This window comes from Tyto alba, unplaced genomic scaffold (assembly GCF_018691265.1).
Source record: "Tyto alba isolate M040663 unplaced genomic scaffold, T.alba_DEE_v4.0 Super-Scaffold_6, whole genome shotgun sequence".
In the NCBI taxonomy this organism is placed as follows: domain Eukaryota; kingdom Metazoa; phylum Chordata; class Aves; order Strigiformes; family Tytonidae; genus Tyto; species Tyto alba.
Window position 1 is genome coordinate 19834121 of NW_024881327.1, and position 243917 is coordinate 20078037.

The following is a 243917-nucleotide window of genomic DNA, read 5'->3' on the forward strand; positions in this document are numbered from 1 at the left end:
CCTGGCTAGGAGGTTGCAGAGAGGTCAGCCAAATGTTATCTTTTAATTAAGTCTCTCTCTCAGGGTCACTGCTCCTCGACTGAAGACTTTTATGTAGGTAACATATCAGTTGCCTGCATTAATTTATGACCTTGAAGATACCCATCACTTGGAGTGGACTTGGACTTGAGAAGTTTTTAGTTCAAATGCACTTATAGCCCAGGAATGAAGGGGATGCTGATAAGAATGATTAATGAATTCAGTGAAGGAGTTTTTAGGTAGCAAGAGAGGAATCCTCTTATCCCCCTCAGCCAGGTACTGCTGAGTACATGGGGTAATTTTAGCAGAAATATTTTGCTATTTCCTAGGTTAGTTACATGTCCCTAAGAGGCTGTGATCTTTGCATGAGTGACCTGATGCTGCCTCACTGACCAGAAAGAAGCTGTGCCCATCCACACCAGGGGGAATCTGCCACGATGCTCTTTGTGCCAGGGTTACCCCGTGGGATGAAACCTGCACTGCCAAGCAGAACATGTGGAATTTACCTGGGATTTCATTGCTAGGGGAAAAATGGCATTTCTTACAAGCACTCTCAGTTAGCAGCTACCCATGATGAGCAGAGGGCATAACATTTTCTATAGGGAAATAGAGATGTGTACAGGTATGATTAAGCTTCGTGCTTGTTACTATAATGCAAATCATTGTGGTAAACTTTGACTTGTGATTGGTGTCCTATTTCTAGGTAAATTAATTTGATGTTTTATTAATTTATCCGTATGAGGAGATCAACAAACGCTGGCTGTTTGAACTCTGCTGTACGGCTTTACTGCAAGTAACCTGCCTTCTTAAGTAGTAAAACCATTGGCCATCTCCTGCAAAGCAGGATCTGGATCTCCTGGAGTTTCCCTTGCTCCATGGCCACAGATTGGAAGGAGGACTGTGCTCCTGCCTGCTCAGGAGTGAGCTGCTGGGTGTTCCTCACTCATTCCCAGGGCAGCTACCGCCCATGCTGCAGTTTCTTAAATATGGTGGTTCTTTCATGGTAAAAAAACAAAAATAAAAACAAACAAAAAACCCCAAACAAACAAACAAAAACCAAACCAACAAACAAACAAAAAAACCCCAAACACCCCCCCCCCAAAAAAAAAAAAAAACAAACAAAAAAACAACAAAGTGAACCAACAAAAACAAAATAAGGGATGGGCTTTTCCTCTTGGATTCAACTAAGACTCAGAGAAACAACTTTCCAGGAAGCTCTCAGTTCTCTTTGGGTTAATAACACTTGGTAAATACTTGATTAAAACTTCCTTTTCTTGCTTGTAGACTTTCTCCCAATAGCATTGGTACACTTGGTTTGCGCTTTGGGTTTGTGTTTGAAGTCAGGCCAATCTGCAGCCTGCAGAGCTAAGGCATGCTCCAGGCTCCCTCCCCACCCTCTGCTGTTGCTCAGATGTTGTACTGACCCCACCTGTTCTGCTGATAACTTGCAAAATAACGAAATTACATTTTAGTGACCACATAGTATATCTGAATCAGCTGGGTATCTTCCTTGCCCTTGCCTTGGGAAGCCAGCTAGCACCAGCAGCAGGAACCGGTCGTGTGGTGAACAGGCAGGTCCTGCACAGTGAGCTGTGCTCTGTTTGTGGTGTCCTGGAGCCACAATTTGCATCGCTGTTGGAAGGAGAGGGTGTGCTGCAGGGATGCCTCTCTTATGAAGTCTCCTGAGGGTATGTGCACACCAGTGATTGGTTTTGTATAGCTATCTCAAAACTTACATAAATATTGAACTGGGATTTTCCTGCTTCTCTATCATTGTTACTTTCCAGAGTGCTCTGAGGTGTTTACATTGCACGAGGGAGGTGTTAGGGGCTCCCATGGGCAACATGTACCAGCGGCCGCAGCCAGGCCACCCTGAACCCTTGTACAGCCTCACGTCCCCTGGGGCTTTCCCAGACCCCTGCCAGGGATGAACCCCGCTCCTCCTCAAGCTAAGCCACGATGGGGTGCAAACATGAGTGCTACAGCCTGGAGTGCTGTTGATGGGCTAATCGGCAAAGGGGTGAACCAGGTGCTGCCAGGGACTTACCTATGTGATCTCGTGGTCAAGCGGTTGCTGTTCAGAGTGTGCTTGTGAGCAAGATGCTCTGCCCCGCCAGCCCTCAGCAAGGCTTCATGCACATTGAGAATATACCCGTACTGCCAAGGCACCCAGCCATGGCCACAGCCCAGGCCAGGGCTGGACACAAGGTCAAAAATACCCATGACAAAAAATACTGTTGCTCCGCCTGGTAGGCATGCCACCATGGAATCTGGAGGGGGGATATGTTGTGCTCCGAGGCAGAAACAGACATCTCTCTCCCAGGTTTGCACAGGGACCAAGTGAAAATAATCACACCTCAGATCAGCCAGGGCAAAGAAGGACATTATTGTAAAATAAAAACAGTAAAATATTAATGAATCATCTTAAATGCTGGATAAAGGACCAGATCTGTTGGAAGATTAATGCAGTGCTGTGGGAAAATCTGAATGCTGGGGCCTGCAATGGTTAAACAGTGTGAAAAAAAAAAACCTGATAGGCCGTGGATGGGGCAAGGAACCCTGAGGCACTGCATACTGGGAGGAGTGAGGGCCCTGGCTGTGAAGTACTGCTGCTCACTTTGGGGCCTGAAGAAGTCTTGATCAGGGCTTTGACCCACAGGAAGAAGGATGGCCCAGCCATCCTCTCTCTACCCTGACCTGAGTGCCACCTCCATCTTCCCCTTCTTCTCCTCTGGCTCGAGAGAAAGGGAAGATGTTGGAATGGAGGCCAAGCTCCAAGGGCCACCTAAACCAGCATGGGTGGAGCAGTGGGTGTCCCAGGTCCTTCATTACCCCAACATTGTCAAATGAACATCTTCCACCCTTGGTTTTCAGTGAGTGCCAGGTGCACCCGTTCATGCTCTGCTGTCAGCTGTACTCCTTGGTGCTTTCAGGTTTCTCCCAAGGGTGCCCATGGCTAAGAGTGTGGGGCAAGACACAGGACTCACTGCCAGAGCCCCGTGGGTGCCCATGGACTCCATGCACATTGCTCTGTATGTCAAAAAGTCCACAAGTTTGAAAACAGAAGCCATGGAGGCTCAGATTAACAGCAGTCAACCCAACTGCTCCTGCTCCCTTCCATACAGCACCGTCGGGTGGCACCTGCTGAGGCGGGATTGACCATCTCAAGTGCTTCATACAACAAAGCAGCACGAGCTGAAAAGTAAGTAAAGAAACCCTGAAGTTTCCTCCCTCCTCCCCTCTTCTAATAAATTCATGCCTTCTCCATGCCTGTGTCAGTATGAACCACGCAAAACCATCCACCCTTTGAAAACGACAGTAGATTGGCCTCACAAAGGACCACAAGGTCAAGTATGGGCTGACCACGGTCGACAGCTGCAGCGTCTCTGAATGTGCTCTTTCAGCATGGGGAAGCAGGAGTACAAAAGCTGGCTGTTAGGTTCTCTAACTTGCAGCATTTCCGACAGCAAAGAGAAGGAAAAGCCTAAGTGTTTTTTTTCTAAATCTACCACATATCCTGGCAAAGCTCCTCCCACAAAACCCATGGTGAAAATTACTCATTCCCATCTCTTCCTTGCAAATAAATTATCTGATTATTGGCTGTTATCATGCAACTCTCTTCTGCACAAAGTAGCAATATGTCCATTTTTTATAAACAAATAGGCAACCTAATTTCAGTAAAACTCAAGACAAAATTCATTTGTAAGAGTCATCTTAACTACCTTAGCAAGAAATTATGTTTTCTCCTTGCCAGTGAAGTGGGCTCAGATTTAGCTGCCAAAATTTGCACCAGCCCAAGAAATAACCCAGGAGAGCTCAGACTATTCCCTAGTACATCTGACAACCCTGCTACTGAGCTCTTGAGCTCTCTGTAAACCTTCCATCTGAGCCCACCCTCTGCATCCTGGTGGGGCTGGGATTTCCCCCAGGAGCCACGGTGGGGGCACAGCAGCACCTCTGCTGTGACTGAGGCTGGCTCTTGCTCTCTTCTTCCACAGCTGAGCTCTGCTGTGCGCTGGGGATGGCGGGGAAGCACGGGGTGGCATTGCATGGACATCCCTAGGGAAAGCATGAAAATGAACGAGGCAGAGGAGAGGGCAGGATGGGTAGTGCTGGGTGGGGGGAAAACAGGAGCATAGTGGAGAGATAGACACTGCTCACCATACCTGAGATGTTTAAAACAATAAGCCGATAATTGCTAATAAAAGAACAAAAGCTAAACTTTCTGGTTTAGCCTGGTGTTGGGTCCATGGATAATCTTCAAAGAGGAGATACAAAATTTAAAAGGAATTAAGGTCTGGGAAACATTAAATCTGCACACCTGGTTTACAAAGGGGTTTGTTGTTTTTCTTTTTTTTTTTTTTTTTTTTTTTTTTTCTCGATGCTGTGTTTTAATTTTTCTGTCGGAGTGCCAAAGGCGATTCTTTCTGTCAAATGTAGACTCTTGACCTTCTAGTTGGGATGACAAAAGAGTTATCCCAGGGTGTGTCCACACCTGTCAGGCAATATTAGGCACAAAATAGAGCTGTCTGTCTTCTTTAGCTAAAATGGTTTCACAAATACTTCATAAATGCCTGTCTTCACAGAGCAGAGAATTACCTGTATTATCTCAGTGAATTCAATATTGAGATTGATGACAACTGGGGTCATTGGTTAAATTGTCTAATCCTGACAAGCTGAGGCAAGGGGAAGAGGCAGGAGAGCAGCAGGATGGCTGCTGAAAATACCTGCGAGAGAAATCAGTCCCGAGAGCGGGCAGGGCTGGCGAGGAAAGCGGCAGCTCTTCGCCGTGACTCACCCATCACATCCCGCCGTTCGGAGACGCTGCCTCGCAGACTTGGCTGTGCTTGAGGATCGCCAGTTGTGACATCTGGCAGGTTTACCTCGGCTCCCATAAAATAAAAGCCAAGCTCGCATCTATAATTACGGCTATTATAAAAAGTCTAATGCAAGGGAGCAGTGTTCAGGAGATGGGCGCTAAATTGCCATTTAGGCAAAAGGCTCAGCTGTAATGAAGGGCTATTAAACCAGGAATAAATTCTCTTACACCCACCCCACCACTCCTTTCACCAACTCCATGTTGCCAAAGGGGACCTGAAAGTGAGAATCTAACCCATCAACCTTCATATTTCTCTCTTTGCTCTGAGTGAAAGGAAAATGATGGAGGAGAGGAGAAGCTAGCCGATGGCTGGCAGACACCATCATCTTCATGTGTGCCAGTTCTTGGCACTTGCCCAACAGCTACAAAAACGGTGCTGGAAGAGCTACAGCTGGTCCTGCTGGAGAAGGTGGCTGTTACCTCCCTCCCCATGCACATGAGCATTCACTGAGCTATTCTGCCGCCCCTCACCAGGTAAAAGAGCAGAAGGGGATGATTAGCACCCAACAGAACAGGTATTGGGCTATTTTTAAAAGTAATAATTGTTTATTGTACTCAGCTGTAAGGTGCCTGCCACTTTCATATTTGTAAACCGAGCATGGTTTTGACTGAACTAGCTCATTGGGGACAAGAAACTTAAGGCCTGAAGTGAAGTGAAAAGAGAGAATAATATTGAACAGAGCAAAGTGGAAAAGAAATTTCTGTAAAAAAGAAAGAGAGAAAAAAAATATGATGGGAATTTATTTTGCATAGCTATGTTGTTCTTTTCCAGAGGCATCTGTACCAAGCAAAGAAATGTCAGAAATTGGTATCCTGATCAAGAAAAAGTGCAGATGTATTAAATACATGTGGGTAGGATGTTTGCAGTTGGAGAAACAGCAAGTGAGAGTAATGAATTAAAACCCAAGGCAGGCATGTCACCCATTGTCCTTTGCTACACCCAGCCTTCCCCTAAATGCAAAGACAGTGGTAGTGGCTAGTCCCCCTTCCCACAGGCATTTTTTCTTGCCTGAGTGCAAAAATCCTGTTCCTGAAAAGCTCTGGGGGTTGGAAAGAGACAATCGTGATTTCGGGGAGCCCAGAGGAAGGCTGTAAGCCCAGTTTGCATTTTCTGAACTGAGTCGTGGTCAGTGGATCGATGCACAGACAGTGGGAAGATGTCCCTGGCTGATTATAGAGAGTGAGCCCACCAGCCAAGCCAGCTTGTGCTTTCTGGCAAGAAAAGCAGGAGTGTCTTGGCACAGAAGGAGCCTCCCTGTGTCTTGATTTACTTTACCAGCATGGGTGCTTGCCTGCCTGAAAGGCAAGGCAAATTCTCAAAGAGCTTTTACCCCAAACCAGCAACACCAGTCACCTTCCCTTTCCCCAGTCAGAAAGGAGGTGTTGTCATACAAAAAACAGCATGCCAAATGACCATGGAGCTTCTCTGTTCTGTGATCTGGGAAAGCTTCTGCAGATCTGTGCCACCAAGAAGCCAACATGCATCAACTATTGCTCCAGTGCGCCGTGCCAGGTCCCCCCGTGCCTGGGGGCACCAGTGAAGGTCCCTCACCCCTACCTGCAGGGATGACCCATACAGGTCCCACCAACACAGTATTTTATATCTCCAGTTTTGGTTAGAGGGATGGTATTCCTACCCTTTTCAAGCCCATATCAGAGCTGTTCAGCTGAGACTGACACCCACTCGTCACCCATAGCCCCGCTGCCAAGGCAGAGCCAAGGCTGATCACAAAGTCCGTGCCCAGCTCTGGTTCCTGCACCCTGTGTGCTAATCACCCTACCTGCAGACTGGCTTGTTTCACAGAATTATTTTTATAAGAAATTACTATTTTTAAAAATTCTTCCTCCCTCCCCACCCCCCGATGGGTATTGCAATAGCAGCCCCTGCTTAAATTCTTCTAGAAAGTGGGAGAATTCATTTAATTGTTCATTTAGATGTCGTCAGCTCTGCCTACCTCACCTTCTTGCTTATGCTTAGAATATACTTGCAGAATGAAAGTTCAGGGTCACCACACTCTCCTTTTGGTCCCCGGTCTCATGGAGTCCCTATAAGAAAATCGAGCCAGTACAAGTTGGAGCTCTTGGCTATGCATGTCACATGGACAAGGATTTCCCTTTACCTTGCTTTGCCTATGTATGCCGTTTATATTTACATATTCTTAGGGGTATATGTGTTTCACTGTAATTTCATTCTCCTGAGTGCACCTTTGCACTGCCCACAGCTCTTGTTCACAGGACTTGCCTTGTACTACATGAAAAGGGGCAGTAGGAGGAAAACACATTTATTCAAAGCAGAGAAATTTCAGATTAAAATGCCAAGGCTGGTGGAGACCTTCTAATCTCCTTGGGCTGACCTTGGGGTCATTAACTTGGCAATGTGAGAACCACCCGGGATCAGCGGCACACCTTTGCTTGGTTTCAACAGGAGTCAGCAGACCTCCCATGCTTCAGGCCACGGGCTGTGAGAGGAAATATGGGAAAGGGCAGGGAAATAGATTTTATTGCTCTTTCTTCAAGAGCACTTATGAAAATTAATTGCCATTTCATTCACAATTTCTTTCCATTACTGGTAGGGGAATCATAAAAAAAAAAAAACAGTTCTTTTGGAATATCAGTGCCTGAGCTGCCTGAATGTGTTTTCTATGATTGTTGCAGGGCAAACTGGTGTGCCATTTCTGTAATTAAAATTGCATTTTACCTGCAAGTATTGAGTCCTCTATGGCTCCAGAAGAGCAGAACTGTAGAGTGAAGTAAAATCCTGTCTCTGTCAAATACATCATCTAATCTCCCACCTTAGAGTCTGGCTGTTATCTCGCCAAAAGCAACCATCAATGTCATAGCAGATAAGAGACAATTACAAGTTGGAAGGCACATAAAATTTTCTCTACTCTAGAGAAATATATTTAGAGAGTTAAGATATAAACATAACCTTCTCTTTCCTCCTTATCAATTTCCAGCCAAGAATTTCCCATGCAGGGAATCTATTCTGTCCCCACTTACCTGCACCACTATGATGAGCTCTTTACCAGACTTTTGGCTTCATAACATCTGTAAGTCTTATTTCCCTCTTCACAACTTCATAAATAAATAAAATTAAAAGTCTTTGCAATCTGAGGATTTTAGTGCAGTGTTATTTATCTGTCTAAACGTTGCCACCTGAGTTTGAATGTGAGAAACATGTACCCTGTATTATACTTGTCCTGTGAGTAAAGTGGGAACTTGTTTTCCATGTCTGCTAGGAGGTGATTTTTCTCCCGGTCAGCGTAACTTCCCCAGTATGTGTAGACACATATTGTTAAGCAGACAATAGATAATTGTCTACCTACCAGCTCACCTATCCAAATGGTAGTCACCTCATTGCAAAGATTTACTACTGTTGCCAAAGATTTTCCTGAAGAGGGAGATGGGCACGCCTGCCATAACCAGGGATCTCCTCCCCTCCCTTGGGTCGCATCCTGCCCCTGCGATCCTTCTTGATGCCAGTAAGTCTGAATCAGGTGAAAGCACAGATCTTAAAAACGATGCAGTCAGCTGTTTGCTATGCTGCTTATTAGTTGGGTGTTTAGTTTGGACCTAGCTCATCACTCCTCACGTGGGAAACTCCCATTGACTTCACTGGGAAGTCTGCCTGAGCAAGGACTTCTGAGGGGAGCTTCTTGATGGAGAATGGCAGGACAGGACTGAGCACAGAACTACTTGGCTCTCACCAGAGCAGAGACTGTCAAACAGCCATTCCTAGGATGATTTTTGATAACAGGTCTCAAGGGACTTGACAAATGTGAGTAGTATTATCACTGTATTACCAAAACTGGTTACCAAAACAAAAGAGTAAATCTAAATTAAGTGCTGTTTTAAGAATTCTTAATGGCAAATCAGTGACTACATTTGAGCTATATTTTATCTACAAAAGCTGCGACACTTCAGGGAAGAGTTTTAAGGAACAATTACTAACACCTGCCTTCCACAATCTTGTTTTTCTTAGATGCAAGTTGCCATCACTGTTCATGATCTCCGTTGTTTTAGAGCATTCACTCTTCTGAGATTGCTCCAGGTTTTTCCTCAGGTTATGAGAAGAAGAGCATCTGGCCCGTGTGTTATGGACATATCTGCTCCTGACCCCTTCCTGGCCTGCACATCCACAGCAGCAAAGCCACAAGCCAGAGTCAGTTTATATCACCTCTGTGTCCGAGCAAGTCTGGCTGGGCTCATGTAGCTCTTATCGGGGGTAGGAGGAGGAGGGCAACTCTTCTCAAAATTTATTACTGAGGTCTGTAAGCTCTGGTCTTGTCAGGGCTGCAGTAAATGTCTTCTTTGGTGGTGGCAGTTGCTCCAAGCTCCGTGTCAGTGGGCAGCTGGTGTGAATCTCCAGCTTCAGTCAGCCTTCCACATGATGCATCTATGTTCAAAAAAAGCCCACGCATCCCCGCAGCTGTTAGTGCTGCAAAGGTTTGGCAGTTTCTTGCCAAACACACGTCAGCCACCTGAAAGCCCATGTAATGGTAAGGGTAGCTTCCTCCTGGGAATGAGGCGACTTGGCTGGGAAGCATGCAGAACTCTCTCACCAGGTGACAACACTGGACAGGCATTGAAGAGGGAAGGTACTGTTTCTTCTTGTATAAAACTGGTAGAGATTTAGAAAATGTCGTGGTTTGAGCCTGGTCAGCAGCCAACCACCGCAGCCGTTCACCCACCCTTCCCCGCCCTCCACGTGGGAATGGGGGAGAGAATTGGAGGAGTAAAGGGAGACTCGCAGGCTGAGATAGGAACAGTTTAATAATGGTAATAAAACAAGAAAAATTACAGTAATAGAAAAAATATAAACGAGCAATGCACAATGTAATTGCTCATCACCCGCTGACCAATACCCAGCCTGTTCCCAGCCAGCGATCCTGAAATACCAAGATCCCACAATCACAATCCTGGAAGCCAGAGAGAGCTCCTTCCCAACCACCCCTCCTCTATATAGTGAGCATGACGTTCCATGATATGGAATATTTCATTGGCCAATTTGGGTCTGGAGCTCTGGCCGTGCTCCCTCCCTGCTCCCTGTGCCCTTGCGCACGGGCAGGACATGGGGAGTCAGAGAGTCCTTGAGGTCTCAGTAGCAGCTGAAAACACCAGTGTGCTATCAGCATTCTTCTCATACCAAACCCAAAGCTAAATCCAAAACACAGCACTCTTCTAGTTCCCGAAAAGGAATATTAACTCTATTTCAGCCCAAACCAGGACAAAAAATAGTTTTCCAATAGGAAATACTCTTTCAAAACCTCTCACAGAAGAAATCCTGAGTAAGGCATTTGCTGACTTACTGCCTAAGTACTACATCTGAAGCAGATCACTTGCTGACATACTATGCAGGCTGCGAAATTGTGCAACTTGCCTAACTATGTACAAATCAATGATGCACAACCACCATTAAATATATATATATTTCATCTCGGCCTTTCTTTTCCTCTCTGTGGCCTCCTCTCTGTGCTCCTTCTGCAGAGAGTTTTTAACAAGGCAATACTGGCAGCAGTCAGAGGTACCACACCTGAGCTCCAGATCAGTACAGGCAGCAGGAGAACACAGCTCCCTCAGGTTTGTTTGGCTTTCTGCTCCTACCTAGAATAAACGGCACCATTTTCTGCAGACTTCCAGCCACTGTTGATGCATTTCAAAGAGAAGTGTCTAAATCTTCAGGGGTTTTGCCCTGATAGCAAGGTAAACTTCTGCCTTTCCAAACACTTCAGAGGCGCTTAGGAATTCCACTTCACCCACTTTCATTACTTGCTGGTAAGAAGATTGTAGGCTGTCTTCTCCCTTGTATTTCTACTGGGAAATACCAGATCGGCTTTAGTCTGGATGTAGATCTTGATTACTTGGAAGCAGTCCCTTGAAGTGAGAGTGAATGGAAAGGAAAGAGATCCCGTTCAACACCAAACTGGCAATCAAGGAAACGTAAATAAACCAAAATAAAGCAAAACCCCCAAAATTCTGAGGCAAAAGAAATAATTTGAATCAGTAATGAGATGGGAAAAAAGGGGAAATAATGGATGACAAACAGTTTACTCAGTACTTACTTGCTGCCCACAGCCTTTTGTCAGGCCCCTGAAACAAGGGGAATCTCTTGACCGGGGTCTCAAGGTCCCGTTCAGGCAATCCTGGCACTGGCTTTTGTAGGGACAGCACCTAACCCCTATCGCACGGTGTGTTTTCATCTGCGCCACAATCACTGTGCTGCGTCCAACAGGTTTTGAACAAATTGTGGCGTACTCTCTTTCATTACCTTGTCACTACTTGTGTGTGACATTACGTGTGTGTGAGCTGCGGAGAGGGGTGGCGTGCCAAGGGAGGGAGGGAAGGAGGGAACGAAGGAGAGAGGGAGGGAGGGAGGGAAGGAGAAAAGGGGGGAAGGAGAAAAGGAGGAAAGGAGAAAAAGAGGGAAGGAGGAAAGGAGGAAGGAGGGCCAGCCTGTGAGTGCATGGGGAGAGGCGTGAAGCGGTGTGAGGGAAGAGGTGTTGAAAGCAGGGTGGGAGAGGATTAGCAGGCTGAGGATTAGCCTTTATAGGCAAACAAGCCAGGGATAGGGAAGATGCTGACAGCCCACAAGTGTTACTGCAAATCCCTTGCAAGAGGAGGAAAACGACTGTGTGCATGTTTCACCACACAGATTGCTTCAGAAATTAGTATTGAAAGGAAAAGGAGCTCAGCTAATGGAGAGAGCACTGCGGATGCCGTGGCTGAAGGCTGCCAGGCGTGCTGCACCGAACACACGCTTTTTCCAGAGGCAGCAGAAGGATCACAGATTTGTCTAGCACTTGGGATTTGGGGGCTGTAGGCAAAATGTGGGGCCCTGCCTCTAAGTGCTCAGTACATATCTGGTGCAGAAACCTAAAAGCAGTCAAAAGGCTTAACTTGGCTCCTTTGTTCTTGCAGGAAGGAATGAAAACTGAAAACCTATCCAAGCCCTTAAATTACCTGGTGACTCTGATCAGTGGTTGAGAAGTTAGTGTGACGTGCTCCACACAAAGGCAACACAAAGGTGAGCCCTGCCCAGGAGAACTGAAATGCAAGTATGATGGGCAAGATAAAAGACTGATATAACGCAGAGAGGAGGAAGGTGCAAGGTAAGAATAACACAAGTATGACAAGGTCATGACAGTAGTTTCAACACACTAAGACTAGCTCTTTTAACAGGCAATCAGTGGCTCAGGTGAACTTTGGGAAGCAGTTTGGAAGACAATGCGGTTGCCGGGGGGGGGGGGTGTCCTCTTCTGAGGCTTAGGGCTAAATGACAGTGTGAAAGTGCTCCTTTGAAATATTGACAGCAACACCATCAAGACTATTGCTGGCTGAGGCGAAGGGCATCTTGAGATCTTGCTGTGCTGGATATTTGGGAAGGGGTTAGAGGCTTGCAAGCCAGCATTAACAGGCTCTGCTCCTGGCTCAAAATGACACTGTGATTCTGGACAACTTATTTTCCCCTTTGGTAGAGTTGGTTTTGTACAGCTTGCCTCCTCGTAAATCTCTTTGGGATGCTGGTAAATTTGACCTTCCTCGGTACAGTGCCTAGACATCACTGGGTGAAACCCCAAAAGTAGGATGTGGGAATGTCAGTAGAGCCTGACTGATACACAGTGCCCCGGAGAAGGAAATAGGTGAAACTAGATGGAGAGTGCCACAGGATTTGAATGAAGTTAGAACCGAACGGGCGATAGTTTAAGTGGGCCAAAAGTGCCAAGGATGCTGCTGGGAGTGGATTCAGGAGCGACAGTAAAACAGCGCAGCTTGTGCACAGCGCAGAGTGTGCTGGCTCGGTTACAGCTCTTCAACCACTGCCCGGCAGCGTGGCCACTGCCTCTTCTCTCACTCCCCTCTCTTCTGCCTCTCTGCTCTCGCCCCTCTCCTCTCTCAGTTTTTTTCTCTGTGTCCTTTGCCTCACTCCCTGCTGCCAGTTTCCCCAGCGCCGCAGTGGCCCACTCCCAGGGGCGAGGCGAGGGTGCTCCTGGAGCCGCCCGCACAGCGCCCAGCCGACCGGCGGCCACAGCCGCTTCAGGAACTCGAGCCCCATTTTCGGCAACGAGAGACTTGGTTTTGCTGTGGGTTTGAGGTTTTTTTCGGAAGATGTTGGCGAGGTCCCTAAATCTGCCTTCTGACAAGGGTGACCGGCACCTTGCTGCCACCACCTACAGCTCAGCAACCATCCACCGCCTCGACACGTGCCCCAGGCCAGGCTCCGCCGGGAAGGACCAGGGTCCCTCCATTCCTGCTCACGCCTTTTCGCTGAGCTCCCCCTCGAGCCTCACGGGCAGCCGGTGACCTGGAGCACGGAGGCGGCAAAATGTTAAACTGCTGGAAAAAAAAGCCACCGAAGTTAGGAGTGAACTTCGCGCTGGCCCCACCGTGACCAGATTTCAGTCCCCCTAAGACAAAGCGATGCGGAATTTCTAGGCGTGAAGGAGGTGGTTGTGAACGTTTGGGCACAGCCGGGATCGGGGCTATTCGCTCGGCGTTTTCCCTACAGCTGTGTAACCGCTGGAAGGAGCCCAAATATAACGAGCGTGAGACTTGCTGGGACGATCTGGAAGGGGCTGGGGGGGGGGCTGCCCCTAAGGAAGGGAAGGGTGAATGAAGTCTCCCGAGACTGGAGGGTGCGGGGAAAGGCGAGGCGGCCAGCCGGGACGCTCAGCGGCCTCGTCCCGTTCCCGGGGACGGTGCTCCCGTTCCCGGGGACGGTGCTCCCGTTCCCGTGCCTCGGGCAGGGCGGTGGGGAGCGGGTTTCCCCGGCCGGGAGGCGGCGGGCGCTGCCCGCTGCGGGGCCCCGGCACCCCCGGGGTCACGTTCCCCGCACGGCGGCGGGGGTGTGCCGGGGGCGGGGCGTGGCGGGGCGTGGCGGGGCGTGGCGGGGCGTGGCGGGGGCGGAGCGCGGGCAGCCGGGCGCGGGAGGCAGCGCGGCCGCGGGAAGGCATGCCCGGCTCCGCGCCCGTGCCCGGCGGCGGGAGGTGAGCGGCGATGCCGCGCAGGGCGGAGCGGTGCCTGCAGATCGCCCCGCACTCCCTGGCCATCGTCCTGGGCGCCGCGGGCGGGGGGCGGCCGGGGGGCGGTGGGGGTGCGGGGCCGGCGGCGGAGCTGGGCCGACACCGCATCGGCTACGAGATCTTCGCCGACTTCAAGCGGGAGAACATGCAGCACTTTTGGGACCGGCGGGCCACGGCGGCGGTGGCCGAGACCTTCTTCCTGGGCTGGATCGACGAGCAGGTGCTGCTGGTGCAGGGCAAGGAGGAGCACCTGGAGGTGCTGCGGCAGGGCTGGGCGCGCCGCTCCCTCAAACCCCCCAGCGGCTTCCACATCAAATGCCTGGGTAGGTGGGCCCGGGGGTGAGGGCCGGTGCCCCCGGGCGCGGCGGCGGCCCCGCGGAGCTGCCCCCGGAGCGCCCGCTGCCGGGCGAGTGGGGGGAGCCGGTGGCGGAGTGGAGTGGGAGTGGGAGTGGGAGTGGGAACGACGCGGCCCCGCCGCGGAATTTGCGCCCCCAAAAGCGGGTGGGCGCGGAAGGGGGTGAGCTGGGAGGGGGCCGGCGGCGTTACGGGGATGCGCTGCAAGTCCTCGGGGTTCGCCAAGGAGAGCTCCGGGCGGCAGCTGGGGGGTCGGGCTGGAGCGGTGCCTTCCCCCGTTTCCTTCAGCGGGCGAGGTTAAAACCGTAAATTGTAAATTTGGGGAATAGCCCCCTTGCAGGGGGAAACGCCCGCTGTCCCTCGGGCGCGCTTGTCTCGGGCGTTTCGCTGCCCCAAGGAGGGATCCCGCACCCTCCTGAGCTACGAGACCTTTACACAATTCGGGAATAACTGCTAACACTTACAAAGAGTGCAGGCTTTTAATTAGAGTTATTATCAGCTCATTAAAGATAATAATTTCTAACATTAGAAATTTTAAAAGTTCATTTTAGCATTGCTAGGCTTGCCCAACCAATTTTTCACTTTATATTTGGATCTACTTGGTAGCTCGAACTTGTGTCACAGTATTGTGAAGGTGTCTTCCATGGCAAGAAGTAGTAGCAGGAGCTGAGGAATGTTTTTGTTTGTTTTTTGTTTTGTTTTGTTTTGTTTTGTGTTTTTTGTTTGTTTGGGGTTTTTTTTGTGTTTTTTTTTCTTTTTGTGGTTTTTTTTTTTTTTTTTTTTGCGGTGCGAGGCAGGTAGCTTTTGGAGCAATAAATGGCAAGTCTGTCATGCCACGGTGGGCTGAAGATTCAAGTTACGGTGTGATCCCCCAGGGGAGTCCTGCCTGTGTGCTGTGTGGCCTAGGAAGGAGCACATCTCTTCCTGAATTTTCTTCAGGAAGAAGAAATATCTTAGCATGGATAACAAAAATTTTTGCAGCACTTATTTTGACATGGAAAAAAAAAAAAAACAAAACCAAAACCCCAAGAAATAAAGCTGTGGCTATTTGCTGTCTATAGTGGGGAGTAGCGAAGAGCAACAGACCTGAAGTTTTCCTTGGGATTTAAGGTAACTTGTAGCCTTCACAGCTTGAAACCCTTACCTTCTTTTATGGAGATAAGACGAATTATGAGGATTTGTTTTACTGCTGTTGAGGTTTCATTGCTTCCCACGGCCGCTGCAGTGATGACGGTGAGGCAAACTGTCTTTTCCTTATGGACAACTTCTATTGTCCGTGTCTTAGGCAGCGGGTACCTGGAACAGGTCACAGAGCTCGAGATGTTCTTTCTGCTCTGGGGGTTTCAGATCCTTAAAACAGGATACCCCTGTGCATTTCTTTTAAAAAATTATCTGAATAAAGTTCCTACAGATAATGGAGCTTGAATATTCAGTTTGTCTCAGTTTCCTTTTTTAGTTTTGGTTTTGAATGTTCCTAGCTGTCACTGTCCTTCTGGAATAGGCAATAAAGGGTCTGATCACTTCTGTTCACCTGCGGTGTCGCCTCTTGCAGTTTTCAGGCACTTCACTGTCACTCACTATTTCCCCATCAGACTTACTAGAATATTACTATTTCTTTGTGCTGAGGGGGAGTCTCAGGACAAGTTGTCCATTTGAAAATGAGTCGATGAACTTTTTTTTTTCCCTATCATAGTGAAATTCCCTCTGAACCTCTGACAACAGATGAGTGTTGAAAACAGGTAGTAAATCCTATTCTGGTGATGGAGAAGTTTTCCACCAATATTTAGAGGAGGGTAAAAAGTTGATAGACAGGTAGTGGGCTTGGGCTGTGGCTGAGGTTTGCATGGAACTGCTGTTCATGGCCAGAGACAAGAGGAGAAAGCCTGCATGTGCTTTCCACCCAAGGCTGTTAAATGCTGATGCCTTCGCTTTTGGAGCAAAGTGTGGTGGTAAGCGTAGAGATGCGGGCAGCCGTGAGTGCCAGCTGCTCAGCGTAGCTCGTAGGGCCTTTTTGGCTCCAGCTGGACCGAGGAGGAAGAGCTCCCGAATGAGTGCTGTCGCTTGAAGGAGTGTAAGGGTCAGTGTTTGATTTCTGGGGTGTCCCTGGACCTTATCCATTGGGCAAAATTCCTCAGCCTGCCGCACAGGAGGGCTGTTGAAGGGTGCGCTCTGACCTTGACGTTACTAAAGCCAGACATGGAATGTAAACAAGTCTTTGTGGCCCGTTTTAAAATATGGAAACACAACTTTTACTAGAAGTTCACGTTAATAAGTAAGCTCACTGGTGTGTAAATAGTATGCATTCCTTGGGGGGTTATCTTTGCTGTGCATTTGCAAAAGACTGGAGTAAGAAGTTTTAATTTGACTTTAAAAATAAAAAAATGCCTTTCAGTATTTGATTAAAGGGTATGAAAGAAGAGCAGGGACCTGTTGGAGCCTTACCTGTTGTGCAGTGTTCTTAGCAGTGGTAAATGAGATGGGAACATTGCTTATTTTCTTTCAAATTTTTTTTTTTTTTTTTTTTTCCACACCCAGACTGATAATTCAGGTCTAAGTAGATTGAACTTGCACTTACTGTAAAGTTAGGTAGTTAAAGAAGAATCAAAGTAACGGGCCTGGCCTGTGGGCATGAGCATCTGCTGAAAAGTGTGTAATTGTATTTTCAACATAATTAGGTGCCTAATGTGTAAATGGCAGTGACTGATTTAGGAGCTCTCTCACACTTTATTCTCCACTTTGCAGCACTAAGGCAGTAAACAGTACACTTGCAAACAAAAAGGAAAAGGCTCAATATGTTTCAGCTTTTAAAAGAAAGTGGTGGGTATTTTGGGCTGAGAGGGAAACCTGCCTGGTTGAGAGATGAGGAACAGTAATATTTTACTACTGTTAATAAATAACTGATGGGGTCAAGGGGAAAAAGTGGCATGGTATTTTTGATGAAGAGGAAGCTGTTGTTTCCTGCTGCTCGGGCCCAGGCCCTAGCCCCCCGCGCTGGGGTGGGAATAGGGGGTTGCCGTGGCTGAGTGTAGCAGTGAGGGGCTGCATGGCGCTGGCCCGGGGGGGTCTATCTCTGCACCCCAGGGCCTTTGGGGTACCCAGGCAATGCTGTGGCAGGTCGTGGGGTTGATTCTTGCCTTTTCTCATGTCTGTCTGGCTGGCTGCTTGCAGAAAGGCGGGGGTGGCTTTCAGTCCCACCTGCGCCTGGACCCTGGCTGGATATTGGGGTAGCTGGAAGATGAGAGCATCCCCACCTCCCACTGCTGCCTGGAAAGGAGCAAGGGACAGAAATGCCTCCTCTTCTCAGCTGCCACGACCTCTGTGCACAGGTATTAGGGAGCCTTGGACAACGCTTCCCTTCACCTGCATCGTTAAGTGCTAACGTGACCCAGAAATTACGACTGCAGCCTGACTTTCAAACCTCTGCTGGTGTTGCTGACATTTCTTGTTTTGCTGTGGTCCAGAGCCTTGTCTGGTCTCATGAGTAATGGGTTGTGATGGCCGTGGAGATAATAACTGGAGGAAAAAGTAGATAGTAAAATGTAAACCAGGAGGAGACTCATTGCTGAATAGTCTTCCCACTTTTAAGTCACCCTGGCTTGATAATGAAAAGTTCATGGAAGTGTAATCTCTAGTTAACAGGGACTGGACAGTCCTAGTATGCTTGGTGCAGGTATATCTGGGCCAGAAAGTATATGGATTAAAATCCATGTGAGATTCCAGTGTCTGGAGGTTCGACTCTAGAATTGATTAGACCCTATGATGAAATTGGGCAGGAATATGAAGCACATCAGGAAGTTGCTTTAGCACCAACAGCTTAGGCCTTGAGGATACAGGGGATGAAGTGTTTTACATGTGATTTAAAAACTTCTCTGGTAGTTTTCTTAAACTAAATGATTATGCCATGAAAGCTTGCTCAGTGTCCATTTTTTCAGTGATCAGAGTTATTAGGAAATTAGTGGGTGTATCTAGGTTTTTCAGTTGGCTGAAGGGGAAGCCTTGGGAAACATAAACAGTCTTTGAATAAACAAAACCCCCAAACCAGCTGATTTAGAGGGTCAAGGAAACCTTATGCAAACCTATAGGTTCCATGATGAAATTCATTGTCTTTGGTAACAGTGGTTGGAATCTTTCTTGTAATTTTGCAAGGCTTTTGCAACTTAAGTCTTTAATGAGCGTTCTTATTTTAATAAGATTTCTGTCTTTGACACACCTTCCATTTGCACCCACTAATATTTGTCATCCTGGAAGCTGAATCTTTTTTTCTCTTCCCCTTTCAGCTCTTCTATGCGAGGCACTGCTGGTGTAGCAGGATGCTCCACCTCATTTTCGTGTCCTCATTGCCTTTTGTGTTCCCAGCTGAAGCTTCCTTCTCTATCTCTTGCACTTGATTTCTGTGTCTTGGACAATGGGCATCTTTGAGAGGTTTTCATACGCTTCGTGGAAGGGCCGTGCCCTTTTCTAATGATTGCTTGAAAGGAAGTGACCAAACTTTATAGTAACCATTTGGTCATGTCCAGAGCAATTTCTCCAATTAGAAGCTGATGTTTCAAATGGAGTTTTCAAGAAATGTATGTGCAATAATTAAACTAACTAGCAGGAGTTATAATTCAGCAAAGTCGTCAGGGCCAGGCTGTTGTGCATTGTTCCTGCTCAGCCAGGCATAGGGGGGAAATGTTTTTTGCTGTGCTGGGAGCTGGAGCTAAGTGTTCCCTTTTTTTTTTCCTCTCCCTGCCATGTTCTCTCTTGCCACCAAAAATTAAATTAACACCCCACCAGTTTAGGTTCAGTAATTTTCACAGTGAGTTTTCCAGTCATTAGTGGATGATTATAGTGCAGCGTAAACTGTTGGACATTAAGTGTTATTCATCTATAGTCAGCCATAAAACATGAATTGTCTTTTTTCCTCCCAATTATCTCCTTTATATAATGAAAATTTCTTTTCAGTGAGGGAGCATTAGGTTTCATACTAATAAAACCTCAGAGGAGGAGTTTACTGCACATTCATCTACACCTTTTGTATGCCTTGTGGTATTACCATGGGAACTTCAGGGGATGTAAACCACAAATTTTTTTCTCCTCCTCTCCCACCCCAACTTAGAGCCAGCTAGAAATCCACTAAACACTTTTTATATCTGTGAGGTGGTTATTGCAGCCTAAAAAAACCCAGCAGAAGGTAAACTTAAGCTGATGGCCTGGCTAAGGTGCTTATGAATTTACTCCTAACTTTGCTTAAAGAACTAAACTGCTCAGAAGTGTTGGGTTGGGCCTTTAATGTACTTTGTAAAAGCAGCTTTTAGAGACTGGGGAGAGAGAAGCAAGAGCTAAATGTGTATGGACTGCATATAAAGTGCCTGATTTCTCAGTATGTGGTTTGCGCTTGTGTTTTGCGAGTGAAATCTTGGAGCCAGAAATGCTATTTGCTCTTTAAAGAAAGCTGTGGATGGTCTGCAAAAGTAATGCAGGTTGTCTAAAATGTATTGTGAAAATAAAAAGACAGAGGAAGGAAAGACATGACCTATTAAATTTAATTTATTTTTCTTTTTTTTTTTCTTTCACTCAAAGCAGCTTCTCTTAAAGAACCAAAATAAAATACACTGACGCATGCCATTCATTGTGCAACTCAAGTGAAGGATTTATAATGTAATAAAACGACAGAGGAAGGAAAGATATGACCTATTAAATTTAATTTATTTTTCCTTTTTTTTTTTTCTTTCACTCAAAGCAGCTTCTCTTAAACAAGCAAAATAAAATACATTGACGCATGCCATTCATTGTGCAACTCAAGTGAAGGATTGATAAGGTTAATGGCCAGCTAGTACTGTCTCCCCATCTCCTGCCCTGCCACAAAGAGCGCCATTGTATAGTAGAGAGTCCTTCCCAGTGGCAAATAAGTCATCCAGCCTTGCAAGTTAAGCGTACACTCCGTGTAAAGAAGTCATGTTGTATGGGAACCGTGGTGGCTGCGAGCAGCCCGTGGCCATGGGGCTCTGCCAAAGTCCAAGTGGCACCGGGACCCTCACACTCCTCATCTCTCTGTTTGCACGTGAGGGTCCCTCTTTAATTAAACACTCTTTGTCTTTGCTGGGGAACGGCGCAGCGGGTGTGCACAGAGTGAAGCCGTGTCAGGTGTTATTCCCAGCGCTTAAACAGGCTCCTGGGCTGCCAGCATCACCTGCCACCGGGCCGCTCGCTAAATCACCTTTCCATCTGTCCCGCTCTCCTTTTGGACATAGCTATTTTTGCTTTTAAAAAGGCTAAGGTGGATGGGGTGTCTGGGCGCCATGCAAGGGGTGGCCGTGGGGCCACCAGCCACAGGCACCCCCATCCCTCCTGTTCCTCTTCGCGATTTTGCAGCAAAGAAACTCAGCAATGTGTTCCCAACTTTGTCTTTGTAATTTGCTAGCTAGAGGCATGTTGCTTAATATTTTGTTTATCAAATTTTAATGATTTTAGTGGGCTAAGTTCAGACCTTCTACACATATTCCCACGGTTTAAAATTTAGCTTGAAATGGCTTTGTTTTGATTCCTGGAGAAATGTGCATTTAGTGCAGAGATGCCATAGGAAGGATCAGCCAGCGTACAAAAACACTGCTATCGCTGGGCTCGAGTGGCAGGTTTTTGATTCAACTCCTTTGTAAAGGGAGTGGTAACAAAGTTGGCGCGCTCTCCCAGCTCTGCTGGTGCTGTTACCTGGGGCCATTCATCCCGATGGTGAACCTGTCCTTTCTGCTGGCCAGCAGAATTACAGCTTGTCCCCCCGGGTAGGGCATGCCAAAGCTTCACCACATCTGCATTCAAGACATCCATTTAGAGGGAGTAGCAGAAAAGATGCAACCCAGACAGATCAGGTGTCCTCCAAGACTCTTGGCATCTAAAGCTACCTTCTGAGGAACATCACACCTTCCTTTGGCTTTGGCAAACACATGTTGGCAAGGCTCCTCTTTTCTTGGTAGTCAAGGAAAGGCTGAAGTATTTGAAGAAAATAAAATCTGCAACTAGATGGTGGTTTCCCCTGCAGAAGCTGTGGCTGTGTAAACGTGATGATGGGAGAAACTTCTTATTAAGCATTTTCTGCAGTAGCAGAAATTTAATGGGGTTCTAAAAATTCAAGCTCTCTCCAAACCTTGTTTCTTTTTTTTTTAAATACAAAAGGATAAATGTTTTGATTATTTTCTAATGGTGTTGACAGCTGGAAATGTTATTGCAGTCTCCAGTTTCCAGTATCAAAACTGCTCCCTGGGTGGGCCAGATCTGGAAAGGTTTTTAAGGCTATTATGTTCTTGGAATAAAATCCCTTCACCTAATACGTAAACATGCTTTCTTCTGTCCGGTGTACTTGATCCCTCAGCTTATGACCTGGGATTTCACCTCAGACCTGTGAGGAGAAATATCTGAATGTTAAGAATGTACAAACATGTATATTTTGATGAAACAAAGTGCTTTCCTGTTGACATTTGAGCAGGTCTTCACGGCTCCTTTTTTAATCGGGCTCCTGTTCTGAGCCACAATAGCAATAGAGGATGCATTCAAAGGTTGATAACTACCCAGGGAATCTGAATAGTGATTCTTCCAACTGCTTTTTTTCTGTATCAGAAAAGCCACGGTGTAATATTGCCATTGGCACATATTAAGCCTATTTTTGGCTTTCTTATGAAAGAAAGCCACTATACTGTGCACTTAAATATGCACAGTATAATGACTTCTGTAGTGCGTCTTCTGGAGCTGGGTATATTTCTAACCCATGAAATATGAGACTTCGTTATTGTTGTTCTGTGGGGGGGATGGGATGGGACAGCAAAACAGCAGAAGTCCTGAGTAAAATACAGTGGCCTTTTAGCTTAACCCTGAATTCTACTATCAGATGATTAACAATGGGATCTACAGGTGTATCAAATATTGCTCTTTTAGAAAGGCAAACCAGTTCACTTAAAATCTAGGAAACGGCTCCAAACTTGGTTCTTTACAAAATCTGTACACTGTGACAATGAGAACTATTTCTGTCTGAAGAGTGTGGTTTGGGTACCCTCATGAAGTTTTAGTTTTAAAGCAGTTTTTGCTAGCTGTTAGTGCTTCGGAAGGTACATATGCTTTCAGAGGAGAGCGAGGATGCCAGAGAGCCCATTGCTGGCCCCAGTACGGGGAATCCCAATGAAAGCGTGAAGAGGGGCTCTTGGAAAATGACAAGTCCCAGTGGCTTTCCCAATAACATGCCCTAAACTGCAGTGGCCAGCGGGACTAGGCTGGCCGCAGGGAAGGCTGATTCCTCCTTTTTGTGCTAGCAGAAGGGGAAGAAATATGTGTTTTGGGAGGGGAAGACCTGGGGCTGGACTGTGGCTGAGCAGAGGCTGGGTCGCCGCATTGGTAGCGGGATGGTGCATCGCTGTGTCCATCCTCGCCAGTAACTCCTGCTTATCTGCTGCCTTGAAGTTGCAAGTGCAGGAATGCAACGCCTCTTTCTGGGTGTTCACAGGCTGTCAAGGAGGAGCGGGGCTGCAAGAACCATGTTTAACACTGGAGCTGTAGAACTTGCAATATGTTTTTAACATTAGAAGAAGGTGGGTGCTGCCAGTGTGTTTGAGCTTTGGCAGCAGAGTCTTCGGTGTTGTTGTGGGGCTATAAAATGAGTATTTCTTCTTTAAAAATGGGAAATTTTTTTGTCCTTTAAAAAAAGCCTATACCAAGTCTAGTGAAACTTTTAGCTTAAGAAGAAAGATAAATGAATCATTGCTCTTTCAGACCGTAGTTGTATTTTCCACTTTAGTCATAATACCCATTAGTATCTTTCTATGTACAAAGAATATAGAAGAAATAGATAGGTTTCTGGATACATCAGCCTTTATCTAGGTCATTGTGAGGAAGACCTAATAGTCTGATGAATATGTTGCGTTTACTTACCTTGTCTTACTGGTATCCTTGGGTCCATGAGCTTATAGAACCCTGCAGCTGTGCCAATAGCAATGCATACAGTTCATTACTGATATGCCTTCCCAAAGAGATCAATCCAACATAAATGGGATTTATCACTGCCTGTTAACTTATTCTGTTCAAATGCTAGAGAGGTAACCAAAGTCCTGTAAACTCCATGGGATACTGCAGCGAACTTCTATATGTTTGGGGTGGGGTTTTTTTGTTCGTTTATTTGTTTTTTTGTTTTTGTTTGTTTGTTCTGGGGATGGGATTTGAACTTTTGGGGGGGGGTTTGTTGTTGTTTTTTTCCCCTTTTCTTTTAAGGGGGGTGTTTTAGTCAAAGGATTCTCAGTGTGTTATTTGACTGTCAATTGTGCTCAGCCTGCCCTTGAGCCTTCCAGCAGTTCCTCAGCCCATGTGGGAGTGGACTTTGCCCTTGCCTCCCACTCCGACAGACCGACATTAAATGTTTGCTCTCCTGCTTGTGCGTATTGCAGGGTTAGTGCCCAGACAAGTTCCCTTTTCATTGACGGATGAAATAACAATAGCTGGCACTAAGAGCAAGACAAGTGTTTTCTTTGGGTTTCCCTGAAGGGCCTCTTTTGTCTCCACTGTCTCCGCTCAGGGAAACCTGTACACCTTTCTTAATCCAAGGGTGCTGTTGAGATGCTCGAGCTTTTGAAGCCAGAAGTAGGTCAGCACCCGTGCAAAGATTTCCATCCACTCGGCTTGCCTGCTAGCGGGAGCCTCCTGGTGAGGCTTTGCGAATGGCCCCTGTCCAACGGGGTGGTCCAGGCTGCTGTGGGCAATCCTGAGAGCCCAAAGAAGAGGGTGAAACATCCATACCGCCGCAAAGGAGAGTAGAAGAAGGAGGACCTGGTGGACCGTCCCATACTTGGTGTTTATATGGCCGTTTAAGTCAAAGGAGGAGCAGATTGTGGACAGTCGGATGAGCCTGAATGGAGGTTTCCAGGTGCCTGGTGTTGCATGGTGTGTGGCCCTGGTCCGGCTGTGAGGAGTCAGCAACTCGTCTGGGCTGTTGGGATGTCCTATGTAGCTGCATGTTCGCAAGGCAGTTTAACCAGTTGAAAAACAGGATTTTAAGGTCTATTTTAAAGCAAAGACAGTATCTAACACAGTAGACATTATTAGTGGGAGGGGTTATTAAAAAAATAAATAAAAGGCTGGGAATTTTCTCCTTGGTTTGATTTGAGAAAACGGAATTTAAAGGGGCACATTCACCCACTGTTGCTGAAATGGGGCTGAAAAAAGCTTTAATGACACTGGGCTTTCCTGCTGTCATTGTTAATATGTCACAACTATCCTTTTGGTTAAAAAGAAATACCTTCTTGGTGCTACTGATTGAGAATTCCTATGCAGTTGAAGAGGAAAACATTAGTTTTGTGAGAAGCTGTGGAGAGGAACAGTCATGAAGGGGAAAATAATAACCTCCAACCTCTGCAATCTTAGATGCTCGAGAAACAAGTACGTTTTTCAAACTGGCATCTTCATACCAGACATCAGCCTTGTATAAAAGTCTCCTTTTTGAATATGAACATCTGGAAGGAGTGGGAGACCAAAAGAGAAGGGAGGTCGGCCAGGTTTTTAGTGATATGAACAGATAATCTTGGATGTAGTACTTCACGTGGTAGGGAAGAAAGTCTGATAGATGTCAGATCTGCTCTGTTTTTATTGAAACTTTAATAGTACTTAATGCATTTTCTTATGAGGTCTAGCTAGATGGCATCATCTCCATCTTTCATCAGATTGAGAGATGCCTGCAAGGTGGGGATGGAATAACATAGGACTCATAGGGCTGTGAAGCTCTGCAGTGTTTCTCAAAACTTAGGGCGATTTTCAGCTGTAATTCCTTCATATAGGGGTGTGTGTGAGGTCTACATAATGTTTTAAGTGCTGTATGAACAGAGGTTTCCCATAACTTAGAGTGGTCTTGATTCAACAAGATGCAGATGCCCACATGTTTACATAGCAAATTAAGTCCGACTTTGGTGGGTGGACTCACATTTTTAAATATAGGCGTGTTGTATGTTCTTGTATTTGCCTGACTGTTAAGAGATATGCTAGGAGCCCTTTCAGAATTAAGACTGCAAAATCAGGACTTGTATTCTTTGCATTTTTATTTTTAATGTGTACAATCCTTTGAAAAATAAACAGCAGAAGAGTTCATCCAGGGTCTGTAGGTGCCTTCAGGATAAGAACAAAGGGGAAGTCTTAATTAATACTTCTTCAATAAAAATATGAAGAGGAAGTCTTAATTAATACTTTGTCAGTAAAGATGAAGTCACAAAAAGTAGGCAACTTGACCTACAATCATTCTGGTTTCTTTCCTTGGGCAGGAATTAGTGGCTGTCATCTTGTAATTTTTTTATTTATGGCAGTAGCTTGTAGCATTTAGTTTAGAGATTTCTTATTAATTCAAGTTCTTTGGTTTTGTTTCTAAGCTATTTTCTGATTGTTAGTCTGTCTTTATTAGAAGTGTACAGCTAGAGCTCCTTGGTGAAGCTGATGCTGAATAGCTATTGCAAGGTCTGCAGGGACTTGCTTCTTGGCTACCTTTCAAGTGCAGTATGGCTGTAAAATGTTTTAGTGTCAGAATCACTACATCTATCACTGTTCTGCTTTTTTCTGTCAATAACTAGTCTCATTCAGTGACATATTTGATCTTAAAGAGGAAAAGCAGATTTATCTGTGTGCCAGCACATGAGTATTTTTCATTTTTCTGCTCGGATAATTGTTGGGCTTCAGATTTCAGTGGTTACTTAAATTAATCTCAGTGCTGTCTTTCCAATCTCTTCAATGTTTGTGTTGAGAGAGAGGCCAAAACATATCCTGTCTGTTGGAAGCTACTAGACACCAGTCATCTTACAAGATGGAAGAAATGTGAGCTACAGACTTGAGTTGATTTTTGTGATGAGTGATGGGGGTAAAAAGGAAATAATTTTGACAGAACTTTTTTCCCACTAGCTAGGAAATTGTTGAAAAACTGGTGCATGTTATTTCAATTTTTTGTTGGTTTTATGCTGGTGAACACTTTTACTCAGTGGCTTGTGCACCAGTTTCCAATTCCTGAGGATTTTCCATTGCTTTGAATCATTTAGATTGCCTCCTGTCCCAGTGAGTAATCACCTGTTAGTGTAGTGGTCCTCAGCTTTCTTTACTTTGCAGATTGCTGACTTTCTAGCAGAAATACAGCAAGTATAAATGGTGCTTTTTACTTTTACCTTTCTGTAGACCTTTTGGAAAGGTGTTCACAGATCACTTGAGGTTCTGCAGACCCTGAGTTGAAAACCACTGACCTCACCAAGCCCACCATTTAACATCTGAGCGTGCAGGAACCTGTGCAGCTGAAGCTTGTGCTCCTCTACCAGTGTGCTAAAGACTTCATCAAACCTTCTCTTCTCATAGTTCAAAATTTGTCATCTGTGGCAGCTACCCTGAACCTCAGTGCTTGCTCTGCACCTTTTCCACTTTTCCTCTTTGCTCCGAGGACACCTGTGGTGGTAACTCTTGGAGCAGCCTGCCAAACTATGTGCAGGGATGGCTGGCACTTTGTGGGTTGACTGTTAGAAAGCTTGGTCCAAACGTTGCTCCTTGTCTTGTGTTGGACAGCACAAGTGATCTGGGGTGGAGAACTTGGTGGCTCTGTCAGATCAATGTTGTGCTGGGCACTGAAGTGCTGACATCTCAGTACAAACACCTAGATAATTATACTCGTGTACGAGGTTCCTTGTGAATGAGAGGTAATCTGTAAATAGGCAACTGAGCAAAGAATTCTTGCTCAAAACCTGCCTGGATTTGCTTTACCTGTTTTCTCACCGCTTGGGCTGTAGTAATTACTTGCTGTGGCACCCCTCAGCCTGCTTCATGAATGAGTTGCATGCATAAGTCTTTTGAAAGCTTTAGTAGAGCTATGGTGAGTTTGCAATCACAGATACTTAGATACGTGTTTGGCTTGAATCTAGAGCCACAAACACATAATACTTCATAAATGGCTATCCTTACTTTATTTGCTCTGGTTGCACATTAAGAAAATGAATGCAGGGCCTATCGGGTCAGTAGACATAAGAGTAGTCATGTCATACTGTCCCAGTCTGTGGTCTTGCACTTTTGGTATATGAAAACACCAGTAGTGATTGCATAGTGTTGCAGAAGGGAACTGGAGCCCCTGATGGGTTATATGGTGTTTCTTTCACTTAACTGAAAATAACGATTCTTGTGTTATATTTCTTATAGGTTTTAATACTGTATATGACTTCTCACAGGCTTGTTCTTCCCTAATTATGGTAAGAAAAGATGAGATTTGCACCTGAAAGCAACCCTGCATTTTCTACTGAAGCATGTTTGTCAGTACTGTCTGTTTCTTTTCTCTCTGTGGCAATGCCCAGAAGTACATCTGGGGAACTGACCTACTCTCATCCTGGAAAAGCAAGGGTGGAAAGGGAGGTAGTATCTTGTGGGATTTTATTTTTCCTTCTTGAACTCATGGATCTCAGCTCCTTTGCAAGATGACCAAGCTCTGTTTCATCGTTAGTCTCCTTGATTTTTCCTACATGTGTTGCAGCTTAAGATATACGTATCTGAGCTAGTTTTGAGCTAGCCAGCTCAGGTATGGTTTGAATTCTTCAACTCCAGCAATAATTATGGTTTTCAGCAGTAGCTAACTCCCCTTGCTGCTTAGGCAGCCTATGATGAGCTGCTGCTGTAGTGACTTACATCCCTAGATTAAAGCTAGCTCAGGCTTATCTAGACTACATTGCATCGTTGGGATAATGTAACCCTCCTTTACAAACCGAGCTGTTGCAGTGAATCCCTCAGGGCTTTTTGCTTCCTGCCTTTTGAATTTCTTTTTCTGTGAACTTAGCAAGTGTGGCTTTTACCTTTATCTATGACTGACCTTTTCTCAACGCTATCTCTCTGCTTAAAAGTTTGTACCAGCATGCAAGCCCTTGTCTTCCTCTCTGCTGGTGGATTTTTGCCAGGATCACACCAGCCTGATGAAGTGTCCATAACAGCCTGTCCCTTCCCAGCCTACCTGTCACCCTGCTGCTTGCGTCATTGTTATTCTTCTTTTGGCTCTGCTCTAGCTGCTTCTACAGTTTCCACTTTCCTTGGAGACATCTTGTCTCTCCTGATGGCTCCAGAAATGTCATTGGCTGCATTTGGCACTAGCTGTGGCTGAGCCATCAGAAGTTGGCTCTTGGAGTGGATATGGTGCTATTTTGCTTTGAAGTCAGACCATGCATTTTGTAAATGGCATTTTTTTTCACCCTTAAAACTATGAGATTGTTAAGGCAAGGTATGGTGCCGAACAGCGTGGGAACAATGGGGTTGAGAAACCATCTGCTGGGACCTAACAGGGTAGATATGGAAAGTGCCTGAGTCAATTTTTACCGTGTTGTCCCTAATTTGCCTTTTTTTATCTCTGCTTCCACTTCATTAAGGAGGGTGCAGGTCCATTTTCAGATGTTTGACTACAGAAGTACAGCCCCTCCTCACCATTTTTAGCAGGAACTGAACTTCCCTTTGTATCTGCACTGCCACAGTGGTTTGAGCTGGTGTGGGTCAACACCAGGAAGGTCTCCCAGCCTTTATTCTCAATTTTGCTCTGACACAGGAGGCCACAGTGAGCCAGCTCAAGGACAAAACCCTAACCTGGGAGAGAGGGAAGGATAAATTGCTGTGTGCCTGCAGCCTTATCGTCTCTTCATTATAGTCTGCAAACAGGTATTTGTGGGATTGTAAGGTAATTTGGGTAGGAAGGGACGTCTAGAAGTTTCTGGTCCAACCTCGTGCTCACAGCCATGACATTGAGCCAGGCTGCTCCCATCATCTAACCTGTAACCCTCTGTTGAAGACAGCAGCAGCTAACAGCAGCCCTGGTGGATCTCATGGATGATTTCCACATTTCCTGCATGTTTTGCTGTGGACAGGTCCTTTTGTAATTCTGGGTCCTGCATAACAGGTTCCCCTGGTCCTCCTGCCTCTAATTGCTCTGTGTAATGGGAGACTTGAGGGCACCCAGCACCATCTGGCTGGCTCTTCCACCCACACTGTTTGGACACCAGCTTTTTTTGAGGCAAATGGGATACCTTCTTGAATGCACAGCTATGAATAAGATTAGGCAGCTGGTGACTTTGGTTGCAGTGTGCTGCTTTTTTAAAAACCAACCAACCAAAGTACAAAAGCCTGCTCAAAATATTGTCCTGCCTCATCCCTATTTGTCTGTTTTGACAGATTTTTAAGGTGATTGGCAGACCCATAGTTGCCAGCAGCTTTTTATAGGAGGATGTCTTCTTACTGTGCCGCTTGTTCTTGGGAAAGACTTTTTTTTTTTTTTTTGCCAGCCGCTTAATCTATGGTTTAATTTTTTTTTTTACCAGAAACCCAAGAATAGCTGCTTTATGTAATTGTGATAGACCTTTTGAAATGGCCAGTATGCCTGCCCTTTCTTTAATTTTAAATGCTGAGAAATTAGGTTGTAATGACTTGGTGAATGAAAGTTGTGGAAAACAAATTAACCAAGTGCTCTTTCTTTCTTTCATAACCTCATTTTCCCACTTTTGTGACTGCAGTTGACCTGATCCTTGTGCAACCACAGTCTTTTTACACAGCTCATTAAATCATGCTTTCAGTCTGTCTTTAGACTCACAAACTGCTCTTGTTAGTGAGCATTTCCTTCTTATCTCCCTCCTTTCATGCTTATCTCAGCCTTTTGGCAGAAAGCACTTAATGGAGGCTGTGGGCCTTGAAGTTGGCCTCTGTGAATAGAGGGGAGGAGGGGACATTGACCATTCACACTTTAATTTCAGTGTTACTACAGCCTGATGGGTACCCTCTGGGCTATGAAAATACATGCTTCATTGATTTGCAGAGAATTAATCTTCTGCATAAATTATTTTAAAACCCCCAAACCCTAATTATGCAGTTTTGCATAAACTGTGATGTCACTAAAACACAGAAAACATACAAAGTTTGTAAGCTTTTTGGCCCATCTACTACAATTCCTAATACAACAGATCTGTTAATCTCTCCTGATGCAGGGTAAGGCTGTGTTCCCTGTGGCTGATCAGCAGATTTGGGTGTCTACACCACAGTGGATCTGGAAGGGACTAGTTAAAGGAAGAAGCCAAGTAATTGGATGACCCTTGTGCTTTAGGAGCAGTTACCTAAACCCTGATGGGTTGCTGGAGAAGGCAAGCTTGATAACTATAGAGCTTCCCATCCCATCTTACATAAACGACCCAACTTTAATTTCAATTGGGCGAATTTTCCAGTGATGGTAGGAGTTAGGTTGTGTTTCTAGTGAAACGAGAAATAAAGATGCCTGAAGCTAAGGGGAACACAGGAGAGAAAGAATATATGAAAACACAGACTTTGTGATTTGTCTTACTCTTTCTTCTAATATCTATTTCCTCTCTTCTTGCCCAAGAAAATATGTTTTTCTGTTGAATTATTAACAGATCAGCTTCCGAGGGTCTAGCCAGGAAATACTTTCTCAGTCTCCAGAAATGAGAGTGCTCTCTCAGAAACAATTTACAGCTTTCATCATGGTTGTGAAGATAACATGAATAATGGCAGCTGGGTAAAACTGTTCTGTAAGTGCTAGAGCCAAACTCACCCTGCACTCAGTAAAGAGGGGAGGTCACACTTTTTGCAGTTATTTCAGGCTCTGAAGGCTGCTGGTAAAGTTGAATATTAATATTATTTAGTTGCTAGCAAGAGTGAATACATTTTTCTATTATCTTCTAGACAAAATGTATCTTTCTTTGTCGCGCCAAAAGTGGCTGGCTTCAGGTGAATCATAGAAAATATGGTGGGCTAAAATGAAGCAATTCTCTGTTCGTGTGTTTCAGTTATTCTGCTTTACATTTAAACAGTTCAGAAGTATGTGTGTCTAAGCAAGGTTTACTGCCAGTTGAGTGAGATTATATACCTTCCCTGATGGCACAACTCGTACAAAATATGCTGCCCAAAGCATTGTTAGAAATACAATATAGTGGCATTTGCAAGCCCAGGCAATTATATACAAGATTTTCTAAATGTAGAATCTAGAGATGTCTAAGACATTGGTAAGGGCATGCCTGACTTTATTAGATAGGAGTCTGTTCTTTGGCTTTATTAGATAGGAGTCTGTTCTTTGGCTTTATTAGATAGGAGTCTGTTCTTTGGCTTTATTAGATAGCTTTAGTGACTTGATCAAAGAATAGACTCTTTTTTTTTTTTTTTTTTCCCTTTCTGACTAGCTAGCAGTGTCTGGGCAAGCTATCTCATGCTGCTAGATCCTGATTCCTTGAAAGTAAAAGCATCGTCTTGTTTCTTTGGAAGTTTCTGAAATTTATGACTGTACATTGTAAATGGGGAGGGGAAAAATGTCGATGTTGTGTTAAAAGGATTATTCTTGATGCAGTTTGTATTTCCTTCTTACAGCCCACTTGCCACTCATTTAAATGAAATCTCTCTTCCTTCCCCATTCCATGTTTGTGCTGTGTGTCAGCATGTGTATTCTTGTTTTTGGTGGTGGTTCTGGGCATCCCACACTCCCGGCACTCCTGACCAGGAGTTCATGTTGATGACTGGACAATGCTGAGAATGCAGATGCACAACAAACAAAATTAAAATGTCTTTGTTCTGTTTAAGAACATGTTTGTTAGGTAGGTTTAAATGCAAGGGTGTGAATTATCTTCCTAAATACAGTTGAGTGGGTTTGTTTTTTTTGAAGGTCACACCTTTTCCATTGGAGGAGTTCTTGTGTATTTATTCTGGCTGAGAAGACAACTGGACCAAAGGTTTTTGCTCAGCCTTTTTTAGGCAGCAGCCAAAGTACTCAAGGCATTTTCTGTCTAACAGATAGGAAAACATTTGAGAAACATACTCAAGTTGATAACAGAAAGGTAAATAGAAAATTGCAGAAACAAAGGCAGGAACTTAGGCTTACTCTCTGATTTTTTGAAATTTATATTGTTTTGCTAGTTTCTTTCAAACTTAATGTATGATTTTTTTTTTATTATTTTTTTTTTTTTGTTCTGTAAACTTGTGGTTTAAGAAATAGAAAATAAACATGAAGATGATAGGATACCAATGTATAACCACCGTGGGGCATAGGTATGTTGAATACTGTGTGAAGTTTGTTTTCCCAAGTTGGAAAAACCCACCAAAAAAAAAAAAAAAAGGTGTGTGAAAAAAGCCAGGGAACTAGAGAAGGTGCAAGAAAAGGTAACAAGAGTGCTCCAAAGCACGGAGCAGCTATGTCAAGGAAAGTGGTTGAATTATGAGTACCATGGAAGAAATGAGTAGAGCAATGATGTTTTTCTATCTTTTTGGATATAAGGATTTGGGAGTATGAAATTAAATTATTAGAAGGTAAGCTTGAAACAAACAAAAGAGCTACTTTTTCAAAAAACATAATAAAATAATGAGAAAGTAATGTTTTGAACTTTTAGCATCCTTGTATCTTATATGAAAGATTTATCTTAAAAAAACAAAAAAACAAACCAAACCAAAAAGAACCCTAACAAAACAACCTTTCCCCCACCAACCTGGAAGTGTTTCTGTCCAAAAGTAAATAGATACATTAACAGAAGAAAACTCTGGCATACAGAAGAACTTCTTTGTGTGCTGCCAGACCTTGCCTGGCTCCGCCTGAGACTAACGTGGAGCCGGTTTCTGTAGCCACAGATGGCTCCCAGAAGAGTTCACAGGAGGAGTCGCGCGTGGAGATGCTCCCTTTTCTGCTTCGTACAGCGCCGGTCCCAAGGGCCAGGGGGAAGTTCCTTGACTGTGGTCTCCAGGCAATGAGCGTTTGCCATCCACGGTTTGCCTTGGCTGAGGAGGTGGGCAGTGGGCACTGGAGACAGGGAGCCCCTCTTGCCGAAAGCCCAAGCCTGGGGTGCATTGAGCAGAAGATCCCAGCCTGGAAATGCTGCGCTTGAATTCCCCATGGTGGGTTGAAGGGGGTCAGCGCACTGGTATGCCGCCTATTATACAATCTTCCTTCTACTTTTACAGACACCTCATTTTCTTCATTTGGTAATTTGCTTCAAGGACCAGAAAAGTGAGTCCGTGGAATTTGCCCCTGTTCCTGAAAGAAAAACCTGGGGACCTCCCAAGAACTTATTATAGGGTTGTAAGGACCTACATGAAGCCTTGGTGTTTATGTAGGAGATATTTACTACAGTATTCATTTGAAAATGGACTGTTTTACTTAAAAATGCCAAGCTTGGAACAGAGTGAAGCACATTAGTGGTTTTTTGGTCCTGATCTCTGAATATGCCCAAAGAGGAGATTAGATGTTTCTTCATAGGTGTAGATATAATAACATTGGTGTGATTACTCATGTGAATATTTTCCATAGTGTGATTGTAAAGTACAAATCAAATATTTATTAAATATCCCAAATGGATAACACGTGATGCAGGAAGGATTGGAAGAATTCTTTTGTCACCTCTTTTGAATAGCATGAGCAGAACAAAGATAACATAATTCATTAATACTTCCAATAAAAGAAAGGAAAAAAAAGTTAAACTATTTGACAAGTAAAAATATACATGTTGAACTCTTGTGGAACATAGGGTCTCACATTGGGTCTCATTAAGGATTTTTGCTCATTTCTGGTTGTTGCTTAGGGGTTTTTTTGGTATATTTTTTTTTTTTTTTAATGTTCCTGGTGGAATAATTCAGTGTGGCAAATAACATAGCATGAAACAGTCATAGTGGTCTTTCTTTCTGTTGGTATCATTTCTTAGGGATCGGTCCACCAATGAGAATGATTTCCCAGTTTTGGCTTATTGTATAAGGCTTTACATAGGGTAGTAGGAAGGACAAGAGTAGCTGGGCCAGCTCTAAATAATGTAGGGAACACCAAGTAGCAAGATGGTTACTTGAGAGAGGCCTTTCTTACACCATCTTATGCAGTAGTTTGAGAAGTAGTTACTGGGAAGTCTTTCTCTGCACAAAGGGTGGTTTCACATGATGCAACAACCTGAATGAAGAGCTCATCGGTGTGCTCCTGTGACTTACCTCGTGTTGACATGAACTCTAATGGGGTGTCCTCAAGAATTGCTTTGATTTGCCAGCTCTGAAGAACACAAATAGCTGAGCCGTGCACACCCTTAATATGGCAAAAATGTCAGGAGTGGTGGGGATGGAGGAAAGGCTCGCTCCTGCAGATTGGGGCGTAAGGTCCAGCCCACATAGGGTGTTGGCAGTTCGTCGGGGTAGTGAGAGGGGAAGCTGAGTATGTTAGGGACTGTGCCCTTAGCTGCTGTGCTTGTGTGCAAGACAGACAGATGACCATGTTAGGAACAAGGCTTGCTGATGCTGGTGTGGCAGAGTAAGGAGAAAGAAAAAATTTTCAATAATTAGTCCTTTGCAATCTCTTTTCCTTGCTGTGGTGGCTTCAGCACAATTGAATATTATTCTCAGAATCACACCCTTGTTTCTTTTCTTGCATCTGATAATGTGATTCAACATCCTAGAGCGGCAGCACACCTTGTGAAATGCCACATCCCATGAGAAGGCTTTAAATCCCAGGGGGTGCTTTGGGATAACCACTCTCTCATGCTTCAATCTGCTGGGCAGTGCAGAAAACCAGATTTTTGACAGAGCATTTATTGTACTGATACCTGCAAAATCGAAGTAGGTTTGCATATTAAGGAGCATTTATGCTATAAATGCATGCAAGGGAATCAGGCCTTCAAGCTCAAGAAAACTAAAACTTTTGGCAGCAAATCCTAACGTTAGAGCTTAGTCTTTTGTATGACCCAGCTGGCCCAGCCAGCCAGATTGTTGTCAGAGAGACAGCATCTCTGTATGGGATGTGTCCACTGTCAAATCAGTGTTATGGAGAACAGAGGGAAGAGAGAATGGAAATAAAAGAATTGGACAGAAATAGTAAAACTGAAAAGAACAGTTGGGTTATATTAATTTGGAGAGGAAAGCCAATGTATGTCATTCTCTGGGTCTTGTACATGTATGTTTGTATACTGTGCTGTGGTGGTGGCCATATGCCCTGATGTGGCTGGGGTTTCATGGTTTTGGCCTTCATGTAAGCAGAATGTTGAAAAGACTCTGTCTTGAAGATTTAGAAATAATTTGTAAGTTTAATGTAATACTGTATATAGAGTGTTTAATGATCAAAACTTGAACAGAATAGACAAGGAGTGGCTTCTTGAAGAGCTGGGTTTTGTTACTGCATTTTGGGTTCCCAGTCTCCTTTTCCTCAAAACTTTTCTTCCTCATTAAAATACTCAGATGAGACGAGACATGTTAGCGTGGAATCCCGTGACTTTCCTTGCCATTGCATAGGGTTGCTCTGCTGAGTATTTTGGAGGATTTATCACTGTGTGGTCCTGTTTTCATTATGGGTACTTACCTTCTGCTTCTAAAATAGTGAAAAAGCTTTATAAATTAGGGCCTTTAATCTTTGCTTTGGGTAAGCTTTTTTATTACAGGGCAGCAGTCTAGCAAAGTGCATCTTCACTTGCATCGATCTATATAAGCATACTGGTTTTGCCCTCTCTCTTGCTTCTGTCTTTGTCCAGCTTACTAGTTGCCTTGTGGAAGCGAAGATATGTGGGTCTTGCTGGCTGACTGGCAAAGCCTAACTCATTTTGCTCTAGGCCATTTCTTGAGTTTACGTTACAAAAGGTAAAACCCTTTGACGCAGTGCAGAACAGAGGTTCAGCTATTATGGTTGTAATTATCTCAGTGAAGAATGCAGGATTGTTAAGTGCTGCTGTCAAGCTAGGGTGAATTTTAGACCTTTCTGACAGGTAAAGAAGGCTAAGAAATAGCCATATTTTTCTCCCATGGCCTCATTTAAAGGTGATGAAGGACCTTCCTTCTCCTGCCTTTTCTCTTCTGCAAAATACATAACTTTTGGTTAAGAACTGAGTTTGCTGCCATCTTCCCCGTGCAGTCGTGTGAGCAGTTTCAGCTCAACGAGGAATGCTTGATGTAATCTTGTGAAATTAGGCACATAGGTGTGTTGTCATTATTAGCCTGCTAGTGGCTGTTTGGTTATTTTATCGCAGTTATAATTAAAAGAGTGTTACCTGGAAGGGAGTGAGAGGAGGTTGGTCAGGAAGCTGGAGCTGGAGCCAGATCCAAGGTGAGATGTGTTTGGGCCTGTGGATGGGAAGTGTCTAGCAAAAATGGTTCCTGTAAGTGTCTTCTAGCTATCAGACTACCCTTATACTGAAAAAGGAGATTTCTGGTCCCAGAACATCCGATCTACACTGTTATTTGAAGAGATTTTTTTGTCACTTGGTGCAAACTTCTGCATAGGTCTCCTCAAATCACCCCCATCAATGTATGAGTGTTTCTGTCTAACTGAGACAAAGCATTTTCCTCCTATAAAACTATTTATTTTCACCTACAGAGAGGTGAGAAGGTGCGTGGAGTTTAAATGTGACCTGCAAAGTACGTCTGCATGGTTTGAAGTATTTTGTTTTAGGATCTCACACAATCCACAACTTTCTTTGTGGGCTGTGACCAATCTTTCAGTCCTCAGGGAAACGAACTGTGTCTTTTGTTTCAACCTCCTTCATCTATAAAATGAAAACAAATTTGAAATCTTTGTTGTGTGCCCTTCAATTGTTATGGCTTTCCCTTAGAGTGAATTTTACAGAGACATCAATAGAGAGCTCTTGAAAATGGCTGGTGCTCCCTGTTTATACAACCCTGGAAGATCTATGGATAGAGGATGCTAAGTGAGTGAAAAATTGCATTAAGAGGTTGGGAAGTCACTTCTGTCTAAATTAGTGCATTTGAAATTATGGAAATTTATTAGTAGGGGTAAAATGACCATCCTTTAAAAAGTAACTGGCAGTGTCATCAAGGGAGTAGTAAATGTTGTAGCATTCTGAAGTGACGAGGAAGCTAAACCAAAGCCTTCTCTGCCAAAGGCATACAGTAGAACAGTGCCCTTTGCTTTGCAGAAAAACACCCAACCTCGGGATTACTTGTGATGGGCAAGATGTGGCTTTCTGCCTGAAATTGGTAACGATTTGGAGAAGAACCAAAGTTTGCCTCTGAATGGGGCAATAATGGTGTAAATGAGATTTTGGAAATATTTTTATAAAATATTTTAACAAGTACCAAGTGAATTCTTTTCTTCAAATGAGACAGTGGACTGACTTGTTTCTGGTAGAAAATGAAACCCTGTTTCTTTTGTGAGGGGGAGTGGGGCAGGGACAATAGCGACAAACCCAGAAGGATGCTGAACATCTGCAGGTCTCCGAGGAAGGAAACTGGCTGTAGCTGTTGTTGAGGAAGGGGTGCTGCCTCTCATAACTCAGAGGAAAGGGTGTGAATTGTGGTAATAATTGTAGGAAACAATTGTCATTGTTGTTCTGGCTGGACTGCGCCCTATGCGGCGCATGGAAATAAACACAGATCTCTCTGAATCTCATCGCTGTGCTGGTTTAGCCTCATGGTGCAATGAGAAAGGAAATAATGAAGTAAAAGGGATCTTGTCAGGCATTGGTTTTCCTCTGCAGAGAGCTGGGAAGGCAAATAGAGTTTAAATGCAAAATGCGTATGTTTGGTTGGAAGTATTTCAGGGTCAGGCAGATGACAAAACACCTATATAAACTCCTGACTCCTGTGCCTGTGGGCTACCTCTGTTTGGGGTTCTGTTATTAACCCTATGTAACAGTTTGGGTTTTTTTTTCCTGTCTTCCCTATATTCTTTCTCCCGGGCACCAGAAAACTTTTCTCCTTGAACTCTGATTTACTTTCACATCTCTGTCTCAAGACCCTTTCTTGGACAGGTCAGTAGTTTTCACCACCCATGTTTGGCTGCTTTGCTTTTGACTCTCTTCTTATCTCCATATCCTCTTTGACCTCTCTGGCTGTCCTGCCGGCACCTCCTTGGTTTGGTTCTCGCTGCCCCTTTTCTGGCCTGTCCTGCATGTTCCTGTTGGCTCTCTGATGAGTCAGGCCCCTTGCCTTCTGTACGCCAGCCTGATCCAGGGTCTCAGCTACCATTTCCATATTGCTTGCCTGCTCTCCCTTGTTCATCTCTTTCCACTCAGCCATTTGTTGCCTTTCTTGTGATGTTCCTATCTCTGTAGCTTGCTGGTGGTATGAGCCATCTCCTTACCCTCCCTCCCAAACACCCTTTCTTAATCTCTCCATGATTTTTGCCTGTCCCATCCCACTTGGACACGTAGTGAGTAATTCTTCAGTCTCTGCCTCTTGCTCATCCCATGTGTCCAGACTACGTGCACAATCTTTGTCTACAAACTTTCGAGGAAATCTAATTCAGTCTTTACGAGCTCAGACCTTTACAGGCTGTAATTACCTCTCGTCGTCATCGCTGAGACCTCCCTCCTGCTGGCTTACCTGACGCAGGCACGCACACACACAGGCGTACATATAGGGCATCCCTATTTCCCCCAGGTCTGTAGCCTGTGCAACCGTCGGATCACCCACACTGGATCTTTGCTGTTGCCGCCTCTTGGCATGCCTCCTTCAGCTGCTTCGGGCTCCTCCTAATTTTCCTCCCACTTGCTGAGCCAGGTATTGTCCCCTACATTACCCTTCCCCATCAGGCTGGCGAGGAAGGACTTGCTCATGTGTGTCTGCAGGGTCTTTCTGGGTTGGATGGGCCTTACCTTTGCCATATCGAAATACCCTTGGTGGCTGCCTCCTTTGAATACCTTTATAACCTTCTCATGGAGATGCTTTTTCTTCAGCATCTCCCACCTCCTGTCAATGCCCAGCCTCACAATAATGGCTCTGGTTTTGTTGTTCCCTTAGTTCTCCTGTGGTCTAAGGCAGGCAGACACCCTGCTAGATAATGTTGCTTCCACATTTCAGTTGGTCCTGGGAAGTGCACAGCATTCTGTTTGGTGCTGAAATATTTATTAACAACTCTGGTGAACTCATCCCTAGTGTGACATTGCCTGTCAGTGAGGTTAAATTCTTGCACTGACCTTTGTAAGTTAAAAAAAAAAAAAAAAGCACTTTGGAAATGAATTGCAGGGGTGTCTGTGAATTTATGAAGGACATAAAAAGAAAGTAGGCTTTCTTGGAGAAACAGCCTTTGGTCAATGTACCTGCTTTCCCCCCCCTTACATGCACAGTGAACGTTGTGACCGCTGTTTCTTGGGTTAAATGCCTGAACTGTTGAAATATAGATGAGGAAAAGCCCCTGGATGTGAGGCATGAAGTCGCGTTGCTGTGTTCACTCTGGCTTGGGCATGATTTTTGGATTTCAGAGTCATTGGAGCAATTGTGGTATCACCCTTTGTTTTCTCCCTGCTTCTGCTTGGAGGCCTTCTGGCAGGTCTCGGAGGGCAGAGGGTAGAGTTTGTGATCCAGGATGGCTTGATCCTAGATTTGAGAGCAGAAACCCAAGGGAGTGTCATTTTAAACACAGACAAAATCTCTGTATATCCAGCCTGTCAGCACAGAGCACCCAGGTGAAGGCTCCTCTCTTCTGTCCTTTGTCCCCTGGTTCATTTTCCCCATTTCTTGGTGTACACGAGGTCATACACTTCAAGCAGTGTGGCAGCAGAACAAAGCAGTTTTCAAAGGAAATAAAGACAGCTTATATTTGGTTTTCATTTCATTTTTCTTCTATTTGGTAAACTGTACAATATTTAATAATAAAAGACTTGCTAGTTCTTGTATTGCAGATACTGAAATATTAAATCTCAGAATCTCTGATTTTGCTAGAGAATAATTAGTTTATGCAGTATCTTCCTGACACGTGCTAGAGATATAATCAGGAACAAAGGTGCTCTTAGTAAGAGCTTTGTTAAAACACACTTTAAAATACCATCTTAACAAGGAATGGAAAGAGCCTGTAGTCATATAAAAAAAAAAACAAAACAACAAAAAAAAAAAAAAACCAAACCCAACTCCTCTCAGAAACTGAGAGGTTTGGAAGATGGGATCAGGTATATGTAATGTTAGAGACTGTGCTCATCTGCTGAGTTTATCCTTCGTTAAATTTTCAACATATGTCCTCATAACATAGTGTCAGCAGAAATGCAAGCAAAACTTAAAAGATTACTCTGACTAATACAAGGATGCGAGTTTTGGGTTTTGTTTGTTGCATTAGAGCTGAAGGAGTCGTTGGGTGCTTAGCTTGGACTTGTGCCCATGTCTAACCATATGGTACAGCAGTTGATGGAATGCAGATAACAACTTCATTTTCTTTGCTATTTAGGTTCAAACTTGTGCTAACAGGTCCCCTCCCAAGCTTTGTTTCAACCCACTATGTGAACCTAGCAGGGAAATTCATCTCTTCATGCCTCAGTTTCCCCATAGTGCAAATGGAAATAATAATATACTTCTCTTTTAATGTGTTTGGAGCATAGGGATGAAAAGCACCAAATATGAGCTTGCTGTTTAATTATTCAGCCTATTGCTTGTGCTCAGTTTGTCTGACCATGCAAAGGGAACACCTGTGACTGGGAAATCTGGGCAGTACCTGGGCAGTGGTGTTAGCCTGTCCACTTGGGCCATGACCTGAAACGCTGGCAAATATAGCTGGCATTAGCCAGCTGGCCACCTCAAAGGGCGAGGGTGAGAAGGGAGTGAAAACTTGCAGGGGAGGAAGCATACTTTGAACCTGAATGAAGCAAAATTTTCCTCTTCTGCGCCTGACTACACACAGACAGTGCTGCTTCCTAGAGACTTTGAAGCTGTATTAATATTTCAAAAGAGACGTGAATCAAACCAGCTAATCCCTGTAAACTGTTGTCATAGGTACGTGGTGAAATCCATGTCTGTCAGCCCTGAGAAGTTGTTGTGTGGGGCTGGGTCAAGGTATACTGGAGCCCCCATTTCCCTGAGCAGTGTGGGAGCAGGGTCACAGGGAATGGGAATACTAATTTCTCTTTCTGTAATGAATCACTGATGAATGACCTTTCAGATTTGGTGTCCCAAGACATGCTCTGTGAACGAAGATAGCATGTTTTTACTACTTTTTACAGGATTAAACTTAGCACAGGAGGGATCTGCTTTGGAAGGGACTTAGAAATTTTGGAGGCAGGCTAAACCAGTCCCTGGAGGGCTGAGAGTAATGAGCATGTTATCCAGACGTGTTGTGATCTTCTGAGGATAAGTATAGAAATTGTATGTATATTCGATATTATATGTAAATTTTAAGTCTTCCAATTTAAAAGTACATGTTTAAACCCTGCAAATGAACCAGTAGCTTAGAAAAAAGTGTAATATGAGGAATTTTTACAAATAATTGTTTTGTGCTATAGCGTTACACCGACTGTACCAAGCCTATAGGCAAAGGCTTATGCCTTGGATTTAAGGAGTATATGCTGTGTCCTGGTCTTACTGTAGAAACCGCGTGTAGGAGGAGACAGTTTCAAGACACAAGACCTGTTGTTATTAGTGATTCCTCAGTCTCCTGACTTGAAGGCTGTTTGGCCTGAAAGCAGCAGGCAGTCAATGAGGTAATTTTAAGGGGTTTGTACCTGATCTTCAAAGTCACGTAATTTTTATGTCTTCAAGGAGAAATCTGATTCCAGAGTCACACGTTACTCCCTGAAAAGTTTGGGGAGCTACTAGTGGTCCAGAAGGTTTGCATAGATATAAATATGAGAGCGCAGTTAGGTAAAATGAATATTAAGTATAGAGAATTCAGCGTGCCCCTAACTTTTAAAAGCCCTAAGGTGCTTTGTTATCCAGCAGCTGATGAAATCTTCACTCTCATGTTTTTGCCATTGTGCTTATCCAGTTTATGCCAACAGTGGTATCTTCCAGTAACAAAGTTTTGTTCTTCAGATTAAATGGAGAGCCCTGATTTCTCTTTTAATTACTGAAATATAGATTTATTGATGTGGTCTGAAAAAAGTCTCAGTATTAGAGTATTCCTGACATTTGTGAGATGATTTCAGTCTAGCCATTTTCCTGCATAATGTGGCCAACATATTATTTGCTCTCTCCCCCTGGCTTTTCTCCTTTTCTAGTTTTATTGCTGTTTTGCTTTCCTGTTGTGTGGAAATGATGCTGATGGTATTTTCTTTTCTGCATGTGTTAAGCCGCCTTCCTCCCTCCTCCCACTCTGTATCACTGCTATTGTCTCTTCCTGCTGACTGACCTCCACCACTTCTATGGGAAATGGAAGTTATTAAATGTAAATAGTATCTCAATAGCACTTAAAAAATTTAAGTACGTATAATGAAATTGTTTTAGCTGTAAAAGAACAAGGGGAAAGTGACCCTGCACTTGATTTTGACAGCATAAAAAATTGCTTGTTTATCTCAATGGCCCAAATAACTTTGATCTAGATTCTGCTAATATGTGTGGTCTGCAGATACCTAGGTTTGGGGAATTATTTGTGCCCCAAGTAATTAATCATGATCACCAAATTTTTGCAGGAATGGTGTTAGAATATCTTACAATAACTTTTTCAAGTTTTTTTTCAAGATTTTTTTTTTTTTCAGTTATGCTTAAAACCCAAACCCAGAACTTGTTTTGAAATATTAGTTAAATATTTTCTTGGTGTGCAAGCTGTTTTACTAGTTCAGACTGAAGTCACTGTTGCATTAAATCACAGTGCAGAAAGCCAGAAATATGCAAGATCCAAGCCATTGTTTGTACACGGTGATGCCCTGCAGCATCCCACACTTAAAAACTCCCATTCAGCAAGCTCTCAATTTAATACCCGATGTCCTCATTTGTGTGTTGTGGGGCACAGTTTATAGGTCAAGAAGTGGAGAAACTTGCTTCTGTCTATTATTTTGACATTGAAAAGAAAACATCACATCTGGTTCCTCTGCATACATTTCTCCCAATGAAGCGAGGTGTCGTAGTCTGGTGGAGTGAGTGAGAAATGGAACTGGGAGCATTGGTCACTGCACTCCCCAACTGGTAGGCAGCTCCATGCCTTGCTGTGGTCTAGACCAGATTTTTCTTGGCAGATGCTTCCCACTGGTGTTAGCAGCAATGACAGCAAATGTCTAAGCAAGGCTTAGTGATTTCTGGTCTCATTAGTCATGTCACTTAGGTCATTACCGCTGGCCTTGGGAACCCTCCTTTCTTGACACTGCCAGCCACCTCCACCTCATGGGAGAGGTATGTTGGGAAGTGCTCAGCTGTAAAATGGTAGGGTTGAGGCAGTCTAGGCATGTACTGTTTTTAAAATTCCTTCTTCCCCCCCCCCCCCTTAATACCTTTTCCAGTATTTTCTGAAGGTCAGGAGCTGCAGAGTGCTTACTGTCAAGCTTGCACTTGCTCTGCTGCTTTTGAAATCAGAGCTAATTTCTTCTTCCTCCAAACTTCCTGAAAGACTGCAGGTCTTAGAGGTTTGGTGCTTCAGATCACTGAAAAACCTACTGCTACTTGTGATGTGTTATCCCGACTTTTGGTCATGATTCTGCAAGCTCATTTCAATGTCTGCTCTGTTTCTGAGGGATGTTCTTTTAGGAGACAGCTTGGTCATCCTCTGGTAGGAAACGTCTCATGTAACTGTTGGCGATGCTGTCAGGGTCTCCACAGGCTGGCTGGGAGAGAGCAAGGAGGTGAGAATTTGCCTTTTAGCATCTCTAATGGTTTGGAGCTGTTCGAACACATCCCAGTCTCGCTGCCTTTTCAGGCCCTGAGATCCTGGGAATGCTGTCGTGGTTGCGCACTGGGAGTCCTACGGCATTGTGGCAAACACCACAGTCTTTGTGAAATGCATGCAATGATGTTTGCAGCTCCTGCATGGCTGGATGGACACAATGTCTTTACAACTCTGGCCAAGCCCTGGGATAGCTACTGGCTGATAGAAGGTCTCCTAACTTCTGGAAAGAAAATCAAATGCCACTGTGAAATGTTCTTGCAAACCTTCCTGGGTCTCCTTAGCTTGTTTATGCCTGGCCTTCTCTGAAAGTCCAGCCCAGAAAAACCACTGGGCTGTTGAGGATGTCAGAAAGAGGGGTTTATGTCAATCCAGGAGCTTCCCTGTTCAGGGCTGCCTGGGGCAGCCTCTCAGGGAAACCATCACACGGACTAGCCACTTCTGCACAGGCTCAGCAAGTTGGTGTTGCCACAACACCATTTTGCTGATTTTCGTGAGAGCCCTCCTTGACGACAGCCGCAGGAAGGCTGTCCCTTGCAGACTGCTTGTGCCGAGGATGGGTTTTGTTGGTGTACAGAAAACCAAACCCGGAGTGTGATGGGGTAGAAGCATCCCATATGGGAACGGATCTGGAGTACAAATTTTTGTGCTGATTCGTATGGGTGGTGCTATCACCATGACCCTTAAACACTGCTGCTTCCCTGCTGTTGCTGGATGTCATTACCTACCAAGAAACAGGTGGGAAAAGTGCCAAGCTAAAATGGACCAGGTTTTTGCAATAGGCAGTTTGGGTTTTGTCAGCTGGGCTGAGCAGGCATGTTTCCATTCAGCAGCTGTTTCTCCATGCAAAATGGCAGGAAATCTGGTCTTTTAATCCCTTTGGCACTTGTCTGCGCTTTAACTCAAATGCCCCAAATATTTCACAGCCAAGATAATATCAATAACAAAATAATGTTTAATTTCTGTGTTGCAAAAATCTGAAGCAACATTTTTTGAATATTGCTCCCATCCAAAGCGGCCATTGCCAGACCAGTACTACGTGTAACCCTGCATCACGTGAAGTGGTAGGTAGAGAAAGCGTTAACCCCTCTCGTCTACCCATTTGTCTTTGCCTTCTGCTCCCTTGTTTGGGTTCGGACACCCCTCATGTTTCCCCATAACAAATCTTTCTGGTTCCCTTAGTCACAGGAATGATGCAAGGGAGCTGAAGGGTAGTTAGCAGCAATCCTGTCCCACTCCCTCACCCCAAGATTTGTGCCTGCTTAAGAGTGCTTTGCGTAACTGGCAGATGGGTAAATCCACGTGTTCCTGTGGAGTCAGGAATAAGAGGAACATTGGGAAACTCTTGTGTTATGGAGACTAGTGGAACTTCTCAGGCTCTGCTCTCTACTTCTAGATCAGGATGATTGGAGCACTAACATTTTTCTTAAGGCTCCTTGATCAAGATGAAGTCTGTGCAGCTATGAGTCCCGTGTCATTTTAGGTATGAAAGAATGAAGCAGGCCCCTGGAGGGCAGGAAGCAGAAGGCTGGTCACAGGCTGCCTTGCTTCCATCACTAGAAATACCTTATTGTGTATTTTTGTTTCTATCACCCTGGGAGGGTCCCTAGCCAGAAGCCTGTGGATGTGTGAGCTGAGCAGAGTGATGGGTGTCACACCACCTAGCTCTGTCCCATCACAAAAGCAGCACCAGCTTCCCTCTAACTTCATGACCTCCTGCATGGAAGTCCTGGGCCCAGCTAATCCCTCTGCAACCCAATCCGTTCAGTTTTCCTTTGCAAATCACTATGAAATCCTGCTGCAATAAAGTACAAATGGCCATGCAGCTTTTTCTTCCTCAGGACTGACCTGGACAGAATTTTGCTTCTTAACTGCTGAAAGCCTGTAAATGTAACTCTTCTTCTTCTTAAAAAACAAAACATTTCTAACTATGTAAAGTTTATGAAACATTCAAGTTTTCAAAGTGCACTGTGTATAGCACAGGTGTACTTCCAATTTCAAACCCTTTTTTCACAGCAAGGTCAGAGCTTTCAGGGCTGTACATTTCAATTGCTTTGAAAGTGAGAAAATGTTCTCTCTCTATAGTGCCTTAAATGTTACACTAAAGCAGTTTGCATACGTTCAACTGCTATTGTGAACTGAAAAGATTCCCCTCCCTCCCCCCCTTTTTTTTTTAACCTGCTTGAGCTGCCCTGGAGCAGAGATGAAAACCACTAAAATGACAACATGACAGAAATACTCCACAAGTGAACAATCTAGGATTTTTTTTTTTTTTTTTTTTTTCTCCTTGGCTGACTAATCTGTAAAAACAGCTGGAATGAAAACAGCATCCAGCTTCATACTTCTGGAGAGAAGTCGTCTTTGGGTATTTCGCTGAGTAATTGCAGCAGCTGAGAATTGGAGCTGGCTGTCAGGCCGTTTGCTGTCCCTGTGTACCTACTAGTCAGTCTGGATTGACCTCAGTGTTTATGGTGTGGGCTGAAAGAAGAGTCTGATGGCATAGCCCTTATGCAGAGGCTGCAGGTGCTTGCTTAGCCTTCCTCCTCCTCCTCCTCCTCCTCCATTGCTGGGTGCTGCGGCTGAGCCCAGCCACCGAGGCACCCAGTGGTGTGGTGATCTGCACAGCTCAAAAACGAGCAGCCACTCCTCTCCAAAGAATGTGCTCAGGAACATTGACCCTACTAATTTATTTTATTTGGCATTATTAGAAAAAAAAAAAACCAACACCAAACCCTCAATTGTCAGGATTTTCTTTAAATAGCCGGTTCTGGAAACAGGAAATTCTTTTACCTCCGGAAACAGGAAACAGACCTGACTATTACATATTTGTTTTAAATCTTTCAATTATCCATTGCTGCCCCTCACCTCTGACTTTCTTTGTGCTGCTCAGTGAAATTCTCTATTTACTTTTGATGAGCCAGTATCTGCAGGTATTGTGCAAGACTCAAGGGTATGCTTCTATGGAGTAATTTGATGTATTATGTTATCAAGCTGGCAGGGCTGATGTTTTCTGTATCCACCATGTTCGTTATTTGTATGAGCACAAGAAATTATGTTCACTAAGGTTTGATACAGAGGTATGATCTGATGACTCAATAAAATAATAAAAAAATAAGGGAGGAACTGAGAATTGGCATCACAGAACTAAATGAAGGACAAGATTTTAATTTTTTTTTTTTTTTTTTTTTTTTTTAAGGCTAATAATCAGAGCCTACTGACAAGAAAGGGCATACCAGTGGAACGGGAGTACTTCTAGAAATTCAAGGCCAGAAGGGACTTCAAGATATCTTGTAACCCATCTACTTGCCCCTAAGAAGGGTAGATGTTTATCTTCAAAACCTCTGATGAGGGTGATTTTGCAACCCGTCAACAAATCCTGTGCCAGGCCTTTACTCTCCATGTAGTCAGAAAGATTTTTCATAATACCCCCAAAACTTATTAGGTGTAGAGTAGGATTTGGTTTTACTTTGTGCAATAGAACAATTGATGACTGTCCTTTTTGTACAATTATCTGGTCTCACAACTGAGTATTCTCAGGATGTATTCGCCACCTCTGTAACCTTCTCTTAATCGTCTGAGCTTTTACCTATAGATCATGTCTCCAAATTTCTTTTGGCTCTTGTTGCTTGCTTCTTGGACTCTATCCCAAATGTGCCTGCACTTTTCTGAAAGGATTAATTCCCAGGCTGGACAAAGTCTCCATCTGAAGCCTCACAGCTGCTGGGCAGAGAGAAATCGCTGCCTCTCAGGCTGTGCCGGTGATAGCCCCAAGTCTGTGCTTTGGTGGTCTTTGCAAAAGCTGTGTGTCATCGACCCCTGACCCTTTTGCAGGCTTCTGTAACTGTAACTTTGGTGTTTTGGTGGTACTGCTACCTCATCATTTATTCCACATTTCCTTCTGTGGAGTCCTCCTTTCTAAGAGGAGCACAGTGCTATTAACTGTCCTGGGAATGTGTTGGCTCTTAAATAATTACAAGAGGGGCCGCTGTGCCAAGTTTTGGTTTGGAGTACCTGTTTTTTCTGCTTCCAGACCTTGATGTAGCTCCAGAAAAATAAAGGTGTTTACGGATGCACTATGAATTAGCACCCTGGTTGCCAGCCCTTTGTAGCTGGGTCCTGGCTCCGGCAGGGTGCTGTGATGCTTCTCGTGCTGTGAACATGCTCAAGCTGGTGGGATTCTTTCCGTCGGTCCGTGGCGTTTGTGTCCAGACCCTCTCCCTGCCGTGGTGCAGTGGGTTGCTCTCAAAGCTTTTTGGTTGCTTCTTGCGCAGAGGATGGGATTCATCTTTGCTCACCCCAGCCCTGCTGCTGCTCTTGACACTGAATTTGTTACCTCTTGCTTGTTCCCTCCAAGGCTGGCAGGGCATCGGTGCCTCACTCCCCCCTTCCCAAAGCACCCCAAGATGTGCAGAGCGGCAGGGGTGGCAGAGGTTCAGCAAGGTGTATGTGCCATCCAACCTGTGTGACGCTGCGCTGCAGGGACCCCCTGAGCCAGGGCTGGTGGGAGCAGGGCTCCCTGCTGCTCCCCAGCGCTGCAGCTCACCCTCACAGTCCCCGTTTGTAACCTTGCTTTATGCTTAGCTGACTTCCCTCATAAAGGTCTCAGGAACAGAGGTAGATAGGTAGTGGTTAACACCAGTTTATTTTTGATACACACCCCACTGGATAGCCAAGCAGAAAGTAGCTAACAAAGCAGCCTTTAAAACCTGGGGGAGCCTATTTTGTTCAGTAAGAAACCCCACAAATGTATTAACAGTTTTAATTCACTTCTGGTTAGTACAGAATCTACAGTATCTTGTCCATGCTTTTAAACAGCATGTCAGTGCCAAGACACAGTGTGCTGCCCTGCTCAGCCCTGCAGCTTCCACCTGACCCCTGGCATCGGTCTGGTCCAGGACACAACTGCTTTTGATGTTAACTTTATTAGCTCTCAGCAGAGGGTAGCTGCTTTCGGCAAAGGATCCTAAAACAGTTGCCACATTAACAAGGAAATAAAACAAACAAGAAATAACTCTTTGTTATAATTCCAGCGTAACATGTTGGAGCAGTTCAAGTATGCTTTGGCATGCTGAATGGTAATGGAGACTTTTTCTGCACTGGTTAGTTTGAAAAACAGTGATTGATTGTAGATGAAATAAAAAAGATGTGTGTCTTCCAGATCAATAGCTTTGTAGCTCATGGATGGCCTCCGTAGCCCACTGACCCTTCTGATACCTCCTTGTTCTGAACTAGTGTGATGCTTTTCCCTTTGAAATGTAACCAATGGGAAAAAATATCAGTGATTAGCTGCTAGTTGAAGATAAGCTTCCAGATGATGTCTCCAGAAAAGTGAAGAACAACAACAAGAAATAACTATTTTTTTTTTTTTTTTGCATCCAAAATAGAGGCGGTATTAATATTTGTCTTTGTCAAGTTTCTTTGGAGCCTGTTGTGGTGTGCGGGTGAGGTTATCTGAGGTCGATGGGAGCCTTGCCGGTGATTTCATCATGTCTCGGTGCAGCTCTGAAATGGTGACACGTCATCTTTCCAGCTTGCTTGGGGAGCAAGTTGGAAATCCTGATTCCGATGCGGAGGAGCCGAGTAGCCAGCTAACCCGTCTGGCTGGGTGGTTTTGGTGTTGTCTTCCTGGATTGCAGAAAGGCAGCTGGTCTGTGAGTTTTATTCAGCGTCCCTGAGCCAGGGTGCTGTGCTTGTCCCTATTTTTGGGCGGCAGCTCTTGACAGCGTCAACAAACTGAGGTGCTGAACTCATTTTGGACAGAGGCTGAATTTCCTGCATATACAGCAATGACTTTCCAGGGCACCTGAATGTGTCCAGGAGCTGGGCTGGGGTGCAGTACCCACTCAGACTGGCACTTCTTAGCAGCTCTGCCCAAGGATGTGGCTTGTGGCCACAGCAGAGGAGGAGGGCTGCTGCCAGAGCGAGCTCTCAGGCTGGCCACATATGTTTCTTGTGCTCCCTTCACCTGGGAGTTTTATTCAGGCCTCATAATACTTAATTATGGCCATTCCCATCAATGTATACAAAGGTGCTAATCATTCTAGTTTTCCCCAAGTGCTGGTCACTGAACACAGTCTCTTGGGCCACAGCATGTATTTTTCTAATATGACATCTGTCTTGCTACAAATAATTTACCTGCATCAAATAGGTATTGTGCTTCTGTTTGGCATGTGAATCAGAGGACTCTCTTGGTATAAAGCACACTAGCATTTTGGAGCATGACTCACTGAAGCATTAAGTTTTCAAGGAGTTAAGTATATTCATGTGTATTTCACAGTGAGGCATGTGAAAAATGGTAAGTAGGTTCCCTCTGCTGCCTTGAAGGAGACTTGCCCCTTTTTTAAACTATAGATGATCTCTACTGTCTGCCTTTCAACAAATGCATACTTGGTGAGTTTGTTGCTCTTTTGTTAGAGAACTATCCAAACTTTGACCTGCTTCATGTATGTTCTAGCATTTGCATTAGTTTCTATAAAGCATGAGTAGCACATCATGTAAAGCAATCAAATTACTAGGTTGTCTGATGGTCAGGAGCCTGGAGCATGTGCTGTGGAAGAGGCTGAGGGGCAGGGGCTTGTTCAGCATGGAGAGGAGATGGCTTTTGGGGGGTACTCCTGCCTGCCCCTACCTATAGGGAGGTTAATGAAAAGCTGGTGCCAGGCTTCAAGGGACAGTGGTTGCAAACTGAAATGGGATTTTCTGACAAAAATATTAAAATAATCAAATCTCCATGAGGATAACTAAGCATTGACGAATTACCTAGAGAGGCTCTAGGAGCTACATATTTGGAGGTTTTCAGGGCCCAAATTGACCAAGCCCTCTACATCCTCATGTGAAGTCAGGGTTGGCCCTGCTTCGAGCAGGAGGGTGGAGACTTCCCAAGGTCTCTTCCCATCTGAACAACCTTATTTAGTGACATTACCCATAAATATAGGCTTCAGAGGTAAGCGAAATGTGGCATGGCCTGAGCTTGCACTCCCTTTGGTATTCTACTAAATGGGACTAAAAATGGGACTCCATCATGATTGTGCTAAACTTGGTGTTAGTGGGAAATTCTGTCACAGCAAACGTTTCCATAAGCAACTGACTGCTGCTTGCCTAATTGCATCCCCATGGGGGAGCACTGGGAGGACGAGTGGGGTGGTTATCTGTGATGCAGCAAATACAGCCCTGAAGTCATCTTAGTGTTCAGCCTCGCTGTTATCCCTCTTCCCCAAATTGATGGGCAAACATTGACAGACTGTATGACTTGACCGAGACCCTGTTGCAAATCTAGATTTCGTTGCAGGAAACTGGAATAAAAATAAAAGACCTTTTTTTTTATTTTATCTTGTGCTGGCTGGAGCCTGCTCACCCCAAGCGTGATGGCCCTTCAGCTGCTGGGGTGCCTCTTCCAAGGGTCAGGGGTTGGGCCATTTGTGCGGGGGGGGGGGGGGGGGGGGGGGGGGATGGCAAGCCCTAGGCAGGCAAGCTGTGGAAAAAATCTCCGGTGTCCAGTGGTCCCAGGGCTGGTGTCAGCAGCTTGGGTGGCAGCTGTGGGTTAATCTGCATCCTCACCAGCGCCAGCTGGTTTTGCAGTTGTGTTTTCACCAGCTCCGGGGGCCAGTTCTGGAAAGCGAAGTCTGTGGAGTGCGTGGGGACCTTGCGAATGCGTTCCCCGCACGGGTGACTGTGGATGACGTGCGCCGTTCACAAAGCCAGCAGTAACAGCTCCCGCGTCCTCGGCGTTCGGTTAAAAACAGCAGGGCCGCTGACACGGGGAAGGAGACCGTTGGGAGCAATAACTGCTTAAAAAGCAGAAATCAGGTGGAGCGGCTGCTGTTGGGGTGGGTGGGGAGAGGCAGGGTGCTGGCAGGGAGCCCCTTGCCGGGGTGGAGGGGCCGGGGGCTGGGGGGTTCTGTGGCGGTGGGTGCCGCTAGAGGCCCCTCCAGGCGCAGGGATGGTGCAGGGCGGCGCGGCCGTGACCCCCGGCATCAGCTCACTGGGTGGGTGGAGGAGAAAGATCTGTATTTTTTTTTTTTTTTTTTAAGGTTAAAATTGGCTCAGCAGAAGGGAAGAGGGAGGTGATGCATCGTGGTGCTCTGGTTTTGTGGGGTCTTTGGTGTCGGCCCCCACGGCGGCTCCCCGGACAAGCCCCACGCGCGTCGAGCTGGGCTCAAAACAGTAGTGGTGGGCGTGTGTCCAGCCCCAGTGGGGGACCAAGGCAGATCCCTTTCCAAATCTGATCGGCTGTTTGGCCTCAATAGATCCCAGTTTTGCATCATTTTCTGTGAGCACCAGTCTTTCTGCTGACACACAGCACAAGTTCGCAGACATGCTAAGTTGAAAGTATTACCTCTGCCTTCCTAGCTCTAGATTATTTTATTCTGCCACCACTTATGACATTCTCTGGGAAATCTGTACCACTTCAGATCACCGGTACTTATATTATTCCCTATTTTCTTCTTTTTTGCCCTGTCTCTCTTATCTTTCTTCTTAGTTGTGAGGATTTTAAGGCAGAAATTACTGGTGGTCTGAAAACTTCAGCTGCATAAATTTATCATGCGGATTGTGTTTGGCCATTGCAAAGTGTATTTGACAGCACTGAGCTAAGTGGCTAAATGCTATGGTGATTTATAGTCCACTTAAGGCACAAACATAGTTATTCATTTACCTCATCAAAACAAAAAAGTTCACTGTTAATGAGGATAGTTCATCACAGCTCGTCTGTCCTGACGTGGTTTGAGATGCCGGGATGGCAGGTGAGCTCTGGGGAGGGCACAGAGAGCGGAGCCTGGGTACCTGGCGTGTTTGGGGAAGGTGTTGCTGGGTGCTTGCCCTTTCCTTGCAGCCTGTCCCATTGGAGCTTGCAGTAATTTCAAGTGAAAGGGAAATACTTTTTTTTTTTCTAATGGGAATATTCTTGGATATATTTTTACAGTTGCTGGGCGCTATCCTGTTAAGTATACTGCTTATATAATAGCAAGTAATATGCATTTAAAAACTGTCCAAAGCTGATTTTGAAATGTAGGGTAACCCAACAGTATTGAGGTACTCCTTCACATTCAGAAGCTTTATTGAATTTTGGGCAAACACTTTTGTGAAGATGATAGATATGTAATCACTTAAAACCAAACATACGAGATCAACTGATGAAAAGCATGTTTTATACTCTTCTTCCTTTTTTCACCTCTCCAAAATAGCTTTTATTGTATTGTATTGTATTTTTAGTTTAGAGGCACACCAAATCGGATTTTTCAATATAGATGCAATATTTTTATAATCTTAAGTACAACAGCAGTAGGAATGTAGTTTTAAGCTGAAACCTGAGCTCCCAACTTTCTGCCTCACAGTGAGACTTTGTATTTGCATTTTTAAGCTTGTAAAAACTAGGGAGTTAGAAGTTCTGGCAAACCGTGCTTCAGCATGTTGCAATAACACTCGGGCTGCAATGCCTGTCTGCACAGCTCACCACCATCTGCCTGTCTCTTCCCCTCTGCTTTTTTTCCTCTTTATATTGTTTAGGTTTGAATGACTGTGTCTAAACAACAGGCTGCCTTCCTATACACTGTATCTTCTGCTATTTTAAAGTAAAAGTTTACAGAGTGGAAAGACAGCAGGAAAATGTTTCAGAGATGAGAAGAATGGTGAAAGGGAGGCAAAGCTTTCCTGATCCATGACTTTTAAGGGATAAAAGGAAGATAACTTCTACTAGCTCTGGTTCCTAAGGGTTTTGACACACCTTTTTCCATCTTCTCCTTATGATGGGTGATCTAGGAGAGAAATTGAATTCTCATCCATCAGCAGTAGCCTGGTTGTTTCTTCCATCGTAACTGCTTGGTTTTCAGCAGCTGGGTTGCTCTTCCACAGCCTTTTTTGTTCTTCCTTTTTCAGGGGCCAACTCCTGTTTATACCATATCTCTTCCTTCAAAGCTGCTCCTCCGGCTTTTCACAGAGCTGTCTGTCCTCCTTCTCCACCTCATCCTGCTCTCCAGCTCTCTCGGACATGCAGTGCCCCGTGGCTGGTTCCTACTTGTGTCCCACGCTTGTGCGCCTCATTCCTGGGAGGGGGAACGGTCCCCGGGATCCAGCGAGCAACCTGAAGGAGTCAAACCAGCACACAACCTTTTACCAACCGGCAGGTGAGCACAGTGTCCAGCCAAGACAGCAGGAATGAAGAGCAGGAGGTGTGATGGAGCACGGCCCGGTCGGGGATAAGGACTGACGTTGGCCGGGTCCCTGCAGCGACGCTGCCTCCTTGCCCTCTCCTGGGGTCCCACCCCAGGCGGTGGCATCGATGCCTGTCTGACCCTCTGGAGGCTTGTGTTATCCTCAGCACAGACGGCTGAGACATAAATGTCCCTGTCCCACAAAGGGGAAGAAAAAAAAGACATTTTGAAAAGTTTCTCACGGATTATCTGGCAGCGAGTCAGAGCAGACTTGGGCTGGGGCTCAGCTCTGATCTCTGGGTGATGTTTACTTTCTAAAGCAGTAGGATAACAAACACAGCAAAACGTGCGAGAGAGAACAAGACAAAGAAAATCTCCCCGCCCTTTCTATCCCTGTGTCTAGCTGTGCTTTCCTTTGGTCCTGGGAATGTTCCTCTTTGACTGGAGAGGGTATAAATGATGAGATTCACTTCTGAGCAGCCCATGGAATAGCCCAGGGCAAGTAATTCCTAGAAGATGCTTTCCCCTTCTTAAATGGGTCATTAATGTTTGGAGCTAAATACCTCAGCAGGGAGATGAGAGAAACAAATGGGGAAATAGTTTCCTGAAAGGAGGAAGAAAGAGCTGTTATTCACTCATCTGTTCAGGATATTCTTAGATCTGCGTGGGAACAGCCTAACAAAAGGAGGAAGCTTGAGAGAGGCAAGCCAGGTGACAGTGATGTGCATGGGGACAGTCCTGAGGGAGTTGGAGCCATGTCATCCTTAGGCAGGGACACAGTAATTGTTCCCCAAAGAGGTTTCTTCCCCATTTTCCATCTCTGTCTCCCTGCTCCCAGTACAGGACACTGGAGGGAGGGAAGGTCTTTAAAAAGAAACCCAGCAGCTTTGCTGCTGTGCAAGTGTCAGTCATGATGTTGCTGTTACTCTGGTGCAAGGAGCTTAGGGGAGGCACCGTGACGCAGAGCTGAGCTCAGGTTGTTCTCCAGGAGATCCTGAAGTGTTCATCTGCTCTGATGTGCTCCTCCAGGATGGCAAGATCGAGCCAGTAGATCAGGGGCAGCTCTTCTTGAAGTGATGGGGGAAAATGTGGCTTGTAGAGAGCTGGACAGATGCTCTGAGCAAGGAGGCTGTGTTGCCTGCAGGGAAGATAATGAGCTCCTGAGGGGTCTGGTTTTGAGGCTTGAGTCAGGTTTGGAGAATAGCAAAGGATTAGAGCTTTCCACCTCTCTCTGTTCCCTACTGGCAGATCACTTTTGGCCCCAGTCAGATTCAATTATTTCAGATAGGTAATTGACAGACACTCTTGTTCAGTAATTAGGAGTGTGTGTGTGATTATATTCCCAAGGAGGGGAGAAGTTGTGGCTGAAAAGTCCAGCTGGCAGTGCTGCTTTCATCTGTGTGCAGCGTCCAGCAGTACAAGGTCCTAATACCCCTGGAGGTTTTCACTCCCTGTGGCAGCAGCCGTGGGAGGCATTGCTATAGACCACTTGGATGTGGGGCTGGTTTTTGTTTGGTTGGTTTTGGTTTTGTTTTTTCTTTTTCCTGGTCACCTGAAATGAAAGAATGATAAAATAGATCTTAAAGGATGATACGCAAGAAAGGCGGTTTCTTTGTGGAAATGATGGCACTGCTGTGCCAGGCTAGGGGAGGTGGGAAGGGTTGTGCTGAACTTCTGTGGCAAGAGAACACGGGCAGTTTGATGGTCATCTCTCCAAGCTTTCAGAAAATACTAGATCTTGGATTATAGCGGCTGCATCAGGATTTAAATGCTATGTCTATTATGCTGTGGCTAAAAAGAGACAAAACATATTAATGGGTAGCAATGTTTTGTACCCGCTTAATCAAATTATCCTTCCTTGCCATATTTCACTCCTGTAGCTGCTTGTAATAAGTGCTGATGGATATCCCGTGCCAGAAGAAAATAACATTTGCGCTGCCTGTTACATTAATTTCTCTGATAAAATGAGGCTACCGGGATGACCCATCTGACTCCCGTGATATTTTTATAAAGAACAAAATTGAGTACTGTTGTTATGATTAGCGTATTAAAAGTATTAGGTTTGTTGTCTTAGCTGTGCTGTGTTTTCTCATGCTCTCTCTCATGCTGATTGCTAATGACAGGCTTTGGCAGGAGCTCGCCTAGGCAGTCTTTCCTGTGATGGGAACCAGATGGATGGTTTTGGTCTGGCTGCCTCTTCCACTGAACTCCAGGAATGGGAGGAGGGGGAGCCCTTCTTGGGGGTGTATTGGTAGAAAAGTAAATGAATGGTGGAGGACCAGTTGTCCTCTATCCCTCGCTTCTCTTCCCTTGAGGCTCCCTGTTTTGCAACCTTCAGTCTCACCCTTGGCTTCGACTTCTTGGCTTTCAAGGGATTGTACTGTATGCTACATTTTCATTACTGGTACAATTGATGGAAAATCACATTTTATTATGTGAAAAATGCAGTGTTCTTGACTGTCAAAGATCCATTCAGCTGGAAAAAATCTATGTGAGGCACTCTTTTATATTTCATGTATTTTGTGCATTGGTTGGAATGAAAAAATAATGAAAGGCTGCATTTTGTCAACTTCTGCATCTGCCTGACTGGCAGTGCTGACTGATTTGTTTTTTAAATGTATTTATTTTTTGCACTAAGCACTATTATTCTCCACCCTTTCACGATAAATGCAAATAATATGTGGAATGTTGGGAAAAGATAGATGCAAATTATTCGGTCCCTCCAGGTAGGTCTCTGAAGGAACTGGAAATGTGACTTCAGTGTGGAAAAGTACTGTCTGTAAATGAGGTGCAGCAATGATAACAGGGCTACTGTCACGTGTTTCAGGTTTCTGTGGACAGATCTTTTTTTTTTTTTTTTTTTTCTTTTCCTTTTTGTCTCCTGCTGTGAAACTTTACATGAGATCTGTGGACTTTGAACATCTGAGGTACATCATTCTGTCCATAAATCCCTCTGCCCCTCATGGGTAGCTCAGGTGCGATGTGCCCAAACTGCCAAGGCTATTGGGCTGGGCGTTGGGAGGGAGCTAAACATCCTTGGTGTCAGCGAGAATGGGCAGATACCTCTCCTGAGATCCAGACCGGTATACCTTTTAGCATGAATCAAGCTTTCCCTTAGGGGAGGAACGTGGCTTCCCTCCCTGCGCCGCCCTGCGCCAGCTGCGCTGGTACGTGGGCATGAGTCAGAGGGAAGGAAGCCAGACTGACTTGGCGCTGTGAGATGCTGCAACTCTTAGGATGTCTTTGCAGCAAGACTAGCTTTTGTTCCCACCTCGCCATCGCCCCTAAATGTGCTCCAGCCCAGAAGAAGGTACCACACTGCTCTGCGCTGCTGAGCCACCAGTGGGATGTGGCCCCGGGCGTCTCAGCCCTGCTCTCAAGTACCACATGAGCTGGTAGCCTGGAAGGAGTGTGCAGTGCAGCTGACACCCCCATCCTTCCAGCTGCTGGGGGTTACTCCATGGTTCAGGCATACCCATGACTCAGGATCTCCCCACAAACTGAAAACAGCATTTTCTTTTATTACAACCTTTTTTTTTTTTTTTTCATGTCAGAATTGTCTTCATACCTAGATCATTATAATTGCAATTTCAAGTGAAGAGCCTGTGAAAAGAGGTGTCAGGGTGCTCCTTCTCAGCATTGTTTCATTATTGCCACTTGTAAAATTCACTCCCAATTACAGTTAAGATTTTAATGTGACACAAATTTTCTAAATACTGAAAAAGTAATGTCTTTATTGCTAGATCCATACAGATTTTCTTTCAATGCAAAAGAAGTAAACTGAGGAGTAGAAGCTTACAGAGAAAGTAGTAAAAGTAAAAGCTTACAGAGAAATCTAGAAAATCCTTCTTTCTATCTGAGACATTGTTTATCTCTGCCCTTCTTGACTCCCAACCGTGAAGGCATTAGGAGCTCTTCAGTGGGGGCCATTAGGAGAATCTTGGTCTGAAGACCTTCCTGGCTGGAGGAGGTTACCTCACTGTACCTTTGTAGTGAATTGGCCCCGAAATCCTGAAGAGGGTGTTGGGCTTGTGAGGTCTTGCTGGACTGGATAGTGAATGGTCGGCAGCATGTTGGTTTGAGTGAGAAGGCCAAGCAGAAGAGGATCCCAGGAGAAATCAGGTAGGAAGGGACCTCAGGAGGTGTCTGGTGCAACCTCACGCTCAGGGCAGAACCAGATGTGAGATCAGAGCAGGTTGCTCGGGACTTGATCCAGTCAGGTCTTTGAACGCCCCCGGGGAGGTGGATAGCACAGCCCTGCTGGGAAACCTGTTCCAGGACACTCTTGGTAATTTGCTGTTCGTTACCATGTGGCACTCAGAGCACTCCACAGTGGTTGGAGGTAAATATGTGCCATCATTCTCTTGTTCTGTAAAAGATGTTCCTGAGACCCTCTTTGTTTAGGAGGCAGTGTAAGCAATGACCACACAAGCCTGGGACACTTCTGCATGGCGCTCCCTGCCATGAAGAGGTGGGTGTGAGGGATGAGGAGATGCTTTGTCCTCTTTTGGGGCTAGGTGTGGGACAAGCAAAGCCATCATGCTGATCAGGGTGGGGAAGAACCAGTCCAACCCTTTCCATCATGGTTTTCCCTGACCTTTTTTCCATAGTCACATCTAAGTGATGGAGTAGGGACTGTGGTGTGCTCTTAGGCTGTCCTCCTTTCTCCCCAGTAAGATATACATCTGTTCTGGCTGAAATAGTGTCACCTGGATTGGTGACATCAACGTGGTTAATAGCAGGGCTGAGCCTTGATGTCTGTTTGCCTTCGGACACAGAGTTGGGGCATGGGGACGCTGTAGCTCCTCATGTGCCCAGCATGCCCATCGTAGGCCTTCAGAGAGGTGGGCACCTCCCAGAGACTCAGCTGAGGGTGGAAAGCCAAGCCTTGCCGGGCAGGATGCGGGCCAGGAGGTGCCTATTGGACTCCCTGTGCATTTGCATTTTCTAATCTGCTGCCTAAAGCATTATCTTGCTTGCTCAGACAAGTCATTCACCACATCAGGAGCGTGTGGGAAAATAACCCAGTCAGTATAACCAGAGGAAAATAAATGATTTTGTGGTTGGCCATTTGGAGCTGAACTAGCTTGGGATTTTTTTTTTTCTCTTTTAGCAGCACCCTGAAAAAAATGCAGTGTGAATGGGTGTGAAATATGAAGAGAGTTTGCTTCCTTCTTTCATAGGCATACATCCAAAAAAAAAGCAAAAGTAAATATACAGACAGCCACTCCTAAATGCTTTGGTAGGGCTTTAGAGGATCCAAAGGCTCAGTGTGTTTGACTGGTAGGACATCGGATCTTCTCCTTCAAAATAGCTTTGAACACAAGGGAAGTCTCTGACACAGAAGAAAGGAGAAGCCATGGTGATCACCTGGGGTGCCTCAGTGTGCTGCTCATTTACCCAGAATCTACTTCTCCTCTTGATTCTTCATTTGTATTTGAAGAGAGGAACACAGATATAATGTAAGTACAGAGGGGCAAATCATGTCCTGTGTTAGGGGCAACGATATGAGGCTGCAGTGGGTCAGATCCAAAAAGGGGCTGATTTTTATTACCAGGACAGGGAAAAATGAGAAAATGTGTCCCAGCTAAGGCAATTCTGAATTCCTGACTGTTAAAAATGCCGAGTTCTTTGCTCCTGCAAGATGTAAACTGGATTTCACAGCTACTGTTTGCTGTTGCTATTTAAGAGATGGCAGCAAAACAGAACAGGATAATGTCTTCTGCTGAAATAGAAATGCTGGTGTAAATAATTTATTTGCTAATTGGTAGACATTGCTCTAATGACAGAGATCTCTAAGAAGGTATTTGTATCATATTAAACCCTGTATTCTAGAGGTGGCTTTTTCCTCTATTGGGTGTTAATGCAGTTGTGTGGATTAATCACACTATAATGCAGCCGAACAGCTCTTGTCCCTGCTTGACTCAGGGAGCAGGGTTTTTTGGCTTCATACATGCATGAGAAAAATCACATCCAAGTTTTACAAAGTATATTTTGGAAATAAAGTCTGAAGTTTAATTGAAAAAAACAAACAAAACACTTTCTTTTCCCCCAGTAAATGAGGTCATGGAGCCTGATTGCTTGGCCCATCTGTTGCCGTTCATAAGTATGTTATTTTTTTAAAGGGCAATACTAAATGATATTATGTAGTTATCTACTTTTGTATGCCTCTTGGCTTGTCAAGCACTGTCATTATATTGACCGCTGTTCTTAAAACAGGATTTTGGTTAAAGTAGTATATACCTGCCATCTGGTTGAAAAATGTAAGCTTCCTACACAACTAAGTGGAGTTGTACTGTGGTATTAGGAATAGCTCATGTTCTCTTGAAAATAGCAGCTGATGGCAGATTGCAGAAATCAGCCAGTTATCAGTTGTCATTAAGCTATTTGATATTTGACACACGTGGAAAACATGCTATTTATAAGTATGCAATTATGTTATAGAACTATTCCTCTTTTTTTTTTCCTTCCTTTTTCTTCCCCCTACTATGCAGACAATAGATGGGCTGCAGACTGAAGGTGTGCCAGACTGTGTATAACATTTCTGCCATCAAAAAATGGTCTGAGAGGGGTGTAGAAATAAATTTGGTGTTCCCATGCTATAGAACTATAAGTATCTAAAGAGAAACGTCAGCTACAAAGAGCCCAGGAAACAGAAATATATGCAACCAACTGGTAGAAGACTTCACAACTAGAAATTGTAATGGAAAAGATGCATTTTACTTCAATATGTATTTGCGTTTCTGCTAGGAGAAAAGAACTTGAGTCTTAGGATCAACTAAAGCAGAGACACTAAAGGCGTAATTACTTTCTAAACCTGAGCAAGACAGCAGACTCTCAGAGCTATAGGCTAGTCACTAGCATGAAAGCTTAATGGTAACCACTAAGCAAGGATTCATGTACAATGCAGGGCAGAGGACTCTGCTGGAGAAGGCCGTGAGGCACCGTGGTGCTATGACCTGTTCCCTTGTAGTCCATTTTGGGGTAAATGATAACAAAAAACAAGGAAGAAACAGTCTGCTGGAAAAGAGGTTTAAGTATTACTTCTGTGAGTGGAAATGTGAATAAAAAGAGCAGTCAAAATAGGATGGGGTGCTGTAAGGCTATTAATTTTACTCAGAAATGGTATGAGGAGGTATTATTTTCATGTGGGCTGAGGGCTAGACCATGGTTAATCTGCTCCGGTGACATTAAAATCTTGCGAGCACATCCTGCAAGGTTTTGTTAAAAAATGCTATAAATAACAGCTGATAATTCTCACAAGATTTCAATTATATAAAACCAGAAATGTTTCGAGAATTATGAGGAGTTTGTTATCCCCGCTGGCAATTCCTGTGATCTCTTCTCCTATATGAGTGTTGAATGGAAAATTAAGGTCTCTGCTGTTTCGTCTCCAGCACAATCTTGATTAGGTTTGAATCTTCTGGGTTTGAATTTGAATCCTCTTGGCTTTTCAAATGACATCTGAGATTCTGGTTGTGAAAGGTCTCTAGTCATTTTGCTTTTAAAAGTTACTTCACCCACAACCATCCACCCACGTTGAAAATGCATTCAGCTTCATAATTATAAGTTTTAGGGTGTTACAGTCATCGGAGTTATGTTCTAACAGAAAATTGGGTAGCAAAGGTGTAGGTCAGAGGTTGTGGTTTGTTTTTTGTTCATTGACTTTTCCTCACCAGAGGAGTATTTGAAAATTTTATTATGGAGACTAATCACATCTCCCTCGCTTTTGAAGACCTTCTCAGGCCATCAAAGCAGGTTCAGCAATCTCAGCATTTTGGCAACATTGCTACTGCCTTGACCATAAAAAGACTTGAAGCTGGTGCAGACAGCACGCCCCGCAGAGGAAGGCTTGCAGGAGTGAGCGGTGCCCAGGAGCGACCGCGGCTCTCAAGCATTCCTTCCCAGGTGTGTGCACACACGCCAGCTCCCTGCGCTTCCCTGCAAACTGAGCTGGCGTTCCCAGGGAAAAGCCACGGTTTCCAGGGGCTCTGGAGAAGCCTTCTGCTGGCACACAGGGATGGCTGGTGAGGGAGCCGGGGCAGAGACCCTTGCAGAATGAAAAATGCAGGCGTTTGGCAGAAAATAACTCTTCCTCTCCACTTCCCAGGCGGTGTAGTTATTTGCAATTCCTAGTTGCTTATTCTCTAATTTAGTAGCTAACCACTCAGCTGCCCTGGTACGCTCCTCCTCCCCTCCCCACCGCCAGCTCTCCCTGCTTGCTCTCTTGCTCACCAGCCGACGGGAGCAAATTTGCTGCCTGGTTTGGTCTCCTCTTACTCGACCTTCACAGGCCATTTCAGCTTCTCCACCCTGGCAAAAGGTTAGTGAAAGCCCCTTTATATGCCTCTCTTTCTTCAGTTTGTAACTTTTTTATGTGTTTATCTGCACTATTACAGGTCTAGCAGACGGCTAATTAAGAAAAAAAAAATGAAAATCAAGTAATCTGTCTTGTGTGGGGGGGTTTGCAGAGAAAATTGGGAGGGAGAACAAGCACTCATAGGTCAAAAGTAGCTGTGTAATCAATTTTATTGAAGGACAGAACACAGTATGGTGGTTTACTTCTCACATTTAAGAAAAAGAAGTGTTAAAAAATGGTTATAGTTGAAGAAAGGATCTTTAAGTGTATCAAAAACCTGTAAAGATGATCAGGAGTGGTGTGTGGTATTTAAGTATCAGAGTGAGAAGCAGGCAGCATCCTGGAAGGCAGAGATCTTTCTCAAAGGAGCTCACTGGTTTTGCAAACATGTAACGAAGTTTTCCTTTCTCTATTCTGGAGGCAGATGCCAATAATACTGGATATGGCAGAGTGTTATTCCTAGCATCTGTATAAGCAGTTTAGGAAATGATGGAAGAACACGGTACCAAAGAAGCAGTTGTTTTTTCAGATGGGTTCTGAGAGTATTGGGTGTCCAAATGAATTCATTGTGGCAGCTGTAAATGTGAGAACTTACTCTCAGCAGTCCTGAACTGCTAAACTTTTCCCGGTAGAAACTTGTCTTGGAAATGAGCTTTCTGGGACATGGTCCTGGTGCCATTCTCAGGTTAATTGTTCCAGGTCGATTTTCCTTATGGAAGCTTAAGTAATTTTCTCACCTTCTCAAGTTATGACCTCTTTGTGTCAGTGGGGAATTCTGGTAACACGCCTATTTAGGCCACCAAATGCACTGCGTTATGAACGATTTTTTTTTTTTTTTTTCCCCCCTTTTTTTAGGGGAAGCAGGAGGTGGGGGAGAAGAACTCTAAAACTGGTTTTGTTTCCACCAGCATATATATTGTCTCTTTCTTAGGGCAACATCTTTTCTTTGACTTGGGAAGTTCTGCGCTTACCAAGAGAGCTAGAAAGTGAAAATTTTCTTACCACGGTTTACATCCCTTGAGAAAACGCTAGGTGTGCCAAAAAATATGTACTCTGTCTGACCACACAGCCTTCAAAGGAGCAGTAGCTAGAACAGCTCTGAGATTGCCTAGGAAATTGCGAGACAAAGAAGAGCTTCCCAGCACATACCCTGAGTACCTGGCCGAAGGGCATCAGGTGATAAAAGAGTCTCTCATCTTCCAGCTGGGAGTTGCCCAGAAGCACCCTCCAGGCCCTGCATTTAGTGCTGGGGATGCAGCTCTCTCTTGTTCCTGCTTCCTCCCAGAGTAACCACACCCTTTCCCTATCAACTGTTGTTGCTCAAGAGGAGAAAGTGTGTGCTGAAGTTCAGGATCATGTTCAACAGGCAACGTTCAATGTAACCTGTCTAATCTGAAGATTTTGTACAGTTTGTTTCTGATGAGTGTTATGTAGTAGTTGTTGGTGCCAGCAAGTATTCTGTATATATATTACTATGTTGCACAGAAAATTAGTGTTTTGGCTTAAGATGAAAAAAAGAAGAAAGAATCACTTTTAAAGCCTGTAAACTTGGTACAAAGTACTCTTGGTGGCAGCAGCAGTAGAGGCAGCAGCAGTAGAGGCAACTTCACTAGTGAGGCCTATCAGGACAGTATGTTCTGGAATAACGGGTTTCCACAATGTAAGAAAGCAGATATTTAGGGTTGTACATGTATAGTGTAGGGCATGCATATGCACGTTAATTAGCAGCCTTTATATTTTCTTTAAAGACACTTTAGGAATTTATGTGCTGAAACCTAAAATTATAAACTCTGAAGGCAACCATTTTCAGGTTAAGAAATGGCAGACTTACAACTGGTGGTACAACCTTAAGTTTTGACGTTCTCCTGTCTCTGGGTTATGATGGACTTCACTCTTTGTACCAGAACATACATGACTGTTTTCTGTCTCTGTGATCAGAGAAACCCTTCAGGGATGGATGAGTTACTGTTGTCATTTTACAGCTGAGAGCAGAAGAGCATGTATGAACATACCATGTTTTTCGCCAGGACTTCTGCTTCATACTAGCTACACAGTAGGTGTATGTGGGAAAATACAGTGAGAGCCACTTGAACCTGGGCTGTTGTACTAGGAAGGGTGTCCTATGGCAATGCACTTGCAGCATTATTGCATCACCTCAGGTGTTCATACATCTTCTCACCAACTGGGTATCTTTGTAAGAAGATACGGGGAGAGCTGGAGACTAACATGCTTTACCTGAAATTATGCAAGGATCTTCATTAAACACTTTCTTTTTGCTGTAGGGGAGACTCATTTTGTGACTGTGGTTATTATGTACAGAAATAATGGCGCCCTGCTGAAGAGGATGGTTCTGTTGTGTAGGGTTCCTGTGAGCTTGGGAGGCAACTGGCCGGCGTCTTTGTGATCCTGTACTGTTCTGTGTGAAAGAGAGGTATTTCTACTCTAGATAATATAAAGAATTAACATAGACCTTGAGAAGAGCAATGTCCTTTGGACTTTTTCATCATGAAAACATAATGAAAATTTTTCGTTGACTTCAGGAAAGATGTAGGCATTTGCACACACAAGTGGTGCATTACATTACCTTCTCAGATAGCAAGCAGAAGCCCACGCGGCGCTGTGCTTGAGGACTGTTTTGGGTTGCCCTTGGATCAAGGTCTCATCTAGATTAAAGGCTCAGATTGAGTTAGGTGAAGTGCTGCAACTGTGTGCATACTCTTTGCTCATGACAAATGCAAGGTTATTTGACTTATTTTACATCTCAGGTAAAAGCCCTGGGGCTACTAGCACAGAGATAATGTTCAGCTGATGCCTGGTAGCTTCATTATGAATTGACTATTGAGAAAAAAACCAGGAGTGTCGGTATATATGCTGCTGGGTTGGTTTCATTGCACTGACTGCTCCCAGCTGAAGCCCTGCTTAATGATGAAATGCAGGTTAGCTCATTTTAAACAGGAACAGGCTTAATTCAACCAGCCAACACAGATCTAAAGCAGACCTGCCAAGTGCTTGAGGGTTGCCTGACGTGTGATGCTTCTCAGCCTTGCTCTAAATGGATATCTGGCATCACTGTCATGTTATTCCTGTAGCCCAGCAGAGATGCTGTGCATTCAGCAGGGGTGCAGGACAAGCTGGCTGGGGTGGCTCATGACCATGGAGCAGAGCCCCAAACATCTCATCTCACTTGGGAGAGTCAGGGGAGAACTCGTAGAAGGAGGGAGAGATAGCAGAGTTCTTCCCCCTCCTCCACTGTAGTGCCTACCGTGCTCTTCTTACTTCACATAGACCCTACTGGAGCCCACAGATTTCTAGGAAAAAAAACATATGGAAAATTTAGGACTGGGCTATCTGGCACATTGCCATCTTAGCTGATGGGCAGAAATGAAAGAAACGGGAAGGACGGCTCCCTCGCTTTCCTCCGGGGGAGGGAAGCCAGCCACAGCAAGCCAGCTGGCTGTACTTCCCTTTCCTTGTCACTTTATTTAAAGGAAAAACGAAGGAGAAGCCTGAAACTTGGCCAGTTACATAGATTCATAGGGCAGAACCAAGCACAGCGATGATATTAGCTGTCTGCCTTGTACCCGGTCTGTCTAAGACAGAAAAAAGGACATATGTATGAATTCTTCCTTCTTCTCTAGAATATCTCTTTTCATTGCAGGCTAAAGCAGAGATTATCCATTTGGAAAACTGGGGTTTTTTTTTTTGTTTGTTTGTTTTTTAAGAAAGAACTTTTTTACCGTAACATCTTCATGCCAATTTTTTGTTCAAGAATAGTGTGGAGATCTGGAATGTTTCATGTAAAATAAGATACCATATGTTTTCATGTCTGTGCATACATGTGACATGCCTGTTTCATGCAACATGTATGCATGCAAATAACATGTTTTTTATGGCCTAACTTCCTTGAACAGGTTTTAATCTTGATCATCTTTGTTGAATTTGATTTTGAGTAGCATGCTAATAAACTAGTTAAAATGCACAAGCTTTGATTCTGGAAAATATTCCTAGTTCATGAAGTGGATCAGAATTCACAGTCTGTTGCAAGAGAATTTCTGTTAATCTTCTTAAAGGCAGCAGATAAGATTTCAGAATCAGATTAAATATTTGTATTCCACATTAGGAGACCTCGGTTCTGTCTGACAATCAATAAATCCTCCTCAGGCTCGCGGTTCCTCCAGTCTGCATTTACCTCTTTCATGTTGTGCATGAAGGACCTCTTATAGACTGTTAATGTACATTTATTTGGAAGTTGAAAATTACATTAGAGGTTTGACTTTCCCTTATGTTTGTTTGTCTTTGTTTTGTTTCTTCTAGCTGAGGATAGGGAGAGATGGGCACTTCCAGCTCACTTGAATTTAGGAGGAGCAGCGAGGACAGTGTGTAGACCATGTCCCACTGAGCTGTTTAGCTGCCATGAGTGTCTCGTGATTAAATCTCATGCTGAGGGTGCTGTACACTCCCCCCACCCAGTCACCCAGCGTCTCGGCTCGCTCTCGGTATGCATTTCCCACTCTGTAGATGTGGGAGGCGAGTTGACAGCTTGCTCGCAGACAGAACGCAGGATACTAGATGGGAAGCAAGTGTGTAAAAAAAACATCTGCTCTAAGCTGGTACTGAAGATGTTTGCATAATTTATTAGTATTTTTAGAAAACAAGCATAATTAAGGAAATAAATATTTGTCATACATACAACATATCGTGTTGTTTAATATCAAATGATGTCATTGCTCAGTGGTGCTTTGCCTATTACCTCTGTATGCAGCAGAGGGCACTATGTAGTGCTTAGCTTTTAAAGCACAGCAAAATTCTACATTTTTTTCCTTCATTACCCAGAGAGCTGCCTTAAGAACACTTCTTGAGCATCTCAGTTATTGTCTAGTACTTTTCTGTGTGCCTTTGTCATATACTTTCCATTGTGTCTTCATAAAATCTAGAGAGATGGCCTGTCCAAGGGCAGGGTGTCAGCAATTTTACATCTTTTGGAAAAAAAAAAAATAAAACCAAATGTTATACTGATACTGACAGTGATGAATGCAGATGAACTCCTCATAAGTTTCCAGGCACAATCGTGATGAAACTGGGGAAGGCCTAGACAGATCCCTCATCCTGTAATGATGATGTAGGTGAAGTCCTAGAAAAACAGGGTTAGAATTTGAAGAATTTGCCAACCTAGAGCAACTGCTGCGAGATTACAGATTGAAGTATTTTGATGATTTCTACAGGCAGAATATTTTGCACAATGCCATAACCACTTTTCAACAGAAGAATAATCTAAAATAACTTTTCTGGAAGCTGTGTGATATAAAAAGTGTGTGGGATGGTTCATTACAAGTTTCATAACCCTACACTAAAAAGTAGTTTATATCACTAGAATCTCTTGAGTACATTCAACTTGCCTGGTTCAAAAATAAATTAAAATAAGGCAAGGGTCCATTGTATTTAAATACAACACATCAGGGATGAAAACATTCTTCACAGTAAGAGATGAGGTGAACTCTTTCTTCTCTGAAGAGAGAGCATATTGTGGTCAGCCTTTGTCAGGCATGTTTGTGCATGCAACCTTGGTTATAAATTCCAGCATTCAACAATGCCACTGCTAAATTCTTTTTATATTGAAAGCAATACTATCCTCAAAAAATAAAACTGTTTGAAGTGCCCAGTGGCCACTATCCCATTGAATCAGGCAAGGTCAATAATTTGTATAAATCTGTGCTAGTATAGAAAGATGACATAATCATAATGTGCAGTGGTATGATGCTTCAGCTTCTAGCCATAATGCACCATGTGATACACTTTAAAGTTGTTGCACATCCAAGTATTGCTTGTCATGGCTTGAGCTCAGATGGCAATTGAGCACCATGCAGCTGCTTACTTTCCCCTTTCTCACCCCCCTGCCTCCTTCCCCAGTGCTGAGAAGGAGAAAATAAGTAAAGGTTCAGGATTTGAGATAAGGACAGGGAGGGGTGGCTCACCCTTTACATTCACGGGCAAAAGACCGACTCATTAGGGGAACAAAAAAAAGAATACAAATTTAATACAAACACTAACAACCACAACACTTAACAGACAGAGTAGGATAGTGAAAAGCATTGCCACATCTTGAAAACACCTTATCCCACTCCTCCCTTCTTCCTGGGCCGAGCTCTGCTCCCGCTATCTCTACCTCTTCCTCGCAGCGGCACAGGGGCAGGGAATGGGAGGCGCAGTCAGTGCTGCTGGTTCTTCCATCTCAGAGGGGGTGAACTTCTGGAACTTCTTTCCCCTGCTCCAGCATGGTCCCCCTCTCACGGGAGACAGTCCTTCATCAACTTTCTCCAACCTGAGTCCCTCCCATGGGCTGCAGCCCTTCCCAAGCTTCTCTGGAGTGGGACACCCCATCCCCGTGTTGCAAACCTCCTAGCACTGAGCTACAACAGTGGGGGCTGCTTCTTCCCACAGGATCCTAGCCTCCTTTGGGTGTAGTCACCTGAGATGGTGTGGGGCCGCCCACAGACTGTAGGTCAACATCTGCTCCACCACAGACCTACACGGGTGGCAGCGGGGGCAGCCCTGCCGTCTCACCACAGTGGGGGGTTCTGCTCCAGCTCACCTCCACCCTCTTTCCTCCTCTGTTTTTCCCCCAACCTCCATGTTCACCTAGATGTTGCAACTCTTCCTCACAACTCCAGCTCCTCCTCCCAGGTCCCTTCCTAAATATGTTATTGCGGAGGCACAGCTGATTGGCTCAGCCTCGGCCAGATGTGGGTCCAACCTGGAGCTGGGGGAGCTTCAAGGAGCTTCAAGAAGCTTCTCACAGGGGGCCCCTGCTACCAAAAACCCCACCGCTCACTCAAACCCAGGACACTGGCCAAAATATTTTTTGAGGGAAATAAAAAGTGAAGGGAGCTGGGTTCAAAAGAAAGAGGTGGTGATTCTTCATGCCAGAGGGAGTAACCTGCACAAGTTCTGGCTGGACGATGCTGTAAGCGCAAGAAGTTTACACAGGCTGACAGGGAAACTGGGCAAACCTTTGGCAGGGAGGTCTCACGGAGACTACACGATAGAGGAATTGCAGCAGGCACAGCAAATCCATTGAACTGAAAATGGGGGGAGACACAGAGATTATTAGGGAGAGGTATGAATGCCACCTTATTCTTCCCTGGCTGTGCACTGCTGGCTTCTTTAGGAGGCTGAATGTTGGGCTAGATATATATTGGGGATTGCTGGGGGCTTTCTTCTATTCTACTGGTCCTATAATTCAGATTTTAAAAATTAAGCTGTTGAAAGCAGTTCTTGTGCAAATGGATCATAAATGTAAAGTAGTTTCAGGTGCCTGACAAACTGCATTCATTGCTTGGCTATCAGAATATAAATCATCATTATAAACCCACATCCGTGGAAGATTTCTGCTGTATTTATTCAGTTGGTTTTCAAGCCTCACTTAAGAATGCATTTCTCTAAACGTTTTCAAATGCTACCTTCTCTTTTCTTCCTTTTTTTTTTTTTTTTTTTTTTTTTTTTGTCGAATAGCTTACTAAAATGGTATGAACTGAATAATTGCGATATTAATATTTCTTCCCCTGACCTCTTATATTCTGTCGGTTCCACTAACAGATCTCCAGTTTGCAGGATGTTAGAATAGTAAGTTGAAGAGTTGCTTTCTTTAATGTCTTATCCTGAGAGTCAAAGTATTTGAGCAGGTTACAAATGCTACCTGCTATTCAGATGACCAAAACGCAGAATTCTGGACTAAATTAATGTGCGTTCATTGCAGGAGTCCTGTGGCCACAGTAGTTCAGTCCAGTCTTGTCTTCTAGCAGAAAGACAGCCAGTCCCAGCAGGGAATTATGGCTGCATGTCCCGCAATTGCCGCGTCTCCATCCAGCAGAGTATCACCACCATCAAAGGCACGGCTCAGTGGCTTTGAAGGGAGTCTTTCATTTAGTCGCAGTCTAATCTTCCTAACCCTGCACCGACGGGGTTTTGCTGGGCGGGGGGAGCCCATCTCGGCGCAGCTGCGGCTCAGGCAGAGCTTTGGGCAGGAAGATGAGGCCCACCAGCCTCCTGGCGGGACGTTCCCTTGCCCGAGCAGGGCTCGTCTTCCCCGCGTCTGCCAGGGAGAGCCGGGCGCAGAGCAGGGTGTGGAAGTGCCAGCGGGTACCGAGGTGCTGTGGATGCCCGCAGCAAGCAAGCACTAGCTTCGGGTGGGTGGTGCGTGCGGCAGTTTTGCCAGCCTCTGGAGGAACAGCTTTTCCCTTGGCTGGGTTTTGCTGCAGCTGGCTGGCCTGCCTGGGCTTGGGAGAGCTCTTAGAAGTACACGCTCCGAGGTTTGATCTGCCTTGCTTTAATCATCCCAAACAAGCCAGTCCTGTCCACATGCAAATATTCTGTAAGTGCTGAATTGTGTCATCCTTTTGCGTTTCATTTAACAGTTTCATATTTTTCTTAGTTTGGCAACTGTGGTATGAGAATCAGAAACAGCCCCCCTGCTTAGAGGGGGCCCTTTTACTTATTTGTGGCTACAGCTTCAGATAAGCCTCAGTATTTAAAATCCTCCTGCCTTCCCCTTCTTTCTAGCTCTGAGCAAAAAGTGCTGGTGGTGGGACAGGTGGGATGGTCTAGAGGCAGGCAGGCATGCCCGCTGGGGACAGGGCTGAGGTGGGGCAGAACGAGTTTTCAGATGTAAGCTGATCACAGCATGAGCCTGGGGCTGGCGGGGCTTCCTCTTACAGGTGAAAGGTTTTGGTGCGGTAATGAGCCTTGTGAGCAGTCTTCATTCTTCTTCCTGCCTTAAATCACTGCCACGTTAAAAGTAGGCTCCTTTTTTTTTCCCATGCCATTCTTACCCATGTCAAACAAAGCTGTTTTATCATGAAGTTGAGCAAAAAAAATAAAAACCTTTAAATGATTTCTTTCACGGGACATTGTACAGATAGTTTAGTATTGAAGATAAATGAAAGATCAGGATCACTTGTATCTCTGTGTCTCAAAAGCTACCCTGTCCTTCTATCTATGCCTGTCAGTTAGAGAAGGCTGACACGTAGCCCACAGATAATACGTGCATGAGGAGCATCTTTTTGATCTCTTGTTAGGCTGCAGGGCTGGCACTAGGAGATTTGAGTGCTGTTTCTAACTCTGCTCCCTGCGTGGTGCTGGGCAAGCTCCCTGGGACGCTCTGGAGAGCAAGCAGCACGCCAGGGTGTTCCCCTTCAGGGCTCTGGGTTGGAGCCTGCTGGGAACTGATTTTCTCCTTGTCTTTTCCCGCGTGAGCCCAGTGAGAGCCAAGTGGCTGCATTTGCAGTTGTGGGACTTTGGACTTCTCTGAAAAATAAATTTAAAAACATCATCCTTTTCACTATGAAAGATGGGGCAAGTGAAATCACTGGACAGCTTTTAAAAATGGAGAGTGCTATATTGTGTGCCTCTGCCTAACTAGCTGTCCTATCTCCCAGAGCACTGGGAGGCTACTTCAGTTACTTGTATTCCAAATTACTGAAATGCTGTAAGTAATATATTCTGTAATTAATAGACCACACTGTCATGTGGGATTAATAAACCCCACTGACATGACAACCCAAGTACTTGGAAATATTTTTTTTTCCTTTTTTTTTTTTCATTTTAAAATATGGAGGTGAATAGGAAAAAGATGGATAGTGATTTCATATATTTAGAAAGAAGGGGTTTTTTTCCTGGTCTGGATTGAAGTTTTCATTGTATTTGCATTAATGCATTAAATTTAGTGTTCTTTCTTCATAGTAGAGTGAATAAAGATGCCACACAAATGTAAAGTTGTTTCATGTGTAGACTTTATATTCCTGTACAAATGTCAGTATTGCACATATTTATGCCTGCTAATTTTTTTATTGCAGTAAGAGTTTCTTCCAGTTAAACTTCATGTTCCTACAGAATTTGTTTCTGTTTGTTGGTTTTGTTTTGGGGATTTTTTTTTGGTTGTTTGCTTGGGTTTTTTTGGTTTTGTTTTCTTAAATAAACCGTGCAAGAAAATTCAGTTAGAAAAACTAAGACCAATGTTGTAGGAGACGAAAAGTACATTTTGACTTTGTTTTTTCTTCATGACATATAGAAATGGAAAACGTAGGATTGTATTAGGGCACCTAGACCATCTCAAACTATTATATGCCATAGGAAGGGAGTCAAACACTACAGTTAAGCAGATGGTGTTCATGAGTCTGTCTGTGTAACACTTCCTACACCACAGAGTGGGTGGAGGGATGGGGGTAGACTGCTCTGCACGGGCACAAAGGCTCAGATGCTGCACCAGAGACAGTGCTGGGTTGTCTTGCACCAGCTGTTGATGGGTCAGGTGTGAGTGTTCCTGCTCGGAGCTCAGCTTTCCCACACTGTTCCTGCTTCCTTCTTTCAGGCTTGTCTCTGGCTTGCTGCTGTGGGATCTGCCATACCCACAGTCCTACTGAAGTTCTCAGGGCTGCAGGGGTACTTGTTGCAAGAGGCATTTTGGAGCTCTGTAGTTTATTCAGAGAGGCTGTCCATCCCCACGGTAATATACCTAAGGATGTGAAAATGTGAAGAGGATCTGATCAGTAACTAGCTGATCCATGCAGCCATCCTGAGTTGATCCTTCCAGCACATGTTGATCTGTGAGGATGCCGATAAGCATATCCTACATCACATTTACATCCTGGTAATTCAAAGAATCTACTGAAAAATGTCTTGCTGTACTTTCAGGACTCTTGCCAGTACTTAAAATTACACTGACTTTTAATCCTTTACTCAGTGTAGTTGCAGTACAAGAACACAGTGAAACTTTTGCTAGTGGGAAAACAATGTAAAAGCTCTTTGTCCAGAAAACACTAGTGAAGAGGTGGTTACCAGTAGCCTTTACAATTGTAAGGCTGGTTGTTAACTGTAGCATTACTGCGACTGCAAACAGAAAATACTTTCTGGTGATTTTCTGGGGGTTAAATGGTCACACAGTGACCCTTCTTTCCTGATTTTCAGCATCTTATTTGTCAGCTAAAATATCTGAATTCTTTTCCCAACACCGTGTTTATACATAATTGCATTTTATATGCTTAGAAAGGCTGCATTATTTTTCTGTGCCCAGAAGATAATGAGAGCAATCCTTAAGAGGAGGTGAGATGATCTAAGAAGAGTCTGTATTTTCAAGGATGGTTCCTATAATAAGGCTCGCTGACACACAGATAGTGCCTGTTGCCTCAGGACCATATGACAGTGGTTGCATCATGCATCATGCAGGGTTAGCACGGGGCTTGCATCAACAGGGGGTAGTGAACAGGCAGAGGTGGCGGTTCCTGCATAGTGTAAAGGGTATAGCCAGAAATTACAGGCTCACCTCCCTGTTTTGGAGGACTTGAGCTACTTCTGTCCTGTCTCCAAGCCAGTGAGCCAGGCAGCTGTAACTCTGGGATCCCCCTTTTAACCCTTTTTTGAGCTGCAGTGTTACAGATAACAGTCAGTTAACTCCCCGGCCCTGGGAAGGGTCAACTGTGACTTTTGTCATTGCAGGAGAACACCTGGTAATTTGAAGGTAAATACTCAATCCCTTGATATTGTGTGTAGGTAGTGGTATGTACTGTGTATATAATATGTACATAATATACAATATAGCTGTGGCTAACATAAGGAAAGTTTCTTTTTTGCAAATATGTGAGTAAACAAACAAGTTCAGCCCACATAAGTCATCAGACCGAGAGTGATAACTCACTGGCCATCTGTTTCTCTCTGCGACATTGTTTTCCTTGCCTGCTTTTCGGATATAAAAATGTATCACAGAGAGCTTGAGCTTGGCATCTTCAGATAACTCAGTTGTCACAGTCATCCTTGGGAATGATGGGTGATTATGTTTTGTTTCTGACCATGAAAATCATGATATCCAAGAAAAAGTTGACTTCCAGAGAAGTCAAGCAAACCATGAACTCATACATGAATTATGAAGATGATTTATCCAGTTTGTCAGAATAACGATTTTGTTACTGGAGTTATTTATTTTTAATCTAAAACCAGTAATTACAGCTTTGGGTAAATGTGGAACACTAGCCTGTGCAGGAATAGTTTCCAACATAGCTAAACATAATTAAGTTTCTTTAGGAGCATTTACTACCCAATAACTTGCCTCCATCACTTGGGAGATGTTCCTGCTTGTAGTACCTGCAGTAATTTGTATTCATGTTGCTGAATATATCTCCATATCTGACTCTAAAGCTACACATCCGGTTTTGGAAAGCATTTGTGCAGTTCTTTCCATTAAATGTGTGTGGTGTCACCTTTTTTTTTCTTTGAAAGGGCAAAGATTGTCTGAACATTTTCTTGAATTTATTCTTGGTTTTGACCACTGAATTTTCTCACAGTTGGTAAGCTCAGGTCTCTTTTCTTAGATGTTATTTTGTGAGTTAGAAGGCTTGAATTTCTTACCTAATTGTTCAGAGGTGGTGGAATATTGTTATTAGAAGATGGATATGGTGAAATGTGTGTTTCTAGACATGTCTCCTCTCAGTCTGTCTGCTCTGAAAACACCAAGCTTTGCACTGTTTTTCAAGGCGTAGCAATCAGGGAGAACAGAGTTTTCTGAAGTGGTACAGATAAATAGGAATCCGTTCAGACACCCTCTGAATCAAGATCTTACCACTTTTGAAGTGGCCTGCTCAACCTCTCAGCTTGCTAAAAAAGGAATCTGCATTGTTGTAGTCATGTGCTCAGAGATCAGTGTTCTTGTTTGTTTTTTTGTGGTGTTTTGTTTTGTTTTTAAATAGTGAAAAAGTAAAATGTGTTGTAAACTGCTCTAACTGGTTACACTGAAACAAGAAGTAGAACTAAATATTTAAATGAGCAGTTGATAGCATACAGTTATGAAAAAAAAATTACTTTTATAGTGTCAGTGGTCTATGTCTCATTAAAATTGACAAGAAGTCTTACTCATCAGAAATATGTGATTTAAAAAATATATATTAATACTGAATCATCAGTATTCTTTTGCAACTAATGGGCGGTTGGTTACTTAGTTGAGGACAGAGAACACTAGTAGTTTTCTTTCATACTGAATTTTTTTTTTCTTGGACAAACCAGGCTGACTGTAGTTGATACTGCAAGCAGTGTGAGTCAAGGCAAGCTTGAACTGTGTTTGTGAGTCATTGCTTCTGACTCCTAGGAAATTCTGTGGACCTCATCTCCTCCAACAATGAACTACCTACTTATCAGGGTTCTTCTAGGGACACTTTTGTAGCTGCACACTTTACTGAAGCCTAGGTGCAGGCTACAACTATCTGGAGTTTGTTCTTGCTTGTTTTACAGGGGTAAGGAGTCCAATAGACAGGCAGAGATCACTATGTATCTTGCATTGATTCCTGCCATGAACAGTGAGGATTAAACACCAGGAGCACTTTTGCCTGCCAGGGCTATGTCCAGCAGTGCCTGTTCTCCAGCATACTTCAAAGGCTTTCTCCTGCTTCACTGGCCTAAAGCAGTGAAGGCAGGGCCTCTGTTTCAGAAGACCCCCGTCTGCTTTCAAACTGTGGAGAGCCAATACTGCCTGGGTGACTGAATTATTGAGGCATGTTCTGTGTGCTAGTCTGGCATGTTATAAAAGATGTCTGTGACCTGTAATCGTAGTTTCTGTGATTGTTTAATGATTGAAGAACAATAATTCTTCTGCTTACCCTCCTTTGCCTTTCATCCTCCTCCATCCCACCTTGCCAAAAGCATGTGATGTTCCCAAGCTTGCTGTAACCTTTCAGTCCTTTCCTGTAGCTGGAACATTTCTGTGAGCAGGCTTTTCCTCCTGTGAAGGTACCCAAATAACATATCTAGAAGCAGAGGATAGCAGCTTGTCAAACTTGCATGTAGTCACAGCAATGGCAGTTTCTGTGGGCTGGGCTACTCTGATTTTCAAACTGCAGTAGCCTGATTCTTCAGGATCACCAGTGATTTAACCACTCACTCACTGCTGGCTGGAGCACTTGCTTCCATTAACCACTTCATCTAATTAAAGAGTTTTTTAACTCTTGGTAACTTTCATGAGACAGTAAGTCCAAAAGCTCCTCAGACTGCAGACATCGCTGTGGCAACCAGTTACGTTCCTCCTCAACTACACAATCTGTAAATCTGGACGGGGATGTTTCTGTGGATGTCTGGTGGAACAACTGGCCAGAAGTTAGTATGGACTGGGCTTGCAAGACCTTAAGAGACAAGCAAACCAAACACAAGTTCTACAAAATGAATGTAAAACTCAGTTTTCATTGAGTTTAAGATACCCAAATGAGGAAGAAGAGGCATTTAGTGCTCAGGGTGGGGCAGGGGCTAGAAATAAAACTCCTACTACCCTGTTTACCTCCAGGGGAATGCAAGTGAACAGGAAAGCTTGACCACCTACCAACAGTTTTGAACACAAAGCTCATCACTTCCAGCCAGGGCCTGTGTCAGTGGCAGGGCACCACTGTGCTTGCCTGCTGCCTACACTGCAAGCAGCTCTCATAGTTTAAGCTGACAGTGCTTGTCAAAGCTGGTAGTCTAAACTGTTTGTTTTGTTTTGTTTTGTTTTGTTTTGTTTTGTTTTTTACCTATCTTGAAAATCCCATCCTCCTGTCTAATTACCTGTATCTGTTGAGAAAAACTGCAATGGAGAAAATGCCTGTTAGTTTATGGGATAAGAGAGGATGAAACAGGTGTCTCAATCCTCATTCCTTTTGTGTGCACTGGAAGGCTCTTGGCAGAAAGATAGCTGGATTTCCAGTGCAGCAGGGAACCATCCTGGCTTCTATTGAAATAATTGGGCAGATGCTACAGAAGATTATGCAACAAAACCTACATGTTACTTTTAAGTGGCTGCGTTTTTGATAATTGCTGTAGGACCATTTATTAGGTAAATAATTAGTCTTTCCAGATAAGAAGTAGGACACAATTTACACTGGAGAGATTTATGAGGGCTAATATGTATATATTGGCAGCTGTTTACAGCACTAATTTGTGTGTTTCATTTAATTTCTGAATTTTATTTCAAAAGCTTCAGACAATGAAGGATTGAGAATATGGTGGCTGAAAGCAAAGAAACTGAGAAATGTATTTGAAAAGCCTGCATATGATATCCATTCCTTTTATAAGGAATATTTCCATTATGACCTCCTCCTGCTTTGTATTTAACATTTCAAAGAACTTTGGGGGACTCTCTGTAGTTTGTGTCTTCATGAAGGCAGTAGCCAAGGATTTAAAGTATTGTCACTGCTGGTCTGAAGCTGAAACCTGCAGGCGGTTTTAATCTTGGGTTGGAAGGGGGGGTGGGGGTGAGTGTTTAAACCCAGCCTTTTGTGTTAAGATTAGGAGTGCAAGAGGATAGACTTAAGGGGTGTTAGTGAGTTTTTTCACTAGCAGCTCAGTAATAGCATCAGACTTTGGAAATACTTCTTTCCCATTCTTTGTTATTTCAGTAATTACTATGTGGTGGGTAGAAATCCATAAGGGTTGTGTTTTTTTTAAGTACCACAGCAATGATATGGGGATGTGGGCAATAAAAAGAAGTACTTGTTTTTATAACTTTTTACTCCTTTGACAACTGAGGGCACTTTAAATGCCTTCTCAGATATTCTGTCATTGTTTCAGTCCTGGAAGTCTTTGTTTATTTTGTCTTGATTCCATCAGCTGGGGTAATAGTAAGATCCATCTTTGGAGAGGAAGGAAAACAAAACCAGTTTGGCACTAGCATCATGCTCTGACAAATCTAAAATCTGCCAGTTGTGAAGGCAGGTTGCCTGATCTACCTTATGTCTCAGAGTTGGAATGGTTACCAAATTTCCCCCCGTCAAGAAAAAGATCAAAGGCAGGTCACTGAGCACTTGCGTATGGAGTTTCTTTTACTTTGTTAGATCCTAATAAATGTTTGTCTTGAGTATTTGTTGATTCATGGAATAGCTGGAGGTAAAGAGCACTTGAAATTTTTATGTATAGTAACACAGTGACTTCTTGCAAGTGTTTCTTAGATGAGCACCATAACTAATAAGATTTACCACAGTTGGCTTGTGTAGGTATTGAGTTCGGCTGAATAGTGATCAGTTTTAATAAAGACTAAAGACTTTCTAGCTCTTCATTTTGTACATGATTCTTTCAGATAGAATTCTAATGCTTAGGAAATATCACCTTCACGTAAATTGACTTGCTTAAGACATTTGCTTCTTTTGAAAAAGTTCCTTTTAGATTTCCAGAAATATTAAATATAAGTGGTTCTCTATGCCTTACAAAAATTCATTATAATATGAAAAGCATTTTGAAAGAAACCTTATCCTACACCAATGCCATTCACATGCTTTAAAGATTGTAAGCACGCTTTTCTGGAGGGAGGAGTATGCTTTTCAGAATTATAGAGGAGACTTTATTTTTCTAATTTGATTTTAGTTTACTTAATTTCAATATTTCCACTTGGCTCTTGCAATGCTATTCCTTTGTAATAAAGGACGTTTATCTTCATAACATCTACATGTCTCACTTGCTCTCAGCCTTGATTCTGGTAAGAAAGTTGTAGGCTGAAGAATTCACACCAAGGACTGTTCTTATACCCAGTGTGACACCTAAGTGCTATGTTAGAAACATTTTGCTAAGGTGGGGCTTTGAGTGCTGCTCCCTTCTGTTTAGCTCTAAAGACAAGTTAAAGATCTTGCACTGGCCTTCAGAAAATCTGGGAAGTAACAGTGTTCTGCCAGATTTAAGCTCCTCTTCATATTAAAAAAAAACAATTAATTAATAACAAAGCATCCAACAGCCACCCAGTAATATAGAAAGATATATAGAAGAAAGTAGTAGAACTCCCTGTGGTTGATACATTTGTTTTAACATATTGCACTGTTATGTAGGGCATCACTTAATAAGACAAAAATTATTTTGTTGGACTAGTCCCCAGCTGAAGAATTTAACTTTCTTACAAGGTGATAGGAGAAGTTTGAGATCCAGTGCTATAAAATGTTTTTTCTTGTTCCTCTACTAGAATACAAAAATCTCTGCACTCAGGAGAAATGCTCAGAACAACTTCTACAGAGAGGCAAGCGCAAGTGGTGCCTGCATAAACCTTCATCTGAACAGGGCAATGGGAAATTGTCTCTGGGTGCACACAGGTGGGTAATGTCAGATCTTCAAAAGCCAAGCAGAGGAATAGGCAGGGTAGCTGTCCCAGGAGGGGAGTATTTCTTCTGATGGGCACTACTGCGGCATCAGAAGAGAACAGAGAAGCTCCAGGGTCCCACTGAAAACCAGTGACTAAAGAGTACCACCTTCATGGGAACAAACAGACTCTGCAACACTGCAGTCTGGTCCAGAGAACATGCAGGCTGATAGTTTTGAGTTGGTTTTGCAGAAGCATTTGGGTCATGCATGTGTTGAGTCACCTAATTTGTGTCTGTGTTTATGACTCCTCTCTAGAGTTTTTTCCTGCCCAAATACTAGTATATGCCAATGAGACAGCCTCAGAATCTAACACTGTAATAAAATATGCAAGAAGGAATTGAATTACTTCTCTGTAAGGTGATGAATCAGTGCTTTTTCACTCTTGGGTTTGTGTCATGCTTGTATTCTCTTCAAACTGATGGGTGGGAACCATACATTTTCAGTGCTAAACCACTATTTTGAAAGCCTATTTAATATAGACGGAACTTCATGCACATATGGAAGTAAATTCATGACAAGAGGTTGTTTACAAAGGGTGGAGTAGCCTATTTTCAGGCCTCCCAACTTTTCTAAGGCTTTTAAGATCTCTGCCTGTTATACATGCTATATATACACATCTATAAAATATACTCACTATATTGCACAGCTGTATAAGCAAGAATTTTGAGAGGGAGCTTAGTACTGGGTTGTTCAGCAAATGCTCTGTAGAGTTATAGCAGCTGCTGGGATTTAGTTCCCTTGGTATGCTGCTTCGGTTTTTAGGACTGCCCACCAAATATGTTCATTGTTCCATTTGTGAACATGCTTGCAGTGCTTTGTTCAGTTTTGTGTATGGTGAGTAGATCTCCTAGACAAGAATTTAGAGTTTGAAACTAATGCTGATAAATAATAGCCACGCAACATGCAAAACACTGCCCGCTTGCTATGGGCCAAGGGCTTTCTTTTCTTTCTCAATGGATTTTTCCTTTAAAGACACTTACCCGACACACAGAATCTGCTTGTTGTTTGTGTTGCTGTAGCACCCAGAAGTTTCACCAGAGCCCAAGGTCTGCTTGTGCTTGGTGCCATCTTTGCAATCTCATAAGGCGTTACACGAGCCTAAAGCAGAAACACAGGCTCTGTGGAGGAATGGGAAGAGACACAGAGATGTGTGAATTAGTCTTTAAAAAGATAATGTGTAATGGCTTCTATTGCTGGTGGGATCTACATTGGCTACTTACTTCTTGTTCTCTGTTTTTTCAACTCTGAAAGCAGAAGGATAGGCTTTCTTCCTAACTTACAGTACAGCTGGCCCCCATATATCAGTATGTTACTTAAATACCAGGGTTCTAATGATATGTAGCTCCAGTGGAAAACAAGAAAGTTGAGGCCAACATTTGGGCACATCTTTTACTACTACATCCTTTGGAAGAGCAGCCAGTGAATGAATTGAGTTGCTGTAATTCCACTTCTCCAAATTTTTGAATACTATTATATATAAGAGGTTTAAAAAATGCTTGACTGTGTGAAAACCTGTGCAGAATTCATGGCTTCTCTGCCTCCCCAGTTAGTTTTGTACTCTGAAGGAGTTACAAGCCCAGCTTCCATCTGTTTTAACTAACTGGCTTTGAGTCAGTGATAATAGGAGAGGAAAAGCATGCATCAAAGTAAAGACTGTGTCCTACAGCCTATGTTCCTTTTGGTACTCTGGTACGTTTTTCGGTAGTCTTGGGTGCCCAGATTTAAACCCCTTCTGCATCAATTGTCTTCTGTGCAGAGGAAGCACAAATGCAATCAGAAGATCTGGCACGAAAAAAACAGGGGAGCTTTTCTTTTCATAATGGAGTCGGGTTTTTCTTAAAAGTAATGCAAGTTAAAATAAATACCACAGCACATAAGCCAGCAAAATGAATCGGTGAGCTGCAGCATGTGTTCAGCAGCAGTACTGCATTCCTGTCATCACACATTCCCAAAGCATAACAGTGAGAGAAATATGATCCGAAACTAGTTTAAGAGGTGCTGTAATTAAGCCAGGATTACTACCATAGTACAATCTGATAGCGTTCTGGAGTTAGGTTGACGACTTGCTTGTGATAAGGTCTGAAACATTTTCCTTTTTTTTATATTTGGAAGTTTTTTCACTTACACCTTTGCCCTTGGGATTTTTTCTTTCCCTTTTTGGTGAAGTTGCTCAAATTCTCTCTCTCCAAGGAGAGAGGGTCATCTGAGCAAGCCCAACTTTTCCCTTGCCAATAAATCAATCCATCAAGAGAGGCTGCCTTAATTTTGTGACCTGGACCACAATCATAGATTACAAGTACTTGGCTTCTCCTGCATATTTGAGTAACAACAAGTACTAGTGAGAGGTGACAAATTAGTAGTGTTAGTCTCAGAAGTCTAAGGGCTGCTGTGAAAGAGGATGTGCTGCATCATGAGTTTTCTTCTTTGTTCTTGCCAGTATATCTGATTACAAAGACCTGGAAGGGAAAACTAGTGCTTCCTACAGCCAAGGACAGTTGCAGCTTGTTGCCAGACCTCCTTAATCAGTAAGGGATTGGACAAAACCATCTTTTTTTAGAGTCTGAGTTCTGCACATTGGTACTACAGAGACACAAGAGTCCACACATGAAAATGGTGAGTTTATGCAGTGGATGATTTTCTCCCTTCATGGATTTATTTATTAATATTAGAAATGCAGGTAATGCATTTTCTCAGGAAGGCTATTATGCAGAGCTGTAGATCTAATAAAACCATATATTGGCAAGGCCTGTGATGATACGCCTGAGTCTGGTGTTTTTCCCAAGTTCTTAATTACATCTTTTCCACCTCTTCTTGTGCTCAACTTTCCTTCCCCCTCTCCTACTTTACCGCTTTTCAACTGCTTGTACTACAGGCTTTTTTCCCCTCTTAATTTTCTATTTATTCCTTTCTGCTCTTCCTCTACCACTTTCACAGGCCCTGCATTTCCTTTCCAACATCTTGCAGCATCTTGCCTCCACCTTTTAAAAAGTTACAGAATTTGATGGTTTTGCTTTCATATGCCACAAAATGACCCTCTTCTCCCCGTTTTACCTGGCTGCCAGTGCCTGTGGCCTTCATTAGGGCAAAGTCTCCCCTGTCTCCCAGTAATATCAACAATATTTGTAGTCTTTATTTCTGAAGCTGGAGACTGGAAAAGGACTCTTATCATAGACCTGCAGAGTGAAGCCACAAGGCTTTGTGCCAAGCACTCGGCACCTTGACGGTGTCGGTTCTTCTGGTGGTGTTGGGTGCTTGTCAGACACGAGCTCAGCTGACAGTAATAAAATGAAGCCCTTTTAATTGCCTCTGTGAGGCAGCCAGTTGACTATGTGCAAGAGGCAAGTTAGTGACAGAGTAAGGGAGAACCCAGGCTTTGAATGCATAGTTTGAAAGACAATGATTTTAGAGGTGTAGCTTGTCTTAGCAAAGAGAGGGATTGCTTTCCCCCCTGCGTGTCCAGTTATTTTGCCATTTTTATTTTAGTGTTTGTCTTGCATGCTTATTTCATTTGAAAACCTCATGCAGTCAGTCCCCAAGCCAGTCAAGCTGAGGCGGTAACACCAGCCCACCCTGCTACTGAAGCCTGCTGCTCTCCCCTATGGAAACTTGTTTGTCATGGGGAGGAAAAAAAGAGAAGCCCCAACTGAAACTTGAAATACCACATTACATGAGAGCAATTACCATGTGTGCACATGCGCACAAGCATACATGCACACACACATGCAGAGAAATATATAAATGTACAGCTCACTGTATTGCACTCCGATTCAAAATTATTATTTTTCAATTAAGGAATATAAGCCTCTGAAATGGAAGCTGGGACCCTTGAGTTTTAACGATGTATTTGCCACTGATTTGCTACACTCTTCTGGGCCGGTTATGTCCTTTTATTTTTCCCATTTTCCATCTATAAATTGGGAACAGATCTGCTTAGCAACTAGTAAGTGAGTGTTCATGAAGATCAAATGCAACAGATATCCTTAGTAATATTTGTTTTCTCACTTTGTGAATGAGAACACAGAAGATTTTCAGACGTTAAGATTTTTAATTGCTTCTCCAAAAGCCTTCAAGTACCCTATGAATTTGAACCAAAGAAAGGTTGTGACTGAGTGCATCCTCAGCATGTTTGCTGATGACACCAAGCTGTGTGGTGCAGTTGACACGCTGGAGGGCAGGGATGCCATCCAGAGGGGCCTGGACAGGCTTGAGAGGTGGGCCTGTGGAAAACTCAAGTTCAACAGGGCCAAGTGCAAGGTCCTGCACTTGGGTTAGGGCAATCCCAAGCATAAATACAGGCTGGGCGAAGAGTGGATGGAGAACAGCCTTGCGGAGGAGGACTTGCGGGGTGTTAGTGGGTAGAAAACGGACTGTGAACCAGCAATGTGTCCTTGCCGCCCAGAAAGCCAGCCGTATCCTGGGCAGTATCAAGAGCAGTGTGGCCAGCAGGTCCAGGGAGGGGATGCTCCCCCTCTACTCTGCTCTGGTGAGACCCCACCGGCAGTGCTGTGTCCAGCTCTGGGGCCCCCAACATAAGAAGGGCATGGACCTGCTCGAGCGGGTCCAGAGGAGGCCACGAAGATGACCAGGGGGCTGGAGCACCTCCCTTATGAGGACAGGCTGAGAGAGTTGGGGTTGTTCAGCCTGGACAAGAGAAGGCTCCAGGGAGACTTTATAGCAGCCTGCCAGTACTTAAAGGGGGCTACAGGAAAGCTGGGGAGGGACTCTTTATCAGGGAGTGTAGGGATAGGATGAGAGGTAATGGCTTTAAACTGAGAGAAGGTAGATTTAGATTAGCTATTAGGAAGAAATTCTTCACTGTGAGAGTGGTGAGACACTGGCACAGGGTGCCCAGAGCAGCTGTGGCTGCCCCCTCCCTGGAAGGGTTCAAGGCCAGGTTGGACGGGGCTGGGAGCACCCTGGGCTGGGGGAAGGTGTCCCTGCCCATGGCAGGGGGGGTTGGAACTAGATGGTCTTTAAGGTCCCTCCCAACCCAAACTATTTTGTGATTCTGTTATTTTTCCTTATTCCTAGCAAGCTCCACCAGAATATTTCCATAGTTCTTTTTACAATTAGGCAAAACTTTACCACCGTGTAATGGGTAGGCAAAAATATTTGTAAATTTAAGCAGAATTTCCCAATGGTTTCAGTCAAAGAAAATTGGTCCTCCTCACCCCTGTTGGAACTATTGGATTAAACAGCATATTTTTTTTTTATTTCAAACTGTGCTTATAAGGGTACTGTAGCCTTGTTCACCAAGCAGGACAGCCATTTGTTGCTGGGATCTCTTCTTGCCCTACCCTGCTCTAACATAGATGTACGAATCCAGACATTTATTTTCTTTCATTGAAAAAAAAAAGTAATTTAAAATGTCTAACAATAAAATGTTGTGGGTTTTTTTTTAAAGCCCCCAAATTTTAGCTTTCAGTTCATATGAAGAAAATTAGTTTATTTCAGTTTGGCCACTGAAGCAAAAAATCAATTACACTCATAGTTCTAGCCCTTTTTCCAAAGAAAACAGCCAAAACTTAAACTTGGTCTTTAATTATATATTTGATTCATACCAGTAACAACACTTGACTTCAAACAGTGCAAAAGCAGGAGGAGACTTGCTCTGAATTCCTCTCTTCAAAGAGAAGAAAGTCTTTCAGATACAATGTCAGAAAACTTTAAGCTGAAACCAAACAAGGTAACTGTGAGAGGACTGATACAAGGAGTTTTAGCTGACCACAGGAACAATTTCTTAGTACTGAGAGGAGGCCTCCAAAATTGCTTTTAAACAAATCTCCCCACATTTGGGAAGAGAAAGTTGAACTTGCTAGATGGATTGCTTATTCCTTTCATTCCCTTCTCCCCCCATTTCAATAAAAAAATAACTTTTCATAGTTGTAGGAGCAAATTATTATTATTCACTTAAAATTATCACACAATGAAAAAGCATCCTGTTATCTGTGCCCAAAACTATGAAGTAGTCTGATTCCCACAATCAACAAGCAGAAGATAATATGTGTTAATTGTATGTAATGTATTACTCTCATGACAATTCCTGCAAGTGTACAAATTAAATCAATTAAAACTACTTGAAAGACTTCTGTGCACTGTCACCGGTTCATTAGTCCACAGCAAATTGCTCAAAAACAACTGGGATATGTGTGCTTTACCCAACATTTGTATAGCTATCCCCTGTTTTTTTATTTGATGCTTGTTAGAATAGCTCTGAAACTAGGCTCAAATATTTTTAGTTGGCAATAATTATGCAGAAAGCCAGTATAAGGATCATTGTGGTCTTGTTTGTGTGTATGTCCCTGCTTTGTTCTGTCTTTCTACTACTTCTTGACCTAATTTTTCCTCCTCATTGCTTATTCCTATTTGTCTCTTGTCTTGTGTCCTTTTTAATGGAACAGATCTAGGGCTGTGTCTGGACTAGGAGAAAGGTTGAGATTAGTTCAGCTGTAGGTTGAAGTTAGCTGGCCAGCTATATCCAACCACTTATTGACAGCTGGAAATGCACAGCCATCGTTCTTTCAACTTTCAGACAGTGGAATGAGAGTTTATGCTGCTGGCTCGCATTTGATTTGCTTTTACATCTGGTAAAATGGGTGATTGTTTTAGGTTTGACTTAGCTAGGTAGTGCTAACCATTCTATCCCAACCTCAGCCTTTGATGAGAAAGGTTGAACGATTCTAGGAGTTCTCCTTAAGTTTTTTCTGGTCTAAGGGTAAAAACATGCTCTATTATAAGCTATGTGTAGGTTGATGAGTAAATTGCTAGATGAGTAAGTTGCATGATGGAAAGTATCTTACATTTTTATTAGTGGAGCTCCAGGCCATTTTTTTTTGCTCATGTTACTTTTTCCTGTTTCTACCAGTATACATAGTATCAATGAAAACATGTCATGGCGGATGGCTTTTTACACAATTGGAAGGAGATGAGGCTGAATGAGAAAGGACCCCATAGTATTTAATTTTCGATGTTCTTGCTTGGTTTCGTTTACATAATTTCTACTCATGTGAAAGGGATGGCTGCATATGAAACCCTGAATGATTCTTTGGTATGCGCTCTGCCCACAGTCGTGTATAGCCAGGCCAGCTGAGGTGGGTGCTAAAGTGATTAACCTGAGGCTGCACAGCAAGGCAGCAAAAGGATAACGTCCCAAGGTCTGCTGGCTTTGATGTTCATCCACCAATGGTCATCCTTTTACTGGTTCACCACTATTGAAAATTTTCAATTACTGACAAAATCACAGCCCTCTGATTTTCCATGCTCGTAGAAACGTGACACAACCCACTGTAAGAAAGGTTAAATAATTATAAAAATTTAAATGTAAGTAATTTATCGGCAACATTTTAAAATCCCTGCATCGCCGTTGTCTCCACTGGTAACACCTGACGTCAAGCGTGCTTTAACCTGCCTCGCGGAGGAGAAACTGGGTCCCTTTGCAGAGTTTTGCCGAACTGGACTCGGTGACACCCCGCTTCCCCGGCGGCCTGGCCCGGTTCAAGATGGCGCCCCGGGCGCAGGGGCAGGCGCCGCTGGGGTGAGAGGGTGGGCGACCTTCCCGCCAGCGGGGCGGCCGGGCCGTCCTTGCGGGGTGCCCCGTTTTTCGAAGGCGGCAGGGTGAGCGCGGCCCTCCGGGGGAGGGCCGGGAGGCGGCTGCTCCTCAGCCACTGATGGGGGAAAGAAAGGCGCCGCTGAGGGAGGACGGGTGGGCCGGCCCCACGCGGGGGTGCCCCGGGAATACATCTCTCTCCCAGCTCCCTTCCCTCCGCTGCCCCCGTTCTCCCCGAGGTTGGCCCCGGGGCGGGAGCGGTGACCGGTGGAGCGGGGAGAGGAGCCCCGCCGCCATGCCCGCTCCGCTCTGCCCTGCCGCTCCTTCCCGCCGCTGCCCCCCTCCCTCCCCCTCGGCTGCCGCTGGCGGTGCGGGGCGCCCGCCGCCCCCGAGAGCCACCGCCGGGGCGGGCGGAAAGGAGGCGGAGCGGGAGCAGGAGGGGGCTGGGCCCCCCCCCGCGGTGCGCGGGGCTTTGTGCGCGGGTGCCTGCGAGCCGGCCCCGAGCCCCCGGCCGGCGCCGCACGGGGGAGCGCGGAGCCCGGCGGGACCCGCAGGCCGCGCCGGGACTGGCATGAGCCCGGGCGGCGGCGCGGCGCCCGGCGCTCCCGCAGCGGCTGCCGGCGGCTCGGCGCGGCGGGGCGGAGGGAGGGCGGCGGGCGGTGCGTCCAACGGGCTCCCCGGTGGCCTCGCCCCCCGCGCCGGCCGGCCCTAGCGCGGAGCCGGCGGCGCTCCAGCCCCGGGGACAGGCGGGCGGGGGGTCGGGTGCGGCCATGGCGAGGCGCGACGCTGCCCGGGGCCGCGGGCCGCTGCCGGCCGCCCGGGCGCCGCGGGCCTGAGGGGGGGACGGCAGCGGGGCGGGGGGGTCGCGGCTGCTTCCGCCGGTCCCGCGGCCGGGAGAGGCGCCTGTGGGCCCTCCCTCCTTCTCCTCCTCCTCCTTCTCCTCCTCCCTCTTCTCCCTCCTCCTCCTGCTCCTCCCGCCGCGCCGGGAGCTGCCGCCGCCTCCCCAGCGCCGGGCGCGCCGCGGTCGGGGTCGCAGCCGGCGGCCGTGGGGTTTTCCTCGTTTGTTTGGGCCTTTTGTGTGGCGGCTCACAGTTGGCTAAGCACGGCCGGGCTGAATCGGACCATTGTTCGGGACCCCCGAGCTCCCACGCTGCACATCTCCCATCCCCTCCCCCTCTCCCCCCTTCCCCTTCATCCCCCCTCCCCCCCGCTTTTTGCCTGAGAAGCCACATAACGTGCCTTTCCTCCACCCGAATCTGGGAGCCGTAAGCCGGACCGATTGCAAATGAAGTGTAATGCATTGTGGGACGTGTGTAAAATTGGATCATTCGAGGGGGAAAAAAAAAAAAAAGAAAGGAAGGGACCTGCGGCCGGCGCCCTAGAAGAGGTAGCGGCGAGATGCGCGCAGGTTGCGCCCCGGCGGTACCGGCGCTAGGCTGATGCCAGGCTGCGCGCCCCCGGCGAGGCGCAGGGCCTGACCCATGCTGCGGCGGGAGGAGTAGGCTCGGGCATCCTCAGGATGAAGAAGACGCGGAGTACGACCTTGCGGCGGGCCTGGCCTAGCTCCGACTTCTCCGACCGGGCCTCAGACCGCATGAGGTCCCGCAGCGAGAAGGACTACCGGCTGCACAAACACTTCCCACCAGCTTTTATTTCCCAGGCGTCACGGGGCTACATGACATCAGGTTTGTAATAGAATTTGTGTGTGCGAGAGAGCTTTGTTGCGAAGCTGGCGCGGGGTGAGTGTCTGGCCGGGAAGGCTGTGTTGGTGGGGACGGAGGGGAGTCTGCGACCGGGAGCCTAAGTTGTTCTGAGTAATGCAAAAAAAAAAAAAAAAAAAAAATAGCATACATCCACCATTTTGTACCTCTGCAAGATTCACAGCGGGGTCCTCGCAATATGGTGTTTAAAAGCTGTTAGTCGAGTGAAATAAATGAATGAGAGAAACGGTCACGTCTCTCGGTTGTGGAAGGGCAGATAAAAATGACTGGGTGCACAGAGCATGGAGCCCTTTGCTCCTTTTGTGCGTAAAAGCATGTGCGGGATATTTACTGCTGCCCCACACGTTCTCCTCTGAACGCAGTTAACTCCAGTTAACTCGTCGGGCTTTCGTGTTTTTTCCATTTTGGAAAGGAAAAGGGTCCCCTGTGATTGTAAACGCTCTTGCCTTGTTACAGGCTCTCTGGGTTTCAGCTGCATGTTTCTGCAGTGGCAAAGCACGCTTTGGTGAAAATGACTGTAAACACGTTTGCATTTGTTATTTGAGGTGTAGAAGGAGACCAGACCCATGTATGTGGGGGAGCACACACATGCATGTATATTCGTTTGTCGAGTGATTTCAGCGGAGGATGCAGGGAAATAATGGACACTGCACCAACATGTTTGTGCATGGGAAAGAGGGAGCTCAAACAAAACAAAAAACAGCGCAGGGAAAATCAGGCATGGGGGAGAGGCTTGGCCTCCAATGGAGTGCTGGTGCAGTTTCGGAAAGCCTCAGTACTGTTAATGGAAGCTGCTCCATCCTGAAATGCATATTAATGGCCTTGGAATTCAGACATTTCATAAACACCAGAAAGAAGACTTGGGGGAAATGCTGATGGGGAGGGGGCCCAGGGCAGAAAATCCTGGAAACCTCCTTTGTTGTTCTGCTGCCTGCGTATTGTGATGATCGGACACAACGTTTCATTACTATGGTGGCAAATTCAGATTTATCACGGAGGCATGTTTTCCCTCTGAAGCCCAATTTAGGTTGAGTAGACAGATTCCTTTAAAGGAAAAAAAGAGGGAGAGGGAGAAAATGAAGGTATTTATTATACATTACTGAAAACGTTTCCAGCCCCGTGCCCCGTTTTCCCCCTGTTTCTGCTGCAAAGATTGAGCCAAAGATTGTGGTTGGCAGTTACATGCTCACTTTCCTGTCTGGACCTAATAAGCATATCTCTTTAGTCTGGATTGGTTTCTCATCTTTTAAAAATGTCTCGTGACTGTTCTTTCTTTAATGCTTAAGCACAGGGGAGGTAATATGCAATTCACTGAAAAATCTGTATAAGACTATTGTGCTATTTTGGCAATAACCACTCTGATTTTTCCCTTTCCTGGGAAGCCACATAGTGAGAGGAAATGACAAGGATGATTTATGCTTGAACAGCTGAAGAAGAGGGGAATGGTGGTGGTGGTGGAGGGGTGGTTTTGTTCCATTGGTGCGGCAGGACCTGAAAGAGGCTGGAAACCCAAAGCTGTCCATACTGTGAAGATTTTTGTTGTTCTGCGTGAACGTCCCGCTATTCCCAGTGTAAGATGCGCTGTGTCAGTTCTGTGGAAGTCGCTACTTTAACACCTTTCTTTCAGTGTGGAAGCCCGTATTTGAAAAGAGAAGGAGCTCACGTGAGCATTTTGTGCCAAGCAGTGTGGTTTTTTGCTTGTTTTTAATTCTTCAGGGGAGCAGTCTGGCTCTGTAAAAGCTTTATCTTGGCAAGATTGGTACAATCCAACCAGACGGTCAAACACCAGCGATCTGCAGAATCAGATGTGTCACCCTGCATTTTTTGGCATGATACCTGTGTACTAGGGGGAGGGAGAGCATAGATTTGTAATCTGCTATAAATGTTTTAAAGTAATCTCCAGACCCCGAGAATACAGTGCTTATGAACATACAGTACATTGATTTCAATTGCAGCAACTGAAGAAGAAGGACAAATGCCATGTTTAGTTTGCGTAATTTGCTAAAGTTGTTGGAGGGAGAATACATTGAGAATTAAAATTAGCAAACAATTTAGCAGGTTTTTAGCTGGAAATGCAATTGTTCTCTCTTGATGGATAGTTTCCACATTCATTTATTTTTAAAGGATCATTATCCACTGCCTTTCCAAATATTAGTTTTGGGAGGAATCGCTACTGTATCTAACCTTTTCACTGTTTGAAGGAAACTCTCTTCCTCACAGGAAATCTATAGGAATTCCTGTGGCATAAAAGTTGTGGGGATCAAGAATACAAATGCATTCTTTGTCACCCAGAATGTTGTAGGGGAGAAAGTGTCCTGAAACACATGGGCTTTTCAGAGGGCTGCATTCTGTTTATCCAACCATTTAACCTCATCACCATTAGCATTGTTGTGGTTCTCCTTTAATTAAATGCTGCATTGTCTGGGAGGGGGGTGGAGGGTGGGAAAGAAAACTTGGAGTTTGGCCTCAGTTACTCTGCTTTGGGAAATATGAAAAAGCAGACAGTCAAACGGGCCTCAGTGAGATGATAAAAAGCTTGAAATGTTAATACGTGGATATGCTTGAATGGGGCATGGAGAATCATATCTATATTTCTTTCAGCACAGAGAAATACCGAGTTATGGTGTTGCAGTCAGTGCTGTGGTGTTTTATTTAGCGAAAATAGTTTTTAAGCAGAACCATGTAAATGAAAACCTCGTGCTAGAGTAGTGAAGCACACCCAATTTTAAGAAGCCTTTCCAGTAAAACTGAGTCAGGACCAGTTTGATATTTGCCTGATTAGAAGCAGCATTGGTGGCTGGCAGTCACATTTTTAATACTTTGGGAACAAACTGCCCATAATTATAGAAAATTGATGCAGATGCAATTCATCTGAAATTTAAAGATTGTTTGACAGATGAAGGGAGATGGAAGTAAGGAGGAAAAAAGGCAGGGAATTTAGAAAATCACACATTTTTACTGCTGAATAATCTCTTGATACATGCTATTAAATCGACTGTACTCCAGGGTTTCTTTAGGCCTCCTAGCAACCACTGGGTTCAAAGGCCATGCAAGGAGTTCATTGTTCATGCGGAATATTAATTTCCCAGTGGAGGACTGGCTTGGAGAAATAACACTGAAAAAGAAAACTACAACAATGTAGAGCTTTGACCTTGTGTGAAAAGAGATGTTGAAAAGTTTGAATCCAATAAAATTCATACACATTACTGAAGAGGGGGAAATACACTTGAAGTTTTTGATAGATTGCTGCTTAATTGGAGGGAAAATAATGAAATCGTATGAAACTGCCAAGCAGGATAAAACTTACTGAAACTTAGGAGGGCTCCAAACAGTCACATGAAATTATATATATAGCTTTTGAAATGTTGAAAGCATTTTGCTTTTTTTTTTTTTTTTTTCTTTTTTCCTTCCTAAATAACAAAAGCAAATCCTGGATTTTGTTTTAGTGGAGAGAGGAACTGCACCCTGTGGTTGACCCAGCCATTAAATGTTACCAGAACTGAGTAGTGCTCTGGAAGGAAATATTTTTTTCTGAAGCCTTTCTTGAGCTGCTTTAATTGAAGATCTTGGTGTTGGAGGTAATGTGTCTGTTGGAGATAGGGGTGGTGTAGGGTAACAGTCTAGCACAGGCAGGATGGAGGAGTGTCTGAAGAGCTTTCTACAATGGTAAAAACTAATTCCAGGGTGTGCTTATTTGAAGGTTACGTTCTGAAAAGTTTGCAATTACTTTATTGCTCTTTGCTGTAAAATTTCCTTGCAGAGGTTTCAGTGCCCCAAAGTTGAAGGGTAAAATTCAGTCTCGGTGTTGCTCTACTGTTACTGGAGTCTGATTACCAAGTTGAAGCAGAAGGGAAAGGAGAGAAGTATGTAGCACTGCTATCCAACTGATGGTATCTGTGTGCAAATTAAAATTTTTGGGAGGAAAAGATATCCTCATTGTCTGTTTCAAGGGTGTTTGATGGAAGGTCTTAGACTGCTTCTTCAGCCTCGTTGAACAGTAGGAATGATCCTGGGAGTCATTTTGAGCAAATTTGGGTGTCCTGAGTATTTTTTTTTTTTTTTAAGCTTGAACCTCTCACTCTAATAAAAATTATATTTGGAGATAACCGTGCATGATTGGAAGAACTCAGTTTAACATCATTGAGAAATGACAGATACACGCAAAGCCTTGAAGCTCGTTCAGTTCTGTCCCTTAATTCAGTTATCTAAAGGAATATGTTCTAGCTTGAAAGTAGCTGTATTGTAATTAATATTTAATAGAATAATCAGTATTGCATCACCTTCTTTTTCTTCTCAGTGTGGTATTAAGAAACACCTTCCAATGCATCTGCTTAACAGTAATGTGATCTCTGCATTTGGAGTAGTTTTAGGCTGTCTTAGACCAGACCCACTAGTGGGACAGTAAAATCTGAGAGCGTGTAGGTGTCAGTGGCTAGGAAGGCCAGCTTTGCCTCTTGGCTCCTGCTTCATCTCCTTTACTTTAGCCTGTGTGGACCTGGTGAACCCCAAGTGGGTGACTCCATTCAGTTACCTTGGGGTCTATGCTTGCTTTATTGCTTGGGAAGTTGCTTCTGGATTCACTGTGTCTTCCAGTCCCTTTTGGCTTCTGTGGCATCCATTTACCCTGAGAGAGAAATAGGAACTTTCACTGCATCCTGATCTGGAGAGAAGGTCTAAGTGTGCTGTGTCTTCAGACCACAAACTTGGTCTGAGTTCATGGACCAGTCATTTTTGGCACAGTTTCTAGCTCATTTAGTTTTTTCCCCTGGTGTCTTGCCTAAAAGAATACAAAAGACAATCTTCTCTCTCCTTCTGTAGAACCCTGGTTTTCATTCCTGCGGTTGCCTGTGCAGTATTAACTCACTCACAGTGCTGTGCCCATGCCTGTGTGTTACACCACTGTCTCCATGACTGGTCCTCTCTCACCAGATACCAAAGTATTTTCTGCATAGCCATGAGTTCACTTTTAGACCAAGCTGTGAACAGTGTCCTGTGTACTGCTTGTGCATTCAGCTGACCAAAGTGCATTTGAAGACTTGTTGCTCTTCCTAGCTGCCGTGATCTACGAGCAAGGGGATCCAGAGTGGCTTGTTTATGACATTAGTAAAATCAAAAAGGAATGAATATAAGAAAGAAACAGAAGTCTGTATGTCTGCACCTATCTTACCTAGACCTATTCATGTTTCAATCTCAATCCAAAGCACTCATCCCTGCAGAGCTAAATTTCAGGTTATTTTTGTTCCCCAGCCTCTGTCGTTGCTTGCATTCAAAGTCCCCATGTTCTCTCTGCCGGTTTGCTCGGACCTTTGGCCAGGTAGAGGTTCACAGAAGTGCTCCAGCATCAGGTCACCAAAGGGTGTCCTCTCATTGGCATTTGCACAGAGGCGTCATTCCGAATCCAAATACATTTCTAGGTGTGTTTTCCAGTAGTTCTGTGAAGTAATTTATTATACGCACACTAGACATCATGATAGCCTACTGAAGGTACAGGAAGCTCCTCTTTCAAGAATAGACAGGGGTTCAGAACAAACACCGTACTGATTCATCACAAATAGCTCCCAGTCTTTCACAGGTGGAGAAGTTATACTCTGTCTTTGTTGGCAACATTTGATAAACCTGAAGGGTGTTGAATATCTTGCCATTTTGGAATTGAATAGCAGCCATGTCTTTGCAAAATGCATTACTTGTTGGAGGAGGCTGAAATGTGAGGATTTTGCAGATCACCTTGGTTTAGCCCAGTGACCTGCTCAGTTGTGAACAACAATAAGCCTTCATTTGTATGCTGGAGAGTTCATCCCAGAGTAAACTACCATCTTTATAACATTCTTTGCACAGTTTAAAGAAGTATAAGTACAATCAGGTATGAAGACTGAAATGGTGATATTTTGCTAAGCACGTTGTAGAAGTCCTCCAAAAATTGGGGGGTTCTTCTCAGTGTTCTGGGGATCTTTAGCGTGACTCCTTCGTTACCAATAGCAGGCTGTAGAATATCTGTGAACAGCATTAAAACCGGATCAACATCCTACCACCTAAACTCTGGGCTGTGAATCAAGTAAAGCAGTTCTGAAAAAAAATTTCAGATACAGTTACTCTTGGCGCCTGAGTGTGCTTTTACCTGGTTGGAAGAGGCCAGACAGTGCTAAAACCATGATCAAAAATTGTCAGCTAATTTAGAACTTGTGTAAGAATTGCTAAATAATTCAGTATTAATTGTGGGTGTTTTTCATTGAAGAGCATGATACATTGCATTATTTTAAATTATAAAGCTACCATTAAATTATCAGAACCGGGTATTTTATGTTTTTGCTGGAGTAGGTATAAATCCAAGCCTAGAAATATGGGTTGACCTTTATAGGAACTATCTAATGAATACTTCATGCAATTTTGCCTAACCATTGGGTTTAATTTTCACCATAAAAAGGAAAAGGAGTAGTAACCGTTGATACGGAGACCTGAATGGCCGGATTTAACCATAACATTTTCAATTATAGTTTTTTTTTTTTTCTAGGTAGATTAAATATGAGGACAGGAAGCATAGAAACTGTGTGCTTCTGTACTTGTCCTTGCAATAATTTTTGGTATTAAGGCCAATGACAACCAGAGTAGGCCTAGGGAAAATGCTTGAATGTTGAAGCTGCAGAACTCTCCCAAACCAGCATTTGTTGCTCCCAAGTGATTGCCTGTAGCTATGAGAAGGGTATGAAAGTTGTTTATAGCTACTGGTTTGCTTTTTTCAGCACATTTATCGAAGTTGGCTGCTCTACTCACGCTGTTTTGTATTTCACTCTTGGATGACATATAGGTGCTGGAATTATCTTGCTCAAATAGACTGTGGAGGAGAGTGGGGGAAAAAAAAAGAAAAAAAAAAAAGAAAAGAAGGAAGACCTGGCTTTACAGGAAGTATATTTGGGCACACAGCATGATGGAGTGGATAGAGCAGCCTGGTTTAGACAGAGCCCTGAGCTCTGTTGGCAGCTTTTAAGGAGTCTGCAAAAGGTAACTGAAACAAGAAAACCTGATTTTCAGCAGGCTTGAATTAATTATAAAAAGGATAGTGAGTTTCCTTTTTCCTTCCTCCAAAGAGAGGTTAGAATCACTGGGTTTGAAAGTCAGGAGGTAGGGGAGGTGTTCCCAGTTTTGGTCATCTTTGTTTTCCTGGGCACTTTAACTTTTTCTGCAGTTTCCTACACTTAGATTGTAATCTGTTCAGTAGAAGAACTGTCTCCTTTATTTTGTACTATAATATTGCCAATCACAGAAAAGGTTCCTATCTCAACCCAGGCCTTGAATTGATAATGGTGGGTAAGAACGAGCATCCAAAAATAGGTGTATTCAGTGTGAACAGAACAGTCTTCGTTCTGCAAGTGAAATCCTGGGTTCAGATCAACCTTTGGATGCCACGGTGTTGATAAGAATTTTCCATCTCGCCTGCCTGCAATCTGAAAAAGAAAGCCTTTTCATAATACCAGCAGTAAATGATGTGGAATGATTCTTATTCAGTACTGTTATCACTTCTACCTTGTCAGCCAACTCCTCACAATCCAAAGATAGTTCTTTTTTTCATCAAATTGTAGATAATGCGATTCCTTTAATTTTAAAGGTATAGGAGTGGTTCTTGTTACTTCAGTGGGAAATGCTATCTGCAGGAGATAACTGCAAATGCACAATTTATTAGAAATTTCAAGTTGTGGTGTTGAAAAAACAGACCTTGGTGGTTTTATGGGATCTGATAGGGTGTGAAAGCAGGAGACAAAAAAGGAAGAATGATGAATTTATTTGAGGAACTGCTTCTAAATTGTGGACTTTTATATGGATCTATGATTCTTGAGGGTACGGATGGCCTGTGTATTGCACATGGATTTTGGGTATTGTGGAAAAGAATGAATGAGTTGATTGTATTTATACTAGGTCTTTTTATTTAATGAAAAGAGCAAGAAGAGGGATAGCAGAGGCATCTTGCAAGTCTTTAATTTTGTACTGTCTTGTAAAATTACTCACAACTTTTGTTTCTCTGTGATCCATTAGAGGTACTGGTGGCTAGGCGGTATATCATGTGCTTTAGCTTTCAGCTGAAACAATTAAGCAGTAACTGCTTCTGTTTAGCAGGTTTTCTTTACAGAAGTTGTCCAGATAGCGTAGATGAACTGTAGCCCTCTCTCTTCCTTATGCCTTATTGACCAGGGGTTCTATTTTGAAAAGTATGTCTAACATTAGTGTAGAATAGACTCCTGGACACTAATTGTCATCTTCCCAAACGTGATGGAGAATGCAGCTGCAGTTTGGCTGGGATGCTGGGACTGAAGCAATACAAGAATCTCTTCTTGAATTTGGGTACTGTCCTCAGTGTGGTATGCGTGTCCATGAAGCATCTCGCACACATGTTGTTGAGGTGCTGATAGCAAGTAGAAATCTGCATTTAGTGATCTCAAAACACCTTTTCCAGCTACTATTTTTTTTTCCCAGCTGTATTGTTTAAAGAAAAAAAATGAATGGCCCTTTGTAGTGAATTTGACCTCAAGATTTTTAGGCGCAAAGAGTATAATAGACAATTCAGAAATACTTACTTAATGTGGCTTGGAAAAGGCAAAGTTCAGTATGAAAGCTGAGTTCATCATAACACAGGAAGCTGTGCTGGGAGAACCTAGATTATATAAACCAGTTTTCTTGCCCATTTGTGTTCTTTTAATTTCCTCCATAATTTCCTATGAATTTCCTGTTGATGACCTGTGACCTAGTTTCAGAAGGTGAACTTCTGACCATATGTGATAACGCTTTAAATGCCATAAACGAGACTGTTTATCTTATAAGCCAGTAAAAATGATGTACTAAATTTCATTGTGGTACTTAACTAACTTTGCCTCTTAAATTTTCACAGCGTTTTACAGCAAAGTACCATTCTTCATTTTCATAGGATGTTCTAAGTTCTGCTGTCCTGAGAATTTACATTCTTGGATCATACAGTGACCTTGTTTTACTACACATAAGCCTTAAACTAAATATTTTTTTAAACAGGGTGAAACAGAAATATTTTTTACAAGTTTTTCTTAAGATTTGTATGCTTTTAGGTATAAATGCTGCATGGCTGGCTGGATGAGTAGAGGCAACAAAAACTTCAGAGGAAAGGGTTTATTGGCTTTAACATTGTTTGAAACAGCTGTAACCCCCATGTGTAAATTGGGCATGTCTGCAGCACATCCATTCTGAGAGGTGGAAGGCAGATTCCACTGGCCGTAGAAAGTTCACCCAAGGTCCAAGTGGTCCCTCAGCCTCTGGTGTTAACTTAAGGGCAGGCTTGCTGATGCAGAGACAGGATCACGGGTGGGAGCAGCACGGCTCGCTGCTGTTTGTTCATGCACTGACTCCCTCCCTTTGCACTAGTCCAGTCCAAAATTATAAACAAATAAAACCCATCACTGGGGAATATTCAGGGGGTTTGTAACGCGTTACTAGGTCTTTAGTCTCTGCTTTCACTGTGGATACATGTAGTTACTTTCTTGCTCTTTAGATACAAATGTTTGACAGTTGTACATGTTATGTCAGCGTGTGAGGGAAATTATGAAATATCTTAGGGAAATTATGGGGAGTGGTATATACATATACACTTAGTCAATAGGATCATCATATGGAGGTACTGTGAGATCAGTGCTCAGTGAAAGATGTTTAGGCTTGTGTATGGGACAAGTGTCCTTTCGTAGGCATTGAATTTCAGGAGTGCAATCTTGAAATCGTATTTACATGGGATGTCTGCATAAGAATGGATCTGGTTGGAATATTTTCACGGAACACAGGAGCAAAAAATTGTTTTCTGCATTTTTTTTCCCAGCCTGCTCTAATGAAGTCTTAGTTTCTGAACAACTTTTTAGAATTCCTCTGGAAAGAGGTATAGCCATCTCTAAATGAAATTTTTTTTTTTTAAATTTTGTTTTTCTAAAATCACAAGATGTTTTCCTTTTAGTCAATCTTGGGTTCAGTCTGTATAATTATTTTAATTGCAGAAATATTCTCCAGTAACCACAAGTGTAAAATTAAGGCATCTTTTGGAAACTTCATTTTAAACCCCACGTTCTTAACTACGTCCTTTCACAAGAGTGAAGTATCTATGTAAAGTATTGTTTATTTTAGAGCCACATGCGATAACTTCTCATCAGATATGTGGTCTGCCATATTGCCCTGTACAGCACAGTAAATCATAGTTTATATAAGTTTATTAAATTTTATATGTTTCAAACCTGTGCTCTGTGTGTATGTGCCAATGGTTAAACATGAGAATGCATGCTAAGTCCTCAAGGATCCAATTCTGTCCTTTATTGGTAAAAGTGCACAAATTTTTGACTGTTCAGGTAGGAAACCTTAACTTCCCGCAGTGCTGCACACCCGTCTCTCTTGCACATAATTCTGTGCCTCCATCAGGGATTTGGAAAGGCTGAGGAGGGCATAGCTGTAACTGCTGAGTAATGCTCCCTTTTAATTGAAGTCTGCCTTTGAATAAGGGCCACAGATTGGACAGCTAGAGAAACTGGGGCAGGCTTTCCAGAAGCAAGGGCGGGTGTAATGACAGTGAACAAAAAGAGGAGTCGTGGGCAGAGTTGCTGGTCTGCCAGAGCAGGCTTGTGTTCTCGTGTCCTGGCCACGCGAAGTACACTTCCCCAGCTCACCCTTAAATTTCAGTTTAAATCATTTAGCTAGTTGGGTTTAAATCAGGACCATTGGTCCTTCACCTGTGTGTCTCAGAGCTCATTTCAAAGGCTAATAATTGATACAACTTTTTCTGCCTACCAGATGATAATCTCATTCGGTTTTCATCCCAGTGCTGATTGTTCCAAATGGAGCCATAGGCATGCGGCAATATAGTGCACTCATCTTTTCATGGTTATCCCTTTTTATCCTAGTAGTGTTCCCTTCTTCACATCTTCAGGAAGTGTACTAAAGTAAAATGAAGTGTTCCTTGCACTCAGAATTGAATCATGAAAAGATAAGTTGAAAAAGTTGAGGGGAAAAAAGGTTTATTTGGCTGTGTCATCGTGATTCATTCACTAGTTAATGGGGCAGTTGAATAGGATGGTGTATTTCAAGCAATGAGAAAGCATATAAATTGACGTTGATGTTGGATTTTACTCATGGGTTGGTGTCAAACCAAGCTCTGTCAGTGATCATGTGGCAAAATTTTCTGGCAGCACATCTGCCTTTGGGAACTGTAATGTTATCTCTGGTAGCAAATTTGCTTCAAACCCAACTTTTCAGATGATAGCATTTGACCTGTGTTTTATACTCCTAAACAGCTGTGTGTATGTGATTGCTGATTGTGACACAAAACACTGAGAGGGCTATTTTGTTATGGGGGACCAGCAAGGAGAAAAAAAAAAAATCTAAAAACTGCTCTGGTATGTATTGCCACGCAATGACAGTTTTTGATGACAGTTTTCCAGCAAGAGCTGGAAGTAGTGTGGAAAACTTTATTTCTTTTTTACCACAGGAACTTAAGAGTGGCCATACCAGTTAAGACCCAGGTCTGTCTTGCCACCCACTCTGCTGTGTCCAACTATGACTGCAAACAGGTGCCCAGGGAAGTGGAAGAAGAGATCCAGTGTGTGTGGTGCTTCCGCACTTCCAGCCTTTTCAGACAATACAGTTTGTTTAGCAATCAAAAGGATTTTCTTGCAGGTATATCCTGGGTAACCAGGTCTTGTGTTTCTTTCCAGAGAGGGCCCACATTTTCTGCAGTCTTCCTTATATCACCGATGTATCTATGGAAGCTTTTCTTGTTGCCCTTGACATTTCTGGCCAGATTTAATTCTATCAGGGCTTTAGCTTTCCTAACCTGATCCCTGGCTGCTTGGACAATTTCTCTGTATTCTTCCCAGATGACCTGTCCTTCCTTCCACCCTGTGTAGGTTTCCTTTCTGTGTTTGAGTTTGTCCAGGAGCCCCTTGTTCATCCATGCGGGCCTCTTGGTGCTTTTACCTGACTCTCTCTTTGTTGGGATGCATCGCTCCTGAGCTTGGAGGAGGTGATCCTTGAATATTAACCAGCTTTCTCGGGCCCCTCTTCCCTCCAGGGCTTTATCCCGTGCTACTCTGCCAAGCAGATCCCTGAAGAGGCCAAAGCCTGATCTGCTGAAGTCCAGGGTAGCGAGCTTGCTGTGCGCCCTCCTCGCAGCCCTACGGATCTTGAGCTCCATCATTTCATGGTCACTGCAGCCAAGGCTGCCCTTTAGCTTCACATTTTCCACCGGCCCCTCCTGATTGACGAGAAGGTGGTCCAGTGTAGCACCTCTCCTCCTTGGCTCCTCTGTCAGCTGGAGAAGGAATTTATCATCAATACATTCCAGAAATCTTCTGGATTGCTTATGCCCTGCTGTGTTGTCCCTCCATTAGATATCAGGGTGGTTGAAGTCGCTCATGAGGACCAGGGCTTGTGAATGTGAGGCTGCTCCTATCTGTCTACAGAAAGCCTCATCCACTTGGTTTTCCTGTTTGGGTGGCCTGTAGCAGACCCACCACTATAATGTCACCTGTCCCTGCCCTCCCTTTAATTGTGACCCATAAGGTCTCAGTCGGTTCCTCATCCATCCCCAGGTGGAGCTTCATCTCTGAAGGCTGGTAAATTGGGCTGTTCAGGTTTCAAAGTCCCCATATCTGGTTTTGTATCTGGGCCTGAACTGACCCCGTCCATGTGCTTGCCCGAGGCTGCCTTTGAAGACAGTGGTGGGTGGTAGAGCGATGTGACCTGTGCGGTCACCGTCATCTCTCTGCAGAGCTGACAAAATACCCATCAAACTTATGTCCCCAAGCCCCATTAATTCATAGACCAGCATCATAGAAATACGTTTTCTGAAGTAGATTTCAGGTGTGTTGTGTCAATGTGGATGGAGGTGACTGCATGTGGTGGTTCTTCCAGTGATGCTCTCTGTTTGTGCGCCGTACGTGGTCCAGCCCTGCTAAGGGACGCTGTATGCACATTCAGTGACACTCATGGGAACCATTTTTGCTATGTATGTGAAAATAACTTTACTGCACATACTGAGTGGCATAATATATTTATATAATATAGGTTATATATAATTTTACCTTATGTTCTTTTTAAGACTGCTCTCTTTAATTTCCACCCTTCTGCTGAAGTTTTTATATTCTGCTTCAGAATAGCATCAGAGCACACCCATTTCATATATTCTATTTGAGGAGACTATGTTGTATACCAATGTGAGTGTATTTTGTTTATGCTTTGTGTACATCCATAGGTGTTTAATTTAGATGTACATGCTTTTAGTAATTGTAATTGAGGTTGCAGATGTGTTTCCTAGCAAGACTGAAATGCAAACATGGGAAAAACAGTACAAATGGTAGAAAACATAGAATGCAAAACAGTAAAAGTTAAAGAAAAGTGATGAGATTTTAGTAATAGATTTAAGTTTTTAAAAAAAAATCAGAAATTCACTCTCAGCAGTCTTTGAATTTGTCACATCTTGTTTCATCTGCAGAAATGTTGTTAACCACCATTGTAACACTGAGATTCGCGCAGGAGATTGATTGTGTGTAGGTGAGGGAAGGGGAAGAACTGGAGCCTGAAGCAGTTATTGCTGAGTATTACTTGCAGACAATCCTAAAATCAGGGCAAGGTGCCAGCTTTTGTGGTAAGATGTAATGCCATGCTGAAATGTGCTATGGTGTGACACTGTAGAGTTTAACTTTCCCTTCTGTGATCCTAAGCTGTGCCTTGCTGTCATTGCAGTATGATGGTCCGTGATTTTACCAATAGTTTGGAGGAGAGAGTTGGACCAGAAGCTGATACTTAAGTGAAACAAGAGTGAAGCAGGCAGAAAACTTAAGTGTTCAAAGGCAGATGTTTCTGAGTGGAGGCTGCAGGGCTTTCCCCAGGAGTTCCTCACAACTAGCTATTAAAGTGAAGAAATTCAGGAATTTTTTGAGCTGTGTTTTCCCATCGCTTTCTTTCATAGAGCTTCTCTCCCTTGTGGGTACTCTGATGTCTCTGTGTATGTCTGAGCTTTGATTTCAGTCTTTCTTCAACACACCTTCTGATGGGTCACCAAAACTTGTGGGGATGTAAGACCTTTGAAGCTGCTCCCCTTCTGTCAGACTTGCTTGATACTGTCCAAGAGTTACAATGTGGAAGAACTGACAGTGCAGGGCTAAGAGAGACAGCAGTTTCACGCCACACATTCCAGCATGAAACCAGACACCCCAAAAAGTCTACAAACGTGTCTTCTAGAAATATATGGGGGCCCTAACTTCAGAGTATTTAATTTACTGAATAGTTAGATTATAGAAAAATTTTGGTTAAACCCAAAGCATTTTATTAAGAGCAGAAAGTTTGTCTTGTTAATTCAAATTTCAGAGTTCTTCACTAACAAATTATGTTAAGATTTTCCCCATGCCTCTTCAGTAGTGAAGAGGAATAAGCTGGGTAACTGCTAGAAGCCTGAAGGCTACACTCTCTGTTGCAAAGTGTAAGTGCCCCTTTCTACTTTGGGGGTAGGATAATTTATTTTATTCAGCATCAAGGGGAACCCTGGATACGTAGTTATTAAAGGAATGGGCCACAAATAAAGTTGGAACATTCAGCAGTATTTCACAACTCTGAAACAAAATATATGAAGTGCAGTGTTAGCAAATGTTTATATAAAGCATGCTATGGTATTACACTGAACAATTATACTTCTCTTATCTCAGGCACTTATCTCTAGCTAAAGCCAACTGGCTTGGAGGTTTAAATTGCTCAGTATTTTTGAAGTCAGTGTGGTAATGAAATATGCTAAGCAGCTGGGTTTTATGTGTGAGCATTTTGGGTATTTTTTTTGGCCCGACTACTTTATCTTTGAAGACACAGTAATAATGTAGTGAGAAGGAAAAGACCAAAGTCTAATGAGTTTAATTGCAAAGAGCTGATGTTCGTAGTTGCATTTTAACCTTCTCTTTTAGCATTTGCATCTCAAATTCACTGATTTTGACAGTCTTTTGTATAGAGATATTTATATTATATGAGTGTGAATCCTACGCCTCCATCTCGTCACTTCTTTCACAGCCACGAAGGGCTCTGATGACAGAGTGGTTGCTGTTCCCATGGTCAGGGTCAGGGTGGTGGGACTCTAAGACTCCTTGCAGAAGGAGCTGATGGCCTGCCACCAAGTTTGTCTGACCAAGTATTTGTGAATGGATGGGAATAGTGTAAGCTAATTTGTTGGATATCTCATGGCTCCTGCTGTGTTGTATACTTGTAAAAGCTGCCTGAAACCAGCTCAGAGCAGGAGTGAGAATATATTGAGTCATGGCTTGTTTTTAGAGATCTAGTTATCAGTTATGCTCAGATCTTTCTTGGTGTATGTGGGTTCATTGTATTGGTTTTGTTCTGTGAGGAGCAAAAGGCATAACTTGCTTTTGTAGCTTGTAAGGTAAGTTCATGTTTGCTGTGTAGTTTAAAATGGCAGAGATTTTTTCTTTTCGTGTGTGAACCACAGAAGTTGGAATCTTATGTTGCTTGTCCTCACTTTCATGATTATAGAAGATAATACGATCTCTTGTTTGCAACGATGTCTTCATTGTGATTGCAGCATTAGTTTACATGGAGGAATAACATTAGGGAACAAATTAATACTGGATTTATGGCTTTAGCCAGCTCTTCATGTGACATTAGCAAATGCTCTGTGGCTCGCCAGTAGAGCGAACCTCGGAAATACTGTGGTTTGGTTTTGGAAGCCAAAGGTAGGATGTGCTTTCCAGTGGTTCTCAGAGCATCAGCAGTATGAAACCAGTGGAGGTGTGTTTTTTTTTTATCAACTTAACGGTAAGTGCACATGCTTTTAAGTGGTTTCTTTTTGATTTCAAATCTAGCACTCTTGAAGTTTCTATGCTTCTCATCTTGACTAGTCAAAGGTTACCTTCTTTTTTCCCCTTCCTTTCTCACTCTGTTCACTCTTTCCTTTCACTCCCCACATCGCAGTTAGGAATAAGTAGACAGTTCAGTGTCAGAATTCCTAAACTTTACTCCCTATTGGGACCAGTGAAGCTAGAGAAGCAGGTGGTACATTGTAGCCAAAAGGACAGGGAACCCAGCAACTTGGTGGTATTTTAAGTGCTGGTTCCTAGCTTTTTAATGCCGTCTTCCACATTTAACAGTACTTCCCCAGCTTCCATGCTGTGATCTTTTTTTTTTTTTTTTTTTTTTTTAACTGCCCTTCTAGCCTTGCCTCTCCAGGCATTGGTCAAGTGGATCTCAGGTCCAATATGACATTTTAGAAACTTTGATCATGCCCCTGTCTCTTGAGAGAAACCGTTTAGCATCAGTTTTACAAAGGTGTGTTGAACCTGCCTGGAAGGGGCTGAGCTGTAGTACTTAGAGGAGCAGCCAGAAAAGAGAGAGTGGAGAAATAGCTTGGGAATGCTGAAGCTGAAAGCACTGGCATGTCAAGCGATTTATAAGCTGTGTTTCTGTAGGATTTATAGCCATTTTTTTTCTCAAAATGTCACTGACAAACCTTCCTCACGCAGTGGAAACAAGTTGTATTTCAAAGATTGTGTCACCAAGAGAAAGGCTGATTTTTATTTATTTCCTTCATTGATACCCTAAGGTGTCCTCTAAAACACCTTCGGACATCTCAGAACCATTGGTGTTCTGGCATTGAATGGCTCTCTTAGGAGTTATTTCCAAAAGAAAACTTTTACCTCTTCCTGTGCACTTTGTCAGTGGCTTTCAGATAGTGATGTTTGTAGAAAGCTTGACCTATAAAATGTCAGCAAGTATGAGGAGAATTTCAGAAAACCAGATTAAGCCACTGATTCAGAGCTACCAGCACATCTGCATTACCTGTGGTTCTCTCAGATGAGAGTTCATCTGTGCAGCAGCAAAACGTTTTTGTTCCTGGCCGTTACCCTGAGACCCTTCTGCCTTTATTTGACCCTTACCTCTTATGGGATCTCTGCCCCCAACCAATGACCCAGCTTTCAGGAAAGGTCCCTTCCCACAACTTTGCTTTCTGCTGTTGTATCATGTAGACAGAGCTTGAAGTGCAAGGCTTTGGAGGTTTCAGGAGGCAAGACCAAGTTTGTTTTTACAGGGAAGTCAAAACAGAGCTCTGACTTAATCAACATAAGCAAGATATCAAGACCTGTTGGATTTTGGGGTACAAGCAATTGCCCTTCAAGTTACTTACTGGGAATATTAAAATACTGTAATTGGAGAGAGAATATTTATGATTTTTTTATTATTACTAGGTGGAGTGTATGTATATGTTGTCTATATGGATACATTTACTTATGCCCAGAGGTACTGGTACTTCCCTCACACTTAGTCAGAATGTTTTGCTGGGATCTGTACAGTGCATTCAGGCCAATCTTAATGCAAATTAGAGTGTCTTCTCAGTAACGATGCAACAAGAAGTTGTAGCAAGTTGGATATGTATTTTTAGTTTTTCTTGCTACCTTTTTATTAATAAACAGCTTAATTTAAAGATCAGAACCAAGTCTTGTGCACTGATCCATTGGCATGGCTTATTTTTTTATTTGTGGCTAAGTTTTGGGGTTTTTTGCTGATCTGAAGCCTTATGGTTTGGAGGGGAGAGATAAGGTAATTGTATTTATTTTTTTGCATGAGAAATCAAAAAAAAAAAATTTGGCTTCCAAAATGACAATGGTATGTTGAAGTAACAGTTTAAAACAATTAGAGACAAATGCATGTTTGTTGTGTAAAAGTCACTAGCTGAGAACTGTAGTAAAATGATCTTGAATTCGTTGACCTAACAGAACAGCAGGTAGCAAAGAAACTTCATCCCAGAAATATGAACTCAGGTGTTAAATGATCTGGGATGCTACCTTTCCTCCATTCTTAAGCCATTCATTGAAAAGAAGGAAAATTGAAAATAAACATAAGAGTTAAGGTTTAAATACTCTGACCTTCAATCTAGTCATTCTTCTGTGCAAAAAAAAATTTTTTTTTTTAAATCACGTGGCACACTTATGTTCCAGTGGCAAGAGTACTTGTTCTAATTCAGAGCATTCAAGATTTTAAAGTAGTTTAGTCAGACTTGTATATTTGAACTAAAATAAATAGGCATATGACAAGTGGAAGAACATATAATCACTCTGCTGCCTCAAAATTCTTTCGAGGTCAAGAATTTGAAAACAGGAACTTATAGTGCGGCTTGTGAACACAATAGGAACAGCTGGTGCTCAGCACTTTTGAAAATGAGGTCACTTTATTCTTGGTTGAAATGTGCAAAATGGGTCGTCTGGGCATAGGCTTAAGACAAAGGCTAAGCATGTGGCCATTTATAACCAGGTTGTCCACATTTCCAGAACTACTTGGTTAAAAGGATTCAGTTAGACAAGGGATAGGTCTGCATTTTCCCCAATTTTTGGAAGCATAGCTTCCACTAGGAAAATAAATTGCTGTCACATATTTTCAAAGATCTGCTCATCCTAAGGGTGACATCATATTTGCCACAATCACTCCTCCCTCTTGTGCCTTTCTGCTCATCCTTCACATAACCTACTTTAGGAAACACTGCTCTATTGTACAGTCCTTGGGAACACTGCCTCTCCACCAGTCTCAGCCCTGGGACTTCCCTGGTCCTGTCAGCAGAACAAAGGAGAAAACCCCAAACATGCACAAAACTCATAGCATCATCAGCAAAATCTAAAGATGCATTAGGAAGGATAACAAGAGCTCTACTTAGATTTGACTATTTATAAATATTCTGTTCAAAATATATGTAAATTGATAGCATTAAAGCCCAGATTCTGCACTTTTGGTTAATTGAACTAGTGTTGCTAACACATCCAAGGTGATGTTACGAGTCATAGGATACAGGTGTATCAGAGTTTGCAAATTTGAGACCGATACTGATCGCTGTTGACTGTTGCATGACATGCGTCAGAAGCTTAGCATGAGAACTGATACGTATTTTCAGTAGGAGTGTGCAGGTCTTGGATTCCAGACCTTGCCTTCAATCACCCCAGTAGCCGGTATAAAATGGCATTGGACTGAACAACTGCAGGGTCAAAAGGAGAGGAAAATTCAGACTGGGATGGATCTCAGGTGATTGTATTCCAACTTCTTGCTTGTGAATACAAGCTGTTCCTCTCAAGTGAAGTTGAATATTTGTGTACAAACAATGTTCTTCAAATGAAAATAAATTCTGTTACTTTAGTTGGGGTATAGTACATGCAAATCACACTGTCCTTAAGCAGAAGCTTGAAAACCATGTTAAAATAAACTGCACCCCTAATTCAAGGATTACCCATTTTTGTCATTAATGAGCTTACCTAGAAGTGTATTTTGTTAATCTAGACCTGTTTTATGCCATTTCTTGCTTTAATTGCAAAAATACTGATTTTGTTGATTACACAGTACTTCTGTATCATTGTTCTAATTTTTTGTGCAGTTTTGTGTCCAGTTGATGGAATAACTGAATAAAGTATGTAGTGACATGATTGAGAATAAACAAGCAGAAGGAAGAAAAACTTCTCAAATCCTCTGAATTTTGCCTCATGAAGTGGGACCTGTGCTAGAGTTAGCCAGAGCTGCATCTCATAACTAGTCTCAGATTTCAGATGTGCCTATGAGAATGGTTCCCATTGTTTTATTATTATTTAAAATTTAATTTACAGAGGCAGGCTTGGTGATTACCTTCATACAAGTGAAATAATTTGCCTATTTAAACTAAGCTTACATTTTGGCTAGTTTTTAACAAGAGCTGTCAAAAAGAGCATGGAGGAAGACGACAAAGTGGTGATAGCAGCAGTGCAGTGAATTCTGGGCTGGAAAAGCAGAATATAAAGAGACAGCTCTGTGGTTGGCAAGGTGCAGCCAGGGCTGAGCTGGGATATCAGCACGCATTGTCACAAAACTGAGTGTTGCTTGCACATGTTTGTTAGAGGTTTGGTTTTGAAAAGTGTTTCTCTTTCATTGAAGAAACTTTCACTGAACTATGTATATGTGATGTGATAAGTATTCAGTGGCAACTAAGTAGTTAATATGAAGATGCATAATGGGTTGGGGTTTTTGTTTTGGTTTGGTTTTTTGTTTTTTGTTTTTTTTTTTCTCTCTACCACAAGATCTTGGATATCTTTCAGTGGTCAGAAATACTATCTTGTGATACCACGTGGCTTTACTACTTTCAGTTTCACTGGTAGAGGAAAGCACTTAAAAAGCGAAGCATAAGATTCCCACAGTGTCTTTGTGTTTCCAAAGTTTGCCTTGGATGAATTGCTGCACTGAAGAGTGATTAATCACTAGCTGCGGGATGGAACAAGGGTGGCTGGCATAGCAGACAGAAGCAAAATTGTCTGCTGAATGTCCAGATGAATGGGCTGTGTCTGGAGGAGCAGTGGTGGTGTCTGTCTTGTTTTCATGTCGTGAATTGTGTCCCCCTTTTGACTTCATCCCAAGTGCTAGTAGATGGTTTTCAGGTCACGAAGGAGACTGCTCCAGCTTTTGCAATCACTGTATCTGATTCTTGCTTTGCAGAAGAGGTATTTAAAGGGTAACAGTAGTATTTACTAGTCATTCCACAGTTCATTTTGTATTTCATTTCATCCTCAGTTGAAATTGTTACTGGACTAATAAATGTAACAGGTTATATGTTACTTCTCTAGGATTTCACATGAGGTAATTTACATCCTTGCAGGAGTTGTACACTAGATAGAGAAGCTGCGTATGGTGTGGCTTCCATTTAGAAAAGGCCCATTTCTGGCATCCCTGCAGTATCTTTTACACAACCATGTTTTTCTTTATTACTCAGAGCTGAAAGGTTTGTGCACGTGCTATATAGATAAAACTATTTGTGTGCCCTATAATAATTCAGCAGTGATTTTGGAACTTTGTATTGTGTTACACATTTCCCTTGAAGTGGACAGTTTTCTTTTCAACTTCATGCACAGTGGAAACTTGGAACACAACCCTCTATCGAACTGTAAATATCAACACAGGTAGGTTGCAAGCCAGTTCTAGTTGTGCTTTAAATAGAGTCATTGAGAACACTTAGACTGTATGTGTTCCCTTAATGTGGAGCAAGAGGAATAGAGGGGCAGCTCTTTAAGCTCCTGATCTGCCTGGAGAAAAACTATCCTCAGTGCAGAGACTGGAAAGCAATCTTAGAGGTGCCTTTAGAAGGCAGCACACAGGCCCTAAGTAGGGCGACTACTGGGGGAAAAAAAAAGAAGGTCTGTTCCTGGATAAGACTTCTGCATGCTGTGAAACTTCAGGGAGATGGTTGTAACCAAACCCTGCTAAGACCACAGAGCAGGGCAAGGGAGGGAAGCCCAAAGGGGATTCGAAGTTGCTTTCGCCAGGCTTGGTGTTCTCCAGTAGGCAGCAAAGAGAGGAGACCAGAGCATAACCCAGTGTGTTAGATGTCTGTGCTGCCACAAGAAAAGTGCCCTGGATTGTTACCCATTTCAAACATAAATCAAACAACCCCTGCCCACCAACTCTGCCCAAGTCAAATTTACAGTGCTTCGCTTCCTTATGTACCTAATATAATGGCCGCATAACAGCTCTGATGTCTTCCCCTGTGAAATGCAGTATTGCAGCTTGCCATACTTAGTGTTGGATGATGTGTCAAACCCCTTGATTTAAACAATATTCAGGGTGTTCTTAGCTTTGTCTGCAATATTCTGGTATTAGCTGTCATAAGAAATGGTACTGAATATCTTACCTGTGCTAAAGTCTTTCTCACCTGCTCCAAGCCTCCCTCCAGCACTTATGTTGTCTGTAGAAGAAAAGTTTATTCAACAAGTAATGCATATTTGCGTAGATGTATGTATATCACAAATACACAGGCATAGTTGATTCTGCACTTTTTTTTTTAACTTTTCTATGCTTTTTTGTTCTGTACCCTTTAGTTTATTTCAATGCAGCATACTATGGTACTGAACACGGTCTGCATCTGCTTTCTTAGATTTTTGCAGTGTTTTTCTGTTCTTAAGTGAAAGCTGTGGGGAGCCTATATAGATTCTTTGTCATGCATACGAGCACATTATGCAGACTTACTTTATTCTATCTCCATGAGTCTTGCTTTAGGTGTTTTCTTTCTGTCTTTTGCTTTTTGTGCTATGGGTTAAATCCCATAAGTGATGCTTTGGTTTTGGTTCTGTGGACAGATGACTCCCAAATTCTGAGACCCTTACTGTTATTACAAATACCCATATGAATACATATTTTTACAAACATTTACTATGCTTCATGTCTCTAAGCAAAATTCAGTAGAAATATTATTGGAGACCAGATACAATGTTTTATTGATATTGCAACAGTGGATTTTCATTCTTTTTTAATTGAATTAATACATTTTTGCCCAATGATAATACTGAGGTCTTCAAATATTTGGTATCAGATACTTTTGTCTCAGTCTTTTTCAAGAGTATTTTGGCCAACAAACTTGAGCTCTTGCTGATTTAAGTAACTTCTCACAGTAACTTGTAGATATCTGACACATTGTAAAAATACTTACTGATTCATTTTGAGGGGAAGCAGTGGGAAGGACCTAAGGAGACAATTTCTTAGGACCCATAATGATGGTGAACTTTTGGATTAGCCTGACCTCTACTGGGTAAGTCTTGGACTTGGCCCTCTCTATCCCAACCCAACCCAGCTCTCCCTTTCTATTGACCTGCCCATGACCAGAAATCCAAGTCTTGGCTCTGAAAGCACATAGACTTCACTAAAGTTCACATGCTTGGTGTGTGGCTGATGAGAAAATGCCAATTTATTCTTACTGTAATTATTTATTTGTATTGCAGTTAGGTACCCATTGTGCTGGGCACAGAATATGAACGATTGTAAATGCCGTGAAGGCTTAGGCTCTAAACAATGTACTCAAAGATAAGTAAGATGCAAAAAGAGATGGATATTAAAAATATATGCAGAGTAAAATATTCTACATTTTACACTGCCAGCAAATTCTGTCAGTGAAATAATAACGCAGCAAAGAAGAATCCAGATTATTAACTATAGTTTGCAAGAGAGACCTCACTTTGGAATTTGGGGAGTGTGGAATAAATCGTACTTTTGGAGCTTTTATTCACTTTTTTGCAGCAGAGCCATTACCTTCCCTGTTCTTGTAGTTATGTGCAGAACAGCAGAGTTAAAAACAACCTCCATAAATGATGCATAAATGGAATTCATTTTTGCTTAAAAAATATCAACAAGGGAAAAAAAAAAGATAGGAATGATTCTTAACCTTCTGTCATTCAACCCTTGTCTGATGATGAGAACCTGTGTGTGTGTTAGGGAGTATGTATATAAATGGAAAAAACTGTTGGTAAGATAGACAGAGCCTGTCCATTCCGAAATGAGCAGTCTTGTCAGCAGCAAGGGTGTAGTATGTTTTTTAGCATTTAGGTCACCGTTCTCTAGTGGTTTGATGTTAATCTCTGTTTTCCCAAGGTCTTGGGAAAGCAGAAGACAGAATTGGGAATTGCCTGCCTGCTTCCAAATCATTGTGGCTACCTGAATAGCCAGAATTGTCTTGCCACAGTAGCTAGTGAAGTCCTCCATGAGCTCTGCAAGGCTAGACTCGGTAATGTTTGCCTGGGGGATGCTCAAGACAAAGCTAGGTTACAGACCTGCTACCTGTCATCACCGAGGCTGGGAAAAGGGAAAAAATGGAAATGCGGGGTACTGTATTCTCACGTCAGCTTGACTTGACTGAGCAGTGTTCTGTGAGGGAAATGGTGTGCATATGCTGTTGTGGCACATGTTCAATATGGATCACTGTGCTACGTGATGGGGACGTAAGTGATACTTGTTTTATGAGATTTTAAGGAACTTTGAGAACTCGTTAAAAGCTGTATCTGTAACTTGCTGATCTTTTCATTCTTTTCTGAACACTGACACCCATAGACTATGAAACTAACCCAATTTGTTAACAAGCAAAAGAATGAGAATGAAAAAAAAAAAAAAAAAAACAGTAAAACTTTTGAGGGCACTCTAGCTGCTTGTACTCAGCTGTATTGTGCTTTAAATGTGTAAAATAAAGGATGTCCTAGTGCATGGGAAAACAAGGCTTCTCATTTTTAACCAAGCTTATTTTCCTCATGTCGGGGGTACAGGCCCTGGTATGATGAGGATAGGGTTTCTGGGAGTAAAGTATAATACCTGGTTATGTAATCACAGGAGACGTTATTTGTTGCCCGTATAACTAAATGTATAACAAAAAATGGAAATTGGTAACCCATGGAGGCAACCACTGGAAAATTAAACTACCTGGGGTCTCATAAACTGTCTTGAGCTTCTCATTAATGAAGAGTTCTCAGGTGATACATGCCTAGACTGGGAGAGATTATGGGTGGATATTAACAGGATGTTGAGCTAATCACTGACACAGAGCTGGTTCCCCTTCTTTCTTCACTTTGAACCTTAATTACATCCTGAGAATGGAGAGTGAACCAAGAAATGGAAAATCAAAACAAAGCAAATAAAAAAAAGAAAAAAACAAACCAAAAAATCCCAAACAACCAACCAAAAACACTCCAAAACCACCAACCCAAACAAGAGTTCTTGGCAATGGATGGAGAGCAGGTCATGGAGGATGAAGTGAAGGTGCTGCTGCCTGGAAGGTATTCTGACTTCTGCAAGAACCTGGGTAGAAATCCTTCCTCTCTGCATCAGGTTGTCCTGTGACTGGAAGTGCCGAGCAGCATTTGGAGGCTCTGGATTCCACCCCGCTTCCAGTCCTGCCATCCCCCCGGCCAGTAACCCAGGCCTGTATCCAAACAGATGCTTGGGAACCATGTCCAGGATGCGCAGCCTGTTCAGCAGTGTGGGCCAGCCTAGGGTTTCTGCTGTGGTTTTCATGCGTCATCTCCAAATAGCTATCCCTTCACTTCCCATGGTCAAGTAAACAGCTTGTTAGTTTTGTCTCTGGTCTGGGTGACCAACAGGACCATTGTGCTGATGTTTGCTTGCTTATAGATCTCCCTTGATCATAGACTTGTCCAGTTTTAATTTGGAGGAAAAGCATTTTCTAGACACCTTCCCCTTTAAATGCCAGGGCTTCACGGTGTCAGCGTCTGTTGGGAACCCAACTCAGAGTAGGTATCTTTCTCTAACTTTCTCCTTTAAATCTTCTTATTTTTTTGTCTTCTACCTTAAATTTTAAAAAATTACATCAGTTTCCCAAATGCTGTAGATGTGTTTTCTCTCAGGACTTTAAAAACTGCCAGTTTGTCTCTTATTTTCTTCATAACTCTTTAGATCTCCCCCCATCCTCCACCCCATTCCGGAAGAGCATTTCCCCTTTCTCATTATATCACGTGTGCTCTTTTGCACCCCCTCATCACCATCAGCCCTTCCCCCTTGTCCTTTCAGGCAGGATAGAGCACACTTGTGATCACCCATACTTTTTATCTTTATCTTCTTTCTGAATCTGAAGCAAAGCCTTTCTGATCTCTGTGTGTGTTCTCCAGCAGAACATGCCAGGATCGGGACAGGGTGAGGCTGAAAGCAAAATCACTGAAGCAACAGTTGAGAGTCATCTTGAAAGCAAAAAGTTAACTTTGTGATTCATTATCTTCTTATGAGAGCTAGAAAGTTATATCCGTGTTTATATGTTTAAAGTGCTTGCATTTTGAATGAGCTCAGGAGGTTTATCTGAAGAGGTAAGGTACTGGGATAAGAGTTTTAAGTGCATTGTTCAAGCACATTTATATTTTTTGGAATCTGGCATTTGTCACATCAAAACATTTAAATAGTTCTCGGTCTTTCTGGTTTTTTGTTTTTTGTTTTTTTTTTTTCTGGTTGGTTAGTTTGGTTTTTTCTTTTCTTTTTAAGGAGGAGGGGGAGTAGTCAGAGAGTCAGGATAATGGCTTTAACAAACGGAAATGGTTTGTGTGAATAACTCCACAAGCAGCTTCTCATTCAAGCATAATTAGAAACACATTTTAAATCACTTTCACCCATTCAGTTTTGTGTACATCCTTTGGGTTTGTAATAGGCAAGCACAAAATTAACTCCCAAGATGAGAGGCTCTCCTGGGGAGGCTGCATGCCTTCATCCATGGTATTTCTGAAAGATCATAATTTTCCCTTTTATTGTTGTTTGTTTGTTTGGGGCTTTTTTTTTGTTGTTGTTGTTCTTTTTCACATGCTCAGAATCTACCTGGATTTTTGTGGCAGCTCTCTGCAAGGTACGAGATACAGTTAGATAAAGTAGTTCAGGGTGAAGTTTCTAGCTAAAATCCTTTTCTGCCTCTTAAAAGTTTAGCGGTGTCTTAGTTTACTGCACTTTCAAAAAGTTGGTGCTACTTTTTTGTGGATGTTTTATTTTTTTTCAGCTAATAGCTGGTTAATGAATAGTCCTGACTGTTACAAGAACGATGCATCCAATACAACAGAGGCATGGGGACATTCTCTGGTATGTCTGCCTTGTTTTGTGAGACACTATCCATCATTAAATTTCTATTTAAAACATCTGTTGTTAGGTGTTCATCTTTGTGACGGGAAATAAGAATGTCATACGACTTTCTTGTTAAATAGATAATTAGTATTAAATGATGCTATTAAGGATCTAGGCTCCAATAAGAAACAGTAAGACGACTTGCAAATAATGCATATTCTTGACCACAGAGCTCAGGCGTAAGATCACAGAGGTGACAGACAAATGCCTGAGTGTTGTGTCCACGTTGGAAGAACCTGTCCACTGGTTAGATCCTTTGTCCACAATGCTTGTTTATTATTGCTATTTGATACATTTACTAGCAATGGGAAAATGCCAGCATTTCATGGGCTTTGAGTGTTGATGAGCTTTAAGGCAAAACCACTGCAGATCTTCAAAAGAGTCTTGGAGTTTTTGCCATGTAGCAACCAAAACTAATTTTTCCAATGTGTTTTTTTTATTAGGAATTGGTGGTGTAGAATGTTTTCATAGTATGATTTGTTCACTTACAGAAAGGTTACCCTTTCTGATCCCTTGAACATCAAAGCGGGAACAAACTGAGGGCTGGCAGTCCCTTCCTACAGAAATGCTTGGTTAGGCACTCCAAATCTTGTTCCCAGGAGCAAACTGTCTGCTCCTGAGACTCCTGCCTCACTCAAGTTGCTAAATCTGCAGCCTTGTACCAGGTCCCAGACCTGAAAACCCCTGCTAGCTCCACACTCTTCTAGTAGCAAGCCTGGACTGCTAAGCTTGACAGCGTCCTTCTGAGCTGATAAGCAACTCACAAGGTAGGGAGAATGAAATCATGCTCTAGACATTGCCGTTCTAGTTCCTTTGCTTGGGGCTTGTCTTTATCACTTCAGAATCAAGATTTGAAATTAAAAATAAACATTTCCAAAGCAGTCCTGCTGCCCTGCAGGGGTTTGTCTTAATGCTTGCTCCTTTGTAGTCTGTCTTCCAGGTATTCAGATGCTTCTCCAGCTAACACCGTTCCCACAACTGCCTTCTGGTAGGGGCCTGAATCTGAAGAGAGATGCATTTGGGATCTTTGAGTCCCTTTTCATGCTACTGCTGCAAGTGACTGTTAAACCTTTCTACAAATGGCTCTAGATCCATCTTAAAAGCAGATTTTGTCCCTGCTGTTCCTGTTAGAAAGCTGTGCTGTGACACCACTCCTGTCATGGCTAGAAATATTGGTCTCAGTTCTCGCCTGAATTTTCTGTTTGCTGAAGCAATGCTGTTTCTGGGTGACGCATGGTGAGCGTCTCTCCCAGCACCGCCCCTCTTGGATCCTTATTGTCTGTTCTGCCTAAATGCATAGCTTAGCAGAAAAAATGGTAAAATTCTGTGGTGCAAAATGAGTTGGTTTTTAAGGTCAACATTTTAGATGAGTTGTAGTTTATCAGCTGTTTCCTTTTGGTTTATTTGCAGTTCATTTTCTCTGTAAGTGTGACGGACAAGATCTCTGTCTCAGACTTAAAATATTCCTGCTTTCTTTTTCAGAACACTTCTTCAAGCTCTTTTGTTCTTTTGCTTTGTGTTTTGTTTTGGTTTTTTTTGTTGTTGTTGGGGTTTTTTGAGGGTGGGGGGGTGGTTTGGTTTTTTTTTTTTTAATGCATGAAGTGCTTAATGCCCTCAATCTGCATGAAAGTGTTTTGTGTATAAGTCTAAAAGCTCCCTTAGGACTGTAGACTTTTTTTTTAAATGGAGCATTTTAAACATTTTCCACACAAATGGGCACTTGGGGCAAATGTTATTATAAAAATTCTAAGAATATTTGTTAGACATTTTCATTGTTTTTCCCGTTTTTGGGTTTTTTTTTTTTTTGTTTCGTTTTGTTTTGGTTTTTTTTTGTTTTTTCTTTAAGACCTGACTCTTCAGTCATAGTGGAAATTGCAAATCAAATAGAGTCAGCATGATTTCTGTTACTGGCAGAGAATTAAAGACTTTATAAGGCTAGGAAGTCAGACATTAATAAGAAGGAGAAACAATAGACGGTCTTCTCTGCTTCAGTCAACATGGTGCAGGTGTTGAGGCTGATGTAATGGTGTTGCTGCTTTCCTATTCTGAGTTGTACATACATATTTATAAACACATGCAAATCAATCAAGTATTGCATTTGCAAGATAAATTAACAAAACAGGGATTGAGATGCAGAACAAGGCAAAACTGCTTCAAGTTCAAATCCTGCTCAGACTGAATGAAAGTTTTCATTTGAAACTAATGTGTTAAGATTCTCAAGTTTCACATGAGGAAATATGTGATACTTGATATTCTTGTAAGGACATATGCTAAAACTCATGTTGTAAAACTCGATGCTTACGTATGGTTGACTAGTAGACAGAAGCACTATTTTGTGGAGGTTTTCGGATTCTGAGGAAATTGTTTTCTGATTTGAAACAGAGCTCCAAAGTAGTCAAATTTCACGTGGAAGAAAATGCTAAAGCCTGTATTTTTAGATCAGATGAAATACTTAATTTCAGCAGGATCAGACTGTTTCGTTTCAAATTTGACTGTTAAATGTTTTAAATATTGCTCTACCTAATGCAGCCTTTCGGAACAAACTAATTTGAGGGGAGAGCAAGAAACACTTCATGTAGGAATGTAGTAACAGGAAGTTCTGACATTTGTCAAAATCATTCTCCCTTTCTCCAAAATTAATATTTCACAGTATCAGTATGGTTTTCTAATACATTTTAGTATAAGTGGAGTTGTAGTCTACACAGTAGGACGTCACTGATGTGAATCTATTCTTTCTGACTGTGTGTCGCCTGTGTTTTGGGGAGATACTCCAGCAGTGGGTGGAGAAATGCAGGATTCTGCCTGTCTTCTCCTGCGTGTTATTTTCCGCTAGAATGGTTGGTATCTCATGTCTAATAGACCATATTCCTTGGGAAACTCAGTATTGCTGGTGATGATTTTTAACAGATCCTTGGTACTACTGATGAAAATGGGTACATGCTGTCTCTGTCAGAACAGCACTATTTTTAAACACATTCCTGGAATGTGCACTTGGTACTTATATCCTTGTTTATTCCAGCTATGCGTCCTTACTTTGTTCAAGTCTCGATGGTCTGTTGGATATGACAAACTGTGCTTGCTTTTGCAAAACCTGCCCTTTGTAGATAAAACCAGTACTGATAGACCTGAACCCACCTGCCATTAAAACAGACGGAATTTAGTAAGCCTTTTTAAAGCCCTTTCAAAATTCTGGTTGTCACATGGACTTCCTGTCAGGGTGGTGACTGTATCAGTCATTTTTGTAGTAAGTGGATGCAGTTTCCTGATAACTGAATAGTTCTTACATATAACTAGTGGCCCCAACTAGTGGTCCTGCTTCTCCATACCCGCACTGCCTGTGGACTACTGCCTCCTACTTTGCTCTGAGACAGGGCCTCCTCTCTCCTAACAGGGCACTCAGTCAGGGTTTGGCATAAAATATTCAGTTTTTTTTTGTCAGGACTAGCCTTCTGCTGGGATAGCTCCCTAAAATAACTCATGGGGGAAGGTCAACCATAAACACTGGCTGTCCAGGGATGGATGAGGAGTGCAATGGTTAGCCTTTGGGTTGGTTAGCTCTATCGTGCAGTTAAGCATCTATGAATGCTCTGACAAATGATGACTTGTCTGTGTAAGGGCTTCCAGTTTCCTATGACCAAAGGAGAAATACCACAACATATCACTAGCGTGGTGATGGATTCCTAATACCATCTGAAGTAGCAGTGATGACATCCAGTCAGCAGCATTTTCAGTATTAGTCTAGAGGATCTAGCTCAAACTGGTTGTTAGCAATGGCTTTATTTTCCGCTGTAGGTCAGGCTGGGATGGTTTGGTCTTTCTGAGGCTTACCCAAACGTACCTGTTGGCAGTGTGGCTGAACAAGGGTTGAGTGCTGTGAGCTGATTTTGTGCATGACTCAGTTTTGGTTTCTCCAGAGCTGCTATAGGGAGTTTGGTTCTGGTTCCACTGCCAATTTAGATGTTTTGCCTATTAAAAGCACCCGATTTCCTAGTAAGGTTTTAAGCCCAGACAAGAGTATATAATTTCTAATGTATGAATCTGACAAGTGTTTCGAGGGCAATAAGGGTATGTATGGGGTTTTTTATTGCCTGTTTAACCCTATCTCTCTTCTATAAATGAAAGATTTCTGGCATGGAAGAGACGATTTTGCATAAACTATCCAGTAAGGTTTTCCAGATGCTTAATTTCAAAACAAAATTTAAAAAATGTCTAAAAGGGCCGAACATATGTCTAGGATATGCTGAGTACTAGGAGCTGTGAGCATAACTTCATTTTGTATAGGCAGGCCAGAGCTAACTCTGACCTAGTCAGCTCTATCAACATAAGCAATGTAACTGCTGCGCCACAATGTTCAACACAAACTGTAAAAACAATCTGAATGGTCAGGGAGTTACCCCAGAAGGGTATTGTGAAGCTGAGCCAGGCACATTTCTGTCAGTTACAGTCACAGCACTGAATGCACCACAGATGTGTTGGGTAGCTTTCCAACATCTTGACCACCCGTTGCTTTTGAAGCAAAGCTGTTTTCCTGGTGCTGTTTAGGGAATTCTGACAATTAGCCTGCAGGAATTAGGTGTGCTGGACCTGTGCTGGAGCTTTTCCTGGTGGCTGGAAGAATCCAGGTGTGCTGTTTGAGGATCTCCTCCTGCTGTTCTTTCTCAGTGAGGTGAGGCCAGTGCAGGGCCTCAAGTCTGATTCTTGCTGTAATTTGTTTGATGATCATCTGTTAGTTCAGTTCAGGTTGCCATTTTTGAACCTACATCTGAGAGGTGGGAAGTTGGAACAAATTGAGTGCCTATCCTAGTTTAATCTTTGCCATAATATTTCCTTTTTAGCATTGAAGGAGGGAAGAGCAAAAACATCTGTAAGCTTGCAGAATTTTAGTATCTGGGCAAACCCTGTATGTGGAGGTAGTAGTTAGATCATTCCAGGCTTTCAGCTAGCAGAAAGTATGTGGAGAAAGCTAAGGAATCCTTTGCTTTCAGATACTGCAGAAATACGTGAGCACCAAATTCTTCCTTCTTTTCTTTAAATACAAAGAAGAGATGCCAATACAAAGGATAGCTTTTGACTGTAGGCTTATCATCCTTCAGCTAATAGTTGTGGTGCATCTTGTATGGATTGTGCAATTTGGCTGAGCAGCTGCCAGTTTGGCTGTAAGCTGTTGCCAATCATCTTGTCGTCCATGGTTGTTTGCCAGGTTCTTCCTCCTGTACTTGAGGAAAAAGGGAATTATAAGTGTTTAATAACTGAAGGTACAGGGTTGGTCCCAAATCCAGATACCAAAACTGATAAAATCATTATGAGATTTTTTTTTTTTTTCTTCAAAGGAACCTTTTAAGGAGAAGTAATTGATAAGTATTTAAAGCTCAAGATCACAAGGAGGAAGTGATCTCATGTTTCCATGGCCTCATAGATTGTATCTAAAACATGTTGTCTCTGTCTGAACTGGGTTGTGAACTCCTTGGGGCAGGGCCGGTCCTCTTCCAGATCTTGTAAAATGCTAGACACTGCTGATGTCACCCATTAAAGAACCATTTCCTCATACCTCACTTGTAGAGGAAGTGATGGGTTTCAGTGCTATTAGTGAAGGAACGATGACTGCCAGCATTTAAATGTCTCAAAGGTTAATGGCGAACAGAGGAGCCAAAGCAGCACTATGGGAAATTGATGTATAGGCAAGAAAATGATTTGGACACAATATGGTGGTATGCCTTTTTAAAAACCTTTGCACTGTCTTGGCTTGAAGTTTCTACTCTGAGCCTTGACCTGCGATTTCCTGTATGCCAGAGGTTGCATGATCATTGGAATCACTTGCTGTTGCTTTTTTATACTGCCTGGCATGGGGAAATTGTGTTTTTAGAGGGTTGGTTTGGGTTTGTTTGTTTGTTTGTTTGCTTTTTTTTCCCCCACTCTTTCGGCTGTTTGTTTAGCATGAAAGGGCTGTGCCAGTAGCCTTGTGGATTGTGTGTGCATTTCCAGTGTGTAGTTGCAGGGCGAGGGAGATCCTAGCACTTGTGCTGCCATGCAGCAGTTCCCAGTCTTGCTTAGAGTGGTGGCAGTTGCCTTTCAAAATTGGTATTGCTCTGCTACGTTACCTTCTTGATCTTTTTTTCTGTTGTTCAAGCAGAAAGTTTCCATTGCTTTCAAGTTAGCCAGCACTAGTAATGGGTTGCATGTCAAAGTCTGGAATAAAAGCATTTGTGCAGCTTCCTTAAGTAATTCAAATGATTAGTGAGCTAGTAAAGGGAAGAACATTGAAATGCAGGCTGAATCCGTGGTTAATTGGTTGCTGTTCCAATCTCAGCTTCCCTTGTGCATGAGAGTTGGAGGAGAATGAGGTCATGATGCTGATTCTTGACCACAGCATGCCTCAGACCTCATGTGTCTTACCAGCGCTTGCATCAGCTGCATCCCAAACACAGAGTTACTGTGACACAAATACTCCTAAGCATCCATCAGCTTGGTGTGGTTAGACCATACAAGTCACTGATGCCAGTGGACCATGAGATACACCAGCCCTAAAGATCAAGATGCTCATTTACACTTGCGAAGAAAACCTTCGGCCCAGGTTCAAAGTTCAAGTTCATCCTCAGGATCCACAGCAGGCACTTTTTTTTACCCTGTGATTTGCCTTTATAGACTAATTGTCCTGCTTGCTTTTGATCTTTGTTTGTTTCTGTCGTTTGGTGTTTTTTTTTGGTTTTTCTTTTTGTTTTTTTAAGACTATGTAGTCAGACATAATTTTATAAGCAGAACCAAGGGATAAGGAGAATGTGGTTGGTTTTAGCTTTCTGATTTGCTCTACAGCTTTGAATTCCAGCATGTGTGCTGGCTGCTATTTTTACAAAGCGTGTTTGGGTCATAGAACCTCCTGCATCTATTCAGGGTAGAGGTAGCAGGTTTTTCTACCCTTCTGGTGCAAAACCATTTCCTTTATGGTTGTCTTTTTTCAGACAATAACTTCTTTTTAAAAAGGTAGAAAATTAGCCTACATTTCTGTATAAATTTAGATTCTACCTGAGAAGCAGCCAGAGGGGAGTATTTTGTTGTGGTTCTTTGCCTTCTTAAACTTTAAAGACAAAACAACAAAAACCTCAGATCAATTATGAAGTCATGTTGAGTTAAAAAGTTGCATAAAATACTTGCAGGGTTTTGCCTTTTGAAGAAGGAGGTGGATTTGGTTGCAGTGACTGTTCAGATTTACTTCTGGCATCAGCAGCACATGTCCTGGCACACCTCCCTTGGGGAGGCGAAGGGGTTTTTGTGCCTTTACTACTTTTTTGGAACACCAAGGCCCTGCCACACCCTCACATCAGGTGGGAAGGTTTCTCATGAGAACAGAGTGCTGATACAGGAATTGGATGGAAATCTGTTTTACCACCATGTGAAATCTCCAGCCTCAAATGAATCCACAAAGAAACCCCACAACCCCAAGCCCAAAGAAACCAATCCACAAAAAATGCTGGTTTCTTTTTTTGTTTCTGAGCTCCGCCTGGGTGGGACTCGGGTGGTTCCAGAGGCAGCAGCAGCACACAGAGGTGCATGTTCCATGGCAACTGCTACCGCATCCAAAATGGCGGGGGCATGGATGGCCTTCACTGAAGGAAAACACTGCCCCCGGTTTTGGCTGAAAATGTGTAGCGCAAAGGCGGGGGTGACGTCGCATCTTCGGACTAGGTGAACAGTGCTTTTCTTCCTCGTTTTGGGGCGCCCTGCAAAGTTGCCAGCTTTCCTTTAAGATTGGGGAAGGGAGATGTTGGGGCCGGGGCCCCGCACGTTGCCGCCACGCGTTGCCGTGGCGACGGGCGGCCGTGCCCCCGCGCGGGGCATGCCGGGACGGGGGGGGGGGCGGGGCGGCGCGGCTGCCCCTCAGCGCCGCCGGTGAGGAGCCGCGTCACCGGGAGCCGCCGCCGCGCCGCTTTTCTTCCCCGGTTCTTTCCCGTTTGAGTCGATTACCTCGCTTTGCTGCACAATAAAAGCTCCGTCGGCAGCGCGGGGCGGTGGATGGGTGGCTGCGCTGCGCTGCGCGGCCCCCCTCGCTGGCGTGAGTGTCGGCGCGGCGGGCGGGCCGCCCGGTTGTACCGGCGGGGCTGCTCTTCCCGCCCCGGGGAGCGGGGAGCGGGCCTTGCCCTTCGTACCGGGCATTAGCACGGGGCGTGCTGGCGGCTGGACGTGCGCTGAGCTGCAGTGGGCCGCTTGGAAGCTGCCCTTCTAGTAAAGGCCGGGTGTTTGTTTCAGCGCCGGTGCGAGGGGACGATCCGGGTGGAAGCGAGCTCTTTGAAGGCGGTGGTGTCTTTCCTACCACGTCAGAATTCAGCACGGCTGAATTCGGCCGTTATTTACAGGCCTAGAACGTCGTAGAGGTTAGTGGCACAGCGAGTAAATCTGGTATACCCAAGCACTACTTACTTTGAGATTTTTTTGTTGCTAGTGTTGGAGGGCAAAGAAACAAATAATGTTTTTAAACAGGTTACAAAATTTCAAAGTATATTTAAAGCACTGTGAAACGTCTCATCAGTCTGTCTATGTTATTTCTTCTCAACGTTCATAACAGTCATCCAACTACAAAGTAGAAATCTAGGCCGGTGGTTGAGACTCCAGGTGAATTCTTGATCATCGGCTGCAAAGTTGTTCAATGTTTTCTTCCAGTCCTGTAATGGAAATTGATATTAGTGCCTGTGCTCATAATGCTGGAAGTTTCTCTGTTTAGCTCCAGGAAGCTGCAAGTAGACTCTCACTCAAAATTTTCCTGAAGTTGCAAGATGCTCTCACACTGTATGACTGCTTTACGGTTGCATCACAGCTCAAGTTGCAAATTACAGAGCAGGCTGTTTTAGGATTTTTAGATCTTAATCTTAAAATCTAGGATGGTCCCTGACAGACAAATTATGCCGGCATAGCGCACCTGATGCGTTGGGCACTGCACATGTAAGATGAGTCTATATGCGTGCAGTAGCTAGTTTCCAGACATCAGGCAGCCTGAGTTGCCAGGCATCTGGAAAAATGGGCAATTACTTCAAAAACACGGGAGAAAGATTTTCATGTGCAAGCATGCTTGAGGCATAGAATTTCTACAAATAATGTAGTAAGTCTTTTACCTGGTATCATCCTTCCTTTCATTCCCTCCTGCCCTGGTGAACTATAGCTCACTTTAAAAGCTGAAATCAAATTAACTTTTAATTTGTGCTCTGGATAGTTGCATGGAAGCCTCAGTGGTTCCTCGAGGGGCCGGGAAGCATTTGTCAGGTGACTGTACTATTCTTTATTTGCTCCATGATGGGAAAGTGGAGATTAAGGTTTTGGAATAGTTTCAAACCAGTTCTGGAGTTCTGTGTTCTACAAAACTTTTAAACAGAGTATCCACTGGGGAGTAAACCGGGTATTGGTAAACAAAATGAACCACTAACAGTATAATAAAATTATTCCTACTTTTATTCTAATGGTAAGGTTTGTAGTAGAGATTCCTGTGACTTCAAATGTATTTTGCAGGGAAGGTTGTTCTAAATAATCACTTTCTTGCATTTTAAACAAGTATTTAAAGCACAGCAACTTATAATGCATACATTTTTCAATCTTTCTTGGGAACATAGGCTGCTGGTTTGGACTCGTCTTCACAAATCCTTACCTAAACAGTAAGGTGGGCCAAGACAACATGTTTTCAGGCTTCCTTTTCTGGGGTTTTTGTGGGTTTTTTTGATCACTTTCTGGAACTTATTGCTAGCTTTGAACACCTGTGAATAAACTAACCAGCAGACAATTTGAGAAGAGTTGTCTGACTGCTGTCTGCACTTGCAAAATCAAATGACTGAGGAGTCAAAAGAATAGGAAGTTGTTTCAGGATTCATCTCCCAGGTAGTAGTGCAAAAGGCAGCCTGCAGTTCATGCAGTTGCTTGGGAGCTGTCAAAGAAAGCAGTGTCTTATTTTACAGTATTGAAAAAAAGGTGTATGCCAGACAAAAACAATTTACAACCCATTTATTTTCAGCATTCTTCTAATTCCCATTGTTTGAAGTAAAACCCAACTTCCTGACAGACCAGCTTCTTAGTTCCCTTAATACTGCAAAGTGATAATCCTTTATTTGTGACCTCATAGACTGCTGCTACAGAGAACTCTGATACCACAAAGCCAGCAGTGTGACTTCACTGTTGGTAAAAGCCACAGTTGAAGGAGATGGCCCACTCTCTAGGGAGAGTTTATGTACTTCTGGTGTTCTACAAGCACTTCCTAAGGAGCATTATCTGGCAAACAGGCTTGCATAATGTCTGTCTGCGTAGGTGATGAATGATACAGTCAGAGGCTGCGTATGAGGGGAATATTCGTGGTGATTATGTTTGGCAAGGTTACTCCTGCCTTTGAAAGATACTACTTTATCAGGAGGAAAACGTCATTGGGAAGTTACACGAGTCTTTTACATCCCTAGTCTCCAAAGATGTCATGAATACTGGAATTATTTTCTCTAAAACCAAGAACTCTACTCTGTATCCCTCTTTACTTTTTCTTCATCTTAAGAGTATAACACTGCAAACCAAAAACTTTTATTGGAAACACTAATTATATCAGAACTTTCATCAAAAAAAGTTTGTCAGGAGCAAGGCAAAAGACATGTAAATCACATTCAAATCTTTATGCCCTGAAGTAGACTTTTAGGCTCTTATTTATAAATGGAAGTATGGAGGAGACATAACTTCAAGCACTGTGTCCAAGACTTTCAAATATTCCTGAATAGCTTAAGTGTATGGATTTTTTCACATTCAAGTCTGAGCTTTTTTCCCAGGTTCCAGAAATGAATGCCTAAAATTAGACTCCTGAGTAACTGTCCTGATTTTCAGAAGTACTTGAGAGTACAGCAGCACTCAATGGAGATAAAGGGAAGTGCAAATCTACATCAGTTTTGAAACTCAAGCTATGACTATTGAAAACAACATATGGCAATAGGAACCAAATTTGGCTCGTTTAATATCTCTGCCTTTGACCATAACAGGAAGTTTTTAGAGAAATAGTGCTTGCAACTCTAAATGTCAATGGTTATCTGCTCTTCAAGAGTGAAGCTATTGGAACCCAGGAAAAAATATTAGCAAAAGAAAAGGGTAATTCCTTTGATTTAACATTTACTTTTTGAACACATTAGAGAGCATATGAGTGAACAACAGGAAGACATGTTCTTGCATCTAATAAAATTAGTATTTTATTTTTACTATTGATTATTCCATTTTTAATTTTCACTTTTTTTATATGTGATATGAAAGGTCACGCAGGAGAATCTAGCAGGATTATGCATGTACAACTGCCCCCATTGATACAACTTTTGGAAGTTGTATAAGCTAAATCAGGTTAAAACCCCCCACTTTTATTCCAGAATAAATGGGGATTTACATAGTTATAATTACACCAAGATAATTCTGGCAGTAAATTACTTTTAGACCAAAGCCCTGAGGTCAGTTTTCATCTTAGCCCTGTTATGCAGATGTTCCCCAAATTGTGTTCAGAGAGTGTACCAAACTGGATGCTGCATAACAAATCCACATTGCAATATGTCAATCAAATGTAATACCAGAAGTAAAATAAAATACCACAATTTAAAGAAAAAAAAAAATCACAAGAGTCATGCAGAGGCTTTGCAGACCACACATGGCGTGCAGGATGCCCTTTGGGCAGCCTTGCATTTTCAAGTTCTTGAGGATTGCACCTTCTTTCTATGAAACTACATGTGCATGTCTGTTTTGAAGAGTTTCTCATAAAGCAGCAGAACAGTTCTAAAACCAGTACTGGTGATGACATGCTTAACTGCTTTCACATGTTTTGGTTCAAACTGCCCAAACTGTTCGTGTGCTCCCTTGGTGGAGTGATGCTGCATGTGTGCCTTATTAGCATGCACGCTCCTGATTTACTCTCAACTTTCTTTACTGTCCTGTAAATTCCCCTCCTCCCTCTAGCTTTCATCTTTCATCATAAAAGTTTAGGAGCAACCCTTTGCAAAACAAGCTAAATGTTTCTCTTTAGCTATTCTGCCAGTTCCAGACGCTGGGAGGGCTCATTCAAAGCCCCTGCAGGATGCAGGTTCCCTTGGCCAGAGCCGGGTGCTCTGGCTCATGCCTGAGCTGCCAGGGATGCTGCCGCTGCTGGGTTATTGGCACTTGGGCTCAGGCTTTGGGCTGCAGTGTAAGATACGTTTTTTATTTCGGGCTTTTCATTGAGACTTTGAACGGAGGCTTTCATTGAATCCTTTGTGTGGCGGGAGGTGAAGGTCAGCCTAGAAAACAAAACAAAGGCAAGCAGCAAGTGGATGCAGAGCACATGCAGATCGGCCTTCATGAAACAACTCTCCTTTTGTTCACTTCTTTCCTCACTGATACACGCAGCCGTTCCCACTTTGCTAATTCCAGCAATCCTGTAGACCCTTCTATTTTCCCAGCCTTCCTACAGCTGGAGGTACTAATTTTATTTCTTACCATTTGGTTATTATTTCTGCTTCCGTTTAGCCCCGCTAAGCATTTGGATTCTTTTAACAAGTCTTCTTTCATCATTACCATCACACATGCTGCCATCGCCTGCTTTGGGAATCAAACGAAAATCATCTTTTTCCTCACATTTCCTTTTAACCTTTCCTGTGTTTGTTCTTACTCATATTGTTTCTTGGTTTTCTCACCAATCTTCTGCTGCTGCTAATTCAGTCTTTATAGCCTAGGTTTTTCTTTAAGTAGCTTCTACATCAGCTCTTTAAGACTAAAATTTGTAGCTACCGAACAGGCAGGAGGAACATCAGAGGTTTCAAAAAATGCTCTTAGAGCTACTTACATCCCCTGTAGGTATTTCCAGGGGCTGATCTGCGCAGCAGTTCCAACCTCCGAAAGGGGGTGGCCAGGTGAGGAGAGGGGTGTGCAGCATGTGCAGTGCAGTGTTTACTGATGAACAGAAATGCTTTTGAAGCAGAGAGCTTTGTCCAGCTCCAGCTCTGACAGAGACACTTTTTATCTTTCTAAATAGGAGTCTTGTGCCCCTGGGTCCACAAAGCTTGGGTGAGTTAAAGTACTGCCTGTGGGGGTAGTTCATTGAAAGAATATGGCAGTAACTGTAAGCCTTTTTTTCTTATGGTCCAGAATAAAGAGTGACTTGGTGGTTGTTGTTGTTTTAATGTATGTTAAGAAAATCTTATCTTGCTGTGGCATAAAATGTAGTCATTCAGAGCTTGGATTTATACATCCCCTATGCTTTGATCTAAAAATTTTGCCGTGTGTTATTTTCTCTCTGTGTCCAGTGGTTACTTGCCAAATTTGTTCAAGAAAATATCTCAAATCTCTCCTTTTGCTAGCCTTTTGGTTTAGTTCAGTATAAGTTATGATCATCATCAGTTCCTGGGATTGTATCAGGAACATAGTCTTGATATCCTAGTTTAGGTCTCTCTATACTGAGTAAGAGGACAAAGGCACAACTATTTTTATGTTCTCTCATCTTTCAGAAAACTGGGTCATAGTGACATTTGGGGAGCACAAGGACTCTTCCATGCTCTAGTGCTTTATAAATGCCTGGTGAAAGTCCAAGAGAAAAGTCTTGTTGATCTCAGTTTAGAATACAGAGGAGAAAAAAGAAGAGCAGCCAGTTCTGGTACCTGGCAAGGGTTAACCGTGTTCTGTGCAGCAGGGATCAATAACAAATGTTTGGGTTTTAATAGCTGTATTAGAATTCTGAAGGATGAAATGGATAATGAAGTGGTAACCCTGTCAGATCACAATTGTTCAGTTTCATTAAGACTGCTGAGGAGGACTTCAGAAGGCACTAGCAGCAGCTGAGTAAAACAGCTGAGCAGTTCTGCAAAATGGTGACATCAGCAACGTAGTGTAAGGCAATGCAGTGAACACTGAAAAAATTGTGCTCAAATATGCTAGCTTTCATACTTTTTTAGGGGCATGGTCTGCATGTTGCTGGAGTCAGTGGTGAAAGTGTTAGATGAGTGGGGGTTGGTAATTAAAAATCTAAACATAAGACTATAAATTAGGAGATAAATAAGAAGTCATGCCAGAGAACTCTGTGAAATTGATAATTTCCTTCTTGTTTTGGATACTGTGTTCAGTTTTATGGCTCCTGTACAGGGAGATTTTCAGATTCCTGAAATTTCACTTAAAAGGAAAAGAGCAGGATGTAGGAAGGTGTTACTGTTGTAATAGCAGTAAAATGCCTGTTGTAGGTTTTGGTTTACTGCTTCCTGTAATAAAATGAGTGCTGAATAAAATTAAGAAGCAATAACCATATGAAGTGGACAGGAGGAAACATTTAATATAGCGAGTTGTTTAATCGTGGGAATCCCTGGTTGCAGGTACTGTCATTTATTTGGGGAGGTAGCTTTTGATCACTTCATTTGCTGATAGTCATACTAATTGGGAGAAAAAATGAAAATCTGCTAGTCGTTGAGGATCTCGAAAAAACTGTTTCTGTCTGGAACAAGGGCATTTCCCTTTAATAAGCAGTAGACACCAGTGGCAATGTGTGCAGTTGTTTTTCTAATGCTTCCTCTAAGATGCCTAACTGCCATGAGAGAGGCAGCAGATTTGGTGAGTTGCTAAACTGTTGTGCCATGGCACTTCCCGTGTTCCCATCCTCATAGCTGATCTCCACACAGGGGAGACAAAAGGACAGAATTTGAAAGTATTTTGAGCCACGGTGGGAAACAGGGGCCACAGCATCTACGCCATGCAGGTAGAGCATAGGGGCAGAATTATCATAGTATAGCTACTTCATATATACTAGGGTGTAAGATATTTTGTTTTCATAAGCATTAAAGTACGTCTTAAATGTACTCCAGCCATAGTGAAAACTGCTCTCCACCACAGGGAAAAAAATGACCCAGTAAACTCTGAACTGCTAAGTCTTTGGAGTGTCTAACCTTTTCTTTTTAAAACTACTTCGGCACTATTTTAATTGATTCCATGCATGGCCTTTTCATCAGTTCTCTCTTAGCCAGGAAAAACTGGGCTGCTAAATGCTGCTGCAGTACCATGGGATTTCTGTTCAGTGTTGCAGGTTCTTATTTTAACCTGAAGTTATCTGCCAGTCATCACTATTTGTTTGAAAAGCTGTAACCACTGCAGTATCAGCTTTGGGATGAAAATCCTTCCATGGTTACAGCAGTCAATATAAATGAGAGAGGGTGCCCTATGTTGTTGGGTTGTATTGCTAATCATCCCTTAACCTTCCAAGAATTTTAGCTGCTGACTAGACTCTTGCTGAATATTTGCTGCAGCATCCCCAGCCACACTGAAAATGTGTTCTGACTAAGCTTAAGAAGATAGTTAAGAACAAGTGGATAAGACAGACTGATTGTTATGTTTCAACAGCCATGTTTTGTGCTTTCAGGAGTCTTTGTAATGGAATATTTTTCTCTGCCTGTATAAAATTTCCACACTAAAAGAACATCTAGGTTTCTAATTTGTTTGGGTTTTGGTTTGTTGTTTTTTTGTTTTTTTTTTTTCCCTCGTGTGCTCATTCTCTCTCGCTCAATCTCCTCTAGTGTCAAATTTTTTTAATGCTTCTATATTTCCTTGTGTTTACTGTTTGCTGCCAGAAAACAGGCAGGCTTTGTTTTTGAGTGAATAGAGTGGTAGTGAGGTCGACGACAATATAGTTTTAACACTAATCAAATTAATTTAATAGTAACAGGTTTCTGAGCAAAAAAATACAAACCAAACCCTCTTCCCTTCCTGTCCCATGGTGCTAGCTACAATATCTGTTAGAGAATTCTTCAGTGTGGTTTAAAATATCACATACTTTCCAGTGAGCTATAATTTAAGCCTCTTATAGTAGTCAAATTCTAAAAAGACAATTGTTTTACCTACTGGGCTTTGAGGGGAGTGAGTTTTGTGGGTTGTTTTATTTTTCCTGTTAAGACTTGATGGGTTCATTCAAATGCTATTTACTGGGTCATTGTATTAGCAAGCATGCCACAGGTTATGATTCTGTACTGCATGGGTTGTGGTTCTGTCCTGCATTTCAAGTATTGCTTGTTTTTCATTTTAGTTTTTGTGACTCTTTTTAGCATGTGATAAAGTGGAGATGCTTAAAAAACAGATAAAAAATATGAAGAATTGGATGGTCAGAGGTCTTTAATCATATCCACAGAGTGAGCTGTTGAAATATAATGGACATGATCATGGTCTTGGGAGTCAAACCCAGGAATGTTTGCTTCAAACTCATTAGTTGCAGGCAGCATAAAAAAGATACCTGGAACCGGTTGTCCAGTTGTGAGATGACAGTGAACCACCCATGTAGCACATCTGTGAAAAAGGCAAATTTCATTCTTCTATATAGGGCAGGGTATTTCCACTAAAAGCATGGAAATTTCAATTTTCTTGTACCTGACAGAGGTGAGAGGTTAGCTGGAGCACTAGAATATGGCGCAGAATTCTGGTGGTTATTTTGTAAAGAAAAGTTATGTAAGTTTGAGTAAATGTGGAAGAGTCCTCTAGAAAGATTAAAGGGACTGGAGGGTCAGACGTATGAAAGAACATGAAAAGAGTGGTTTTTTTAAAGCCAGTGGAATGAGCTCTGAAGGAGGGGAAGTATGTTCTCTTCAAATACTTTGGCGTGTAAGCAGCGGAAGGGAAAACAAGAAAGAGTATTTAAGTTCCAGACAATGTTAGCATGAAAACAGATGAGCATTACTTGTTGAGGTATTGCTGAATTTAATACCCTGATCATCTTCCCCCTTGCGTTTCGTAAGTGATTTCTTAAAGAACAAGGAGATTTGTTCAGATAAGCCAAGTGGAACTTATTAGCATACTGCAAGTAAGTTGTTATTAGTGGAACACTAATATGTTAAAATTTGTAGTAGGAAGAGATTTCCTAAAGAAATATAAGTTTGTATCTTTCTGATGTTCCTTAGTCTGGTTTCTTTTGGGGCCACAGGGTTCATGGGTTGTGTTCCCAGTCTGGTGTTCGGCCACTTCCTGCTTTGTGGAGTTGGCTCTTGCAGAAGTAATCGCAGTGGTAGATGACCGTAGTCTCTGCAGCTACGGGCTCCGAATGCTGAGTGCTAGTGGCTGATTTTAGTCTCCAAAACTTCGGATTCACTGAAACTAATACAGGCTAGTCTGAATGTTCCCGTGCTCTCAATAACCCTCTAGGCATCTTTTGGTGGTGGTCTTTTTTTTTTAACACATACACACCTTGAGCATATTCCTCTTCTCTTGAGTTTCACTCTGGTGATGGTGAAAGGGCTGTGGCAAAGGAAGCCCTGGCTTCAGGGAGGGCTCGCTCGAGGCTGTATGTGAGCTAATGTGGAGTTTGACAAGGAGTCTGTGTTTAACACAGTGTGTGTGCAAAGGAAGAAAATGGCATCTTTACATCATCTGTTTTTCCCAGTGTGTGATGGAGATGGATCTCAGGCTACACTGTATTCTGTACTGGTCTATTCGGATGCACGTGTGTGCATTGAGTTATACAGAGAGAAGTATATGGTGTATTCACACTGTACGCTGTCAGTAAGGCAGCTTTTCTTTCAGTACCAACTTCTGTCATGTGCTGGCGGGGGGAGATGTGGGATAGAGAAGCAGAGTAGCTGCCTTGATTGGGAAGTGCATGTGGTATTTTGGCTAGAGCTTCCTCCGGCGGGGTCACACTGCAGTAATATCACTGATGACGGTAGCACTGGTTTCTCCACCAACTTCAGCTCTTCTAAACATTCTCATTTACATTTTTCCCTGCTGCTGGTCTCTCACTTTTGTTCTCTGCCTGCTTGAGGTATCAGGCACCTATTGCTGTTCTTAATACTGATTAAAGGACTGTGTAATGGTGCTGTGGGCTGATGAATTTGAGTAATGGCATGCCTGGGTGCATGGGCACAAGATGTATGTGCACGCTCAGTGCATTCTAGGTGTCTCTAGGGCATCATGCGTGCAAGAGGAATTGTCTCACTCAAAGAGTTTGCGTTGTATTAGTCTGTTCAGAGCAGTCAAGCTGATCCTGAGTATATAATTTGGGTTCGAGCACTAGAGAAATTTGTTAGAGAGAAAGGATATTCGAGCTGTAGTATTACCTGTGTCTTTCTTCTACCAGTATTTTAACTTCGGTGATAGTAGCGTGACTACTGCTTCAGGAACTTGTGCACATGTGTGAAAACAGTACTGCATGCACAAGCCCAGCTATTTCGCTTTGCATGTATGTTGTCTGGTGCAAAGGAAAAGCAGATTGGTGTGCTCATTTTTTCTTTCGGTAAGTGCCTGTCGTAATTCACTTTTAAGCCTACAGAAATTTTTCTTCTTGGAATGAGTTTCTTGCTGTGAAGTGGGTGTGGGCTCAGCAGACAAACAACAAGAGTTTCCGCAGGATGATCCTGGGGGACCCAAACATTGCAAATGCCAAGTTGGATTCATTAAAGGCTTTGTGGCTGATCCTGCAGCCCTAGGGAAGGCAAAACTCCTGTAACGTTGAAGGAAGATTTCCTAGGGTGAGGCCTTTCGGGGAACACAGAAATTGATGGCTTTGTGTGTAGCAAAAGCCCAGCTTTTAATGTTGAGATCCTGGCTACTATGTAACTACAGGTGTAGCAAAGCACCCAGCTTACCTTACACTTGTGAATTAGCCGGTTTATAATGCAGCTTTGTTGCATAACACTCACCATAAACCTGTAAACAAAAGTGATGTTTGTTAGTTGTGTAACACAGCTATTTTACTTGTTCTCTCGGAACACTTACACTGACCTGTTTTAGGCTGGGTTTGACTCTTTCACTGCCAGGGTAGTTGTAAGGCTAGGGCTTGCAGCATAGGGAGGTGGTGAGCCTTGTATTCCATTCAGTCCTGAACACCTGGTGTGTTCATGCAGGGGAGAACCTAAGAGAACTGCCTGTTCCAGCACCTCACAGGTGAGTCCTAAAGTGCTGTGTTTCAGAATTTTATGGATTATGTGCCTACTGTGCCCCAAACTATTTCAGAGTGCTTAGGATACAGGAACCTTTAAAGAAATGCCTTATGGCAGCACTCCTTTTTTTGTTTGCCCCTCCGTTTCTGCATATTGGTCTTCTCATTTTGATGACTAGATCACTACTAGAAATAGTTCTTTGCAGTAAATGCAATTTTAAATGTTTCCTCCTCTTAAAAGAAAATCCCCAAACCACTAAAAATGTTTCTCCATAACAGCAGCATCTATCTCTCATCACACACCATTCCTACCTCTTCTTCTGTGTTTTTCTGATGCTTTAGCTTAGTATATCCTCACCAAGCAAAGGAAAACCTAACGCTGGGAGTGAGATCCTGACACAGTGACCTCGTTCTGAGCATTACCTTCTTTGTCAGTAGCAGCAGAAGCTGAAGCAGCTCCGCTGGCTCTCGGCACTTGGAGCAGTTTGACATTTTCTGTCTGGCTTGGTTTCAGGGCTCATTTTGTTGTGAGCCCAAATGGTGAAAGGGATGCTGAAAAATGAGCTTGCAAGAACTTGTCCACTGCTTCAAATTTTTTGATAAACAGTTTGCAGCAGCACAACTTTGATCCAGTGTACAGCAGAGCTGTTTGATACGTGCAGGTCTGCAGCATTCTTCAAGACTGACAAAGGGAGAGTAAATCTTTATTTTTAATCAATAGAGTAAAAGCTGGTAAGTGTCATGGTAAATAGTGAATAATTTAAGAAAATATTGCTCTGTGTAAGTGTGTGTGTGCACCTATGTCTGTGCATTTATGGTTTTGTATATTGGGGGGTTGTGTATTACATCAGGAAGATATGTTAGGGGTAATATTTTTATCTTGGCTAGAGGGTTAAAGCTTTAACTCGTCTTTGCTAATGCATGTAAATAGCTTTCTTGTCCAGTTAATGAGGAGGCTGGCTTGTTATCCTGTACAATGCAGCTGGGCATCGTTCCAGAAGCAGAGGCACTTCGTTTCAAAGACAAAGAAGTCAGCGCAGACGTAGGGAGAAACCTGGAACGTTGCGCCGTGGATTTTTTCAGAGCGATGACTCATTTCAGTTCACAAAGGATTCTGGGCAGGGTAGTGAGAAGTCAGGTTGGCTGATCCATTCCTATGACTTCACTTTGCAGAGAGCCAGGGAGAAGAGGAGTGACACTGCAGAATCCTGAGGCACTGCAGTGGAGAGGTGCTTTGCAAAGACTGTGAGTGCCTTCCGAACAGGGGGTGGTGTCAGAACGTGATTCCAGTCGTTCCATGGAAATAGGGCAAAAGGAGAAAGATGTTTTCAAAACACTCTGTGGGAGTTATATCTGTAGTCCCTTTTAGATTCTCTACCTCCATGTCCCCTGTCATTTCTTAACCATTTATTTCTTGTGCTTATGCAAGATATATGTGAAATAACATTGCTTTCAGTGGACCTGCATAGATACTGCATTATTTTTTATTTTCTGGAAGGCCCTGTTTTCTGCTTTAAGAGGTGGGTGGCTGTTCAGCATATTACTGCCTAAAAGCATGCTTTGTTTTTCTTCTTTCAGGACCTGTGGCACTGACCTGTGGTGCAGCCAGCCAGCTTCCACAGTGATATAAAGCCCCAATATGCACATTGTTGTTACATCACAGCTACTCTGGAAACTGTGCTGGAGCATGGAACCAGACCATAAGGGTTCAGGTAAGTCCCCCTTTTTTAACATATTGTGTGCCAGGAATATAGACATGGACATTTATTAAAAAGATGCATTTGAAAATTACTGCTTGAGGAATCACATTCTAAAGCACACAATATATTAAAAAAACACAGTCCCACCCTCCTTCTTTCCAGGCTAAGCAATGCCACCAAAATCTCCTCAACTGAATCCTCTGGGAAAGTTCCGTGCTCCAGAAGAAACTTTTTACGGTCATAGTTATAACATGTGCTGGGATATCACTCTGGATCAGGAGGCAGCTGCTCACAGGACATGAACAAAGAAAAGGAAACATAAATCAAAGGAAATGCACAGAACAAATGCATGTAAGACAAGCCTGCTAACTGTGGGCAATCCAGCACTTGTTTCTGAAAGTTAGTGCCACTTGGTGAACTTGGAGATCATGATTTTAGCTGGATCCAAATGATTAAAAAGATCAGTTTACATGGTTGAAGTTAGTAACTGGCAAGGGACTAGAACTTTGTTCAGAGGCAAGTGTTTGTCATATGGTTGGTTGTTATGAAGGTTGCTGTGTTTTATTCAGGCTGGTTAGAATTGGAGTGGTCTCGTTGCCAGGTCACATTCTTGAAGTGTTTATGATCTGTGTCTGCAAGGAAAGGTACGTTTTGGTGTGCCTGCATTTCAGAGGTGCAGAAGGAGCTTGCTGGTTAGCGAATGTGTGTTACTGCATTTGTCAAGGCTTTGTTTAGGCTGCTCTTAAACAGAAATAAATGGACGAATCATGAATGTATTTTTTTCTTATTGTTATCAGTCCTCTGATATATGTAACTGTCTAGTGAACACAACCTGCAGCTTTGTTCATAAAATACTCCAGGAAATGTAGTTTAAAAGGAGTACTTAGCTATGGCTGAGAACAGCGCAAGCAACACACCTTCTAATTTTCTTTATTTCAGATTTTGCCAGTAAAATGTGCTTTTTTTTTCCTGTGTTACTGTGCTAGTGCATATCCAAGGTATTTCAGAGTAATCTGGGTAATACCACAGAAATCTGCATATTCTTCCTGTTCCCTCCTGTTATTTAATCAGATGGAAATGTTGTCTGGCTTAAAATGGCAATTATATATCATTGTTGTGAGTTCACATAAGAAAGGTTTTGTTTGATACTTCTATGTAGGTATTCTGTAATTAGAGTGATTCAGCCACATTGAGGTTTGGGGAAAAAAGGGGTAACGCGCAACCCAGGCCAGACATGTAACTTTTTCAGCATCTGTCCCTTCTTTAGGTAAATCTGAAAATGTGCTCTTTCTAGAAGAGGCTTTCACTTACCGTATTCTTGATAAAAAGTGACAGTGTTACAGAGTGAAGAGCCCTCTTTTTACACATTACCAGTAGTTTTGGTTTTGTTAGCTATCTTTTATTTGAAAAGGACCTTTCTGTAGTTCTTGACAGAGTGAAATCATAGGTGAATGTTGACCAGAACAGGTGGTTGACAAGAAACTTTTTGTAGGGGATATCTGTTGCAACCACCACTCTAATCATGAGGTGCCATGAAGTTACTGTACTCTGGTTTGAAGTTTTCTGGTTAATAACAGAGTTCTGTAAGCAGCAGAATTAGTGAAGTCAGATTTCCCTTGACAAGTCTTTTGACTGGATTCTCTCCTGTCTAGTGGGTGGTGGCTATGCCTGAAGCTCTGTGCAGATGGAGCATACATAGCAAACACTCTTTTTAGAATCTCTGTTGTCTAGTGAGGCTCGACCTGTCTGGCACATGCATACACACAGACTGTGATTGTGCAAGCCTCATTTCCTGTGGAAACCAGGCTAAAAATAATGTTTAAAGTTTGTCTTGATCCATAGGGAACAAAAGGTTAAAAGGGTTTTGAGAGGCTGGATGGAGAAGAGAAACTGGGCTTTGGCTTCCTATTTTTAGAGGATACAGAGTGTAATCAGAGGGTCTCTTCCCCATTTCAGGGAAATAGTGGCTATAAATTCCAATAAAGTGTGGTTTTGCACTGTAATTTCCTTGATTTTCCTTCACAACAACCGTACTGAATTGGATCCATTTATAAGTCAAGAGGTGATTTTTCAAACAATCTTCTTGCAAACTTCATGAGGCAGGGAGTTTGACTTCCAGGTCATTCCTTTCCAGCCGCAGAATCACTAATAAAAATTCTGTCATCAGTATGTAGTTGATAGTTTAATTGCTGATACATGGAGCAGAATATAGCCTACCTCATTTTCTCTCAAGATGGTGGTACCCAGACTTTCAGAGAACAGAGACACTAGACAAACTGGCACAGGAAAGGTTCTGGCTGGTATGATGTGTGAATTTTTATTCCCAGCTCTGTTACAGACCATTGCTTTCTCGTCTGTATGTTAAGGATAATAGTTATGGTTACTTAGGTTTTTTTAATGTTTTGAAATCCACTGAAGAAATGTGCTATGTAAGAGCTGAGTGTTTATTTTGTATGTGACATAAATGAAGTAACAATAATTATTTTTTCCCCACAGGGTAGCACTACAAATCCCCAAGGCATAAATGAGGACAAATCCCATTCATTGATTGTTATGTGCTTAGACATTTTTTGAAAATTAAGTGCCACTTAAAACAAGAAGTCTAAAAACTGATTGGTGGGATTTTTTTTAATTCTTTAGAGAAAAGTTTGGAAAGACGCTGGAGAAAGAGCTAAAGCTATATATAAAATAAATATATATAAGATAAAATTTAAAAAAAAAACATATTTAAACAAAACATACAGTCAGCTGGTGAAAACTGCTTTCTGAACTCCAGTTTTCATTTAATTGGGAACATAAACATATGAAAGTCAGGGATAGTAATTTGATTTCAAAAGAAAGCTGCTTGAGACAAGCATCAGTCAGACCTAACAGGAGCCATATGCTATATGTTTTATATAAGTGATGTGGTCTTCAGAAAAAATAAGGAAAAGCATATTTGATTTTTTTTAAGCAGATCTTTCCTAAAGAAGTTGTAGTAAACCTTCTGTTCAACAGGCTAAACAGTATTTATGTGCTTAATTGATGTTAATATATTATATTATATTAAACCATAGGCGCAAGATACTTTCTGTTGTCATGCATCAAAGAAGTTTGCTCACTTACCTATAACCACAGAGTGCTTGTAATTTCCCAGAGCCGCAGGGTAGTTAAGATAAAACTTGGCAAATTAGAACCTCCCTGAGTGAGGGGGGGGTTGCCTTTCTATCACTAGGTCTGCTGAAAGTTTTACACATGTGTGCAAGCCTTTTTAAACCAAGAGCCAGTAATTATCTCATCAGATAGTTATGGACAAGCTATGGAGGCAATTCTGGCACACCAGAGGTGAAACAAGAGTTCCCTTGTCATAATGAAGAAGGTTGAAAAGCACTCAGTGGAAAAGAATAAGGCTTAACTGGCACTAGTCCCTTACAAAACAGAAAGAAAGGCTCTCACATAAACCAATATTTGTTGGCCATTTCTACTGCATTTAAAGCCATTTAAATTATGATTTTATGGATGCTTATAATCATCTTCATAGATAATTAAATGATTGTTAAGCTCCCAAATATTTGCAAGCAGGGTGTATGTTACCCTGACATGCTAACTATAGCATGACTCGCTAGAGGTTGTGTTAACATTAAGGAACTGATACTGAATGTTTTATATTGATGAGTTATGTGAAGTATAGTTAGTATTTCAGTAGAAACTCTTGGCTTGTTCCTACTGACAAGAGCCCAGCTGGCAGTGGTCAAGTATGCAGGCTGAATGTTCTTTGCGCACTAACCTAGAAAAGCAATTCCATGCTGGAGGTCTGCTTTGAAAGGCAAGATTGTGTAAAGTGCAAGGTTACTAAAATCCAGGTAAATTTTATTATTTCTTGACCTGTACTTAGCCAGTTTTACATTAACAAGTCCGGCTGGGAGTGATCCCAGAGATGATTCTCTGCAGGCTCTGGGCAGTAAGGGGAGGGGGACAGGCTGCTCCTGGGGTGAGCAGCATCACTGGTTTGAGATCTTATCCAAGCCTCCTGCTGGGGGCAACTGGGAAGCTGCAGAGCAAACCTACATTAATTAGCAGCACTTTCTAGGCTTCATGTATAACCCTCCATGAGTTCCTTTACCACTTCAGGAGCTGATCATGGTCTAAAGGCCCATTCCTTACATCCTAAATATGATTCTGGTTAGCTGTGAGTGGATCATTCCAGGTAGTCAGCCTGTGTAGGTGGCAGTGTGAGTGTGTGGCTGGGGATACGCACAGGTATACTCTTGCCACGGTGCTTTGGGTCTTTGATGATCCAGATAAAACAGTTCAGGAAGTTACTGCTCTTTCACCTGGATGCCCCTAAAGCTACCCAGGGAGCCCATTTCATTGCCCAGTGAACCTGATAAGGTAAAACCTCAACTGAGGGCTATATGTGCCAATCTGTTTGATATTGCACTGAACTGAATTTAGTAGTGCTCACAAGGATACCCATGACACAGATAATCTCTGTGTGAAAGACAGTAATTTCTTAAATTGTTTAGCTAAATCTGCATAATTATCATAATTCTGGTGGGTTTTAGACATGAAACTAATCATTTAAGAAACTGATCCCCTACACAAAGTGCATGGTGACTGCTGATCAGAGTTGGTAAACTTATGTTTCTGGCTGATTACAAAGATTCCTCTATGAACAAGTTTAAGCTGACAGCAGGTGTAATTATTAGTAAACAGTAATATAATAACTGATGTTCTTCATCCATTCTCAAATGGTGAAGGAACAAATGGTGTTTGGTCCCAAGTCACATGAAAACATATCTCTCACATTCCCCTGCAAGCTGCCTACAATCTTTAGATTGCCCTTGTCTGTAAAGCACGTGGCAGGAATTTTTCAGGTGTATATGAATAAAAAAATGTCCAGAAAAGGTTATATTTTAAGGTCATCATTCTGTGGTCAGATGAGAACGAGGAGGATCCTGGGGTGCACTGTGTTGAAGCGGGAGGGATGCTGCTGCGTTGGGATTGCAGCATTGATCTGGTCAAGCCTGATTAAGCAAAAGGAATCAGGAGACAGCATAGCACAAATGTGTCTTTTAAATCATTGTTGTGGTTTGGGTAATGTGTATCACTTGTACAATAGATTGTACAGCTGGTGTATTGAAAAATACAGCTCATAAATCTCACTGAAGCAGTTATGCAATTTGCTACTCCCACTATTTTTTTTTCAAAGTGCTAAGTATAATGCAAGATTAAATGCATTTTGACAATCAGTTTTAGAAACTGCTGTTCCTGTTTAGTAGACATAATAGGAATATAGAATTAATAGGGCATATATTAGATCCTCTAAGTTGTGCAGGAAAGTTTGAATTTGAATTAATTTCCAGTAATTTGAATCCTGATTTGATCACAAGCTATTGCTCCGATCGGTGATTTTCCTGCGACTTCAAAGACATTTAGGTAAAGCTTAATCCCTGGCTATTGACTGACCTGTGGCCAGAAAAGGATTTGTAGTCAAGCACCTCTTGTTTTGTCTGTTACTCTTTATTATCCCTTTTCCACTGGCAAATGAAATCTAGCCTGCTTCTTCCCTCTATTCAAGATAATTGTGGAGCTGTTACCACTTCAAGAGGAGGTACAGAGCAGAGTCTATTTGTGTTTATTTGTATGTATTTATTTTTAAAGACAACGTGAGAAAAGTTACAACGAAGTTAATTTTCAGGCCATCCTGGAACCATTAAAACTTCTCTTCCAAAAAATACATAGTCCTTACAAAGACATTTGACATGTAGATCCAGGAGATACTATTCAGGGTGTCAGTCTCAAGGTGTTTGATGCTTTTGTGCCTCTAAAGAGTTTTTCACTAGTTATTCATTAACTTGGCAACATTTTTTTTCTGATCTTTGTTACTATTAAGAAAAAATACTCTATCAGGTGGAAATGGTGGGTGATCCATACTGCTAGCATTTGAAATGGGAGCGAAATCTCCCCTCTTACGTCCAGAAAAATACATGCAACTATTTTGTTTGTACAGTTAGCTAGTAAAATATTCAAGCAGAGGTTTTGCAACTGTAAGTGCTAATTCATTGGCATTTTTCTGAATCTGTCTGTTGCACCTTTTGAGAAACTATGTCTGCATAATGTGTATATCCCATTTTCCAAAGTTCACTATGTCTAAGTTCTGAAATAAGCTGTTGGATGGTTCTCCATTGTAAGACTTTTATCCCCAGCTCAGTACAAAGACTACAGAACTGAGCTGTGTGCATTGCCTCTGATTATATCTCTACATCCTTGTTCTGTGAGCAGATTTTTAAACAAAATGCTTCATTGCACATCTGTTGTCTTTTTACAGGTGATGTATCACCCATCAGCATGTCTCCCATCAGTCAGTCACAGTTTATTCCACTTGGGGAAATCCTTTGCCTGGCCATCTCAGCAATGAACTCTGCTCGAAAACAAGTCACACAAGAAGCACTAATGGAGCACCTAACAACCTGCTTCCCAGGTAACTGGACATTAATAAATCATTGGTCGGATGGGTGCATGTCTGTAAAAGGGCAGTTAAAGAATCCCCAATACCTACCCACAAGGTGGCTTATCTTTTTGGCTTCCCTAAAAGAGGGAGTTTCAGTGTTTGATAGTCTGTTTTTCTTCACTCTTCTGGAATATTGATTTAATCCTAAAATGCTACCCAAAAGTAAAAGGAGGCTGTAGGGTTATAATCTTACAACCTTTTATTTATTCTTAAACATACAGAGAATTGAGTTCTCTTTGACAGGGCTGTTCATGTGAGATGCAAGTTGCAGGGTTAATTCCTGACTTTATGTAAATATTAAAAATTACTTGAGGTACTAAACAGCAAACTGTATTGGCTTGTTTCTTTTTTCTGACTGGTATTGGAATAAACTTGTTTTGTGACTACTTTTTTTTCCACAGAATAACCTTATTTATCATCATAGTCAAAAGAGTTTAGGACTTCTTTAGTAGTTATGGAGAACAAAGCATGCATCATAGGCAGAGCAGACTTATTCCACCTTGTGACTTTCAAGCCAGTTGTAAGCTAACTCTTAAGAGCTCTGTTGACATCATTCAGCCACTTCATGTCATTGTCCAGTCTACATAGACAGAACCTCATGGAGGTCTCAGTGTAGAGCATTGTGTCTTAAAGAGCAGGTTTTCCACATACTGCATGTCTTCCTCCACCTAGGACAGGCTCTCAAAACTGATGTGGCCTGATGCAAGTAATGGAGTCCAATGGCAGTGATGTTCCTGCTTCAGGGAGAGGTTGTATTTAAATGGAAAGGAGGTTGTCAGCCTGATTTCCGAGGCTTCTCAGAGCATTCTTAGACAGAGCTCTGGGTTTTGCTTCTGTACTGCTTTTGCTTGAAAAATCTTTAATTTTTTTTTTTTCTAACTTGATAACTCTTTCGATTGCTAAAATATTTGGAGAACCATAGATATACTCGCAGTGTTCATAAATGCTGGTGTACTATTGAGAGGATATTCTTGTCAGCATTTGATAATATTTATTAAATGGTAAAATGAAAATGCCTTTGATTAAAAATACTGTAGCATCAGAAAAAGGAAATCTGTATTAAGAATGTACTCTTGAATATGCTCTTTCCTACTGGCAGTCTGTATCTGGAGTTGGTGAATCATGTACAGTGCATCTTGTAGAGGCATCTAAAAGTATGGTGTAAAAGCATTGGGCAGAGGTGTACTGATCAAGAGAGCACAATTTTTTCACTTGTGCTTTATATGATCCTGGCCAAGTTGTTTAACTATTTCATACATGAGTTTAGAATTCTCTAAACTAGTTGAGAAGCTTCTCTATTGTACCTGTTTTACAGCTGTAAAAAGCAGCTAATTAAAAATGCTTCGAAAGGAAAACTACCGATGCATCTGCCTCATCTAGGCAGCCTAACTGTAGCCATGTTTTGTTGTCTTGAATTTTTTTTGCTTACATTTCAGAGCAAGAGTTACTTAAAGCTTTGAAGATTGCATGGCTTTTGCTATAGCTGGTACTAAGTTCTGAGATTTTAAAATAATAGTTCTGGATTGAGAGCTGTTTTTGGAATAAACAATCCTATCTGACATTTAATAATTGCACTTTGGAAAAATTTACTGCAAGTATAGTTTGTAAATACAGGCTTTCTGTCCCAATTTGTGGTTTTGTTTATCAGTGTTATTTTTCAGTATGCTTGGCTGGTTGAGAAAATGGTGGTAAAAGCTGTAAGGGATAGAATGCAAAGAAGGCAAAGTTCACAATTATAAGTCCAGTTAAATTCCTTTTGATGATTTTTTTTCACAAGTCATGTTTTCTATATAGCTATGTACTAGAAGAGTTCCATAGATTGCGAGTATTTTTCCAATGATTCTATAAATATTTTTATAAACATTATTGCATGGTGGAAATGACAATTTATTGGTGGCATCCCTTGGGTTTTCTGGGAGCATGATTATCAGTTGACTTGGTGTGTTGTGCTATTCTTCCTAGACAGAACCATAAATCAAAAATAATTCAACAGGCTGGATTATTTTGTAGACTCTGTTCAGAAGAAGCCTGAGGCAAGTTAGTATAGTCTCTTGCTGCTTCTGGTTTTGTTCTTTTTTTTCCCCACTGGCCATGAACACGTGCATTTCTCAAGTCTGAGATTAAAAAAAAAGGAGAGCCTTGTTTTATCTACCTCACTTCCCAAAACATAGAGCAAATTATTTGGAAAAAATAAATAACCCACCCTTTGTTGTCCAGTCTTTTTCCCTTCTCTAGAGAAGTGCCTTTCTTTCCCAGCCATTACATGTTTAACATAACAAACACACGTGTTCTCTCAGTGTATGAGGATTTTTTTAAAAAAATTTGTCCTTTCCAATAAACAGAACCTCTTCTTGTGCTGAGTGATATTTTTCACTCGTCTGCCCAAATTCTCTCATAAATCAGCCGTGGCTTTTTGAGTCCTTGTATTCACTGTGGCTATTTCAAAATACCTGATGTCCTCCCATATTCTTATAGTTTATTTTTCCTAATTAGGTGCTGATGCTCTGAGAGATAAGAGCATTACCAATGTAGATGTATCTGTCATTGTCACATAACCTCTCTGTATCTCACCCGGTAGCAGCACTTGTCTGCATGTGTTGTTTGTGTTTTAATGAACAGATGCTTCACTGCGTTTCATGGCGTGTATAAATTTCCTAAGACCCCAGATGCTATTCTCAAACTGCCTAAGAATAATAAACCTCTTTCCTCAGTGCAGGGTCTTACACTGGCAGTCTAGTCCTCCAGTTTGCTGAGCCATTGTGCAGGCATAAATCTGGGCCATGGCTCTATCTGAAATAAGGTATGCTAATTATTTATAACATCACATAGCAACCACTCCACATCCTTAACTAGTATTTCATGAGCCAATCAGAGTATTTGTTTTATCCCTTGTTAAGCCTTAGCATCAGCTCAGGAGAAAATCATTTTAGCAGATTTAACACCATTTAAATACTACTTCAGATGTATTTTTCATGATTTTATTTTGTTGAAAAAGTTTGTAATGATAATGCACATCTTATTTGTGGCTTTTGTTATTTGTCAGGCTTTTAAAAAAAGCAGGAGGGATCCTGCTGCATGTGCTCCCATTATTCTAACTTAGAATGAAACAATGAGATGTTTGTACAGCCCTACTTTATAATTTATTGACCACGGTTTAAATCCCGTACATTAAATGTAAATCTTTGAAATCCAGTATAAGGAGCTAAGAATGTAACCTCTGTTTCTGTGTATGGCACCCAGACCTTCTTATCTTTATGAACCTGGCTGAAGAAAACATCAAGCTTTAGTCTAGGCTGCCTTTAGTAAGGATTTCTTTTTTTTTTTTTTTTTTTTTTTCTTTCCCAAATTTTGCCCATATACTTATTAAAATCATTTTAAGTTGTTCAGAATTTCAGTGTAGAAAATGTGCGTGTATTGGACTGTGTTGCTTGCTTTTGAAGTGAACAGTTTTCTGAAAGCTGGCAAATTCCTCTGACGTTCACCTTCATAACTGTTCACTCTTTAAATATGTGAAATGTATATGTAGCACTTGAAATAAGTGTCTTACGTTAACTGAGTTCACTCTAGGTCAGTGTTCTTTGTGAGCAGCAAACAAGACATAATCTTCTGTCTGGGAGCTCACTGGATGGCATAGTAGACTCTCTTGAGATGCAGAAAATGTACATGTCTGATGATTCAGTGTCCAGACAGTTTCTGCTTTTGAATTATTAAACCGCTACATAATTTTAAATAACACCGCTGCTGTCATGCAATATTTTATGTGCTAGAGTCTCTAAACTACTTGTTTTTTTCCTCTTGTTCCTATTTAACCATAAGGAGACATCTGAATGCAGTGGGCTGGTTATGTATAGACACGATGTGGGTAGGTTGCTGTACAGAGGAAAGTCTTGACAAAGCCAGAAAATCTGTATTGGAAATAGCAACAAAGGGAGCCTGAGTAGTGTCATTTCTTCTATCCACCATGCAGGAAAGCTTAATTCAAGTTTGGGTCTGTTTCTGCTTTTGTAAGTACCTGAAAGAGATCTGAACAAAACCCGTAGCTAGCATCAGCTGGCAATGCTGAGCTCCAGAGATCTGCGTCTGCCATCGTCACTGCTGGCTTAGTTAACCACAGGGGTGTGCTGTATGCTGGGAGTGATAAAAGTGATAGTCTTCAACTCCAGAGAGAAGGATGACATAATTAACATTACAGCACCATTGACTGCCCAGGCAGGCTAATTTTTTTTTTTTTCTTGGTGTTTATCTGCACGTCTTCTATTCACAGGACTTAGTCAATTTATGTAACTACTGTGCACCCAGTGCTTAGAGACTCATTTACCCAATACATTGTAGTCATTATGGTTTACTGAGAGAAAAAATACATACAATTATTTTTACTATGTATTTGCACTGCATTTTTGCCCAAGTTAGTGTAAAACATCAGAAGATCCATTTCAATCTTTCCCTTACTTTTCTGTAAATTCCCAGGAGAATGTTTTCCTCTCCTTTATTTTTGTTCCAATGTTTTTAAACAGCATGTTAAGAAAAGTCTTTAAGTAAAATAAGGATGAAGAACCAAGTTCTCCCAGACAAAGGTAGGTATGGGTTGAGGTATTTACATGTAAGCTCCTGGAAAATGTAATGGGTCGGTCAGGTTGCTTATGTAGAGGCAGGAAGAGAGATTGACTGCTGCACAGCAAGTGCATCTCCGTTGGATTGGGATTGGACCCTGCAGCACAGGATGGAGAAGCACATGAGCTTGAGTTCAGGGTCATCCACTTCTTGTGGTGATGCAAGGCACGGTGTAAAAAGGGTGGTGTTACCCAAGCAGACACAGCAGCTCCACTGCAGGAAAGAAGAGGTTAGATGATGACTGCTAGTTGTTACGAAAATTGAAATCACTCTTCGTGTTCCTGTGCTTTACTGAAAGCTCATGCGGAACGCAGCCTGCTTTCCAGTTGCCACTGCCTCACTATCCAGAGGAAGCTCAGCATGCTGTTTACTTCAGTCCAGAGAGATTCAGGACTCTGGGCTAGGGAGGGGTACACCTTTTTTTCTCCCAGCTCCGTGGATTTCAGCTTTTCCCATCTGTTGCTATTTCTGGCATGTTTGCTCATCCAGCAATTCTGGGGGTCTTTGTTACTCTCAACAGGATTATCACATAAATTGTGGACACCCACATGAAAAGGGGAAAAAATGCATATTTGTGATTCTCCATTTCATTTACATATTCTTCCCAATTTTCAATCTCATTTATTCTCTCAAATTACATCTTTTCTTTACCTCTTTTACTTCCTGTGTCTAGATTGGTCCCAATCTTTCAGCTCTGGACTGTGCATGAAATATATTTACTGCCCCCATGTAATTCTCCCTGGAACCTTCTCTGTTGTAACTGCTTTCACTCATTTGTCCATGTTATTCCTAACACTTCGCTGTTTCCATTGTAAGATTTTTAGTTGCAGATATTACTGGATGTGAACGGTATGGTCATATCTCACTGACTTTGTGTACTTCTTCCTGGAACCTTCTCTGTTGTAACTGCTTTCACTCATTTGTCCATGTTATTCCTAACACTCTGCTGTTTCCATTGTAAGATTTTTAGTTACAGATATTACTGGATGTGAGCAGTATGATCATGTCTCTAAATTCAAACAACATTCAAAGCCAGACATAAGAATACTTACTATGTTGCCTGCAACCCAGTAGCAAGGAAGAGGGTGAGTTAAGGAATTAGTACAACTTCTCTATTTCTTGTCGCTAATCTTTTGACGGGATGTTGGTCATAATGCCAGAGCCCTTGCTGTCATCCTCATGTTTGCTAGCACAAGGAGATCACTGAGATTGCAGGCTCCAGCCTTTGACATGTGGAGAAGAGCTGGTGACCAGACACTATGTGCTACTGAAGATACTGTGTTTGTGGCAGGTATACCTAGTTGGGATTTTTCTGTGAAGTATTTTTGTAAAAAGCATATACTTTGTTGAAATGTTATTGCATGCATGATGCCATGGAATTTCTGTTCTTGAAGATAGTCAGAGTTTGACTTGACAAGGCTCTGACCAACCTGATCTAAGTTGGCCTGGCTGTGAGGAGGGCTGTTGACCAGATGACTTCATGAGGTCCCTTCCGACTTAAGCTACTCTCCAATTCTGGTTTTTTTTTCTAAATTAGTTTTGTTGAAAACTAAGACCCAGAGTAAATAATATTAACTTTTTTAGTTTAAGATAGACCATCCAAACTTTTGAAAAAAAACTCCTCTAGTTCTAAAAATGTAAACCAGGTCAGTACTCAGCATTAAGTTAAAATGCATTTTAGTTCAATTAAATGTATTGCTTGAAGATAGCTTTTTCCACTGAAAATTTTGAATGATTTTTATTTCTTATTCAGCATAAACAGTTTTTTTTTAAACTAGCTTGTGAAGTAAACCACTTCTTTCCTTAGCTCTAGGTAGAACCTATTCCTATGCATAGCATGCTAACTTGGTATTATATCCAATAAAACATTGAAGACTTGGTCCTGCACCACTGAACCCGACAGGAGTGCTGGTAGTGGGAAGGACCAGGCTCACAATACCAAGTCTGCCATGTGGCTAATGTGGCATCGATGCAGGGTTGTCACATTTTTCCCTCAATCAGTATGTGATATATGCACTTAGGTAGTGTCCCTCACATCTCACATGAAAGGAAGGGAACTCTGAGAAGCAAGTTTTCAGGAGCTAAATCTGTAACTTCCAGCCTAGTGGAAAAGTCTGTTTGGGTAAGATGAACTGTATCATTGAAGGCATGTCTTTTTTGAGCAGCTAATGTAGTTGAAACATGTTTTAACGGGAGAGCAAGTCAGTTCAATCAAGTTTGTGATAAAGGGGGAGTTTAGGGAAATGCTTTTTTTTCTGTGTAGTACTCCTTTGTGGAAAACCGACTTAGGCATCCAAAGCAACAAATAACCACTGTTTCATATGTGACTGGGCATTATAATAAATAGTTCTGGTGAATTAGGATATAAGTATTTAGTTGGAAGAAGAATAAAAGTGAAATGTTTCCTCTGACACCCTTTGACTTCCAGTGATTCCATCTCGTAACTTAAGGTCACCTGTGCAATGGAGGTGACTAGAAGTTCTCTCACTTTTCTTTTTTTTTCTCTAACACTCCACTAATGGCCTCCTTTCTATTTAATTAATAATTGATATGTCTGAAGTGTAGGAGATAAGTGGAAAAACAGACAAGAGAATGCCTCACAGTTTTTTATTGGAGTTGTTTGTTCAGCATATTCTGGCTTGCACGTTGGAAAAAACGGCTTTTTGTTGGGGAGGGGGGAGCCAGAGAGTCCTGCATGGTTTTATGCACTCCCTGATACGTTTTTACTGTCATTTCTAGGAGTTCCAACACCCAGTCCAGAAATCCTTCGACATACCTTGAATATGCTTGTACGGGAGAGGAAAATATACCCAACTCCAGATGGTTATTTCATTGTAACCCCACAGACTTACTTTATAACACCATCTCTCATAAGAACTAACAGTAAATGGTACCATTTGGATGAGAGGATACCTGACAGGTCTCAATGTACCTCTCCCCAACAAGGAACTATAACTCCCTCCACCTCGGGATGCGTCAGGGACCGAACGCTACCCAAAAACCACTGCGACTCCTGCCATTGTTGCAGAGAAGACATGCACAGCATGCATGCATCTACCCTACAGAGGAAATCAGCAAAAGACTGTAAAGACTCATACTGTCCTCCTTCATTATGTCAGGTCCCACCTACTGAGAAAAGTAAAAGTACTGTCAATTTTTCTTATAAAGCAGAGACACTCACAAAGCCTAAGGATGTAGAAAAGCAGTCTAAGAAATTTGGACTCAAATTATTCCGATTAAGTTTTAAGAAGGACAAGACAAAACAGTTGGCAAATTTCTCTGCCCAGTTTCCTCCAGAGGAGTGGCCACTAAGGGACGAGGACACCCCTACCACTATACCTAGAGAGGTAGAAATGGAGATTATCAGGCGCATTAACCCAGACTTAACTGTGGAAAATGTCATGAGGCACACTGCACTAATGAAGAAACTTGAAGAAGAAAAAGCTCAACGAAGCAAAGCAGGATCTTCAGCTCACCACAGTGGACGAAGTAAAAAGAGCAGGAATCACAGGAAGTCTCACGGGAAATCGAGGTCACACAGCAAGACTCGGGTGTCCAAAGGAGACCCGTCAGATGGCTCTCATTTGGATATACCTGCTGAAAGGGAGTATGAGTTCTATGATCCCTTGACTCGATCCCCACGGGAAGGCTGTTTTATAATAGAACATAAGGGAGATAATTTTATAATGCACAGCAATCCTAACATGATTGAATCTCACTTTCCCATGACACCAGAGTGGGACGTGTCTGGTGAGCTGGCCAAAAGAAGAACTGAAATGCCTTTCCCTGAACCTTCCAGGGGAAGCTCCCACTCCAAGGTCCATCGGAGCCACAGCCATACACAGGATAGAAGATCAAGGAACGAGCGGTCCAGTAAGGCTAAAGAAAGGTCTAGATCCATGGATAACTCCAAGGGACCTCTGGGCTCAGCTACTTTAGGCACACCTGAAGATATAGGTGAAGGCTGTAGCCCAGATGACCAAACAACTAGCCAGACTTATATTGACGATAGTACGTTAAGGCCATCTCAGTCGCTCAGTCATCAAAGGGCTCTGATTTCATCTGCGAGCTACAAAGAGCCTTGCATCCCTGAAATTGCTAGCGGCAACGTAGAAACCCCCAGCTCTTGTAGCCTGTTGGAACAAAGCAAGCCTACAGAGAATTTGCCATCGTATAGTGAGCTCAATTCCTGCACAACAAAATCTGCAGTTGATGACTATTTTCAGTGCAACACATCCAGTGAGACTGTGCTTACTGTTCCATCACCACTGGGAAAGAATAAAGAGGATCATGATACACTGACAGGGACAGATGGGCTCAAAAAAATTACTCCCGCAGAAAGACAGTCTCAGCATACTGCTAGGGAGCCTGGGGTGCACAAAGAAGAGTCTCCAAAGGGCCCAAGCAGTGGTTCAGCGGTTGCTGGCCAAACTCCAGAGGTGATCGCAAACGGGCGGCTGGTTCAACACCATAGCGCTGAGTCAAGCAGCCTCGATAAAAGGAAAGAAATATTTAGCAAGGATACACTCTTTAAACCTCTGCACAACACTCTTTCTGTGAATAGTTATCATAAGTCTAGCACACCCCTGCTAAAGCCCCATCAAAAGACCCCCTCTGACACATTGCCAGTCAGATGTGAGAAACTTGAACAAGCGATAGTAACCTCAGTCACACAAGTCACTCCCGTTTCACAGAGACAGCAAGAGACAACTGGGAACCAGGAGGCCTCCTTTGACTACTACAACGTATCTGATGACGACGACTCAGAGGAAGGAACCAACAAAAATGCCGAGGAGGAAAAGAACAGGGATGATGTTGGTACGATGCAGTGGCTCCTAGAGAGAGAAAAGGAGAGGGATCTGCAGCGAAAGTTTGAGAAGAATCTTACTCTTCTCACCCCGAAGGAAACAGAAAATAGCAACAACCAGAGAGCCACCCACTCGGCCCGCCTGGACAGCATGGACAGCAGCAGCATTACTGTGGACAGCGGGTTCAACTCTCCACGGTAGGACTGTCACATTCATTGCAGCTTTACAGACTAGAAAGTTCCATTTATAGTGATATGTGTGTGTGATATTGGTGACAGAGCGTAGGGCCGTATTAAACAATTTCACACGTTTTCAGAAAGTGTTTTCTACAGCTCTGGAATCTGCTGTTCAGATGTGTGGGTTTCCCACCATACTGTAAGCAACCAATGACCATGTGCGGCATTGACTCTGTATTAGTTCATTTTCTGTTTGCTGAAAACCTCCCTGTATCCCTTTTTTTCTGTATTAAACTTGTGTTTGCATTTAGAATAGAAGGGATAAGCTCCTGCATACTCCCCCCTATTCCCTTTCCCTCTAAGATACCATCAACAAGACTAATTGGAAGACTAGACATGACTAGGTGTCATAACCTTTGGCTCAGACCAAAAAAAAAAAAAAAAAAAAACCACCAAAACATGATGATTTTTTGAGGTTTGGGCTTTTTTATTTGTTTTCTTCAAAAATTTTGGAAGTGTTATCTATCACCATTGCAGACTGGTGAGACTGGAACAGCCGTTCCAAGGCTGAAAGTGCTCAGAATATTTGAACTTCAGAGGTGACCCAGCACTGCATCAGCAGAGAGAGAGAGGTGCCCTGCCTGATACGCCTGGGGAAAGGGTCCAGGCGTTTGCGTGTGGTGATGCTGGTTAGTCGTTTCCATTCCAGGGATCTCAGACATCACAGGAGTCTCAGTGTGCTAGGTGTCCTACAGGCGTAGAGAGGAGAGAGTTGCTGGTGTGTTCCCTGCCCTGGAGATTTCACAAGCTCATTTCCAGGTTAAGAATCCTTCGCTCAGCCTTCTTACTTCTCTCTCTGACCTTTGACAGTCCTAGATCCCTGCTGCAATGGAGCTTGACTGGGTTTGTTTGCCCTGGATAGCAAGCCATCAAAGTTCAGAACTATGACTCTATGAACACAGAAATAATTTACAATAGCAGTTCTCTTATAGTGTCTTCCTTAAGCTTAAATTATTTATTGCCTGTGTTTAAAAATAAAACCTCCAAGTCTGGATTTGTATTAGGTGAAAGAAAATGTTTTTTTGGGGTTTTGTTGTTGGTTTGTTATTTTTTTCCCCCCTGTAAATAGTGTTCTTATTCCTCAGAATTACATATTTTTTTAAATCTATAGCAAAGGCTCTCAGAAAGGCATGTGAAGGATTTCCTGCTTCTGCACAGGACTAAATTTCATTTTCAGTTAAAGTCATGTGTCTCTGGAATAAATTCCTTTGGATTTTGTGGCTACTCCCACTTGATGTTAATGACAAGGCAGCAATTATTGGGCCTGCTGGAGCATGCAGTGGTTATCAAACTATAGCAGGCTTTTAACATATGTATAATTTTTCTGAGTAAAAAATTTGAAAAATAATTTGAGTAAATTGTACCACTTACACTGAGTCCAGCTTAAAAATGAAATTTAAGGTTTCGAATTTGTTCCTGTTATTGATTGTTCTGCAGATGCTTGGCATCTTTCTCACGTACAACTGTTGTATGAGGCTATTTGCACCGTTCTTTTTTAAATGTAATCTCTTCTTTTAGTTGAAGTGCTATACTTGCAGTCAGTTTTTTTTGTGGGGGAGTATACGGTGGTGGTTGCTTCTTGCTCAAACTATCTCACTCAACAGAGTGCATTTCACCTTCAGGATAGGATATCGACTGGATAAAAATCAGTTCTTAGACTACTATTTTGCTAGCTGAATACCAGGCTTGCATTTCTGGTTAATGGAAAGACAGACATTTCCTTCCCTAATTATTTACACGAGAGTTAAAATTTCTGTTGATGTTAAGATTAAACTTAGCTTGCAAGAAAACAGAATATGGTGAGCATACTGGATTTGGTGCTGCTGTACCATTTTGTTTAGATCAAAAGTGAAACAGATAAGCAGCTTTTAATAATGATTATGTTCCACACATCCCTTTTTTTTTTATTATTTTACTGTTTACATATTAACAAATGTCTTTTTTTTTTTTGGCAAGGCCACATAAAGTAAGCTTTAAAAAAAAAATAATCAACATTCCATAGGGTTTTCTTACGTATTTGTTTTGTAAAACCAGGACCAGCATATAATCTGGATATTTCAAAGGTTTTTTCACGTGTTTTGCATCAAGATGATTAAATTGGATGATTTTGCTGTGTTTTGGTCACTCCTCAGTATAAGTCTATAAAAATAAATTGAGCTGAGGGTGAATTCAGCCCTTTGGCTATAATTACCGTGTTGTTACTACTTTCCTACCTTGTAACAAAAGATGTACTCCCCAGCCCTTTTCCAACAAATACAGAAAAGGCATCCAGTATCCATCTGGTAAGATTCACCTAGATCTGACAGTGTCCATTAGCAGGTGCCTAGGGAAGAGTACAAGAACAGGACGTGCATGTAGTGATACTCCTCAGGTATACTGTTCTAGCCTCCACTGGTGGTGTAACTCTTGACTTTGTGAGGTGTGGTGGTATGTTTTCATTTAAACTGAAGTATGCGGTGTCGCTTGGGGAATCAAAATTGCCGATGCCACACTGTGAAAGAAAAAGTATGTTTTTAAAGTGTGACAGATTGAAAAAAGGAACATTTAAAAAAAAAAACAAAAAAAAAAAAAACACAACAACAACAACAAAACCATAGGATGTAGTTAGAGATTTGCAATGGTCATTTGACTTCAGAAGTATTTTGTGTGTGAAATCTGTGAATACATCACCATTGGGAAAGCAGCCTCACAGTATTTTGTTCATTGCTTTTATGCAAGTTGTATATAGTAAATATTAGCTGTCGTTTTTATTCCTTTATTTTTGTAGCATATATATCACTGCTGCTCTTTTGTCACTTAAAGAAAGAGCTAATTTTGGGATTATTCTGCATGCAAAATTCTCACTTCAGTCTTCATGTATACATGTTGTAATGGTCAGTTTGTAATATCAGAATGGAAAATGTTTGAAGATATGGAATTGGTGGTCCCATAAAGAATGATACAATACTGAATGATCTCTGAAAAACAAAGGTTACATCTATTTTCATTAAAAAGCAGAGGGAGAGGAATTAAAAAATGAGCAACAGAAGTGCACTATACATCATTGCAGCTCAGAGAGATGTCTTACTGTGTGCATTACCCATCATAGCTGTTTGGAACTGCTGACAATAAGGTGATAATTGGCAGATGATGATCAGTACCATTTAAGTCAATTTAAAAGATCTATGTGAGTTTTCCTAACAGCACCACTGATTTTCCAGATTCAGTCAGTTTAAGATGATTTAAATCTGCCCTACAACTGAACAAGGTGTTTCTTTCTTCCCCTACGCCATGCACTGACACATTTCCCCCTGCCACATCCAAAGCTGTTTATTCCTACTCTTCCCCTGATGCTAGCACTAATCTTTTTTTTTTTTTTTTCTTAGGGCTAGTATTTAACTGAGAGCGGTCCCTGATCTGGCTGGCTGCAAGGCTCAGCATCAGGGAAGCAGCAGGAACATGTGGCAGGGTCAGGTCCACACAAGGCAGGCAAGAGCTGCCCCTTTCAGTAGCAGGTAAATTTAGGTTGACTTTAAACTGACTGTGAAACTCTGTCATTAGTATCTTTGTTTCTAGTGCTTATTTAACAAACCCACTCAGTTCTCTAAATGTACTCTGTAAATATCTCCATAGCAAGTGGTGATGTCATTTTGCAAAGAAGTAGAGATATAGATGAAGGATACATAACCAGGGGCCACGTGGCTATTGGAAAACCAAACCTCTCTCTACACATGAACACTTTATTTAGAGATCAAAAACTAAGAGCGGAAAGAAAACAAAAAGAGTAGTAGTGGTAAAACTAGCCTTAGCGTAACTTGGCTGAGCTTTTTAAAAGCTGTAGACTAAAATATGGACTCCTCTGCATTCATAATTAGATATGTCATTAAAAGGCTTAGTCCTTAAAAGTGCTCAGTGTTCTGTCACTCACATGGATAAATGATATGTTAGAACTAAAGGAATGCTGTCCATTTCATGAATAAAATAGCAGCACTGGTTGTTCAGGGCATGATCACGGATCAGGCAGTGAAGATTTCTCAGCATCTTGTAAATTGCAACTGTCTCAGCTGCAAAGCTAAATTGAAGTGTTGTGTTTAGAAGCATTGTGGGCTTAATGTAAAGTAGCATTTTGAGTTAGTATTTTGTGTATGAAGACATAGGTAGAAGAGGAGACATCAGAGGAAGCTGTGTGACATGACTGCTCTCGTAGCTCTGCCTAGTCACAGAGCTGATTTGATGAAGTCGCCTTTTGCAAAAACGCACTAGTCAGGAAAGAAAATTAGTATGTTCCACACGCAAGATGGAAGCTATTTCCTTAAGTGAAAAATCCAGATGCTTGATACTGGTTCAGCTTACAGTTTGTGTGACAGCTTCAGCTCTGCTTAGTGCTATACCCGTGTTACAGTGTGGTGACCGCTGAGTACCTCTGGAACCCATTTTGGAGGAACATATGTGTACCATCAAAATGAGGTGGTTCATTGATGTGACACAACATGCAAACACAGGAAGCCTGTATAAAACACTCCCATTCTCCTTTCCTGTCTGGTCAGTAGATACATAGGCATGTCGTATATGAGTGTGTATATATATTTCTTTTCCGTTCTAGTACTCGTGAGAGCCTGGCATCCAACACTTCAAGTATTGTTGAAAGCAACCGACGTCAGAACCCCGCTCTGAGCCCTGCGCACGGTGGCGCAGGCCCCACGTTCAACTTCCGAGCCACTGCAGACCCGCCAACAAGTGAAGCTGAGAAACTGCAGAAACCTGCTAACTGCCTGCAAGCTTCTGTCACTAGTGTCTGATAGTCATCCTGCCTCAGATCTTCTGTCTCAGCCTATACAGCAAAGTTTACGACACTGGGACTGATGTTTACATCTTTGGGAAAAAAATGTAGAAAGCATCTCAACCACAGTTTTGGTGTTTACTTAAACTGTGCTGCTATGTAGACTAGGGGCAACAAAGAAATCTTTATTTCAAGGTATTGCTTTTCACATTTGCGGCTCTGTAGCAACAGAATAGCAGTAGGGATAATATGTACACTTTTTGCTTCACTTAATTGTAACTGAGCACATATATGAAAGTCTAGACACTGTAAGTGTAATCTGCATTTTCAATGTCCATGCAGTTGCCAACTTCATTTAAAAAAAAATGCCACAGATGTGTGATGCCCCTGGTCAGAGGCTAAACTCTGCTGGAGAGTTGATCGTTTTTTACTTCAAAAACTGAGCCACTGCTGAAAGTAACCAGCCAGGATCACCATGAGGAAAACCAATGCCAAACATGACAAGTGATGACCTCAGCTCTGTCTGTGAATTATTAATACTAATCAGTCATTTTCACTGTGCATTTTTGTGACACAATTTTGCAAATACCCGTTGAAGCGAGTAAAAAGAGGTTGGGGTTTTGTTTTGTTTTGTTCTAAGTATGGTGGGTGGGAAGGGAGGCGGCTTCTCCTTTTGTGTTTCAAAAGTATGAGAGATGTTTACCTACTGAGACTTGCTACTTGACCTTCCATAGTCACAAATGAGGCGGTGGGCCTTTGTGTAGAGGGGGAAGTGGGGAGGGAAGGGAGAGTTATAACTGTCATGGAGCCACAACGTGGAGTGACACAAAATATAACAAATGTCTTCAGTATAAATCAAGAATTTAAAGAAGATAATCTAGTTCTTGTGTCACTTCTGGTATTGCAACTTGCCATTAATATAGGAATCAGGATAACTAATTTCTTGGAACAAAAATATTCTTTATGATATAAATGACAAGTATGGCCTGAAGAATTGATTTCTTTCTAGTGGAAGGACATAAATCTATTTTATGTAGCTTATTAAATAGAGTGCCTAAATTAGGCTATTAAAAATAGCATACATTTTAGTGATTATCAGAGAACAAAATTTAGAGAATTATAAACTTCTGGCCTTTTTATTCAGTGGATGTTATTTGCAATTCAGCATTTTATGGACATGTCTAGTTTCTAGAAATTAAATGTGTCCACACTGTTGGCAGTAGAAATCTGAATTCTGTAGGTATGGTATATCCTAATTGCTCTCCCCTAAACAGTTACTCCAAAATAATTAGTACTGTGCTAATTACTGCAGAGTAATTTCTAAGGATAGTTAAACTCCAAGAGTAATTTTTAGGTATAGGGTCACATTCTGCTCTGTTACTCATGCAACGTGGTAACACAACAAACTGACTCCAAATTTAACTCTTTTTTTTTTTTTTTTTTTTTTTTTTTTATCAGAACAGATGAATTGGTGGAAGAAAAGATTCTAAAATGTTCAACAGCCCGAATTGTTGCATAGAAAAGGGATGTTTACATTGTCTAGCTCTTGTAGTACACAGGTATGAAACCCAACTGTACATATTAAAACCCAGTATTTTCATCAGGTTCTGGTGACATGTATGACTCTGTACACAAAGTCATTTGAGCTTCACTCATGTTCTCTATTGTCATCAGGAGTCTTTACTGAAGATTCAGCCTTATGTTACACACTTGGATATAATTCATTTACTTATAAAACAGCTTTCTGACTCTGGACACAATCAGTTTCAAGTTCTGTCGAGAACACCCAGTCAATGCACAGGTCTGTTTTCCTTGGTTTCAGTGTATAATTTCCATTTCACAGGAGCAATAAGACCTTTCAGTGCACATAAAGGAAATTATTGTGCTTTTGGTTGGTTATCAAAGTCACTTGGCCTTTAGCCTTCTGCCTTACCATACCTTCCAAGATGTGCTCTAATTACCATATAATGCTTTGCATGACGCATCTTATTATTCAGTATGTAACTCCAGCCGTACTTACTCCATGCGAACTGTAGAGTCAGAGTTTTTGTGGGGAATTGTCATATACTATGCAGTGGCTGACTGTGATTTTGTTTCTGAGATGAGCTCTGACATCAGTAGTATGTATCAATTCAGTAAATAAAAACGTCGAAACGATAAAATTTACAGTGATGATCTGAAGTACTAATGGCAGTATTAAAATGTGAACAGCAAAAACAGATTTCGCCTTTGGGGGAAATATTTGTTTGTCAAACTGATCAGAATTTATGCAGGCAGCTGGTTGTACAGGAGACATAATTCCAACAATATACGATAATACATACCTATAAACTGTATAGTATGTTATTTCCTAAAGTTTCCAGAGATCAGCAGACAACAGAAATGTCATATTAATGTTGACATGGCACTGTACCAATGTTAATGTGACTCTTGGAATATAGAATGTAAACAGAAGTTTCAAATAGAAACGTTTTAATCTTGAATTATTTTTTTTTTTTTTTCCTTTTTAAAATCAACAATGGAATATAAGGAAATTCCATCTTGAGGTTCTGGTAACAAAACCACAAGAGTGGAGCTTGAGTGCTTTATGTCACCCTAATCCTTTGATGAAATCATAGCCTTGTATTACGTGGTTGCTTATCTATCATTCTTCTAATGTATCAATTTAAAGGTTTACAGAGTTAGATTAGGTTGAATCTGTGTTGTGTTCAACTGTAAAGGGTCAACACAAATCTGTCGGCATTTTGCACACTTAATATGTATTATTATAATACAACATGTTACTTTTATGGTAATTTTTTTTACACATATAACTACCTCCATGAATCTGATGAAATGCAGCAACATGAAACGTGTATTGTACAAAGCAAGGTTGAAAACTTTGAAGCATTAGGTCATGGCATTCTCTTGTGTGTCAGTGCTTACGTATGAAGTCATCATGTTTCCATTGCCACAGTTTCCTTCTACGATATTAAAATTCTGGCTTTCAGATGAGTCACTTAAAGACTTTGACAAGGCTGCATAATTGGGATAAAAGTGAAAGGGAGGCTGAAACCTTCCATCCTCTCCCCAGTTACTGCTAAAATTTCTGCCTGGTAGAACTTGAAAAAGTGTTTGTAATTTAGCAAATTAGGGACATCAACAGTCTCTGAAATATGATTGACAGTTTAGGGTTTAACAGAAGACACTCTGGTTATTTTCTTGGCAGCCTTCAAATACTTTGGGCCCTATTCTGCCTCCATCTTTGTCAACATATCAGGTCATGGTTTCTCTGAAGTGGCAGAGATGTTAAAACAGCTCTTCCTTTAATGATACACACTCTAGTCTCTAAATTGTGTGCATCTGAAACACTTGCTTCTTTAATTGACTTCACTGGGAGCAATATTAGGGTCCCTACTCGAGGTATGTGCCTATTGTTCAAAGAACGGTGGGCGAGTTTCCAAGGAAAATGGAGCTGGCATTTGAAAAGTAGCCAGCTGCAACAAGCCACCTTTCAAGAGGGAGGAAAGAAAGAATTTTCCAAAAACCAAAGGAAGAAAGTGGCAGTTGAACTTCAGCAGATCCCATTTATGTACAAATCCCGATTTATGAACACCTCTTTCAGCACGCCTAGTACCATTATCCTGATGCAAATTAATATACAATCATCAGTTGAGCTGATTTTGCTGTTTTAAGTATTTCAGTTAAAAAAGATTAGAAATCACTAGCCATTTGACTCCTTGCACCGCTGTAAAATGTCAGTTATACGTGAAACAACGTTCTCTCGACTTTAAGAAGTAAAATGTATTGGAAAACAAATATTTTAATGAATATCCATGGCCTGAGTGCTTGCCAGCAGTTGTCGTTCTTAGAAAAGAGATCAGGCAAAGCAGTATTCAGAGGCCATCATAAACACGGATGATACTTTGTACTTAAATCACTCCTTTTCGCCCCAGGGCCTCGAAGCACTTGACGTGGTACCAGCTAAGCCTCGCGAGCCCGTGGGGTGGGCAGAGTTCACTGATCCTACTTCATGTCCAGGCACACTGGAAAAAACGAAGGGTGAGAGTCCGTGGACTAACCGCTTAACCAGTGGCTTTCTTAAAGTTACCGGAATAAGTTTAATAGCTAACCAAAGTGTTTCGTGTTTATACTCTGAAGTTACTCTTTTGATGCGTTTGGTTTGTTTAAGTCAAGAGAGAAACTAGTTTGCGGTCCTGCAGAGACTCTTGGATTAGCGGTGCCAAAACCAACCAAGTTCTCAGTCGTCAGGGTACTGCCAGCAGTGGTTTTAGAAACAGTTATTTTAATTAAAAATTTGTTTTTCAGATACATTTCGCAGAGCTTTTCCCAACACAGTTGTTCAAATTGTTGTGCTGAGAAAGCAAATAGCACTCCTAATCTGGTGTCACACCCACAGTTTACAATTCTCTTTGCTCTTCTGAAGAAAACTGTACAGTATTAGAGAGAAAAGTTCTATTTTTTACGAAATTCTTTAAAAAAAAAAAAAAAAAGGTATATATCTAAAGTGTTCCCCCCCAGCATAAGTAAAGTGCATCGTTACTGCGTGAGAAGCATGCAGTGGACCCACCGAAAGCCACGCTGGTGCTAGAAGAGAACGGGACTATCGCGCTTCTTTTATAGCGGCGCTCTGAACGTCGGTTTCAGTTACGCGGGGGTAAATGTGGCGTAACTCCCCTGGCCTCCCGCGGGTCTGACGGAGATGGGAGTGGGTGGTTAACTCCATTGAAGCTCAGTTCTGAGCTGAGGGTTTCCCGCCTTCCTCCCGCCCGCCCCGGGGCACTGAGCGCAGAGAAGGAGCAGGAGGCCGCGGGGGCGCCTGGCCGGGGATGAGCGGCCGGGGTGGAACCCCCGGTGCAGCGCACGGCCGGGACGCCGCGGCGGCCGCCACGCGTTTCCCAGCTCGGAAGGGCCATTCGCCCCGCGGTACGCTGCCCTCGTGCTGTAGAGCGGGCAGAGCCACCCGAAGGGTACCCACCCAGAAGTGTGAAAGGGCCCTTGGAGTAATTGGCACAGATGTTACTTTTATGTGTGGAGGAGACTTAAGTTTAAAGGGATCGTAACTCTGCAGGTAATTTTCTGTGAGTGGCTGAATGTGGCTGTTGCATTAGGTTTAAATGAGTTAATAAATGCAAGTGGGACTTACTGTATGTTAGAAGGGAGTTTTGCAGCCAAGACTGCCTTGTATAAATGTGTTTGCACTGAAAAAAAAAAAAAAAAAAAATTAAAAATTACTTGGTCTCTGGTTGCTGTAAAGGTCATCCAAGATGGATGTTCTGTTTATATTGTATAGTATTTCATATGAAATAATTGCAGTTCATGAAATGTCTTCCCTAACGTTACTGATTTATAACAGCACATTTGTAACATGGTTTTTATTGTGTCAGTGTACCATATTGTAAATGATGATTACTTGTCATGCTTAGTATAATAATTTAAAGGAAAAAAAAAAGGACAGGGATTTTTGTAAGTCTATATTTGAAAGTCCCTCCATATGGTAATATTGTGTTCATGTTGTTTATGTAGTGTTGTGTGAAATATCCATTTTGGATTGTGTTACTTTTTAAGATATTAAATAACATTTGGTTATATGTTTTAAGTGGATTCTTTGCACCCATCGGTGGTTTTTAGAGAAAATACTTACGTCTCCGCTTAACACGCCGTTTCTCTCCCTCACTTAGGAAACCTTGCACAACAAACCAGAAACCTCAGAAAAACAAGGGCCATAACAACTTGCTGTGTTCATGTACGCTTCCTAGAAGGTCTCTTGAGTCATTCTAGTAAGAGTACAAGGGAGAAAATTCACTGATTTTGAAGCATCCGGGTTTGGACCGGACGTGAGGATGACGGGTGCAGGGGGCCTGTGGCCCCCGCTGCAAATGAGAGCGCCCAGCTGAGATGCACCCGAGCTCCAGGAAATGGGAAGTCCTCTAGGGCAGCCTGATGCCAGGAGCAACAGGTGCCAGGTCCCTCTTTTCCTCTCCTCTCCATCCTCATGAGCCGAAGGAAGACCTGGTGTGCACACCCAGGAGAAAAGGCTCTAGCAAGGAGGTCTTTGTCACATTCTTCAAAAAACAACTCTTTTTTTTTTTTTTTTTTTTTTTCCACGCGGTGACAGCAGCTGTTTGGAAAGGCCCAAGTGGACAACGTAGCACGCAGGTGCCATTTTCCTGCTCTCTACCACCACCTGGGAGAAGGTTTTGAGGGGGTTTAGGCTCCAGAAGCTTTGCCAGAGTTTTGCCTGGAGAACTGCTGTTTGCCAAGGTTGGCTATGAGTATTTACAGGATTTACAAGGTTAAAAAAAAAAAAAAAAAGCATCTGTTGGAAGTAGGTGCTGTCATAAGCACCTTGGCTTGTCACCTACTAGTGGCGCACACTACTGCCATGGTATTTGTGGTCTTTGCTGGTTCCCCTTCATCCATCCCCTCCCTTTGTAATCCATCTCTTTGAAATAGTGAAATTTTAATTATAGGGGGGAAAAAAAGCCAAATCCAGGCAGGGTTTGGTTAGGGCTTTATGCCAACAGTGACCTAGTGCCTCCTACAGGCAAAGCCAGTTGTGGGTGCTCAGAATCAGACTTTGAAGGCCTTTTCAGTATTGCTGGAGAAGTTTGCAAGCAGGTTCCCCCTTACAGAGTGCTTGGTTTCTGTTTCTGTCCTGATGGTGGGCTCCTGTTTTAAGTGCTAGATTAGGCTGATTGTTATCTAGAAGGAAACTACTGTTGTCCAAACCCATCACATCTTGCACTTCAAAACTTGCTTGCTTAGAAACCTGGCTTGAATTCTCTTTATACTTACTCTGCTGGTGGGTAAACTGAAGATCTTAAGCAAGTGACATCTTTTTAGTGGAATGTGGCCTATAACATACTTAAAATATCTAGGGCCACTGCTTGGCTGAAGAACTATTCTTTTGCTGTTGGATCGTGCCTTTCTGCTGAGAACATTGAGTCAAAACAGCAGATTTCCATCCTTCAATCTATAACATTTTTGAAAGTTCTCCTTCTCTCCAGACTTTCCCTCCATCAGCCTCTCAACAGTTTCTCTAGAGTCTGGATTTTTTCCTCTCAACTTATTTTCTATAATGTCCTCCTTCCATTTTCTCTTTTTTTCATCTGTCAGAATCCCCTCCTCTTCTGCTCCTTTTTGGCGTTTATTCTCCTTCAGGTTGTTTTTTTTTCCCACGCATTACTTGACATAAGATGCTCTCTGCCTCTTTTCTCACCCTCCCCTCTCAGAATGTCATCCTAATCCTATAGTGTCTTTTTCCCACTTTTCCATTACTTTCTCTTTTTCACTCTGCCAGAAAGACTTCAGAGAAGAAAAGGTGGTCAGCTGCTTCCGGATAGGTGCTCCTGCCAGCACTTCCTTACAAGCCTGGCTGCTGCAGGTTTGTGATTCTAAAAAAAATAGGGCTGTAAATGTGCCCTGGCTTTTATTCCCTTCTGTTCTCTTCCTCCTTTTGACTGCTGCTCCTTTTTTTTTTTTTTTTTTTTTTTGTCTGTGTGCTTTTCTGCCCAAGCATCTCCGTGCAGCACTAGAACAGGTCACGTTTGTGTTCCTCAGGGCAGCAAGCAAGGCCCTGGGTAAATGCTTAGAAAAGCAATTATAAAAATACCCAGCTGTGCTTCTCAGAATGGCTACAAGGAAAACGGCATCATCTGGCTAGCCTTTCCTAAACTGCACGGAGGGAGCCCACTGCTCCAACACTCCCGTTCACCGCAGCCAGTACGTGAAGGAGAAGGGTTTTGTAGCAGAGTCACAGATGCTGGAACTTCGATAGCTGCCAGTGGTTTTGTGTTGAGATGGCTGAGCTTGCATTTGTAAGCAATTTCCCTCAACGCCTGTAGGTCCTTATATTTAACAAAGTATTTTTAGCCCAGCTGTCACAGAAGTGATGAATGAGGACTGGGAACAGGAAATCCCAAGTACTTTTTTTTTGACATCTTTTTTCTTACCTCTCATCCTAATAAGCACAGAAAACCTAACCCTATGCTGCCAGCTATTTGAAAGTAAGCAAACACAGTAAATAAATCTACCAGCGTGTCTGTGTATACACTAAAATAGTTACGTAGCCTGTTTGCTTGCTTGCTTTTAATCCTGGAGCTTTGTGCTTTGACTTCTTTGCACCTCCCTCCTCTTGTCCCTGGGCTTGTCGCTGGTAAAATCGGACGGGTTGTCTATTAAGTGCCAAAGAGAGTCGGTCTGGCAGGAAGCTGCAAAAGCAGCAGCGTCTTGTGCATTCAGACTTTGCACCAGTAGCGAGGAAGCAGGCAGGAGCCAGCGGCCTCTCCGGCCTGCGTGGGCTTTCCTCGTGCAGAAGTGGAAGGGTGCACCGGCACGGGCGCCTCGGCTCCGAGCAGGCCTGTGCTCCGGCCGGGGCTCTGCCGGTTGCCCACGCTCCCCCTGCCGCAGTTCCCGTTGCAGGGCGGGCTGCACCGCTTGCTGATGAAACTTCTGCGCCAGAGGATGCGCGTCAGGAGCACAGCCACGGCACTGCGGCCCTCTTGGGCCCTGTTAGCTGACGTTTTGGAAAATAAGGACCTAGGCAATTAATTTCGCAGGGCAGCTGGTGCGCTGAAGGGATTCGAATGCAAACGGTGTCCCCTGACCCACTGCTGTCACTGTGTAGCCGTGGTCACCGCCACGTGCGCACCACCGCGCGTACCGCCAGGCAGCGACTGCCAGGGGCAGCCATCGAGGTGGCAAATTTGAGGACTCAGAAGTGCCAACCGCACAGCTGGGTGTGCCTTAGGGTTGTGGGCAGTGACCGGGATGGGGACCGCAGAGAAGGGTGTTTGCCTTGCTGGCCACGGCAGGTGGCTGCTGCCCCTGCCTCAGCGGCAGGGCCCCCTTCCTCCTCCTGCTCTGCTGCTCCTTGCTGCCGGTTGCCCAGCTCACCCCAGTTGCCTTGAACTGAACCCCCAGTCTCCACCCCCTCCCCGGTGAGCCGTGAGGCCACAGCCCCTTGCTGCCACTTGCCTCTGGCTCGGGCCCAAGGTGAACCTGCCTGAAAAATCCTATTTAGCATCCAGCTGCCCCAGTTTGACATGCTTCTGCAGGACACAAGCTGGTGATGATTTTTCAGATGCTTGTAATGGGGCCAGCTGTAACCTTCATCTAAGGCACGGCCCTGGCAGAGCTGCTCAGTAAAATAGTAACCACTTTTTTTTTTCTTTGTTTTTTTTTGTTTTTTTTTTTTGGTTTTGTTTTTTTGGTTTTTTTTTACCTAGACAATGCAGTATATTTTTTTCTCTTCCAAAGGGGTGCTGAGACACCTTGCCTGAAACTTCCCAGGAAACTTTGGGTCTGCGGCTGAAGCATCGGTCAGGGGAGGCACCACAAGGAGGATGGGGGCAGGGGCCGTTTTGTCCATCGTGGTGCAAGCACACGAGGCCACCTCAGTGCCCAGCCCAAGGAACAGAGGTGCAAAGCCCAGAGAGGGACCCTGGTCAGAGCCCAGGCCACCTGCCTTGTCCCACAGAGGGGAAGGACGCGGCCAGCCCACGCAGTAGGAGAGGAAACCCAAAAGCTCCTCAGCTCTGTTGTTGCTCTGCTGTCCCTTGGCTCCTGTGCCCAGCAAGCTGGCAGCCCCCCAGGAGCCCTTCTCGACAGCACAGGCAGTACTAGTGTCCCATCTCCTCCTCCCCACTTACTTCTGAAGAAACTAATTTTATCTTCCAACCACAGTGTTTTATTTGTAAGTAGTTGCCAGTGGACCCTAGAGATTTATTATTCATTCACAATGAAGAAACTCAAGAGTCCTCAGACCTAAGGCAGCCAATATATTTATTGTTCCTCCTTAAAGGTAGACCCTTTGCCTGTTACAGTTTTATTATTACCTATAACCTAGTATGGAGAGACAGTATTTCTCATGCTTGGCTGTTAGACAGCAGATAACAGTTTCACCAAATCACAGCCTGTACAAGAAAAACAAAATGAGAAACCCTCTTATTTTTTGAGGCAGAAGTAAAAAAAAATAATATCCCAGAAAACTAAAGCCTTACATAATGACAAACAGTTTTGAAAAGCTCCTCTACTGTGTTTAAAACATTTGCCTGGAGGCAAGTGGACTTTCCTTGAACCAGAAACTAATAAAAGACTTGCCTTAAAATATTTAGACCATTGCAGATTTCAGAACTGTTTGTCTTCCTAAAAATGAGCCACTTGGGATGTTGCTGAAGACGAAGCTGCCTTTTTTGACACTGGATTAGTAGCAGAGTTTACTAATCCTCAGGTCCAGACGGTCAAGACCACCAGATTCAGTCTCAAGACAGAGCAGAGCGGCTGAGTTAGTCCCACATATCAGGCTAAAAAGGAAGACTGTTGGCATATAGTTTCTGGTAAAAAAGAAGGAAATAATCTCTGGACTATACTGACATGAAGTGTGTGAATTGTGTGTCTCGTGACTGCTGCCTTGCCATGGATAATGCAGACAGTGGTGCAACCCTGGCATGGGTCTCCATGAACAGGGTCAATGGGTGACCAGCTTCTGCTCAGATTTCTTCCAGCTTGGGGCCTCTGCAATTTGAGGGGAAGAGAAAGAGGGTGGATGCTTTTCCCCAGGAGGAGAATGAAGGAATCAGAGTATCAGGGCTTAAAAACTTGAGAGATTTCACTAAAACGAAAAGGAAAACTCAAAGAGGGCAGAGGAATGTGAGGGTGTACTTCAGTAGCAGGGAAGTCACTATTGGGACCAGCAGTTTGATAAGAAAGATTTCAACTCAAGACAGAATTAAAAAATCTTCACATTACATGGAGACTGAAGGATCCTGGGCTCCCAAAAGCCGGCTGAGGTGGGGAACTACACGTGCCTGCCTTTCTGGTTTTATGCAGACCTAAAATAAAGAGCAACCAATGCTGGAATATTCTGCCCCTTGCCTGTGGTTGTGCTGTGAGGATGTGGTGTCCCTGAGCGATGCCCGGGACGCAGCGTGGCCGCTGCGGGCAGCCAGGGCTGGCTCCCCGGAGGTGCCCCCTTCGCGGGCGGAGCGGGATCCTGGAAGAAGCCCTGCGGGAAGGGAGGGATGGAGAGGGACCCCAGCAGGGCCGGCCTGGCAGCGCTGCCACGGGTGCTCCTCCTCTCTGCTGCCTAAGCGCAGTGGCCCTCCTTGATCCTGGTTAACTCCTGGCCCGAAGAACAACTTGCTGTCCTTCACCCTCTATGTAGGAACTAGGCTCGGCTTGCAAAACTGGTGAGGTGCTCGGTGTTCCTAGTGGTATTCCCCTCTGCTCAGGCAGCCCCCTAAAATGCAAGTCATAATTGCTTGTCTCAGCCCATCAGCCTTCCATCTCCCCCTGTGCTCAGGAGGTTTCTGCTTGTCAACGTTTTTCTCACTCTCAAGGCTCCCACATTAATCTTGGAATAAAACCTTCTTCCTTCTTTCCCTCCGTTCCTACCATACATGCAATAACTTGCTGTTTGTTCCATTGCAAAGGCTGCAGAGAGCCTCCAAGCTTAGTTTGTGTCCAAAAAACCATCCTCTCTCTCCAGCAGGAGGAGGTCTGTGATGCATCCCAGATGTTTGCACGTGGCAGCAGTCTCCAGACAAAACAGATGACAGGAGGGAGATGGATAAGCAATGAGCAATTGCTTCTCCTCGTGCCTCTTCTTGGAGTCAGGGAGGTTTTGGCACTGGCTCTATTTACCACACTGGTGTATGAAACTTTCTAAACATCTCTCGGAGGCGTCTCTGTTTCTAGCCGTGGTTGTTACAGGGAACTAGAAGGGGGATGCAGAATAGTTTCAGATCATTATATAAGACTCATCTTATATCTTCTCTTTGATTACCTACTGCCAGCTCCAAATTAGCCCGTTCCCATCCCTTCAAACAGAAGAAAAGCACAGGCTGAGACCGTCTCTGCCCTGCAGCTGCTGTTTGTGTGCTCAGTACAGCCTCGGGCTGCATTCATGACTCCCTCTGGTTGCCTCCTTTTTCCCACCCTTGCAGAATTTTTGCAAGGACTGCTTTTTGAGGCTGTCTTTGCTACTGGCTGGCTGGGACCCCCCTCCCTGGCCATGACCCTGTATGTTGAGCTCACTGTAAGAGAAATTATTCAGTCTTAGGATGCATTTTTTTAATATGAAAGCTGTTAGGCCAAACAGGGTCTTCATGCTGCAATGACTGCCTATGCCCAAGCGTAGAGGCATTGTGAATGGCTATATCCCGTGCTGAAGCTGCCCACCTGTTTTATTATTTGGCATACTGGCTAGGACAGCACTGTTGGGGCTGTCACTACCCACACTAGTGACAAACAGCAAGGCTAGTGAGGGGGTGAATGCAGAAAGAGAACTTCTTTTACACAGAAAATTTCCCATGCTTCATTAACACCATGCTGGAAATAGGGCTAATAAAGTAAAATCTTTTTTTTCAAGAAAGAAGTGGCTTAAATATTCAGCTTCACAAAGAGAGGAAAGGGGCTGAGCAGCTCTTCACTAGAGATTTTTTCTTTTTACTTAGAGGTTGAAGCTAAAGGTAAAGACCTTGTCTGCTCTGCCATGCTATCGGCAGCCTCAAATGAAATGCTGTTGTGCTCAGCTTCCTGAAAGGATTACTGTATGCCAAAGCTTAACGTTAGCAGAAGCAATCCTTTCCGATGGACAAGGCGGGTTGAAAAACCAAACAAGTCATCTATAGCGATCTGTGTTGACAGCTTTTTCTGAGAAATAGTCCATAAAATTCACAGTGGGATAGAGATTTGTATCAACAAACTACTTTGGAAGAACAGACTTTGATGAAGCAAATGGGACCAGTCCCCCAGTCTACACTTTAGTAGAAGGCACTTTCTACAAAATGCTGTCCCAGAGATACTGCACACTCGCTGCATGCATGGAAAGAGGTAAGGTAGGAGTAGATGTGGGAGGAATAGCACGGAGAATTGGTGATGACAATCATGGTGGCATCCTTTTCCGAACAAGATGAGGAGCTCTGGCTTGTACTGACTCATAGTTTGTTTTCATGGCACTATTTATAAATCTGCTAACACTTCCTGAATGGTAACCCTAATGGCAAATTACAAATCCTTCATAATTTGACATGTATCTGAATTATTTTATGTGCTTTCAATGGGAAAAATAACCATTTTCTTGACTGTTTCAGAACAGTGAACACTGGAGATGGTGAATTGATCAGAAACAATGAAGCACCATAGGTGAAACCTGGCTGGATATTGCCTGTTGGATCTGAGCAGACCTGGCTCTCGTTGGAGCTGATTTGGGAAAAACCACCCTCGATCTCAGCCCCTTGCCTTTTCTATCGTGGGGTACTGAAGACATTTTCGGAGGTGCTCAGGCCATCGGCTTCAGACACCCCCGAGCACAGCTCTCCCCTGGGCACCAGGGGAAGCTCTGGGACGTGCAGGGCAGCAGCTTCTGCAGTTGGAGGTCTTTTGGTGGGGGCTTCATTTGGAGCCTGTCTGTGGCAGATGTGGGCAGCTCTCCAGGAGAGTGTCGACACGTGGCTGTCACAGCTTTGCCCATCCCACATGACGAGGCACTTCACCTGCCACGGAGCAACCCCCTTCAGAGAGCAGGTCCTGTTTCATTCGCCTCAGCTCCTACACCATCCTCTTCCTCTGAATTAATTTCTTAAGCTGCTCTAGCTGTCACATCTGCACACTTATCAGCTGGTTTCCCATTTTTAATTGCTCTCAAAGGGCTTCTTCAAGAGCCACACCTGCTTTTGTATGGACCTTAATTTGTCACTGTCTAAACTGGAGCAGCAAGCATTTAAAATTCAGCTTCTATGACTGTGTTGTATTTCTTCAAATACGTGATTAATTGCTGGGCCTTTACAGGCTGCATTCAGCTATTTCTGCATAAAACTGAGTCTGTCTTTTGCTGGAAAGTTCCCCACATCATGGATATTAAATATCTTCTTGTCAGTGGGACTTGCATTTGTTCATCTCATTTGTCCTTGCAGAAAGAGGCTGTATGAAATGCAAAGAAAGCTGGGGGCTCTCTCAAGTAGAAAGCCAGGGGCTGTCTCAAGTTTATTCTGTTTAGAGGGGATAAAAAAAGTTATTTTTCTTTGTCGAAACTGTTCTTATAAGGAAACATTTGAGATTAGGGCAGGAGGGGATGTTCCAGGTCATCCCATTCAGCCCCTGCAGCAGTATAAGCAAGCAGGTTATTTAATCCAGCTCATAAACTGCTTGAACTCCATCATAAAAAATATTAAGCTTTTTTTTTTTTTTTTTTTCTCCTTCACAGCTGCTACGGGAATGCTGCTTTAAAACCTTATTTTTAAGACCAAAGCAATTTCCTTATTACATCCATGCTTGAAGAAGCCCTCCATGGTTGAGCAAGGGGTGCCTTCCCCTCTCACTTACAGCATCTTCTCAGCCCAGATGTGTGCGAGGTGTGGGACGTGGCTGGCTGGGGCTACCCCTCTCCCACCCCTCGGATCCCTGGGGACAATCAGTAAGCTGCAAGCTAGAAACCATGGTACTACCTACCCTGGCAAACACAGAAACAAAATCTTGCCCCCCAAAATTCCCACCAATTTGAGGAAGACATGGAAGGAGTAGTAAAGGAGAGAGAGATTTACAGATAGATGGATGGATGGATGGATGGATGGATGGATGGATGGATGGATGGATGGATGGATGGATGGATACATGGACAGGCAAATAAACACTTTTTAAAAATTGTGGCTGGGCTGATCCCCCCACAAGCCCTGCCTGTGCTCCGCAGCCTTTGCAACAGCCAGTACCGCCTTGAACTCCCTTTTTCTGTCCGGCAAGGAAGTAATGCCAGTGTCTCCAGCTGATTTTGAGTCTTAATATTCACCAAGTGATATATGTAAGTGCTGAGTAAAGTTTTAATGTATTCTTAATTTCCTGAGAGCAACAGAAAGCTGCTCAAGAGCCATCTGTGCCCATTTCCACAATCATGGAAAATCAGCCATGTGGGAGATGCCCATGCAGTCCTAGTGGAGGATGCTGATGTTTGGGAGCCAGCTGCCCGTGACCCTCGGTGTGGAACACGGGGAAATCACCTGTGCACATGCCAGCAAAGGCTCCCAAAGGCTGCTACAATCCTGATATTAAAATGCTTCTTTTGCTGCAGACAAGGGAGGAATGAAACGAGCTCCCCGGAGCCCAGCTAAGCCCTGATCTGTGCTGAGGCGGGAGGTTGGGACCACATCTCCCCCTCACCTCAGCCCACTCTCCTCAGCCCTCCTCACTGTTTCCTTGCTGTCTTTTGTTGCTTTAGTCAGAGACCCCTGAGCTGATGAAGGCTGAGAGTCCTCCTGAGCAGCACTACTGGGACTGCCTAACCGGAGGGTCCTGCATTTAACCTAGAGCAAAGCTGTGAGTGAGAACAAGGAACAGAGCAAGGAGATGAATTGCTCATCCCTTCTGCCCTCTGCTCCCCTCTTCTCCACATGTATTTTGTTTCACATTAGTGGGATCAGGCTTTAATAACAACAAAAGCAGCTCTAGATGCAGCCCAAGTCGTCTGTATTTGGAAATAGATCCAGCTGATTCCTGTCAAGGATCATTAAGGGCCATGGAAACATGCATGCCTCTCTGAGGCTACTCATCCTCCTTCTGCCATTAGGGCAGGAGCAGGCAGGAGGAAGGGCAGGAGGCTTTCTTAAGAAACTACATGGAGGCAGCAGGTTTGGGGGAGGAGGGGGTCTTCGTGGTGCAGGAGGAAGAATCAGCCATAGAGTAAAGGGTAACAGAAAGAGGATTAAAGGGGAGAAAGAGGAAAAAATGCAAGGAGAAACACAGAATGAAAGAAAAGTCCCAGTTCTTACTTTGCTCTCTACAGCCCTCCTGCCTCAAATTCACAGATTTCTTCCACCCCAGCACTGCCTGCTTAAGTTACCCCATGGTTCTGCAGGCAGGTCGCGCTTCCCGCCTCTCCTCTGCTCCCAGGCACACTGGGGTCCCTGCCAAGAGCCCCCCATCCCAACCGGGGGCTCCCCCCTCCGCCCTGGCAACCCCAGCCACGACTTGGGAGGCTGCAGCCTTTGCAGCCGATACCTTGCTGGCTGTCAGCACAAAAATGAAAAAAAAAAAAAAAAAAAAAAAAGGGGCAAACAAGGCTGTAAAAGCAGCATGTGGGGAGATCTCCGCTTCTGCGTGCCGTAAGGCCTCTCCTCGCCGAGGGCTGAGCTGCCGCCTCAGCTCCTCAGCCCGCCTGGCCCACAGAGAAAATACTGATATTTCCATGCTGGTGCTGATTGATGTCTTCCACCCTGAAGCGGGAGCTTATCTGCGCGCCCAGGGGGTGGCACTTCCCAGTGAGCCGGGAAAGCGGCAGAAGCCGTGGGAACGGGCGGTGTGGGCTGCGTGGCTTCGAGGTGCTCCCCTCGCACTGGGGGAGCCACCAGACAGGTACCGGGCAGGGTTAGGGAGGGAGCAGGGCAGGGCTGTGGGCAGGTCATGGTGATTTTCTGATGAAATTGGGCTGGTAGAGGGGAAACGGTAGGATTGATAGAGGCCTGCCAGGTTTGGGATAATGTTATACCAGCTTGCAAGTCTGTAGTGGCATCCATATAATTCAGATTCTATCAGAATAATCTATACAGCTATAGACATCTGTACGAAGCTTGAGAATTACGATGGCCAGTCAACTGTAGTTCTGAAATGTTCTTAGTTTTGAGCACGCCACAATAACCTTCCCTTAACATATATGTGTTTCAGTACCTATACAAAAAATGTTTATCATGTAGGTGAAAGTTGTCTTTCAAAACAGCTATTAATGACTCATCATGCTAAAATGGAGGCTTTCAAACTTTTCCCTTCATCAGGCCATGTTTTCTTAAAAAATTCCTATTGGATTTGCAGCCGCCTGCCCCCTCTGCCACAGCCTTACAGGGAAAAGGAGGTGGGGGAAATGTTACATGGAGCTTTTCCAGTGCCTTTCACTTCCCAGTGCCCAGAGCTCATTCGGTCTGCGTCTCCCCCTGAGGTGTGGAGTTTTAATGTCTGACAGATGTTTTAACTTCTACTGAGCAGTTAGGAGGCAAGGAAGGTGGCCAGCAGCACAAAATCTTTTAATTCACCCCTTAGCTGTGAAGCCCTGCGGAGGGCCGTGACCAGCGTCCGGGCCGACGGGAAGGTGTCCCCGCGAGGCTGCAGCCTGTGTGGGAAGTGCAGGCTGCATCCCGAGGGATGCTGGAGGGACGGCTCATCCGCCAAGCCCTGGCCAGCCATGCCATTTACACAGCCTCCAGGATCACTGATAAAAAAAAAAAAGGGATCAGTTTATTTAGGTGGGAAATTGCCGTTTTTGGCACCGCTACGGGGAGCTGACCGAGACCGATTCCCGCACTGTCCCCGTGCAGGCAGTCCCTCGGCATCCTCCTGTTTGCGGGACCCATGTTCATGGGATGTGAGGGGAGCATCTCTGGGCAGACCCTGGCAGTGCTGCCAGTTCAAAGGGAGCCCTGCTGCCAATGAAAGGACTCACTGATATACCTGCACTGCTTCTCCTCCATCGTCCCTTCCCTGCACCTGTCATCAGTTCACGTAAGGAAAACAAGATAAATTCCACTGAGTAATTTTGGGGACTTATTTCTACTAATTCAGTCTCTTCTGTCAACACCGTTGTTGGTTTGTGGAGCTTCGGGCAGGAATAGGGCCCCTTGTCCTTGAGGCCCTTGGTGTTGGTTTTTGAGCTCTTGCTGCCATTTGCACTGTCCTGTGCTGGGAAGTGGGCCGTATCGTGAGGGCTCCGGAAAGCCCAAGCCAGCTGAACCCTGGTATCGGTGACAATGCGCCTCTGATTTCTGTGCAAGCAGCTGAATGTGATGGTAACGTGGTGGGGGTTGGAAAAGTGGGTCTGGACAGAGCATCCAGGGCTCACCTCTCTTCCTAGGAGAGCAAAATGGTTTGTCACGTCCACTTGCTAGTGTGAATTGCATGTCCCTGGATGGATGTTCAAAAGGTTAAATACTGAAATACATCTGGAAAAAAGGACTGCGTATACAGCCTACAGTATCTCGTGTGATGTATTTAATGTCCCTAATTTACATGCTGACAACTTTGCCATTTTTAAACAATGTTATCATTCATCTTTCTGACGATTAATCAGCACAAGCTTCAAACACTGTTTATCACACTTTGATGCAGCAATCAAACGTGAAAGGCAAGGTGTTACAGGGGTGGCTTTTTTTCATTGTTTTGTTCAAAAATCTTACAATATTTACAAAAAGATGTATTTTTTTTTTCTAACACCATTTTTGGAATTATTCACTCATTCACAATCAGTCATTGTATAAAAACATCATTCAGAAATAGGTTTTAAAAATACACCCACCTCCATTGCATAGTATACAGAAAAATAGGCAAGAGTCAAGACACTTGATTTTTAAATGAGAATGTGAACTGATTCAGAGGTACAACATTTCTGAGGAAGAAAGATGCACTTCTCAAAAAATAATCAGTGGTAGTTCTCCTGAAGCTAATGAGCTTCTTGTAGGTCTACTGTCAAATTTCCCTTTTACAGATCAAGTATCTCTTGAGGTGTATTGCCGTACACACAGTGCTTGCATTAAGGTCAAACAAATCATATTGCAATTAGAAGATTTACTCTGCAGTATTTGCATGTGGACACTGACAGAAATGAGTTACACAAAGTACTCACAAGGATCAACGTTGGTTTCATGTGTCATCGTCCATCCCTGGAACAACTCAGTGGGCCTCATTTGTTATTTCCAATTTCTGCTTGTATAATAATTGAGAAGCTGAATACATCCTTATAATTTTAGAATCTTTTCTTCGGTAAGACCTTGGGTTCTGTTCATTGTAAGAGTTAAAACGGCAGGCTGTGAAGGGATTAGCAGGCACTGCCTGTATCTATCCTGCTGATTTTCAAACAAAACTTGGTAATTTAGTCATTTGCTTATCTTGTATACTGATAATTTTTTCGCTTTAAAAATGTGCTCCAGTGAATTCATGGAGCCTGGTCCATTAAAGAGCAACAGGGAACTCTGAACAATAGGTGCTTGTTTTACAGCCACTGCAAATGCTTCGAAAGCACTAAATTGCCTTTTATACTCAACAGTCTAATAACAAAGACTGATTTTCTCTCTTTTTTTCCCCAATTGATTTGATGGTTCACTTGAGCTTTAAAAACACATTACATAAATCTTTACGGCTATTACAGAAGTCTTTTGTCAAGTTTAATTTGGTGTTTGGGGTTTTTTTCACGGTGTAATCATTCACCCTTAAACTCACTGTACCATACGTATCACAGGATCGTGCTTGACTCTGGATCCGTAGGGAAAGTAAGTCCTAGAGCTTTATTTTGCACAGGGAGAGACCTAAATCCTTCCAAAGGCAGTTTGTCACTGAAAGCTCCTGGTTCAGAGGTATATCAGAAAAAGCGCTGAGCACTCCTGAAGGCACCTCCGACAACAGCTCTATCCTCTCCTGTTATTTTACTTTGCCATTACAAATTTCTTTGGGCTTAATAGCCCATGGTGGAAATCTTGGCTAGGATTAACTGAAAGGGTGGGAGAGCCATCAGTGTAGACCTCTCTCCCTGCTGCAGAATAAAGCGGGGTGTGTTGCTCACTGAGCTGAGATGTGGAGGGCAAGACCTGGTAGAAAAGCAGTAAGTGTTGAAAAACCTTCAGAAATGCAATTGGGTACAAAAACCCAAAACCTGAGTAGATGGTATTATCTTTACCAGGGAAAGCAGAGAGGCTGTAAAATGCCAGGCTTCCTCATCCAATTTTCTCCTGACCCCTGTGCATCCCAATGCCTTTTCACTTTCCTTCTGTTACTGAAGTGGAGGATTTCCATCACTCTCCCCTTTCCCAGCCCTGCCCCCAGCACTGTGATGGGTGAGGAAAGCCCGGCCTGAGGGCATGCAGGACCAGGGCTCCCTTTCGGAAAATGAAGAAGGAAAGGCTGAGAGAAGTAGGATGCTCTCCCTGCTCTCCCAGCCGATCCACCTCTCTCAGCATTTATAATCACTCAGCAAAGCGCTTGGCTCTGAAGAACGGGTCGGTATAGACAGGGCTTGGCTGGCACTGTAAGGAGAAGACGGGGCTCTGCTGGTGATAGAGCTGGAGATGAAGGACTGAAACAGAAAGAAACCAGTTAAATGCACAGAGGTCCATCTCCACCCCTGAGCTTCTCGGTGCCAGGAGCCAGGGTGAGCCTCTCAGTGGGGTAAGATGTGTTTGATGCTCAGAGACCGCCACGTGCACCCACCAGAGAATTTTGTGGATAGCCAGTTGAGATTCCGCTCTCATTGCCAGTGTTGTAAATCTAGGGTAGTGACACCGACCTTCCTGGCTGTGGTTAGAGCAGCACAAAACCTGGCTTCACGTTATAACCACTGTAAGCGCAGGACGGGTCGGATTCACGTCTGGTGAGGATCGGCGGAGGAGTGTGGGACAGCACAATAACGAAGCTATTATTCAAACGAAGAACTTTAAAAGAGAAGGATGGAGTTGCTGGTGACACTGACCGACATTGTTTGGGGATCACAGTAAGGAGATCTGCTCGGCGAACAGGGAGAGCAGAGCCAGCGCCAGGGCCCAGCTGCTGCTCGGGGGGAGCGGTGCCACGGGGGCCGTGTTTCGGAGCATGCACTCCACCCTGGACCAGGAGCCGTTGTTGGGCAGCGGCTGTATTCCTGCCAGCCTGCACATGATGTTGTAAACGTCCACGGATCTGATGGGAGGCGCTCGGAAGTTGGATCGGAAATCTGCAGGGGGAAACGGGCAAAAGAGAGGATTTGGCGTTGGACGGCTTGGGGCTCTGCTCCTGAAACGCGGGGCGCTGCGGGGCAAGGGCTCCTCTGCCTTTGCCAGGACTTACCCAGCAGGCTGGGATGTGGCACACAATACAATTTACATCACTCAGCAAAAACATTTTAAACATTTTTATTCATTATTTTTACTTTTAGTCCAATTTTATTCTAAAAACTAAAAAAAAAAAAAAAATGCATTAAGTACAGGAGCTACTTTACTGTTTGTGCTTGGTAGATTTAATAGCTTGAAATAATTGTATTGCGCATTCTGCTTTGCTTTCTCTCCTGTCTGCAGTTGCAGCCTAGTGCTCAGCAGTGTTTAAAGGGCCTGATGAAGCCAAAACCAGGGGTCTGCTCATGGGACGGGTGGGTGAGGTGTGCTGTACCCTTCCCAAAGAAAGCGCTCTGCATTAGCGAGTCCGAATCCATCAACAGAATAATTCATGTGTTTCAAATGGAATTAAAAATTCAGGCCAAAATTGAGGAAAATAGGGCAAAGGGATAAAGTTACTGCACTGGGATGTCAGAGCGGGGCTGACCAAATCCCTTCACATCTCTCTGCTCTGTTTCTACAGCTATAAAACAGATACAGAGCTAGAAACCTTCCCGGCATCCAGCTGCAGTGAGGAAATCCTGCCATCTATTTGTAATCTTTGGGCGTTGCAAAGTGCCACGGCAGGGCCCTGGCGTGCGAGGGGCTGCAGGGGCCGCGGGGCTGTGCGGGGCGCGGGACACCGCGGGCGGTGGCACCCTACCTGGCCCGTATGCGATGAAGAAGGCTCTCATGTCCATGAGCTCGTTGTCGTAGCCATGCCAGCCGTTCTGCCAGGCCTCCTTCCTCCCCGTCCCGTTCTCCCAGAAGGGCAGCTTGTCCCTGCTCTGGGTGACAACAGCAGAGCACGGTTAGTGCCTGCCTGCCGGGCTGTGCCAGGGGTGCCACGCTCTGTCTCCACGTGCTGTACCCCCCCCATCAGGCCCCCGTGCCGTGCCTTCGGCTGCACAGGGGCTCATCACCAGGAGGGGTGACCCCCAGCTTTGCTGTCTCTCAGCAAATTAGCCATCTCCCAGCTGCGTGGGCAGGACAACTTTTGGCCTCTCACTCATCCAAATTTCTGCCGTGAGCAAAAAGTATCACAGCCATACGTGACACGTAAGCAAGGTGGTGACCCTCTCCTGCTGCCCGCTAGCAGCGCTGATCTCCCCTCCAGTGCCACGCTCCCACCCAGCACCATGCACCCCTGTGGATTTGATGGTATGTTGTTCTGCCTGACATGCCGTTAGCACCATTGAAAAAGAAGCCATTTTTGCTCTGTTCGACTAGTCGGCCTAGACAATACAAACATCATACCTACTGTATACTTTCTAACGATTATTATTTATTCTCTGTGCTTGTTTTAGTATTAAAGCAACGAGGTTCCTTCCAGGGAACACAGGCTCAGACCTAAGACAATCCCCCTCTCCCTGGCGTAGACCGCTCTCAGTTTTCTCTCCCTGCTTAGTGGATCCATGCTGTAATAATTTGTCGTCATAATTCTTGCTTTTCCCTGCCCATATTGCACCTAAGTTGTACTTCTAAATTCCTTCCTTACTTTCTCCTGTTCTGTATTAACAGCTCTCAACAGACTACCTGCAGCAGTGCCATTTATTGCCCACCCGTCCCCCCCTCAGGAGCAGCAGTCCCTAGGCACTGCTCAAAATGCTGGAGCTACCCTCTCCGTGACAGTCTCTTGTCCCATACTCGCTAGGGATGGCAGCACATGTGACACTTCACATATCCCTAAAACTACAGCAGGAATTTCACTCAGACAAAGAACATCAGCTGACAGTTCGTTAGGCCCCTGGCATTAATTTCTCTGATGGCTGCAGGGAAGGAACTACAGTTCCCTAAAGTGGCTAGGTCTGGGCTTCATCACAGGAGCACAAAAGACGCCCCAACATAGTGTCCCACATCCTCACCCTGGCTGAGTGATGCTGCAACCCTTGCAGATGGTAAAGCAGATTGACTGAGGATCCCCTTCCTTTTACAAGCATTTATTTTGTCTGATTTTTATTTTACTCCTCTGCCCCAGAAGAAAATTGACTGTGTGCAGGAGCACTGAGGACAGGAATGATTATGGCTATGAGGTGTGGCTCTTCCGATTGTTTTCCAGGGGAACCCCCAGAGTATCCCTTGTGTTTCTTTGTACATAATAGTCAGCAGATGTACCAGATAATTAAACAATTTTAGCTGACAAATGAAATCTCTTTCCTTGTCCCCATCTATTTCACTGACAGAGCTCAGAGCAAGCCAAGGAGAAAACAGACTCCTTCCCCTCTTCCTACCACAGCACCTCCTTATGCTGTGGCTCGGTGTACGGCGGTTCCCGGTGACTAATTGTCACAGGGCTGCTCACCATTGGGCAGCCTGTACAGTATTTGTTAGCATCAGCTCCAGACAAACCAAGTCACAGCTAATTTGCAGTGTTTCTTTGGCAGTACCATGACACTGCCGAAGCTGCACCCCTCCACGGCCCTGTCAGATGTTGTGGACTCAGCTGCTTCCCCAGGAATGTCAAAGGCAGGAGGTAGTGTGCCTTTCCATCACCCACCCAGGCATCAGGAGATACCGACCTGCAGCCAGATGTGCAGTCAAAGGCACGGTCATTCCCATTATTTCTGCTGCTAGTTGGGTCAGAAAACATATTACTTTGTTTCACAGCTGCAGCTGAAGTGAGAGTTCATGAAACGGAGCCATTAACAGCAGTAGCTGGAGGGAAAGGGCTGTGCAAGCACCTCAGCGCTGCCCTTCCAGGCTTACAGCAAACCCCACAAAGTCCTGGGGCTTCTCTGGGGCCAGGGCGCCGGCAGCATCCCCAACGTGTCTGCCTTGGCGAACCCAAATGGGACAGAGAACTCAACCCGGACATTAATTTTCCATGCTCAGCCTAAGCCTGGGCAAGCGCTGCTCCTCACAGATGAAGCAGGCATGCCTGGGGCTGCTGCTGCTGGGCTGCTCCCCGCACGTGCATGTTCAGAAGCTGTACAGCAACTGCTCCCTAAAACTTGGGGAAGTACATGGGGATGGGCACAGGGTGAGAACGCAACCCTGGGGGCTAACGCCGTTGTTGCATCCAGGAGAGCAGCTAGGCGAAATTCTCCTCAAAGGATGGGGACCACTCACTCATGGGGAGGGAACAAGATAATACTAGCAGACCAGATTCAAAACAGCTGGAGGCATGTGAAATCCCTCTTCATCCTGCTTGAACTGAAATGTGGACAGGCTTTTGTTCCTATGCTCCCTGCTGGGGAAAAAAAAAACAAAACAAAAAAACAAAAACCAAAACCAACCCAAAACTTTCCAGATACATCCCCTTTATCTCTCTCTCAAAAAAAAAAAAACAAACCCAAACAACAACAACCAAAAAAAAAAAAACCCAAACCAAAAACCAACCTATTTCAAACAGCTTATAGCTATCCACTAGCTGACAGAGAGTTAAAACACCCCGTTAGCATGATAGGGAAGAGCTGAACATTCTCTCTTCGGTGGTTTGGGCAGGAAGTATAATAGAAGGCTCAATTATTGCTTTAAAAATATGACAGGAAACTTTCATTTTCACATCCGATTCACAGATAATGAAAATGTACTGAGTAGAAGGAAAATTTGACAGCATTAATGAGAGGACATTCTTGAAAATCAGAAACAATGGGAAGGAATGGGCAGAGAGACAGAAATAATTACCATAGCAGCAGTGTTTGCTGCACTGTTATTAAGGTTTGTCAGAGTTTCAATGATTTTTTTTAAAGTGCATTTTTTTTACAGAATATGTAAAAATGTTCTGTGTTCAACTTCTGTACAAAAGAGTTTAGTTGTAATTTTTTAAAAATAATTTTGGCAGAAATGTTTCAGATTCCTACTTTACAAGTCTGAATCTTAACTCTGGCTTTTTTACATTATTTTTTAACCAGAAATGTGGTGCTCACCCTTCCGTACTCAAAAGCAATCAGGTTGTTTTAGAGGTGCATTTATATTCTGCTGTAGAAATTGCTATCCTAAAGTCAGGTTGGCTAGTGAGAAATGTGATGGTGTGGACCACCTTGAGCAAAGCCTGGTGAGCAGTAGCTCTGAGGGTCATGAAAGAAGATGCTCAACTCAGTTTCAATAATCTGCAAGGCAGTGATGGGCAATGGCTATGCTGGGACACTGAAAAAAACCCAGAACTCCTTGGTTCTGTTGCCACTTTACTGATTTAATATATGACCTTGGACAAATCACTTAGTACTGCTCCTCAGTTTACCCACTTAGAAGATATATATGTTGCCTCACCCTCTGAGCTGTGGTGAGGTGCAGTTAATATCTGTAATGTGGAGATGCTCTGTAATACTACAAGTACAAAATAATAACAACAACAATAATTCATAGTAGCAAAATAAGTCTGTATGAAAAAATCTCAGATTTCAGTGTGTGCACTGGGTATCTCAGAGGAACAAACCCCCAGTATGACCCTTTTGAGACTGGAAGGCTTGGGAGAAACGGGGCATTTTTAGGACAGTGTCTGATGGGTGGGAAACCAGGCAGAGGGAGAGGTTGACACAAAGTGCTGTTGAATGGAGGGATAGTAAGGGCTTGAAATGGAAATACTCTTTTTGTGTCTGAGATGAAGGTAGGCAGGCAAGGGGAAGAGGAATAAAACAACAGAATGGGAATGGGAAATACAAAATCTCCTCCTGCTTTATGACAACACAGAAAAAAGAAGTCTTGACTATTTAACTTTGTCTGCCTTCATCATAGCTGCCATGCCTTTACATTCTTTTAGGCACACAGCAACATTTGACATTAGTTTTGCAGTCATCCCAAATAAATCATGTAACGCTTTAACTCAATGCTCAGCATAGAATTGTACATATTTCTTACTGTTTTCATATATGGCACCTTTTCACACTCACGTCTAAGTACTTTGCTTCTATACTTTACCTCTACTATGAACCATCCTTTCTCAGCCACGAGAGTTAGAGGAGACACAAATTTTCCTTTTTTGTAGAAAAACCTGTCCGGAATGTCCTGTATGTTATAAACGTGCATGTGTTCCACAGCTTTCAGTTTTTGATATATCTGCAAAAAAAAACAAACGTTAGGATGCCATATGGCTGTAAGGAGCATATATACGCCTATGGGTACATAGGAACACCTGAATGTTTAAAATTACTAATCCCCTTTAATGGCTAATCATCTGCACATTCAAACTGGGACTTTGCTGATTCTAAGATGATGACTGTGCAAAACCTGCTTATGTGGTTTAGGAGGTTCCAGAAGTTTGGATGGTAAACACACAGGAACACATGAATTCATGTATATTATATATTTATAATACACGCACTCACAAGTGTAGGCGTGTGAGTATATCAACCTACAGAGACAGACCAGCAGAAACCATCGCAGGACACAGTAAGCGAAGTACTGAAAGATGCTCAAAGGCACCATGTGGGCTGAGTACAGAGGCGGAAAAAAGGATATTGCCTTTGACCTCTGCCACTCATTGCCTCCATGCTCTTGAGTGAGCAATTAATGTCACCTCACTGGTGTTTCTCACACTTAATCAGTCAGTCCCTGTCAAAGGGACTGATAGTGTTTAGCTACCCGCTTCGTAAGGAGGCCATGAGATTAGCCAGCCAATGCCTGCGGCTTTGAAGCTTCACAATGCCGTACAAGTGGTTTATTAATATTAATCATACCATCTGGAATATAATCACACAAATGTGGTTAAACCCCACATTATTCAGAAAAATATTTTAAATGCTTAAAGAAGATAGTCATATGCTATAAAGAAGGTGGTTATTGGAGTCCCCAGAGTGTGTAACACTCTTTTGCTTAAATATAAATAATCTCCAGGAATAAATAGCTTGACTCTGTAAAGAATGAAAGGTCCTTCACTAGCGTTTTAGCTAAGTCCCCCTTGCCTGTATATGTGTGCAACAGATTTGTATTGATATGCAGTTGCCATAAGGATGGCACCAGGGTGTGACGGCACAACTCAGCCAGACCCTCCCATCATGACCTGGACTAGAGAGTGGACCTGGTGTTTCACCAATACTTCTGGTGCTTCAAAATGGGATAACTCTTAAAGGTGATAACAACTACGTTATGATACATTCTCATTCCTAAACATGGGTCTTTAAAGTGAATTAAGAATAGAGGAACCTGGCTACTGGGAAACAGAAAATCAACTTTATTTTGCTTTAAAAAGTAGCACTCCAGTAAGAAGTCCTAAAATGAAATGAAGGAAGAAAACAAAACCATGGTACGAGGCATGGTACTTTATTCTCCTTAGGGAAATTAGGCTGTTTAATGAGAGAAAAACATCTGCTTAAGAGTTTTGTCAGATGGAACCCCATGTCTGTGTGAAGTTGCAACTTATACTTGCCCTTGTTTGAAGGTCTGGCCTACAAAAAATATGAATGTCTGAGTTAAGGCCAAGGAGAGCATATATAAATGCTGTGATTCCCTGCAGGAACTTTGAATTAATTGTTTATGCATGCCTCCAAGACAACTTTCAATTCTGGCACTACTTTGAAATATTCACAATATCACAGCTATACAATTTCTGGGAAGCCTGTTTGGGTGCAAAAATTAGCAAATAATTATCTTTAAAAAATTGCACAAGCTATAATATACTGGAACTGGATAAAATATAAAATAGAAAACAAACTTACTCACCTGGAGCACAGACTGCCCATTTTGTATACCCACTCATCTATATTCTGAGAACAGTAATAACGACTTCTCAAGCATTGGTTTCTGGTTAAACTATAATGTACTAGTCTATTAGTTACAGATGGTGCATTTTCATTCTTTTCAAGCGGTTTCAAAATTTTTTTCAGTATTGTTTTAATTTGTTCCTCGAAATCCTGCAGTTCTGGCCTTGGGCTTTAACGGTTGATTCAACCCAACATGCTTATTCGTCACATTTTTTCAAAGGAGATTATTGTAAAAAAAAATACATATTTTTTGTAATTCTAGTCTAATGGAGTTAATTCCTCAAACTCTATGGGAGTTTACTGGAATATGAATGCCTGACCTGCTCCAGATCATTTGAAAATTCTAGCTAGAGGGTCAATAAATTGACTAATATATATATCTATAAAATCCTAATAACTTATTTTGTGCTAAAATCTTTTAGCCATTTGTCAGAAGCACATAGTAGTGAGGTTTGAAAGCATGTATCTGTGCCATGTAATGGTGAAAGTTCATGCTTTTTAATTTGCCTCGTGTGACTTTCCTTCAGAAACCAGCATCACAAGAGCGTCACAGGATCCAAGTCTGTCTCCCAGTAAGAGTCTCGGGCTGATTTTTACACACATCTCTGAGAGCAGAAGTTGGATGTTACGAGCAAACAAAAGACACATTTGTCATAAAAAACAAGGAAACACAAAACTAAATAAATACGAGTAAGTTGTACTTACCTCCGCGTGCTTCTCTGGAACTGGCCAGAGGCTCACAACAGGACCTCGGTCCTTCATTTGTATGGTATCACTCATATTGATATAGTTTTTCAGCTCAATCACTTTGTCTGCCCAAGAGATGTCTGTCATCCCATGATCGGAGAAGAGGAGGACATTGACGTCATGCTGAAGGCCCATGCTCTGTGAAGTGAGTGTATGAAACCTGTTACGGCCAGGAAAGTGTTTTGCTTTGCTCGCCAACAAATTTTAATCCCCGTTTAACCTCCACTGATTGAGTAGAAGTTGGCCAGAAGGAGCACGGTCACAAACACTCTGCAGTGTGCTTTGCCACCACTTGTAATGGTGGATATCCACTCTCACTTGCCACCCTGAAGGGTCTGAGAAGTTAGCTCAAAAGAGAGATTTGCCAAAATAAATCCACCCCCTGCTAAATAATCAGACACTACATCCCAGTTCCATAAACCAGTTGCTCCAGTTTGTCTTAGACAGGATTTTATCCAACTGTTCATCATCTGTAGGCCAAAACGCCTGGGGGAGAGCAACTTTGTCATGGTACCATATGTGGCAGGGGTGTTTCTATCTTCCCCTCCCAAACACAAGCACTTAGAATTAGAGCTTTTATAATTTAGTGAAATTGGAAATTCATACTCCTCACCTCATTGAAACACATTAAAATCTCTAACAAGCATTTATCATTGTCAGAAATATTCACAGAATTGACATTTACCCAAAAGTTTGGTATCCTCATTTTCTCACTGCAAAATCATTTAGATAATGTTTTTTAAAACAAAGGTTAAAGTACAGAGTTCTGAATGCTGCCATAAAAAATGCTATAAAAGTTAATTGTCTGATTCCACAAACCTTAGAAAGCGGATGATATTGATTTGTTTGCCTACTATAAAGCCCAGCCAGCAACATAAGTTATAAACAAAGCGACATGTATATTGGTTTATGGCTTCCCGGGGCTATCAGTATAATAATCCACCAGGAGGATTATAATGCCACTGACAAAAATAAAAAATCAGGGGAATGGTGACTTGACTTCCATGGGATTTTGGTAGCCTGTGTTGCTCAGGAAATAAAAGTTTACAGTCAACGCACCCAATTAACAGGTATTAAATAGGCTCTCATTCGTGCCACAAAGAGCAGTTTCAAAAGCCTTTTCCAAGCTTACCCAGGAGCTGGGTTTTCGGATGCCGCTCACCTTGATGAGTGCGATCATGTTGCTCAAGGCTTTGTCCACCTCCTTCAAAGCGTTTTTCCGCTGCTTGGACGAAGGGCCGTAGTGGTGGCCTTCCACGTCAATGCGCTCGTAGTACACCGCGGCCATGTCGGCGCTGCCGTTGCTGGGGGTTGGAAGGAGGGAAAGGAGTGAGAGGCTGATGCACACGGGGACCACCCGCCCGCACTCCCCTCCCGGCTGCTGGCGTCAGGGTCCTCACCAGCACATCGAGACACAAAACCCCAGAGGAACATTTTCTGCTTCCAGCCCGGGCTTTCCTACCTGCTGTCGCATGGCTGGGCTCGTTACTCATGCCCCGTGTCACCTGAGTTTGCTTGAGACTCCCCTCAGAGATGCCAAGTAGAGACTGCCATGTGCCAACACAGGCTGGCCTGGCAGCAGCCCTCTACTACCTCTTCAAATTAGGAAGGAGGTCTTTAATGACAAAGAAAGACCCAGAAGAAATACTAATTTCTGTGCTGAATGCCCTTATTAAAAGTATCGTGGGAATTACCAGTTAAATGTACTTTAATTAAAGTTTGGCACTTCTGGCTTTCCCCTGCGTGAGCTCTTCCAAACCACTGAGGTCAACTGAGGACATGCTCTTCCATGACCTTGCAAAATCCTGAGTGGTATGAATTGGGGTGAGATTTTAGATGGGGTTTTTAGTCAGGAATATGACCAAAGGAAAACTAAGGTAATTTCAGAGTTGCACAAGTTTAGCTGATCACACATTTCTGCACTGAATGCCCTCAGCCTAATTAGTGGGGATTGCACATACATCAGTGCTTACTTACGTTTTCATGACCACTTTACTGTTCACTGTAAAGCTCCCTAAGAGCATTCGTGTGGATAAAATCGCAAATCTATGCTCATGAAGTTCAAACCCAGTATTCTTCTACTGTGCTTAATACATGTCAGGGTGTGCCATCTATAATACATGCCCTCATCCAGATGAAGATCCCTACAAAAAGACTTTCTGTGATGTCCTGACAAGTCTAGCTTCTTTGATTAAAGACACCTGAGTAGTCTGGTGTAATGAGTGAGGAGAAAAAAATCTGAGGTGAGGCACTCAGTGAATGAATTAGGTTTTGTCATTTGCATTTGTAAATTTGCTGAAGGTCTCAGAGGAGCAGTCCTGTAGGAAGCTGAAGGTCTCTGCTGTGGTGGGAATTTCTGCACTGCTGGTCCTACAGAACAGTGTTCTTTCTCACTCCATGATTTTAAAATCCTTCAAATGAAGCAGCCATTCCCTCCCTCCAATTTCATTTTAACCATGACTTTCCATCTGTATTATGCATAAATTAATTTTTAAAATTTAACCCTGTAATTTCTATATTGCATACACATTCACTGAACCTACTGAAACAGTTTTCTGCTGCTGCATTCCATGTATTAATTAGCTACTTAGACTGCTTTGTGTCTTCTCACCTGTAATGAAATGATCATTTAGATCACAATAGAAGCTAAGAAAGAGATTTATTCCATAAAATAAGTGGTCTTATTTCAGCTGTGGTGAGGTTTCTCAGTGAGGGCTCAGTGCTGTAAGGATGAATGTTCAACTTTGCACATTACTTCAATGGGACCAGCTCCAGTTATGCGGCATGCTTGGGAGTCTGCAGGATTGGGTACAGCACATTCAGAACTTGCATGACTGACTTTGACTTTGTTTCCATTTTTTGCCTGTTTTCCTAAGAAACGTAGGCATCTCTGATCATGGCTTGCACAGGAGAAGTAACCTGTCTTTCTGTGTGTTAGTCCTGTCTTCTCCCATCACCAGTAACTTTCAAGAGATGGCTAAGGAAATCTTGATGAAGAAAGCTGGATGGCATCGATGGCAATACCAAAGAAGGAGTTTATATTTTATCAACACACTTTGCAAGTGCTGCACAAACTTCATGACACCTTTCCAGGAAGGTAGGTAGATTACAGCAGCCCTTAAATTACAGTAATGGAAAAGACATCAGGGAGGTTTTAGTTTCATTTGGCAAAAACAGGTGCTTGACTTAATTTTTAATATTTTTTGTCTAAATAATGGTCTCAAAGCACCTGTCCGAAGAGACTGGGGAATATTCCTGAAGGATGGTTTCCTTTGGTTTCCAGAGGAGCTCAGTGGCTCCCTTGCAGAGGACATTGATAAAACTCCCCTTGACCCTGGTGAAGTTAAGAGGGGTCAGGACATTCCTGTAACCAAACTCAAATTAACCCATAGGCCACCATGCCACAGTAAAGGGCTTACTCTCCCTACCCTGAAGTCCCCATAAGGTTTGCTAATGGTGGGAGCATAAGTGCTGTTCATTAACTACTAATACCTGTCATTAGGGCAACCAGCAAGGCACTGCTCCAGGCGACAGACTGCCCTTGCCACAGGCTGTCTTCCCACATATAGCTAGTGCCAGCCTCAGCCTAATGGGCTTTTGCAATTAGTTGGGGTGTGGCGAGAAAACATACTGGATTTGCCAGCCTTTGAACACCTTCAAGAGTCAGAAGCTCTTGCAAAATACGTAGATGACAATAAAACCCAGCTCAAGGCTCTTCTACCCAGAGATGCTAACTCCTGCTAAATGAATAGGCCTACAATAAAGGCATTTCAGAGGCTTTACTTCTTAAAGGCTGGCCCAGCAACACTGAAAATTTCTTGCTAAATTTTCAAGGACTAAACAAATAGAACGAATAAGAGAAAGAAGAAGGAAAACCTGCTTGATTTTTAAACTGTTTATTCTCTACTCTCCTTTCTTACTGTAAGTCCCTGCAGTATTTATACCCACAACCAATTATCAGTTTTATCAATGATGGTTCCTTTTCGCTCTTTCCTGCCTTGCTGCAGACAGAGCACTTAAAGAAAAGGAACTCGGGCAGAAATTCAAGTGGGATGGCATGTAAATAGACTTCAGAGACTGGACCCCCCACAGCTCCAGGGCAATATGTAGGATTTGGGCTCTTCAGCAGGCTGTAGCTGGTGTTTACTGCAGACATCGTGGTGGCAGGGGTTTGTTCTTGGACCCATCACCTTTCACGTCTTGCGAGCTGCCCCACCCACACTGTTGTGTCCCTGCCCTTTTCTTCTTTTCCACCAAAGGCAGCAGCAAGCAGTCTTGTGACTCGGGGTGAATTAGCTGTTGAATCATTTTCAATGGGCTTCTGCTACCCAAAAGAGCAGCTTGAAGCTTTTAACAGTTTGTGCCTTGCTTTTAATCATGATCACAGTTACAAAGCTGCAAACCATTCTGAGCAGCTTTATGCACCTTGCTTCATAGAAACCAGGAAGGAAGCTTCAAACACATCTTGACCCATCCCCGAATGACACAAATGACACCCGCCCAAAAAGCTTTCTATGGTAATTCTGAGTTTCTACCAGGAGTCAGAGCTGGTGTCTGTATTCAGTTTTCCATTTCCTTTTTTATACACTGAAGTGTCACAGAAGCTCCAGAAAGCTTCCGATGGCACATATGACCTCCTCATGTCACATGCAAATAACTTTCTTAAAATCTAAACCAAGTCATTCCAGCATCAAATGTCTCACATGTTCTGAGACAGTTTGTCTCTAAGCCCCATGCTGTGAACATCACTGTGATTTGTGAGCGTCTGTGCAGCAGGCTCCAGCAACTGGAAACAACATCTGCAGCAGCACTCTCATCATTTTGAAGCCTTTATTTCAAGGACAAACAACACTCAGCATATGAATATGAAACTTTTCAGATTTAAATTGCTATGGCAGTTCGCAGCAGCAAAGTAGAAGTGTATGCTATGATTGGATACATTATGGAACCAACAAGGTTTTAAAAGAGGAAGCTTAGTTATAGCTAAGGTAAGGCACTGGCTCCACATGCAGTGGTGCCATCTTCCCTGATTTTACAACCTATGTGGAATTGCCCCTTGTTAATGTTTGGATGAGAGATGGTGGAACTGGAAAGCTGGCTGTGGAGCATATGTTTTCCCTAGGAGTTGTCTGAGAGATATATTCCCATCATTCCCATCAGTTAGGTTAGATGATTGTTGTAGGTCCCTTCCCACCAAACGATTCTATTCTATTCCATTCCATTCTATTCTATTCTATTCTATTCTATTCTATTCTATTCTATTCTATTCTATTCTATTCTATTCTATTCTATTCTATTCTATTCTATTCTATTCTATTCTATTCTATTCTATTCTATTCTATTCTATTCTATTCTATTCTATTCTATTCTATTCTATTTCTATTCTATTCTATTCTATTCTGTTCTATTCTGTTCTATTCTGTTCTAATTCTATTCCATTTCATTCCATTCCAATATTTACACAAAAATGAATGCCTGTTCCAAAATCATCATGCCTAAAATGCTGTAAAATCCAGGAGGAGACAAAGCATTGGTCTCGTAAACAAGTGACTGGAGTTGAATTTCAGAATTTCCAAATTCCAAGGAGCTCTCTCTACATCCAAGCATTTCAAAGTCTGCTCTTGTGGGTCAGTGAACAGACACTCACATACTGATCTTGAAGTTGTGTGAAACAGCAAATTAAAAAAAGTATGTCAGGATGTCTCCTCTGTATTGTAGCCTACATGTGAAAAGAGGAGCACATCTTTTCCTCCGATCTTAATGTGAGGGCCTATTTCTGTTACAGTGATGCTTGTATGGTGGTTCTATTAAGCAGTCTTGGCCCCCATCTTCCTACCTGGCAGCCAGTCCTGAAGATCTCCCTAGGGCAAGGCTGATAGTAAACCCAAATACTCATCCTTGAGAGAAAACCCCACACTGCAGAAGTCTAGTGACATACCGCAAAGACTCGAGAGCATCGCTGATGGCATCTGCAAAGTTTTTGTCTGTTGGGACGCTGAAGTACTCGCGACAATAACTTGGTCTGACTCCAAGGATTTCGACCTCGCAACCTATGAGTGAAAAATGTGGTAAGCTCTGCTGTTTCACCTTGATCACAGACCCCACACCGTGGGGTCTAAGTTCAGGTTTGTAAATTCCCTGTGACATTACTTACCTTACACCTTCCCTGCAGGAAACCTTGTGGTCGGGAAGGGAAAAGGGGAGAGGTTGCTTTGACAAGTACTTGTAGCAAACTATGCATTGAAGCTTTTTATTCCCTTCTCTGAAAGGAAGGTCTCTGTGTGACCTTCCCTCAATAAAACTCTGGATTCCCTCATGGCAGATGGTTTCCACCTAAATCACTAACTTGTTTTCATTTTAACTACTGTGGCCTCACAGCCTTATTTCCAGGCTTCCAACATAATAGATTTAGGTATTGTTCCCTGGAAGTTGAGCAAATACTTTCCAGTTAGACACACTGTATCTTACGTCGTAATATCCTCTATAAACTATATTTTATTATGTGATACTGGCACTTCACTATTAAATCTGTTTCCCAGGAGATCTTATTAAAACAGCATAAACCAATTAACTCTCTTGGTAACTTGCAGCCTTCCTTGCAAAATACAGTCTGTTTTGTGGCCCAGAAATTTATGGAAACAAATCCTACAGGAGAACATGGCCCTGAAAACACAAAAACATGTTTTTGTGGGTTTTTTTGCCCTCTTGCTCTCTGTTTACTATGCTGCTGAATCACATTAATATTTAAAAGAAGTGTGCTTTTAGAAAACTGGATTTATGCAGATTATATTTTGAGAGCCCCAGAGCCCTCCCATCACAGTTAGGCATTTTCTGGTGTATTCCTGGGGCACAAGGACAAAAAAAGAGAAAGAGATGTTTGTAAAATGGCCTCTGTATATTGCAATACAGTCAAGTCAAAAAAGCAACTCTGAGCAATAGCCTGAATCTGCCTACATGTGGGTCCCTTTGCTTCTCCTTTGGGATGAAAGGAATAAGCATTAAGGATTGTCATAAGTTGATTTGTTGCTTGGGGGTGAAGAAGATGGCAGAGGAGGTGTGAGTATAGAGAGGGTGCTAGAGCAAGCAGAGCTACTCTCAGAGATGATTTACAGTGGTTTGCTTACTGGGATGCTCAGAAAAGAGAATTTGTCAGTGTCTTGCATCTCAGCCCGCATGGGCTCACATCGCTGAGGTGCAGTACTGGGACACAGGGAAAAGCACACTGCTTGTAGGCTGGACTGGCTAAGTGACTTCTGATTGTGACTTCTTGGGGGTACCACGAAACGTTAGAAAAACTTAAATATTTTAGACTAGGAAATTTTTTAAAATCTTCACTGATTTGTAGAAATCCAGATAGGTTAGATGGAGGATATACTTTCCAAAAGTTAAAGAGCCCTAGCACACATGGCAGATCCAGTCTCTTCACCCAATGGTCCATAGAGGCGTCTCCCAGGTCTCCGCATACTTTGTGTATTTCAAGGGACCACATCTTTTATGATTATTTGTTTGTAAGAATTAATTATTTGCAATAATAAACAGAAAATGTTGTCAATTAATTTACTTTCCTGTGAAAACGTATTTATATCATTGTGAACCTCCACCTAATACTTGTTTTTATAAAAATTGTGGGAGTGGTGCTCACTCTTTGTTCTTCCCCTGTTGCCCCAAACTTGTATGACTTAATCTTCCCCTTTCTGCATGGAGATACTTCAGTGTCTATCTCTCCACCATGAAAGTAATCTGTGACCTGGATAAACAGACTGCAGATTACCTGACAAGAACGGACTCTCCATACCATCCCACAGTAAAACTTCTATACATCTGTACACAGCACCTTCAAGAAATCACATTTTGCAACACAGACAGGTCCCAGATGCTGCCTAACCAAACCATCAAAAAAATTTATTCCATGAATGACTTGAAGTCATCTCCAGGAAGCAGGAGCCCTTACCCCCTGCCCTGAGGGCATGCAGCTTCAGTCTTCTGCATGATGTCCTGGGTGCTACCAGCAGCAAAACACTGGCTTTCAGCTACCTCGGATGCAGGAGGTGACACAGTAATCCTCTGTGGGCTTTGCTACTATTTCAGAAATGAACTGAAACTTTGGATCCAATTTCTCCTCTGACACTAGAGTCTGAGAAAAGATTGGCTCCAAAGCCACGCAAGAAGTTAAGGATGCATTTGGAAATGCCTATTATTTTAGTTTGGGTGGATGATTGCTCATAGCCAGTGACTAATATGATGATTTTTGCCTCTTTTTTCCTCTTCAGATACTGACATCAGATTATAATTTTCTCAGATAACGTTCCTCAGAATTACTCAAGCGATAATTTTAACTGGAAGCATTAACCTCTTGGGGATCTGGGTTATTTTAGTTGCTGAGATATCTTTGCTATTTCTAGACTGTCAAGTTATGAGGATGACATAAAAGACTACAGAGGCAGCAACAATTAGAAATAATTTTGGCCACTAAATATTGGTTTTCAAATGTGCAGTTCATTGGCAGTAACACTGAAAATTCAGGCTGCTTTTTTTTTTTTTTTTTTTTTTTTTTTTTAGCTTCTGTGATGAACAGAACTTAAAATTGGATTTTTGATATTGAGGCTTGTTACAATTCCAAAATACTGGCCATGAAGACCCTTAAATATTTAAATTTAATTTTGGTAGAGGCCAGGACAGATGGTAAATTTTCTCATTTAAATATTACAGGAAAGGAAATTTAAAAAGGTTTGGAGCCAGACAAAGGGAATGTTAAGATTTTCTTGGTTAAACTACAAATAGATGAGCTGTATTTACCAAGATGTAATGTTAGATACCTTTCTGCAGAGTTTTGTATGACGCTAAACCTTTATTTAAAAAACCTGAACTACTGGAGCAGGAATAAGGACTTCTTTCGCAGTGATATATAGGCTCCTCTTTATCTATCTGACATGGAGACCGAGACCTCTGCCAGCTTTAAATTGCATTTCTAAACATTGATTTAACAGTTGGACACTTCATGTCATAACAGAAGGTTTTGAAAACTTTCCAGATGAGCACTATGGTCCAGTAAATGCTGTGTTTAAATGGCAAAAAGTTGGGTTTAGAGACTTTTCTTTCCCCTTTCTCTCATTTCAGTGTTTAGAAAAGATGTCACTGCACTTCAACTGAAGCAGCTGCATAGGCTGCCGGAAAACAAAGGATTTTGAGGGTCTGGGGTGACATCACCCACCGGGCCGAGTGTGGGGAGCGCAGTAAATCCCTGATTTCAGTGGTAGGGCCGGGATGCTGCCGCACTCCCCTGGGCTGTGCTTCAGACAGGCAACCTGGGCGTGCGGCTGCACGTTTCACCCCGTGGACAGCGTCACCTGCTGTGTTTTACTTCGGAATCAAACAGTCAGAGGATACGTGGCTTTTTCCCCAGGAATGTCTTGAAGAGCAGAAACTGCCTAATAGACACCGTGAAGAAAGGAGAGAGGTGTCCGTGCAAGCCAACTGTTTGTGCTTTGGCAGAAGTGGTTGTTGGGACCCCCGGCACAGCGGTATTTTGGCTCCTCTGCTTCTAGATGCAGGAGAGTCCAGATGAATTCTGCCCACGAGATGTCTCTGCTGTGTTTGGGTCGGGCTCACAGGTAAAGCTGTGATGGATGGGTGTTTGCATCTGACAGCCCTCCTGCTCTGTATCCCTCTGCTGGGCTCTGGATTTTCTTCCTTTAAGCACTGACTATGCAGCAGAGAGGAACACAGGGAAGGATATGAAGTGTCAGATTTTGTGTTCAGACTTTGCAGAGCTTGGAACTGGCTCTGAGGAGTAAATGGCAGCGGTGTAAGTTAACCCTGGGGATCAGCTCACTGGCATTCACAATGCATTTCTGCTATGTTTGATCGGTCTTGTTTGTCTTCACTGCTGGCTAGAGAGAAAATAGCATCTTCCAGAACAAAGTGTGATGAATTTGGCTGTACATTGCTGCCCCTATTAAGAGCTTCCCAAATGTTTCCTGTTCGGATCTTTATCAAATTTGCAAGATTCATTACTAAGCAGCAGTATATCCTCAGGCTGGAAAGTTAATTACTAATAGCAGGTCATATGCAATGCAAATGTCTGTGGGACCTCTACCCACTGTGGTTATTAAACCCTCATTTTTTTCTCTCATGTTCTTTAGCATCGCTCCCCAGTCAAATGCCTTGTTAAGAATTAAAGCTTTAAAATAACAGATGTAGACTTTTTAGAGAGGATTACATCTGTACTATGGAACTAGAAAGCAGTTCAAAAAAATCATATAGGGAAAATGTAATAAATACTACGGCATGTGGGGTGACTTCTTTTAACCATGAACACCCTTAAAATAAGCATGTGCTTAAGTGTTTGCTGAATTGGAGCACTGATGACTTTCCCAAAGGTCATCTGTCACAGATAAATAATTAGTGACAGAGAGATGTATGTGTCACAGTCCACAGCTAAAACACCAGATCCACGCAAAAAGTTCCTCCTCTGTGTTGTAAGAGAGTCATTGCACACTCTTGGCAGCACAAGCACTGGGAAAAGGGAGGATCTATTGTTCCTTGCAATTTTCCACTAGAAATAGTAGACAGCTAAGTGTGAAGGGTATACATGTGTATATAGGGATACATACATATACACCTCATATATCTTTTCCCTGGGAGACACTGCTCAAAGAGAAACATGAAGGAGCTAGGTAAAGTCCAAAGGCATTTAATGGAAAGTGATACTGCTCTTTTGGATTTTGGTAGCTCTCTGTAGACTGTTACATCTATTCAGTATATAATTATACCTATTCAGTGCAGTTACATTTGTAGTTAAAAATGAATAGTCTATAGAAACAGGTTTTTTTGTAAATCTTCAGAAGAATTTCTACATTCTTGTATAATTTCTATATCCTACTATTTGCATTGCTGTTAAGTCACTTGGGTGATCTCCAATAAAAACAACCTTTTTTTTGAGGGCTGATCCAAACCATTATACCTAGTCTACAATTCCAGTCCCTTGGACTGCCTTTGGGTGCAGAAGGCAATATTGCCACCCTCAGATCTTTCCACTCTTCAGTACTGTAGAAACACTCTGGATGGCTTTTCAATGTTTTTCATCTTGGTTCGCTCTTTCTTCCCTTTCTTGGGAACTGTGGCCTTTTTTGTGGGATGCCATTAGCCACTTTGCATGGAGAGAGCGTGACCAGGCACACGTGCATTGGGATGCAGAAGACGAGCTGGCCAGGAGCCTGCGGCGTGAGTCAGCCGCCGCTGCCCTACCCACTGCACCGGCTGCATTCAGTACAGCTCTTCCAACGTGTGGTCCTCTAGCCCACAGTTACACGTACGAGGATATTTGCATACCGCTCAGGTAGCAGAGTTACAAGGTCAAAAATTTGAGAAGCTGGCTACCTGGCAAGGGATTTGGTCCGGCTGCACAGCTGGAACGTTTATTTCCATTTGGGCCCCTAAATGGGCAGCCTAAGGGTATACTCCTGTTTGTTAAAAAAGACTTGTTATTATGTATCCCTAGTGATTTCACTGGTCCAATATGCAACAGATGAGGAACAGAAAGGCCAAGTCCCTCAAAGTGAATGGCTCAGACTCAGAGCAACTGGGACCTCAGCTGAGTTAGTGATGAAGGAGGGCAAAAGTGCTCACTCCAGCTCACCAAAGGATGCTTTGCTTTCAGCTGAATTTTGCTGTCCCCACAGAAAAGATTGTCTCCAGCTCTCAGCTACTAATTTCCAGGTTAAAACCAAACGTTGAAGGAGTATGATTACTGTTTAACTTTCATCAGTGATATGTTCTACAGTGTTGCTCCATGAACCATTCATGAGGCAACCATTCAGCACAGCAGAAGCTACAGGTGGGCAAGAGGACTGAGAATTCGGTGGAGGAGGGGATGCTCTGAAAGACAGTGCCCCCCTGAAAGTAATGTTTGGTGGAAAGCTACCTCCAGTGACACTTCAGTCTTTTCCTTTCTAAGCATTTGCAAATTGTCATGGCCTAAGAAAAGATAATTAATTTCTATGAGTGGTTAGTAAAGTACTCATACTTCTTGTCTGTATTTCAGAACTGTATTAAAGAGCCATCCTACAGCAGATGGAGTGCTTCGATATAAAGATGCACTGTTACAATGATAGCAATTTTCAACATACTAACCTGGCCAGTAGTACATGGAAACGTTCTTTTTTTCTTTCATCATTGTGACCCACAAAGGCTCCGATCCATTCCACCAGAGAGGCAGCAGGCTTTCTTTATTCACACCAATATCAAAAGATACATTTGTCTTTTGGTCCCACATATAGTTTCCAATCATCTGATGGACCTCACAGTGGCGACCTTCAGGGGAGGAGAAAAAAAACAGCACAATCAGATTGGTGTTCTCCAGCAGAAGGAGGATTCCACCAGCACCACCACTGGATCATCCAGCATATCAGCTGAAAAGCCCTGACTTGAACTCAGGAACCTCTTACTTTCCAACTACTCATAGGATCTTCTTGACTCTGTTACCTCTTACTGAGGTCCTCTAGGTAGCTCTCTATCTCCCCCAGTGCAATCACCTAAAAGTTAGTTGCTGAAGCTTGTCAGACATCTGTGTTCCCTTCACAGTCAAGAAGGAGAAGAGGCACCTCTAGAAAGCAATTCATGACATTCTAAGATAGGCATCTAAGGTATGTAGGAGGAGTTATCCTCTGGAGGTGCATATTGCTCTCTATTAATTGTAAAGAAAGATCACATCATTCACTTGGCTTTTAGACAGCTGAGGCCAGAAGAAACAAATCTCACACCCCGTGGCCTGCTCAACGTGCCATACCCAGTCCACACACACAAATCACGGCAGCAGCAGCCTGTGCGGGTGCCACATGTTTGGCTGATGCCTGGCTCCTACACACGCAACATCTGCAAAGCCTAAGGCCATTTTAAGGTACCCACCAGCACACAGACCCAGAGGGCTGTGGGAAGCAGTCTGTGAACAGCAAGGGATAAGAACACGATCTGGAGACAAAGAATAAAGTTTGGGAAACTAGCATTTCCCCTCTCCTTTATCCACAGGGCACATTGTTTTTCCACAAACAAGTGAAAACTAGACTAAAGCATTTACATATTATTTTTATTTTTCATTTTTGCTTGTTTGTTTTAAATAAGCACACTCTATTCTTGGTTGTGTGGATGGCAATCATTTCATCAGACATTTTCAGCCCTCTTACTGCATCTTGGGGGCCTTGGACAACTTTATATTACAAGAAACTAGTATGTAATAGCCAAGAGATGTCTTCAACTTCTTGTCACTGTCTGAAGAGAAAATACCGTATTTTAAAAGTTAATCTGCAGGTGAATATACCAAAATTGGAAAAAGAAATGTTGAAGGCTAAGTTGTACTGGGAGTTCATGTTTTCCATATCTTAAAAAACAACTGATGCATGTGTGAGACACTGTCGTCATTAGCTGGTGAGTCACGATATTGCAAGGATCCAGATAACAGGCTTTGATGATTGTGAGACTGAGTGTGGTGATCAGAACTGAAATAATTTTGGCATGGTTGCTTTGAAAAGGTGTAATTTTGAGCAGAGGACTCTATAGTTTAAGTACATGTGACCTTGAAATGGATTTTGAACTCTCCCTCCCTACTATGAAGTATTTCAATTATGCAAAACATTTCCTCCTTCCCCAGCAGAGAAAAGCAGTCCCAATTTGTGGCAGGCACAATTTAACATATTAAACAAAACAGGTTTAATATAGGAGAAGTGGTGGATTGGATGGGCAGTAATCTGTCCTCTTTAGGCTTCCAAGTACTTTCTTCACTGTAAGTCTCAAAAGAGCTGGAAGGAAGCCTTCATAGTGCATCAAAAATGCAGCCTTCCTACGTAGAGGACAACCCTGTCTCTTCAGCTTCTTGAAGTCCACATACTCCTGAGCATATACCAACCTGCTAAATTGCAGGCAGGCAACTGGTGCCAGCCTGGGAAACCTGCAGGTCAGTGCTGAAGATGTTAGGTCACGTATTTGTATGATGTATAGTGTAGTCTTCATATAAAAACAATGAGCTCTAGGCTGCTACCGATGTGACCTCCCTACAGGATTTAAGGTCTGCTGTCAGTTTGCCCACCTCTTTAAGGAACAGAACAGAGATTGTTCTTTGTAACATTGTCGGGAAATTTAATTAACAGTGTGCACTAATACAGAGGACGGTATTCTTCTGATCTCCACATCAGACAAGTTCATTCTTCTATGGACTCCAACTCTCTTTTTTATATATTGAAAAAGAGGCCTAGAAGACTATAAGGCATCAATTTTCACTGCAGATATCCCTGGTTCACAGGGTGAGAAAGGAAGATCAGATGAGCAGACAGATGAAAAGCCATGACCATTTCATGCTGTCTGGAGCCATCCATATCCACTTTCCTGAAGTCCCAGCAAGACCCCGGATCTCCTTGGAAGATGTCAATAACCAACTAATCAATCTCTTCCTTGGGCTGCTCATCCCAGCATTTATCATTGGTAAACACTGTTCAAAAAGTATGACTGGTCTCTAATTTTATTTTTGACCTTTGTTAATCCTCAACCATGGCTATTCTGTGCTTTGCTCACTAGATTAAAAAGCCCTGCAATAGCTGGTATTTCTTCCCCCACCAAAGACACCAGTACACAGAATTAAGGCCACTTCTCAAATTTCTTTTGGGTGACCTGTACAACCCCAGTTCTTTACATCTCCTGTTGTAACTGATTTTCTCCAGCCTGAGAAAATTACCTTTGGTGATCTCCTTTTTAATGACTATCAAAATAGCAATATGGTGTTAGACAGTCACCATAACACACTGAATTTATTACTGCTTCCATTACTGCATCTTTCCTCTGTAATCAAACATTATCTTAAGAGTTTCAAAAGTAGAAACAGGGCAAAAAGCAATTTCAGCATACAGATGTCATTATTTAAACTCACTGCAAATGTACTAAAAAGCACCCCTTCCTCAAGCAACAGAGGAAAACAAAGAGGGTATAGTTCCCAGGAATATGATAACTGCTGTATCCTTCTGGAAGAAAGCCAGCAAAAGCATTTGCAAGTCTGCGTGCTACAGCTTACTTGGACACTACACTTCTTACAGCATTGGCTTTGTCTAAAGCACATTCCCATGTCTCCAGGCACTTCTGTCAGCATTCAAATGAATCTATGCAAAACAAAGATGAAATTAAAAAAAAAAAAAAAAAAAAAAAAAAAAAAGAAACAACAAAACACGCAGCCACTTGGCCATCCACAACAACAGCACAGTAATGCTGAGTGCTGTGCACCCCACATTGACTGTATGTGAGATTTGGAAACCAGAGCGTGTGCTCCTCTAGCATTTGCGACAGTAATGACCTCTTCTTTCTTTGGTGGTCTTTCACTGACTGCAGGGAGAGTGCACAGGATCACCAGTAGGCATGATATATCATACAGGCACCAGCTGTGTCTAAATCTACAAGAGAAAATGCTCTTCTGAGATACTCAATGATCTTTTTTTTAAAAAAACAGGCAGTGTGTGGCAGATGCGCAGTGCTATACCTGGTGCATCAGGTAACAAAACAGATGTAAACTGTCTCTGCACTGAGCAAATCAGTTTTATCTCATATACACTAATATACAATAATATATATGTATATTAGTCAACACAGCAAAGGTGCCATAATCTGTACCCATGTGGTATCCACCTGATGACGAACATAAGTACATGCATTTAGCTAAATCTACTGTACTCTCTCTGATTACATGCATGCCTTGCTGCTACGGGGAGACCTTTCCTCTCATGCCCCACCATGATGTCCCCACTACCTGGGAAGTGACAGGAGCCAGGAGGTAGATGCAAGCACAGGCTGCCGTGGGGCTATAAAGGCTGGGGAAAAGTTAAGTTCGTCCATGCAAACAGCTGCACACACCTAAGGTAGGTAGGTTTTAACAGCCCAAGAGAGACATGCAGTTCCCTCCCTCCCCTTCCTTCCCTCCCCACAATGTCTTTCCTCTGCTATTCTGTTGCTTGAAGAGCTGCTTAAATGCTGACCCAGACCTGCTCGTTTATGAGCTCCTGACCCCACTTCCAAACTCCCTGGAGACCTGCTGGATGACTTGCCCTGGGAAATGCTCTGCTCATGCTGCCTGCCATGAGAAGGAAGAGAGAAGGACACCAGCACTGTATTCCTGCTCCAGAGCAGGTATCATGGTGTTGCCATCCCCAAGGACTGAGCCCAGCCTGCTATGAGCAGAGCATCCTGAGGGCTCAGCTCTGCATGCTCTGATATATGCCCTGCTCTGCTCTTCCCCTGCTGGGCCTCATCTGCCCTACTTTGAAAAGAAAGACCACAGGGAAAAAACAAAACCCATATGCTAAACCTTAAGTGGCCTGGAGAAGACCAGAGCTCATGAGAAGTCAGGGGGGAGGTGCTGGTCTGGGCAAAGCGGCCCTGCCATCTGCAGGCCCCCAAGCAAAAAACAGTACCTGCAAGGTGTGCACGGGCAATTTATGTTCCCAGAAGAGCTTGCTGGCAAAGTCTTTACAACTTTTTATGACCTCCAGTACCAGACAGATCCAGAGCAGAAACACCTTAGCCTATGTCAGGCAAGACTTTGCAATCCAAGTAGGATAACATCAAAATGCAAAGAAAAATCTCTGCTATACACAGCTTTTTCTTTTTTCCTGAAGGGGATTAATTTAATAAGACCATGAAACTCTTAATTCAATGCTTTCATAATGGGGCCAGGGCTGGGGTGTACAAAAATTGCTTCCAAAGCATCCAGCTTAGGCTTCGCAGATGCTTGCTGGTGTGGGAAGGGAGGTCTTGTGTCCCTGGAGAGCAGGCGCCCCGAGCTGTGGGCTCATCTCCCAGACTGAGCGGCAGTGGTGGGCTGAGGGATTACACTGGGACCCCTGACCACCCACGGCTGGGTACAGCTCAAGGGCACCGCAGCTCCAAGCACTGATGAGGGCCTGAACAAAGTGACAGGCAAAGCTGCTGCCTGCACCATTAGAGAGGGTACGAGCCTCTGGCAGATTTCTGCTCACCAGCTGTGACTTCAGCTCTGGGCAAAGAAATACCCTGATAGGAGAATGTCCACTTACTGCTGCAAATAGCTGGTAGCAGGTATACTGGTTATGAGGTTGTAGCTAGTAAGAAGGAAAAACCTCTGTGCTTCAGTTTGTAGCATATGAACTTGTGCTAGAGAAAACTTTCTGTTCTCCACTTTGAAAGTGTTTCCTTTTTTTTTTTTAAACTGGTAGAAAGCAAACACAGATTTTTACAACATTTTGTGTATGTGTGAAAGAGAAAAATCTTGGCACTTGGCATTGCAGCCTTTCTGCAGGCGGCGAGTAAACAAAGCAAGATGAAGAATGTGAAAATGAAAAACCCTCCCAGTTCCCACTCTCTTCTCCAGCCTGTCCTTGCTAGGATAGTAGCCTTTCCCTGACAGTTAATAGTATTACCACAGATTTCTTCATGCTCTTTTGCTTCTCAACACACAATTTTAGAAATGGAAAACTACCCAATCTAAGAAGAAGAAGAGAGTATTGATCTAAAAACTGTATGTCACAAACAGAATCTTTCAAATCTTTGCTGCTGCTGGCATCTGTGGTAGTTAAAAGAGGAGCAAAAATAAAAAAGCCTATTCCATTGTCACTCATCATGCTCTTTATGTCCTTACGGCTTTTTTCTCAGCTTGGACAGTGAAGTTGAGATAGCTGCAGTTCATGTGTACCGATAATAAATTTCCCTGTACTCCTACCCCTCCAATTTTTTACACCTCAGACAACATGCAAGTATTGTTTATGTAGTTAAAAACTTGCTTAACTGCTAAACAGAAATTGTCAGCACCCCTTCCCGGACCAGGCTGGAGTCTGGATACCCTTAACTGGGCAGTAGAAAAGAGGCATCTGCTAGAGCTATCACTAGGTGGGGCTTCCCCTGGGTGGACAGAGAGTGGAGGTGCTGTGCTGTAAACCAGGAGACCTCTCATAGCAAACACTAAGTGTAACTAGTACATGTGCACATCAGCCAGACACCAGAGAACTCCAGGAGTGGGAACCCAAAGGACATTTGCTCCCAGAAAACGTGGGATAAACTGGGTGTGGCATACGTTGAGATTTACTGTGCTCAGGGGAAAACAGAAGCAAACTGGTTATTTATCAGACCACAACATCATCCACCAAAGCCCCTCACCAGTCACGTATGTCAACACTGAGAATGAGGAGTGGAGGAAGGATGGAAGAAACACAGAAGATGGGTGAAACCTTCAGTCGGGTAGAGTAGACCTTGACTGTCACCCACCTCTGGGACCTCTGCCACCTTGCTCCTCTCACTCCTGATGTGCAGAGGAGAAGGCAATGGCACACACAGGACTGAGCTGCAGCACCTGGGAAAACACCACACACCACCCTTGTATTTTAGAGAAGCCCCAAACATGCCATCACTGAGTTATGGCAAGCATGGGAAAGCCCTGCAAAGACCACAGCCCTCATCTTGGGTGCAGGAGACTGAAACATCCTCTGTTCAACCTCTTCCTCCATCCTGCAAGCTTCACGGGACCTCGCAGCCTCTCTGCCAAGTATTTAAGATCAGGTCCTGTCCAAAAAGGGACATGGAGGCCCCTTGCTGGCTCGTCTCTGAGCAGCTCCCCCCACCACCACCTCTGCGAGCAGGGACTCCCTCTGCTTCCCAAGGAGGCCAAGAGAAATACGGCTTTTGGATGCGAGGCCGAGCAGCTGACCAGGTGGCTGGCACATCTGCATGGAGGACCTGCCAGAAAACATCTCATTTGTTGTTAGGATCTTGGAAAATAAATCCTCCCTGGTTTCCAGCTCGGTTGTGATGTTGTCCGCCCGTGTTTATGCTGGCTGGGGCTGGAAATGTGAGGGGCCCCTGTGTGCCCCAGGCTTGGATGGCTTCAGGGGAGCTGGGGTGCAGGGGGTCACCCAGCACCCCCCCAATGCCTGTGGGTTGGCAGGTGAGGGACACCCAAACCCCTCAGCATGAGCAGCTTTTCTTGAGAGATATGGCATGAAGGCCCTGAAGCAATAACTTGTACTTGCAGTGGTTATGGGGGAGACCTCAGACTTTCCATTTAGCTTGGCATGAGAGCTCTCTGCAGAGCCAGGCCACAGCAGGGAAAGGGAAAAATTAAAAACTCCCCACAGGATAAAAACCTGAGGTGGCTTGTGGTCTTAATTACTTTCTTTGCAAAACAAACAGCACATGGTGTGATTAAGTGAGGTTCTGGGATACGTGTATTTGGACTTCTCCTTCCCTCCCTTGCCAAGCCCACATCAAGCCCTGCAAAGCTCTCTCAAACGCACATGTCAGAACAACAGCTCCTTTTACCTCATTCACCATTTTATGTCACGTCTTTCAGGTCAACAGCTGCAATATCCTAACTAGAGAGTGGAGAGCTAGGACACCAGGTAGGATTCAGCCTGGCAGCTCAGAAAACAACCCAGCCAGTCGAGAACCAGTCTTTACCCCACCGTGGAAGCCAAAACTGAGAAAGGTGGCAACAATGAAGTTGTTAGAGAAGATTGCTTTTCAAAGAGTGAGATTTTAAGCCAGTACATCCTTGGGCTACCTTGCACAGCACCAGATTTTTGTAACAAAACAACATCTGTTGCATGTCAGCGAGATCCCTTTGCTCCAGCACTGACTTGGCTGCTGTTTGGTGCTTCTTCAAGCAAACAGCATTTGTCTTTCAGCTAATTCAGGGCAGTGCTTTGCCTTCCTGTTGAGCTGTGAGTGCCACCCCAGCCCGTCCCTGGTGAGAGACCCTGCAGGGTGCTGGGTGGCAGCTGTGACACCCGATGTCTTTACTTTGGGTGTTGGCACTGCTGAGAGAGGGGAGCTGAAGGAGAACAACATGACCCAGGACCACATTGGGGGTTCAGTGGGGAGCCCAGGTGCCTGCAGGGGTGTGCTCTGGGACAGAGGGTCATGAGGCAATGCCCTGGCTTGCAGGGAGAGGGAAGCTCTTCCCCACTCTGAATCACTCAGTGACTTTGCATGAAGAAGACAAACCATTAGCATACCTCTTGTTTCTATGCTCTTATTTTCTTTCTCATAATTGCTGTAGATGTGGAGGAAGGGAAAAGACCTCTAGGCAGGCCTTGGGCTTTGGGCCGAGGCTTTCTGTGTCACTCTGGGAAGCTCCAGCAACTATTTTCTCACAGGTTAACAGTAGCAGCAAATTTAAGTAGGAAGGGGCTCTGCTGCGGAGAGCTCTGTCATCACCCTGCAGCACTGCATGACCACAGGCAAGTCATCTCCCTCCCCACGCTTCCCTTCCAAAATTTATCTGTTTTGTTTACCTAGGCTGCACCCCATTCGTCCCACCCTGTCGGTGCTTCACCTAGCACCTAGTCTCAGCAAAACAGGGAATGCTTCACATTAGCGTACATTAGTTAGTTCTTTTTAGATCCACGGTTCTTGACCATCAGTTATGGTTGCATCTATTCGCTTATAGCTTTGAAAAGCTCAGTAAACTTGCTATTTCTCATTAATACTAAATTCAGCTAGGCTGCCCTCTTGAAAACATGAGTAAAGTAAAATATAATGACTAAAAGATCGTGCAGATAATTAGGCAGCTGCACTGCGTGCTATTGCTTGCTAGTTGCCCATTGCAGAGGAAAGCTACCTTCTGGCAGGGCTGACGGGTGCAGTCTGGCATCTGCAATGACATGCGGTGGGGCAGATGCTGCTGACCTCCATAATCTCCGCCTGCAGCTCTGGACAGGAAGAGGAGGTGAGTTCAGATTTGAGGGGACCAGCCTGTCCCAGTGGTGGTGGTGCCTGAGGAGCAGAGTCCACTGTTCTCCTACAAAGCCGCTGAAATGAGGGAGAACATCTCCCCATGACACCTATGCCCATCTGAAGTCATGAAGCTTGTGCAGATGCTGGGTGAAGGATGGTTGACTGAAAGGAGAGGCCATGCTCACACAAATGATAGAGGCAAAAGAGAAGGACATCCCCACCACAGCGTTTTCACGCACACACTGTCCTGGACCTGGCAGCCATGTATGCTCCTGAATGGATGCGGGGCCACAAGACCTTGTGAACAAGCAGATAAGGAAGGGATGGAAAAGTTTATCCCAAAAAGTGGTAGGATACAATGAACAAGTCAGGGGTGGGATTGTGCAGGTGCAGGGCCAGAAATTTCTTAAGCTGATTTATATGAAAAAAACGCAATATACTAAGAAACTGCTCTCACAAATGCTAAAATTTGACAATTTGGAGGTTAAATATTAGTTTCTTAACAGCTCATGATGTGGAAGTTCAGGACAAGACAGTAAGAACAGCCTATCTTTGTAGTCCCTGATTTCCCAGAAGAAACTGTGGCAACATTGAAGTCCTGCACATCCCAGTTGCACACAGAAGCAAAACCAGTTACAGCCCTCCCTCCCGCAGTGGAGATATACAAAAGGTGAGATGCGACGTAAGCTTTCCCGTACCCGTACAGCAACGACGGGGAGACGGTAACTTGCCCATCCCTAAGAAGGTCACTACAGTGCGATGCTCATGTCACCCTGCCATGCCACACTTTTTTCCAAAAGCTGTCCCAGCTTTCCAAATGGAACGTCCACAGACTGAACACAGCTAATGCTATATCTGCCTTGTGCCCCACGCTCCTAACCCCATCATCACCTAAAATGTGACGTCTCCTTTCTGTGGAGAACATACCCATGGCATTGGGAGCAGGAACAGTGCAGCCATGGGATTTATCCTGCTGTCATGTCAGGACACAACCACCGGGTACAATAACACCCCCAGGGCTCAAGTGCAGTCTTGGATCTTCCTCTGGGCTTGTTCCTCACCTAAATTTGGTCCTTGGTTGGTTCCTCACCCATTTAACACTGCTGTGACTCATGTGTTAAGAAGGTGAATTGTTGTTTGCAGTTAAGTTGTATTTGCATTGAGATCCTCATCATGAAGGCTAGGAGACTTGCAAGAAGAGTTGAGTTTGGTCTCATAGATTGTCTCATTGCCTCAGGCTGGGGTGTAGAAACTCTGGTACCCTAAAAATGTAAAAAGTCTAGCAGTGTGTTTCATCATCTGAAACAACACTCCTTCTTTATGAGTACAAAATACGATGTTTTCAAAACTCCTCAAAAGCCTGATTACAGACTTCACTCTACACGTATGCACTTAATAGGAGTGAAGATTAAATGGGTTGAGGAGTGAAAGCAGTTGCTTTCCTTCATCTCTTTAACAACTCCATTCAAAGGCTTTTGCACACATGAAGTGCTAAGCTGGTTTGACCACGTACACTTAAAGAACACGGTTTGGGGCAGAATGACATCTCTGTTTGCAGTCATGACATTTGCTCTGCATTCATGCATTTGCACCAAGTCATGAAAAAACCTGTGGCAGTTTATGTACTCTTCTCTGTTCAGAGATGTGCAAGGCATTTCTCCCTCTCTCTCTCTCTAGACAAAGAGGAAGGGGTTAAGTGATTTCAAAACAAGCTGGGCACAACTGATGTCAGATTTTTGTGTTACAATGGCATCTATTTGCTTTCCCAGCAAGCGATATATGGACCACTGGGCACTGTATTGTTCCCAGGACAGCACAAGATGCCACATATATCAGGAGAGGACAGATTTTTTCACTCCTCCTCTTTAGGTAGAAGGTCTTGTTTGTTAAATAACTCTGGAGAAGAATCCAATCAGAAATTCCAGAAAAACTTTCCTGTTTTGGAGGGGGGGGTTGGTTTTTTGTTTGTTTGTTGTTGTTATTTGGGGTTTTTTTTATTTAACTGTTGTTTTCAGGATGTTTCTCTCTGATGGAAATGCCCCAGCTGTACTCTGTGCACCTTCCTAGTGTCACTGTAGTCATGTGTCGCTCCACTTCGATTAAAAGCAAGTCAGTATCATGAAAACTATGCCTACCCTCTGAATTTTAAGAAAGCCTCTCCTGGGCATTCAGAAAAACCACAGGGGAGCAAAAGCAAAAATCTCCAATATTTTTCTATTTGGCTATGAGGACTTACAGTTAAGACAGGGACGTGTGAATGTGGAAAGTCTGACAAGTTTTAAAATAAATTTAACGCTGAACTTGCCACAACAGACGTGCTGGCTGAAAATAAGTTCTTAGCTTAGCCACCCTCAGTTTACACGCCTTTTTATTAACTGGAAAGGCTCTGGAGCAGGCTCCATATTCATTTTCCATTCATTTCCCACTCGTTTTTATGCTCTGTATGCAGTAGCCCCCATCAGTGCTCCCACCGGGGAGCCCTGGATGGCCGCGCCGCTGCGCTGGCAGCAGGTAGGAACCTGACAGCACCGTGGGAGAGCGAAGAGGAACTTCAAAAAACCATCTCCAAGGGGCCTTTCCAAGTTCAGAGCAGGTTTTAGGCAAGCAGTACTGAGCTGTAATGCCGCAGTGCTTTTGAACTCCCAACTAAAAGCAGGACCTGTGTTATTTTTACGTCGTCTTTGGAGGAACGTGGCCCGAGGAGCTGCCCTCCGCTTCAGCACGGGGAGCTGGCAGCTCCGAGGAGCATCACAGCACAGAAACGCCAGTACTCACCTGTCATCAGCGTGTAGTAATTCGGGTAGGAGAGGCTGGGGAAATCCGGGGTCATGTAATCTACCTTCACCCCCATGTTCACAATGTCCCGAAAGCCCGGCAGACCCTCCAGCTCCCCGTCGTCGATGTAGTCGAAGCGAAAGCCGTCGAGGAGGAACACCAGGAGCTTGCGGTGGGCCGAGGGGGCGGCGGGGGGCGGCAAGAGGGAGGCGAGGGCGGCGGCGAGGAGGGCGGCGGGGAGGCCGGGGCTCCCCATGGCCGCGGCCGGGCAGCACGGAGGGATCTGCGGCAGCTCCCGGGGCCGGGCCTGGCACCGATGTCCTCCCCCACCGCCGTCCACCCGTGTCCTCCTCCCCCGCCCCGCGCGTCCACCCCCCGCCTTAAAGCTACAGCCGTGCCCCTCGCGCGCCGCGGGCGTGGGAGGTCACAGGTTAATTGCGAGCAGATGATTAACCTCGAGCGGAGAGAAGAGCTCGGTACTGCCCAGTTACAGGGGAAAAAAAAAAAAAAAACAAACAAAAAAAAAAAACCCAAACGTTTCGCGGCGGTGGGGAAAACACGGCGCGCGAGTAAGTGGAGCGTGGCGGGACGCTCCGCAGACCCACCCGAGGGCGTGGGGTGGGGGGGGGGGTGGGGGGGGGAGGCTGCCCGCTGGCCCCGGGCGAGGCGGGGACGCAGCCCACGCCACGCTCCCACGGCCACGCGAGCGAGCGGAGCCCTGCGGCCGGCCGCGCCGTCGGTGCTGCGGCTGCGGAGCTCTGAGCGAGAGGGGCTGCCCTCGTTAGAAGGGAGGGTGACCTCTCCGGCCACGGGAACGTGCGCTTCCCCCTTAACTTTCTGGCAGCGGCTCAGGATGGAAACTCAGACTGAGATTAAGGCAAAGCGTCTCCCCAGTTCGGGAGGTGGGGGGGTGCTAGTTGAGGTCCGGCGTTTCGTACCGCAGAGCACCGGCTGAGCGAGCCCACCTCTACCTGAGCCCGAGTCCCTGCAAAGGTCCCTGTCCTCTCCACTTGTTCTGTGCTGCCGTGGAACTAATCCAGCTCCCGGTCCACTAGTAGAAAAATCTAGCTTTCAGCATTAGACAGAACAAATTATACATTTATTTTCTGGCTGCTGATATTATTAAGTGCTGTGCGGTGCCGGATTTCATATTAAAAATTAAAACTTGTTCACATTTTAGTCACAAGTCACCACCAGCTTCTTCTCCTGCCAGCTACAGGAGCCTAACTATACTTTGAATGCAATGCCAGCACCTGTTGTACACTATAATTACATATTAACTCATTTTACTTGAATTGTGTTTATTTTTCCTAAATAAAAGAAGTTCATAGCGTTGTCTTACTCATCGTGGGAACAGCCCCTCACAGATGTTTACACCTGGGGAAGGTTGCAATAGCTGACCACTACCCCAACCTGAATGTCAGAACCTCTGTTTGCTCCTTACAAAGCTCCCAATTGCACGCCCAGCGGGTCTATCCGCCTCTTACCAAACACTGGGCTGATGCAAGCTCAGCAAGATGGCCTTCAGCCTCCTTTGCCCCAAACGCTTATTTACCCCTGTGCTCTTCAGCTGGCTATGCTTGTGTTCACCTTCTCAGTCAAATTCCTCACACTTCCTCCCTGCCAGTGGACTAAATGCACTCCCGGTGGACATCTTCCTCTCTACAACTTGCCCAGGCACATTTTCCCTTCCTTTTTATTTTCACGTGCCCCTTTTCTTCATCCCTCATCTCGGAGCCCAGTGTGTGGGATATACCCTCACATCACTTATGCCCGAGCCAAGGACTCAGGAGCATTGCTAAGCCCCAGCCCAGGGATCTTCAGAGCAAAATAGTGACTGAACCAACCCTTCAGGCATTTATCCCTTTTCACATAGCATTTACTTCTGGAGTCCTGAGTTGCTAGCTATCATCGTCTTGACAACTTTAATTCTGTCTATGTTTTGACTTTTCTTATCTTGCCTGGCTTTAGTTCATGTATTTGCTCACAGTGCAGGAGCAGTTTTCTCAGCAAAACCAACCCAGGATCACACAGATGTGCTGTACCTCGGGTCAGAGACAGCTGAGCTCTGGGGGCCATCTGTACAGCCCAGGAGAAAGACAGATGGGCTGTGGTCCCCAATCTGCTGGGATGATAACACGTCACGGACCTTGCCTCTTCACCCACCTCCCGAAGGGAATATGCACATCCTCCTTCTGCTGCCCCTCGCCAGGCCTCCAGGACAGGAGGGGGCCCTGCAGAACCTGTGCTCAGAGACAGCACTTCTACCAGTGCTTACTGAGGATTTCCACTGCAGCAAAACCTGTATGTAATGGGCTTGTAGCCACCTGTAGTGTCACGTCTTGGCCAAGCCACTGTGGTAATTTACTGTGTCCATACTTAAGCTGAATGAACTCAGAAACATGTCCAGAAATGGGGAGGGCAATATGATTATACACCTCTTGGCAAACCCATGAGGACATTCGCACTGATGTCTTGGCTTGTCTTCTAATGGGTGGCCTCTGGGCCTGCCAGCAGGGCTCAGCAGAAGCAGCAGCTGCTGCTCATGAAGGAATGAGGTAAAGAGAGTCAATAAAGTGTCCAAGCTGGACTCCCACCTTGAAAGGATGATGAGGTTTTTGAGGTGGTTAGGCCAAGAAGCCAGGCTTCCACCATGAGATGGTACAAAGCTATGTCTTCTCATAATTTCACAACATTAAGAAATAGTGCCTTCCTTTCAAGAAGGTTGCAATCTACTGGTTGACAGCTCCTAGGGGAAAGCTCTACCTGAACCAACACAGCAGCACAAAGGACCATTGGTGGAAGGTACCAGAACCTGAGGTCTGCTTTAAGAGTTGGAGATTCACGTGTTTCCACTCAACAAATAACAAGAGCCTAAGGCCTGAGAGGGGTTAAAGAAGGAGTGAGCCATGTAACCATGACGCTGTACAATACCAAATTGTGTTCTGACAGACAATCCCCCTGAAGAGTGGGACTGGAGCCAAACAGTCTAGCTTGGCAGAGACAGACCCTAGCAATACATTTCATCCCTGCCAAGCAATGTTGATTTGCTTTGGTTCACATTCATTTGTAAGCACCCTGTCTGCACAAAGCCCCAGATGGCCTTGGAGACTCCAGCACAACAATATTTTGATACAAATGCTCTTACAAAAGCTATCAGAGCCTGAGCTGGTGTCCAGGGACAGCAGTCCTCACTAGTTAGCTGCAAGACCAGGTTTAGGAAGAAGCATGCATAAAAGAAATAACATCCCTCAGTCCAATTTGTTCATGAAGAGATACTTTGTTTAAGACAAGATCCTCAACCACTTAGATTGCTTAGGAAATCCTGTTTGTAACAGCAAGTTTCCATTTGTGGCAAACTGCCTCCAATGTCCTTGAATCTCTTTTTTTTTTTTTTTTTTTTTTTATGTCCTGCAGAAATCACAAGCATGACAATAGAAATGAAAGAAAATTCTCTGGGCTCACATGGATGCTTCAGTCTGGCTTGTCAGATGTACCAGCCTCCCCAGCAGCACAGCTCTATCCATGCCCCTGGGTCACACAAGAACAAAATCTGCTAAAAGTAAAACATGGTTTCCCTTTTCCCCAGTGAATTAGAGAATCTAAAGGGGAAACTTGTCCTTCTTTCTCATCTGGAAGAAAGACAAGAAGTCATATCATGACTCATTATAAGTTTGGAATTCCTTTTCAGTTCCTGTTCTCCTTCACACACAATAGTAATTGTACACTTTTGCCAGCACAGCCTGATTTACTTGTTTGGTTGTTTCTTTTCCCTCATTAGAGAAGAAGGCATGGCCACATCCAGACATAAAAGCCTTGAGGGGAATGATAAGTTGCTTGTGTTTCTTTGAAGAAGAGGAAGAGGATTTGTGTCAGTCTGAAGTTTTAAAGTGAGAACTCTGCTGGACTAAGGTTCTTCTTCCTCTTCTCCCCACCAAACCCCACCTGAAACCATCACAGGTGGTACCAGCCCCTCTGCTGACTTGCACAGAAAACCTCTGGCAGTGCTGTGTGTCTGCCCTCTGAGCTGGCAGAAGGTCTTACCTTGGTAGCAGTCATTGGCTGCAGGAGTTTGATAGCAGCATCTTTGCTCCTGCACTCTGCATTCTCACCAGTGCTTCTGCATGGAGGGGCACATTAGGCAAGGCATCTGCTGCTCCATCAGATCTTCCTAGATGATATTTAATGTGAAGTCAGTTATTTCTGTGATCTCTTGGTGTGCAGTAGTTCAGTCATGAGAAATTCAAGACATAGGAAACGGGTTTCTCTTGCCATCAGTCATGTACAGATGTATATGACAAAGTCACATACTTGTCGGCTACATAGCATATCAAAGCTAGAAACTCCAGCTTTCCTGGAGAAAAGCAGTGATCTTTTACAGCTTCTTGAGGCACAGTTTTCCTCTAACCTACCTGGCTGGTATGAGCCTTGCCTGACTGGAAGCATCCGGATGCTGGTTAATGAGTACATCAAAGTGGGACAGTGGTGGCCCTGGTGGACAGCTGGGGGCTGGTTAAATGTTCTTTGAAGTGTCTCAGTCCAGGCAGTTGTGGTGTTTGGAGAGCAGCTCTCCAGATCTCTTACTCCATCCTTCACTGCAACAGTCACGAGTCATATTAGTAACTTTTCTATCTGAGAAAAATCCAGTGGAGATGAAGAAATATAATGAACCAGTGGAGCGCTCTCAGTGGCTCCCAGTTTCCTTGCAAGGAGCTACATGGGCTTGGTGCACCATCACTGGCACTGCACTTCTTTGTAAACGCTCCCTGATAACGTTCCCCTTGGGGAATAGCCTGTACTTCCATTATATGAAACTAAATCAGGCTCAGAATGCACCAAGGAGGTAGCTTTTCACACCAAAGTGCCATTCAGGTGTGCAATGCCTTTTCCCAGAAGACTGTGACTGTTAAGAGCGTATGTTGGACAAATTCACAGGAAAAAAAGTACACCTGGGGCTGGGAAACACAAACACCACTGGTTCCAACCATCCTAGCACTTTATGTTCTTACTGAGAGTGAAGAACAGGAGCATTTATTCAGTGGGAGAACCTTTTAAGTATATTGCTTAATACCTCTCTGAACCCAGCTGCTTCATGACCAGCACCCAGGCCTCCAAGAGCATCTTCTCTTCATGGTTTCTCTTGGATAGTAATTGCAGCTCATTCTCCCCCCCTTCAGAAACACAGAGATTATCTGAACTGCTGCAGCAGACATTCACAGTGAAGGATAGAAGAAAAGGGCTGGGGAGACAGCAGCGGGGAGGGACACATCTCCAATGGGACTGAACATGGCCAGCGATGCCCTAAGTCTGCCAGCTGCTGCCACCCAAGCAGGAGAGGCTGCACATCTGCAGGGCTGAGGTGGGAAGGAGGCTGAAAGCATCACATGGAATAAACCCCCAAAAGATGCCCCTAAGGAAAAGCACATTTCATACAGCTGGTGTGGGTGGGAATAACAATTTTAACCTGAACCCTGCGGAGCCATGGATGTTTATGAATTACTTCCTTGTGGTCATGAAGGCAATTAAGAAAAACAAGCTGATCACCAGTGGGCTTAAACTCGCTACGCAGTGAGCCTCTGTCACTGGAAGTTAGGTAGGAGCTCAGGTCAGGGAAGACTGGGGAGCCTGCACCAGGTGATGGCATCTCATGGCTGCGTGTGGCAGAAAACCACCTCCTCCCTCACCCCGTGATGTGTTGGCCTGAGCACAGGACCGTCCAGCTCAGGGAGAGGGTATCATTGCCTTGGTCTGAAACCAGCCTTCACTCCTTCCAAAAGACTTGAGTTTCACTTGGATATCAACCCATCTCCACCTCCAGTACCTCTCAAACATTTCTAATTCATGTCCCTGCAACCTTATTACTTAATTAGCCCAAGACTGTGCTTGCCTGGACACCAGTGTCCTGTAATGCAGGAGCATTTACCTCATTGAGGAAACCTTGCACAATGCATTTCTTTGTTGAAATCACCTAGTCAAGTTTGCTAGGTGGCAAAACCAGACAGTCCTAAGTAACTGGATACTGCATCTTCTGCTTCATCTTTGCTGTCTGGTCATTTCCCTGTATGGTGGGGGACTGTGGTAAAGGATTTTACTGCTATTCTAGAAACAGGGGTCAATGTGCAGTGGTGTGGGTGAGGATGGAAACTTGGCAACATAAGCAAGTTGATCGAGATTAGTTAATTTATTTGGTATAAAAAATAAAACCATAATCATCAATATAAAGTAGGTGTTACTAATCCTGCTGTGCCCTGACACTAACATGTTCCTTAGGACGCTGAGCTCAACACATCCATTAATATGCCAGTGGCTCCTCCAAGAGAACAACAGGGTATTCTGCACGTCCACCAGCACCTTGCACTGCAGTTTCTGCCAGTTTATTACCTTGATTGATCAGTAGCCTTAAGAGATGAAAGTATGACCTGAAAGTCTAACAATCTTGCACAATCTTGCAGTCATCTAGTGCTAGCCAAATGTAGACATATTTCAGCAAAGTATTCAGATTTTCCCGTTAAATGAGAGGCAATCTGAGAGGCGAAATATCTGGTGAATCAGTGTCCATGTACCTATTTTCCAAGAATAAAATAATATTCTATGTTTGATCTTTCTGCTACACTTCTACACGGAGCACAAAAGAGACAATGTTGGCTTGAACTTAGTATACGTACAGAGTAAACTATCCAGGGCTAGCATAAAATGTCATTTTAAAACTCCCAAATATTTTGCATCTGGCATCCTTTGTAGCCCAGAGGTTATACAGAGTTCAACTTTAACTTCTGACATCAGTGCTTAAGGACTGTGGGAGTTGGGCTTGCAGCATGACCTAATGAAGAAAAAGGCCTTTATTCTGACAGTAGTTTTTTAAGCTAACCTGAGAATATTTATAATTAGGCCCCAAAGGCTGGCCTCTGCCAGGCTGCCTGCGGCGAGTATGCCCTGTATTGCAGAGAGTTTCCAAGTTGCTGTCTACAGTTGCCATTGCTTTTGTCATGTGCCACTGCACTTTGTTCATTTTGGCTTTCATATTTTTGATGTCATCGATCCTGGCTTTTAGTTACTGTATCTCATTCATCAGTAAGGCTATGCTGGAGGTTGAAACCATCACCTGGAGGACACAGATTAAAGTATTGGCTTTGCCCATCATGCAGAAATGATGAGTGTCTGGTTCTTATCTCACTGACTGCTGAGTCACCTCTGGAGAATTTGCTCCCACAGAGAAAAGACAGCTGTTTTACAACCCAACCCCTGCTCTGGGTAGAGCAATATTTACACGATATCTGTTTCCCAGCTTTGGGTGTTTCTCCATCAGCAAGCTACAACTTCTCAAGCAAGGCAGGATCTGCGTCAGATTTTCTTACACATAGGGTCCCATCCCTGTCTAAATACCATCAGTGACGTAATTTCCTAGAGGAGGGCAAAGTCATATCTTTACATGAGAGTCAGCATTACTTTATTTCACTAGCTGAGTACTCAGGTTAAGAAGTCCTAACATATTACATATGGTTTAAGCCAGTTTCAGTCACTGCAAGAATCTTTTTTCTGAGGACAGAAGCTAGGACAGCCCTCAGCCCTGGGGGGACCTGATCTGATTTTTCCATCTGGGTACTTCACAGGTCTCTGTCTGAGATAAATTGCCTTGATTCCTGTCCCATTTATCTCTGCCTTAATGCAACCCAAAGCAGACTTCATCAGGACTTCGGTGGGATGCAGACATGGCATAGTGCTTTAGTCTGCTCTGAATTCACTATGCCATGTCCACATCCTCTCTCTGAGTTGCCTCGACTTAACGGCTTTAGATTATTGCGCTTCTGCCACAGTCTTGAGATTTATAATCACATCTTCCAACTCCAGTAGTGGAGAAAATCCATCATTTGCTATCCTGCTCTTCTGTTCAAGCAGCTTATTGTACACTTGAGTGAAATCATACCTTTATTTTCCCTGAAATCTAACTCCAGTGTGGAGGCTCCTCTTTAACACTCCAGCTTTAGCCAACATAAAAATGCTCTTCTTTTTGCAAGGACATTCTCAAGTCAATGTGTTTCCAACCAACCCCACCATTCCTAGAAATACCTGAAGCTCCCCTCTCCCCTTTGTAATGCCAGGAGAAGCTGGGAGCCTGGACACCCTGCTTTCTCCTTTTCCCCTTGCTCTGTGAACAGCTCTGGACTGCCAGGGCCATCTCCTGCCTGCGGAGAGACCTCGCTGCCTCCAAAAAAGGGGATCCTGCCTATCCTACTGTTTGCACATCTTCTGGTGGCACAGGTTTTCCTCTAGTCCATCTCAGCCCCTCTGTATGTTGGCAGGGAAGTGAAGGAAGAGCACGTGTAAAGTACAGCTGTACTTGTACGCTGTCACCTCTTTAGCCTGAGTGGCCGGCCACTGCAGTGTGCTGTTCTTGAGTTGTTCCCTTCAGCCAGCATGACTCAGAAGAGGTAAGGATGTAGGTAGTTTTGGGTGGCTCTCTGGTTTTCTTTGAGAAGAAGTTAAACAAAGCTCTGATCACCTGAAATGAAAATAAATAAACAGTAGGAAGGCTTGCTCCTTCTTGGGCAACCATCTTCCCAGCGGATCTCAGAACCCACAGCACTTTGCTTGCTTTCTGGCTTCAAGACTCTTCCCTCAGGATGTGCTTTTCTTCTGGACTGCTCCAACCCCAGCTGCCTGATCAATTACCCTTTCGGGGGCAAGGAAGGTTGTCATGAACCCAAATCACTTCAGGGGCTTGTTTTCCCATACTGTCCCCTGTATCTACACTGGGGGACCTGAGGCCAACAAGGGGCAGGGAGGAGTGGTGGTGAGCTAGAAGGCTCCACACTGACCATCGACAGAGAGAGGCAGGTAGAAACATGTCCTTGCCACTGCTCAGGGTAACCAGTAAAAACTTTCCTCTTTCATCATTCCTCTTTTAGCACCAAAACAAATAGCACACAAAACCAGCACAGGCATCTTGACAAAATGATGTACCTTTTGTTCTCAGCAGCCACCACAGAAAGGTATGGCAAAGTGGTAGTTATTGTGCACTGAATACGAAACCTCTGCTGCCTGCCTGACTGAAAACAAGGTCTGATCCCAGGCCTCATAGCTGGGGGCTTCGCTCTGCAGAGAAGTTCATGCTTCCCTGTTGTGGTTTGAGCTCAGAGGGCAACTGTGTACCACATAGCCACTCAGTTATGCTGCTCTGGCGTGGGACATCAAACTTTCTCCACTGGAGTCCCTCCCATGGGCTGCAGCCCTTCCCAAGCTGCTCCAGCATGGGACACCTCCACGTGCTGCAATCCTCCCAGTGCTGAACTACAACAGCGGAGTTACCTTTTCTCACAAGACCCTGGCCTTCTTCAGGCAGAGTCACCTTGATCATGCATGTGAAACCCAGGCCATAAATCAGTGTCTGCTCCACCGTAGATCTTCATGGGTGGCGGGGGGGGGCCGCCCTGCCGTCTCACCACAGGATACAGAGGGGTCTTTGCTCCAACACACCTCCCCCCTCCTTTCTTCCTGTTGTCGTTTGAGCCTGGTGAACAGCTAAACGCCCCATAGTCGCTCACCCACCCTCCCCCCACTTGGGAATGGGGAGGGAATCAGAGGGGCAAAGGGAGACTCGCGGGTTGAGATAAAAACAGTTTAATAACAGTAACAGAACAACACGCTGACAGCAGTATCAGCGGGTAATGTACCATACAGCTGCTCACCACCCACCGACCAACACCCACCTGCTCCTGGCCGGCGATCCCAAACACCAAGGCCCCACAGCCACACTCCCAGAAGTGAGAGCCCCTCCCAGCCCACTCCTGCCTTTATATAGTGAGCACAAGGTCACATGACATGGACTATCGGCCAATCGGGGCCCAGCCCTCCAGCTGTGCTCCCCCCGCCCCCGCACACAGGTGAGGGCACTGGGGCCTGGGGAGCCCCTGGGGTCTCAGGGGGCTGCAGCTCCTCCCGGTACTAAAACCAACAGGAACTCTAGTCCAGCACCAGCCAGGACACTTCCTCCATTCCTCCACTGACCTCAGTGTTCACGCAGCTGCCGCAACTCCTCCTCACCACGTCCCTTCTTAGAGACGTTATCGCAGAGGCGCAGCTGATTGGCTCAGTTTTGGTGCAGAGGTGGAGCTGACTTGGAGCTGGGGGAGCTTCGAGAAGCTTCTCACAGGGAGCAACCCCTTGTCCTGGTTTGAGCTGGAATAGAGTTAATGTCTCTTTTTTGGTAACTAGAATAGTGTTGTGGTTTGGATTCAGCATTATGTTTAGTATGACAAGAATGCTGACAGCACACATGTTTTCAGCTGCTGCTGAGATTTCAAGGACTCTCGAACTCCCCATGTCCTGCCCGTGTGCAAGGGCACAAGAAGCAGGGAGGGAGCACAGCCAGAGCACCTGACCCAAACTGGCCAATGAAATATTCCATATCATGGGACATCATGCTCACTATATAGAGGAGGGGTGGTCGGGAAGGGGCTCTCTCTCTCTGGCTTCCAGGATTGCGATTGTGGGATCTTGGTATTTCAGGATCGCTGGCTGGGAACAGGCTGGGTATTGGTCATCAGGTGGTGAGCAAATGCATTGTGCATTGCCCATTTATATTTTCTGTTACTGTCATTGTTTTCATTTTATTACCATTACTAAACTGATTCTATCTCAATCTGCGAGTCTCCCTTTACCCCTCCAATTCTCTCCCTCATTCCCAGGTAGGGGGGGAGGGTGGGTGAGTGGCTGTGAGGTGTTTGGCTGATGACCAGGCTCAAACCACGACACCCCTATAGCCCCCTCCCCTGCTACCAAAAAAAAAAAAAAAAAACCACCACTCACTCAAAATCAGGACATTTCCCAAATTCATTTTCACCAGTGCTGGAGGCCACCACTGTCTTCTCTGATGATACCATGTCAAAAGTAGCCATGGCTCCCCAACATTTTTTTGACTCCAAACCTATTGGAAAAAAGTTACTTCTTATTTGCCCCAGGCCAGGGCTGACCAGGGCTGTGGTACCAGACTCTGGACTGTATCCCATCTGGTGTGCTCCTGCCTACCGTCTATGAAGTAGAGTGGACAACTGTGGCCAAGGCCACATAGGCAGGGCAGAGGCAGCTGGTGGCCCCAAAGTGGAAAGCATGGGCTGTTCCTCCAGCACCAGTCCCCCAGGGCAGCCTGACACCAGAAAAGCTCTCCACTTAATCTGTTTTAATAGCACATGGATCATATTTTCTGTGTTTTCCCTCCTGACATTACGCTGATGTGCTAATCCACTGCGTGGCAGCAAGAAAACCTCTGAAATTTCCTACGGTGCTGTCAGCTGCTGGAACTGGGCACCCTGTAATAACCTCCAGGGCCAATGGCCCGCTGCCTCCAATTCCCAGTAAGGACTTATTTTTTTTGGCATGGCCAACACATGCAAAACCCCGCTGTCATAGTTTTTTAAAAGAGAAAATGGGTGGCAAAATACTTAGCTCTTTCAAGGAAGTTTGGAAACGATGGAGAGCAACCTCATGCCATGTGAGCACTGAGTGTGGCTGTCCAGCTTCCAGCACGGAGCAGTAAATCATCTCCTGAATGGCTGTCACAAGCACACCAGATCACCACAAAGAAGCTATTTTTCTTTCATCGCAACTGCCCATTTGAGATACAACACTTCTGCTAATGCATTTAGCAGGTGCAAGAAACATTTGAAAATTGATATATTTTTTTTCCAAGAAATAAGAGCTTGTTTGCTCCACTTGTTTGGAGTTTGGCTTATTTTCTTATACTCCTGCACAGTTGCAGTTTCCTCCACATGCTGGAAATGGTTGCAATCGCTCAGAGACAGCAGAGTCTCAGGGCAAACAGGAATATTTCCAGTACTGCAGGCAGGGATTTACAAGGTGCTTTAATGGGACACCCCAAACTGCATCCAAATGTTATTGCCTCTGCTCTGGCAGGACTGGAGACATACCGTGGTCCCCACACCTGGGTGCGATGCCCAAATCCAGGAGATGGTGCTCTGCTGTGGAAGCACTGCCTGTGTCAAGCAGTTCTCCATGCTCTGTGCACAGCACTGGAGTTATCTTCTCCTTTCCCTGGGGAAGAGGGTCGGTGTCACTGTGGATGACACTGGCTTGGGTCTCCCTGACACAGTCTCCTCTCATCTGATGTGCTGGCAGCTCCCGCTGCCCCTTGCCAGTCACCGCGCCGTTCCCCGGGCAGTCTCTCATGCCCAGCATCTCCAGCATCCTTCATGGCTCTGCCTCCATGGCAAACTGGGAAGGTGATTTCCAATTTCTGTTCTTACTTGGGAATTAGTACTGCGTGGGAATCGGGCAGATCCCTTGGGGGTGCCATGGGGTCAGGTGTCATCCCCTGCTCATACAGTCCTTGCCAGCAATAGCACTGCTGCCACAGTGGAATATGCCACAGGAGTAACCTGTGAGTGGAAAATTAGACCAACACTTTCTACAGATTAATTACAAGAATTTTATTTTAAAACATATGACATGAGCATCTGTCAGGAAGACACTGGATGAACGGTAATTAAAAATATGTTGCATGAGCCATTAAACACATTCCTGGTGACAGCACTCTGAGCACATCTGAAGCAGAACATGGGAAACTGGAGGGGAAAGGCTGCTCATACCCCAGCGTGGGACGGTTTCCTTAGAAACTACCCACGCAGGGGGTCCCTCCCACGACAACATCGCTGCCACCAGCCAACAGTCAAGAGTCAAAAGTGCCCTGGGAGCAAGTCACCATCTCCCAGCAGCCAAAATGCTGGGCTAAGCAACTTCATCCATGGGATACCAATCAGAAGAGCTTGGGAAAGCTCTTCTTCAGAAGAGAAGGGAAGCAGTGGTTTCTGAACCAAGTTTCATTCTGGATCGCCCATAGGCAGAAACTCATGATTACTCATCCAAAATTGTTGTGTTTTATGTGGCCTTTATGCAGGTGTTAGTATCCCTTTCCTCAAAACAAAAGCTTTATAGGGTTTTACAAAATATGAAACCAGTAGTGGTTTATAACAATTTCCCTAAAGGCATACACTGTAACAAAGAAGTGGTTTTTGTTATCTTCTTTTGAGCCAATGCACTGGATTTTATAGTTGAGGTATGCTTTCAGAATAACCCCTTCTGCTGTGGTTTGCCATGGCAGAGGCAGTGTTGACCCAAGTGGGCACCTCCAGCATCAGGTACCTGGCGGGAGGGCTCCTCAGAAAGGTTTTTGGCTCTAATTCTTCAAGTGCTAAGATGGCCTTGGTAAAATGGAAGAGGGTTATGAAACCCCAAATCCTTGATATTACCCTTGATGCATATTGTTCATGCTATGTCAGACCCTTTTCCCCCCAGGGGATCCACCATCATAGCATCATACCCCCTTAGCATCAGGGCTGAGCCGGGAGGAGGTCTGTCAGTAATGGATGCTTTCAGTAAATGCAGTGGTTGGTATAGGGCTTGTTCCTCTTCAGAGATTTGTTTGCAGTGGCTGTTTCTACATGCCAAGATCAACTCTGCTATTTTGGTTTTTTGTTGGGAAAGGGGCTTGCATGTGACGTGATGGCAGCAAAGAATAATATCATTAATGTGATCATGAAGAAAAGGAGAGGGACTGTATCAAATATAAATAGTGGCCATAAATGCAGATATGTATATATTTGAACACTGCATGAAGTAAAATACACTATAACTAAAACAATACGAGGGAATGCTTTCTCCTTAAATAGTTCAAAATATAAAGTATCTCCATGTACTTTCTGGAGTTCAAGTGTGCGTACAGAACAAATAGCTTGTGGCTGGACAAGGTGTCCTGCACTATCTGAGCTTAAGTGTGAATTCCCTGGTTGTCTGAAACACATATTTTATGGGGAATCTGAAAAGAAAGACCAGGGATTTAAAGGTTAAACAGTAGCAGTGAACTTCCTGAGCTCTAAACTTCAATGGCAGGGTGCCTGCTCTGTCAGGATGTTAAGGTCTCCTCCCTGACTCCATCTGGCCCCTTCAGCAAAGCCAGCTCCTGGGTAATCACCGCTGACTTTGTCCAACAGCACTTAGGGAGCCCTCTTGCACAAGACCCCCTCCCATTTATGTGGGGAAAGTAAAGCACGAACACCATTTTCCTCTTCCTTCACATATTCATAAGCCTGAAGCATGCTTCTGCAGCTTTGGATAAAATGCCTGTTACAACTAGAAGGAAACCTGCCTGTGAAAAAGTGGGGTGAGGAGCAGAGAGTGTCTCTGGGGGACCCCAGGTGGGACGTGGTTATCATTCCTCTGAAGCTGTCACCGGGACCCTGTCGTGCCAAGCAGGTTGTAACCTGCCTGGTTCTAACCTTAAGGAACACTGATGGCCCTCACCTGTGAGAGAGATAAGGGGGGTGGCCGAGGCAGCACTGCTGTGACCATCACAGACAAATGAGGTGCACAGGGGTGAGGTGACCCCCAAAGGGCACATGGGAAATTGAGCAAAGCTGAGGCCGGGTCTTCTGCTGGTGCTCAGGGCAGCAGGGGCAGGACGTGACTTTCTGTGTGAAATGGCAACATTCCTGCATCAAGGCAAAAATAAAAACAAACATCCTAAGCACACTCAAAGCAGGATTGTCCCACATCCCTCTCCTCTCCCCCTTTTTTCCCCTTTTGCCAATTTCTGCAGTTCCAAAGAGCCTATCCAGCTTTCAAGGTGGGAACATAGGAAAGAGCATATCTAGGAGAGAACCCAAACTGCTTTTCTTTTGCAAAAGTATTTTTTTTTCTACCTGTGCCATGTGAAAGAGTTATAGAGCAGACCTAAATAAAAAACACCAGTAAATGGTGATACAAGGTGATACCTGTACAGCCCTTCTGGGCCCAAAAAAAGGGTCATCTCTAGCCCAGCACCCTCCCTCAGACAGGCCAAAACCAGATGCCTACAGGGCAGTATCAAAACAGGGCAAGCACTTCATGATAGTTCTTCCAGGTACTTGCCCAGCCTGCAACAACTCAGGGACTGTCTGAGCCCCTTTCTGCATTTCATTGCCCTCAGTTAATGTCTCTTCCTTGAACTTGTTCAGTCATTCCTCCAGCCTTGTGAATTTGAGCTTTTGGGTAAACTTAAGCACCCAAAACATCTTTTAGGAAATACTTTCACAGCTGAGCTGCATGTTTTTTTTCAGTTCATCCTTGGATACACAATTTCAAGAGGTATTGAGTATCCATACAAGCAGCTTTTCACTTTCTCCTTGTGCCACATGAGCAATACCCATCCCTGTCATGCTCCACACATCCATGAAGGGGCTCAGTTCATGAATGGCTTCTCACCAACACTGAAGATCTCCAAGGAAATTGTCTTAGGAGTGAGACAATATGAGAGTGAACTGACCTGAACTTGTGGAAAGATCTTGCAACAGTTAGGGGAGGATGAAAAGAATGAGGCCACATGAGATGTGGCTGGCAAACAAATAATGACACATCAAGGCAGCAGCAGTGTGGTTTCCTGAAACTCGTCATACCAAATGTTTTTGATGGAATAAGATCCCTGAAATCATATCCAACCGTTCAAGAGTATGTCATCAACTGTATTCCTCCCTATAATCAATCTCTATGGCTCAAGACCAGTGGCTAGTCTTTGTGATGCTTCAAAATGAGGAGACAACAGCATTCCTAAGCAATGTGAGCTGTTTTTGTGATTTCCAGGCCTAAAACCATTTGTTCACTTTTATTTTTTTAGTGCCCTGTTATTATTATTTTCTTCAGTAGTTAATGGAACAAAGATACTCATGGTCTTATGGGTCAGCTCTCTAACCAAATTAGAAGCACTAAGCCAAAGAAATATCAAATTCCTTCTTCCTTGCAGGTCACCCCTGACACTGTGAGAGAAATGAGTTAGCTGGTTTCTCTGGCTTTGTCCACTCCGACACTAGATGTCAGCCCAAACCCACGAGTGCTTCTGCTCTGAACTGCAAACAAGTTCATGCAAACCCACGGAGGAGCTGCCTGGGTGAGCCTTGGGCTACCCTGGCAGTCTTCACCCCTGAAGGAAGGGGAGTTATCACGTTGCAATGGGCAAGGGGAAGAACTAAGAGTAGGCTCTAGTGTCTTTGCACGAAGTTTCTTTTATAATAAACATATTTTTACACAAGCTGAAAGGAGCCACATTTTATGGGTGAAAACTCCCACCCGAAGTTCCTGCCCTTGTCCCAGAAGTGCTGGAAGGGGGTTAACGTTTCACAGGGACCTTTAGCAGCAGCACCCCTGCTCCCTGTGCATGGCTCTTTGGACAGGCCGAGGCTGTCCCAGTGGGCCCTGCTGGGGAAGACTGATGGCTCTGGGGGTTTTATTGCCATTAAAAGATAAAGCAGCTATGATCGTTACCTCCAAGAAGCTATAAGCTACGAGCTCTCCTGAGCTCAGACAAGGGGGCAGAGTAAACACTTTCAGTTTTACGGTGAAGTGAAACCGGTGGCAGGGAAACAGGACTGACCTGGGTACTTTTTGCAATTAGGTAAAAGGTCTGTTAGCATGTTTTCTCCTTGTGACATTGTTGCCCCAGAGCATTTAGCTCACAAACACTGGTAACCAAGTCTTGTGTTGACCAAAAGTCCTGCAAAAACAGAAACTGCCCAGGGAAAAAATACCATTTCCTCTTATTTCCACTCTGGCTGGGGACAGAGGCAATTTTCCCTTCCTTTGTTTAGAAAACAGTCTTCCTTCCCCATTCCCTCCTCATTTCCCCCAACTCCCACTGTGGCAAGCAAGCCTGGCAAGGGCTCTTTGCTGCAGAGGCAAGATGCTCTTGTGGAAACCAGGAATTAAAGATTAAAGGCTGGCAGAGAATGCTGGCTCCTACTCCTCTGTTCCTGCATTCCCACCTTCTGATTTTTTAAAAACTAATGTATTAGTTTCCATGTCCAGTCCCTGCCTTCCCTTGTGCCATGTTGTGCAGTGAGAGGTGGGCAGACATCACCCAGCCAAAACCCAGCCAAGCTGCAGCTCCCCAGGGTGCAGCGTATTTCCAGTGCACTTGCCTGGGACACCCCTGGCCCAGCAAGAGCTCACAGTGGCAGGGATGCGGTTCCTGGGTCTGAGCTGGCTGGCACAAAAAGGGTTCAGGCACCCCTGCATCCAGCTCTCCTGCTTCCTCAGTGAATTTGCCCCTCGTGGAGACAAACCTAGAGAGACCTTCAGGGTCTGGTACTTTTAAAAATGCCTCTGTCTTTCTGTGAAGGGATATTCAGCAAAGCAAATACAAACAATTCTGGGTCAAAATACCAAGTATTTAAGTAGTTGCAGCCTAGTATCCTGCAATATATAGCCTTGTATTTAGCTGCTTAGTGATATGTGCTTCATTGTCCAAGCCACTTCCTTAAAGAACAACTAGATGAACAGTGGATACAGCTTGTTCTTGTTTACCACAGAGAAGAAAGAAAACGGCAGCACAAACAAGGGCACCCGCGCTGCTCCGAGCAGTGAGTCTTCAGCTGCTGGGACTAGGGTCAGGCATGATGAGGCTGGGCTGCAGGGGGCTAGCACTGGAAAGTGAGGGTGAAGCCAGGCAGGAAGAGTTCTTGGATTTCAATGGCTTGACATCATGCCTGTCCCTGTTGTTTTGTTGTTTTTTGTTTTTTTTTTTTTTTTCCTTTTTCCTTTTACGAAGCTCTGCTTCTGGCCCAGATCCTGGCAACACTTCATTACACAACGACAGTTGCCATGGCCACTGAAGGGGAGGCAGCAAACAGCGCTGCTGCAGCGCTGGCCGGAGCTGCTGCGGCTTCCCGGGCGCGTGGGTGCAGGGGTGCAGGGGTGTGCGAGCGCATGGGTGCACTGGTGCATGAGCGCATGGGTGTGGGAGCGCATGGGTGCGTGGGCAAGCAACCCACCAGAGGCCCAGCATCTCTCTGCTCACCTGCAGGCGCCAGCATCCCACAGACTGCCACCAGCCACGAGCAAGCCGTGCATCACAGAAAAGCTCTGATGTGAACGTGGTAAAATATTTTGCATGGGCTCAGTTTGTGCATCTGCAACTTTACGTCTGCTTTGAAAATGGGGATGAATGTTAGAAAGGGAGGGAGTGGGGCTGCAAGGATGCTCAGCATGCTGCTAGCTCTCTGTGCACATGCAAGTCATGAAGGTGATGAGCAAAAGCCAGCACACAGCAAATCAAGGAGGAGTGGGCTTCCCTGCAGAAGTGGTCCACCCTTCCTGCTGGTCATCTCTCCTGCTGTGCAGAGGGCTTGTGAAGGAGTGGGGGACATCAGCTGAAGTCAGCCTGTCAGCACACTGCAGGTAACACAGCCGAAAAGGGAAGTGACACCAGGCAGCTGCCAGCCAGGCAGCCACACGGAGCAATTGAAGTCATGTACAGTATACACTGGAGCTGGCTGTACCGAAAAGAGGGGTTCTGGTGTGGGACATGCACCCACGCAAGGGGTTTGTTCCTGTTACCTCATGTCCATATGGATTTATTGAGGTCCCCAGCAGAGAAGCTGCTGCTGAGGGTTACTCGTAGACCAGAAGTTCGTTCTGGGGTAGCTGTGGAAATTGCCACGCGCTGTTTCCTTTCTGTCCCTGCACTGCTGGCGATTCTGGGGCAGCAGCAATGGTAGCAGACCTGCACCAGCCACACGAGCTCACGGTTTGGTGTGCACTTTTGGCCTGGAAGCAGTGAAGATTTAAATCTGCTGTGCAGTGGGCTGCCAGTGGAGGGGAGGCTGCACTGCCTGCCTTGCTGCTGCCCCAGTTGTAGCAAAGGTGCAAGAAAAAGGACTGGTAACTTAAGTCAATGCAGTGTGACCATCTAGTATTAATTTTCCAAAGCCCTTGGTTACTCATGGTATGTTCATTTTGTTTATATTCTGTTCTGTTAAACTAAATAGTTCTCCTCTCTTGGTGGCTTTATATTCTCTAAATAGCTCTAGCATATTTCCCATCCCCAGTTTTACATTTGCTTGCTTGTTTCTCAAGCCAGTTCTTCCAGTGTCTCTTAAATCATGTCTACTGTTGTTTGAATTCCTTCCAGTTTCTTGCCATCTGTTCAATGCCAAAGTGAACAAAATGTTCATGGTTCATAGCAATATCCACTATGACACAGAAACGGAAGCCTTGTGAATCCGAAGTTTCAGGCCTCCCCAGTCAAATAACATCAAGACTAATGCACTGATCTTTGTGTCTCTAGTGACTGCACCTTTCTTATTATGCTTTTAACATAAAACAAGTGCATAGCATTTCCATGGGTGAGCTTTTAGACCTCTTCTCCTCTCCCTTTCCCTCTCCCTCTCCCTCTCCCTACCATCCACAATCCAGGGCTAGCACTTGTTTTGAGTTAACAAACTACTAAGGCAAAACTTTAGACCTTAGCGCATTGCCTTTTGTGCCACTTCTGATGTCTGCAGCATGATCAATTATTTGGACAGTGGTATTGTGCTCTCAGTTGTAACACTTCCTCATGGCATCAGCCAACAAGTGCCCTGAAATCAATCTCTGACTTCCATGGCTCAAAAAATCCAGGTGGACCTTTCAGTTGCTCCGGACTCAGCTGGTTTGTTGCATCTGATCTTTATTTTGTTTTCAGAGTCCCAAAAGAAGCTGTTCTCCTTATGAAATCCTGAGCAAGCTGCTCTTTTGATGGGTCTTCAATCACATTTTACTCTTCCCAGATGTTAATAATATAATGTTCACAAAAGTCAAGCCAGCTGATCTTCCTATTCACCATTAATTCTTGGAAATTGGGAAAACCACATGTTTTTATTTAATCCAAGAGAGATAATTCTCCCCAGGCTCTCTGCCTAGTCACATCTCCCATTGTGTGATGAGGGACCTTGACACCCAGAGCAATACTGCCTCTTATCAGGCTCCTGATCCTTGAAGCACCTTTTCTGGGAGAATGAAACACAAGCCTTCAGACATCACTGCTCTTACCTCAGTCAGCCAGGTGATCTTCTTGGCTGTAGATGAAGCTCCTCCACTACACTGACTTTCACAATGCAGTCAGCTTTCGTCACACCTCGTGGCAGGGCAAGGCTGACCCATCAGAGACAGCAGCTGGGAGCAGCCCCTTCAACACACACCAAGCAGAAACTCCAGATTTTGCCTTTCTGGTAGTCTTGGGTTTCATAGCTGTTGCAGGGCCAGGCAGAAGTCTCTGTGAACGGTATTTATCATTTAATTTATTTGACAGCAAATGAAAGCCCACATGAAAGTTACCCCTTCCCTCAGAAGATAATGTCAATTTTGATGCCTTTCCCTCACTTAGCCAAGACGTTTCCCCATTTGCTGTTCAATATGTAGCATTTTTCTCTGAGGTAAGTCACTTTGCAGCTCTGTTGGCTAACGTCGGTGAAAACCTTTTCCCGGAAAAGTTTCGTTATGATTCACTGGCATTATCCAGAGCACAGATTCTCCTGTTTAAGCAACTCACACAATGCTGTCACCAGTGTGTCTGAACACCAAAAAACGTTCAGTGATGACAAGCCCCTGAGAAGGGCTGGTGGGATGGGTTGGCAGGGCAAAGGCTTTTTCTGTCCCATTGAGGTTACAGGTACTTTAGGTTTCTGTTCTGGATGCACAGATGTAGATCTTCTCATGAAGCACCTTTTCTCCCCTCAAAGAGCATACTAAAAAGAAGTATTGATCAGATTAACAGTGAAAAGCTTAAAGCTATACTGCAGAGCAGGGTGTTGGAAGAAGCCTCAAGTGAACTTCTACACACGTGTCCAGGTCCTGCAGTCTTCTGTTTTTGTTTCCTCCTGTCTTCAGCTCTGCAAGTGGAAGTGAGGTTGATGAGGTTCAGTGCAAACATTAGACGCTTTGTTCCAGATATAGCTTCACATGTAGGTGGGGAAGGGGCCAAGGCTGAACTTGTTCTCTTCTAGTCTCTATAAACAACTTGAACATCTTGCAGCTGTCAGGGTGCAGACCGTAACATCTCATAAACCATGTGCAAACCTTTATGTGCGGGTGAGTATGGAAGGTACAGAGCACAGACTGTGTCTGTGAGTTGTGCTCATTAAACCACCTGATTCAAGCCAACCTCTGATGCAAGCTGCAGTTTTTCTAACTGTATACCAGTTTTGGTGTATGTCAACGGGTCATTGGGTAGTCTCACGCTCATATGGCAAAAACAGATACTCGATGGTTATTTTCCCTTGAGGATGCACATTGTAAGAATGATCATAATGCTCCCTGGCTGTCTGTTAAAAACACAGCCTACCAGGTAACAGTAAGAAGTCCTCGGACTATGGACTAGTAACTTGGTTTTCTGCAAAAGCCAAGCATCACAGACTGAAAGCTTAGAAATTGTAAAAACACTTTGTTGTGCAGGGGGGGGAATGGAAATGCCCCCATATCAGGATGGCCATACCTATTTCTTCCTTACACCTCATGTGAGGATCATTGGAGGGGGGCTGTCGCTGCTGGGGCTGCCTCTGCTCATCAATGTCACACAACCCATTTCTGTATCTTCTGGTCCAGACCGTGGCACATCTGCTTTGCATCCAAATCCACTTTGCCACAGAGCTGTCCCAGTGTTTCTTCTTCCCTGTGCCCTTTCGTTAGAGAGAAATCTCAGTTCCAGAATACAAGTGAAACCAACCCACGGCAGCGCCTTCACCAGCACCCTCCAAAATACCTGCAGCAACTAGTCAGGAACAGTTGCTGAGTTCATGTTCTGCTGGGCGATGCTCTCACCCGCGCACCCATCACAGCCAGGCTCAGACACGCCACCTTGCACAGCCCCCTGCACATGGCAGGGGGACAGGGAGCTTGGGCTCCCACCAAGCAACCTGTTTCTAAACTGTCTCTGTTGCATAACATCATATGCAATTAAATCTCACGGTGGTTACTTACCGATTGATTGCAGTGAAGCCACAGGAGGCCTGAGGGGTGGGATTGGGGTGCCCTGCCACCCCCCCATCCACCCGCCACCTGGCCAGGGCTGCAGGGCAGCTCCATGGCCTCCAAGCTTTCAGAGTGGTGGTAACACCCAGACTTTCAGGGCCTGCCCAGGAGCAGCTTTTTCACTTTCGAAGGCGTGCAGTGGCTTTTCAGCAAGTTCTTCAGCGTGGTTTGTACTTTCTAAGAAGTGAGCTGAAGCGAAGCCCAACAGCCAGCCAACGACGCTGCTTACCTGCCCCAGGGACAGCAGGCACTACATATACACAGGGGAAAAATCCCTGCAGGTCAGGAGAAGAGGTAAAAACCCCATCAAACCACTCGAGAGGGGGAGTGAGAAGTTGTTTTTAACAAGAACAACCTGGTTGAGATCTCTTTTAAACTTCAGCTGAAATGAAGGGGGCCGGGGGTTGTTGCTACTAGAAGCACTTTTCAGTCTGACCTAAAAATGACATGAAACTCCAACCTCAAAGTAGGTTTATTTACAGGCTTGGGTCTAAAGAGATCCCTGCATGTGACGGAGAGGTTATTCCTCAGTCAGCAGACAGAAGTGGAGCTGGTGAGGTGGATGGTGGTCCTGGGTCCTTAGGTATGAAGTAGATAGGATTGATGTGGGTAACTGCAGCCAAGAGTAAATATTTGGGTGAGGGAGCCATTGATGTCAAAGAGCAAGGAATGTCAGCTAACCCACCATAAGCTGGGCCTGGACATCAGAAAATATCAAACACAAGAGATTTGAGGTCCATCTTCCCATGAATGTCAGAGTGATATAACTGCTTTGTAATATGAAGAGATGATATAACTGATTTTAATATGAAGCTTTATGAATTTATCAAAAGGTGGAGTAGCAGCATGCTTGAAAAGCTAAGGGAAGGGGTCAGGCAAAGCCTTATACAGACTTACAATGGGTATGGAGACCACCAGAAAGACACAGGAGGATGTGGGGGGCAGATTACTATGGATGTGCCTCTACTCTGATCCTGGCTATATTTTTGGCAGAGAAAGACAAGGTTATGGAGAAATGACAGTGGACAGTTACAAATTTTGAGCAAGGAAAGGGATCTGTGGCCGGCCGTGGAACAGCCAGTGGCACCCCTCCTTTCCACCCTGGCCTTTGCCTAGGGAGCAGGAGTTGGGAGTGAAAGGTCTAACTTAGTGCCCTTGGTGGCTTCTGGAGTGTGTTTCCACCAGGAGACATCCTCTCTCCAAGGCAGCTTCAGTTACACAATGCAGAAGAGCCTTGACCTCTTCGTGGCCTGATGCTATGAGGCAAAGAGCTCTGACAGCACACAGAGCTGTATTTTGGCTGGCAAGCTTTCCTGAGCAATCTAGAAACAGCAGCTAAACAGAGCCTTTCAGATGTGTTGCATCAGTATCTTCCTTTTTTTTTTATTTTTTTTTTTTATTTTGCTTATGTTTAGGGTTTGCTTGGGGTTTTTTTGTGTTCATTCCTCCTTAAGCAGATGTGGTGAAGGAAGGCAGGACTGTCTGGGAAAGGAAGCTGCTCCTTGACAGAAAGGGATGAAAGAAAGATTGCAAATTACTTTTGTCCAACCTCAGCCTGTCACTTTTATAGCTGGATGAAGCACTTTTTTTAATTTCTGCCATGTGCTTTGCTGTGCCATGGCACCATGGTGACACTTGCTGAGACATGGCTATCTGCAGCTACCTAGTCAATCCAGCCGTGCTCAGAAAGCTGTGCTCTGCAGGGGGTGTTGGCCTTACCCTCTGCAAACTGCAGCGTGGCTCTGAATTCAAGGCATCACAAATTATTTCCAAGGGAAGAAGAGATCTATGATGGAGGCTGGAGTGCCACAGTCCAACCTTGTTGTTTGGGGTTTTTTTTAAATGCTTCTTTCTTGTAAAATCCACCACCTGAAGGCAAGCAGTTGTAGTCATCCATAACAGCAGCCTCCGAAGTTAGATTTCCCTCTTCTGCACGATGTTTCCCCACCACCACCGCTTTCATTACAGAAAGGGTTTGGCAACTCATTGCCAGGTGCTGCCATGCTCTGAAACACAGCAGGACATGGGGTCCCCATCCTTGTCAAATATAAAGCAATAATTGTGACAGTGATCAGAGAATTCATCTAGAAGGCAGCCATGCCCTGCAAGAGTGTTTCTCTCTCTGCAAGAGAGTTATTTACATGTAGTGCTACATACCATATGGGGAGGTAAAGCCTCCCCGCGCAGCAGTGCCCAGACCCCCAGAGCAGTTCCCCTCCGAGGTGGCTGTGGCCAGGACCATGGGGTACTGTCACAGCTCTGTACCAGTATTACTGGCCACGCAAACCAAGTCTGTATCACAAATGGGCCACTTGTCCAGTCAGATAGAAACACCTGAACGTGAGCAAGTGCATTTCCAGTTAGAGTCCTGAAAATAATCTTATCTTCAACAAGGTCAATTAGTCCTCCTAATTATGAAATTTCCACAGTTGTATTATGCAGCAAATCCTGTATTCAGTCTCCCCAATTAGTACATCCTCAGTATAATGCAAATATAGCTAATGAGTTGGTTTAGTATGAATTGGATGTATTCCAATCCTTATTTCAGTACACAGTGGGTAACTTAGGGCTTTTAGAACAAGTCGTACATGAACCTTTTAGAGTGTATGATAAAATACAACGTCTGGTAAGGAATTAAACTTATAATCATCTCCGGGAAAGAACAGCGTGTGATGTCCTCATCTGAACCAGCAGCCTCCGAGTTCTGTGGTGCTCACTCATTAACACCAGTGCCACCAGCACTGGTCCACTTGTCATAGTGGTGTTTGTTCCAGTAAGCCAGTATCCTACCAAGCACAAAAGTATGTATTTAATGCTCAACACGTGAGAATATCCATCAGTTCGAGGACATGTTGAAGTGATTTGGTAGACTGGGATGAAGTTTGGTGGAAGGCATATGTGCTGGTTTTAGATAGGGTAGAGTTAATTTTCCTCATAGTAGCTATTATGTGGCTATGTTTTGGATTTGTGCTGGAAACAGTGCTGATAATACAGGGATGTTTTTGTTACTGTTGAGCAGTGCTCACACAGAGCCAAGGCCTTTGCTGCTCCTCACCCCACCCCACCAGCGAGTGGGCTGGGGGGGCACAAGAAGTTGGGAGGGGACACGGCTGGGACAGCTGACCCCAGCTGACCAAAGGGATACCCCATACCATATGATGTCATGCTCAGCATGTAAATGGGGGGCACATTTGGAGTGATGGCGTTTGTGTTCCCAAGTGACCGTTACGCGTGACGGAGCCCGGCTGTCCTGGAGGTGGCTGTGCCCCTGCCTGCCCATGGGGAGTGGTGAATGAATCCCTTGTTTTGCTTTGCTTGTGTGGGCAGCTTTTGCTTTCTCCATTAAACTGCCTTTATCTCAACCCATGAGTTTTCTCACTTTTACTCTTCAGATTCTCTCCCCCGTCCCACTGCAGGCGGGTGGAGGGTGCGAGCCAGCAGCTGTGTGATGCTTAGTTGCTGGCTGGGGTTAAACCATGACAGCATATGAAATGCTTTAGTTTCATAGTTATATTTTTTTAATAAGCAGCTTGGAAATCATATATTATTGCTTGATACCTCTTTTGGTAGTGGGTAGATAATTTTAAAGCCTTTCTCTGTTTTTCATGTTTTCTTTTTTTTTAATATTGGACCACATAAGTGAAGAGAAGATTTAAGTGGTTTTAGTTCCTGTATAAAGATGCTGTAGTTGACCTTGCTTAATATAGAATTAATCATAAATTAGAGGCTTTGTATGGACATACTCTAGTGTCTATACCAGCTAAGATAGAAGGTCTCCAAGACAATATCTAGTTTTGATGAAAATAAATCAGCACCATTTTTCACATATATTTTCATTTAAACAGGAGGAAAACTGGAAGAACAAGGCCTTGGAGACATCACCTGAACACAGAGCAGACAAAGGAGGGTATTCCATGAGGCGCTGCCCCTAAATAGTGGGGCTGGATTGCCATCATGCTTGCAGAGGCACCATCATCCCTGCCACGCTTGGCTGCACGTGTCTCCCTGTGTTCATGTGTTTACACTTCCATTTAAATTTATCTGCAAGTCTGATTTTTCCAGAGTTTTAGCATGTTTGGTTTTGGTAGATAATTGCTACGGTCCTGTAATATGTTTTACTTGGAGTTTATTAATGTGCTCCCAGCTGTAATTCCATCTTAGCCTAGTTTTGTCTAAGGAATATGAAATGTTCTCTTGTTCACAGGGCAACAGATACTAACATCATTCTGAGGATAGGAAGCTTATCAGATGCCCAGTACAATACTTATCACTGATATTTCAGGAAACGTTTTGTTCTGCATTTCTTTGAGAGGGGACACTGCTTTCTGACCTCTGGATCACACTGAAGTTTTACCTTATGGAAAGTGATCTGGAGCATGTCATAGTTTCAATTTATTTTCCTAAAGAAATTGTAACTCAGTGCATCGTTTTATGGATTAGACATATACACTACAGAACAACGTTTGCATTTATCCCATTTTTTCCCTTTTGCAATGTGCAAACAGAGTTCCCTCCTTTGATCAAAATTGGTTTTGACCATATCTGGGTGACGCAGTGATGAAACCAAAGGAAATCTCAGGGCCTTTTTCTCACCAGAGCAGAGTAGACAAGTGCCCAGCGATACCTGCAAGGCCACAGGTAGCTGCTAGCAGGTTCTCTTCCTAGAGAATAATAAGGATTTCAGGCCAGATTTACACGACAGTTGATGCCAAAAACTTCCTGACTTGCTATTCAGCCTTATCACCCACCCACTTCTGAAAGTCCTGCTGGGTGTGAGTTCCCCCCACGCTGCTATTGGCCTTCATAAGTGAAAACCGTATGAACTATTTATCTGAAAATCAGGCCCATGTTTCTATTGTGTCAAATGTTTTTGAGGGAAATTTCAGTTGCAAAGTGTGATTTCACAACCGTAAATTTGGCATTTATTCTTTTTTCTCTTTCTTTCTCTTTTGGTGTCTCTTTTTCTGACTTCTAACGTAGATGGAGAAAAATAGTCAAAATGCTATTTCTTTTTAGGCTAAAATAAATATATGATATGTCATACATATCAAATATTTATAAATGTAAATATGGATGTACAAATCTGCACCTTCTTTCATATAATGCTTTGCTAATAACTCAGAAAATGAGGCTTAAGCAGTTTTCTTTGGCTAAATTTCACTCCAGATGTAGTCTGAGATCTCCCTACTCATTGGAAGATACCGAGGGAATGTTTCATATAACTCCAGGTGATATTTAATACACATTATCAACTGGAAATACCGAGTTGAAACTGCTACAGTGAATCCAGCCATTCCTCCATAGACCGCAGCATGGGAACTGCTCACTGCGAGGTTAGCAAGTTCACCACCCTGTACTAAAACCAGTCCTTTTTGTTTAAATTTCGCTTCTTCTCTCAGTTTTAGGATGATACGATTCCAAAAAGAAGTTCCCGTTTCTTTTCTTTTCTCCCTTCCGTTTAGCGGGGCCTGTGCAAAGCACTGCCGGAGGGGAAGGCACTGCCGGAGGGCACGCTGCCCCCCTCCCCTGCTCATGCCCAGGCAGTCCCTGCCTTGAGCAATACCAGACATCTGGGGGGGCACACGGAAGCCACAAACAGCTAGCACGACACAGCAGCAATTTTAAAGAGGAAAGTCTTCACAGAATACACACTGAAATATTGCAGGTTGATTGCTTTCCACTGAATGCACAGGTGATACACAGGTTTTGCAGGCCAGAAGAGATGCTTATTTCAGCGTGCCAGAGCATCTCCTGCCCGTCAACAGAGCAAGCTGTACCAGCATGAACAAGCAAGATGCTCAAGAACTTGCATGGCTATTCATTGCACGGGGCTTAAGGGAAGTGATAAACCCTTATGAAGCATGAACAAAATGCATGTTTCTCCCTCAGATAGGTAAATCAGGCTGAAAACAGGTGACTGCATGCTTAACACGGATCAGAGACTGCTGTGTGCCAGACTCCTCTTAGTAGAGGACAGACTCCTCTGTCCCAGTAATGTGGGGATGACATCTGATATATGCATCATATATCATGTTCTGTTGCATTTGGAAATTGCCTCACTGATGCTAGAAAAAAAAAAAATCAATTCAGATCTCAGCATACACTTATGAACTCTGGAGTCATGGCATGGTAAAGCAGAAATAAGGAACTAATTTGGAGTATGGAGACTCCATCCCCAGCATGACACGGAGCTCGGTTCTCCCCTGGCTAAGCTTTATGCAGGGGACAGGCGCTCTCACGTGGAGTGTTAGGAGGGAGCTGACCCCTTCTCTTCAACTCTGCACTGGCCTTGCCCCGAGGGTCACTTGTCAATGGACAGCTGGAAGTCGGTCTGTCTCTAGTGTGCTCCTTCTTGCTGCTGGTCCCCAAGGCCACAGGGAGCACCCGCCTGGGCACGGGCACCCCGGCCACGTGCAAGACAGCCACCCCAGCTCAGCACACGTGCAGGCTGCTGTCAGAGAAGGAAAGTGAGGGTGGCTAGTGTGAACTCTCCCCAGGCTGGTAAAAGTCCTGCGTAACGAAACAGCATTTCATCCACAGCTGCTGTGAAATGGTCAAAGTATTGGTGAAGCAATGAGATAAAATAAATCTCTGGTCAAAACTGATTACCTGTGTTTACTTCTTTGGAAAGCCTGTGAATGAGGAGAAAAAAAAATCTTGATTTCAGCTGGGTTTCTGGAGAAGCAGCCATGCCAGCTGCTTCTCCAGATAGTAAATCCTGCTCAAAAGCTTCTCAGCCCAGTGGCCACTTTTATTGAAGTTGGAAAGAAAGGGTAGAAGTCTGCAGGTGGAGAGAAGGACGGAAAAACGGACAGTATTGCCTTTCTCTCCTCCCCTTTCCCTTCCAAGTCTAGGCTTTGCAGCTAAAGTTTGCAAGACTCCCATAGGTATGGTGGACCCTATATGGCCCCTGACTGACAGCGACGCTTGTTTTCAGCTCCATTTTGTCACGTTAGAAACTCGCCTTTTGTCTCCACTTTTTATCGGGTAGAAAAAGTAAAGACAGCTTGCTGGCCTTCGCACCGCGGGGACGGCCTGCATGTGTGTGCAGCCGTGGGTGTGAGCGTGGGTGCACCCCGGGTCGCCCCGGGAAGGTGAGGGCGGCTGCAGCCCGCCAGCCCGGGCTTCGGGGGGATGCTCAGCGCAGGCAGCCCTGCTGAGAGCAGGGCTTTCTGAGCCAGGCAAAGCGGGACTGAGCTAAGGCCAATGTGTCCTGCAGCTTCCCCCACCCTGCTGCAAAAACAAATCCTTTCTAAGCACCTGCTTCCTCTTCGAAATAAAATAACACTCTTCAGTGAAAACCAGACAACGGGGCGAAGGAAGAGCTTTTAAAAAAACCCCTCAGAAGTAGGTTTGCTCATTGCACACGATGGACTTTTTTGTTTGCACGGTCGGAAGTACAGATGTGCAAGACATTTGCATGTGCTGCCTCTGGGAGGGGTGCCGTACCCCCGCGGTCAGGCAGGCAGCGTGACAGCAGGCAGCCCCGCAGCACTTTCCGCAGCAGCGGGGACGGGTGATGCGCTTGCTCGTGCTCAGCTGCTGCTGCCTGAAAGCTCCGCTCACACCGGCAGGCCCCCCGGTGTCGGCAGTGCTTCGCCCAGCCCACCTTTCACACAACCCCCCCCCGCGCGTAGCACAGCACTGGTTAGCCGGCTGCTCCGTTTAGTCCCTCGGTACGGTTACGCCACTCCAGTCCACACCACAGGACCCTTAAGCAAAGGTCAGCCCCGGTTCAGGTTGGTGCCCCGGGAAGTCATCGCAGCTCCGCGGGGTCCCCGCACACCCACCCCGCTGCCTTCCACCCCGGGGCACCCGCCGATGGGCGGCAGCTCTCCTGCAACCGTTTGTCTCCAGTTGGTGCCCCAATGACCCGGTAAACCTAGCTTTTGTAGGTCTCCCGTAGCCGGGCTCCTGCAGAGGTGAGACCAGTTACATTTGGCTAGGGAGCGTTGCTGAAGACTCTCAACTGCTAAGGCATTTGTCCAGGTAACTGAGATTTAACGTGTGCCCAAACCATGCGCATGGTTCTGGGAAATGTGAGCTCATACAGCATGTCTTCACTTTCCTAGCCTGTATATCTGACAAAACAAGAATGCTTGTTTCATGGTTAAATTATCAGGCGATTGCTCTGAAGCAGCTGAAGAGCAGTACTTTTTCACACACCATGTAGCTGGATGGAGAAACTCATTGCCAGGGGGATATTGGAGTGCCTAAAGGTATGAAAAGGGTCAAAAAGGAATCAGACACATTTGTGTAAGGCGTGTTCATCAGGACTGTTAAATACAGTCATTCAGATGCAACCTCCAGCTCACAAACTCCAGAACGCTGTATAGTAAATGCTGGGAGGATTTACCAAGGAAAAATACACTCTAAACTTGCCCTGGTTCCAATAACCATGTCCAAAATACTTGGCCAAAATCATGGAGACAGGATACTGGTCCAGTCAGGCCAGTGATCTGACGCACATCCCCGTCCTCCTGTTGTAAAAACTACCATGTGGCTGAATTAATTAATCATCTGGAAACAGCCCAAACCTGAAGAACAATGCCACAGCCCTGAGCACATATTTACTCAGTCAGGGGAAGCAATGAGAAAAGGAGTTTCACTCCAAGCAGAGCAGAAACACCTACCAGAGATATACAAAAGCAGAGTAAGAGTGTATACCTATGGAAGGTACGGTCAGAGTTCCCCAAAACTGCTGCCCAGTCATGATGAAAATGGAGCTGAGCTCAATGTTCTTGGGCAGTGCTGCCCATTAGTGCTGATAGTAAATACACCCATATTTGCAGGAGACACTCGGTTTAGCAGGATTTTAACTAGAAATGGGGCCAGAAAGGAATGATCTTTCATTTTAAAAAAGGTTTAAAAATTATTTATACTGTTCTATTTGTAAGCACGAGGGGAGGCAGCCTGGAAACAAGGCAGTCAGGCTCTGCCGTGGATCCTGGAAAGCGGCGATGATGTACGGTGTGGGGTTCCCAGTGTAGAAGCTATCAAGTGTGAGTTTCCAGGGCAGCACTGCGGCAAAAACAGCTCCTGGTATTTTCTGATGCATAAGGAGACATGCAGACTGTCAGGTGAAGGACAGGACTGACTGACTGACTCTTAACTTTGTGAAAGGTGCTGCTGCTGAAAGAAGGGGCATGTAAATGACCTTCAGACCAAGCTGAAGGCCAGAGGACACTCCTGAGAGAAAAGTTCTCATCAGCTTGGTTTCTGCCAATAATCCAGAAGATCTGGCCTCAGCCAATGCAGATAAATTTTATCACGCGGATAAAATTCTGGGCATAAATTGGACATGGATTTTTACCCAAGAGCATGATTTACCCTTCCAAGAAAGAGGGTTCCTGTTCTTTCCAAACCAAGACATAGCATTGGGGTGGGGGGGTACTTAGCACAGGCTTAAGAGATATACCATGAGAGTTGTTGTAGCTCTAAAGGACAAGCCACTTCTCCAGATCAACCAAAGCCACTGGAAAAGCAGCAAAGGTGCTGGGCAGGACATCCTTCCCCAGATCTCATGGCAGCCCTCCTCTAGAAACCCCCAACCCTACTTTCCTCTGTCCTCGGGCTCCAGCAGTGTTCAGGTCCACTTCTGGGCTTTGGAGCCCAACTCCATCCCTGATGGCCTTCCCCATCTTCCACAGGAGGCAACTGGCTTGGGGCAGGCAGCTCCCTTTTCCTCACACCGCTCTTTAAAACTGAAGCCTATCTTCATAACAACTTCCTTGAAGTCAGCACACGAAGAAACATCCAAAAGATGACAAAAATAAACCAGGCAGCTGCACCCCCGCCGAGCCTGAGCTTTCCTTTGTAAGGCAATCGAGCGGTCTGGCCTCGCACGTCATTTAGCACAGGGAGGGGGAAAAAAAAAAAAAAAAAAAAAAGCTCTTGTTTAGAGGGTGCCAGCCACCGCCGCTGATGGACAGTGTGCATCTGGCTGCGGGTACCGGCTCCCGGCGGGACGCTGGGGCTGTTTGTGCTGCTGCCAAGGGAGGGAAGGGAAGTCACGGCACATCCTGTTGGCTTTACCTGAAGTGACCCAGCTGGGACACTGCTTTAGCTTGGCGGGTCTGCGGTGTTTACACGTGCAGAGAGCGAGAGGGGTAACGGTCCTAACAAAGCGGCCACGGATACGGCCGTCCCATGCCAGAACACCCTCTGTCCCCTGGAGCAGAGAGAAGCTGCTTACACAAGGAGATCGTGTTTGGTTAATTAAATCATCTAAATAAAAGTATCATCACCCCAACCCGCAGGGATGGATGTTCCTTTAGCTAATTCCCTTTTTTCCTTTTCATCAGGGCTATGCTACCTCAAATTAGTATTTGCTGCAGGCAGTCAGAGTGGATCAGTGGGATGTGGCAACTTGTTCCTGCAGCTAAACTCACAGTGAACTTGACTTAGTATCATCTGTCTGCTTTTAATGACCTTATTCAGATGGCAACTTAAGAGATTTAAGTAAAACTATTTAGAATCCAGTTAACCAGATTTGCACAAATAAATGTGGACTTGCCGTATATGTAATTCCTTGTCCTCGTTCTGCTCTGGCTTTGCTTCTCTTCCATCCCACCTGGAACCTGAAACTGTGTAAAACCATACAATGAACAGGCTCTGGTGAGGTTAAACTTCAGCAGAGGTGGCCACACAGCCATGCGAAGGGAGAATTGCGGTTACAGTGTCACGAACTCACCAGCTCACGGGGAGCACCACGCTGCTGCTCTCCAGCTGCGGTGGGAGCCGGTTGGGATGCTCGGCTGCATCCCAGTCCCCACGGAAAGATCCCCCTGGCATGGGGCATGTGGGTGCCTGGGCAGCCTCCCCAGGGGAGCAGAGGGGCTGGGCATGGCAGAGGGGGTCGTTGATCTCCAGGTAACTGATCCTAAACTGATCTTCTGGTGTTTTTGCAGGAAGTCTGAACTGACATTTGAATCATTTTAGAAGAGCTCTTCAAAACGCTCATGAAAAGGTCTTGTATCAGCTTTGCTCATGCTCATCATTTAGATTTCCCCTGTAAATTTTCCTCCACCTACCAAACAAAAAGTGCCCATAAAGTCTCTCTGTAGTATCAGGAATCTTGTGCCTCCAAACAGCAGTTGCTGGAGACATATCAATATTCTCCCAAAATGCACTGTGCCATGGCACTGTAAGGCCTTCCAGCAAAACAGGAATCATCTCATTTTCTCCAGCAAAGTATGGCAAATGCAAAAGGAAGCTGCAAAAAGCGCAAATACAAGGATGAGTCACACCACGTGTGCCGGAGCAGCAGAAACCTTCAGGGAAACAGCTTTTAGGGAAAAGCATCTTGAACAACGTTGTTTGCAGGGCCCTCTGCCCTCATGCCAGCCGTGATGTGGCTGTGTGGAGTGGGGTACCACAGCACCCCACGAGAAGGTGTAGCGTCCCATGAAGGCAGCCAGGCTGCAAGTGTGTGTGGGTGCATGCATACCCCCACCGGCACAGGGTTGCTGAAGCTGTGCCCCCCCGCATCCTGCTGGGAGGAGCAAGGCAGTGTTTTGGGGCAGAGGAAATCCCCACACTGATGACTTGGGCTGCTCCGTGCCATGTTTTATATAATCCACGTGAATTGGTTTATCCTCTTCCATCGCAAAAGGCTTAGGCAGCACAATGGGCAATGCTGGTCTCTGCCCCAGGGACGGGACAGCATCAGTGTGTTCACTACAGATGCCCAGAGCGCTGCTGGAGGCTGCTTTTGAGAAGGCAAAAGCACCAACTCATACAACTCCTCTTTAATTGACTAAGTGGAGAAAATTGGGAGCTGGGACGGCGGGGATCAGTGGGACTGTGCAAACTGATGGGGAAAGCAACCAGGGAGGAGGGATAAAGGAGAACCGGAACAAAAGGGATATGAAGCAGGCTCCAGCTGCTGGAGTCACACCGTACATGCGTGAAATGGTAAAAACCCAGCCAAAGAAAGCAAGCAGTGAGGGGAAGTGAAATGGAAAACAGAAACGAATGCAGGAGGAGTTGGGGCTGATGCTGCAGCAGCCCCGCGGATGCCTGGGCGGCCAAACGTGAGCGCTGCTACCTCCTGCGAGCTCGGCACCACAGCCTGCCTCGGGCAGTGAGATGGACCCCACTGCCACGGGCATTAAACAGGTTTTAACAGCCATCAGCTCTCAGGTGCTTGCAGCAGAAACAAACTTGCACCCCTATTTGTGTGTCCGTATTTTCTTGCCCTTAAGAGAACTACCTTCAGAAGGTATCCTGGCTGCTGCACCTGACAGATCTGCACCTTCTCGCATGAGATAGGAACAAAAAATGGCCTTTAAAAGGTTACAGTGAGTCGGGTGGCATTATTTTTTTGTAGTTCTTTGAAAAAACTCAAAAAAAAAAAAAAAAAACAAAAAACCTCAAAACACAACAAATTTGCCTGAGAGTAAAAATACTACCGAAAACTGAAACTTGACAATATTGACTGTGAGAGATAACATCTTTAAACGGGCACATGTAAAAGCAAGTGCTGCAGCAAACGTCCTCAGCACCCACCCAGCTTCCTGCTGCTCCCCCACATTTCAGGGCAGAAACAGTGAGGGGTTAATAACACAGCACCCCAGCAAATCCCCAGCCTGCTGCCTGGGTTTGCACTCCTTGAAAGCTCCTTTTCGTAAGAAACATTCTGGAAAAACATATGCAAAGGTCCTAAGTTTAAAGGGCAGGATGAGGTGTATAAATCAGCTGAGAAACTGTACATCAAATGAGCAGAGGGAATGAAGGCAGCACTATCAAGTATTCTCCAAAAGATCTGAAAGAGGTAGTCCTTACAAAATTAAAACAGTAACTCTGATTCCTCTCCACCATCTCTACACCAACATTAGCCTGTATAAAACAAGGAGCCATTTCCACTGACGTTTCACCTCCTGACGCCAGTCCAAAATTAGCTCTGAACACAAATTCACGGAGGAGGCTGGGCAGTGCTCGGAGCTGCAGCTGCGGGAAGCTCAACAGCACACCTTTTAGCTGCTGCTCAATTATTTAGTCTGCAGGAGTGTAATTGAGAGCAGAACTGGCCCAAAGGAGCTACCTATCATCAGCTACTCATCAAAAAATAACACAGTGAACTTGGATAGGGCTTCCTCCGCCTTTGCTGGTTTATTTAAAGCCACCACACACAGATAAGAGCTCGCTCAAGAAGCTGTAACATCCAGTAGCTGAATTTCATGCATCTCAAGCCTTACTGCAACTGCCTTCACCTCCCCAGAAAGCCCAGGGTCCCGGACAAAGCACCGTCTGTGACAGCAGTGGCTGTTGGCCCCCGTGGTTTCCTTCCTCCCTACCACTATTTTCATTATTGTTGACAGAAAAATCCTGCACCTGCTGCTCTTCTTACCGCAGAGGAGGAAACGCTCCTCCAAGCACTCGCCGAAAAGTCATCGGGCCGCTCCTTTTGCCGCGGCACCGGCAGGCCGGCCGCGCGGCCCCTCCGGCGGGAGAAACGCCCGCCACCCGCCCCTCCTCGGGAAAGCCAGACCCACCGCGGAACACCGAACGGGAGGCAGCGGGGACGAGGCTCTGCCGCCTGCGTTTCGGGGCGGGATGGGGTTGGAAGGGGCACAGGGGCAGGACCTGAGGAGGCGAGCCGGCGGTCCTGGCCCCCCGGCCTGGCGCACGCCCTTCCAAGGCCCCCGTCGCACCCGTGCCAGGCGGCCCACCCGAGCCAGCGATGGGGAGGGAGAGGCCGGAGAAAAGGGCACGTGGCAGCGCCCGTTCGCCCTCTTTGGGGAAAGCCCCAGCTGCAAGCGGGGTTGGGGGGAAAGAAAAGAGAAAGAGATGTCTTGGGTGAGAGGGAAATGATTTAAAGGTGAAGCCAGTTTCTGCTGGCCCGGGCAGAAGCCCTGAAGCAAACCTGGTGACACCAAGGAGTCCTAA

At 44.0% G+C, this 243917-nt stretch overlaps 3 protein-coding genes across 11 annotated transcripts; 2 read left to right on the forward strand and 1 right to left on the reverse strand.

The window, feature by feature from the left end:
* Positions 1 to 13825: 13825 nt before the first annotated feature.
* LOC122154871 (storkhead-box protein 1-like) lies at positions 13826 to 81959 on the forward strand. 2 transcript variants are annotated; one of them, XM_042807790.1, is made up of 4 exons: positions 14164 to 14240; positions 53609 to 53856; positions 79188 to 79314; positions 81801 to 81959. In XM_042807790.1, exons 1-4 carry the CDS (start codon positions 14233 to 14235, stop codon positions 81883 to 81885), a joined length of 468 nt encoding a protein of 155 aa, XP_042663724.1. In that variant the 5' UTR covers positions 14164 to 14232; the 3' UTR covers positions 81886 to 81959. The 2 variants fall into 2 exon arrangements, with proteins under 2 accessions (XP_042663723.1, XP_042663724.1); XM_042807789.1 differs by lacking the exon at positions 53609 to 53856 and having other exon boundaries at positions 13826 to 14240.
* STOX2 (storkhead box 2) lies at positions 14075 to 162084 on the forward strand. Of its 8 annotated transcripts, XM_032999020.2 has the most exons (5): positions 88521 to 88594; positions 135465 to 135598; positions 141897 to 142049; positions 149430 to 151695; positions 156317 to 162084. In XM_032999020.2, exons 2-5 carry the CDS (start codon positions 135526 to 135528, stop codon positions 156510 to 156512), a joined length of 2688 nt encoding a protein of 895 aa, XP_032854911.1. In that variant the 5' UTR covers positions 88521 to 88594; positions 135465 to 135525; the 3' UTR covers positions 156513 to 162084. The 8 variants fall into 8 exon arrangements, with proteins under 8 accessions (XP_042663722.1, XP_032854918.1, XP_032854917.1 ...); XM_042807788.1 differs by lacking the exons at positions 88521 to 88594; positions 135465 to 135598 and adding an exon at positions 14075 to 14137; XM_032999027.2 differs by lacking the exons at positions 88521 to 88594; positions 135465 to 135598 and adding an exon at positions 59107 to 59345.
* Positions 162085 to 174441: 12357 nt separating this feature from the next.
* On the reverse strand, positions 174442 to 208668 carry ENPP6 (ectonucleotide pyrophosphatase/phosphodiesterase 6). Its single transcript, XM_032999010.2, has 8 exons — positions 208203 to 208668; positions 196827 to 197006; positions 190633 to 190744; positions 185857 to 185998; positions 184653 to 184832; positions 182167 to 182304; positions 177971 to 178094; positions 174442 to 177170 (listed from the first exon to the last, which is right to left on the reverse strand). The coding sequence occupies exons 1-8, from the start codon at positions 208456 to 208458 to the stop codon at positions 176947 to 176949; spliced, it is 1356 nt and encodes a 451-aa protein (XP_032854901.2). The 5' UTR covers positions 208459 to 208668; the 3' UTR covers positions 174442 to 176946.
* Positions 208669 to 243917: the final 35249 nt, after the last annotated feature.

Coding starts and splice junctions, on each gene's coding strand:
- LOC122154871 (XM_042807789.1), top strand. CDS start 13,892: ATGCCGCGCAGGGCGGAGCGGTGCCTGCAGATCGCCCCGCACTCCCTG. Junction 14,241..79,187: donor CTTCCACATCAAATGCCTGG/GTAGGTGGGCCC, acceptor TTCCTCTACTAG/AATACAAAAATCTCTGCACT. Junction 79,315..81,800: donor TTGTCTCTGGGTGCACACAG/GTGGGTAATGTC, acceptor TGTTCTTGCCAG/TATATCTGATTACAAAGACC.
- STOX2 (XM_032999015.2), top strand. CDS start 88,429: ATGAAGAAGACGCGGAGTACGACCTTGCGGCGGGCCTGGCCTAGCTCC. Junction 142,050..149,429: donor CCTAACAACCTGCTTCCCAG/GTAACTGGACAT, acceptor TGTCATTTCTAG/GAGTTCCAACACCCAGTCCA. Junction 151,696..156,316: donor AGCGGGTTCAACTCTCCACG/GTAGGACTGTCA, acceptor TTTCCGTTCTAG/TACTCGTGAGAGCCTGGCAT.
- ENPP6 (XM_032999010.2), bottom strand. CDS start 208,458: ATGGGGAGCCCCGGCCTCCCCGCCGCCCTCCTCGCCGCCGCCCTCGCC. Junction 190,745..196,826: donor TTCCATGTACTACTGGCCAG/GTTAGTATGTTG, acceptor TTTCACTCATAG/GTTGCGAGGTCGAAATCCTT. Junction 177,171..177,970: donor CTTCATCGCATACGGGCCAG/GTAGGGTGCCAC, acceptor TTCCCCCTGCAG/ATTTCCGATCCAACTTCCGA.